Source organism: Anthonomus grandis, chromosome 11, assembly GCF_022605725.1.
Source record: "Anthonomus grandis grandis chromosome 11, icAntGran1.3, whole genome shotgun sequence".
Lineage (NCBI taxonomy): Eukaryota > Metazoa > Arthropoda > Insecta > Coleoptera > Curculionidae > Anthonomus > Anthonomus grandis.
The window spans coordinates 25,821,958-26,069,189 of record NC_065556.1 but is presented as its reverse complement, the minus strand read 5'-3'; the positions used below and the strand labels follow the sequence as shown (position 1 = coordinate 26,069,189).

General features: G+C 29.8%; 3 protein-coding genes across 8 annotated transcripts in view; 2 read left to right on the top strand and 1 right to left on the bottom strand.

Annotated features, from left to right (window-relative positions):
- The window catches only part of LOC126742173 (uncharacterized), an 11,005-nt gene extending 898 nt beyond the window's left edge, over window positions 1–10,107 (bottom strand). Inside the window, exons 1-6 of the mRNA XM_050448747.1 lie at window positions 9,816–10,107; window positions 9,479–9,633; window positions 9,300–9,428; window positions 8,873–8,928; window positions 2,193–2,400; window positions 1–2,140 (exon numbers count right to left, since the gene is read on the bottom strand). The exon at window positions 1–2,140 is cut by the window's left edge and continues 898 nt beyond it. Coding sequence (XP_050304704.1) covers window positions 1,919–2,140; window positions 2,193–2,400; window positions 8,873–8,928; window positions 9,300–9,428; window positions 9,479–9,633; window positions 9,816–9,864 — 819 coding nt within the window. The 5' untranslated portion in view covers window positions 9,865–10,107 and the 3' untranslated portion in view covers window positions 1–1,918. The remainder of the gene's footprint in view (window positions 2,141–2,192; window positions 2,401–8,872; window positions 8,929–9,299; window positions 9,429–9,478; window positions 9,634–9,815) is intronic.
- A 23,733-nt stretch (window positions 10,108–33,840) lies between these two features.
- Window positions 33,841–38,572, top strand: LOC126742243 (specificity protein transcription factor 3-like). The gene is made up of 2 exons (XM_050448871.1): window positions 33,841–33,992; window positions 37,214–38,572. The coding sequence occupies exons 1-2, from the start codon at window positions 33,909–33,911 to the stop codon at window positions 38,225–38,227; spliced, it is 1,098 nt and encodes a 365-aa protein (XP_050304828.1). The 5' UTR covers window positions 33,841–33,908; the 3' UTR covers window positions 38,228–38,572.
- Window positions 38,573–44,145: 5,573 nt separating this feature from the next.
- LOC126742208 (transcription factor Sp9) lies at window positions 44,146–206,419 on the top strand. Of its 6 annotated transcripts, XM_050448808.1 has the most exons (3): window positions 89,947–90,185; window positions 107,722–107,965; window positions 201,283–206,419. In XM_050448808.1, the coding sequence occupies exon 3, from the start codon at window positions 201,316–201,318 to the stop codon at window positions 202,603–202,605; it is 1,290 nt and encodes a 429-aa protein (XP_050304765.1). In that variant the 5' UTR covers window positions 89,947–90,185; window positions 107,722–107,965; window positions 201,283–201,315; the 3' UTR covers window positions 202,606–206,419. The 6 variants fall into 6 exon arrangements, with proteins under 6 accessions (XP_050304763.1, XP_050304765.1, XP_050304766.1 ...); XM_050448806.1 differs by lacking the exons at window positions 89,947–90,185; window positions 107,722–107,965 and adding an exon at window positions 44,146–44,503; XM_050448809.1 differs by lacking the exon at window positions 107,722–107,965 and having other exon boundaries at window positions 89,947–90,111.
- The last annotated feature ends 40,813 nt before the right edge of the window (window positions 206,420–247,232 follow it).

Here is a 247,232-nt window from a genome sequence, read left to right as displayed (position 1 = left end):
GAATAATTTCATATATGAGCCATTTTTGTGAGTCTAATAGTTATTAAGAGTTACAACCACTTTTGCTTGGCAAGACTCAGGACCCACCAGATTTGTGAGTTTTAGAACCAATTGGGAAGTTTGAATTTTTTTTATTTGCCTTGGACGCTTTTCCATACAACTTCCAAGATATTTAAGATAATTGTATAATTCCTTAAGAATATTATAGAGGACACTCAGCAGATTAATTACATGTAAAAAGTTTGTTGCTAGCTTAAAAATTAGCTTAACTAGAACAGTTTAAGTAAGAGGGTAATTATTTCACTTCAGTTCCCAGTTTTTATAACAATTACTTGAAAACTTCTAGAACTATCTAAATAAAATATTTAGTCAAAGAAAAGGCGTTTCATAACGAATAATTTCATATATGAACCATTTGTGTGGGTTCAATATTTTTTTTCAATATTTTATTATATTGAGTTACAACCATTTTTACCTGCCAAAACTCCCAGTACCCACCAGATTTGAGATTTTTAGAATCAATTTGACATTTTGATTTTTTTATTATCCTTGGACATTTTTCCATATAACTTCGAATATATTTAGGGTATTTGTATGATTCTTTTAGAATATTAAAGGAGACACGCTGCAGATTAATTATGTAAAAAAAGTTTGTTTTGAAGTTAAACATTGGGTTAGCTAGAACATTTCTAGTTAGAGGGTAACTTTTCCAATGTTCCCAATCCTTTTTAAGGATTATTTGAAAACCGTTTGAGGTACTTCAATCGAGTTTTTACTTAAAGAAAGGGCGTTTTCTAAGGAATAGTTCAATATACAAACCATTTTTGTAGGTCCAATACTTTCTGAATTACACCCACAAGACTCAGTACCCATCAAATTTAAAGTTCTTTTTTTTCTTGTTCTTGGACATTTTTCCATATAACTTCCAAGATATTTAAGATATTTGTGTAATTCTTTTAGAATATTATAGGAGGCACGTAGCAGATTAATTGTGGGTACAAATTTTGTTTTTACATTCAAAATTGGCTTGGCTATAATAGTTTAAGTAAGAGGGTAATTTTTTCACTTCAACTTCTTCAATTACTTAAATGCGATTTTTAATCAAAGAAATGGCGTTTCCAAGGAATAATTTCATATATGACCAAGTTCAATATCTTATGAGTTACAACCATTTTTTACCTGCCAAGCACCCAACAGATTTGTGGTTTTTAGAATCAATTGGAAAGTGTAAAGTATTTTATCATCATTGGACACTTTTCAATACAACTTTCAAGATAGTTGTATTATTCTTTTGGAATACTATAGGGAGTACTGTACAGATTAATTATATGTAAAAAGTTTGTTGCTAGGTTAAAAATTGGCTTAGGTAAAGCTGTTTTGGTTAGAGGCTAATTTTCTCCAAGTTCCCGGTTTTTTAAGGATTACTTGAACACTTTTTGAGGTACTTAAATGACCTTTTTTGTAAGTCCAACACTTTCATAACTACAACCATGAATTACTCCATTATTGTTGTACATTTTTGCATATAACTTCCAATTCCATATTGTCTTCGCCGTTAATTACCAAAGTTTGTTACCTAGGTATAACTTTTAAATTTTCTGTTAGTTTTTAAGCCATCTTATAAGATTAATCACTTAATTGTTAATGTATTTTTATGTAGAATTGGAGTTGATAAATAAATAAATTAATGATAAAAAGATGTTTAGAAGAAAAACATGTACCATCCTGAGTCAAAAATTGGATCAAGAAGATTAACTTTAATTGATCCAAGATTTCACAATAACTTTTTAAAAAAGCCTATGGTGACTGTAAACAATAAAAACCACTACACTATTTAAAAGAAATAAAATCACATTTAAGCTCCTCTATAAGTAAATTCGAGATCTAAAACTTACTAAGCGAAAAACCTCCCAACCCCTTATCTCATTTCTATTCCTTTTTCAGTATGTTTAGGGCACAAAGTGTGATCGTCCATATCAGAAATGACTTGAGCCTGCTCCTTCAACATCAAGTCATATTGACCGTTCCGATGCGTTTTCTCCGGTCCATTGAGGGCATGTTTACGGATAAAATTGACCACAACCTCCGGAGAGACTTTGGACATTTCCAGACGGTGTCCCCAAGAAACCAACGCGAGAGGCTACGAAAAATTACTATTATTAACCGGTTATTGTCGAATTAAAGGTGCTTACTCTGATAGGACTTAACAGGTTGTAAGGCGTGATGACGTGTCTATATAAGCATTTCTTAACGATTCTTTTTAGCATTACGATCTCGTTTAAGTTGGCGCAGGGATGGTAAAGCATGACTACGGCACCGTGTTCCAGATTGTGAAGCCATCGTTGTTTTGGTAAGAAGGTGTATTCGCCGTAAACTGCCCATAGAGGTCGATGTGTTCCGCTAGAAATTGTTTGTTTGTTTATATACTAAAAAGGTTTTGGAGTTGATTTAGGTTGTAATAAGTGAACTATACCACGAATCGTAAATAAATGTCAGTGACTCATCATTACCATTAGGGCCACCGAGACGTAGCTAGCAGCGGCGTAGACATTTTTAAAAAGCGATTTTAGTATATTATATAAATTATTATTGATTTAAGCACATAATAATTCTATTATGATTTCAATATTATTGTCTCGATTATTGTAATGAACATATTTAGTGTAATTTATAATAAAATTATAAATAATAATTAATTTATAATAGGTATAATGAAATTATAAATGTCTGTAGTTCAATAAATGAAGGAAACTTTGTTGCAATAAACAAGTTTTAAATAAAAAATATTGTACCTCTATAATGGTTAAAACGCGCTAATTGCTATCAAAGGTTTCATCAGAAGAACTTGAAAAAGAATCATCGCTATCACTATTTCCAGAGCCAGGAGTGATAATAAGTGGTTCCACAACAACTTCAATGTGATTATCTAAATCCCACATTTTTTGCTCCTCTTTCACGACATGTTCGATGCACTTTTGCTAGTTGGTGGGTGTTACATTACCGATAGCTTCATTTAATAACACTTTAAGGTCATTTAATTGAAACGTTGTATTCTTGCTGGCCACTTCGCCTTTTATTTGTGCCCATATAAGTTCTATCGGGTTAAGTTCACAATGATACGGCGGTAACCGCAATATTGTAACCCCACTGTTTCGCGCCATTTCATCAACCACATATTTAATATATTGTGCTTTGTGGACACGAACAATATTAAGCATGTCTTCATCAAATTTTATATCGCCTTTGATTTTAACCAATCTTTTCGCCAAGCAGTCGTGGGTATTTTTTCCACTCGCCGACTATGATAAGGTGCATTGTCTATCACTATAACTGAACCGGGCTGCATACACTTCAACACGGACGAAAACTATATTTAAGTATTATTTATATAAGTAATTATTAAAACATGAACATGATGTATCTTTGAAAAGAGCACTTCAAAAAAAAACTATAGATTTTTTTTATCACCTATAGTTTTCTTAAATAATAGTTTTTTCTCAGGCAATTATTTTCTGCAAAAAAAGATTTTCATTAAACCTACCTTACTCCCCCACCCACCCCACACAATTACCAGTAAGAAATTGTTTTCAAAAATCATTAATAATAATAATAATAATAATAATAATAATAATAATGTCTTTATTAAAATTTACAATTGGTAAATTCTAAATGGCGAAGTTGAAGCTTACTTCCTAGCTTAACCATAGAAATCAGCTTGAGGTTAGATATTACAAAGAATTTCAAAATGTATCTTAAATAATTGCATAGTTAGAAAATATTAAGTTCTAACTGCCTATATGCACAACCGATTAACATTACAACGTTTGATAACCACACAGACTTATAAAATTTACAATAAGTTAAAGAATAGATATTTAACAACACTCTAGGCTAACAGAGATCAGTAATATAACTGCTTATTTTTCGTTTAAATATAGAAGGTGAAATATATTTTAACTCAGGAGGAATTTTATTATATTGCAGATGAATACAGTAACTAAAGCTCCTCTCAAATAAAACAGTTTTATGGAGAGGAGGTGTAATAAAATGCTTATTTCTTAAGTCCAAAACATGAGCGTCATATCTAAACTTAATTTTCTGATAAAGGTAATTAGGACATTTTTTAAAGAGAACAAGACTATGTAGTAACCTCCTTTCACTCATATTTAGCCATCTCATCAAGCGTAACTCACTACTCACACCTCTATCAAATTTTCTCATTCCATTAATTAGCCTTACACAACAATTTTGAATGTACTGTATTCTTTTTATATCACTTATCAAAAGGCAGGGGCCATACAAAACATCACAGTAAGTGAAATGGAACAATACAAGACTGTCACATAAAACTTTTTTTAGTTCCTTATTAAGGAGCTGCCTCTGACTATAAAGTAGCTTAAGGTTAATAAAAGCTTTTTTAATACATTGATCAATGTGCTCAGTGAACCTCAACTTAACATCTAATAAAACTCCAAGATTCCTAGCCACATTACTACAATTTATTAGTTGACCATTCAATTTAATCTGAACAAATTTCTCATATGTGTCTCTGGAATGCAATCTACCAAAAAGAAGAACCTTACATTTACTTGGGTTTAAACTCAAACAATGATTTTTCAATGCCTTTGCTAGCATGTTAAGGTCATAAGATACCTTATCATTAGCTTCTAAGATTTTGTTAGAAGATATTTATTTTTTTAGAAGATATAAGAATTAAGATTTTGTTTTTTTTTTAAGAGAAATGAACCTGTGTATCGTCGGCATATAGATGGACTTTTGAATATTTAAGACTCTTACACAATTGAGACGTATCCAGGGTAAATAATAGAGGACCAAGAATAGACCCTTGTGGTACTCCGCAAGAGAGATCCATAGCCGAGGATTGCTTCCCATTGAGCTTCACTATCTGAGTTCTACAGGTCAAATATTGCCGAACTAGAGAGCGAGCACTCTCCCCAAAACCTAAGAATTTTAGTATAGCCAGTAATAGTAGGTGATTTAATTTATCAAAGGCCTTGGAGTAATCAAGTAGAGTCAAGATTGTTAACTCATTACAAACAGCTGACTGTATAATATCGTCAGTTACTTTTAGAAGAGCAGTAGAGCAGCTGAATCTTTTCGAAACCCGGACTGAATAACCGGCAAGATATCAAATCTGTTTACGTATGTTCTGATTTGCCTTTCCAATGCCCTCTCTAAAACTTTTGAGATGACAGGGAGAATGCTAATAGGCCTAAGGTCGGATAATTCAGTAGGAGAAGGGACTTTTGGAATAGGGATAAGGTATGAGGACTTCCAAGAATCGGCAAAAGTTGAAGATTCAATACAATTAACAAGATGCACTAGAAATGGAAGAATATATGGACAGCAGTGGAGCAGCATCGACAAGCCTATACCATCTGTCCCAATGGCCTCAGATTTCATTGAGAATAAAGTAGATTTAACTTCTTCAAGCGTTGCTAGCTGAAACTCGAAGTTTCCTACCCCTTCCTTAACATTTAGTAGATAATAAGACAACGTTTCTGGTATAGGCGCGTTGGAAGATGCAGCATTTATAAAAAAGGTATTTATGATTTCAGGGTCACCCCAGTGGTCAGGAATGGTGTTTTGAGGCTTGCAATGTATGTTCAGCTGACATAGTACCTTCCAGTTATTTTTGGAGTCACCCTTTTGTAAGGTGTTATTGAGATAGCACTTCTTCTCTATTTCAATAGCCGCTGTCACTTGGTTCCGAAGTTGGCGATAGTGTGCCCAATTTAATTCAGTTTTTTGTCTTTTGTACTTGGACAAGGCCCCATTTCTAAGATGAATAAGATGTTTGATATTATCTGTGATTCAAGGACTCCTTCCTTTAGTAATTCTGGCCGTTTTAAATGGTGCATGTATATTAAAAAGATTAAGTATACAATCATTAAACCTATCAACTTTAGCATTAATATCTTCCATATAAAATATGTCATCAAATCGAGAATTTAATAAATCTTGGTAAAAATTATCACGTATAAAATGTTTAAAATCCCTGTAAGTTAATAGGAAGGGTGGAGGTTTGAAAATCATAAGACGTACTTTACATAAAACGACAAAATAATCGGATACCTGAAAATTTGAATCAACACTACTATTCTGTACAAAATTTATGTTTGAGCATATAATCAAATCTAAGAGGGAGCCGTTGCCAGCTAAGCCAGGCCGAGTGAACTCATTGATAATTTGACTTAAGCTGTATACCTGAAGTAGAGAAAGAAACCTTTGCGTATGGATAGATTCCAAGTTATTTACGTTTATATTAAAATCGCCAAGACAGAGGAGATTGTCACACGACAAAAGATATCTACAAATGTTAGTTTCAAACTCAGTCATAAAATCATTTATATTAGTAAGACCCGGGGGCCTATAGAAAACACCTATGGTGCTTAGAACACCCTTAGTTTTAAACTGTATCCATATTTGCTCAGAAAAATTGCAGTCAAAATCATTTAAAATAGAATATTTTATGGTATCTCTCACATAGACCATAGGTAGAGGAGGCGTTATTTTACGGCATTATTTTACAAAATAATATGCATGAATAACAGCTGGTTTTAAACAAGAAAAAGTGTTTTTCATCTAATTTAAATTTCATAAAATAAACTGTAAGAAGTGTATTTTTAATATATAAAAAGTCTTTTCTGATAATGAAGGTTCTAACAAAATAAATAAAATACAAAAAAAGTTAACCCCAAAGAGCAAAATTTTATGTGTAAAAAAACAAAATTGCCCAAAACTTAAACTTTTTCTTTGAAATAAGAGCTGAAATTTGGCAGCCTATTACAAAATACGGTTTCCTAAATGACAGTTTTTAAATGAAAGCTCTAACCCTAATAGAAAAGAACTTTACCCCAAAAAGGCTTAATTTTCCGAGTAAAAAAACCAAAATTGCCCGACATTTAATCTTTTTCTTTGACATAAGAGCTGAAACGTGGCAGTCTGTTAGAAAATACGGTTTCCTAAATGACAGTTTTTAAATGAAAGCTCTAACCCTAATAGAAAAGAAGTTTACACCAAAAGGCATAATTTTCCGAGTAAAAAAACCAAAATTGCCCAAAATTTAAACTTTTCCTATGAAATAAGAGCTGAAATTTGGCAGCCTGTTAGAAAATACGGTTTCCTAAATGGTACTATTTAAATGAAGGCTGTAGCCCGAATATAAAAAAAGTTGATCGCAAAAAGCGACATTTCCCATGTTAAAAAAACCAAAATTGACCAAAATTTAAACTTTTTCCTTGAAATAAGAGCTGAAACTTGGTAGAATGTTAAAAAATATAGTTTCCTAAATGGTAGTTTTTAAACGAAGGCTCTAACTCTAATAGAAAAAAAGTTAACCCCAAAAGGCATAATTTTCCTTGTAAAAAAAACCAAAATTGCTCAAAATTTGAACTTTTTCTTTGAAATAAAAGCTGAAATTCGGCAGCCTATTAGAAAATACGGTTTCCTAAATGGTACTATTTAAATGAAGGCTGTAGCCCTAATATAAAAATAGTTGATCCCAAAAAGCGACATTTCCCATGTTAAAAAAACCAAAATTGACCAAAATTTAAACTTTTTCCTTGAAATAAGAGCTGAAACTTGGCAGAATGTTAGAAAATATAGTTTCCTAAATGGTACTTTTTAAACGAAGGCTCCAGCCCTAACATAAAAAGTTGACCCCAAAAAGCGACCTTTTTCCATGTTAGATTATCCTGCATTAATGCTTGGCCTTTATTTTTTAGTTGGTTTTTATCTACAGGTAGCATTACCAAAGTCTTGGAAAAACTTCTCTACATATTATTCATTAAGTAATATATTGTAATATGTATAGTATAGTATATATTACAATATATATATAGTAATGTATTGATATATTAGTAATATATCAATAGATTCTTCAAGTAATATCAGAAATTTCACTTCCACATAGACAATAAAAAATTTCTATATCAAGAGATTCATACAATGAAAAATATCTGAAGATAAACCTTCTAGCTCCACTATTACTGATCCCAATGAGTATTGAGATGGACATCAATTCAGCACCATCTAAGTGACTTATTTATTGGTCAATAAGTCCAATTGAAACTGTAGAGGAAAGAAAGAAGATTGATTATAGTCAGTTGAGTAAAAGTCTTAAGAAGTGAATCATCACATTTATTGAATCTTTGAAGTTGACTAAGAATATCTTCCAAAATTGGATCTTAGCCAACCCAACTCAACTCAACCAAACATTAGGTACCATTATCTAATATGTATTTTAAATTTAAGGTTCGCCTCAAGCATTTACAATTTTAATTTTGTTCCATATGTAACCTTATTTTATAAATTCCAGGGAGAATTTAGTATTTATTATTTATTATGCAGAATATATTTGTCATGGAAGGAAATTATAGTTAATATTGAAGACCAAGCTCTAGAAGATAGAGAGTTTGGTTAAGAAGGAACTGATGGTTTCCTACTACTTGTTAGAACATTACAGTACTTGAATGGGGTGTTTACCTAACGAAAAAATTTTTGTGGGTCCAGTACTTTCTGAGCTACAACCACTTTTGCCTGCCTAAACCCAATACCCACCCGATTTGAGGTTATTAGGGTAAATTGGACAATTTGAATTTTTTATCATTCTTGAACCCTTTTCCATACACCTTTCGAAAATATTTAAGATATTTTGGTAAGTTTTTTTAGAAGATTATAGGGGGCACTGTACAGATTAATCATGTGTAAAAAGTTTGTTACTAGGTTCAAAATTGGCTTAGCTGGAGCTGTTTTGGTTAAAGGGTAATATTTCCTTAATTTTTAAGGTACTTAAGGAATTATTTTACATATAAACAATATTTACTTACATCTATGTATATATACTTACAAAGTAGGTATAATCTCATTGTATTCGATAGACTCATTCATGCACTTATGTGGGGCCTAAAATAGAAAAAAATAAATAGACGTCATTGTACACTGTGCAAATAATCCTATAATAACTTTTACAGCTAAGAAAATCTGTAAGAAAACAATTATTTAAACAATAAATGTGATAACAACTTTTCACAGTTAAATCATTTATTTGTTTAAGCTACTTTTACATAGAAATTTTGACATGACATGATTTAATATAAACAATTTTTGGAAGCACTATAATAATTATGAAAAAGCATAAAAGATAACTTTTGACTCTGATTTTTATAATATGCATTAATTATCATATAGTTAATAGGAATATAAACAACAACATAAAATTGCAATAATTGCAAAATGAACCCCATATTAAAGATTATAATTAACAGAATACTTACACTATATTCCTCAGGAATTTGCTCGACACTAAGAATCGGATGAACTGTAGATTGGGGTAAATAATAGCTCCTGTTTTCGAAACATGTATAGTTCTCTATATTATTGAACCAGTCCATGTGCAAATTTATCTATAAAACAGTATCAAAAATATGTTTATTTGTAATTACTGCCTAATTACCTTGCCATCATCACAACTACTGTCAACCACCCCCATAGCAATACCATGGTGGGCATCGTAAAGGTTTTTGGTATCGCTGATTACTTGATTAGAGTCTTGTTCACCTGGGCCGTGCGGAAACCATTTTTTATGCCATGGTTCGTTGTAACGTTGAGCTAAAAAAGGGAAAATTATGAATAGAGGTAATTCCTTCAATTCCAAATCAATTTAATGTAAAAAAATTGAGGCTGAGTTTCTTGTAAATATTTGCACACCTACTTACCACCGACAAATATTTCTTCAAGAAAATCAATATTCCTATACAATGTGCCTAATCTATTCAATCTTTTCGACTTACCCTTGGCGGCCAAGATAGTCATACACAAAACAACGATATTCTTCAACATAATAATTAAGGGAGTGATGACGAAAATCGAAAGGAAAATGATAACTGCTAACTGAAGCAACGAAAATTTACGATTACAGCGGCATATGGAGAAAATCGTGATTTATGTTTGCGTCGACTGCAATAAATCACGAAACATTAACCGGTATCTTATTAAATAAACGGGTTTTTATATTGTTTTATCATAATGTTGTGCTTATTAGGCGAAAATAGACTTTTCCTTGAATGTTTTTTTTTTTATTTACAGAAGGAATATAAAATCAGCTGTTTTTTGACAGTTGATGACAATGTAAAGCTGTCGAGTTTGACACTTAACGTGCCTCTTAGGCAACACACTTAACACACGCATATAAATTTTGAGATTTTTTTTGTCTTATAGGCGTATAAAAGTATAATTAATAAAAAGAGAAACATTATTTAAAACAAGGAAAACTTCTCATTAATTATAAAGCAATTGTGCAATGATCCTAGTGATAAAAATTTAAAAATTTGGCGCCAATCGAGGCAATATAGGTGATCAGCGGCGCGACAAATTATTTCAAGTTTAAAAGCAACATACTAAACATAAAACTTAATAATAATAATAATATATTAAACAAAAATAAGTCAATATTAACAGATTCTTTTATTAGCCGAATTCTTCGGAGCAACGCGGAAGTGGTTTCGTTCAAATAATTTATTCATTAACTTATTTCAAGAAAAACCCCATAAAACATACAAACGATAAACGAGGAACCGGCGCGGCTTTTTGTCAAAGATCGAACCTAAAAATCAAGCGGAATTAGGTCTGACCTGTTTACAGGCCGCGCTGACACTTCGCTTTTGTCGGGCTAGTTAAGCCGCGGGGGGGCGCCGGCCCATGCCCCACGCTCCGATTATTATATAGGTCCGCTGACCCTTTTGTTTTTTGCCGAAATATATTGGGTTTTTTTCTTTTCCTTTTTTAAATCGGTTTTCGGGTTTTAACTATGACAGGTGACGAGTTTTTTTATCGATCAAAGGTAAACAAGGATAAAGCCGGTTTGGGGTTTATTGTTTTAAAAAGTAATTAGGTTATGGAGAAAGTGTGTTTTCTGAGGAATAATTTGATATATGAAGCATTTTTGTGAGTGTGATAGGTGCTGAGCTAGAAGCAGTTTTACCTGGCAAGACCCAATGCCCACCAGATTTGAGGATCAGATTTTTTTTGATCATTCTTGGACATTTTTCCCCATAACTTCCAAGCCATTTAAGATATTTTTATAATTCTTTCAGTTTATTATAAAGAGAACTCTGTAGATCATGTCTTTATACAAAAATTGATATTCAGTTAAAAATTGACTTCATTAAACTAGTTTTTGTTTCAGTGTGGTTTTTCACCAAAGTTTCTTCAAGGATATCTGAAAAACTTTTTCAGGTACATAAATACAGCTTTCACCCAAAGAAAGTTCACTTTACAGAGAATAATTTTATGTATGAACCATTTTTCTGAGTCTAATAGGTGCTGAGATAGGAGCATTTTTACCTGGCAAGACCCAGTGCCCACCAGATTTAAGGATCAGATGTTTTTTGATCATTCTTGAACATTTTTCCCTGTAACTTCCAAGCTATTTAAGATATTTTTATAATTCTTTCAGTTTATTATAGAAAGCACTCTGTAAATCATGTCTTTATACAAAAATTGATATTCAGTTAAAAATTCACTTCATTAAACTAGTTTTTCTTCCAGTGAAGTTTTTCACCAAAGTTTCTTTAAGGATATCTGGAAAAATTTTTTAGGTACATAAATACAACTTTCACCCAAAGAAAGTTCAGTTCACAGAGAATAATTTCATATATGAACCAATTTTTCTGAGTCTAACAGGTGCTGAGATAGGAGCATTTTTACCTGGAAAGACCCAGTGCCCACCAGATTTGAGGATAAAATGTTTTTGATCATTCTTGGACATTTTTCCCCATAACTTCCAAGCCATTTAAGATATTTTCATAATTTTTTTAGTATACTACAAGCCGCACTCCGTAGATCATGCCTCTGTTACAAAATTAAATTTCAGTTAAAAATTGATTTTTTTAAACTAGTTTTGGTTTCAGGGAAGTTTTTTACCAAAGTTTGTTTAAAGATAACTTGACATTTTTTTGAGATACATAAATACAGCTTTCACTCAAAGAAAGTCCACTTCACAGGGAATATTTTCATAAACGAACCATTTTTGTAAGTCTAAAAGGTGCTGAGTCAGAAGCAGTTTTACCTGACAAGACCCAATGCCCACAAGATTTAAGGATCAGATTTTTTTGATCACTGTTGGACATTTATCCACACAACTTCCAAGCCACTTAAGATATTTTTATAATTCTTTCGGCATATTAATTGGGAAAGTTTGCCTAAGGATAACTTGAAAACCGTTTGAGGTACATACATGCAGTTTTCACCTAAAGAAACGGCCTTTTTCAAGGAATAAGAAGAATTTTATATATAAACCATTTTTATGAGTTCAATACTTTCTGAGCTAGACCCATTTATGCTTCCCAAGTCCTAGTGCACATTTTTTCATATAACTTCCAAGCTATTTAAGATATTTTAGTAATTGTAGATCAGTTTTATATAAAAAAAAATTTTTTAGGGATTTTCAAGACTTTTTAAGGTCTTTTTTAGACATGAAACCCAATACGACTGCCCTAAATATAAAGAAATAATATAACGGGGTGTTGCGTATAGTACATACGCTTTTAATCGGTTTATCTTCCAACAGGGTACATCCCACGCACAAAAGATACTTTTGTAAAATAGTATCGAGTGTCAAGTGCGTTCCCAGGGTACCTATAGTAAAAAGGCTTTTTTTCTCCGCAAAACCGGGTATAAGAGTTACATGTTTCAATGAATAATAGAGAATATCGGGTTCTGTGATGGCCTTTTTTTTTGGTACTGGGAGGGCACCTGATTCGGACAGGTTGGCACCCAGCGGTTCCAAAAAGTTTATTCGGATATTTTTGCATCACTTTTCATTCATCGTTCTTTTTGTTATTAAGACGCTTGGGTCTAAAGGGAGGGGGGGGGATTCACATTTAAACATTGAAAAATATTAAATTCTTGTGTATCCAGGGTTGTTTGGTGCCACTAGAAGCGCCCTCTGATTTATGAGATATGGCCTTTCAAAGTTTGAAATGACACTGCGGTAAATTGACTCCTTAATATATTTTTTTGTTTCTAGACTAAGTGAATCCTCCGGACCCGTTTGGAACCCATAGGAAAGCCCTAGGATTTATAAAAAGATTGTTGAGAGACACTGGTTTATCGCACAGATATTCAGATTGACACTTTTCAACAATGGGTGACAATGGAGAACGCTCATAAAGTGTATCCCGCTTAGGGTTCCGATTTGTTTCGGTTCTTTTGTGCCATCAGGGGCTCACCTATACACTTGCTCCTATGCTCTAACTAAGCTATTGTGTGAAATATATATATGTACACCATGAGAAGTGAAAATATATGATTACATTTTTCAAATTTTTATTCATAAATGTTGTTGTGGCAACTAAAGGATTAAACGGCCGTAACACAACATGGACCTTAAAGGATTTACCTTTAAGTTGACTTATTTACTGAAAATAATAAAATATTTACCGAAGGGTGGTCAATGTGCCGAAGTACAAATTTTTGATTGGGGTGTTAAGGAGATTAACGCGATTTGGGGTTGTAAACCTTTATGGATATTTGTATTTAAGCCTACTAAGCTTTTAAGGGAAAATATTAAGTATTTTATTGCTTTAGGGATGTCAGATCGGTAATGGTTGTAAAAGAGGTTTAAATATTAAAGAGAAGCGTGTTGTCCTCGTTAATTGATACAAGAGAATATCGGTAATATTAAAGAATTTATTTAAAAATTTACCATGGAAGTTGGCAGTACTTTTTCTGTGAAATTAACCAGAAAACTGTATACTGCACCTAGAAGATGTAAATTTTTTCCAGTCTCTGTTTTCTCTCTGAGTCCTGATGATAATTTTATAATGGTTGAAACGTTGACTGATAAAACGTATATAAAACTAAAATAATTTATATAAGTAAAGACTAGTGACTCATCAGGCTTATTATACGAGGATAATATATTAAATATAATTTAGGCGTACCTACTGTTTTGATATATATATTGAATTATGGAATTTTGAAGAAAAACTCACCGCCTTAAAATGCGATAAAAAAATCGATATTTTTTTCAATTTTTAGACTTAAATCACTCAAATCCCAATTTTAGACCCAAAAATCTTCAAAGATCGTGAAAAAGTGGCACTCTTGGTCTGTACGTAAAAAACAAACATTCTGGACCATAAGTGGGAAATTGAATGCAGTAACATACAAATTTTACAAGTTTTCCCTTTTTGTTTGTGCATGAAAAAAGACTTTAATTTTGGAATTGATTTATAGGCAACTAATCCATCTAAAAGAGCTAAGGGTAGTCTTCCTGTTTGGTCACTTATCTTGAATCAAAAACAAACTAAACATACAAAAGCGTGAAACCAGTCGGACCGTAAAACTCCTTATTTACCCTTTTCACGTTTTATTGACTTAACTACCGAGAATTTTACAGATTTTGTGTCAATCACTAAAATCACTTCCTAGGGATAATCCATTTATGGCTTCCAGATTGTTTTACAGATAAGAAAAATGGTTTTTGGACAGTCATCTTACCATCATAAACGTGATTTTTGTTTTTTTTTGACAGTAGTTGATCAATTACACAAAACCTAGTTTTATTAATAAGGAGTTTTCACAAGGAATTTATTAATTAAGGCAAAATTAAGAAACGTTTAACTTACCTACTCGGCAGTTAATGTATAGCAAGTTTACAACACTAAGCGGCTTATCCGGTGTTAACTGGTCCTAAATATTGAATAATTAATTTTATTGTCGGTGATTATCAAAGGGGTGGCGGACTCTTGATGAGGAAATTTGCATATTTTCGAGGTAAGTAAGCCCAATCCTTATTTAGTAATTTTTTTCTGTATTAAATAATTCTTGGAAGTATTATTATATTTGGCATATTGTTCGATTTACGATGGTTTTTTTTTTAAGTATTGGAGCTTAAATATAAGGAATTGTAAGTTAGTTGAATACGAAATATATGAAAGACCAGTTTACATTTTTGTGTTTTACAGTGATAATTATCCTAAGGATAAAATAATCAGATATTTAGTGAAAATAGGGCAAATTATACACCCCGTTTAGCTTTATTGTGAGCATTAATATTATTAAGCTTAATTCTCCCAATCCACTGATCTGGAATCGCGTCATGTAAAAATTGCCTCACAGGAAGAACATCGTGACTCCATCTTATTGAAAATGTAATAAATCATTCTTTTAATGTAACAAATCTATTTAATAATAATTCGTTTATTAGGATGAAAGTAAAGTATAAGAAATACATATTTTAAGGTATTTGTCCTAAAAGGCTCTTCAGACAGCTAGTACAAGTTATTTTTTAAGTGTAAAAGTAAGTCAAGAATCGATTTTATACTTAAAACGCGAAATTTTGTTGTTGTTTTGTTGAAAAAGTCGTATTGGGATTTAGGGGTTTTTGGGTTTCTACCGCATTTTTTTCTACAAATTTATCGTTTGCATTAAAACTCTGACAATACAATAAATCTTCTTTTATAGTTCGAATCAATTCGTATTTTTATGATGAAAAACCTGTTTACTTTTATTGTTTAAAACTGATCTTTTAGTATAGATTTGTTGATAATTTGTCATAATTCTAGAACCGTTTGTCGATATACCAAGATGTTCTCTATATTTTCTAGGGCATTATTACTGCCTGATATTGGTGAAAATATTATTTTTCCATTAATTTAAGGTAATTTTTATTTATTTCAAGCATTTTTTTCACATTTTTTTAGACGTTTGGGTGTAGACCACTACCTGGTACTAATGAAATGATTATTTTTTTCAGGCATTTACAGTAATTTTTGTCTTCTATCCAGATAATATTTCGGCTGTTTTTTAAAGGTATTCGAAGTGATTTTTAGCTTCATCACAATTTATTTCAGACTTTTAAGGCCAAACACAATTTTTTCCAGGTGTTTGTGATAATTTTTCACGCATGTTTCTTTGGCTCTTAAGGGAGGTAATTTTTAGTTGCTCCAGGATTTTTTTTTAATCGCTTAAGGTATTTTTTCTTACATTTTCCAGGCATTTACGAAATTAAAATTGAAAGCCGCCTGAAACTTTTTCAGGCATTTCGGGTAATTTTTAATTTCCTTATGAATTTTTTTTATGTTTTTCCAGACGTTCGAGGTCTTTTCCTCCTATTTCCAGATTTTCAAGAAAATAAATGTCAATACCACTGCCTAATATTAAATAAGCTATTAAATACTGATTAATAAATAGATTATATTTTTCAGACGTTTGCAGTAATTTTTGCAAAGCATTTTTTTTTTAAATTTTTAGTTCCTCCAGGCATTTGATGAATGAAAATTTACTACCACTGCTTAGAATTGATAAAAAGAATATTTTTTACAAGCAATTCAAACTTTCGAGGAAAGAAATCAAATGCCACCGCCTGACCTAATAAAAATATAATTTTTTACAATATTTCTTTGTATTCCAGGTAAATGAGGCAATGTACTCCAATTTTAGAGACTTAATAAAGCCATAAATAATGTATTTTTTCCAATTAATTGAGCTATTTTTATTTTTTGTATTCCAGGTATTGAGATATTATTCTTTTTAAATAAAAAGGAAATTCATACTTAAATTTTAAATAGACTTTAATAATTCTTTGTATTTCAGGCAGCTAAGGCTATAGATCTTTTACTATAATTTCAGACATTTAAGCCATAAATTCTGTGTTGTTTTTTTTCACATAGTTAAGCTATTTTCTGTTTTTTGTTCCAGGCAATATGATCTTAAAAAAAGATCCACGGAATTGAGCATATAGATTTTGTAGTTGAATAGAAATCCATATTTTGTAGGAGAATGTGTATATATAGATTTCTAAATGGGGAAGTATTTACCTCCAAGAAAAAATGCATGTAGATCATTTAGTGCATTTCGGCTGTTTACACAGCCATCCTCAGATACAGAACATCAAAAAAACATATATGTTTAACAAATAAAACTCAAAAACTACCGTTTGTTAGACAGTTAAGCCTTGGACTGTGTGGTTTTTCTTTAGGTAGTCAAGCTAATGTTTAATTTTTTAATTCCAGAGAGTTTGATATTTTTATTTTAAGCAATTGAATAATTTTAATATTTTTTCTATTCCAGGCAGTTGAGGCTGCAGATAATAGTCCCCTATTTTTCAATTACCCTTTCGAACGGCATTTGATGCTCTATTTATGATAATCATAATATCATTATGATCCTGCGTGATTCTGGAGGCTCAGGGGGGGTTTTTATATCTAAATATATGAAAAAAATGTTAATTTTTTTGTGGTTTTTGAGGTAATTTTCAGCTTTTCTAGGATTTTTTAAAACGTTTATTACAAGTATTTTCCAGGAATTTAAGGAATAAAAAGGTACTTTCACTGTCTAAAATTGGTAAAAATTATGTTTTTTCCAGGCATTTGAGGTCATTTCTTCCAGGAATATTTTCTGATTTTTCTTGAAGACCATTACGTATTCGCCTAGGCATTTAAGAGAGAAAAAATGGCTTCTACTTTCTGATACATATATAATTTTTCCAAGCATTTTTAAAAAAAAATTCTTACTTTTTCCAGGCATTCAAGGACCGAAGAATGAAACATTGTTGAAACACCTCTCATTTGTTGATTATAGCATGAATCACCTGGAATTTGTAATTTTTCCTAGGACATTTATATAATATGATTTCTATATGCAACTATTTATTATCCGCTTTATATAAATGGAGAACATAAAGAGTTTTGTCAGACTGTCTGCTCCAAAAGCCTTACCCTTAATATTAAGAATAATTTTATACAGGGTGTTCCTTAAAGAAGTGCTAATATTTAAGGAGGTGATTCCTGAACCCATTTTATGAAAAAAAGTTTCTATGGACATATGTTCTAAACGTGTTAACTTTTGATATACAGGGTGTTAAAGTTTTTAAAAAAAACAATATTGTAGAGATTTTTATGAAATTTGGTACATATATTATATGCATCAAGACGCATTTTTTAATGTAAAAAAATTTTTTCTCTGCCAGTGGCGTCCCTACAGGTCCTCTATTGAATATTTTTAGTGAAAAAATACTACGCCACTGCTTTTTCTTAAAATAAGTATTATTTTTAAAATCTTCAATTACTTTTGAGCAAATTTGATCTCTTGGTTTTTTTTCGTTCGACGCATGGTTTCCGCTTAAAAAAATAAAAACATTTTTACTTCTCTAAAAGTCTGATGCGGTGTGAAAATTTTAAAAATAATTCTTACTTTAAGAAAAAGCAGTAGCGTAATATTTTTTTCGACTAAAAATATTCAATAGAAGACCTGTAGGGATGCCACCAGCAGAGAAAACATTTTTTTTTGCACATCAAAAAATGCGTCTTGATGCATAGAATACATGTACCAAATTTCATAAAAATGTCTATAATATTGTTTATACTATGTCTATAATATTGTTTTTGATTTTATTTTGAAAACTTTAACATCCTGTATCTCAAAAGTTAAGACGTTTAAGACATATGTTTATAGGACCTTTTTCCAGGAATCACCCCCTTAAATATTAGCACGTCTTTAAAGAACACCCTGTATATTAATTCTTTATCAACCTTGATAAAAAAAAATTTGTTATGTAGTGGATGATTTTTGTAAAAATTTAATAATTCTGGATTAGATTTTTTTTTTGAGCAGTTTGGAAAAAATGCGTATTTAACTCATTCATGTTTTCTAAGATTATTACAAGTAGCTTTACTTTTATTTTTAAGAATTCACTCAATATCTATTTAGTACAACTATTTCGAACTTTTTAATTCAAATATGCCTTTTTTTCAGTCATAATTAAATTTTTAGTACAATTTTTTAAATCTTTATAACAATTTCAATGAATTAGATCCTTAGCTCATCTGAAACGTTGAAGTGTTTGACTTTGAAGGTTTTTCATTAGTCGAATGCTATCAGTTATCCACAAACTATATGGTTTCTTTTGCTTAACATTTAATATTGTCGACGTTGTATAATGTATAAGTCAAGTAAATTGAATCCCAAGAGGCTTTCTCTAGGTCAGCTTGAAACTGAGGTTAGTTAATGCGATCCAAGGACTTGAGCGAATATTGAGTATTATTCAGTTGTTAATATAGTGTAGACACATTTAACGTGAACAAAAAACGTGAACTTAATCTTCCACAGCATCAGAATCGTAATAGACCAAATCGATTAATGTAGATTTTAAGACGGAAAAAAATGTTGATACCTATTCAGAAATTCAGGATCCTCAGATAGGATCTCATATTTAAATATGGGAAAAACTGATTTTTTAGTGACTCTACCGCCTCTTATTTTCCTATTACAGCCTGAAAACACTGGAAATTAAAATTCTCTTATGCCGCTTAGTTCCATACTTATAAGAATAATAATTTTATTACGAAACATCAAGTATTAAAATAAAAACCTACTTTTTGGAACACCTATCTTTTCTTCACTTTCAGGAATCTTCAGTCATAACCATATATAGCAAACGTATACGGAAACATTTTTTTTTTCACTTAACATATTCAAAACTCTCAGAAATGCCCTTTTTTTCGCACTTCACGACCCCACTGTTTGTCATTCTCTAACTTGCGCATTGTCCAGTGGCGGTCTTCATCGGTCACCGCGTGGGTCCGTAATTTATGACCGAAAAGACGACGACGAAGAAGAAGAAAAGGAAGAGAAAATCGGTCAGCAAACATTTGATTTACAACGAGGGTCGCTTTTTGACACCGAAATGATCGGTCTGCTAAGCGTTTCTGACGATCTGTGCCTTGTCGGTGCCCTTTTTTCTTTTTTCTCTTTGTTTTTTTTTCGGAGCGTATAAGAAAACGGATTCAATTACGTTTTCGGGGTCTTAATGACCCTAGTAGCTCGTGCAAATCTGGCAAGGTTCGACTTACAAAGTAGCAGAAAAATATCAATTTTAAGACATCAACTAAACATCTTTTAAATTTGTTGCTGTTGACATATTTTTAGACCATGCTGCACCTTTGTTTAAAAAACACCGTATAATTACAGTATATTCGCTTTAGATCTATAAACTTTTGGTTTTTGCAAAAATATACAGTCATTACTTTACAAGGAACGCAGACTTTAATATGGGTATGCCTACAAGATATCACCAAGATCTCAACATTTTGTACCATAATACGGCTCTATTTGAAAAGAGTGCGATTTTCGTAGCATCTAAAGCGTTCAATAAATTACCAAACTGCATAAAAACGATTGACGGTATAAACCAGTTCAAATAAAAAATATAGCAACTCCTTTTAGATAATCCTTTATACTGTCATAATGACTATAACTGTTTGAACCTAAAAAATGGAAAATCTGTGCAAGTTTAGTCCCTAGTCTATAGTGTTTTACCCTTTAAGTCTTCTTTTTTAAGTTCGTTTTAATAAGTATTGTTAGTATATGTATGTCTCTATTTAACTTTTAATTATTAATGACTTTAGTGTATACATTTAGGTAAGGCTTGAAATTGACGTATGCTATGTTCATTGTTGAACCTTTGTAATGAAGAATTTTAAATAAAAAAAAAAAATATGAAACAGTCTCTTACAAGAACTAAAGGAATTATCTCTCCAAAGCTTTTTTAAGCAAGTCAAATTAAAAATACTTTTGGGTCAAAATAATAATTGATTTTGTTTTTTTTATATGTACTTGCAAAAAAAAAACCGTTCTACGTGACTCCGACTAGTTTCGCCAGTTTATCCCCATTCTCCATTAAGGGTATATAACTTCATGCGTGTGCACGCCTTTTTTTGTTATTAATATTTTTCTTAATGGTTTTGCTTGATTTTTTTATGTTTTTACATTCCTATTAAAGTATAGTTTCTTTTAATTTTGGCTCATGAATCATTAAAACGTATTGTAACAGGAATGTAAATAGTTGTTTAAAGGGGACGTAGTCCTGCTCATTTGCCGCTTTTTTGACGTCTAATCCGCTCTCGTGATTGGTCACTTTTAGCATCTTAGAAAAGTACTTAAAAAAAAACCTTACATCAGAATGAGTTGAAAATTGGTCAAAGTGTTTCTTATTCGATTCCGCACAGATTCACTATTTTGTTTTGTGATATTCGATCTGGTTATCTTAAAATTTAATAAACTGTAAATAAAATACCATAGGTAAAACTGGCAATGACGTGAAAACGCCCGACCAAGATGCAAGCCAGCCTGAACAGCTGACGAGGAAAGCCAATAATAGCAAATCGCAAAATGTAAATTATAACGGATCGCCAAACAAAATAGTGAATCTGAGCGGAATCGAATAAGAAACACTTTGACCAATTTTCAACTTCAAAGTACTTAAACGTTACTTCCAGGGACTCAATTCCCTCGAATTGACTTTCCAATAACCTTTAAGTGCCTGGACAGACCTAAGTGTATCTAGAGTATTTAGAAAATACTTATAGGCAGTAAAACTGATTCACTTTTTTTGGGTCACCAAGTGATACATGCCTAATTTGTTGCAATAATCTATGTTTACCTTGTTTCTTTATCTACATGTTTTGATACTCATAATATGTACCTATATAATAATATTTATTCTTGTTAAGTAAAAGAATAATTTTGTTTTAGTTTTTGTAGCTCATTTTAATTTAAGAAATTTATTTATATAATAAACTATATACCTAAACAAATATTAATTATACGATTTTCTTATTGAGAATTTATAAATAATTTTATTTTATTAAAAAAAATTTAAAGGACATTTAGGCGTTTTTAGCGATTCCACTACAACAAAATTGCTATATTTTACTTATATCTATATTTAATTTTTCTTCTTTAAATATTTTTCAAGATTTTATTAATGCACGCGCCGCCACTGGCACTTTATGAAAATTATTGTGTTTTAGGTATATAATAGTTATGTTCATTAATTCTAGACAGACTTTTATTCTAGACAGTTGAGGCCATAAGTATTTTCCAATTTCAGGCAGTTCTAATAATAATAATAATAATAATAATAATAATAATAATCTTTATTTAGCATAAATAGCTACATACAAAAACAAAAAATTTCCCCCAAAAATTAATAAAAATAAAAATACATTTATAATATTAATAATAATGTCCATAAACCTAATTCAACAACATATTTAGTCAGCAAGAGTACCATATAAGTAAGCAATAAATATATCAAAGTCATCAGTTCTGTGTTTATTTTTTTCAGCAGTTGAGCTAATGCTTTCTTAATTCCAGTCAGTTGAGACATAATTTTCCTTCTAATTTTAGACAGAGATTACTTACACCTTCAAGTATTATAATAATTTATTTTTAAATTCCAGGCACTCAAGGGTTGAATTTGTAATATATATAAGAATAATTTATTTCTAACTTGTTTCTTGGGTAGAATGTTTAATTGAATAATTAGCAATCGAACAATTAACCGGTACGTCAAAAAAAAAATGAAAAGTATAGGGGTAATTTCTTAACACTATTACCCTGTCATAATCCGAATCAGAAGGGTAATTATTACCGGTTGAAATTGGGTTAGGGCCTTAATAAACGCACTAAGTATAGGTGTTAGGTCTTTAGGGCCCGTTTTGGTCATTTATGCGGCCGTATACGAGATGAATCCGCCGCTTCCATAATATATCATACATTTTCTAAAACAATATCCGCAACCTATAATTAAAACTATCTGCCTTCGTCCAAATAAATAAACCCGAAAAGATGATGTGCCTTGGCTACAACTGTTAATTACCGTTCTGGTGATTAGGATGGGAAAAACGACGACCGACAAAGTTTTAGTTTTGGTTGTTTTAATTTGAGAAATTAGGATTAAATTATGGATCAGTTATAAACGCCCTTATTTTAAGACCACTTATAGATGTACTCTTACTTAATTCATATCACGAAAGATTCCGTTCACTTGGTAAGTGATTGAAGAATTCAGGAAGAGAGTGGACGTTTTATTACAAATATAAGCAATCAATTAAATACAAATACAAATAGAATATATTTCGGAAATTTCCACAAAAACACAATCCAATTTATAGACACAACCTAAAAGTTATCATATAATTCATAGTACTAACTATATATAATAAATATGTTAATATAAATATGTAGTTATTCTACTATAAGGAGCAGAGGAGGCACAAGATGTAACTAGGAGGAAATTAAAAATCCAAACAAAATTGGAAAACAAGTAAATCGACTTTCAGGGGATTATAATTTTATGAAAAATGGCAACTACGTAAACTGATAATCAAAAATAATTAACAAAAGCATTTTAATTCAAAAAAATCATCGATTACTCTCAAAGAGACTTAAGCATATGACCAAAGGAGGCAAAAAGGTAAACTCAAATTCCAAACGTAACTGTAAACGTATTTTATTTTAATTTTTTTAATTTATGTTAGTGTGAGTCAGTGTATGGTTTTTGTATTTCGATAGATCTGATGATGCCCTAATGCGGCGAAACGCGTAACCTTTAATCGACGCTGATTTATGAGACTTGGATTTTGAGTTTACTTTTTTCCCTCATTTGGTTAAAGGCACTTAAAATTACACTATCAGTAACTTTTTAAAACTATTATAATTTATTGTAATAAACTGTGTTAGTTCAATATTTAAATTTTGTTGGTTATGACGTCCCTCAATTTTTGTTTTTAAATTTTGCGGTAAAATCTTAAGAATTTTCGGAAGCAAATATTATTAAGGTATTAAATAAATAATCTAAAATTAAAAAAAAAAATCATGAGTCGGAAAATAGAAAATAATGTTTTCACCAAAAATTTTTTGAAATTCTGATGATTAAAATGGAAAAAAAAGACAAATTAAGACATCTGTTTTTTTTTTATTTTGTTTATTTTTTCAAATTATTTATATTCTAGATTGAGCTCGCAATATATGATTTTTTTACTAGTAGAGACTGAAAAAACTGAGTTGCTGTTAAAAAAAAATACCCCAGTCAAAGGCCCTAATTAAAATGAAAAGAAAAAATAAATTAAAACACTTATTATTTATTATTATTGAAAAAAGGATTTGTTTCTAATTATAAATAAAATAAGGGACAAATTAAAAAAAACCATTAATTTTTCTTCAAAATTTTTTTTACAATTTATAAAAACCGAAGTTGCATTTAAAATTTTAATATTAAATAAAATATTTTTTTTTGTTTCATGCTATATATTTTTTTGTTTATAAAAAAGCCCTCTTTGAGTAAAATGAAAAAGAAAAAACTAATGGCCTTAATTTTATTTTCTTAAGGCCTTTTTTTTAAATTTTGGTTTTGTTTAATTAGACTGTGCTCGTATAAACTGTCATTTAAAAATAAATTTTTGGACAAACAGGTTAGTTTTCTTAATTTCTGAAAATCGCACTGTACCTTTAAAGAATAAATAATATGCATTTTTTTGACTTTTCATTTTCAAAAAAACGTAATAAATAGAAAAGATAAATTAAAAGACCCATATATTTTTTAGAATTTAATAGACTGAATCTGAATTTTGGCCAAAAAAGTTCGTTTTCTTAAAATTCAATACAATGAATGATTGCGTGCAATGTTTTCTAAATAAATTTAAAATATATTATAAATGTTAATAAAAATATAAATTATGAATGTTTTAATTGAGAAAAATGGTTGTTTCGCAAAACATTGAAGTCTCTTTCACATTTATTTCTTTTTTAGAAAGTGTCAGATGATTAATATTTTTAAAATATATGAATAAAGAATTAGGTTCCTTAAATAAATAAAAAAATAGTTAGGAGAAGAATACAATTTATTCGTAAAAGAAAAAATTATTCCAAGAATGTAGAACAATAAAAACATGGCTTTAGATGCCTGTAGGGAGACATACATTAATTCAGAAAATATTTCAGCTGCTATACGAAACAAAATCAAAATTAGTCCAACAATCTAAAACAGTAAAAACACAGCTCTATATAAGGAATTTATTAAAAAATAAATAAAAAATTCATTCAGCTGTTAAAAATAGTTCGAAAATCCTAGAATAATAGGAAAACTACTCTAGAAGGCCAGAAGTTATAAATCAAAAATTAATGCTGCTGCTATAGAAAACAACCTGGCTGCAGATGCCTGGAAGAAGGAATTTATTCGTTAGGAAAAAAATGGTGCCAGGAGAAAATTCATTGAGATTTTTTTTTTTAATAATTTTTTTACGTATTTTAGGATTTCAGTTTGTTCCACTAGTGGCGAGGGTAATACCATAGCAACAAGCTAAAAAAAATCAAAAAGCCCGTTCAATTTTTGGCCAAAAATTTTAAATTAAAATTTCCACTATATAATGAATGATTTTCGAGATTTTTCCTCCATTCAATTAATTAATTTTTTTAAAATTTTAGGTCTGAAAGTTTTAATCGTTTTTTCGTTTAATGTTTTTGATCAAATATTATATTGTATAATGTGTATTGTAATTTTTTGCTATTCGATTTGCTCCACATTTGAGTTGCGACTGGGATTATTCATGGGTTAGTATTATTATTGAAAAATGGTTTTTTTCTCTAATTAAAATTAAATAAAAAAGGATTAATTAAAAGTGCCATTAATTTTTCTTCTTATCCTACTTAATTTATTAGACCGATATTGCATTTAAAATTTTAATATTAAATTAATTAAAAATTATTAGTATTATTATTTATATTAAAATATTTTTTTAATTATATTATATAATGTTTTTTTTACCGAAAAACCCTCTCAGAGTAAAATTAAAAAGGACAAACTAATAGACTTAATTTTTTTTTCTTAAGACTTTAGATTTTTTTTAAATTAGACTGTGCTCGTTTATACGAGTCATTTAAAAATAAATTTTTGGACAAACAGGTTGATTTTCTTAATTTCTGAAAATCGCACTGTACCTTAAGAATATAAAATAAGACCCTTAATTTTTTTTCAAAATATTCATATATTTTTTAGAATTTAGTAGACTGAATCGCAGAAAGTGCAATTTAAAAATCAATTTTATTTAATTTATCGTCTACCTCTGACAGGATATTTCTGGAACCGGGATGCTGTTTCTGGATTACCGAGACCATTCATGGACAAACCGGAGTGTCCTGATACAGTTATGGTCAACTTATACTTTTAGTAAGTAATCTCTAATTTTTTTAAATGTTTAGTTTTTTAACTTTTTTTTTTAATTTATGATTTTTTAATTGACAATTTTTAAATTTTTAAACTTGAATTTTTAAACTTTTAAATTTTTGATTTTTTGAATTTTTGATTTTTTGAATTTTTGAACTTGTAAATTTCTAAATTTTTGAATTTTTAAGCTATTAAATTTGTGACTTTTTGAATTTTCGAGTGCCTGGCTTTTGTACATTTTTAATTTTTCTGACAATGTAATTTTCAATTTTTTTTTAATTAATAATTTGGTGTTTTATACTATTTAATTTGTTGTTTTTTAATTCTTTATTTTTAAGGTTTCGAGTTTTGATAATTGTAAATTTATATTTTTTACAATGTTATTGTAATTTGTAGGAACCAAATAATAATTTTTATTTTTTGAAATATTCAATAAGTTATTCTTTTATTTTGAACCTACTTTTTTATTATTTTTTAAAATTTCGTATTATAAGTCCAAAATTTTCTTTTTTTGAATTTTGAATTGATTTTTTGAATATTTAAATTTTTTTAATGTTCGCATTTGATATTTTTATTGCTTACTTATATAGCATTTTTACTGACTAAATATGTTGTTGAGTTAGGCTTATGAATAATGAATGATTGTGTAAAATGTTTTCTAATTAAAATTAAAATATACTATAAATGTTAATAAAAATAAAAATTATAAATGTTTTAATTGAGAAAAATGGTTGTTTCAGTTCAATTTGGGCAAAACATTGAAATCTCTTTCACATTTATTTATTTTTTTAGAAAGTGTCAGATGATATATATAATAATGAATATATAATGTACTTATATGATAAACAATATATAATGAATGTATTTCGAGATTTTTTCTGCATTCAATTAATAATGATAATAATAATGTTTATTTATTTAGCATATTGCCACATACAAGTACAATAATATATATTATAATTTTACAAACCATATTTATAATATCTTGATAAAACTAGTAAATAAAAAAATTAAAAATAAAAGTAAGCAAATAAATAATAAAAGAGTAAAATACAACGTTAAACTACACAAATATTAAAATTAGATATACATAAAATTAGGTTTAAATTATCTTATATAACTACATTTCTTAATATTATTTGGTAACTTATTAACTTCGATTAACTATTTATAAAGAATAGAATTCAGCACTTCGCTATAATAGCATCTATAATAATATTAATATATTTATTTAGCATATTTGCCATATACATGGTAATAAGGCAAGATTCGAGAAACTACAAACTCATAATTAACAATATAAAACCTAAAACTAGTGTGTTAAAAGTGTAAAAATAAAAGGACAAAGCAAGACAATTATTAAAATATAAAACACTTACATAATATGTATATGTCTTTTTAATATTTTTCGAAATATAATTAAGCTTTTACAGTACTTTATATTAATGTAATATTATTATAATCATTATCTTCTAAAATCCAAGAAAATTTCCAAAAAATAATTACCCTTATCTATTTCTCTATTAAAATTATCACAGATGTTCAACTATCACAGTTTCACAAGAATGATCAGGTCTAAACCCTGACTAATTTGTTGTTAAAATATTATTTTTATCACAGTAAGTTTGAAGCTGAATTTTTAGAGTTAATTCTAGAAGTTTTTCGTAAACTGGCACAGTATTAATAGGCCTAAACTCACTTGCCAGCCTTGTAATTATATTCGCCTAATATAATATATTTTGAAAATCATTATTTTTCTTTTTCAATTTTTGTTCCACCACTGGCCTGGGTAATACCAACATAAAAGGGGCAATAAAATCCCGAACAAAAAGAAACAACGTTGATTGTACCGTAACAGTACCGATACTTTGTATATTTGAAGGCGTGAAACGCGATGTAGAACTGACTTAAAGGCGAACTGACGACATTTATGGCAGGGATTATGTGCTCTTATACATCGGAATTACTACTGTGCGGCCGAAAGCAATGTTGTAAACACGTGGGGGGCGGTATGAAGTCACCCGGCAGATTATTGGCTTTTAGGATGCCTAGTTAAGGGTTTTTTTATAATACGCCCAATAATATTACATTATTATCTTAAATAAAAGAAAATGCCTCTATAGTTATAGTCTCTAAGTGCTGGGTTTACTTTATTTTTTAATAGCTAAAAGAGGATTTCCTCCAGTATTATCCCCATGGGAGTAGATAGCTTCTTTTTGTAACCAGGTTTCTAAAAGTGCATAGATGTCTTAGAAACAATCTACTAGTGATGCCTCGGGTATTTTTCATTTACTAGGCAAGGTATTTTTAATACACGCGAGTTCTAGTTCACAAGAAAAACTTTTTAACGCTTATAATAGCGATGCTACTGAGGCTACTATAATACTGAAGCTTTCGTTCAAACAGGAGTGAAAAACTGGAAAAATTCAAGAAATTTGAAAGAGGCTACCTACAGTTCAAAACACAGTTGTTTTTAATTGGAAAAAAAGTCAGCAGTAAATAGCATACTATATCAAATAAATCGTTTGCATAGAAAATCAATTAATAAAAATAAGGAATGATGAAAATAGGATATGATTTTCGTATTTTAGGAGCAACAGACACTAAAAATAAAGGTAGTTGGATTTAAAATTATTATTGCACTCAAAAATTTGTTTGTTATAGAAGCAAAAAGTCGCAAAACGAATTATTTAATTTAATTGGCAAATCGATCAGTCAAGATTTAGTACAAGAAGTTAATAGTGCTAGTTGTTTCACTTTAATTGTGGATAAGACCACTGATATAAACATGAAGAGGAGCATTAGGAATACTCTTTTAGGCGATCAAATTTCTTGAATTCTTCTCACTCGGAAGAGAATTAAGAGTGCTTAGAAGATACTTCCAGGCACTTAAACTCTTGGAATATACTCCTCAGTAACCTTTAAAAGATAGTAAAGGTGGCTCAAGTTCCGTGAATTGACTCTTAGTCTACCCTGTGTGTGCCTGGAGGCCCTAAAATTACTGAAATTGACCCTCCATTAATTTAATTTTATTACATTATATTCGTAATATTACACATAGTGTTTTTACAAGTTAATATAATATATACAATATTTATAAAACAGTTAAATTAGGTCATTAAAATTGTTATTTAGGTACTCTTCAAATGAATAAAAAAAAGACTTTTTTAATAAATAGTTTTTAATTTTTTAAATAAAAGCTTGTTCATTAAGTTCCCTAACCTGCAATGGTAACACATCAAAGTCAAACATTGCAAGATGAATACACATGGAAAAGTGAGGATGCCAAGAAAATGCCCAAACCAGTCATAGCCCTTATGCACCTACGCTGTAAACCAGATATCTTCTCCCCATGGGTAGAGTGACCCCAGTTCAGCACAGCATATGACATAACGGAGCTAAAGTAGCCATGATAAGCCAACAACAAAACTTCCCTTGATACAGAGCTGAATAGATTTCTTATTAGAAAGGTTATTTTTGATAACTTAGATGCCAGCTGAATAATGTGGTTTTCCCAAGTGAGACCAGAGTCAAGAAGTACAACCAAGAACTTTACAGATTCATCCTGTGGCGGATCTATTCTAAAAGTACTTAGAAAATTCTTACAGGCATTACTGGCCCAATTGACTCTGAGATTAGTCTTAAGTGCCTGGAAGAGGCTTAAGAGTACCTAGAAGACACTTAGAGGAAGTGAAGTTAGGTGCCTGGAAGAGTACTTAAACGATACTTCCAGAGACTCAATTTCCTCGAATTGATTTTCCAATAACGTTTAAGTGCCTGGACAGACTTAAGAGTATCTAGAGTATTTAGAAAATACTTATAGGCAGGAAAAGCATTCACTTTTTTTATTTGCATTTTAATTTAAGAAATTTATTTATATAATAAACTATGTACAACACAAGCAACAAATAATAATATAAAAAATAACCAAATAACAAATTGAAAGAAGAGAAAAAATAAAAACCGTAAGTCACGGTCTCAAAATATATTTTTTCTTAAGTGACTTTTTTTTTTTACTGACAGTACTAGGCAGGTCATCTCGTGAGCGTTTTTACTAGGTTACAAGGGCTGATAATGGTTTTTTAAGCGAAACATGTAACCTTCAGGACATACAAAAGAAAAATAAAATATTTTGAGACCAAGACTTTTTTAACAGCTAAAAGAGCATTTCTTAGATTACTCTTAAGTGCCTGGAAGAGCATTAAGAGAATTCGAACGATACTTCCAGGCACTCGAATTCTTTGGCTTTACGTGCCTGGAAGAGACTTAAGAGTAACTAGAAGACACTTACAGGAAGTAAAGTTAAGTGCCTGGAAGAGTACTTAAACTCAATTTCCTCGAATTGACTTTCCAATAAACTTTAAGTGCCTAGACAGACTTAAGAGTATCTAGGGTATTTAGAAAATACTTATAGGCAGTAAAAGTGATTCACTTTTTTTGGGTCACTAAGTAATAAATGCCTAATTTGTTGCAATATTCTATGTTTACCTTGTTTCTTCATCTACATGTTTTTATATTCATAGTATGTACCTATATAATAATATGTATTCTTGTTAAGTCAAAAAAACAATTTTGTTTTGGTTTTTGTAGCTCATTTTTATTTAAGAAATTATTAATAACTTTATATTATTAAAAAAAAAAATTACGGACATTTAGGCATTTTTATCAATTCCACTATTTCTATAGTCTACTTATTCCTATATTGGAATATAATATATTGGAATATCCTATACTGGCACTTTATGAAAATTATTGTGTTTTAGGTAAGCTTTATGTTCATTAATTCTTTTAATGGTCTACAGATTTCACCTATGTTAAATTTACCTTAAGAGTACAAGGAAGTTTATACACACTTTAATTTAATTAATTTTTATTAAAAAGTCTAGTTTTTGTTAATGGATATCGTAATGTATTTTGCGACTTAAAAATTATTGGATGCTTAGAATTAAAATTAAAATACCTGTTACTAATTATGAATTCGTCACAACAATAGAGATAACTTAAATAAAATAAATATAATTTTATTTGGTATTAAATGCCCATTCCATTTACCCTAAAAGGCAAATATTAGCTAAAGCTACCTTTATCTCTTAACTTTAATAAAAGTTACAAATTTTGATAAGCAAGTAGTAATATAAAAATTAATCAAATAACAAATTAAAAGAAAATAACAATAAACCAATTAAAGGCATGTATAAATCCATAGAAAAAAAAATTATGGTTAAAACCTTTGATGTGACACTCAAATTACGAGACAGTTTTACCATTAACCAAAAATTCTTTTTTTACTCTTGAGACGTTTTAACATAGACAAACAGTCGGTTTTAATTTGCTCCTGAAGATGTTAACATCGTAAGCGAAACACGTGTCGAAAGTCGCAAATATTCCTCCAAAAACAGAGTTTATTAATTATTTTGAGAGCGAAAAATTGAAATTGATAAATTCAAAAAAAGGTCTAATCATTTTGTGTATAACTATTTGAGAAAGAAGGTGTGTCATGGTGAGCCAATGTCAGTCTTATGTGTCATATCTCTATTATAAATTGCATTTCTTGAAATTATTTTCTTCTTTGATTTTTATTCTCTGTAACCAAACTTGACATTTTTAGACACTGCAATCGATGGATTAATTTAGACACATGATTATATTTTTTTAAATTGCACACAAGTCGACAACACGTTTTTTAAACACGTTACAGTCTTTGCTGGAATATTTCATGTAGACAAGAATAGTAAACGATAAAACAGTCATTTAAAATGAATAACACTAACGATACTGAGAGTCATTGTTAGCATAGAACAAACGTATACGCAAATAACATCCCTGCAAGACAGCACTAATTATCCTTGGAATCTTAAACAAGAATCAATAGTTAAACCTTGATGCTCTCAGCAGAAGCGAAAGGGGTAATTATCAATTTTCAATAATAGCACGACGATTTTTAATGGCAAAAAAAAAACTTTACTTTTATTACCATTAATATTAAAATTTCGTTTTTTCAAGTAGCGCAAGATTAAGTTTAGGTCTTTATGTATACTTTCAGAAGCCGGTTCTACATCAAATGAATCAAAATAATAAATTAACTCGGTATCGTCAGCGTACTCTTACACCTTAGATTTCTTTACGACTAAAGGAAGACTTGAAGTACTTAAAAAAAGAATAACTTCATTGGAACCATAAAATTTTAACTTGTTAACTAACAAGTCATGATCCATTACATCGAAAGCTTTTTAATAATCTAAGGCAACTAAAATGCTACTTATATCCATTTAAGTTATGCATAAGTAGGGATAATTCAGAATTATTTCAGAAGGACACAATATTGGAGGTCTTAGAGGCTCATTGAGAAACTATCGATAAAAAGTCTTTTTATTATGTAAATAGATCATTCAGCCAACATAAGAAAAAAAAATAATTAAAAAATAGAACCCTAAGGAACTCCAGAAATTGTGTGTTTCGAATCTGAGTGATTGTTACTGACACGTACTCGTTAATTTATTCCAGAGATAGGCCTTATAACTAACAATTCATGATCCATTACATCGAAAGCTTTTGAATAATCTAAGGACAATAAAATGTTAGTTATATCCAAATCAAGTACATTTTCATCTCTGTCCAATGATTTAGTGCACTCAACTGCCTGGAAGAAATAAAGGTATTCTTCCAGGCAACTGATGTAAAATAAGTGTCTTATTTCTCTCTCTGTCCAATGATTGAATGCATTCAACTACCTGGAAGAAATACAATTTTGTTCCCAAACAGTTGACTTATAGGCTCTTTTTCTTTCTGTTAGGTAATCAAGTATAATTTCATCTCTGTCGAATGATTGAGTGCACTCAACTGCCTGGAAGAAATAAAGGTATTCTTCCAGGCAACTGATGTAAAGTGTCTTATTTTTTCTCTCTCTGTCCAATGATTGAATGCATTCAACTACCTGGAAGAAATACAATTTTGTTCCCAAACAGTTGACTTAAAGGCTCTTTCTCTTTTTGTTAGGTAATCAAGTATAATTTCATCTCTGTCGAATGACTGAGTGCACTCAACTGCCTGGAAGAAATAAATGTATTCTTCCAGGCAGTTGATTTAGACTCTCTTTCTCTTTCTGTTAGGTAATCAGTTATGCATAAGTAAGGATAATTCAAAATTAAGTCACAATGACACAATATTGCGGGTCCTGGGGGCTAATTGAGAGTCTATCCATGAAAAGTCTTTTTATTATGCAAATAGACCATTCAGCCAACTTAAGAAAAAAAAATAATTAAAAAAAAGAACCCTAAGGAACTCCAGAAATTGTGTGTTTCGAATCTGAGTGATTGTTACTGACACGTACTCGTTAATTTATTCCAGAGATAGGCCTTATAACTAACAATTCATGATTCAGTACATCGAAAGCTTTTGAATAATCTAAGGCAACTAAAATGTTACTTATATCCATTTAAGTTATGCATAACTAGAAACAATGAAAAATTATTTTACACTGACACAATATTGGAGGTCCTAGAGGCTCTTAGAGAGTATCGATAAAAAGTCTTTTTATCATGTAAATAGACCATTCAGCCAACATAAGAAAAAAAAATTAATTAAAAAAAAGAACCCTAAGATCATCCAAAAAACGTGGTCTCATCTCGGTAACGATCCTCCCGCGGGGGTTGCCTTGCCAACCCCTGGGCGAGTTCCGGGGGGAGGTAAAACGGCGCAGCCTCACGCGCAGCCACGCCCCGTTCGACTCGTCGCCCCGGTGTTTAAGATCCTCGGTTACAGCCGCAATCTCGACTCACTCCGATTATTAGTGAAACGAGTGGCGCATAGATAAGAAGGTTAAGTGTTAGTTTTGTGTGTGTGTGTATGTGTGCGAAATTTCGTTTGGACAAGGATGATGGCCTCCTCTTCTTCTCAAGTCGTGCAGTATCCAAGCAACGGGGGATCTGCGCAGTCGCATCACCACCACCATCATCAGGTGCGTGTCTTGTAATGATATAGTGTTTGGTTTCTCGCGGTTTTATGGTGCGACAACCTGCTCATTATCAGATATCGGATTTGTATATGGTTTTTTATTAAAGGGGAGGGGGTGGTTGACGTTGATGTTCATTTATTAATTTGAAAAAAAAATCATTAAGCCAGAACATACATTTAATAAAATAATATAATAAAGGCTTATGGTGAGTCGTGTCCATTTAAGTTATGCATAAATAAATGCACTGATGCAAATTTTTGTTTTTATTTGAAACATTTAAATGATTTTATTTCTGATTATTGGCATTTTCTTCATTGACTTATTGCCACTACTTCTTTTTAAATAATTTATGACTTCATTAAGTCAAGGCCAAGAAAATTTCCTAATTTTAATTTGAAGTAGAATTTTTTGATATTTAGACTTTTATAATTTTTTATTTTGGATATATATCATTTTTTTATGAAAATATGTCACTAAAAGCATCTAATTTTAGGTTTCTTACGAGGCTATCCACGATTTTGATAATTACTTTTTAATCAGAACAAGTAACCCAATGTTATATGCAATTTATTTGCTTAAACACAAATAATTTAAAAATGTGGTTCGTATCGAAAAAAAAAATTATACGGATGAAATAAATAAAAAATAACTGCGTTTAATTAATTACTTTCTATACTATGATGACCAAGAAGGATTTGAATATATTAAACAAATAACAATTAAAGTTATAGCAATTAAGTTGTAAATCACTGAGGAACTTTCAACCTAAGAATCGAACCAGGACGAAAATTTGTATTTTTTCTAGTTTTCATCGTTTTTTTATTTATCTTTTTTATTTGCTCAATAATTTCAATCAGTTTATTATTAAAATACTCACAATCGTATTTGATTCATTTTTAATTTTTTTTAATTTAAATTTTTTTTTATTAGCATTAATTTTAACTTAACCAAAAGTACCCTAACTGATGGCATTTTATTAATGAGTTTTGAATCTGATGACCAGGAGGGATTTGATTATTTAATATATACTAATTATGATTTATGGTAAGTCGTGTCCATTTTAATTATGCATCACTTACGGAATTATAATTTAAGAGTCAATATTGATAAGTTTTTCATTTAATTTGTAAATTTGTAATTTTCGTCCTGGTTTTAATTTTTCCTTTTTTATTTGCTATTATTGAGAGTCCTTTAAGCGACATATTTCTTATAAAAGAAATATAGTACACTACATACAAAATTGAGTCTAGTCTTTGTTTTTTAATTAAAAAAAAAGAAAATTTTTTCAATTTATTTTTTAAAATTTTTTTCGCTTTTTTTATTAAAAATCAATTAAATGACTTATTTTCACTATTTTTTTTTAAATTTTTATGACTTTATTAATTCAAAATTATGAATCTCCTACAAAGTAAGTAATTTTCTATTACATTTTCTACCAATTAGAATTAAGAATAAAATTTACATTTGGATTTTTTTTTAAATTTTGGGTATATTTAATATTTAATGAAAATTTGATTTGAACACATTAAAGAATGGCACTTGTACGATTTAATTAATTAATTTTGATTCTTTGATGCCCAAAAAAGAATTCAATAAATAATAATTAAAGCTTATAGTAAGTCGTATCCATTTAAGTTATGCATACCTTAAATAGTGAATGTGTACTTAAGTAATGATTTTAACCAGTAATTCAATTTGAATGATTTTTGTGAATTTGAGGTAAAAATTTGTATATTTCCTTCTAGTTTTCATTTTACTTTATTATTTTTTTTATTTGCTATCATTAATAATCTTCTAAGAGAATAATTTCCACAAATTTTTTATTTTTACAAAAATCAAACTTTAATCGTTTGATTCTAATTCTTTTGAAAATTATTTAATTTTTGTGCTCTCTTAAGAATGGTAATTAAAATTTAAATTTTTTTTTATTTACAATCAATATTGTTCAAATAAAGTATATTCAACACAAGAAATACTTAAAAAACAACTTTTTTAGGACATTTTATTTTTATTTTCTTAATTTATTTGGTTATCAGCAATATCTTAATAATTTTATAAAAAATTACACAGTATTATTTATAAATTATTCCAATTAACACATATATCCTTGTAAAGCTTATGCCACATATAATTAAATTATGCATAAATTATTAAAATTGCCTGAAATTCAGTTTTGATGAATCTTTTAATTTTAAGTTAAAAATTTGTATTTTGGTGCCCGTTTTTAATTTATTTGTATTAATTGCTTTTAAACGAATTATTCATACAAACTATTGATTTTTATCAAAATATGATTTTCAGCCTTTGATTCACATTCTTATTTTTTTAAATTTTGTTTTTTTTTAATTTGTCAGCAATAATAATCTTTAAATAAAATATTATATTTTGAAAAAGAAACACGATTGGTTACAGACAAAAGTTTAATTTAAATACTAAAAAATAATTAACTTATATAAAGGTAAACAGATAATTGTGTAATAAATTGCACTTGAAACTATAGATATAGTCAGAATGTTTTAATGATTTCATACTAATTATTTACATTTATTAGCAGCATTTTTTTTCTGTAAAACGTATGGCTAGTCATATACTTTTATATTATGCATAAATAATTTACATCATAAGGAAATAATTTAAGTTTATATATGGTTAAGTTTTTGTTGCTTTAATTTTAATTTAGACGATAAATAGGCCATAAAACAAAAGCTTAATTTAAATTTTCCATTTAATTTTGAAACTATTTCTTGGTTTTTCAAAAAAACTAGATTCAATTTTTTCTTCTACGATGAATTTTTAAATATGGAAGTTTGGGATTTTTATTGTATAAATTTTGACATTTTATAATTTTTTTTTAAATTTTGATTTTTCATAGCCTATATAAAGATATCATCCTTAAAACGCATATAGAAAACCCAAAAAACCTTATTTTTTCTCACTTTTACCATTTCATTTAATAAAATATACGTAAGTCGTATCCAATTAAGTTATGCACACACAGGCTAAACTTAAGCCAATTACACCCTAAAAGGCCATAGTTCTTACAAAAAAATACTGAAATTTGGTATTTTTTTCTATTCTGCAAAAACCAATCTAAATTTGAAAATAAGGAAAAACAAATTTCAAGAATTCTGACTTATCTTCATAACCGGATTAAAAACGACATTTATTATAAACCATTTTGAAATAAACACTATTCGTTTAATTAACTCACTAATTTTTTCCAGATGTCTCCCTTAAACCTCCTGGCAGCTACTTGCAACCGAATCTACCCGACCCCTTACAGCTCTCATCACAACCAGCTCTCCCCATCCAGCACCACCTCGTGCAGCAGCGATGGCTACGCCACCCAGGTCCCTTTGGACACCACCAGAAGCCCTCTGGACTACTCGCCCCACTACCAAAACCCTTACTCGCACACCTACAACAACTACTGGTTCCAACACTCACCTCCACCGGCAGACATCGCTTCCAGCGGGTACCAACCGCCCCAGAACCAAATGTACACCCCCTGGAGCCATCAGACTGGTTACATGAACGCTTTCGCACCGGTCAAAATGGAATTTCCCACTTATTCTGGAAAAGCTCGCAGGTGCATTAAGTGCCAATGCCCCAACTGTATTAACGAGGAGAACGGACTGAAAAAACCCTCGGCTAAAAAGGTGCATATATGCCATTTCCCTGGTTGTGATAAGGTTTATGGAAAAACGTCACATTTACAAGCACACCTGAGGTGGCATACGGGTGAAAGGCCTTTTGTGTGCAACTGGTTGTTTTGCGGTAAAAGGTTCACCAGATCCGACGAGTTGCAGAGACACCTGAGAACACACACGGGGGAAAAACGGTTTTCGTGTCAGATATGCTCCAAGAGGTTTATGAGGTCCGACCATTTGGCCAAACACGTGAAAACCCATAAAAATGGCGGTAAAACTACTGAGGAAATCGATCCGAAGAAAGTCGTGGAGAAGAATAAGGATAAATTAGTGGATACAGTACCTGAAACGCTTGCTCAAGTGACGTCACATACAGTACCAAGTAATATTAATAATGATAATAATGGTTCGGCAGCAGTTATCACCAGTAACCTACATTACCCGGGCTCACAATCAAGTTACCCGAGAATATCGTCGGCGGTACCACAGAATCTGATTGGTTCCAGTACGAATTTACCACATTACGGTAGTCATCAGCTAATCAATCAACATCATCAGGCGTATTACTCGGAATATGGGCTTATGTAACGTATGGGCTTAATGGGTTTGGCACACTTTTGTTCTGGTAATTGAGATTAGTTTGTGAAATGTTTGTAGGTGCAGGGGTCACATGGCATTTTTGGGTTCTGTGTGGAATTTTAAGAAATTTAAGGGTGTAGTTTAGGCGAAAGGTTTATGAGTTACGGGGTTTTAAAAAATCTTGTTTTTTAAAAATTGTTTGAGGAAAGTGTAGTATGTGACCCATCAAAGTTCTTGGAATTTTATGTGCAATTTGACAGGTTTATAATTTCTATTGTACTCCTGTATATTATGATATTTTCGAATTCCACATAATATTTAAAGAAATTTGATCGGTCACATGCCATACTTGAGATATAAACTGTCAAAAATATTGTCAAAGTTGTCACTGACAGAAGTAAAATAATTTTGAAATTTGGCTTTTTTGACCGCTTCAAATCGATTAATTATATCAGTTTTCGCTTGTTTCAAATAACATATGTCAAAATTGACTGTCAAATGTCAAAAATCTTGAAAATCTGGTAACTGTCGAATTTTTTTACGTTTTCGTTATTAGAATAGGACAGAATAATGAAAAATATTTTATATTTAATTGCCATATATAAATATAAAAAAAATGTTTATATGTATATATATGGCGATTTTCAACTGCTTATATCTCAAAAATCCCTTGACGAAAATCTACAGTGTGAGCCCTCAAATTTCTTGGAATTTCAAGTAAAATCTGAAAAGCTAATAAAATATAGGGGGTTTTATATCAAATAACGAAGTTCCAGTAACCTAAAGATAATAATTAGATTAATTAACCTAATTTTTGGATTACACGTCAAATTTCAAGCCATACTTTGATCAAATAGTTTTTGAAGTATAAAATATAAAAAAATTTAAAACCTCAGTCAGACTTGTTAAAATTTATGACGTTTGACAATTATTGTGTCACCAGGAAAGGATAGTATTACAGTCTGGTGTTCCTTGTTTCCTTATAGTATTGGCGTTATGGCAGTTAAAATGCAAAAAAAGCGAGATTTTCTACTGTTTATATCTGAAAACCACTTGACGAAAATATACAGTGTGACTCCTACAATTTCTTGAAATTTCACATAAAATCTGAAAAACTAATAAAATTTAGGGGATATTATATCAAATAACGAAGTTCCAGCAATCTAAATATATTTCTTTAAATAAAACTCTATTTATTATGAAATTTAGAGATTTCACGTAAAAATTCAGGAAATTTGATTTCTGACGTTCATTTTAATTTCCTGAAAGAATTATTCTTTAATTTCGGGCATTTATGATAAATTTTTAGTCTTTTTAGAAAATTGTATTTAAAATAGAATTTTATATTTACCTAAATTGCCTGGAAAAATTAATATTTTTTCGTCCAGGCACTTAATACGCGTGGGAAAAATTCCTTAATTGCCTGGAAGGATCTTTGAATAATTCCAGGTATTTACAATTAATTCTCACACTTTTAAGGCAATTATATTTAAAAATTAATTTTTTCTTTGACTCGACTGCTTGGAAAAAAATTTATTTTTTTTGTCCATTTTGTCCAGGCACTCAATGTGCATTGGAAAAATTCCCTTATTGCCTGGAACGATTTTTGAATAATTCCAGGTATTTACAATTAATTCTCACACTTTTAAGGCAATTATATTTAAAAATTAATTTTTTCTTTGACTCGACTGCTTGGAAAAAAATGTATTTTTTTGTCCAGGCACTCAATGTGCATTGGAAAAATTCCCTTATTGCCTGGAACGATCTTTGAATAATTCCAGGTATTTACAATTAATTCTCACACTTTTAAGGCAATTATATTTAAAAATTAATTTTTTTTTTGACTCGACTGCTTGGAAAAAAATGTATTTTTTTGTCCAGGCACTCAGTGTGCATTGGAAAAATTCCCTTATTGCCTGGAACGATCTTTGAATAATTCCAGGTATTTACAATTAATTCTCACACTTTTAAGGCAATTATATTTAAAAATTAATTTTTTCTTTGACTTGACTGCTTGGAAAAAAATGTATTTTTTTGTCCAGGCACTCAATGTGCATTGCAAAAATTCCCTTATTGCCTGGAACGATCTTTGAATAATTCCAGGTATTTACAATTAATTCTCACACTTTTAAGGCAATTATATTTAAAAATTAATTTTTTCTTTGACTCGACTGCTTGGAAAAAAATTTATTTTTTTTGTCCAGGCACTCAATGTGCATTGGAAAAATTCCCTTATTGCCTGGAACGATCTTTGAATAATTCCAGGTATTTACAATTAATTCTCACACTTTTAAGGCAACTATATTAAAAAATTAATTTTCTCTTTGACTGCTTGAAAAAAATTGTATTTTCTTGTCCAGGCACTCAATGTGCTTTGCAAAAATCACTAAATTGCTTGGAACAATCTTTAAATAATTACAGGCATTTATAACTTAGTCCTAAGGTGATTAAGAATTTTTTTAAGGCATACTAAATGCCTGGACGAAAATATATTAATTTTTCCAGGCAGTCAAATAAACATTCTGCCCTGGAAAAAATTGACGGCATATAACGAGACAAAAAATATGCATTTTTGGCAGAACAAAAACACAAATAAACAATTTACCAAAAGAAAACAGCGATCTTTAATCATTTTAAAACATTTACATTTTTTGGTCCTCCGAGCCGGATTTGATCCGAAACACAATTGTTCACCGTGTATAAAAAATTCGGTTATAAACTAATGTTCATATTAGTTTAAAGGGTCGCCAAATAATTAAATAAATTTTTTTTGGTTCTTTGAGCTGGATCTTCCAGTGAATTTCTGAAAAAAAAAATCCAGCATAAAAGCGTAAGAATCTGAGATAAAATTTGATACTAAAATACGAGACTGGTCAAGAAATTCATTTTTATGTTTACTTGCATACGTGTGTTACATGTGTTCTTCTTCAGCATCTCCGGTATAAAAAGGAACACAATTTGCCAAAAAAAATATCGATTCTTAACCATTTAATAAAGTGTACATTTTTTGGTCCTCCGAGCCGGATTTCTGGATCAATATACTGAACAAGAGCTTAAGAGTTTCTAAAAATAATTTCAAATTTTACGTGGAATCTAAAAATTATATAATAATTAATAGAGTTTTCTTAGGCGAAATATTTTCAGATTACTGGAACTTTATTATTTGAGGTTATACTGCCTATATTTTATTAGTTTTTTAGATTCTACGTGAAATTCTAAAAAATTTGAAAGGAATTAGAAGGAAACTTGCACTGTATATTTTGGTCAAATAATTTTTGAGACATAAACAGTTGAAACAGTTTGAATGAATTCTTTTTGTTATTGGTTAAGTCAACAAAAGATTACTTTAAGTTTCCTGGAAATATTTAAAGATTCTTCTAGGCAATTATAGAATTTTTCCAAAGCATATTGAGTACCTGGACGGAAAAATTTTAATTTTTCCAGGCAGTCAAGTAAATGAAAAATTAATTTTCAAAAATATTTACCTGAAAAGAGTAAACATTAAAAGCAAATACCTGGAAAATCTAAAGATTCTTCCAGGCAATTCGAGAATTTTTTTCAAGGCATATTAAGTGCCTGGATAAAAAAATAATAATTTTTCCAGGTAGTCGAGTACAAGAAACATTAATTTTTAAATATAATTGCCTGAAGATAGTAAGAATTACTTGTTAATGCCTGAAATTGTTTAAATATTCTTCCAGGCAATTAAGGAATTTTTCAAAGCATACAAAGTGTCTAAAAAGGGTACATGACTGCCTGGAAAAATTAATATTTTCCTATCCAGGCATCTAATAAACCTTAAAAGAATTCCATAATTTCCCGAAAGAATCTTTAAATAATTCCAGGCAATTTAACGTAATTCTTATCTTTCGCGCATCACTTTTCTTTGACTGTCTAAATTCATGCAAATTTCAAAACAAAAATAGTTTTTGACATTTAAAATGTCAAACATTTTGACACTTGTCACCTGTCAAAGTTTGTCACGTTTCACGGCTTTAGTCCTCAGCAAGGGACAGAAGACTATTTTTTTAATATATCAAAAATAATGTTCAAAATGACACAAAAAAATAACACGAAAGTTTGAGCCCATAATATTAATATAAAGAGGTCTATCAACTTCAATTTCTATTTATTCTCTGTCATTTTTGCGTCAAAATTATCAAAGTAAAAAAAAATTTGCACATATATTTATAGGAAATTAAATTCCCTATAAAAAACTTCTCTTTAAAATTTTTTGCTAAATAAGTGGTTTTCGAAAAACGTAGCTTTAAACATAGATATATTTATTCATTTACCTTTTTTATATTGGAATCTTATAACTAAGAAATAAATATATAGAAAAGAGCAGTAAAGGAATTTAATGCTCTACAAAAGGTATTGAGGTTTTCATTATAGGAGCGCCTGGACTAAAAAAATTATTTCCCTATAAAAGTCTGATTTTTAAACTTTTGATGGTCACTGGAATTCGTCATATTCTGTCTCTTTTTATCTCATATTAAACTGATCTCCTGTTGTCATCAAGATGCAAACCAGTGCATCTTCTAACGATTTTACATAAAATCAAAAGTTATTCACAATTAAGGCATAATATTTACTATGACTAAAATTGTGAATAACTTTTGAAAAAGTGATTTTATGTAAAAACGCTAAACGTGCTTTTTTAGTACATTAAATTCTCTTTTAGAATCCATATTATTTTTTTTATTAAATAACGAAATTCCAGTAGTCTAAAGATATTTCACTCAATGATGCTCTTAGATTCCAAGTCCTTTAAAGCCATTTGTTACTTCAATATTGCGATTTTTAAAGAATTATGGCAAATAAAGAGCACAAAAAAATTGCCTTAAAATTTTCAAAAAATTCAGTAAACTTGATTGGCAGCTGTTTTGAAAACCAAAAAACTTATCACTAAATATCTCCAGAACTGTTCAGTACTACCAAAAATCATTGTTTTTTTTTTACAAATATAACTAACAGGCAAATATTCCTTAATATTGCGGAAGGTTGTTGGGTGGGGTCAGAAAAAAAAATGTATTTTAATTATAACTTAAGAAACCTAGACTTAGTGTCCTGAGGATCACTTAATATAAGTCGAAACGTCGACATTTAGGTAAACAGGTTTCTGTTTTATTTCTGACCCCACCCAACAACCCTCCGCAATATTGAAGATATTGGGTCACAAACACGAAACTGAAAATATTTTTTCACAGCTATAATTTACAGAACAACTAAAAGATCCTTAGAACTGGCAGTGTTAGCAATAATCTTTTTTTTATATCGATAGTTGTTAAATGTTTGAACCATTATTGTTTTTTACGTTAATAAAAATCCTCTACTTGACCAAACTATGTAATGCAACTCCCCAAATTTCTCGAAATTTCACGTAGATCTCAAAAATGCCATAACACCTAAAGGCTTCCATAAAATTCTAAAGTGTCCATTATCTTAAAAAGAATATTGTCAAGGCAGGTACTTGTCCATAATTATGTGCCAAACAGATCAATAACAGCAAAATCAGGGTCCAATATTGTAAATTTTTTAAAAAGTATTTTGTACATAGCGAATAAATAAAGACATGTTATTGTTTTTTACCTTTAAAAACGTGTTTTTCTCTTAAAACCTTATAAAAACCTGCGCGTCATCCCTCATTAAATTATGCATCGTCAACTAAAGCTCGAGCCTTGACTTGTGCTGCCGCCACACTCCGTGTCGAAACGTTGCATTCTTTCCAAATACACTCAGAGAGGGCACCCCGATCGTCAGCGAAAGATAATTGAGGGTGCTATTAAATGGGCGGGTTCAGCCGATGCATGGCCGCCCTGATAGAGGAGGGCGGCAAAAAGGAAAATAAGACAAAAAATAACGTAAAATTATAGTGTGATATTATGTATGCGCGGTGGGGTATCCAACATACCGTCCTAACCGAGGAAAAAGCCAGTCCGATTTAAGTCAGTTTCAATCAAAACACAATGTACGTTACTTTTCACTTAAATTATTATTGAAAAAAAATTCTACTGGTGGTTTTGCTATTGCTGCTGACGACAGCGCGGTGTCGTCCGCATCCTAATCGTTTTTAATCGCTGGTTTTAATCGGTCGATGGCGCTGCGTACGCGGGTGATGAGGATGGTGTCTTGTTGATGATTAAAAATTTTTTTTTTGGACGTTTTGTGGTGTAGTGTCACGTCGCCTTAAGGATTTTAGTATTGAGGATTGACGTAACCGGCCGTCGAAGTATGGATAGGCAGGACCGCGAGAAGGGAAGGGGATCCCCCGAGTTGTTAGCAGTAAGTGGATTTTTATTATGTAGGAAAAAAATAGTCGATAGTCTTTGAGTGGTAAGAAGCAGGGCATATATGAAAACAATTTTTTTTTTCAATTAATGTTTTTCCGACGGATTATGAGGATTTTTCCAAGTTGTCGATTTTTTACAGGGTTATCCTGCTTAAGAAAACCTATTTTTTTAATTATTTAAACGATATGCTTAAGAGAACTCTTAAGTTTGAAATTTTTAGATTAAGTCCTAAATATCAATAATTTAGAATACTTTGCAGGATATTATACTTTTTGTTTCATGAAAATAGCCTAATTAGTTCTTAAAATAAATTCAAACATGATTTTTGGACATTACAGTATAAAAGGTCTGATATTTCAAAACTTATATACTTGCACTAGTTTAAAACCTAAACAGCATTGATATAAAATACTTGGTCTAATATTATCCTTTTTGTTTCATGAAAATAGCCTTATCAGTTTTCAAGATATTCAACCTTAAACTGAGTGCTCACTCATAAATTAAAACATGATTTATGGCCGTCACTATAGAAAGAGACTGATATTTCCGAAATTTTCACTTGAACTAGCCTAAAGCTTAAACAGTATTGAGAAAGAATACTTTGCTAAATATCATACTTTTGGTTTAATGAAAATAGCCTTATAAGCCTTTAAGGTATTGGACCTTAAATTGAGTAGTCTCCCATAAGTTGAACGATGATTTTGGACATCTCTGTATAGAAAGTCTGATATTTCTTAAACTTCTACTCTGACTAGCTTTAAGACTAAACAATATTGAGACAGACAACTTTATCTAAATAAAATACTTTTTAAAGTGAATGCTCAGTCATAAATTTAAACTTTATTTTTGGTCATCACTGTATAAAAAGCACGGTATTTTCGAAAATTTCACTTGGACTAGTTTGAAGCTTAAATAATGTTATTATAGAATACTTTGCAAAATATTATGCTTGTTGTTTAATGAAAATAGCCTTATCGGTTTTCAAGATATTCAACCTTTAATTGAGTGCCAAACCAATAAGTTTAAACATGATTTTTGGACATCACTGTATAAAAAGTGTGATATTTCCCAAATTTCCATTAATTTGTTGGTTTATTAATAAGTTTTATAATTTATTAAATTTTTAATTTTTTACAAGTAAATTAAATAAGAAACAGGTAAAATTTGGTTTTTTTTAATCCAAAAAACTTCTTAAAAATTAAAAGAATCTAAAATTTTAGAGTATTTGAGTGATATGCATAAGCATTATTAAACTCAAATTCAAGTTTCAAAAGTGCTTTATTGGTCAAAAAAATAAATATAATTTTTGTCACTTGTAACTTTTAAATATCGCCAAAGATTTTAGCATAAACAATATATAATAAAAAATTAAAGTACTCGTTAAATTATTAAATTAAAATCAATGGCATAAAAATGAGAATATTGTAGATATGAAATTTCAAACAGTCTCAAAGGTATTATGGTACAATTCATCCGTATATCGTCTTTTATGTAAGTGACGAATTTAGTGAACCAAATAAGAACTGTTTAGTCTGAAATTCTAAATTTTCTGGTTTTATTACGCAGTTTTGTAATTTGTTTATACAAATAGATTACAAAAAAAAATAGATAGAATTTCTAGCATTCAAAATGTATCAAAAATGGAATAAAACCAAAAGTTTTCGAGTATTTGAGTGGCATGTATAAGACTCTTTAGGATTATGTTTTTTTTATCATATACTTTTATTTAATTATTTAAATCATTTAAAAAACTTGATGATGATGTTGAAAAATTATCTATTTAGACTAAGCATTTGTAAACTATTTTATGTTTATTTTACTATACACTTCTTCAAGGAGTTTGCTCTTTGGAGAACACACCTACAATATTTGGATAGATTTTTCGTTTCCAGTTATACCGAGACTGAACGTGAACAACTTAACACATTTTCTGGATAATGTCCCATATCTAAGTCAAATGATTTTTAAAATATTTTGAATTTTATATAAAAAATTACGTTTATTATCTGGCAATCCAACCTGCCATTACGGGGTATCAATAAGGAATTAAGAAAATTAAACGCAGTTGTAAATATAATATGACCGACTTCATTCATAAAATACTTAGCGGCTTATGTAATTATTTAAATTTGTTTCAAATGAAATAAATTTAAAGTCGGGGAATTTACAAAAAACTGAGAAAAACCCGAAAATGTTGGTATATCCACAATGTCATACCTCAGATGCTTGTAAATTTGAACTTATTTGAATTTTTAAATAATTTATAAATTATTTCATATTTTCACGAATAAATTAGGTAGAATTTTTAGCTTTTAAAATTCAAAATATACAAATTAGTATAAGCCATCAAGTGAAATTTGGCATTTTCTGGTTCTATTAAGGAGTTTAATGATTGATTTGATTTTTTCTTTAAATTAGATCACACAAAAAATGAAGCAGAACTTTAAAGATTTTTAAAAATCGAAAAGTTTAGCAGAAGTTGAATAAAATCTAATAGTCCGGGAGGCAGCGACAGATTTCACTACACCATTTTCTCTCGTTTTATTTTTTGAGCATAAAATATTCAAATAATAACCAACAATAAAATCATCGTCTTCCATTTCAGTTGTACAACATGGGGTTGCAGGAGGGTTGCGATTCCCGCCGAAAATTAATAAAAAAAACTCATAGCCTGCACGAAACTGGGTCTACTCATTATTTTGAACTTAAAATGCGTACAAAATATCGCCTTCCATCTGAATTCCACAACAAACTACGTCTTCCACCGAGTCTTTAGTTTACAAGTGGAAGATTATTATTTGTATCTTTCCGACTATAAAAATAAGCATCACACTTAGTTTCACTTGAGAGGCTATGATTTTTTTTTCTCATTTTTTTTGAACGTATTGATGTGGGTGGAAGACGTAGTTTATTATGGAATTCAGATGGAAGACGATATTTTTTTTGCATTTTAAATTCAAAACAATGACTAGAGCAAGTTTCAGGCAAGAGGCTATGATTTTTTTAAATTAATTTTCCCCCTGCAACCACATGTCGTAAGGGTACAACGGAAGACGTATTTATTATAGTTACATATTATATGAATAACTCGTGCTCAAAAAATAAAGCGGGAGAAAATGAACCGGAAATTTGTGTCGTTGCCTCCCGAACTATAAAGTTTCCAAGTGACCAGAGCCGTTGCGGTTAAAATAATTTATTTATTATGAATTTTTATAAAGTTTTATATTTTTTACAAATAAATTAGATAGAATTTATAATTTTAAAATACAAAATTATTTACCAGAAATTCAAAAATGCCTAGGCATAAGAGCCCTCAAGTCTGAAATTGTAAATTTTCTGGTTTTATTACAGAGTTCTATATTTTATTTAAATAGATCAAAAAAAAAGTTAGAATATGGATCTTTTAAAAATCGTAAAACAATTAGGTCTTTTATAATATTGAATTTTCTTATTTTTATTGTAGATCCTTATAATTTATTTTATTAGTTAAAGAATTTACCAAAATTTTAAAAGCGACATATAATTTTGAAATATTTAAATGAAAAAACGAAAGACTTATGACAAACTTAAAAAAAATAAAAATTTTAAAGTATGTTAATGATATGCCTTATAATAAGAGCCCTTAAGTCTAAAATTCTAAATTGTCTAATTTTACTAAGGTGTTTTATAATTTATTTTATTTTTTTTACAAGTAAATTACATATTAATTAGGAAAAGTTTTGTTTTTTAAAAAGGAAAAAATTACCAAGAAATTACATTTATTCTTAATGATTTACGATTATTACAAATTCCAGTTTATGATTGATTGTATAATGAAGTAACTCTAAATGCATTAGAAAAGATCTACAGTACGATGAGTATTGTAGATATGAAATTTCGAACAGTCTCAAGGGTATCATGGTATAATTCATCCATGTTATAATGTGATTTACCTTAAAGCAGTCTTTTAAGTAAGTGACGAATTTAGTAAACGAAATAAGAGTTGTTTAGTCTGAAATTCTACATTTTCTGGTTTTATTACGCAGTTGTTTGTTACGCATTTATTTATACAAATAGATTATAAAAAAAAATAGATAGAATTTTTAGCATTCAAAAATTTATCAAAAATGGAATAAAACCAAAAGTTTTCGAGTATTTGAGTGACTTGTATAGAAACAAGAGCCAAGAACAAGTTTTCTTTTTTTTAATTTTAATTTTTCTCAAATAAATAATAAAAAACGTTTGTTTTTTAAGGTCGGAGAATATACAAAAAATTGAGAAAAAATCGAAAGTGTTAAAATATCCAAATTATCATGCCTCAGATGCTTTTAAATTTAAATTTATTTGAATTTTCATTTTGTATTGTGGATTTTTATAAATTACTTCATATTTTCACGAATAAATTAGGTAGAATTTTTAGCTTTAAAAAGCAAAAATATTTGGCAAAAATTCAAAATATACAAATTAGTATAAGACATCAAGTGAAATTTAGCATTTTCTGATTCTATTAAGGAGTTTAATTATTTATTTTATTTTTTCCTTGAATTAGATCACACAAAAAATGAAGCAGTAATTAGATCTTTAAAAATCGAAGAATTCACCAAAAATGGTATAAAATCCGAAGTTTTCACGTGACAAGAGTTAAAATATTTTATTTATTATGAATTTTTATAAACCATTATATTTTTTTACAAACTAATTAGATATAATTTATAAATTTAAAATACAAAATTATTTACAGAAATTTCAAAATTTTTGAATATTTAAGTGATATGCCTAGGCATAAGAGCCCTTAACTCAGAATGACCTCCAAAAAGCGTGTCGCTGCCTGTCGAAAAATTGTTAAAACCTTAAAATACCCGCTAATGACAATTTCCATTAAAAACGGGACAGATAGCGCCCAGTAGATGGTATGAAATGTATGTTGGGATTTATTTGTCCCATTGGGGCCGAGAGGGGTTAAGTCTGAAATTGTGAACTTTCTGGTTTTATTAGAGTTCTATATTTTATTTAAATAGATAAAAAAAATATTTAGAATTTAGATCTTTAAAAAATCGTAAAACAAGGGCCTTTCATAATATGGAAGTTTATTATTTTTATTATGGATGCTTATAATTTATTTTATTAGTAAAAGAATTCACCAAATTTTGAAACAGATACATAACTTTGGAATATTTAAATGAAAAACTGAAGTCTAAAATTCTAAATTGTCTAATTTTACTAAGCTGTTTTATAATTTATTTAATTTTTTTTCTACAAGTAAATTACACATTAATTAAGAAAAGTTTTATTTTTTAAGCAGGAAAAAATTACCGAGAAATAAAGAATTTTTGAACTTGACTCAAACATTTATTCTTAATAACTTCCAGGTTATGATTGATTGTATAATGAAAGAACTCTCAATACGTTTGACAAGATCGATAGTACGATTTTTAAATTATAAACCTTGAAATTTTTAAAATTATAAATGTTAAAATAAATGTTTTTTAAATTTAAAAATTAATATTCTGAGCAGTAGAATATAGACTATTTAATTTTTGTGTTAGGGATATTAATATCCATCTTTCGAACGAACATAATGAGACTGGAGAATATTGGTGAAAATATTGGTGAGCATTATTTTGTGTTAGTCATAAACCAATTAATTAACTCGTCCTAAAACAAATAAAAATCTTGACGATATTTGTGTTAAATCAAAACTCTCGTTAACCTTTTTGAAGTTCGTATAAAAATTTAATTAAAATCGAATAAGACCCAAAATTTTCGAGTATTTGAGTGATATGCTTAAGAACAAAAGCCTTTCAGACATTTTAATTTTATATTATGAATTATTTATTTTTTTTTAATTAAAAAACATTTTATCGGCAAAATCCAATGTGATTTATAAAAATATTGACAAGCTAAGCACCTAACCCTGTGCCTTGGGCAACACCTATGGTTGCTAAATATACTCTAGGATGAAAACCATTTATTGCAACATAGATCTGAAAGGTAGTATTTAAAAAATTCAAAAGCGATTCAAAAAAACCAAAATTAGATAATTTAACCAAAAGGATTCAATGATTAAGTCTATCAAAGGCTTTTGACTCCAGATATATGACGTTAGCTTAAGAGCCTCAATCAATAGATGTACTTGATTTTTAGGATCAACTTGGATATTGTTGACCCAAAACTAAGATTTTGGCTAAAATATGAAAACACTTTTGTGCATTAAAAAATTAGAAAAGTTTAATTTACCAGTTGGTAGTTACGGACATCTAAAACCACCCTTAAATAATAATCGATTTTGGATTCTATGTGCAATTTAAAGACATGACATCTTTTAAATGAACAGTTCCTAAATTATAAGGTTATGAAAATGTACACTTTTTGCATCAAGTGATGCCTATGGTTATTTTACTAGAAATATTGAAATAATTGTCTTTATAGGCTCTAAAAGTGATAAAGGAGTTGATTTTTGACCCCTTATTACTCAAAAACTATGTGAGATAAGTACGGCATCAAAAATCTTGAAATTTCACGTAGAACCAGAAAAAAAAACACAAAAATCTCTCATTAAAAAAAAAACAAATTTAATTACCCAAAATTAAAATTCTATAAATGATTCAATGTAGCAAACATTAACCGAAAAGCTGCGTGTGTGCTATTAAAGCTAATTATCAAAATTCATTATATAAAATTAACAAATTATTCCGGGGAGGATATAATAATAAAACATACACAAACGCACGCAATGAGAATTACAATTACGTAATTAGTCAAATTGCGGATAATTCCTGGACGACAGTAGTATGAACAAAGGCAAAAAATTGCGAATTTTATTAAAACTTTTTATGCTGATTATAATTATAGACTTTTCGAGGGTTCATTATTTTTTTTTTGCGTTGCAATTGAATTTGTAATTAGGAAAACTTTCAGGGAAATGTGAATTTTCCTTTATCTCTCCACTAAAACTGCACAAAAATTTATAAGGAGCTAACAGTAAATAATTGCACATAATCCGCTTAATTTATATAAAATGAAGGGAAACCGTGTAAAAGTTAATAGATGAATTAACCGAGCCTGTTCTCGCGGATGTAATATATGTCTTCGGATTAATAAACTGGAATAAGGTTATTGGCATAATTTGTATGTATATGAATAACGTGTTTTTATAAGTGAGTTTTATGCGCTATTACAGCCTTGCCAAATTGACGTTTTTTGCTTTCTATTGGCATATTTATTAAATTCTTATTATACAGGCTTGAAAAAAAATGAAAAAATGAAAAACAAAATTTTTTTCTCTTCGGTCTCACTCTTGCTGCTTCTATAGGACCTACGCACAGAAAATGACAACTATAAACTAAAAAGAAGACAGTGAAATGAATATATGGTAAATTTCCACCATTTCTTTTGCGGTGTATAAATTGATAAACGTTTTTAAGCAGTTTCCCCTCGACCGGTGCCGTACAACACGCAAATTTGTGGTTAGAAACCGCCGACACGTTACCGCGTGACGTGCCGATAATTATTCTTTGCCAACACTTATATGTCCGACTATTTTACCAGTTTTTACCTTTAAAAGGGAGTGGGAAAAGTGGTGTTTTCGCCACAGCGAAATCTAGTAAAAGTTGGGGAGGAAAGTTTAAAATTGGAGAGGCAAAAATGGTCAAGCCAAGGGCTTTTGTGGCAAATTTTCTGGAAAAAAATCCAATTTTTTAACTGGAATTTATGTGGTTCTTTTAAGATATTGTTAAGTGAGATGAGGATGTAAGTGTAAACGTTGAACATCACCTCTCATTTCTCTATAAATGTCTATATCACGTGGATATAACAGTTTTTCTGACTCTATACTATAGTTCCACTAAACAGATACATTTTTAAATTTTTTCGGGTTATGTTCTTTTTTTTCAAGGCAATTGAGTGTACCTTTCAATGGAGTCATATTGTTACTCTTTTAGGCCATCAGAGGCGTTTATAAGAATAGATACAAAATTGCTCGAAATATCCTGGAAAATATTAATCAAAATAACTCCGACTGCCTGGAAGAAATGAACCACTACAGTGAGTCAACACCTGTGAATCCATAGGTTTTCTTTTTCGTCCAGGCTCTTAAAGTTCTTCTGTGTTTCTATAAGAAGATACAGAAAATAGCTCAAAATGTCCTGGAAGAGATGTATGAAACTGACTCCGACTGCTTGGAATAAAGTAAATTGCTCCAGTGAGTTTACCTACATAAATTAAAAAAAATATTCCATTACCATTCATTAGATTTAGACCTAAGGAAAATCTGCGAGTCCAAACATAAAACTGCATAATGCAGTATTCTTGTATACAGCATACTAAACCCTGGCATTTAATTCCCATAAAAGTATCAAATTTTAGTAAATTTTGGTTCAATTTGTTTTATATAAGATTTTTTCTGAATACGATTCTTATTTTTAAATTCAAGGAAGTACAAAAGAGCCATTTGAGGTTTTAATAAAAAAAAATTAGCATCAGTGGGAGGAAAGCTTTTAGACAGCATACTGAGCCATTGTATTTAATTTTCACTCTAACAGAAAACGAGGAAATTTAGGAAAGCAACTTATAGTTCAATATGCTGTCTACAAGGCTATTGTTAAAAAAAAATTGGGGAGAATGATGAGCCTTTGATAAGAACTGTAAAATAAGACAAGAAAAGAAGAAGAACAGGAAAGAAGCTTTAAAATTTCTGACATCATTTTTAATTATGCTTTTTCCTTATTTTTGATTAAAGATTAAAGATTTGATAAAAATCAACCAGTCTCAGTTCAAACATAAAACTACATAGACCAAGTGCAAAATTCTATATGCTTGTAGATAGCATACTGAACCGTGCTATTTAATTTTCAGTTTCGTGTTTGTGACCCAATATCTTCAATATTGCGGAGGGTTGTTGGGTGGGGTCAGAACTGACTGACCCCTTTCTGACCCCACCCAACAACCCTCCGTGCTATTTAATTCCCTCTCAGGACAGAAAAAAAAATAGTAAATTTTAGTAATTGCGGCTTTGGTTTAATGTGCTTTATATAAGTCTGTGACGTGAAATTAGTAATTTTGTAATGGTTCAATGTGCTGTCTACAAGCCAAGGCTCGTCTCTATTGTAAAGAAATTTTAAAAATAAATGATCAAATAAAAAATCATTCTATTAAGGAAATTTACACTTTTCTATCATTTTATATATCACTTCTTTATTTTCTTATTACCGTCTGGATATCCTGGAAATTATGTTTTTTTGACACAAATTATCCAACTACATAAAAAAAATCATCGTCTCATATTATCATACATTAAGAAACTTTAGACTGAGATGATTATATAATTGTAAAAATTGACTTTTTCTCTCATTTTGTATATCCCCTTTTCATTTTTTTATTACCGTCTGGATCACCTGGAAATTGTGGTTTTCTGGCACAGATTATCCAACTACGTGAGAAAAACTCATTTCATTATCATTAATTAAGATACTTCAGATTGAGATGAGGATATAAATGTGAAAATGGACTTTTTCTCTTATTTTTCATATTATTTATTTAAATTAAAATTTGATCACAGGCATGTTATGCAATTATTCACCTGAATTAGTCACTCATCAACAGACTAAAGATCGACAATAATAAACAGTGAAAACCACGAAAAGTTGATAGGAAAATCAAGGATGATCGAAACGTCTTTTGAAAAGAGATCAACAATGATTTCTTTACAAATGTTAGTACAGCATGCATAAAACTGAATAGCTCCGGTTCAATGTGCTCTATATAAGACTCTCCATTGGGGAATGGTGAACAAAAGAGTGAAAATATAGAGCAACTAAAGGAACAATGAAAGAGGAGATAAGGTGAGTAAAAAAGCAGGCCTAAACCTTCTGAAAAGTGAGCAAGTTCCTTGACAAAAATTGGATTTCCCTAATCATTCCTAATTTCTTTATATAAGGTAAATTATTACTACCTTATAAGAGAGTACAAGTGTTAATGGAATCACCACTTAGCCTTATTCAACAAATTTTATGAAAAATTGAAGCCTTAGTTGAGGAAAGCTTATAGATAGCATTCCGAACAGTTTTACTAACAGAAATATAATACATTTAGAAACCCAGCTTATGATTCAATATGCTGTCTACAAGACAAGGCTTTTCTCAATCGGAGGCTCTCACAGGCTTTTCTCAGCTTTGGGGTGAAGACATTTAAAAAGCATCGAATAGAGAATTAAAATCTTTTGTTTATACTTTTGGTTTATTATGCTGTATATAGAATAAAAAAAAAATCAAGAGCCTACCTTCCGAAACGAAAACAAGTTGACCGTTTTTTAATTATTTTTTTTCGCTCTTAAGCTCAAAGACTCAAAAAAATCCTAACATGAAATTGCCTACCCACTGCAGTCTTCTTGTATACAGCATACTGAACCCTGGCATTTAATGGCTACTTACGACAGCAAAAATAGCAAATTTCAGTAACAAAGCTTTTAGTTCAATGTGCTCTATATAAGACTCCGTCTGAACAAGATCTTTATTTTTCAATTTAAGTAAGTAGAAATGCTCAGAAGATCCATTTGTTATTGAAAGATTAATTTAAAAAAATTATGCATCAGCAGGAGGAAAGCTTGTAGGCAGCATACTGAGCGGTTGTATTTAACTACCACTCATGACAAAAAAAATAGGAAATTTAGGAATATATTTTAGGGCTCAGTGTGCTCTCTACAAGACTGCTCTTAAAAAACTTGAAAAAATTATCAAAGTTATGAATTAAAAATAAGAAAGTAGGAAAAGGAAAAAGGAGCAAGACAAAAAAAATTGTAAATTTTAGTAATAGAGCCTTTGGTTAAATGTACTTTGTATAAGACTTCTACTTTATTCTTTTATTTAAAAATTAAGCTCCAGCTGAGAATAGTTTACTGATAGCATATTGAACCCTACTATTTAATTTCCACTCACGATAGAAAAAAAACTGGAGTTGAATATGCTGTCTACAAGCCAAGGCTTGCCTCAATTAAGAAGATATTTTAAAAATCAGAGGATGATTTCATTACCACTCAGACCTACCCATTATCTGGATTACCTGTAATTGTGTTTTTGCAGCACAGAATATTTAACTCCATAAGAAAAACATCATTTCAGTACTATTCATTAAGACACTTTAGACTGAGATGAGTCTAACAATAATTGTGTTTTTTGGCACAATTAAACAGGAAATTTCTATACTAGACTTTTCCTCCCTAGTTGAGTAATCTCCACTTTACATGTGTAACAATCAATTTTTATGCGTAGTTTCACGCCCATTAGCGCGATCTACATTATCACGAACACATAAAAAATACTTTCAGTCCATTTATATGGCCACGGCCATCGTAGAGGGTATAATTAATTATTATTTTTATACCGTTCATTTGTCATTTTACTGGAAACCTCCACTTTTTAGGGGTAATAAATTACCCGGATCGGACACCTGGACGTGCATTAACACTAACCCCGAAAAGTATATGTCTAGTAAACAACCACTATTTAAAACCGAATTAAGGATGGTAAGGAAAAGACGATTTTTTTTTGTTGAACTTTAGTTGGGGGTAAATAGGGACTGACAGATCGGGCGCAACCTGTAATTAAAGGGCCAAATTTCCTGAAAAAACGATTTTTTTTTTTAAATTAAAAAAAACTCGCCTGAGCCAACATTAAACTTAATTTAACTCGTTAAAAGTTATGTGAGGGACCTTGATGGACCGGCCAACCAACCGACCACGTTGGGAACTCAATAATTTCATCGATCATCGATTATTTTTTCGATTATTATCGATAATTAGCTCCACCTTGAACTTAGATTAGAAAACGTGTTTCACGATTAAATGTATTTTTCAATCAATTTCTTAGGTGCCCTCTCAGCTGTGCTAAAGTATCATCTGATAAATAAGCGTGATTGTTAATTTTCGAGTTTTTTTTGTTGGTTCTTCTATTAGACAATTTCGAACATTAAAAAACACTGTTAGATGAAAAACAGTAATGACAATTCAGTATAGTGTTTTAAACGAATTGAGGTAATTTTGAACAGTTTCGAAGTATTGCTAAGAGAAATATGAGGGTTTTTGTATTGGGTGTCCCAAAAACTGGCAAAAATTTTCACCATCATCGCTGAGACCCTATAAATTATTCCTTCTTAAGATTATTGCTCTAAAATATTTTTTATAATAAAAACTAATTTTGAACAAATTTGGACTATTTTTAGCGGAATTAGGCAGGTTTTTGTACAGAATGTCCAATAAATTAGGAAAATTTTAGCCATCATCTTTGACAGGCTGTAAAAAATTTTGTACTTTAAATAATTACTTAGAATATCTTTTGAAATAATAACTGATGTTTTTTAAATAAATTAAGGTAATTTTAAACGAATTTGAGCCAATTTTGAGGGAATTATGACGGTTTTTGTATTAGATGCTCTGAAAATTTGAAAAATTTTTAATATCGTATTTGGGAGCCTGTAAAAAAATCCCTATTTAAGATATTGAGTTGAAGTATAAAAAAATGTAAAAATTTATGTTTTTCAAATGAACAAAAACTATTTTTATTAAATTCGGACCATTTTTGAGGGCATCATTAAGGTTTTTGTATTGGGTGTCTAAAAAATTGGGAAAATGTTCTTCATCAGTTTTAATGGCCTGTAAAATTTTTTTTTATTAAGAATAATAACTTGAAATATCTTTTATAATAAAAACCCAAATTTTCCAAATAAACTATGGTCATTTTTGAGAGAATCACAAAGATTTTTGTACAAGGTGTTAAAAAAATTGGGAAAATTTTCACCATCATCCTTGACAGTCTATAAAAAATTCCTTAGTGAGAACATTGACATGCAATTCTTTTAAAGTAAAAACCAAAATTTTCTAAATCGACTGAGGCAATTTTAAATCAATTTTAACAATTTTTGAGGAAATTGTGAAGGGTTTTGTATTGAATATTCCAAAAATTGGGAAAATTTCCAACACATTTTGACAGTATTTAAAAAAATCGTTATCGAAAGTATTGAGCAAAATTTTTTTTAAATAAGAATTATAGTTCTCCAAACAAACTGAGGTCATTCTGAAATATATTTGATAATTTTTAAGAAAATTCTGAACGGCTTTGTACTGTGTCTAAAAAAATTGTGCAATTTTTTACCATCATCTTTGAAAGCCTACAAAAATTTCCGTATTAAAAGTATTGAATTAAAGTATTTATAAATATAAAAACTAAAGTATTTCAAATATATTGAGGTAATTTTCAATAAATTTGGATCATTTTTAAGGGAATTATGAAGGTTTTTGTATTGAATATCTAAAAAATTGGGAAAATTTTTAATACCATATTTAACAGTATTTAAAAAATTCGTTATTAAACATTGAGTTAAAATACTTTTTAAAATAAAAACTGTAGTTTTCTAAACAAACTGAGGTCATCCCTCAATAAATTTAATCATATTTAGAGAAATTATGAACGGTTTTGTATTGTGTCCAAAAAAATTGTGAGATTTTTCACCATCACCTTTGACAGCCTACAAACAATTCCCTATTAAAAGTATTAAATTTAATTATTTTCAATTATAAAAAGGAAAGTATTTTAAATATAATGAGATAATTCTCAATAAATTTGGAGCATTTTTAAGAAAATTATGAAGCTTTTTGTAGTAAATATCCAAAAAATTGGGAAAATTTTCAATACCATTTTTAACAGTGTTTAAAAAATTCCTTACTGAAAATATCGAGTTAAAATATTATTTATTTTTCAAACAAGCTAAGGTCATTCTTAAATAAATTTGACCATTTTTAAGGAAATTATGAACGGTTTTGTATTATGTCCAGAAAAATTGTGAAATTTTTTACCGTCATCTTTGACAGCCTATAAAAAATGCCCTATTAGAAGTATTAAATTACAGTATTCTTAATTATAAAAAAATAAAGTTTTTTAAATACACTAAGGTAATTTTCAACAAATTTGGATAATTTTTAAGGAAAATTATGAAGATTTTTGTGTTGGGTGTTCAAAAAATGAGAAAATTTTTCACCATAATTTTTGAAAGCACTTGTGTTCGTTAATATATAGCTAAATATATATTTAATTAGAGATATATAAAGTTTTACTTGTTCGAATAACCTAACAATAAATTATTCATACTACGAAAGAAAAAAGCGCGATTTTTCTAAGCCCGTTTCCTATAAACTCGCTACCTACGCCCGTATTCTCCGCAGCGCTTTTTTTAAAATGCAAATGCGAAACTTTATAGTGATTATAAATTCAGCATCTTAATTACAAAATTATTGTTATTATCGCTAGAATATGTAAAATGTTTTGACATTTTACGGGCACTTAATCGCCAATATTGTAAATAGGCACTTAATTTTAACTAATTGGCCCCGATAATAACGCGAAATTGAATGGAATTATATAGCGTTACTTTTGTTGATAACTCATTTCGTTCACTTCCTCGTTATGGCGTTAAATTATACAAAGTAAAACCGAGAAAATTGAATTAGGATTAAAGCGCAAAAGGCGCGAATGAAAAAAAATTGGCGCACATCATTTTCTCTCGTAGTCTACAATTACACCCCCCCGAGGGCGCGCCCACCTTTGATACCCTTTGCTTTGCGAACACGTCCCATAATTACCCTATTGACAGGACACGGTTTCAGCCTCGTGATTATTTCACGAAGTTCACTTTGAACTTGTTCAATTGTGCGAAAATATGAATTTCGTGAATGGATTTAGTTATAAGGGAGGATTTAGGATAATTAGGCAGGAGGGAAATTTCAATTTTCATATTTGCATCCCCCGTATCAGCCTTAATATTGTTATGGTAATGTAAATACGTTAAATACTCTCGTAGTTTTTGTACTGTTTTTCTCCTATTTGGTAGCTAAGTTAAGTTATTACCCTGTCGGCATGTTATATTGCAGCAACATTCGTTATATTGCTACAATATTGCACATACATTGCAAAGTTAATAATGCACATATGTAGTAATTATAATATTGTTGCAATATTTCATTTTAATTTATATTTTAATATTTCATCTGCAATATTGCGTATATACTGTTAACTTTATCTGCACCTGCAATACTTTTGCAATATTTAATAACCGTCACAAATGCGATATATATCACTGAAATTCAATGTGTAATATTGCAGCCATATTGCTTATGTAAGATATTTAATGATTGATTAAATAGCTGATTAATTTCACAGGTATGTGCTAAATTTTGCAAACAAATGTTTATGAAGTGGGTTTCAATGAAATATAATACTATAATAAACAAAATATATAGATAGTACAGTTATTTATTATTATCCAGGTGTGTAAATATACATATATATTCAACGAAAAATGCAATTCCTTATTACACAATTTACAAACTTTATTCCTAAACTAATTGATAATATTCTAATTGGCACTCATACAACTTAATTCATGTTCACTCTATGAAGAATGGGAAAAGTGACGTAAGTTGTATCACTGTAAAGTAGTTTTAAAATTTTGCATTGTACATTTTCACAGGGCCATAAATATATTTCTTTACTTTTTTTACATACGTCGATACCAAGATCAAAAATTTAAAACTGCCAGGTTCGTATTAACTATGTAAAACTTCTAGTTCTTTGCCAATTACACAATTTTTATATAAATTTGATGTGTGCTTAACATATATGGAGATATTGAAATATTAATGAATAAATACATAAATGCATTGAGAATGTTAATTTTAAATTAGGTAATCACGGAAAAATAATAATTTACATTGTGTTTTATTACTTAAATCAGTTTTTCAGAAATACAGTCAGCAAACATTTCAAATATTAGTAAACATTGAAATTCTTTCAAAAACTACGGCCAATTTATTTTACTAACAAATAATAGTTGAACTTGACAAAATAACTCAAGAATGCCTCAAAACGCAGCCTCCTAGTCAAGAAATCAAGTTTTCTATGCTATTTATATTAATTAAACGCGTTTATTTATATGACTTAATTTTTTCTTCTTATGGCCATAATTATCAACCGATTTAAAAAATAATTATATCAAATTATTGGGAAAAAGAAACCGCGTTTTAAAAGTAGTTGTTTCCAATAGCTATTTAAAAAGTGCTATTTAAAAAAATTAAGTAAATGCCAAAATTATTGGTTTGAACATTTTAAATAGACGTGTAAAGGATTTAAATCATAAAATGTAATGAAAACTATTTTTCTGTGATTACTTGATTAAAAATTGATAATTTCATTTAAAAATAAAAAAAAATATTTTTTCTATGAGTATTAAACAAAAAGTAGCAAATGCAGTAACATTATTCTCAGAATATTATTTTCTATCGAAATACGTAATAATATACCAGGTGTCCCATTTAAAATAAAAAAGTTAGTGCCATTTCTGGTTAAACTGGAAGTCACGAAAAACCACTGAATATGTCAAAAGATGCTCTTATAATAATTCTATCGATATACTAAATTTCATTTGTTTATCCTAAATAGTAAAATATTTATCAAACATAAATTTCTGTATATTTTACTCTCTTATAATAAATGACTTTATCCCAATATATATATAATATATCCTTTAACTTATTCATTACCTTTCACCAATAATATTATTAATAAGAATGGAATATTAATTTTGTTATATTTTATCAATCTTGCAAATTCAATATAGCAGCAATATAAATGAAAGATATAAGTAATATTACGTGAGTATGACTACAATACAGCACATACATTAATGCAATATTACAGTAACATACCCCATGAAATATTGCTATAATGTTTCAGCAATGTGGCGGATGTAATGAAAAAAGCGGACATTAAAACATTGTTGCAAGACGCAATATTGCAGATGTAATATTCCTGCAATATTTCTGCAATATAATTTGCCGACAGGGTATGGCCTTCTATTGAGCTCCAATTTAGTTTAATTAGGGTTATTTTATCGTAAATCTTGAAATATACATATTCATTTACTATTTCTAGAATTTGTATACTTGATTACTCTATCAGTATTCTCGTAAAACAATGTAAAGAATCTAAGCATTTACAAATTGTTCCATGGGACTTGAAAACTTTACTAGTATTACTGGAATAATTTTTCTGTTTCTTATATTCTCGCCTCAGTCGAATTTTCCCAAATAAAAAAATCCAAAATCCAATGCGTGTTTCTCGCCTTAAAGACCCCTTGAATGACCCCTCGAGGGGACGATAAAACCCTCAATCGCAAACGGGGAATGTCCGTCCTGAGACGTCGGAATCCGGAAATGCGTCGAGTGGAGACCATCCGAAACGACTTAACGACTATCGCACACCCCACGGCGAATACGGGATGGCCATCTCATTGACAGCAACCGAAAATAGGTTGTCTTCGAAAAATGGGATAATTAAATTATTTGATTAACTTTGACCGTCTCTAAGAGTGATATTTTCGGATTTATCAAACATAATAATGATTTATTTAATTACTTGCAAAGTCCTTTGGTGGAACTCTTACTACTGAAGATACAGTAAAAGAATTTCTGATCGATATTACAAGTAGAGAAACCACTTACTCATATCATTAATGTATACATTGAAAAATCATATCTCAAGAAGCAAAATTAATAATCGTTGTGCCTTTATTATTCCAAAAATTAATATTAAAAGAAAATACCAGTGTGAGAACTATGCTTCTATTTTTACTGCCGAGGCATTAGCAATATTAGAAGTCCTGGAATTTATTAGTGATGCTAATAAAATTTCAAACTTTTTAATATTTTCTGATTCACAATCAGTTTTGCATCAGTAATCTTGATAAACATATTACTAAGGTAGCATTCATTTGATTAAAAGGACACACATGATTGCTAGGAAATGAACTGACAGATAAAGAGGCCAAGTACACTTTAGTGATATAATTCCAATTATCTGAAAAAAAAACTTGTCTGGAAAATATCTTGCATATTCCAAAGTACACTCACACTACAGCAGTTATAGTATGGTTTCCAAATGTAACTTTCCAAGATTTTTGACAACACCTTTCTTCAAATTTCTGGTGGGTCATGGTAATTTTAATAAATATTTAAATAAATTAAGAATAAATGACTCACACATATGTAATTGTGACAACTAGCCAACTGATGATTTGAACCACATTTTATTTGAATGCAAAAATAATTTTGACGCGAGTGATCTTTCTGCATGATAAATTGAAGGAGCTTGGCTCGCTTCCTACGTGTCATACTTCATTTATGGCAAACATAATTGCAGACGTCTATTTTTCTAAAATTTTTGAAATTGTCCAAAAGGAAAATAGAACTTGAGTGTATATGCACTAGTTAATAATTTTAGTTATTTGGAGATCCAGGACGAGAAGCATGTGACCCTGTCTAAGATCCCTAGTATTAATCTTTCATGCACTATTCCTTTTTTCATACTCTTTTTATTAGATACAATGTCATACTACCCAATAGTAAAATTTTTTAAATACTATATTAGCAACCTGCTCTATTATGAATGAGTCCTTATATTGGAACACGTGGCTAAATGTGCCAAGCATAAGGTCAAAAAACGAAGAAAAAAATAATAATAATCCGATGAATTTCGGGCATTTACGATCTACATTAATTTTACCTGTATTTCATAAAACTTTTAAAAAAAATAATTATTTATCAGTTAAGTAACTGCCTTATTATACATAACTGATAATATATTAAGAGATACATACAGATAACAACTTGGTGACTGCTTTAATTTTGCTAGACTTTACGAAGGCCTCTGATCGTAACGTGTTAACGTCAATCTTAAATATGTTGTATTAACAGTGACTTTAACAGAATCCAACAGAAAGTAGCAGGTTATACTTAATGGTACTATGCCCAACTGATGGGGTACCTCAAGGGTGCATTCTTGTACTCAATTTACACGACGCAATTTCATAGGTCCTTGGAAATATACAATAATTATTATAAGATTTTTGTGTATTAATCCAACCAAATCAGTTTCTTTAGTTTTTTTTTAAATATAGCTATCAGAAATTAAGTTATGGCAGACTAATGATATTAAGCTTAGTGACAACTTCATTCCTATTACACTGCTGAAATTTTAGAACTGATATTAAACTCAGATAAATTAAAAGTTAGCTATTTCGCATTAGGAATAACCTATATCTGCTTATAGGCATATTTTAAATTGACAAATCCTTATTCTAAGAAACTAACGTTTTATAGAACATATAATTTATTTAATTAATGATTGTATATAACATTAGTTTTTTTTCTAGTTATAGGAATGCTAGTTATTAACTCTTTTTAATTTTTTCTTTTTAATTTAACTTTTTTTTAAATATATGTATCATTATCATAAATTTCTCCAGGGTGAAGTACCATTATGTAAAGCAAAATAATAGACGAAGGGTCCTGTTTACTTCACAATCTTTATTTCAAGAATCCCGACGCGTTTCGGGAAAAAAATTCCTTTATTGGTCCGATTTCTTTAAGAATAGGTAATTTACTTAAGTCCTTAGACAATAATAACCATGTATCGTTTCCGAGTAAAAAAATAAAATCGATAAAAATGTCCCTCAATTAAAATAAATAAATGGAACATTTTTAAAAGAATTACAATTCCATATATAAACATGCATTAAAAATTGCATTAAAAATTGCATTAAATTCTGTGCATTCTGTGCATTAAAAGTTTTGGAGCTGAAGGCTATTTTGTCATTCAAGGAGATTCATCAAATTTGAAAAATATAAAACATAATTGTAATTTTATGATTTTTTTTAATGGACCTTTTTGGTTATAACTTAAGAACCACTGGAAATATTTTCATAATTATTGCGCGACAAAAAAATGGAATTCCTGAGGATGAATCTGAGTGTTACACCGTCATTCTGAGTTTAGTATGTGAATAGAAATAATATTTTTGGTAAGACCACTTTTTTTTGATAATTTTTTTACCAATTTCTGAATTTTATTGCTATGGAATAGATGGAATAGATTTAAAAAATTACACATTAAAAGGTGCAATTATTTATGAGCAATTTGATATATAAACATTTTCTGCTTGCTCTTTCGGCATTCTGGCCCCCAAGCTTTTTGAGTTAAAGGTTATTTTGTCATTCAAAGTCTAGAAGTCACCAAATTTTACAATTTTAAGACCAAATTGTAATTTTATGATTTTTATTTTTTAACGGACATTTTTGGTCATAACTTGGAAACCACTGGAAATATTTTTATAAATGTTTCACGACAAAATAGTGGAATTCCTGAGAATGAATCTGAGTGTAAAACTGTCACTCTAAATTTAACATTTAAATAGAGAGGGCATTTTTAGTTGGGCTACTTTTTTCCCAAATTTATTCACCAATTAATGAATTTTATTGCAAATATTTCTATGAAATAGGTGAAATATGTTTAAAAGAATTAATTACACCTAAAAACTCCATTTATTTTTGAACAATTTTATATGTAAATATTCTTTGTTCCTCAAAAGAGTTCAAGGCGACTTTGTGATCCAAGATTCAAAGGTCACCAAATTTGAAGATTTTAAAACCAAATTGTAATTTTATGGTTTTGATTTTTTAACGGACATTTTTGGTCATAACTTGGGAACCACTGGAAATTTTTTTATAAATGTTTCACGACAAAATAGTGGAATTCCTAAGGATGAATTTGAGTGTAAAAACGTCATTCTGAGTTCAACATTTGAATAGAAAATGCGTTTTTGGTTGAGCCACTTTTTTTCGCACCTTTTTTAACAATTTCTGAATTTTATAGCAAATATTTCTAAGAAATAAGTGGAATATCTTTAAAATAAATACACATAAAAAAGCTCCAATTATTTTAAAGCAATTTCATATGTAAACTTTTTTTGCACGTCAAAAACTTTTTGAGTTAAAGGCGATTTTGTCATTCAAGAACCACAGGCCACCAAATTTGAAGATTTTAAAACCAAATTGTAATTTTATGGTTTTGATGTTTTAACGGACATTTTTGGTCATAACTTGGGAACTACTAGAAATATTTTGATATTTATTTGACGATAAAATAGTGGGATTTCTGACGATGAGTTTGAGGGTTTTTTAAGGATATCGACCTTTAAAATTTCGAATTTTTTATTTTTTAGGTATCGAATTTTATCACTAAAAAATTATTTATTATCACGAAAACACCAAGTTATAATGAGATTCGAGCAGAAATAACAGAATGAGAGCAGTTTGAAAATTCGGATGGATCCGTTAGAATTTTCCAGATAGTTTTAATAGAAACAGAGATTACGACCTTAAAAAAAACGGTTTTGAAATTAGAAGTTTGGTAGTTAGTCACATTTATATCGATTAAAAAATATCTGTAATTTTAATAATTTTTTTCTTAGGAAACTAGTAAAAGTACCTTAATAAAATCAGCTACATTTAACGATAGATAAACTATTCTAAAAATCTTATTTGGGGTCCCAAATGTACAGTATCGGCCATAAAAGTTGGAACTTTCTTGTTTCAGACAATAAAAAATACTTTAAATTTTTGTGCTGGACAAAATGCTTGGAACTTTTTAAAAAGATGTGTTTTACAGGCAGTCTTTGACACACCAGTGTGCAAGTGGGTTCTTTTTATTTATTTTATTTTGTGTTACCATGGGAAAAGGCAAGGTCTATTCCAGCGACATTCGCCAAAGGATTTTAGATTTTTACAATCAGGGTGTTAGGCAGCGTAATATTGCTCAAACACTAAACGTTCCTAAGAACACCGTATCATATAGGATAACTAAGAAATATCGTATATTTGAAAAATTTTTTTTTTTTTTTTTTTACAATAAATTTTTTTTTTACAAAAATTAAATGAAGGTGAGCCTTGCAATATCTCTGCAAGAACGGTAAGAAGGCGATTGTGTTCTGGTGGACTTAACAGCTACAGACCTGCTAAAAAAACCTTTGCCGCGGAAGAAAAATGTCAAGTTACGCCTACAATTTGCAATGGATCACTTTTGAATACACATTTGAGTCTATGCCAGTACATTTTGTACTCCAGCATGATAACGATCCAAAACATTCATCAAAATTGGTAAAAGAACGGTTGGACCAAGAAAAGATCACAGTTTTAAAGTGGCCGTCCCAGAGTCCAGACTTAAACCCGATTGAAAATTTATGGGAACATCTGGATCGCAAAATTCGGGCATCTGGAACAGTCAAAAATGCTGATGAACTATTTCATAAGCTTGTTGAAGCCTCGACTCACATTGACAGACAAATAATTGAAAATTTGATTGAATCAATGCCCAGAAGAATGCAGGCAGTAATTAATGCTAAGGGTTACCATACCAAATATTAATTATTATATTATGATTTCAATAAGTTATGTTTTATGCCGTTTTAGAATAAAAATCATTTAGATTTAAGTATTTTGTCCAGCTTCTTTTTAATTTTTATTCCAACCTGCTACTGGTGCTGAATTTTGTCAATTAGCATTTTTTTTTTCAAATAAAATGCTAATTAAAAGTCACACAAAATATAATAAATTTTCAAAAGTTCCAACTATTAGGGCCAATACTGTATTATAAAATAGAGACTTTTTTTTCGGTCATCTCTCGTGCTCACTTCACCCCTGAAGGATAATAAATGACAGAGAGTAATATATTTTATTGAGTAACTCAAACTGTAGTTGGGGGGTTGCTTGAAAGCATCAGCTTTAGCCGGCAACATACGATTCCGGGATCGCCTTCGGTTCATTTTGGGGTTGGAAGGGATAAGGGGGGGAAGAAAATGGGGAACGGTTGGGGTGAACGGATAGTAGACGGGAATTCGCGATGCGGTTTCTGATTTATTCGCTCCGACACGCCCCCGAGGGCTCTCTTATTGGAAAGCTCATCGCACGATTAGGAGTCCGTCTTCCTTTCTTCTGGAGGAAATGGGCATAAGAACGTGTATGTGACTTTTGGGACGCTATGTATAAGTTTTTTTTGAGAAATGGGTTATATGGTATTTTAGGTTAAAGATTAATGAAAAAAACACTGATTTTAAGCTAAAGGCTTTGAAAGGGATTGAAGAGTTAACAAAGTGTAACTTATTTATTCTTTGTTTAAGTTTCTTAGTTCATAAGGTCAGTAGGTGTAAAGAAAAGTTAGAAAAATGAAAAAAAATTGGTTTATTACCATTTTAAGTGGCGTATAAAAATTTCAACAAAGATCAAATTTCACTTTGAAATTAAATTAGGCTTTTTAAATAATGAAAACAGGTAAAAAATTTTAATTTTATTAATAAATATGAAGAAAAGTGTATCCTATCCATTTAAGTTATGCCTTACATAATAAAATTATCGTGTTAAATAATTATATAAAAAAAAGGTGAACATAATTCTTAACTTAGTTTTAAATTTTTAAATTAGATAACAATTATGGAAAATAAATTCCACCCTACTGCATCAAGATGTCTGTAATTTCTTTTTTTCTTTCCTACCATATTTTGAATGTTCTCTAGCATCTAGTATCTAGTAAAAAGAACATAATATGGTACCTGCCTGCTGATGATTTTGAAAACATTTACTCCCTATTAATGTTTTAATATATATTAGTATAGAAGTGTATATGTGGTTATTTAGTGGAAGCAATTGAAAGGAAGATTTCTCAAGTAACAATATTTTTATTTAGGTTAAGGTTTAATCAGTATTCAGAATGCTTGTGAGAAAGTAACTGAATGGCTGCATTCTAAGGCCCATTTTAGACCAAGAATACATAAATTGCTGAGTTACATAAATATTGCAATTAATTTGTTTGGTAAAACAATAAATAAATTTAGTTACTATTAAAATCTGAGGAAGACAAAACTCCTTAAACTTTAAGTAATTTTCTAATTATTCCAGGCGTTTGAAGATAATTTTCTAATTTTTCCAGGCTCAAACCAGTATGTTTCCATGAAAGAGCTTTTTTACTAAGACACTTTTATTTTCTAAATATTGTTTTTTTTCTACACCTTAGGCATCGAATTTTTTTAATATTTAGTACTTTCTGGATTTTAAAATTGTTTTTTTCTTCTAGGCAATTGAAGCAGTTTTTTTTCCTATTTCTTCTATCTGGATAAAGTGACATATTTTTTTCATTTTAAAGCATCTTGTTCTATTGCTTTTTAAGAATTAAATATATTTTTCTAGATTTTTCAGTAATTTTTCATTACATTTCAACTGTAGATAAAGTGAAAAAATCGTCAGTTATCATCAACCACAGTTTTCCTTTGAAGCCATCAACTTCATTAATCATTTCTTTATTGGAAATACTGTTATAAGTCAATATTTTATAATTCAATAGACTCGGTTTTATGGCTTAAAATTAAATTTTTGTTTCATTTTAATGTAATAATCAAAGTGTATTCTACAGCCTGGAATATCCAATAAATTTGATTGTATTATTTTAATTTACTAAGGATTTAACGGAAAGCTAGTTTATTTTAAGTTTTGGGTTTATTGAATTTTAGGCTTTGTGAAGCAGAGTTAATTTTGATAATGAATTCTTAAAAAATTATTATTATAATATTATTTAAAAAAATGTATCAGGTATATTTAAGTTATGCATTCGAAAATAAAATACCTTGTTTAAAATTGGTCTTAGAAAATGCATTTAAATTCAATAAAAAATAAACTATTTTATTTTGATTAAGAATACCAAGGAATTTAAACTAGTAAAAAATGGTAATTTAATTAATTTAAGAAAAAATTTATCATATCCACTTAAGTTATGCATAATAAAACTTCAAATCATATACAGTATTATACAGTATAAAATCGCAAACATTTAGTGAATTTATTTCCTAATCAAATCTAAGACTTCTTAATGGGATCAGTTGTTTTATATAAAAATTAAATTTGATTTGAAAAAAACATTGTTAAAAATTATCAAAATCTGAAGAAGCCAAATAATCGAAACACCTTAAATAGAAAAAAAACGATTTAAACGATATTGCATTTTCAAAAGTGACTATTACAATTTCGTATAAAAAGGTGTATCAGATACATTAAAGTTATGCATTGAATAATAAAATATGTCATTCTATGGCTTTAAAAATTAATTTATTAATAAAAAATATCGATTTTTATTCAAATATAACCGATCGGATTTATACTTTACTAAAAATCAAATTTTACTTTTAAATTCAATTAATTTTAGACTTTTTATTTGAATTAAATTAATATTAAAGAAGCACATTACAAATTAAATATTTTTATTTTAATGAGGACACCAAGTGAATTAAACAGAAAAAAAAATGATAATTTTATCATGAATAAGAGATGATAAGAGGAAAAAGTGGATCATATCTACGTAAGTTAGGCCTCGCATAATAAAATTATTAAATAAATTAATTAAATGAAAATACAAATATTTGATAAATTTTTTTCCCTAACTGACTTTTAGATTTTTCAATTGGAACAGTTGCCTTGAATAAAAATTTAATTTAATTAAAATTTAACTAAAAATGGCCAAAATCTGAGAAAGCTAAAGAATCGAAACACCTTAAACCGAAAAAATAAATAATGATTTAAACAGTATTGAGTTCTTAAAAGTTGCAATTTTATTATTATGAACCTTTGAGCTTAACTATAAAAATCGAGATTTTGGTTAAAATTTAACCGATCAGAATAATGTTTTATTATTAGCTATAAAATAGCAAAAATTTAAAAAAAATTACAAATAACTTATGATAATAAGAATAATTTTATACAACTATTTGAAAAATACTAAACAATTCTAATAAATTACTGCGTTAGTTAATTATTACGTAAAGAAAATGTGTATCGCGTCCATTAAAATAATGCCTTGAATATTTTAATTAATTGATTATTTTTAAGCTAAGAAACTGTAAAATATTAACAAACAAAATTGTATAAATTGTTAAAGCAAAAAGTACGCCTCTGTTGTTAATTGTTTACCAGAACCGTTTTACAGTACGTACATACAGCACAAGTTTTTATCTTGATTTTTGCACGTTTTTCATATCTCGACCAACAATCAGAGTCATTTAAATAATTATTAAACGGGAGTTTAGTGCATTGTCGCTTTTTTTAACAAACAATTCCCCATTTTATTATCGATTTTTTCTATTATGTAAAAAATACCGCGACGCTAGATAATTACGAAAATCCTACTTAACCGGTTCGTAGAAAAATTAACCAATTAAGAAGATTTTTTTTTCCGAGAAACAACGTATATGCGCGTGATTATCCCTCTCACGAGAATCATCATCATCGATGACACCGTCTGAAATCCTGAAAAAAACCTTCAGTTCCATCAATTTTAAAAGAACAAAGATCGCATGTGAATATGATTTCTGATCTTTCCCACCCGTTTAAAGGGATAATTGACTGCAGTTATCCGCTCTTATGAAAATCACTTGGTAGCCGCATTGTTTTTTTTCAGAAAACAATTTTTTGTTCAAATTAAATACTCACTATCCTAGAATGTTCCTAGCAGGGTATGAATCATTAACTCATGGAGTCTTTAGGGGATATTCCTTGCGAAAAAAAAAACAATAAAATATTCAAAGCTACCGTAAGAAAGCTCGAAAATCCGGGAAAAAATCATTCCCGTCCATTAATCTTTTGGTAAATATGTCCACCTACTTGACCCTGACAATCCGGAAAAATATACTCGTAAAAGCTCATCCCGGGAGAGATTCGGGTAATAAATTTTCCCCAAATGGTTTGGGGTGACTTTTTCTCGATACATAGACACACTTGGGAAGTTTAAATAGCGGTTTTTTGTTGCTTATTAAACAAATGGTTTAGGGATGGAAACCCTTTTTTTAATCATTGAATATAGTGACCTTAATGACAAAAAAATATGCCCTAATTTTGGTCTAAGGGTGGTCATAGTAGTAAAAAATGTTTAAAAAATAAGAGTTTTATTGGTTCTTGTTAATATAATTGGTGTTAAAATAACTCGAATTTCTTAAATTATTTTTTTGGTTATAGGCACCGCCTTAAAAAAGATTAAAATATTTTCTAAATAATACAAACAATTTTCAAAATTTTTAAACGTCTTTTTTTTCAATAGTGGCACTACATTTCCTATTATTTTTTAAATTTTTGGCTCTTGGCCATTTTTTTTCATTTAGCTAAAATCACCAGAAAAATTTGAAATTTCCAAATTTAATCAAAATATCGTCATTAGGTTGACAATTTTTAAAATTTGAATTCTATAAAATTTTCTTTAATTTTTAATTATTTTTTAACTAATTTTGAAAACTGAAACTTGAACTTGACTGAAATAAAGAATAGATTTAATTTTCTTTGCTTCCAATTTTTTAATGTTAAAGTCTCTAGTATCTAGTAAATAGGATATGTGGTACCTCCTCTTGAAACATTTGCTCCCCATTAATGTATTCAGTATTCTTGTAAGAAAGTAACTCAATGGAAGAAAATACTAAGCTGAGTTGTATAAATATTCCAATTAATTTGCTTTGCTAAATAAATTTATTTAGAAACCGTTAGAATCTGAGGATGCTAATGAAACGAAACACCTTAAGCTTTAAGTAATTTTTTAATAACTCCAGGCGTTTAAAGATAATTTTATAATTCGTCCAGGCAATTCAAACCATTTTGTTTCCATTAAAGAGACTTTTTACTAAGACACTTTTATTTTCTGTTTAAACGACCTGAAAGAATTATTTGTTGAATTATTTAAAATTTGTTTTTTTACATCTTCAGCATCGAATTTTCTTCAACATTCGGTACTTTATACACTGCTTTCTTTTCGGGTTTTAAAAATAATTCTCTCTTTCTTCCAGGCAATTGAAGCAGTTTTTTTATTGGGATACAAGGATTTTTTTATTTCTTCTATCTGGATAAAGTGAAACATATTTTTTCATTTTAAAGCATCTCGTTCTATTGCTTTTTAATAATTAAATAGATTTTTCTAGAAAATTGCTGTGTTTTTTCAATGTATTTCAATTGTAGATAAAGTAAAAAAATTGTCAGTTATCATCAATCACAGTTCTCCTTTGAAGTCAATATTTTATAATTCAATAGACTCGGTTTTATCGTTTAAAATTAAATTTTTGTTTCATTTTAATGTAACCATCAAAGTATATCCTGAAGTCTGAAATATCCAATAAATTTGATTTTATTCTTTCAATTTATTAAGGATTTAACGCAAAGCTAGTTTATTGAAAGTTTTGGGATTATTGAATTTTAGGTTTTGTGAAGCAGAGTTAATTTTGATAATGAATTCTAAAAAAATTATTATTATAAAATTATTTAAAAAAAGGTATCAGGTACATTTAAGTTATGCATTGGAAAATAAAATACCTTGTTTTAATTGTTAAATTAAATTAGTCGTAGAAAATTTTTTTAAATTCAATTAAAAAAAAAACTATTTTATTTTTATTAAGGATACCAAGGGATTTAAACTAGTACAAAGATAACTTTATTAATATTTAAGAAAAAAAATGTATATCTATTTAGCAAAAATGTGCTACATATATAAATAAAATATGATACAATTAAGTTGTTGTTCGTTGCGTTCCACTTCATTTTCGAAATATCAACTTAAAAATCAAATTCAAAAAGATTAAAATATTCCTAAATAATACAAAAAATTACAAAAATTTATGTTTCATTAGGTTTTCTTTATATTTATTTAACTTTTGCATAAATCTCTCCGTTTAAATGGAAACAACTAAAAATTTTCAAAATTTTTAAACGTCTTTTTTTTTTCAATAAAGGCACTACATTTTCTTTAATTTTTCTAATTTTTGGCTTAATTATAGTGAAAAATTACAAAATTAAATGAATCTAAAATATTCGTCATTAGGGTGAACACATTTCAAAATTGCATTTTTATGAAATTTTCTTTAATTTTTAATTATTTTTTAACTAATTTTAAAAACTGAAACTTTACTAAACTTAATTTAAATTAAAAAACAATTAAAATTGATTTTTTTTTAATCGAGGCCACACTTTTTTATTAGTTTTTAAATTGTTCATTTATTTAATATGTATTTTTTTGAAGTCATGTTAAAATAAATCAAAATATTCGTCATAAAAAAATGAAAATATTTCAAAAGATGCGATTTATGAAATTTTCTTCAGTATTTTTTATTTATTTTAGAAAGTGGAACTCTCCAATTTAAATGTTAGAAAAAAATTATTAATCATATCATATTATCTATCATTTTGAGATTTTTGTTAAAATCAGTAAAAAATTATAAAATTAAAAAAATCTGAATATTACTGATATTAATAATATCCCAATTATGAATATTATAAATATCCCAATAACAATTAAAATAACCCATTATATCAATTTATGTTTCATGAATTGTTGTCTACATTTAATTTTTTTTATGCCAAAGATACTACATTTTTCATAATTATTAATTATTTTCAAAGTTATTGAAAAAAACTGTTTATCAATTTTTTAATAATTTTGTTAAAAAATCAAACTTTGAAAATATTTTAACAAATCATTATTAAATTTTTTTAATTAAAAGACCTACATTTGTTATAAATTTTTAATTTTTGTTATTCTATTTAAGGTAAAATTATAAAATATTCGTAATTGAAATATGTCAAAATTCACATTTTATTACATTTTCTCCAATTAGAGTGAGACCATCCATGGACAAGCCGGAGTGTCCTGATAGAGTTATGGCCAACTTTTAATGTGTTTTTTTTTTAAGTTTGTTTTTGAATATAGCTTTTACTAAATAAAGATAATATTTATTTATTTAATATAAATATTATTTTTTTGTCAAAAGCACTACATTTTAATTATGGAAAGTTAATTTTTAATTTTTGATTTTTAATTTTTGAGAAAATTACCAAATAACTTTTAAATTGAAAAAAATATCAGTAATTAATTTAAATATATTTAAAAAATTTACCTTTTATTTAATTTTTACTAGAGTTTGATTAATTTTTTGATTATTTTGTAAAACTTTTGCCAAGACAAATTTTAAAAATAACAATAATAATAAAAACAATTTTTATTTAGTATAATGAGCTACATACAAAAACCAATAAATTCCCCAAAAATAATAATAATAATTTTTATTTAGCATAAATAGCTACATACAAAAAGAACAAAATTCCCAAAAAATTAAGAAACAATAACGTTCATAAACCTAATTCAACAACATACTCGTATTTAGTCAGCAAGAGTACCATATAAGTAAGCAATAGATAAATCAAATGCGGGGTATCCCGATCCCCGACACTTGCAATGCCCCGGTTTTACCAGGAACAGCAGCATCCCGGTTAATCCAAGGTATACCGCATCAATAAAAATTCATGCAATAATTTTTATATACCTTTTGTAATAATATAATTTCTTTAGTAACAGTAACATACTTAAGCAATAAAGTGTTATTATACGTTGTAAGTAATTCAAATTTAATTTTAATTATTACTAATATTATTGTTATTAAAAAAATAAATAAAAAAATGAAATATATGTTTTTTAGTTAAATGCATTATTATGAAAATATCATTAATTATTAAAGTTTTATAAATTTTGTGCTAATTTTGCTTGCTAAATGAAATTTTTAAATATGTTAAAAAAATATGTATGAATGAATGAGATATTTATTTAGCATCTGTGCTACATGACAATAACTCTAAGTAAGGTAGTAAAGAACTAAATATTTCACAATGATTGACAAGTGTAAAAAGTTGAATAAAAACACACAAGCACTAATGGCAAAAACAGATAACATAAAAACAAATATGAATAGATAAAAATAAAATTGTAAGAATAAAATACCAAAACTAGAACTAAAGAATAAGTAAACTTATTATATCCTAACTAAAATGATTTTTCTCATAAGTCTTTTAAACTGGTTTAATTTGTTGATCAAAATTAAGCCTTTATATAAGACTGAATTAAACATTTAACTAGTGTTGCACCTATATACTAGTGTGGAATCTACGGAGGGAAATTTCATAATTATGAACATCTCTAAAGACTCTCAAGTTATCACAGATGTAGGTAACAGAAGATGATTTATTTTAAATATAAATAAATAATCATTATACGTTGACTTAAAGAAATTATACTAAGTATATTTAATATAGTACTGAATTCCATCCTGAATAGTGCCCACATATTTAATGTTTTTTTTACTTAATAAAATTTATCCATCAATAGTTTCTAAAAACACTGTCAAACACCGACACACTGTCAAATTATATTCTAAAAACACTGTCACGATACCTCGACTGCTTGAGAATTATTATTGCATTTTTGTCACAAGAATCAAGAAGTTTCTCTTTTACAAAGGAGCTTCTCATAGTCAGTTAGTTACAGTGTTAATTGGTCAGAACTAATTGCATGTTTTGGTGTTTTGAAGTAATAACTGTAGACATTTTCCAGGATTTAAGGAAAATATCATTAGCTAGCGAGGTATTAATAGTGTCTAAAAGTCGATCAGCAACAGCATAGGAGACATCACAGAGAACTTTCTTTGATATAACACTTTTAGTGTTATTTGATTCTTGTGTATTTAAAGGCACTTATAGATTCTTTCTTCTGTTTAAGTAATTTATTTTTTAATGCATGTTAAAATCAGTAAACAAAATCGGAAATAACAAAAAATATCTTCAGAAATTGATCTTTCATAAACTTTTTTATTATTGAAAAATTAATTGTGTTATTTAATTATTTTTTTTTGCTTGATAATTATCATGAAAGTTCGAAAATAAACGGAAAACAAAATCTGTAAAAATTTACGTTTCATTAAATTTTCTTCAGTTTTTAATTAATTTTTGAAAAACTTGTGAAATCACATAAAAACAAAAATTAAATATTCTTGACGTTCTATGTCTATCCGATAATTAAAAAAAATATGTGACTATATATTAAGTCAAGAATGGAACGATTTTGTACAAATAACAGCGATAAAATGGCAAAAAGTTGATCAAACTCCTTTTGCTCACAAATAATCGAGCAATGTATGTACAAAAACGTTGAAAATTCCGCATCAAATTTTAGCAATTTTGGTTAAAAAAACGGTCAATAAAACATCTAAAAAAAAACGATTTTTTTAAACCAAATTTTAGATTAAAAGGGATTTTAATCAAAAATCTCTTCCTGTGCCGTGCCGCCGCCGCGCCAGTCTCTTTCTTAATTTAATTTTTTTTATCCTCAATATCGTCCGCGCGGCATATAAGAAGAAGGCTTGAGAACCTACTCCTCCCACGTGGTTTCCGAGTAAAAAAAAAAACAATATATTCAAAATAGGGCTCCGCTAATGTCCCTATTTGTAATTAAGTGAGTCAGGGGCGGGTCAGGCGCGTTTAGCCGTCGGCGTGGCGCCCCGGCTTCTGATTTACCTGCTCCACAAATCGATTTCACACGTTGTCTAGCATCAAAGGAAACGTCTTTTTAACTTCACGGTATATTAGAGCACATACAACTACTTAGTATGGGCGATTGTAACTGAAAATACATACCTTCAATTCAATTTTTTTTTGTTTGTCCTTAAAATATACAGTTACAACATAGTAATAATGGGGACAAATAAGAGGTACCTTGCGATTATATAACTGATCAATAATATTCTTTGCTTAATTTTAAAGTAATATATTAAAAATGATGAAATCAAAGCTACTGTAAATTAAATTATTCCAAGTAATCCTTAATTAGTTACAGCATACTGTCTGGAATAATTATTTGCTTATTATTTAATTGATAAAATTGGAATAACTGTAAATTTAACTCCTCTAACTCAAACTAGTAACTTGTCTTGGTTGTTGTAAATTCTATCCAGAGTACTTTAAATTCACTAACAAATATTCCAAGTAATCAGTTACAGCATACAACTGCCTGGAATAATTATTCGCTTATTATTTAATTGATAAAAATGGGAAATACTGTCAATTTTACTCGTTTGCATACAAGCTTGTCTGAAGTTCATACAATATGACATATATAAGTGTACGTTGACATCCTCTAAAGATCAAAGACGAAGCAGAGCAAAGTAATGAATTTTAAATTTGAATTGTTAGTGAAAACTTATGATATGCATAAAGCAGGAGGCTAAATATTGACAACAAAAATAAAAACATCGTTTTATTTTCTAAGTAGTATTTGGATCGCTTGGAAATAGTGTTTTTCGTCTGTATTGTATCTAATTAAACCCAAAAAACATCATTTTATTTCCATCCTCTTCTAATTTTTAAAATGAGATAGGGATATATAAATGAAAATTCGATTTTTCCATCTCTTTCCTATATCATTGTTTCATTTTTTAAATAGTGTTTGGATCGCCTGAAAATAGTGTTTTTCTTGCGTAATGTATCTAATTAAACACAAAAAACATAATTTTATTTCCATCTTCTTCTAATTTTTAAAATGAGATAGGGATATATAAATGAGAATTCGATTTTTTCACCTCTGTTCTATATCCCTTTTCTATTCTAGATGCCTTTCAGGTGTGTAAATTAAATTTGATTTTTTTTAACTTCAGGTTATTAGATTGATTTTCAATATCTTGATTTTTAATATCTTTAATCCAATTATTTACAGAATGGATGAGGACAAGTAACTATGAAATTATGCCACACACAAAACATTTTCCAATTGTTCCTTGCTACACTATACTAACGTGAATTGAAGAATTGTGGAGATATAAAATACCCTACCAGTACCCTTTCTTAATATAAAAAAAATTAAATGGTAATAGTGCAATCATTACCTGTATATCAACTATTACTTAACCAAATTAAGAATAAATTTGTTGCTATGAAATTATGCATCACATAAGACATTTTTCAATTGTTCCTTGCTACACTACACTAACGTGAATTGAAGAATTGTGGAGATATAAAATACCTTACCAGTACCCTTTCGTGCATTTAATAATAGTACAACCATTACCTGTGTATCAAGTACTACTTAACCTTACTACAAATATTTGTGTTTTTTTTACAAAAGGTTTTCTATTTGTGATTCTATTGAACAATAATATAAATTCTAAGTAACTCAATGCATTTTAATATTGACCCCTAAAAAACGATAATCTATGTAACAAAACAACCCAAAAAGCGATCACTAAACCTCTTGTGGTCCACACATTTGTTATAATTTATTTAATTTTTTTTTTACGACTTCTGACCTGTGAAGATACCCATTCAGGGGCGGATCCATCTCATTATATTCCGATCTTTGGGGTCCAAATAACTACCGATTTCCGGTCCAATTTTTACAAAAATAATTTGGCTCGTTTATTTTGAATTGGGTTCATTAGAATCTATAATGAATAGTTCATCTCCTTAACGTATACTGGGTAAATTCAAAGGTTTCTCCTATTCATGTGTCATTGAGGTATTGTTTTATCCTTGGGAAATTTGGGAATTTATGGTATTTTTTGATCGAAAGTATTATTTTAGAGTTGAGATTTATTATTTGGTACTTCCGGGCTATTCGTTATCCTTGAAAAATTCAAGATATTTTCAAACTGATTTGCCTTTAGAATATGTATAAATTAAGAATGTTTTTAGGATTGATTATCCTGAGAAAATCCTTGTTATTGGAAAATTTATTAATTTTCACTTATTTCCAAGCGAGTAACATTGATTTGTCCTCGAGAAAATTTATTAATTCAGAGGGTTTCCAGGTTTATTTATCCTTAGAATATGTAGAAGCTCTAGATTTTTTGCGGATTGTATACGGTTTTGATTTTGGGAAATTTCATAATTTTCAGTTATTTTTAGGCATTGTAGGTTTCATTATTCTTGGAAAATTCAAAATCATATTTTTGAACTTGTAATTGGAAAATTTATTAAATATCAGTTATCTCGAAGTTTGTAATACTGGTTTCTAAAGAAACTTCCAGGCTTGTTTATCCTTGACAAAATCAGAAATTCAGGGTGTTCTTTGTTTATCCTTGGAGAATATAGATTCCAAGATTCCAACCAATTCTATTATATCTATATTCTTATATCCATGGAATCTATCAATGTCCAACCAATTCTATTAAGGTTTGTTTATCCTTGAAAAATATAGATTTTCAGGAGTTTTTTAGGCTTCTAATAGTGGTTCGTTTGTCCATGAAAAATGCATAAATCGGATCTGTTTCCAGGCTTGGTTATCCTTGAAAAATTCAGAAAGGTTTGAACACTAGTTTGTCCTAGGAAAGTTTATAAATTTAGAGTGTTTCCATATTTCTTCTTCTTGTAATATTGATTTGTACCTAGAGAATTTATTAATTTTTGGTTATTTTCAGGCCGACAGTATTATCTTGGAAATAAGACCCATAATTGAGTATTTCCAGGCTCCTTTGTCTATGGAAAATTTAGGATTTTCTTAGGCTTGTAATACTGGTTTGTCCATCGGAAATTCATAAATTTAGGGTGTTTCCAGGCTTGTTTATCCTTGGAAAATTCAGAAAAAAATACGGATTTGTACCTGGAAGATTTATGAATTTTTTTTGGATATTTTCGAGCAAGTAATCCTGAATTTTCCTTATAAAATTAATAAACTCATGGTACATCCAGGCTTATTTATCTTAAAAAAAATGATAATTTTCTGTCTTTAATACCTGTATTTGTACCTGGAAAAATGTTTTACGGCTATTTTCGATATGTATTATATTCGAGCGATTGTAGTACCGGTTATCCTTGGAAAATTCAGAATATTTCCGGCCTGAAATTACTCGGAAAAAGTATAAGTTCACGCTAATTCCAGGCTTCTTTATCCTTGGAAACCTCATAATCTTTTAGGCTACTAATGCGAATTTGTACGGGAAAAGGGAAGAATAAAGGGTTTGTGCCTGAAAAACCATATTATATTCTGAAGCAATAACGCATTTACGTCCGCCACATATGGTCGTACAGCCAGTAAACAACAGTTTCGTCGTATATAACTTTTGTGGTGGCCGTTTATGATTTGTTTTCTCCTTTCTCAGTAAAGTCAGTCGGCCTCCCACACTGGCCAATTAAAAAATTGCTGCACGCCGAGTCTGTCTGACCAGCTGCCCAACCGGTAACCGACGTTCATTCGAAACGTGTTTTTCCTCGCGTTCAGGGTTGCCATATTCATTCAAATCGTTTGTTTTATGGCCTTTAAGAAACTTTGTAACCAATATCTTGAGTTTATATATCTATATATATATATATGTAAAATGGCGGACAAGATGAAGGAGTTTTGTACTTCTTATGTACGTGTTAAAAGATACAGGTGTCTTTGCATGAATTTGTAGATTTTTTTTATTTAATTGTATTTGATTACAAATTTACGGAAATATTGTGGGTATAAAAATCACTGATGAAATTATTGTTTTGTTATTCACAGGTCAACTGCTTAAAAATCATCGTATGTCCTATGGAGAATAATTTTTTCTTAAATTTAGAAGCTCTGAAATTTTTAAAAGCAACTATATAGCACCCAGATCGGAACTTTTTCATCTACCTTTTTTGTTTTACCAATTATTATAGACATAACTTTGTCCTTTTTTAACATGCAACTTTCATTATTGATTTTTTAGAAGGATAGACCTGTCAGTAATAAAATGTACGACAAAGAAGAATGTATCCAAAAATATGTTTTGTTCTTATTTAAAAAAAAAATTAAATACTTGATTGTTAAAAAAAATACTATAAAAAGTACCGGTATGTATTAAAAAAAAATTAAAAGAAACTGCGTTTCACATCCTTAAAAATTATGCATAAAAAAAATGTATTTTTCATGGTTCTATATCTCAGATTTTTAGAACCTTTGGATTCCTTATATATTAAAAATAGCATTGTTTATTAAGAATTGATTTAACTTTAAGTGAAAAACCTCATTGAGATGCGTAGAATAGTTTTTGAGTTGTTATAGGTAGAAGGTTAAACTTCATAACTTTCAACATTCCCTAACTTATTAAATCTTGCATCTAATAAGATGTTTTAAACACGAAATTCATCCTTAGGAATCCCTGTACACTCTACTAAAAAAATTATCAAAGCTTTTTGCGTTATACGCAAAAGTGGGTCTCTAGGAAGTGTCTTCTGACACTATCTATAATTTAACTGTAGCTCAGACAATCCTTAAGCTACAAAAGTTCTTCATACATTAAATTGCTTACTAATAATTGCTTCAATTTTAAGTGAAAATCTTATTAAGATGCCTGGAATAGTATTTTAGTTATCATGATTTTTTATTTTAAATTTTTTGGAAAAAATTATACTTAACCATTATAATTTCCCTAACTCATTAAAACTTGCACGCAAAAATGTTTCATACATCAAACCCATCCTCAGGATTCTTTGTACACTGTACTAAAAAAATATCAAAATTCCTCAAAGAGTTTTTGAGTTATACTCAAAAATCTGTTTCTATGACGTACTTTCAATTTAAATCCTAAAAATCTCATTATTGTCCCTTGGCTTTAGGTTTAAATGTGTGTATGAGTAATTTTATTAATAAAAAAGTCCTCGAAAATGTGTTACGTTTGTTGTATAAATTTATTCAATATTTTTTTTAATTATTTTTGGTGCACACTCAACTCATTATTACAATTTTTTATCTTTTCCAGGCTTATAGATTCATTCTAAGCTATTGGAGCTATTTTTATTCCTAGGCATTAAAAAAAAATTCCGTTGAGTTTTATATGTCCCGGAATACCTCGAAGTTGGGATATTATAGAGTCATTTTCTAGTCATAGTCAGTCTATAGAGTCATAGTTTTTAAAATAAAATTATTTTTTGACATTAAAAAAATGCTTTGAGGTGTTATATGTCCTGAAATGCCTCGCATTATGTCAATATTTTGTACATTGCAGGATATTAAAATGTTTCCATATATTTTCTAAAATTTTGAAGTAATTTTCCACTTTATTCCAAGCATTTAAGGGATTTTTAAAATATTTAAAATAATTTTTAATATCTTCGAAACTTTTGGATTTCTATTTTTTGGCATTAAAAAAAAAAACTTTGAGTCCTTATAAGTCCTGGAATGCCTGGCATTATGTCAATATTTTTTACGTATTTCAAGAGCTTGAAATATTTACTTTAATTTTCCAGGATTTCGGAGTCACTTTCTATCTTATTCCATGGAATTACTCTGACGTATCCCAGGAATTTAAAATAATTTTTAATTTCTTGGCATTAAAAAAATTATGCCTTGAAACCCTTATACGACCATGGAATGCGTGGCATTATGTCAATATTTTTTACGTATTTCAGGAACTTGAAATATTTACTTACATTTTCCAGGATTTCGGAGTCATTTTCTATCGTATTCCATGGAATTACCCTGACGTATTCCAGGAATTTAAAATAATTTTTAATTTCTTGGCATTTAAAAAAATTATGCCTTAAAACTCTTATACGTCCCGGAATGCGTGGCATTATGTCAATATTTTTTACGTATTTTAGGAACTTGAAATATTTACTTACATTTTCCAGGATTTCGGAGTCATTTTCTATCGTATTCCATGGAATTACTCTGACGTATCCCAGGAATTTAAAATTATTTTTAATTTCTTGGCATTAAAAAAATGATGCCTTGACACTCTTATACGTCCCTGGAATGCGTGGCATTATGTCAATATTTTTTACGTATTTTAGGAACTTGAAATATTTACTTACATTTTCCAAGATTTCAAAGTAACTTTCTATCTTATTCCATGGAATTACTCTGACGTATCCCAGGAATTTAAAATAATTTTTAATTTCTTGGCATTAAAAAAATTATGCCTTGACACTCTTATACGTCCCTGGAATGCATGGCATTATGTCAATATTTTTTACGTATTTCAGGAACTTGAAATATTTGCTTACATTTTTCAGGATTTTGGACTCATTTTCTATCGTATTCCATGTAATTACCCTAACGTATCCCAGGAATTTAAAACAATTTTTAATTTCTTGGCATTAAATAAAATTATGCCTTGAAACTCTTATAAGTCCCTGGAATGCGTGGCATTATGTCAATATTTTTTACGTATTTCAGGAACTTGAAATATTTGCTTACATTTTCCAGGATTTCGGAGTCATTTTCTATCGTATTCCATGTAATTACCCTGACGTATCCCAGGAATTTAAAATAATTTTTAATTTCTTGGCATTACAAAAAAATTATGCTTTGAGACCCTTATACGCCCCTGGAATGCGTGGAATTATATCAATATTTTTGAAGTATTTCAAATTATTCACTAAGATTTGCATCTACTTTTAGTGGAAACCTAATTGAGTTCCCTGGATTAGTATTTTATTTATCATGGATGGAAGTTAATATTTTCTGGAACAAATGATACTGGCTCTATGGCTTAGCTCTATGTCTCGTAAATTTTAGGTAATTTTTGAGCTATAATTATTCTTCATACATCAAATTGCTTATTAAGAATTGCTTTAAATTTTAAATGAAACCTTATCGAGGTGCCTAGAATAGTTTTTAAATTATAGTGAATGGAAATTAAAATTGAAAAAAATTATACTTATTGTAACTCACATAGAAAATCCATCCTTGGGAATCTCTGTACACTCTACTTAATAAATTAATAAAATTCCTTAAAGAGTTTTTGAGTCATTCGCAAAAGTGTGTTTCTATGACGTACTTTCAAATGAAATGTTAAAATTGTCATGTTTGCTCCTTGACTCTACGTCTCGTAAATATGAGCCTAGCATAAGCAATTCTTGAGCTACAAAAGTTCTTCATACATCAAATTATTTACTAAAAAGTGCTTCATCTTTAAAAGAAACCCTTATTAAGATGCCTGTAATAGTTTTTCATTTATCATGGATAGAAATTAACATTGTATGAAGAAAATGCTTTTTGACCAACAAACTTCTTAAATATTAGACCTAAAAAGGTGTTTTACGCGCGAATTACATTAATATAAAAAAAGTTATGTAATTTATAATTTTTTTTTGCATGTGTTAAAAAAATATATTAATTTTCTTTATTAAAAAAATGATTCAGAACGTTAATTTTTATAATTATTACATGTTTTTGCACATTTATTGGTAAAACAATGGGTCTTTATAGAAAATGAACTTACGTAAAAATATTCAAATATATATTGCTTTGGGAAAATTGGCGCCCAACATGTGGGGTAAAAATATATTTATTGTGTGTTTTTGCTGTAATACTTTTTCAGTATATACCTAAAAATAATGCATAAAAAAGGAAAATGAAGCAAATTGAAAATTATAGAAAAATCGACTGAAACTAGTTGTTACTGTTAAGTTGTATTAACAATATTTTTCATAAATCTATCTTTCATAACGAATAAACAAATACCTGAAAGAGCGGTTACATGTTTTATTTAATTTTAATATTATTATAATAGAACAGGCGAATATCCAATATAACATTCAAAAAATATAACCAATGGGCGAACGTCCATTTGGGTCAATTTTACCTGTAAATAACTTATAGGTATTCAAATTTTACACATATATTTAGTAAGCATGTATATTGACCTACGTAACACCATAGACAGTAAAATAATTAATAAACTATTTAAAAAGTAATCGTGTTCCAAATAGGACTTATTTTCTTTAAAACGCTTTCCTGTAAAATTAACAAATTGGCGTTTTCGCGCCTTGGTAAGATCAGCGACGAATTAGATAGTGCTTTGGGGAAATTGGCGCCCAACATGTAAGGCAAAAACATATTCGTTGTGTGCTTTTGCTGTATTTACCTTAAAATTAGAAATCTAGATAAGAAAATAGGCCCAATTTAAAATTATAGAAAAATCGATGTTTTTCAAGTTATATTTTTCTTTTGCGTATTAGAAAAAACCGATTTTCCTTATTTAAAAAATTATTTAAAATTGTAATAATTTGTACCCGTTTTTGCAGATTAAATGGTAAAATGATTGATCTTCATAGAAAATGAATTTACTTAAAATTAATCAATCAAGTGCTTTAGAAAAATTGGCGCCCAATATATATAGCAAAAACATATTCGTTGTGTGTTTTTGCTGTAATACTTCTTCAGTATATACCCAAAAATAGAGTTTTAGATAGGGAAATAAGCCACATTTAAAGTTATCGAAAAATCAATGTTTTTATTTTTAAATTATATTTTTTTTGCGTGTTAGAAAAACTGATTTTTCTTTATTAAAAAATTTTATAATTTGTACACTTTTTTATAGATTTATTGGTAAAATGATGAGAAAATATTAAATTATATATTGCTACAGCAAAATTGGCGCCCAACATGTGGGGCAAAATTCAACTGTCCTTAATCCCAATTTTTAGAACCTTTAGATTCCTTAAAACTCTTTACCACAACCAGTAATTACATTCAAAATTTCTTATAAAAAATATTAAGAAAAAGAGTTACTTATGACATTAACAATGCGTAAGACAAAGAAAAGATATACGAAGCTCTTTAACTTATGTATTTTTAAATTTGAAACACGACGTTTTTGCTTCGAGTGACTTCACCATTAACGTTATTCTCTTAAAAATATTTTTTCGTCTGTCTTTCTTTAACTCATTGTTTTATAATGAGTGAACTTTTCCTGAATTAAGGATCTCTGTTACCTTTAAAAGCAACCATGTATCCTCCAGACCAGAACTTTTTTACCACTCTTCTCTTTTTAACCCTTCTTTGTCTTGTCTTTTATTATTAGACTCAACCAAGTCCAGACCCCTATTTATAACATTAAATTTTTGATCTTTTACCAATGACTTTACCATTATCATCACATCCATTTATATTATGCATGAGAAAAAAGTGTGTTTTTCGTAAGTTAAATCAATATCAACTGAATATTCATTAATTCCCAAATAAGTCAATTCAGTTTATACAGAGGGGGAATTTAATGAACTCGGGCCCTTTGGGCGATACCAGCCAGCCCAACTATAGCTCATTTGAAAATTAGCATAGACAGTCGGGCTGCTTCCAAGCAATTTCTCCCATCACCAGTAATTGCCTATTGAATTAACATTCAAATTAATCCCTGCGTGCCTCTGTTCCCTACTGAATTAGTTTATTTAGTATTCCGGATAGTAATGACAGGTAGGTAGCTTTGACGCCTAGGAATAATGTTTGATGATTAAGTCTATAATTTTATTTAAAAATAAAACAAAGATATAGTGCCTATATTGTCTCCTTTCTTCGTTCGTTTCAGTGAAACCTGTAAAAATTACATAACAGTTCTTAGAACGCCAATTTTAAAACATTTATGTTAATTTATTTTAACGGAGTCGGGAATTTTGAAGAAACCTTGAGGACTTGTCGGCTCGATTTTCGCTTGATTTACAATTCATAACTCATTCAGCCTTAATTTGTCTGTCCGTGTTTCTTTTTGATGGTATTTTAACGGTGAGAAAATTATTATAATTAACGTTTATTTACCCTGGCTGTGTTAATACGCTTGGCCACGACACGTGCAAGAATTTTTCAATATGTAAAAAAATACATTTAATTGAATAAAGCACTCGTTATCATATCCATTTAAGTTATGCTTGTACTATGGCTAAATATTTGATTTAATTAGGTTCTTTTGGAACTGGAATTATTGTGTTTTGCTTCCTTTTGTGTGCATTTGCCTTGACGAGGTTGTCGGATTGCGTGCAAGTCGACTCAATAATTCCTAGAAAACCCCTTAAATTGTTGCTTTTTTTTAAATTCTTAATAAAGCTCATTCTTCTCCTTCATTTTGGTCAATATTCCGTTTCCTTTCTCAGATTTTGGTGACACTAATTATTTTTGACAGGCTAATATGAGGGTTTTTGATGTAACTGGTTATTTTGGCTTTTATGGAAGTGCCAACGTTTAGGAGACATGTAATTTTACACAAAAAATTAAATAGGCCTAGTTATAATGGACACATTTAGCTTAAAATATATAAAAAATCTTGTAAGAAGATTTTAAATCATTGTTAGGATTTTTTGTGGTTCGTGGTGAATCCTTAAAAATACTTAAATAATTTTAGTTGGATAAAAATTAAATCACAGCTTTAAGATATTTACCATAATTTTATTAATATTTAAGATTAGAATTACTGAAAATATTTTTTTTTATTAAATATTTATCTGAGTAGTGATTTTTTAAAATCGATAATTTCACTACTTAAAAATTATTAAATTTATATCTAAATTGTGCAAAAATATTAAAAATTAAATAGAATTTAATAGCAAAAGTGCTTCGTTGAAAAATCAAAGACTCGACTGCCTAAAAACACCAAAAAGAAAATCAAAAATTGATTTTCTATAAATATCCTTCATTTTACTACTAACTCAGCGCAAAAATGTGTGTAAATTATAAAAGTTAAAATTTTAAGTAATTTTTTAATAAAGAAACATAAAAATTATTTCTTTAACACGCAAGAGAACAATATAAACGTGCAAAAAAACATTTCAAAAGTTGTAATTTTGGGTATACATCAAAGAAGTAATCCATCAGTAACACACAATAATGATTATGTTTTTGTCCCACATGTTGGGCGCCAATTTTCCTATAACAATATATAATTGAATATTTTTACGTAAATTATTTACGTCATTATTTTACCATTAAATAAGTACGTAAAAATTCCAAAAATTAAAATTCTGAATAATTTCTTTTAAAAAGAAAATTATAATTTTTTTTCACAAGCAAAAATAGAATTATATAATAAAGAATTTATTAATTCGCACGTAAAACACCCTTTTAGGACCAATATTTAAGGCAACTTTGGTCAAATATCCGTGATAACTGAAAAACTATTCCAGGCATCTCAATGCGGTTTACACCAGAAGTTGAAGCACTTTTTATTCAACAATTTAGTATAAGTAGAATTTTTGAAGCTTAAGAATTGTCTGAGCTAGACTCAAATTTACGAGACATAGGGCCAATAATGAGAATTTTAAAAATTAAATCGTCATAGAAACACACTTATATAATAGAAAAACTCTTTGAAGAATTTCTATATTTTCTTTTGTAGAGAGTACAGAGATTTTTAAAGATGGATTTTATATATAAAACATCTTTTTAAGTGCCAAATTAAATAAGTTGCGGAAATTTCGGTTAAGTATAAGTTTTAGCTTCCATGCCATGATAATTCGAAAACTAGTCCAGGCATCTTAATGAGGTTTTCTTAATTTGCATTTAAGGATTCCAAAGGTTCTAAAACCCTAAAATAAAAAACCATAAAAAGTGCAGTTTATTCATGCATAATTTTAATGGATGTGAAAGGCACTTCTTTGTAATACATTTTTTTAAATGTAGACCCGTACTTCCTATTTTAATTTTCTACTAATTAATGATTGAAATTCTTCTGAATAAAAAAACAAAACATATTTTTGAATACACCCTTCTTTGTCGTATACATTATCAATGACATAGATAGATTTAACTTTCTATAAAATTAATAGTAAAATATTAAATTATTTCAGTATTTTATATACTTCAATGTTAAAGAAGCAAAAAGTCATGCCTATAATAATTGGTAAAATAAGGAAGGGTAGATAAACAAGTGCACCAAAGAGTTCACTCTCCATAAGACAATGAGTTAAAGAAAGATATGTTAGACAAAAAAGGGCGAATCCAAAAACGTCCATGTCCTTTTTTGTGTGGTTTATATAAGTTCTAAGAGTTCTAAAACAGTGAAATAAAAAACACATTTTAGAAAATAAAATTAAAAAGAAAAATTCGTATTTTAACATTAAACATATCATAAGGTTCGTATAACCTTTGTAACACATGCTTTTAAGGATTCCAGAGGTTCTAAAAAATTCAATAAATAGTAAAATTAATGAAACCGTTTCTTGTCTTACAAAATATAGATTTGCCTCACTTATCAAAATGAGTGACATGCTTATATAACCCCTTGAATATTCATTGAATTTACTTATCGCGATAGCATTATCAATACATTTTAAATAAGTGAACTTTAATTACCAATTATGGGAACCTATGTAAGTAATTAAGCATTTCTTATCTATTGAATTTTTGCGGTTATTAGATGTCAAATTGACAAGTATCCTTGTTAAAAAGTAATTATTTAAAAATCTTAAAAAAAAAGAAACAACTGACGGTTACTTTTTACCGCATCAAAGAAGAACATACATAGTAGGTACTACGTTTCAGGCGACAGCTGTCTCTACCTACTTGATTGCTTGTTTCCCTTTCAGCCTCATTATAAATGAAAATTACCTCGAAAATTACCGATAAACCATCTTTCATAAGCAGTTTTTTATATATATATACGTATATAAGGGCATATTAGATTCTGCGCATTAAGACGCATTAAATATGGCAAATATATTTCAACGTGACGCTGTCAAAAAAGTCAGTGCGGTCAAAAATCCCCGAGAATGTCATTAAAGTGATTTTTTTATCACTCCTTATTAAAAATATAAATTTCGTTAAAAGTATAAATATCCCAGTTATGTTATACTACGAATGCCATTTAATACAAAAAAATAATAATTTAATTTTGACATGAATTTTTACCACCCCTAAGACCTAACACCCTAAAAAATAACTTTATTTCCTAACCTTCATATTTTTAATAAATGTACTTACATTAAAGTATGAATGCCATAAATATTAATTAAATCATTCACACGCCACATTGTAACCATCATTATTTGCTTCATATAATAACATAACGAATGTCAAGTATGCGGTTGAATTAATATAAACAAATACCTAATTTACGTCTTATTTACGGTACTCGTTAGTAGTGTCGTGAAAATCCGCTATAAATTTAATATAGCGAGGGATGAAACCTGGTGATCAGTAGGTAAATAACATTTTTCTTAAGCCTTAAGGAACTATCAAAGTGACAATGTCAACATGTTTTTACTCTGTTAAATGGTAAGCATTCACTATTTTCCTATACATATGTCTTAAAAGGTAACGAGAGCCTGTAATTATATGGTAAATTTTTTTTCTAAAATGTACGGCTGGTAAAACGGTGTAATTAAGAATTATGTGCGGGCAAGTGGAAGATTGACAGTGAAATTAACTCGTTGACACTATAAAAGTGTAGATGTAATTAGACTTTATATATGTTAAATGTACTAGGGCTTAAGAAAATATCGTGGTATAGATGCGGGTTAGGCTTGACAGAAACTGTATTTATAACGATTTTTGAGAATCAATATATGGGGCGCAAATGTCTTTGGTGTAAAATTTTTTTAATAAATGTAATTTTTTACTATTTTTTGAGCATTTACCGTATTTCCTTTTAAAATCATATTTAGGTGTGATCGAAAAAATTAATAGTTAATTATATTTAAAAAAAATTGTTGGATTTTTGCCCTCTTTAGTTTCTTCCAAAATGATTGTAAGGCTTTGGATTTCAATTGTTCGTAGATTAAATAAGAATTTTTTCGGTTTTACTGTTGTTTAATGATAAAAAATTTCTATTAAACCAATTGGAACCTCACAGTTTTGTTTTTTAAAAGACGTCGACAAATGATTCTATGTAATTTATTTAAATTTAGAAGAGGAGACGCCTCAGTATCGATCACTAAGCATCTAGTCTATCTATTCCAGGCAGTTTTTAAGAAAGAACATAATTTATTTGGATTTTTCTGCAACTGCTTGGAAAAAAAATATTTTTTTCTATTCCAGGCAGTTGAGGACCAAACAAGCTCAACTCCCTGAAAGAAAAGATTTAATCTTTTTCAGGTAGTTATTTTTTTCAGTTTATAGGCAATTATTCATCAATTATTTGAAGTATTTTTTTTAAATTTCTCTACAGTTTCTTTTATGTAAAATTTTCAGGCAATTAAATTAATTTGTGTCATTAGTTGATTAAAGTTCCGTATTTTAGGCAGTTAAATAATTTTTTTTTGTTTTTTATTTCAGGCAGCTGAAGTAATTTTGTATTTCTTCCAGGCACTTGAGGCCATTTTACATTTTTCTGGATACTTAAAATTAGTTTTTTTTTTGAAATTTTTTTACAGCTTCTTGTATGGAAATGAACGAATTTGAGTTTGTCTTGGCAACATATGAAATTTTTGTTTCTTCAGTACAGTTTGTCCTAGCAGTTAAAGTTACTTTTTGTTTCTTCCAGGCAGTTGAAGGACCAAAGCACTATAAAAAAAATAGCTGAACTGCACATAATTTAAAAATACTTTTTTATATAAAACGAGGCAAACGATATCTTTATGGAAAAACTATAGGCGTAGCTATATTGGTTCAGTTTCTCCCAGTTTCCTTAAAAACTATGCTGTTTTCACAAAAAACTAATAAGACTTTATTAAACCAAACCCAATGCCCTATATTTTGACATGCATTACAACTAGAAACAAAGCAAATAATATTTTTATGTAAAAGAACTAGGGGTACGTACTGGTTAGGTTTTTCCCTATTTATTTAAAAACCATGCATTTTTATAAAAAAAGTCGTAAGGCATTTTTTAAAGACAATTCAATTTTCGTTCGTTTGATATTCATTGCAACCCTCAATACTTTTTTATACTCAATAAATAAGGCAAACGACATCTTTATGCAAAAGGTCTAGGGATATCTATTGATTCAGTTTTTAGCAAATTTAATTAAGATATATGCAATTGCCAAGAAAAACTAATTAGACTTTTTTAAAGAGAATTTAATGCCCTGCAGTTTGATATGCATTACTACATTACAAGTGATCTCAGAATGATTTTTTTTTAAGTACTACCGCCGATTAATATACCTTTATTGTGTTCCTCCATAAATTAGTAAAAAATTGGTAAAATATAATTCTTTGATCTGGAAATGTACATTTTTCCTGCGATTTAAAAAAAAACCATTTTAGGAAAATTTTAAAAAACTACTTTTAGTTCTTTCATGATGAAACCTTAAAATGCCTGAAGATCTTCTGATAAAATGAACTCAACTGCCTGGAAGTAATCATTAATTTAATTCTTCTACGTAATCCTATAAAATTAAAAAGACCCATAACAAATTCCCTTTTTCACTATTCAATAATTGTTATAAAAATAAGAAAATTACCAACACCTTCATTAAACACTTTAATTAATTAATTTTCTATTAAACTAAAAACAACTTAGCTTTGTGTTTGGTTAATACCAAGGATAAAATTGATAAATTATCAGAGAGTGGTAGTTACTAGCTACACTGGGATTCTTGTGACTATTTATATGTGAGACATACTTTTAGAGCACTTAAGTAAACACTCTTTTGCATTTAGTTCCAAGTCTAATATCTTTCAAGAAGTCACTTTTAAACATTACAACCGATTGGACTTTCTTCAAGATATCTGTATCACTAATGACCTCAACAATAATGCCTCTTGTTTAAATATACAAGTATCTTAATAGACCTTGCGTTGCGTTATATAGGAGACTGCACAATTAACTATTTTATAATTAACATTGTTTCGTGATAAATGTAATTTTATAGGCTAAGCCCGCTCACCCCGTCATCCCCTGATCCAAAGCCTTTTGACTATTAAAAGATTACATAAAATTGTAATAGTAAATTATTTTAAATCGTAAATATAGAAAGTATATTAAATTAATAAATTGTAAATGTATATATACTCGACTTACCCAGTAAGGCACAAAAGGAAGGTAAGAGAAGTTTTGCAGCTTTATAATAAACTCGTGCGTTTAGTTGCACTGCTAATTCGCTTCTTGTCCGTGTGGTGTTTTTTCTTATTCTGCCTTTTTAGGATCTCTCTCGCACAGGTAAAGTATATTGTTTGCATATTTTCGAATACCAATTAATACGGGAGAGGATTGATAAGAAGGAAGTAAAAATAGGTAATGGAATAGGCAGGTCGAGAAGAAAATGTAAATAGTTCAATTTAATTAAGTAAATATAAGTAATAACCTTAAGTGCAAGAAATACTTAAGTTAAATTAATATATAAAAATTAAACAAGCTATAAAATATGCACCTTACGTTCTAATTTACTATATGCTAAATATAAAATTTATTTGTAATAGTGAGGACAAAACAAACATGTTTTCTGATTGATGCTAATGTAAGTTTGCCTTTACATTATTAAATAAATTATAATAAACTTATTTTTAAGTTCTTTATCTAAATACAAATTCATTGATGAATTCTAGTTTTTTAACTTTTGTGATAATTTTCTGGTCAATGTTGCTAGAGCGATCTGTCGTCACTATACTTTTGACATGTTTGACGTTGGTTTTGAAGTAACAGGAGATGACTCTAACCTATTTTAAATTTGTACTACCTGAAACTGAACAAAAAAATCACAGAAATGTTAAAAAATCGGTGAAATTTTAGAAAAATAAGCCCATTCCTTTATATTTAATAATAAAAATTTATATTTCAGTTGCCTGGAATTAAAATAATGTATTTTCTTATTCCAGGCAATTGGAAAACAATTTTTCTTCCTTATTTAAGCCTTTGAAAAATTGGCTTCACTGCCTGGAAATAGTGATTCTACTTCCTGAAATTAAACAAAAAAATTACAGAAATGTCAAAAAATCGGTAAAATTTAAGAAAAATTAGCCCAATCCTTTATATTTAATAGGAAAAAATTATGTTTCAGTTGCCTGGAATTAAAATAATGTATTTTCTTATTCCAGGCAATTGGAAAACAATTTTTTATCCTTATTTCAGCCTTTAAAAAAACTAGTTTTACTGCCTGGAAATAGTGATTCTACTGCCTGGAATTGAACAAAAAATAACCCAAATGTCGCAAAATTGATGAAATATTCGTAAAATTAGCCCACTCCTTTATATTTAATAAGAAAAATTTATATTTCAGTTGCCTGAATTAAAATAATGTATTTTCTTATTGCAGGCAATTGGAAAACAATTTTTCATCCTTATTTAAGCCTTTAAAAAAATTGGCTTCACTGCCTGGAAATAGTGATTGTTCTACCTGGAACTGAACAAAAAATAACACAAATGTCTAAAAATTGATGAAATATTCGCAAAATTAGCCCACTCCTTTATATTTTTTTAGGAAAAAATTATATTTCAGTTACCTGGAATTAAAATAATGTATTTTCTTATTCCAGGCAATTGGAAACCAATTTTTCATCCTTATTTCAGCCTTTAAAATAATTGGCTTCACTGCCTGGAAATAGTGATTCTACTACCTGGAATTAAACAAAAAATAACCTAAATGTCAAAAAATCGGTGAAATTTTAGAAAAATCAGCTCATTCCTTTATATTTAATAAGAAAAACTTATATTTCAGTTGCCTGGAATTAAAATAATATATTTTCTTATTCCAGGCAATTGGAAAACAATTTTTCCTCCTTATTTAAGCCTTTAAAAAAATTGGCTTCACTGCCTGGAAATAGTGATTCTACTGCCTGAAATTGAATAAAAAAATAATCGAAATGTCAAAAAATCGGTGAAATTTTAGAAAAATTAGACTGGAATTAAAATATTGTATTTTCTTATTTCGGGCACTTGAACATGGTTTTTTTAAGATCGCGCAATTAAAAATCAATATAATCAATTAATATCTGAAAATCTATTTAAGAAAGTCCCTAGTATATACTAAAATACTTTACTTTTTATTTTAATTTATTTAGTATCTAGGGTACTTACAAAAAATTTTGTTTTGAACCTGAAAGACAAAAAATATTACATCAAGTTTAGCATACATAAGAGTTCCTGGAATACGTACAAAATTAACTAAATTATCTGGATGACGTAAAACATTACTGAGAAAGCCTGGAAATGTACCAAATTATTTTAAGCGCCTGAAATACATAAAAAATTATATTAAATGATTAAAATAGAATTAAAATTTACTTCAATTATTGCGAATATAAGAAGTTATTCAGCAAATCTGAGAAACTGATTTTTTTTTAATCAGGAAATTACGCGAGAAGAAAAATGTTTCAGGATCAGGAAAAAAAAAGGATTTCAAGTTTCTGGAAAAAATAAAAATCTACTGAGAGATCCTGTAAACGTAAAAAATTATTTCAAGTGCTTGTAATACTTAAAAAAATTACAGCAGAAGTCTAAAGAATAAAGTCCTTGAAGTAAGAAATACGTCAAATTGCTAAAAACATAAAAAAATATTTTTCAAGTTCCTGGAATATATATAAAGAAACTTCCAAAATAACTGGATGACATAAAAAAATTACTGAGAGAGTCTGGAATCTTGAAGAACCTTGAAAACCTCAGAACATTGAATACCAGTTAAAATGTGCGTATAAATAAGAATAAAATGAACTGGAAATTTCCGAAAATAAATACAAAAACTATTATGAACATCTGAAGGGCAAAAAAAATTAATTGGCCAAATATTGATAATTTATTGTGAATTTATCATCAAGTACTTTCAGCAGATTTCTATTAAAATTGGGATTATACGAGCAGGTCCGCAGTAAACTGAAGAAACCTTGTAAATGATATAAATTGAATCCACTTTACTACCACAACAAATGGTAATAATTTAAGAAAATTTGCAGCTCGAGAGTAAATCCTGTAATCCGTAATTCGTCCGGTTGTGGTCGAACGAGGGTAATCGAGCCAGAAATTGATCACATAACGAGATTCCGTGAAGTGGCGTGATCGGATCACGGGCACCAAACACCGCGGCAACGAGACGAGATATCGGAAAATTACATATACACATTGCGCTGCTACGGAGAATAATTTACACATTCTGATTGCCACTACAGTTAGATGGAATTACACTAGTAACATTTTAACTTCCGAGCTTATAACCCGTCATTTGCTACTCGTACCCCGATCGATTTAATAGGAATCCGCTCCGTGCACTCGCTGCCGAAGAAGAAGAGAAGATATTCAGGGTAATTGCGCCCAAGTCCCGATATCGGGCAGCAGTAGCTTTAATTGTTGATGGAATCCACGTTTTTCATGTGGCTGCGCTCTTTGATGTTTGATTGAAATCTCCTTTTTAAGACTTCCACTTCGGCTGTTTAGATTTTATCAATATTCATAACCTACAGTCATTTTAACACGTTGCGCGTTTGTCACGCCCATACCTGATGATGATGTTGATCGTTTTACTTTATACTTACCGTTCTAATAATGACCATGTTGGTGATTCGATTTGACTATTTATTATGAATTTGTATTCATTTTACCAGGAGAGCATCTTATCGTTTCGGTAGTCTGTTCTACCTCTGTTTGTTGCCAAATGACTATCTTTTTTTTTGAGTATCATTGCATTTTCTGCATGTTTTATATTCATTAATTTCTTTTTGGAAATAGTTTAATCTAAATTTACAATACCGTTAATCTTCCAGATGTAACTTAGAGCATCACGTAAGAAATGAGTTATTAGAATTTTTTAATTGATAAAACAATAACCACTGAAGTAGCAATCTACAACTTGTACGTGATAACTTAATATTTAACTTTAAAATTTACTCTGTAGCTTCAAATTAGTTGGTGATTGATTTAGGCTTATTCGGATATTTAATGTCTCTTTTTGGGATACGTGTCAAGTCCATATATTCGTTTTCAAAAGATAAATTTTCATTTACCTAAAAAAGTATCATAGTTTCAAATCTGCAATTCTTCAGAAAACCAAGTTGCCAAGTTGAAAATCAAGTTATAAATTCTGAAAATTTAATATACCAACCAAACTATGTGGAATTTTATAATAATTCCGGCTGTTAAAAAAATATTAATAAAAAGACTGTTTGTTGCTTACAAACAGTTTTATTTTATAAAAGAAACTACAAATACGTAACAAGCAAAAGAAAATTTAAAAAACAAATTTAGAGAATATTTCTGGGTTTGATGAGAAAAAAGCAAAATTTCAAAATAATGGAAAAAGTCAAAAAGAAAAAACAGTAATCCGTGTAACGCTTCAAATTAAATTATTAATTTTCCCTGGGGTAAATCTTCCCATTCTTACAATCCGTCCTGAATACGTTGTCGGATATTTCCAGGATTATTCGGACGAGCTCCTACTCGTCTTTTGACCTGATCCCATTAATTTGCAATGGGATTTAAGTCCGGTGAACACGCAGGCCAATTTAAAATGTTACTTCCTTCGGTGTCAAGATAATTTGCTGCTCTAGGGAGGTGCATTACCTTGCATAAAAGTAAAATCATCTTCAACAGCATCATTACTCGTTCCAAAACCAAATCCACATAACCTGGCCCGTCTACGTCTGCTAAAGTGGTATAAAGCAAAGTTGCAAGTGATTTAAAACTTTTCAACTCATCATAATATAGCAATGGCCAAAGTACACTTAGGAATTGGTACGGATAAATTAAGTTTCTGACAAGTCACATGCAGTGCGATTTTTAAAAATAAAGGAAAAAGGTTTCCAAAAAGAAGAGTGTGCAAATCACAAAGTGCGTTCTGTAGGGTTCTCTTTGAGAAATATTTACAATGAATCTAACTACCCTCTTTTGAATATTCGAGAGGATATTTAAAAGTCAAGCTCCGAAAGTCATAACTCTCTAGTTTTAATATCAGTATTCGGTGAACTACACAATCGAAAGCTTTGGATAGATTACAGAACAATGCTGCCTCCCAAGCAACACATCATATATTATTATCGTTGAATATATATTTGTTCAATGATTTATTTGTGAGTTTTTGGTATATTTATCAATTGTATAAGGTATATTTATTAAATTGTAGAATATATGTATATCATATACGATTCTCTTTAAAAGGGAGAAAATTTCGGGATTTAAAAAATTGACGCGGAATTTACATATCTAGTTTTTAAACTTGATTACTACAACTGAAATATTTGATGAAATTCTTCTGAAAATCACTGTTTTTCATCCATATTATTCAATCTAATAACGCTGTTTTATATAAAAATATTTTTTTATAAAATTATATCAAATTTAAATAAACAGTATTATTATTTTAAATATATAATATATATTTTCTGCAAAAACATTGTTTTTCATCAACATAACCCTTACCCTCCCACCCACCCCATATATTTGCCTGGAAAAAATTCTTTTGAAAAATCGGCGTTTTTGGTTAATAATATCCAATCTAATAGTACTCTTTTTGTATTAAATATTTATTAATATACATATATATAATTATGTAAAATTTACATAAACAAACTGTAATATTAGATTGGATACTAACGACGAAACTGGCTGTTATTTATGCGTATTATTTGGAAAACAGTGAATTCTTTAAAACAATTTCTTACTGGTAAGTTGTGTGGGGTGGGTGGAGGGGTAAGGGTAGAGTTAATGAAAAAGGTATTTGTTTTGCAAAAAATAATTTGATGAAAGAAAAAGGCTTTTTAAGAAAATTATAGGTGATAAAAACAATCTATACTTTTCTTACATAATCTTTCGAGTATAACGTGAAAAACCCCTATTTAATTTTTCGAAAGCGAGGCTATCGCTATGAAAATTCCAGTAGTTGTACCATTTTTTTTAGCAAATTAGTAGAAATTTAGTTTTTGAAGATAAATCAATAAGTGTTTAAGAAATTTCAGTTTTTCATATTCGATTATCTAGTTTTTAAACTCAATACACCTCAAATTTGTGATAAAATAACCTCGATATCACATATGTATATGCCACTGTGTAGCATAGGATATACTTTTATGCACTTATATGAGTATATATCTTACAGTATAATAATGAAATCATGCACAGAGAAATCTAGAAAAAAAAATAGGAACTGCATTACCCTATATGAAACGCAATAATTATACCAAATAAGATATACAAATAAAAAAACTCGACTAAACAAGGATTTTAAAAAATCAAATTTATTTTAGAATGTTGCAGTGCATACAATTCAAATCAACCTCAATTCAATCATGCAAAAGTATGAACGTAAAGGGTTCAACGAAGGAAATTTTATTGGTTCGCGAAGTGTTGAAGTATGAACCATGAATTATGCATAGTGGAGAGTGGGGCAACTTCGACATGTTAAGGTTCACGGGCTTTTAAAAATAACTTAGTGGTGCAGAGAAAAAATAATTTTTATTTAAACATAATTTTGATACTTCTTTATTGGGCAAAAAGACATTTAAAACCAAAAAATAACTTTTAAATATATCTTTTTGTTATTAGTGCGTAATGACGAACTTGCCCCCATCTATGGGGCAAATTGGACAATGCAATTATTATGAAACAACATTGTTTTTTCCGTAAATCGCAATAAAAAGTTCCTGTTTTTTGTTCAAAATCTGTGCAATCCTTATGGGCCCATAGATGGCATTCACAGCATTAAATCCAGTTATCTTCTGTTAGTCCATATTTTTCACAGCAATAAAACTTGCATCCTCTTGACTGTTTTCACTGTTTTGAGATATTTGCTAATAAACTTTTTTTTCTTTCGGCTTCTTGTGTGTTTCCTAAATTTCTTTTTAATTTTGTTTTCTTTCTGGATAACTAGTTTTATTTCAAGTTCGGATTTGTAAGGAGAAGACGTAAGTTCTTCTGATTTTTCCTGTTTCCTTTTAAGTTTTATTGGGTCATAACTTTTGGGACGGCAAATGTCACTTTTCTATTTTCTTTTCCTCTAAGTTTAAAATAGTCTTTGAAGTTCCAGGCTGTAAATTTAAATAGGGATCTATTTCTATTACATTATGATTTATCGGGTATGCAGCATCTTTATTTTGATTGCTAGAGTCCTCTGTGACAAGTGGAATTGATACGTTACCACCTTTTTAACGCTTAACTAACTTAACGCTTCTTTTAATATGTTCTAACCATCTTCACATCCTAAAAACCAAAATTTAAAATTTTTTATTATACTATTCGGGGCAAGTTCGACAGTGTCAAAGGTACCCTATGTCGAAATTGCCTCTTCTATGCAAATTTTATTAAAACGTGTAAAAATATTAGAAAGAAGCTTTATTTCCTAGGTATTACCAGATAATTCCAAACACGAAGAGTAAAATACACTTTTAAAAAACGAAAAAAATTAAAAATAATCAATTTTTTTTTAAAAATCCTACTTAAATAAAACTCAATACTTACATCAAAATATTAAAATACGTGATATTTTAGTTTTAGATTTTTTAGACATCACCAAATCCGAGTAAAGTTCATTGATAAAGTTGCCCCACTCTCCCCTATGCTCTTTGCATGCATTGCTCAGCCTTTATACAAGCGTTTCCAAGCTTTAAGGATGTATGTTTAAATTGCATGTTATTTTGAACTTGCCTTCCTTCCAGTTTTTTAGTCTTTCATAAGATTTGTTCACTGTAACAGTGCGAGGAAAGTTTACACCGTTCAGAATCTTTCCTTACTCGCTTAGTTTTGCTTTCCAGAAAAGATGCACTATAATACTAGTTACTTTATGGTCAATATTATTTAGCACGTTTATGATACGATAACAAAATTTGTGCCAGCTGCCTGTTGCGGTTACACAAATTAGGCAACAGGAATTTTTTAGTGATAGTTAATTGTAAAATAAAGCTTATAGGGGGATTTTCGAGGTGAAATTTTAGATCTGTACAATCATAAAATTGGTTGTACTTTATCAAACTGCCTTCTCCACATCAATAAATATTAATTTCCTAAAAACACAAACATAATTCCAAGATGATAAATGCTCATCATCTAGTGCAGATGGACAAGTGTACTGGACAGGGTAACTAAAATCAACTAAACGTTGATAAAGCATTCGGCATCGTAAATTTCAATTTAATCCAATAAACTAAAGACATGCGGCGGCCTAATTGACAATGGAATCGCGCCGCGGTAGCGCCAGCGCCCCACAGAGTCATGGGCCTCTCTCGAGCCCCCCCTGTGGGTGTCATGTGGACCGTGAATCACGTGACCGCGGGGCCATAATACACTTGGTCGCTTAATTAGGGTTATTTTTGATAATTGGGTGTATTTGAAGGTTTTTTTTAATTTTCTGTTTCTTTCTGAAACATTTGGAGGAACCTTAGAATATTGAAAGCCTAGAATAAGCCTAGTTGCACACCATAGGCGAGGTTGTTTGAGTTCACCATCTCTTGGACAATGATGTCAAATGGACGTTCCAATTTTTTCATTCAATATGTAATTTTTTTAATCCATTACATATATTTTTAATCTGTTGTATTTTGTAACAGGTAAAAAATGTACTCTTTAAAAGTTTCATTTATTTGCCGATATACTTTGAGAGTAATCAACACATTTTTCAGAACAAAAAAAGATTCCTAACAAAAAAGTTGATGAAAAAAAAGTAACTTGGCAACGTAGAATACCTCTATGTTTACAATGCACGTATCAGATGTTGCCACTTTGTGTTGTTTTTCTAGATTTTTCATATCTGTGCTAGCGCCCGATCGATATCCAGCAACCAAAATCTAGAACGCAGCAACCTATTTATAGTCCGCGCCCGCTGTTATTTAATCGATATAATGCCCGTATCTCCAGAAATTCCCAAGGAAATTGAATATTTTTTTGTCCAGATATTGACAATCAATAAATAAATCGATTTATAGTGGTTATAAACCTCAACAAACCAAAGTTTTTCCTGAAAATTACTTAAAAACTCGAATGTTACAGAAATAAAAGAGGCTCCTAAAGGATTCGAATTAATCTGTACATTAAATGTTCTAAGAGAGGAACATCTTTTTATTTCTCTTTCAAGCCTAGAATTTTTCATCTTTGAAATATATAGGGTGACTTATTTGCCATGTGTGACTACCGCTATTTTCGTAACTATAGAAGATACGAGAGCGGTTAAATTAGAGAAAAGTTGCCAATTTTGACGCTTATTCTAAATCTTTTTACAGTATTGCAAAATGTTTATTAGTTCATGAATTACAGGGTGATTTATAAAAAATGCCACATTTTATTTTAATTTTTATATCCGAAACTATTGACTTTAGAAACTTACCTTCAACTACAAAGTTTTATACATTTTTGTGCTCTACAAAACTTCACTTTTAATTTTTTTTATGCCGTTTGGTATCTTAGCAACGGCATTCAACTTCTTTTTTTTTAAATACAGACCTGCATTTTTATTAGCTTATTTTAAAAGCATTTTTTATTCCCTTTAAAATGATGTATCTCTTTCACACGTTTCGACGTAAAAGTAACCATTAGCAGGATTTTTTCATTGATGCGAGCCTGATTTTTTTTAAATTACAGATTAATTTCTTATTTAAAAATATATACTAACGCTAAAATAATATAAAAGTGGTAATATTGATAATAATTCCATTTTAGCACAAAATAACTTGATTTTTTAAATAGCCTTTAAAGAGTGTAAAATTTGTTTAGCTGTCATCAATTTTGAGTCACAACAATGATCTAAATAACTTTATAATAAATTCATTTTTAATGAACGAAAATAAATCCAGAACTGATTTAAAATAAATAAAGGCTATTAAATAATATGTACATAATAATGAAATGAATTTTTATTAATCTAAATGTTCGACATGACCACCATTTATAACCATTGGTTACAATATCTCTTTGAATGTTGTTGAATAAATTGAAATTTGATTGCACGCTTTTCTTATTTTTAAACTTAGGTCCTCTAAATTTGGAGGCGTAGTTTGATAAACCTGGTCGTTAATAAATCCCCATATAAAAAAATCCATGGGTGTTATATCAGGCGATCTTGCGGGCCAATTTATAAGACCGTTATTACCAATCCAACGATGTGGCTTAAAAATGTTCAGAAATATTGCATAACGCCAATATTGAATCTCGAATTTTTGGATATAAATTTTTAAGTGCATTATTTGCATTGCGAAATGATCTTGTATAGCAAAACAATAAATATAGCCGTTCTTCATTTGAATACTTTATTTTAACACAAAAATTAACCAGGAAATAAATTAAGAAAATAACAAGCAAAAAAGAAAAAAATATAAACTATTTTAGTAATTTTAACAATATTAATATAAATAAAAACTGTTGGTAAAAAATTAGGTAAAGAAATTTAATTTTTGTCTCGTATTTCAACTTGTTTGTCACTATGGTCTAAAAAGTTATTATATTGCCTCATTTTAATTATTGTTCAGCTTTACTCATATCTTGTATCCAAGAAAACATAAATAGGCTTCAATTACAGCAAAATAAAGCTATGAGGATTATTTTAAGCTGTAGTAAATATACACCAATTAAATCACTGTTTTTTGATGGAATTCGCCTGTTTAACAGCCTACCAGTAAATATTAAAGAAGCAACATCACTGAATATGTTTAATAGAAAAGTTTTTAATTTTTTAAGAAAATTAATTATAATTTCAAGGAATTTATTATTCTACACACATGTATAATAAAATGTTTGTTATATGTACTAGCCAGGTGGTAAACAAAGGTTATTATTATTATTATTATTATTATTATTAAGTATCATAATTTAAAACTAAATTTTTTAACATATTTAAATTATGGTTCATCAGGTTTAATACAAATAACCACTCGTTTAATAAGCATAGTTCGCTTAATTAAATCTTAAATCATGAGGAAAAGAATAAACATTTAAAAGCATTTAGGTATTTAGTTAAAAAAGTCAGATCCGCACTAAGGAAAAATTCCTAATGATGGTTATTAATACGTTGAAACGTTAGGACACATATGAATGAAATACATTATTTTAAAGGGAATAAAAAAATGCTTTCAAATTAAGTTATAAAAAAATGCAGGTCCGTATTAAAAAAAAACTTAATAGCCGTTGCCAAGATTCAACAAACGTCATAAAAAAAATTAAAGGTGAAGTTTTATAGGGCACAAAAAATTATAAAACTTTATAATTCAAAGTAAGTTTCTAAAACTAATAGTTTTGGGAAAATAAAATGTGACGTTTTTTATAAATCACCCTGTAATTCACGAACTAATAAACATTTTGCAACGCTGTAAAAAGATTTAAAATAAGCATCAAAATTGGCAACTTTTTTCTAATTTAACCGTCCTCGTATCTCCTATAGTTTCGGAAATAGCAAATAGGACACCCTGTATATCCTTGGAAATTTAAACTTTTCTCTGGACCTATTGCATTTTATTTCTTTCTGTGTCTCTTTTTGCAATATTACATAAGTACATCAATCAATTATTTCAGATACTTTGGACAAGGATGGCGATATGACCAAGAAGTAAAAAAAATCCGTCGTCATTTACAACTGATTGGAACGTTTCATTAACTAGGCGGACATATTTAATAAACCAGGGGCGTATCGAATGCCGGAAAGCAATTAACGTATCTGTTACAACCGCGGCCATATTAATAAGATGCAAAAATTATTACACATATATACGCATTTTAGAAAATTCCTATTAGTCATTTTACATACCTAAGTTGACTTCTCACAGGAGTCCTTTAATCATAATTAATTGCACGTTTTGCGGTTTAGTTTTTTTTTTAATTTAATCCCAATGGTATAGCTATAATAATTCATCAGAAACGAGGAGTTCTCCCAATTTAATAATGAAAATATAACGGTCTGAAGTACGCCCACTCCCGGGTTGTGCGTGTAAGAAACCCGGCGATGATTTGCCAGTTTTTTTCTTGCGTTGGTAATGTGTTTTAATCAAAGATCGTTATTTTAACTAACGAAATACCCTGGAAGCACGCGAACGATGCGTAAACCTCCCTTTTTGAGTTCATCCCCTTATTGCGCTAAATCTGTTTGATTAAACCGCGTTTTGGACGTAATTAAAATAAACCAAAAATTCTTCTAAATGATTCAAACAAATTCAAATTTAAGATGTTTATTTACTGATATCAAAAATTACAAAACACATGTGTGTGTGATGTAAGAAAAGTTAGCAAATAGGAATGCATCTCGATTATACAGTGTCATAAAAATCAACGATAAGCCAAAAACGAGCAATAGACCAGGTGCTCAGGGATTTAAAAAAAATTAATAAAAATCTAACTTGAGTTAAATATGACTATATAACACTTCCTGTTGATCTTTTTAGTACCGTGGTTATAAATTTTTGATTTTCTTAACAATTTTTTTTAATGTGACCCTGAATAACCGAGGTATATTTGACTATGTACTAAAAAAAAAACAATAATCTAGCAAGTATCTTACCATTTTGAAATCCAGATTAGATACGCTAACTTTTGAAATCACTTGTCAAACAGTGAAATAATTTTCTTTTCCAGGACAGTTAGTTAAAGTTGGGAAATGATGGTCAAAAGACACACATGTTGAGCAAAGATCTGATAATTCCTTAAAAATGTTAACAGTTGTGTTTGAATTTGGTTTTGTAATTTATCGAGGGGTTATCCAGGGTTACATTAAAAAAAAAATTAAGAAATTCAAAAATTAGTAACCACAGTACTAAAAAGATCAACAAGGGGGTGTCATTTTTTTCGGTTTTATATGAATGTATAATTTTAGAGAATTAATTTAATTTTAAAGAATACCTCTTTAATACACCCTGTATAAAATAAGTATTCTTAGATCTTAAGTGCTACATCCCTTAAAAAATACGAAAAAAGATATAAACGTTGCAAACAAGAATTTAAAAAAATATATATATTTTGACTTATGAGAGCTTGAACAAAATTCAAGAAGCAGAAAAGGAAACACATTCAATTAGCAATTTAAGCTCAAAAAATACAATTTTTCTCTACTATTGATTTTCTTAAATACCTGGAATTAAATGAAAAAAAAACTGGAAAACGCTGAAAAATTATTTCGCCCAAAAAATAACGTTAAAAATTAGCTCGAAAATCTGCATCGTCCGAGCCATAAATACTTTTAACAAAATATCACTTAAAAATGAGAAAAAGCGTCAGAAATAATTTTGTTTATCAGGACACAATATGACCCATATTCGAGTCACGGGAGCTAAATAACCTTATGTGAGAGTAAAATCTACGGGGCCCGGTGAGCTCAAAATCATATTGATCCTGTTAATTTTAATTAAAAAAATATCTTACAGACCTTGAAATTGAAGAATAGTCAAACGTTTTCTGTCTGTTTTATGTCTCTGCATTATTGACCTTTTTCTAAACCCCTTCTCTGTGCTTTTCCCAACAAACCCAAATATAAGCTTAGTGGGTCGCGTGTACCGTATATGCGTCACGACACTGATTTCCAACTAAATTAAATACATATATATGTATATATATACACAGTCTTCCTTCACAAACAAATTTTTTTACACGTTTCCTTGAAATTGAATTATAGTCATTACAAGTAAATAGAACCATATTTTAAAAAAAAAATATTTTGTCCTTAAAGTCAAACAATAAAATCCATAGTGTGCTAATAATAAAAATATATACAGTGTGTATCAATTGATAGGTATTTCTACTTGCCTATTTTTTTAATTAGAAAAATTATACATTGTGTGTCATGCAGCAGTAACCAATAACCACTTTAAATGCGATACCCTGTATATAACTTAATTTTTTGATTCTTCAGAATATTTTGGACACATTTTATTTACAACGTCCATTTTATGCACTTTTTCGGAGATATTAAAGTGTTTTCCGATTTATTTCAAAAATTCGCAAAGATCGACCATACCTTCTTACTGATATGAAATTACAAAAAAAATAAATAAAATTATGTTCTTCACTTTGGTTTAAGATGCTTGGTCTCGAAAGTTATTGTCTGTCTGCAATTATTATCAGTTATATAGTTGTTTGAATTTTATTAACTGCTTATTGGAAGAATGGTCTATTTAACATAAACGTAGTGGTTATGACGCAAATGCAAGTTGCTCACTTATTCCATGAAAATTTTCCCAATTTTTCCTTCTGTATCCCAAGGAATGATATAAGTGATGATATCAAATTGGATAGTATGCTTCAGTTTGAGAAAATCCACATACTTTTGGTCTAAAAGTAACGCCAATGTTCGCTCTTAGCCATCCACCGATTATTCGAACATTGAAAAAAAAGAAAATGCATCCCTATAAATTGATACCAACTCAGGAACTCATAGAAGACGATTGATAGGAGAACGGATTTTTGTGACAAAGTTAGATAGCAATGAGATCCAATCAGACCAATTTTGTTTTCTAATGAGTACACCTTCACATTGAAAGTCATGCTAATCACCAAATTGCTAAAGAAAATCCTCACTGGATGAGAGAACAACTTACTCATACTATAGGTCCCTTTAATGATTAAACACTTCTCCAAAATAACGCCATACTTTTGACAAACTTATATCCTGATTCAGTAAACGAATAAGTTCTAGCTAATATCATATGGCTTTAGCAAGACAGAGCTATCACCTAATTTCCAAATCGGTGGATTGGGAGGCGAGCACCGATGGAATGGCCAGCACGATCTCCTGATCTGACATCATTAGTTTTTAGCATTATATAAAATAATACATGTATATCATATTAAAAGCAACACGAGAATGTCCCGTGTAGGCTTGACCAAGTACATCTATAATGAGTATAAATATGATACTACCTCAATGAAGAAAGGAGTACATTAAAGAACCCACATGCAACTCAAAAAATATTTATTTATTTATTAGGCATTATTATTAGACCAGGTTGGTATTTAGGGTTTATTTAGGAATTAATTATTGATTTTTAGGATCAGTACTGGAAAAAATTGATGATGCTGATTTTGGCGTAATAAGAAGAATTATTGCGAAATTTTATACAGAATATTAAGTAATACCAACTTTAGGAAAGATTCTAGCGATAATTAAGGAAATTGAATTTTTATATGAAAAAAACTCACTGCGAAAATTCCATTAATATAGAAGAAGAGTCCATTAATACAGGTGTACAAAATCAATCGCTTTTATTCTTGGTTATAAAAATAAAAAAATTAGGTAAGTAGAAGGTAAAAAGGTAAAATATCCAATATTTTTTTAATTGATAGTGCGTGCCACTGAAAATGCCTCGAGACGCAAAATGCTTTTTTTACAGTATTTAAGGCTTTCTTCCCCCTTTCGTCGCGGTTACCGTTACCGCAGATGAATAAAAAACTATTAAGCCGTCTAGTATCATGAAACAATAAAAAGTTTTTCCGCATATTTCCGCATTATCCTATAAGAGCCGTTTCAAAGTTAAAATAATCTTCGTAGGGTGAAATTTGCAAAACGGACCCTCACCCAACGACGCTTGTAACTGACGTAAAGAGGGTCCAAGCGAGAAGCCACGTGCTGTGAGGATCTATACAGATGACACTTCTCGTTTTGCGAAAGGGGTGCTCTCGCTTCTTTCACGACGACCAGTCAAGGGGTTCAAATGGGCCACTTGCCATTGTCACCACATTGTTGCGGTGATTGATCGCCCGAATTGAATCGATACGTTTTTATTTATTGTTTGCCCTTTTGTTTGCCGAATTCGCTTATGCCGGTTCACGGGGAGAGGAGGGACGGTTTGATCGATTGGGTTAATGTCATCCTTAATTGTTTAATTGATCGTGGATTTATTCGGGGAGGTTCAGCTGTTTGCACCTTACGGTTTATTGAGGGACCAAGGTTTTGGGAATTTATGATGGTTTTGCATTATATGTATTATTGAAGATGAACAATAAACTGAAATTAATAAGAAACCCCTTACTGTCAAGAAAAAGCGAAAATTTTTATAAATTATTAGTTGCAAGTTCTTGTGGGATCTTTATTGGTTAAACCAAGTAAGGTAATCCTCTTTCTTGTGTCATCTCTGGATTTTTTAGCTTTTTTGAGGCACTAAACTTTGAGTTTCTGACAGTGCAATTACCATAATTTTATCTCAATTTATACCAAAGATTCAAAGATAAAAAGGGTTCATCCCTGTGTGTTAATAAAGTAAAAAATCAAATATCTTAGGAACTAAAAGGGGTAACTATAGAGTGCTTGGGTTCATTGAATTCAGTAATATATTTCTGTTGTTAAAGTCGAGTAATATGACTCTTTAAAATTCTCTAATTTGTTATAAAAAGTGTGAAAAAATACATCTTACTGATTTGTGTTTGTGACCCATTATTAAACATTATTAAAATAAATGTTCCTAACGTGTACAAAAATTTTAAAAAAAATTAATAAAAAAAAAAGGTTTTAATTTTTATGTACTTTAAGTTATTTTGTTTCATCTGTATGATTACTTGGATGTTTTTTTTTTGTTGAAAAAAAAACATTATCCATTTCAGTATCCTGAGGATGACTTAATATAAGTCAAAACGTCGACGTTTAAAAAAAAAGATTTCTGTTTTATTTCTGACCTGATTTAAAAAAAACAATTTTTAGTCAAATAATTCGATACGGGGGGTGTACCTAAAAAATAAAAAATCCGAAACTTTAAAGGTCGATAATTTCAAAAAATCCTCAAATTCTTCATCAGAAAACCCACTATTTTGTCGTCAAATAAATGTGAAAATATATCTAATAGTTCTGAAGTTGTGACCAAAAATGTCCGTCAAACGAACGAACCATAAAGTTACAATTTGGTTTTAAAATCTTCAAATTTGGTAGCCTGTGGATCTTGATTGACAAAATCGCGTTTAACTCAAAAAGTTTTTGACGTGCAAAAAATGTTTACATATAAAATTGTTCAAAAATAATTGGAGCCTTTTTATGTGTAATTATCCAGAAGATATTCCACCTAATTCACAAAAATATTTGCTATAAAATTCAGAAATTGGTAAAAAAAATTAGCAAAAAAAAGTGGCTGAACCTAAAACGCCCTTTCTATTCAAATGTTGAACTCAAAATAACGTTTTTACACTCAGGTTCATCCTCAGGAATTTCGCTGTTTTGTCGTGAAACATTTATAAAAATATTTTAAGTGATTCCCAAGTTATGACAAAAAATGACAATTTGGTCTTAAAATCTTCAAATTTGGTGACTTCTAGAACTTGAATGACAAAATAACTCAAAAAGTTTTGGAGGCAGAATGCCGAAAGAGGAAGCAGAAAATGTTTATATATGAAATTGTTCATAAATAATTGCACCTTTTTTATGTGTAGTTCTTTTAAATCCATTCCACCTATTTCATAGCAATAGAATTCAGAAATTCGTAAAGAAATGAGCAAAAAAAGTGGTCTAATGAAAAATGCCCTTTCTGTAAATATAAAACTAAACTCAAAATAACGTTTTAGCACTCAGATTCATCCTCAGGAATTCCATTATTTTGTCGAGCAATAATTTTGAAAATATTTCCAGTGGTTCTCAAGTTATCATCAAAAAGGTCCATTAAAAATAAAAATCATAAAATTACAATTAGGTTTTATATTTTTTAAATTTGATGACCTCTGGTCCGTGAATGACAAAATAGCCTTCAGCTCCAAAAGTTTTTAATGCACAAAAAACGTTTTTATATGAAATTGTAATTCTTTTAAGGGGCACTTGCATCGAGTTTATTTTTTTACACGGAAACGATACGTCGCAGTTCAAAAATAATTAAAAACCCTTTTTAACTCAATAAAATAGTAAGATACCCTTTTTTCCAGAAAAAAATAGACACATAAGTCCATTACTAGAGAGATCAAATCACTGTAAGTCCTCAAAAAGTACTTATCATTTAAAACCTAAAAATTTCATTAAAATCGCTAAAATTGTTTTTAATCCAGAGCGAAAAGTTGTTTTTGTTTAAATTTGAAGACTGCATTTTGGAAACAACGTGCTACTGATCATCGATGTTTTATCTGAAACTACCTCTCTATTGTTTTTGTAGATACCTTAGCATTTTTTACCAAGTGAACGAGGGGCACTTTGTATAATAATAATAATACATATAATTAAAAAATTTAAATTAAAAAGAAAGAATCAAAAAAGAAAAAAAAAGAGGTAATAAGTAGCCAATAACTAGGAAAAAATTAAATAAATTATTGGTTCTATAAAACGTTAACTAAGACCCTTAATTATCGATTTAAAACATGCCTATGAGCAGATATAGCTTATGCCTAATGCGGAATAGCTGACTTTAAATTTAGAGGAATCATGATTCTGAATCTGAGTTTTATATCAGTTCTAAATTTTCAGCAGTGTAATAGGAATGAAGCTGTCACTAAGCCTAATATCACGGGTCTTCCATATCTTAAATTCTGATACTTTTATTTAAAAAACCACCCAACAACCCTCCGCAATATTATATTTATTGTTTAAGTATTAAAAAATATACTGAAAAGACCTTATCCGTGGCCAGAGGCTACACGTCACTAAGATATTTCATAATTTTAAGAAAAGTTATAATAAACTGATATCAATAAAATATTATAAATAATAAATAAATAAATAAATAAATCTGGCCTTTATTTCAAAAACTATATAAGTTTATGGCGAAGTCTAGCAACACTGCTATTCTACTTAACCACAAAAATTGAGAAGAATAGAAACTGAGAATAGAATTTGAGGTTAACAACGTGATTCTGGGTTTAAAATTTTTGTAGTAAGCGCAGTTTTAGATAGGGCCTTCTTTAGGCTAATATTCATTTTTATTGAAGTTTTATGCATGAATACTACTAAAAACTTTTGCCAGAAGAGAAAGTATTCTACTTCAAAAACAAGGACTATTGCAACATCAAGATACTTTTCCATTAGCAAACTTAGTTGATCATATAACTTTTTTATACCAAAATAAAAGAACTCCTGAAGAAAATCAAAACGTGATCGCGTTATTTTTTAATGAGTATTTCATTTTTAATCTTCGGAGGCAACCTCACAGAAAGCCTGACATTAGTAAAATGTTTCTGGTGAATTCGACAAATGTATTTAAGATGCATCACTCATTGGTAGATGTGAGCAAAAAGAGGTTGCTGCAGTAATTTGTACTCACGCTTTATTAGACCAGGTAATAAATAATTTATTATTAAAAAGAGTGGGCAAGCATCAGGAGTATACTTTTAGAGCTAATCAGGTCAGTTTAACTTTAGGGCCTTATAAGGTTCAACTTCACCAAATTAATATACAAAATAATACGACAAGGGCCTAACGACACCTGATGAATGAAACAAAAAGGATAAAAAGCCATTACGGCACAGATTAGATCGGTATCGGGGTAATAGCTTGCGTAATGAGTTGATAATTATGTTATAAATGGACATTTTCCATGACAAAAGAAAACTAGGGGCTTGTTAGTTTCCCATTTTTTCGTTTCTAATGACCCCCAATTATGTGCTTGTTTGCAGACACTGGGCGAGGAAGAAATTGTCCAATTGGATAAACAGTAAACTTTTTTTTTTGGCCCACACTTACTACATACAATGTTATGCTTATACCATTAAAAAATCAATGTATTTATCGTAAATCTTTATTGTAGATACTTGGTATTAATGCTGCGGTCTTGCAATTTGACTACAGGTGCATTAAAGCCAACGATCAATTTAATATTGTAAATAGGTCCACTTAGCCTATAAAGTTAATAAACTGGTTTTTCGTAATTTTTACCACCTCGATGGTAACCGTAAGAGGTACCATAATGATTATTTGAAAGACAAATTGTGCAATTATTCGGAAAGGAAGGAACATATTCTTAAATGCTTTTTTCATTGGCATTTCCACAACCTTTGTGCTATTATGAAAAAATTAGGGAACGCTCTTGAAATATTTTATTAATTTAGATACACCAGGGATTTTTTTGATATTGAAAATGAATTTTGATTTTAAATAGATTGTACTTTTACCCATAGAAGTTGCGCTAAATTTTAGATTAAAAAAATCCAGGTCGTTCTATATCAGTTTAGTTCTAAATCATGCCTCTGATCATTTTGTTTCCAGTAATAAAAATTAGAACTGGATTATGGAATTAACTAAAAAAATGTACCAGAATCAACTTTATTAACTTTTTTAACGATAAGTAAGAAGTTGCTCTTCTATTGTTCTTTACAGAATTTAAAAACGAATATTATAAAGCAACCAAAGCGTCTTCAAAAGACCAATCTCCTCTAGCATTAAGAAACTCATCTCTTCCTTCTGATACTACGACCCTACCACCCTAAAGTCTTTTTTTCTTTGTGAGATTTTTCATTTTTCTAAAGTCCCCTTATAAGTTACATCATTTGCTTATATAACAGTGCATCATAAATTTCTTAGGTGCAACTGGTTTCTGAGTCAATTCCAAGCAAATGATTCCTCGGAATCAGTGCAATCGAATTGGTCCTTATGAGTCTGTAGTTGGCCAACTTGTCTTCTGAGCCATTGCAGATCAGCGTTAAATTTCTATCTTTTTTTTTCTTACTGTTATGTCCATCTAGAAGGTTTCCATCTTACCGTTATGCAACGAAACTATTTGTCTACATGAATTATTGTTACGTTAATTTCTTTAGTATTAGCTTAGCTTATCGGATTTATTTGAAATTACAAACATATCATCCGCAACAGATATTACAAGCGAATTAGGAATAACCCTTTATTTACATAAGAAAAAAAAATTCTGTTAATATTCTCCGATCAGACTTGACTTTTACTGGAGGATTTTTCTGGATATTTCCTGAAATCTAACTGGCAAGACGCATCTCACAATGCTTCTTAAGGTCATAAAATACTTTCTCGCCAACTTTCAAATGACATTCCTGACACACGTCAACCATTCCATCAATAATCGACCAATCGTAACGAATACAAAGCGAAACTATGCAGGAAAACTGTCAAATAGCTCATTAGGGCGAGCGCCGTGTATTACGCCCCATATGTTATGACGCGTGTGCCCGTCAAAATTAATGAACTTGACACATAAGAAGTGGTGTGGAATTAATAAAGGAGCGAGGTGACATCGGTCACACCCACGCCCGCGTGTTACCATGGACACCAGAGGGCGTAACTATGGCACACCTGGCATGTCGCTACTCCCTGTCACCCGATATAGCGCCGAGTCATTACCGTTAGGGCCCCATTACGTTACGGTTAAGTTGATAAGGAATTTTTCGTTGATATTTGATTTATTACCAAAATAAAAGTGTAAGCGGATAAAGGTCATCGGTCCATAGGAGTAAGAGAGAAAGGTGCTCGTCAAATAGTTGATAAATTAAAAGATGTACTGGAATCTATCAGTCTCTTTTCTGGAAATATCACTAAAGTCACTAATTTCTTATGAAAAGTGTGATTTTTGAAATATAAGCATTTGTGTCAAGAATTAGTACTCACTGGCACTTGATCACAGTAGAAAACCAATCCTTAAAATTCAAATTAGTTATTTATTTATCCACGGGTCAACCTCAATAAAAAATTTTGAGAAACCTAAATAAGAGACTTTCAAAACCTCACATCACCTGCAAATGTAAAAACATTTTTATGAAGAAAACAAGAGGAAATATCATTAACATAAATGTTAAAGAGTAATGGACAAATATAAGAACCCTGTGGTACTACTCCAGAAGGTACATTGAACTCCATGGAATGAAAATTCTTAAGTCGCACCATCAATGAAACTAGCTGGGATAGAGTTTTCAGACAAAGACAGTGGCGTGCGCTCACATGTCCCCTACAAGACACACCAAGAATTTTCAAAAAGTTTTTGATCAGTTTTTGAAATATGAACAGTTTTTTTTAGGCGGTCTAGCTAAAATAATTAAAAACGAAATTAATTAACGTGTGTGGTGTCTTGAAAGTTTATTCCAATTTTCTAGTGAAACTAGATGAGCTAGAGTATTCAAATTGAGACAGTGGCGTGCTCTCAAATGTCTTCTACAAGATACAACAAGAGTTTTCAAAAAAATTTTGATTATTTTTTGAAATATGGACAGTTTTGTGCAAGTGGCCTAGTTAAAATAATGAAAAGAAAATTAAATTAACGTATTGGGTGCCTTGAAAGTTTATTCCATTTTTCCAAGGAAACTAGCTGAGCTAGCGTTTTGAAACTAAGACAGTGGCGTGTGCTTAACCGTTTCCTATAAGACACACCAGGAATTAAAAAAAATATTTTGATAAATTTTTGGGATATGGACAGTTTTGTCCAGGCGGTAAATTTAAAATAATAAGCAAAAAATTAAATTAACGTGTCAGATTCTTTGAAAGTTTATTCCAATTTTCTAATGAAACTAGCTGAGGTAGCGTTTTCAAACAAAGACAGTAGCGTGCGCTGAAGTGTCTCCTACAAGTCACACCAACAATTTTCAAAAAATTTCTGATTAGTTTTTGAAATATAGACAGTTTAGTCCAGGCGGTCAATTCAAAATAATAAGCAAAAAATTAAATTAACATGTCGGATCCCTTGAAAGTTTATTCCAGTTTTCTAGTGAAACTAGCTAAGCTAGCATTTTCAAACAAAGACAGTGGCATGCGCTGAAGTGTCTCCTACAAGTCATACCAACAATTTTCAAAAATATTTTGATTAATTTTTGAGATATGGATAATTTTGTCCAGGCGGTCAATTTGAAATAATAAGCAAAAAATTAAATTAACGTGTCGGATCCCGTGAAAGTTTATTCCAATTTTCTAATGAAACTAGATGAGCTAGAGTTTTCAAACTAAGACAGTGGCGTGCGCCGAAGTATCTCCTACAAGGCACACTAAACATTTTTTTAAAATTTTTGATTAATTTTTAAGATATGGACAGATTTGTCCAGGCGATCAATTTGAAATATTAAGAAAAAATTAAATTAACGTGTCGAATCCCTTAAAAGTTAATTCCAATTTTATAGTCAAACTAGATGAGCTAGAGTTTTTAAACTAAGACAGTGGCGTGCGCTTAAGCCTTTCTTATAAGACACACCAAGAATTCTCAAAAAAGTTTGATTAATTTTTGAGATATGGACAGTTTTGTCCGGGCGGTCTAGCTAAAATAATTTAAATAAATAATTAATTAACGTTTTGGGCGCCTTAAAGGTTTATTTCAATTTTCCAAGGAAACTAGCTGAGCTAGCGTTTTCAAACAAAGACAGTGGCGTGCGTTGAAGTATCTTCTACAAGACACACCAAAAGTTTTCAAAAAATTTTTGACTAATTTTTGAGATATAGACACTTTAGTCCAGGCGGTCAATTCAAAATAATAGGCAAAAAATTAAATTAACATGTCGGATCCCTTGAAAGCTTATTCCAGTTTTTTAGTGAAACTAGCTGAGCTAGCGTTTTCAAACAAAGACAGTGGCGTGCGCTAAAGTGTGTTCTACAAGTCACACCAACAATTTTCAAAAAAATTTTGATTAATTTTTGAGATATGGATAATTTTGTCCAGGCGGTCAATTCAAAATAATAAGCAAAAAATTAAATTAACATGTCGGATCCCTTGAAAGTTTATTCCAACTTTCTAGTGAAACTAGCTGAGCTAGCGTTTTCAAACAGAGACAGTGGCGTGCGCTGAGGTGTCTCCTACAAGGCACACCAAAAATTTTTGATTAATTTTTGAGATATGGACAGTTTTGTCCAGGCGGTCAATTTGAAATAATAAGCAAAAAATTAAATTAACATGTCGGATCCCTTGAAAGTTTATTCCAACTTTCTAGTGAAACTAGCTGAGCTAGCGTTTTCAAACAGAGACAGTGGCGTGCGCTGAGGTGTCTCCTACAAGGCACACCAAAAATTTTTGATTAATTTTTGAGATATGGACAGTTTTGTCCAGGCGGTCAATTTGAAATAATAAACAAAAAATTAAATGAACGTGTCGGATCCCTTGAAAGTTTATTCCAATTTTTTAGTGAAACCAAATGAGCTAGATTTTTCAAACTAAGACAGTAGCGTGCGCTCAAATGTTCCCTGTAAGACGCGCCAAGAATTTTCAAAAAATTTTTGATTAATTTTCGAGATATTGACAGTTTTTTCCAGGTGGTCTAGTTAAAATAATTAAAACAGAATTTAAATTAACGTATTGGGTCTTAAAAGTTTATTTCAATATTCCAATTAAACTAGCTAAGTTAGAGTTTTCAAAAAAGGACAGTGCCGTCCGCTTAGCTCAAAATCTTTTATTGCTAGGGTTTATTATGACTTGACTAAAGCTTTTGATCTTATTTTTTTCAAGTTTTAAACTCGATTCTTTTAACATTGGGGGACCAGCCTTAAATTGGATTGTCTCGTTATATTTTTCGTTTTTCAAAATATGCCTCTAGTATAGTGTCGATGTCGTCAAAAATGGCCATTTAGGGTGCTTCGAGTATCGATGTCATTTTAGCCAGTCCAAGATATTTTTTCAAATAGTTTTTTTTTCACGTAACAGCAATTAGATCCAGTTTGTTACTTCCAGTAGCATTTCGTGCCAATAATTACAGTCACTAATAGTAGAAATTACGGATCGATATTACTTAAAAGTTCCGTTTTAGCAATAACGTCAATAGGGCTATTAGATGATATTTCTATAGATGTGTGTGTTTCTACGATTGCAAAAACACAATAATTAGTATACTAACAGATCACGAAATGGCAATTAGAATAATAATGCACGAATTTTTAAATGTTTTTTTTTTCGGGTTCAAAGTATCGGAAATAATAAATAAAATTCGTGTCAAGGATGGATTCTTATAGCCAGTCAAAGCTAGCTTCATAGGTTCGTTTTTCAGTTGTTTTCCTCTGGCATGGAAAATTTCCATTTCCTCCTATAGGTAAATAAATCAACTTAAACTATCAAACATCTTTAACGCGTGCCTATAAGGCAGGATTTCCGCGCTTACATAGACTTTACGACTTGCCGAGTGGGGATCTACAGTAAGATATGGCAAAATTACGGCCCAAATAACATGCTAGACTGTATAGAATGCTTTATGCTACCGGTTGATTGTTATGTAAGGGTTTATTTGATTCATAGGTAGGGATGTTCGAATATTCAGTCGCTTTATGCGGTGCTAAGATGAGTTAAATTTTATAAAGAAATGATTAGTCACATCCAGTTAAGTTATGCTTAAAAATGTTGGTGTTTGTTAAAAAAAATCGTTAGTCATACCTATTATATATATATAAAAAACGATTTTCAAGATAAACTCGATGTTTAGTACATTCCTACTGGACCGTATCCAGGTGTCTGATTCTCACACGTGCTCCAGAATGGGAACTCCCAGTTCCGGCGTGCCGATCGAGTTACCAGACACACCTACCGCTCCTTATATTCCTTCGGTTAGGTTCATTCATTCCCTATCGAGATCTTCCCTTTATTATCTCTCATGCGAGCCTTACTTTACAGAAAAAAAATAAATAAAGAAGGGCATTTGCGAGCCCTTTATCAATGGGATTTCGTTGTTTAATCGGGCGGATCCTCATGGGAATAACGCGCCGATGGGCGTGGAATGAAAACGAACACTCATTTTCCGGCCTATTTTGATCAAAAGGACGTTTTTTAGTTGGTTTTTGTTCTGGGGCTAAAAAGACATTTTACAAGATTTCGTAAAAAATAAGGCGTTTATTGATTACAATTGCTTCTTTTCATTAATTAGCTAAATAATGATTTTTAATTCAAATATTTATGATATGAGTTAAAGGTTTAAGTATAGTTTATAAACTAAGAGTTATATTTAAATTATCAGTTCCAAACGCTTTACTCCCTAAGGTTTTTAAAATATTAATTGTTTTACGAGCTTAAATTCAAATGAATTTATTGTAAGTTTATGTTGTTAAATATATAATATAAATTGATAATCAGGATTATTGTTTTTTTATTTATATTTATAAAAAAAATATGAAGTTATTTTGCAAAGAGCCACGTATGTAATAATGTAAAACATCATAGTTGAAGTATTTATTTTTAAAGAGATACCGATTTTTTTACATGGGACCTCTGACAAATATATTAATACCTGCTATATTTATTATAATAAATAGTCAAAACATAACTCTTTTATTTAATTTAATTAATTAACTAGTCCTTGTGCATGAATTTCATTTAAAATTATGATGTTTTTTTCTAATGTTTTATAACTGCCTCTAATTATAATATAATATTAGCCTCTTTTATATACACTATAAATATTATCAATATGTACGTATGTATATATTCGCTTGAGTGATACTGCAAATTATTTTTTTTAATTTAATTATTAGACATTTTCAGTCACATTGTTTTCCTTGATTAATATTTCGGAAACTTGGTTGCAGGCTGATATCGTTGAACCAACCTCTAAAACTTAAGATTTATGATACTGCAATTACGTATACAAAATAACCAAAAAACTGACATTAAAAAAATTAAAAGAAAATGTACTTAATATAGATAAAAAATTTTAATGAATAAAACAGTTAAAATACAAAGCTGATAATAAAATCATAATAAGTGGAAACGCACGAAGATACGAGTTACCGGTAAAGCTATTCGTTTAACAGCACAAACATTTAAGGTAAAACAAAAAATATTGCTGACGTTCACATTGAATCCGGTTTCAAAACTAATTTAGTTTTTAGTCAACTATTTTAGTTTTGAAACCGGATTCAATGTAAACGTCAGCATTATTTAATTTTTTTTTAATGTATTTATTTTTTTTAACACGAATAGCTTTACCGGTAAGTCGTATCTCAACATTGTAATTCGTGTCTCTGCATTGTTGTTTTTTATACTAAGGTTGCTTTCTACTTTTAGATCTGATGATGCCTTGGGGCGAAACACGTGTAATACTTCTTTAAAAAAATAATCATAATCTGAGACCAGTGACTTTGTGTCCCTCCAATCTCTGAATTTTTATTATTAAGAGGTCTCTTTGAGAAAAATGTATTACTTTTTTGAATTATCATAAATTATTTATTTTTATTTTATTATTGCCTTGTCAAAACCTGTGCATATTATATTTTTTAATCAATTACTTATAAATCTATTAATTAATTTTTTTTCACATATAGGGTAAAATTTTAACATACCAAAATTTGAGGTCGATATTACCCCCATTATAACCACATATTTTGGCTTACTATTCGCCTGTACGCCAACCGATTTAATTTTTATGGGTGACAATTTTATAACGCTTACGATGATGTTTCACACGCTGGAGGTTTTAATTTAATTTACTAAATGCAAAATTTAACTTCCCGCTGTATATCTTAACGAACATATTTTTTTTAAGAAATATTAATATTCGTTCTTATTTAAAATTAGAGCACTGCATCAATAAAGTGTTAAATTGGTAAATCTATCCTCATAAGTTAATACCAAAGGTTGAAGTTCCTTTTGAGAAGATTTAGAATTACATTAATAAATTGGTCTATAAATAATAGATGGTAATTTTTATGAATAATAATATATAGTACATATTTAAGACCGTTGTATGCCCATGCAGCTATTATTATTATTTTATTAGATAAAAGCCAATAATTTACATTCTGTATAGCTCTATAAACTAAGTAGGCATTACAATATATTTCAATAAAACTTCAAATGTCAGCTTTCAAATTTAAACCCTAAACATGTCCAATTTATCCAGACAATTCCTAAAACAGTTTACAGTAAGAGCAGTTATGACATCTACGGGTAACGAATTCCAAACATCAAACACTCTATTAGGCAAAAGCATTTGACGTGTTTTGTTTTATACATCTGTTTTTTTTTTAATTTTAAAGTGTGACCGCGTAGTCTAATATCCCGATTTCTTTCAAATAGTTCGTTTAGATCACAGCCCAAATAATTATACAGGATTCTGATTGTAAAAATTAAATCACCACGAAGCTTTCGTTTATCAAAAGTTAGCAAGTTTGCATTTGAAAGTCTCTCGCTGTAGGTAGGTCTCGGCATACGCAAACCAATTCAAGTAAATTTTTATCGCAGACCAAGTCCGCGCACCAGACAGGACCTGCATATTCAATAATAGGCCGGACAAACGTGGTATACAATTTCATAAAATTGTGGAATGGAATTTTAGCAAAAGCTTTTTGTAGCAGATACAACATAGAATTTGCACGTTTCACAAATGAGGCAATAAGCTGGGACCAAGAGAGATCCTTAGTTACTATTATTCCGAGATCATAATAAGATTCGACTTTTTTTAGTTCAATGTTATTTATTTGGTAGGGTAGCTGGGGATTATTTTTTCCTAAATGTAACACCACACACTTGTCCGCGTTAAGAGGAAGTACCCATTTACTGCACCACTTCCAAATAGTATCCAGATCGGTTTGCAATTGTTGATGAGAAGTTAGGGGAACTGCATATATTTGTGTTGTCAGCAAACATTAATACCCAAAATTTTAGTTCTGAAGGTAAATCACACGTGTAAGCCAGGAACAGGAGAGGGCCGAGGACGGAGCCCTGAGGGACTCCGCTGAATACTGGATAGAATTTTGACATGGTGCCCCCCATCCTCACACTAAACTTTCTATTTTTAAAAGTCTTCAATCTAATTTAACAATTCTCCTCTAATGCCAAGAAGTTCTAGCTTATGTAACAATCGTTTCGTGGGAACTCTATCAAATGCCTTAGCAAAGTCAAGGTAGATGACATCTATTGAGAGTTGTCTAAGGCTGTTATCCACTGGTTAAGGCATTGAAGCAGGTTAGTAATCGTAGAGCGACCCCTTACAAATCCGTGTTGGATATTGGGTATTACATAATTTTCAGTAAAGAATGTTTGCACTTCATCTCGAACAATAGACTCTATAATTTTGCAAACAATCGATACTAGGCTTATCGGCCTATAGTTTCCTGCTGATAACTTGTCGCCTGTTTTAAAAATTGGCGTGACCGATGCGACTTTCCACTGTTCGGGTACAGAGTTTTTAATCATTGAGTATTTCATAACTTTTGCAAGAGGCGCCGCTATCACTTCAGTGCATTTTTTTAGAATAGTTGCCGTTAATTTGTCCAAACCTGCAGACGAATCGCTTTTTAATTTTTTGTTTAATTTTTTCCTCATTTATATTTATTGTTGTTATTGAGTTTAAGATACGAGGAGAGTGTGGGGTAGGTAATACATCTTATTCAGGCTCTTTAGTAAATGCCTGTTCGAATGTTCTCGCCAACTCTCCGCGACTTGCATTTCATTTTTATACATGCTGTTGTTGCCCTTTAAATCAAATGCCTTACGAGTTTTTGTAAGTCAATTTAGATTTGTCACCGGTAATTGTTATCAAAATCTCTGAGCCTTTTAAGCGTTTTTTAACTAAAAACACTTAATCGCGCATCCAACGATAGGTAAAGTAAACTACCAATGGTCACAGCTTCTTTGCTTTGATTTTGCAATTTTTTTCCTATACAGTAACAGACAGGCATCTGTAATTTATCTATTTTAATTGATAGTTTGTTATTAAATAGGACTGCTACATTATTAAATAGATCGGTGGAAGAGGATTTCTCTACAACATGCAAGAATATTGAACTCAAATTTCTGTTTAGTTTCATATAGTTTATTCCCTTTTCGAGGTCACTAATGTTGAGTTTAATCTCCCTTACCTCTTGTAAGAGTTTATTTAATAATAACATCATACCCTCTTGAAATATGATTTAATAAGTCGATATTTTGGTCGTCATTGGAGATTGACTCCTATTTTTTACAATTAGGGTAAGGGCGCCTATATTGAACCTCCTTAAAATTTCCCACTACGAGAGAACCTAGCGCCGTCTATAATTTTTTTTCCAAATCAAGATTCTCAGACCACTTTATTTCGCGGCACGTGGTTTCTTTCCACAACAACAGTGTTCGTGCATTTGTTGATGTGTTAAGAAGCCATATTTTATGTAAATTTTTCGGTGTGTACCTAAGCAGATAAAGACTTCATAAAAAAGGTACAAAGAAATCGTTTGGAAGAAGTACTACATTTGACAGTGAACTTGAAGAACTACTTTGTGAGCGTATCGTTCAATTTGCAAACTGCCTTTTTGGATTGACTATACGTGATATTCGAAAGATTGCTTTTGATTTGGCTGAAAAACACAAAATCCCTCATTAGTTCAACAAAGAAAAAAGAATTGCGGGTAAGAAATGGTACTACAAATTTATGAAGAGACACCCCAATTTATCACTGCGTCAACCTCAATCCACTTCACTCAATAGGATTAAAGGATTTAACAAGGAAAACGTTCTGGAATTCTACGACTTACTGGAAAAATTGTGTGATGAGCACAAAATCGAGGCAACAACCATCTTTAACATGGATGAATCTGGTTTTTCCACCGTAGCCAAAAAATGTCAAAAGGTTGTCACGGCCAAAGGATCCAAGATCGTCGGTTCTGTGGCTAGCGGAGAACGTGGTGTTAATACAACAATAGTTTGTTGTGTGAGTGCATCAGGCGTTTACGTGCCACCTGTGATAATTTTTAAGCGCAAGAGGCTTACCCCAGAACTAGGTAATAGAGCTCCACCTGGAAGTAAAATCATGATATCGGATTCCGGATACATCACCAGCGAGATATTCGTGAAATGGTTGCAGCATTTCATAAATACGGTTCGTCCTACAAAGGACAATAAGGTGCTAGTTCTGCCAGATGGGCACACAACACATTGTAAAAATCTTGAAGCTCTTCTTCTAGCAAGAGAAAATGGTGTGATAATGGTTCAACTACCGGGTCATACCACTCATCGCTTACAGCCACTAGATAGATCCTTTTTCAAACCATTAGAGGTATATTACACTCAAGCTTCAGAAAAATGGTTAAGGAGCAATATTGGACGAATGGTTTCCCAATTTCAAGTAGCAGAGCTCTTAAATGAAGCATATGGAAGAGCGGCAACCATTGAAACGGCAGTGAATGGTTTCAGGGTATCAGGTGTTTGGCCTATTGATAGGCATGTCTTTAAAGAATCTGATTTCATTGCTGCTGATGCTTTAATGCCAAATGTTACTCAGACAAACGACCAACATGATGCTTCGGAAATTGAAGGAACTAATCGGACACTAAGGAAGACAGTACAACGGGACTGCTCCACGTCTGTGTCCGAACCACCAGTCCTCGATTTGAACCAATCTTCAACATCCACGGCATCACTATTAGATGAAGTCGCCCCTATACCCAAAACAGTTGTAAATGAGAATGTAACAAAAAGACGTAGATGCATTCAAAAGTCAGTGGAAATAACTAGTAGTGCTTATAGAGACGATCTTGAGGCCAGTGTGGGAAAAAATAAAAATAAAAAAATAAAAGAACCTGTAAAGGAAAACAGGCTAATAAACAAAGGCCCAAAAACAAAAGACTTAATGAAACAGGAATCGGGAAAATGGTTCTGTGGGGAGTGTGAATTGGACGAATGCAGGGACATGATTTAATGCCTAAAATGCAAAACATGGTTCCACTGCAGCTGCATAGGGGTAGGTCCCAAAAAAAAAGTATTTTTTTGTAATTCGTGCATTTGTTAACGGTTCTTTTTATTAGTTTATAAGTTTCCTTGTATAAAACTAAAAGTTCTGTTCTGATTCTTTGTATTTACCTAACTTTAGTTAATAAGCCTTTATTTTCTTACATTAGTTTAAGCCAGAAAGTGTTATCTTTTTTTCTAAATTGGTCGACGTAATCTTTCTCGTCGAGTTTTCTTTTTTGAGAATAAAAATTTTGTTTTTACAAGTACTGATTCTCTTTGGCAATATTGCAAGCCAGTGTTAATTTGTATAAATGGTTTATTTTATAGAAATAAAGATTTTTATTTATTTTTTGGATGGCATTATTTCTTCAATTTATTATGCGTTTCTTGATTCCATATTGTGTGTAGGTTCAATTTGGGACACCGAGGGTTCAACTTGTGCAACCCGTTTCCCAACATGAACCACTTGCAAATATTTTTTTAATATCAATTTAAAAATGTGTTGACATTCCAAAAATGTCATTTATGGTCACCAAATTTTAATAAAATAGCCGGTTCATCTTTCAGACCCTTTAAATTAATTATTCTAAATTTATTATATCAGTAACAGCCAGTTTTGTCAAAAGTAGTTCAATATGGGCGACATTACCCTACTTTCTTTGACAGGTCATCTACACTTACACTTATTACATGATATACTAATATACTTATACAGATCCGCAAAAAAGACCCGAATAATTTATCCATTCTTAAAAAAACTCAATTTTCTCTCGGAACGACCGTACATATACGCGGTGTTTTTTTTTCAATATAATATTTATTTATTTTTTTTTTTGGGAGGCAAACGAGATGGGACTAGGAGATGCGTTTATCGGGGCCCCCGCATAAAGAAATTTACTGGCCGTAATTATAGGGTAGCGATATTTAATTACAGATAGTCCCGCGAGTGCCGGACAAGAAAACGGCTCAGACGTACCCCGAAATGGCTCTTTGTATTTCGCGATACGACCCGGCCAATTCGAAGATCTCTTCGGCCCGTGTGAACGTGGGCTGTACTGATGAAAAATTGATTGGATTATAATATAGTCTTAGATAATTCAGTTCTTCCCTTTCTTTTTTTTTAGTTTTAAATTTCTTTTTGGAATACACGAAAAAAGAACTATTTTCAGAAGGGCAGGGATTTATTCGTTTGCTTCTTAAGTGAAGTTAGTAAAATGATAATAATAATAATAATAATAGAAGTCTTTTTATTAGCAAAAAAAGTTACATGGTAATATAAAGCGCAGTCTAGCCTAGGGTTACTCTACTGTTCACTGAAAACCAACGTACAATTTTAGTACAAAATCTACTTAAGTATTCAAATCTTCAATAAAGTTTAAAATACAAATAAAACCAAATATCAAGTAAAAAACAAGAAACATACATACCAAATTAAATGCAAAAAAAAGAACCTAAACCTAGGTACTTTTTTAAAGACAAATCGTGTAAATATAAAAACAATTATTCATGCTTTTGATTGCTCATTAGGGTCTTCTTATATTGGTTTTTAAATTGTTGTTTATCTAAAATTTCTGAATTAAATGATAAAGAGTCTTTAAACATCTTTATGCTGTTATACTTCTCTGAAATATAGTAGTTTGATGCTGAGGCATTGTTATAATATGATTATTTCGAATATTAACCGAATCAATGCTATTTCGAAAAAAATATATATAATATATGAGATATATGGTCATATTTTCTAAGATTGTTAATAAAGCGAAAATGAGTATTTTGAATTTTTTGAATACGATATTTATCAGCATCATGGGCCGTAAATAAAATTGCAGTAGTTTAGGTTAGACAACACAAGTGACTCGCTAAGAAGTTTACGCAATGGTAAAATTAAATAATGACGACTGCTGTATAATATCTTTAACGATGAGTGTGATTTTTGTATCAACACCTCTAAGCCGTACATCAGAATATGAAATAACACCTAAATTTTTTGCAGAGTTTACAACAGAAAGATTAAATAAATATTTAAATTTAGGATCAGAAAATTATACCAAAAACTATTAAAGCGGACTTTAACGGATTAAGCTTAAGACTATGTTGAGCAAAAAGTTTGATATATTAATTGTAAATCCTGAGTAATGATATTTGACGCATGGAAAAAATCTGTTTTATTAAAATCACAATACAACTGTTTGTCATCCGCATACATTGCAACCTTGCAAAGATTTTAATATGTCCAGCCGTTGTGGCACATTTTTTGATTTCTATTAGAGAATTATGAACAATTTAAATTTAGTGATTGCCTAGAAAATCCATAATGCTCTAATTTGGCTATTAGGAGTTAATGATTAACAGTGACAAAAGCTTTTGAATAATATAGGAGAACCAGTGCAGTATTAGGTTTTTGATCATTCAGCGAAAATAATATCATAATAACGTCAACCAGAAATACTAAATTGTTTTCTAAATTCGCGTTGACTTTCAGAAATGATCTTATTATCGGTGACAAAGAGATAAATTAGCTTATACAATACCTTATTAAAAATTTTAGACAAAACGGACAATATACTAATAATCCGAAGATCATTAAACGTGTCGGGATTTACCTGGTTCTTATGTTTTTTAAGTAAAATAATAATTTTTAATTTAAAATATGACTTTCACGAAAACCAGACTGATTTATGTCCAAAATATTGTCATTATTGCAGTAATTCGGTAACTGTTCTTTTACAAATTCGAAGGTATGCTATTTTCCGGAGAAAATTAGAACTGAATTATTGACCTTTTAACTACGCTCCCTAGTGACCAAATTTTAACCTTAAACATAACCTCCAGCATTGAATAAAATCTTATTCAATTTTGACTTAAATATAGAATCCTCTCTGATCATACACCATTAATTTAACCTTTAATTAATTAATAAATATAAAAGTAAGACCTGAAATAATTTAGATATTAATTAAAGTATCAGTCTAGTTGTAAATTAAATAATTAATAGTTGGGCATTAAATTACACGGCCGACGTGTATAAAAATATACCGAGGGGGGCAATTAATTCGGCGTATTGCGATCACGTACCGGGGGACTTTTAATCTTTTTGAGAAAGCGCACCGCGCCTTCAATTATTATTCTCCCGATTAATTTTTGAATTTTTACCAGGAAAATTTAATTAAAATCGAGATGGTGATGATGATTTTTTGCGTAATATTTTTTTTTTGGGTGAAACACGACAATAACAATAATGTTTTAATTAGATACGCGGGGACAAATTACCACCGTGTGAAACCACGTCCATAATTGGAGGAGTCGCCTTATCTTCGCTATTATCTTGAAAATGTGAATGTTTTAATCGATTTTTTTTCGATGTTTTAATTAAAATGATTAATTTTGCTCAAATTTACATAGGGGTTAATGTAATTTATTTCTATTATAAGGCAACACCCCGTATATTGAGGGAATATTTAGCCAAGTATTATATCAAAAAACTTTAACTGTTCTTGTTTTATATATCCTTTGACAGTCTTGTTGCATTCACATTGACGAAATTTTTACTACTGTACCAGCGTCATGTTCAGATCCCATACATTACAAAAATATAACAGGTTTTACCGGGATTCAAGTAGATTTAAGGGAATACGAGCACTTTTTGAAAATTCGTAAAATGATCAGTTTTGACGATTTTTTTGAGCCCAATAATAGGCTCTAAAAATGCCAGATCTCAGCTATTAGAAGAGGTATGACCTTGCGGATGATCTTGTTGTATTCACATTGACAAAATTAAGAAAAAACTGTTGGATTTTTTTCCGACAGTGGCCATAGAAGCCGAGATATCGATCTTCAAAGTTTGGGTTTTTTCATTTTTCGTGTCCGGACATGGATTTTTTTCACGAAAAAAATTTTTTTTTTCGAAATGGAACTAACTATACTAGCGTCTTGTTCGGATCCCATACGATACGAAAATACCGGGTTATACCAGGATTCGAGCAGAACTAAAGGAATGCGAGCACTTTGAAAATTCGTAAAATGGCCAATTTTGACGATTTTTTTGAGCTCAAAAATAGCCTCTAAAAATGCAAGATCTCGGTTATTAGAAAAGGTACGACTTTGTGGATGATCTTGTTCTATTCACATTGATGAAACTAAGAAAAAACTGTTGGATTTTTTCCGATAGTGGCCATAGAAGCCGAGATATCGATCTTCAAAGTTTGGAACTTTTCATTTTTCGGGTACCTCCGGACATGGATTTTTTTCACGAAAAAAATTTTTTTTCGATATCGAACTAACTATACTAGCGTCTTGTTCGGATCCCATACATTACGAAAATACCGGGTTATACCAGGATTCGAGCAGAACTAAAGGAATGCGAGCACTTTAAAAATTCGTAAAATGACCAGTTTTGACGATTTTTTTGAGCCCAAAAATAGGCTCTAAAAATGCCAGATCTCGGTTATTAGAAAAGGTACGACCTTATGGATGGTTTTGTTGTATTCAGAAGAGCAAAACTAAGAAAAAACTTTTGGAATTTTCCCGATAGTGGCCATAGAAGCCGAGATATCGATCTTCAAAGTTTGGAACTTTTCATTTTTCGGGTACCTCCGGACATGGATTTTTTTCACGAAAAATTTTTTTTTTTCGATATCGAACTAACTATACTAGCGTCTTGTTTAGATCCCATACATTATGAAAATACCGGGTTATATCATGATTCAAGCAGATCTAAAGGAATGCGAGCACTTTAAAAATTCGTAAAATGGCCAGTTTTGACGATTTTTTTGAACCCAAAAATAAGCTCTAAAAATGCAAGATCTCGACTATTAGAAGAGGTACGACTTTGTGGATGATCTTGTTCTATTCACATTGACGAAACTAAGAAAAAACTGTTGGATTTTTTCCGATAGTGGCCATAGAAGTCGAGATATCGATCTTCAAAGTTTAGGATTTTTCATTTTTCGGGTACCTCCAGACATGGATTTTTTTCACGAAAAAATTTTTTTTTTCGATATCGAACTAACTATACTAGCGTCTTGTTTAGATCCCATACATTATGAAAATACCGGGTTATATCATGATTCAAGCAGATCTAAAGGAATGCGAGCACTTTGAAAATTCGTAAAATGGCCAGTTTTGACGATTTTTTTGAACCCAAAAATAGGCTCTAAAAATGCAAGATCTCGACTATTAGAAGAGGTACGACCTTGCGGATGATCTTGTTCTATTCACATTGACGAAACCAAGAAAAAACTGTTGGAGTTTTTCCGATAGTGGCCATAGAAGCCGAGATATCGATATTCAAAGTTTGGAATTTTTCATTTTTCGGGTACCTCCGGACATGGATTTTTTTCACGAAAAAATTTTTTTTTTCGATATCGAACTAACTATACTAGCGTCTTGTTTAGATCCCATACATTATGAAAATACCGGGTTATATCATGATTCAAGCAGATCTAAAGGAATGCGAGCACTTTGAAAATTCGTAAAATGGCCAGTTTTGACGATTTTTTTGAGCTCAAAAATAGCCTCTAAAAATGCAAGATCTCGGTTATTAGAAAAGGTACGACTTTGTGGATGATCTTGTTCTATTCACATTGACGAAACTAAGAAAAAACTGTTGGATTTTTTCCGATAGTGGCCATAGAAGCCGAGATATCGATCTTCAAAGTTTGGAATTTTTCATTTTTCGGGTACCTCCGGACATGGATTTTTTTCACGAAATTTTTTTTTTTTTCGATATCGAACTAACTATACTAGCATCTTGTTCGGATCCCATACATTACGAAAATACCGGGTTATACCAGGATTCGAGCAGAACTAATGGAATGCGAGCACTTTGAAAATTCGTAAAATGACCAGTTTTGACGATTTTTTTGAGCCCAAAAATAGGCTCTAAAAATGCCAGATCTCGGTTATTAGAAGAGGTACGACCTTGCGGATGATCTTGTTCTATTCACAAATACGAAATCAATATAAAACTGTTCTAATTTTCTTGATAGTGGTCATAGAAGCCGAGAGTTCGATCTTTAAAGTTTGAAATTTGTAATTTTTGGGTATGGATATATCTACGAAAACATAGGGTAACAGTATTGGGATCTAGGCAGATCTGTTGAAATTACAATTTACAAATTTGAATTGATCTGAAAATTGCAATATTAATAACTACTAAATATGCGAAAATAAATAACTAAGAAAAAAATTAACGGAACGGCCATAGGCCAGCAGGGTTTAATTACAACTCTATCTGATCGATATATCTCATTGACGAAGGTGCTTATTACCACCGCCTGTGTGCCGTACGGTAATTTGTAATAATTATTTTTAAGTTAGCATTGGCCGTGTCGGCCGACCTAACCGACAAAATACGACTCTACATTTTTTTTCTTCTCCTTTCGGTCTGGAATTATGATGAATGTCTTTCCCGCTCCCTCCGCTATCGCTCTCTGAGTGTATTTATTTACTTTTTGACACTCAACGTCCGCGAGTTTTGAATTATTATCCTGTTTTGTGGAAGTTTATTGCTTCGCCTTTTAAGCGATTATTTTGTTAGCAACATTGTACCCAAATGTCTTTATATGAATAAAAAACGATCGTTAATAAGTGATCTTCCTGTCAAATGCCAAGAAGATATATAAGGGTTTTTTTTGAGGGGTCATGGCGATCTTTAGGGCATTAAAGAGGTTTAATTACAGCTTGCGATACCTCGGGGGCTCTATGCTATCCCGACTCTTGTAAGCTATAATTAATGCTTTGAATTATAATTATTTAAATCGGGCTTTTGGGCTGTCTATGCTCGTATTACCATTCGGAATGTACAAGTGATGATCACTCTTGAATGTGAAAATTCACATATGAATCTATTGAGCCAATATTTGAAACTTGCTCATTTTCTTGATTTAACTTTTCCAAGCAGATGCATTGGATGAAGAGGACCGATTGAGTGGCCACCAAAGTCACCGGATATAACTGCATTAGATTTTTTCTTATGTGGCTATTTATAGTCCAAAGTTTATCTTAATAGACCAAGTAATATGGATTATAAAGCAAATAATTCAACAAGAAATTAGACTAATCAAAAGTGATTGAAACTGTTTAATTGGAAGTTATTTAGCGACTGAAAAATGCACTGAAGTAAATGGACAACAAACTAAACATCAGTTATAATTAATATTGTATAAATTTGTATTTTTTTTAATGACGTATGTTTCATTAGTCTGAATACGTTAAATTTGATAAGTATGCCTAACGTCAATATATACGTCCTATACAAAAATTATTCAGAATATATGTATCGTAGAATTGTAAAATGTTATGATTTACTGGGAGTTCCACTTAAAAAAATTAATGTTGACGCCCAAGTTTCTGATAAGTAATGATTTGTTGAAAATCAAGATTAATATAAAATATTCTTTATGCTCCTCATATTTACCTAAAATGGTCTAAGTCACTGCTGCTGGTAGTAAATAGTCATCAGTATATTATATTTATTTTTGACAAAATATAAGACAATGATTTAAATCATTTCATACATTTACACAGACTCGTCATTATGCACGTTAATGACAATTTACTGTGTTTGAGTTTACTTAGTTTCATTCATAGAAGAACAGGAACTGTTGAAGCTTTGAAATATATTAATGAAGTTCTTTTTTTGCTAAAGAAATTTTTATTTATACTGTGTAAAAATCCTGTTTATATATATATGTATTTACATTTTTTCAACAGATTGTAATTTCCTGTTTAAGGGATATTTTAGTAACCAGTTCTACGTATGGAAGGAATGAACAAAAAACACTTTAAAGAACATTTTACTACATCTATTACAGCGTTCGTAGATAAGTGTCCAACATCGACTTTTTAATAATAGCACTCTCTTAGTTCTACCCAAAACTAGTTCACACTAATACACTGGAACCTAATTACCTCAATCATACGATGTCAAAGAGCAAACATGCACACTCAGCCATAAACTATCTAAAATATATTAAATAATATTTCATAATATCTATTCCTAAAGTGAACCTATAACTAAAGCTGTCCTACATATTAGGAAATAATTAAATACAATTTGTTTAGACTAATGTTAAAATATGTCCTAAATCTATGTTACATTTATTACTACACTTATTACAAGATATAATCTTAGTGATCTAACTTAACTCCTAATTAGTTTAAAAAATCTAAGTCATTTGTTTTGTAAATTATATTAGTAAAGTAATGATAAAAAATAATAATTTTATTCGTAAATAAACATCCCAAGAAACACATCATATATTATTATCGTTAAATATAAATTTATTCACTGCTTTTTTATTAAATTTTTGGTTTTGGTATATTTATTAACCATATATGGTCAAGGTTTATTTATTAACTGTAGAATAAAGTATATCCTATACGAGTCTGTTTATAAAAGGAAGAAAATTTCAGCATTTAAAAAATTGACACGGGATTAATATATCTAGTTTTTAAACTTGATTATTACACCTCAAATATTTGATGAAATTCTTCGGAAAAAATACAGTCTAATAACGCTGTTTTTATACGAAATATTTACATAAAAAATTATATCTGAGTATTAAATAAACCGTGTTATTAAATTAAATATTTAATATATATTTTCTGCAAAAACATTGTTTTTTATGAACACAACCCTTACCCCCCCACCCACCCCAAACATTTGCCTAGTAAGAAATTCTTTTAAAAAATCACCGTTTTTCGTTAATAATATCTAATAGCACTCTTTTTGTATTAAATATTTATTTTTATATATAGGATATTATATCAATTTTAAATAAACAAACCGTGTTATTAGATTGTATACTATTGGCGAAACCAGCTATTATACATACGTATTATTTGGAAAACATAGATTTTTGCAAACAATTCCTTACTGATAAGTTGTGTGGGGTGGGAGGCAATAGTAGGGTTAATTAAAAACGTTTTTTTTTTGCAATAAATAATTGCATAAGACCAAAATGCTTATTTAGAAAATTATATGATAAAAAATCTATAGTTTTCTCACATAACCTTAATGTTTTCGAGTAAATCACGAAAAAATCCTACTTTACTTCCCAAAAGCAAGGCGTATCCCAATGAAAATTGCAGTAGTTTTTTATTACTGTCAATTCAAAAAAAAATATACGTCTTGTGTAAACTAAAAATAAACGTGTATTTAACTATCGTGGGTTGCTTGCGATATTAACCATTTCAGACATAATATTTTTTAATAGGAAAAAAATAAACCTTTCAGTGTTTTTATGAATTACGATTTTTCCTGTTCAGTTTCTGCATCAGTACGTGGCCAATTAATAATTTTCTTATAAAATTCGATAAAATTTTCAGGTATATAACCAGTTACTTTTCGGATATCATTCATTTTCTTAATGTTAATTGGAATTTTTTCCCCAGTATCTTTATTCAGCAGTTGAACAATGCCTGCATCAGAAATTTTTATTTTATACACATTTTTATTATGCTTCACAAAGAAAAACCAATTTTAATGTCAGACGACATGTTATCTGATCTATAGCCTATTTAAAACAGGTAGAGAGTACTAATCAAGGACTCTCTTATTTTTCCTGTACTATGCTTTGGAGGCTCTTCTTGCCCTGCCTTTATTCAAGATTTTCCTGTTCCAGTAATTCAGAAACATTCCTGTAGAACTTCATTTACAGCAAGCCGGGGGGATTAAAAATTCTATTTAATTAAGATACGCCTTGCTTTTGAGAAGTAAAATAGGGTTTTTTTATTCGAAAACCTTAAGGTTATGTGAGAAAACTATAGATACAAAAACTATAGATTTTTTAACATCTAAAATTTTCTTAAAAATCATTTTTTTCCTAGACAGTTATTTTTTGCAAAAAAAAAACTTTTTTCATTAACCCTACCCTTACCCCCCCACCCACCCCACACAACTTACCAGTAAGGAATTGTTTTCAAAAATCTATGTTTTCCATATAATACGTAATGTATAATAGCTGATTTTGTCAATAATATCTAATCTATTGACACGGTTTGTTTATTTAAATTTGATATAATATCCTATATATATAAATAAATATTTAATACAAAAAGAGTGATATTAGATATTATCAACGAAAAACGGTGATTTTTCAAAAGAACTTCTTACTAGGCAAATGTTTGGGGTGGGGGGGGGGGGGGTAAGGGTTGTGTTGATAAAAAACAATGTTTTTGCATAAAATATATATTAAATATTTAATTTAATAACACGGTTTATTTAAATCTGATATAATTTTTTATGTAAATATTTCGTATAAAAACAGCGTTATTAGATTGGATAATTATATATTGGATTTTTCCGAAGAATTTCATCCAATATTTGAGCTGTAGTAATCAAGCTTATATGTAACTACATATGTAAATCTTGTGTCGATTTTTTTAAATGCCGAAGTTTTCTTTCTTTTATAAACAGAATCGTATATGATATTCGTATATTCTACAGTTTAATAAATAAACCTTGACCATATATGGTTGATAAATATACCAAAACCAAAAATTTAATAAAAAACCGTTAAATAAATATATATTTAATGATAATAATAAATGATGTGTTTGTTTGTTGGGATCTTTAGTTACGAATAAAATTGTTTTTTCTATCATTAATTTACTATTATAATTTACAAAAAAAATCACTTAGGATTAAGCCAGATCACAAAGATTATCAAAAAGTATATATAGCTGTTAAAAAAAATATATATATATATATAGAAACAGAATTATTACACAGGATACAAATTTTTATTATGGTCCAAAAAGAAAAATCAATTTTAATTTAGTTATACGACATAATATGATCTGATCTATAGTCTATTTAAAACAGGTAGAGAGTACTAATCAAGGACTCTGTTATTTTTCCTGTACTTATGCTTTGGAGGCTCTACTTGCCCTGCCTCTCTTTTCAAAATAGTCTATAAATAGCAGATTTTTCTGTTCCAGTAATTCGGGAACATTCCTGTAGAACTTCATTTACAGCAAATCGGAGGATTAAAAATTTTATTTAATTAAGATACGCCTTGCTTTTGAAAAGTAAAATAGGGTTTTTTCGCGTTTTATTCGAAAACCTTCAAGTTATGTGAGAAAACTATAGATACAAAAACTATAGATTTTTTAACACCTAAAATTTGCTTAAAAATCATTTTTTTCTTAGACAGTTATTTTTTGCAAAAAAAATTTTTTCATTAACCCTACCCTTATCCCCCCACTCACCCCACACAACTTACCAGTAAGGAACTGTTTTCAAAAATCTATGTTTTCCAAATAATACGTAATGTATAATAGCTGGTTTTGTCAATAATATCCAATCTATTGACACGGTTTGTTTATTTAATTTGATATAATATCCTATATATATAAATAAATATTTAATACAGAAAGAGTGCTATTAGATATTATCAACGAAAAACGGTAATTTTTCAAAAGAACTTCTTACTAGGCAAATGTTTGGGGTGGGTGGGGGGGGTAACGGTTGTGTTGATAAAAAACAATGTTTTTGCATAAAACATATATTAAATAGTTAATTTAATAACATGGTTTATTTAAATCTGATATAATTTTTTATGTAAATATTTCGTATAAAAACAGCGTTATTAGATTGGATAATTATATATTGGATTTTTTCCGAAGAATTTCATCCAATATTTGAGCTGTAGTAATCAAGCTTATATGTAACTATATATGTAAATCCCGTGTCGATTTTTTTAAATGCCGAAATTTTCTTCCTTTAATAAACAGAATCGTATATGATATTCGTATATTCTACAGTTTAATAAATAAAACTTGACCATATATGGTTGATAAATATACCAAAACCAAAAATTTAATAAAAAACCGTCGAATAAATATATATTTAACGATAATAATAAATGATGTGTTTGTTTGTTGGGATCTTTAGTTACGAATAAAATTGTTTCATTAATTTACTATTATGGTTTACAAAACAAATCACTAAGGATTAAGTCAGATCACAAAGATTACCAAAAAGTATATATAGCTGTTAAAAAAAAATATATATATATATATAGAAACAGAATTATTACACAGGATACAAATTTTTATTATGGTCCAAAAAGAAAAATCAATTTTAATTTAGTTATACGACATAATATGATCTGATCTATAGTCTATTTAAAACAGGTAGAGAGTACTAATCAAGGACTCTATTATTTTTCCTGTACTATGCTTTGGAGGCTCTACTTGCCCTGCCTCTCTTTTCAAAATAGTCTATAAATAGGAGATTTTCCTGTTCCAGTAATTCGGAAACATTCCTGTAGAACTTCATTTACAGCAAACCGGGGGGATTAAAAATTTTATTTAATTCAGATACGCCTTGCTTTTGAGAAGTAAAATAGGATTTTTTCGTGATTTACTCGAAAACCCTTAAGGTTATGTGAGAAAAGTATATATAGATACAAAAACTATAGATTTTTTAACACCTAAAATTTTCTTAAAAATCTTTTTTTTTTAGACAATTATTTTTTGCAAAAAAACTTTTTTCATTAACCCTACCCTTACCCCCCCACCCACCCCACACAACTTACCAGTAAGGAATTCTTTTCAAAAATCTATGTTTTCCAAATAATACGTATGTATGTATCGCTGGTTTCGTCAATAATATCCAATCTATTAACACGGTTTGTTTATTTAAATTTGATATAATATACTATGCATATTAATAAATATTTAATGCAAAAAGAGTGTTATTAGATTGGATTTTATCAAAGAAAAGCGGTAATTTTTCAAAAGAATTTCTGGTAACACATTTTTATTATGCTCAAAAAAGAAAAATCAATTTTAGTTTAGTCATACGACATATCATCTGATCTATAGTCTATTTAAAACAGGTAGAGAGTACTTATCAAGGACTCTGTTATTTTTCCTGTACTATGCTTTGGAGGCTCTACTTGCCCTGCCTTTCTTTTCAAAATAGTCTATAAATAGGAGATTTTCCTGTTCCAATAATTCGGGAATAAAGCTTTATTTACAGAAAAAATAGGTGTTAAAAATTTTATTTAGGTAAAGACTTAAGATTACTACCACTACTGCCCTTAATTTATATTCAAAACTGACTCCCCTTGTGGATGAAAATGTACCCTCGACCATTCCTCGCTGGGTTATTTCAAGAATACTGTTCTATAAAACACCCCAATAAGTCGATTCGTTAATTAATGAAATTCATAATGGGCAAGTTGTCGTCCGATGTCTATCTTAAGAGTAGTCGTCTAAAGGTGGTCCTCCGGAGCCGGTATCGCTCCAATGGGGCCACAAAGAGCGCGGGGGCGTGGTGGCCCCACGCAGCGGAGCCCCGCGTGATTCCAAGGGTCGATACCGGGGAACGACGACAAGAATAATATACGCAGTGTGCCGCTCACACGCTGTTCCGGTTCGTGTGTGTCGAAAGCATCGGCAACCATCCCTCGCGAATTAGACTTTCAACCCCCTACTGGTTAATCATCAATCGGGACTATTATCATTAATTGAACTTTAATAGTGATTTTGTTAGTTTTCGGGTTTTTTTCTTAAAATAGTACGAATGGTGGCTGGACAATATGAATTGTGCGTACGCGTATCAGATCCATGGGACTTCGCCGCAGGCTGCCACTGGGGCTGACTTCTTAGAGGTCTGTTAATTTTTTTGTTGTTGCATTTACAAGACACCTAAATATGGGGAAATGAAATATGTAGACAAATTTTAATGATGGAATCTCTGGTTAATTTGAAAACAAAATACTTATATGAACAAGGCTCTCTTTTTAACTTTTCAAGCAATCAGCATCAAAAGAAGTGTTATATTTTCTACTCTAGTCGTTTCTTTCCAAAATTACATAATCTGCTTCCACATTGAGCCTCACTAATTTGTAGAACATACAATATTGGTCATATATCATACTAACTGTTCAATAAAAAAGTTTCACTTTTCTGGACGTACTTAAAACCTTACCTGCTTCTCTTTATTGATAATGCTAATGCTCGAAAATAAAGCTGTGTTCATTTGAACATTTTCTCGTTAAATTTACCGATGGTTACTGTTTGTCTATATATTTTATTAACACCCTGTATAACATTGGCCAACCGTGCTATTAGAGCATCCTGAACTTAAATTAAAAACTTAATTTTTTTTTGCAGGATTTGTCTCACTAGTAAATTAGCCAGAATAGTTTAATAAATGTAAAAGGCGAAAATTTATTTTTTTATATTAAGTTTATTTAAGTACGTTTGACATTTTTACACAATAATTTAATTGAAGTTACTGTTTTGGTTCACAAAAAATAATAAATACTCAGTTTTATAGGCAATTGAACATGCTGAACTGAGCACTCAATCTTCATAATATGATAAAAATGCATAATTTAATTGATGGTGATGCACGTTTTTATAAATTAATATATTTTTTTTTTAATTTACCTTTAAAGACAACTGTGCTCTATAATAATATGGATAATTTGTATGAATACGGTTGGCGTTTTCTTAAAAAAATAATGCCTTAAATGGGCTTCAAATAGTTATATACATTTACGTGTATGTGGTTTTTCCAAGACCTGTATATGTTTTTTAATGTTTTCTAGATTTTATTCATTTTACGCGATTTTTATATCATCCAGGAATTAGGTATTTATTTTGTGTTTTAGTCCAGGCTTTTAAAAATTATTCGTAATTTTATTCCAGGCATTTATTGTCTTACAAAACAAGAAATAATTTTCCATTTTTTCTAGGCTTTCGTACTAGTTTTCTTCTTCTTCCAGGCCAATTTATTCAATTATTCAATTTTCAAAAATTAAATAATTGTATGAATTGCTTATTAAGAAGCATAATTTAAATGAATATGATGCACGTTTTTATTAAATTTACTAAAATTTAATTGACCACAGGATCCTTAAACCTGCTAAAATAAGCCCTTAAAATATTAAGGAAAATGAATCATAATTAAGGTTAAATAATAGGCTTAGATATTGCAATATAAAATTTTAATTATGAACAATTAACATTTGTGGCTGGACAAAAGAAAAATATTTTTTTTATTACTTTTAGACAAAAAAAATTGCTGCATATATATAAATAAGATATAAAATTAATTAAATACATGCAATACAATTCAATTGTTAAACGTTGCGTTTCACTTCATTTAACGAAATATCAACTTCAAATTTTATTTTAATAGGAAATTCGAGTCCTTTACAAGTCCTTTACAAGTTAAAAAAATACTGGGAAAAAACTGAAACTCTACATTTTTTACAGATTAATAAACTAAAAATGTAAAAATCACATTTTCTATATTTTAATTGGCAATTTATTTAGGCTTTTTTATATTTTTTAATTTTTTTCTTTCAGCTCCTACATTACTATGATTATTCTCCTTTTAAACAAAATCAAGGAATATATTTAATGCTTCCAGTTTTCCCTTTAAAATATACGTAAATAAATCAAAATACACTAAATAATAAATTTATATTTCCTTATATTGGTGGTACAATGCCAAATATTCACGAATGTGTAAATGAGCCACTTTGAGATATTCATTCAACTTTTAATAATTTACTTGACTTCCGAATATTTTATTCGTAAACTGGATGAATATTCAGCTCCGCAAACTTGGTTTGATACAACTTGTGCATAAAGGAAATATGAAAAACGCCAATTTAGCACATTGCGTAAATTGCACCGACGATATTTGTATGTCTTTAAAACCCTAATTTATTGATTGATTATAAGTTCCTTTAAAATCTTCTCTTGAATCATCCAAAGGAGCCCTTGTAAATTTCATTAAACTTTGGCACGAAAATTGAGCAGAAAGTTTCTCTAAGAAATATCTCATTAAAAAAATTCAAGAAAACTTTGATCACTTTGGAAACTCTAGTTTTCTATTAAAAATCTGCATTTTAATTTAAATGAATAATAAACGTATTTTTATTTAGTTAACTCGTTAATTTCAATTAATTAATTTTTAAAGGCAATTGTACCCTGAAATTTGTCAAAATTATCCAGTAAATCATCAAAATATTTAAAAAAAATTATAATTTAAATGCTTTTATTCACTTTTATAGCCAATTGTGCTCTCAAACCTAATAGAAATGAGCACTAAGTCCTTATAATATTAACAAAATGCATAATTTAAATGAGCCTGATGCACGCTTTCTTAAAAAATATATTATTGTTATTAAATCTAACAAATTAAACCATAAACATTATACTGTAGAATTATAAAAAATGTAGTGAACCTCAAAAAATGCTTATAATATACAATAGTCTTATTGGAAAATTGAGAAAAATCATTTCTGGTTCCACTTCTTTTTAATAAGTAAAAAGACCAATTCAATAAGAAATTTTTTGAGGTTCACAACGTTTTTTATGATCGTACACTATAACGTTTATGGACAAAAGATTTTTACTTTTTATCGCCCTAAGGATGGTCTAATATAAGCCAAAACGTTGGCAGTATCAAAATTTAAGACCTGAGTTTTATTTGATCCCACATTCAACTTTGATCATCATAATTATTTAATTATTTTATTAATTTTTTACGCATTACAAACACTAGCAAGCCAATAATTAGAAGCAGTAGGATGGCAAAAACAAAAATTATAAACTACACTACACCCAAACTATATAGAATTCCACCTAATACATATTAACTTATATATTTCGTAATTGAATTAATTAATATAGAATATGTGAATCAATAGCATTTTATTTATGGACGACGTGGTGACTAGGTTTATTTGAATAAAATCAGATTTCAAATATGTGCTGGACTAAATTCAACTTTTCCAGAAATCACAATTTTAAATTAAATGCATCTAAATCATCGATGACTTTCTTAGGTGGCGGCAGAAATGCCCATGATATTTCTTTTAATTTTCACCCATTAATTCATAACATTCAATTGCCCGTATTTCAAGAGGTCAAAAACTAAGGAATATACCATAATTACGTATTAAAAAATTATTTACAACACACACTTGTTCTATTCCTATTTTACTATTGCGATGTTCTTAGACTAATTCGTTTATTGAGATTGTGCCTATTTAACACAAATGGCTCAGAATTGCTGCTGTATGCGTTTTTCACACCAAATTCCTTTTAAATAGTAATATGATCTTTAATATAAAACATCGCAAAAAGTATGATATTAATAAAAAAAATTTATTTAGAAGTCCACAGCATGCAACGTCAAATTTTTAAAAATCTTCTATTTTGTTGCCTGTCAACTATGAAATAAAACTAGCGAGAATTAATTAATTACTCAGTTATTTATTATGCATTTGTATGAATTTAAAATTACGATCCAAAATCATATGTACATGTTTTAAAAATGCATTGAGTTTTAATTTTAGTTTCTCAAGGAATATGCTACACAGGTTATTTTTTACATGCGCAAACAGTGTTTTATAATCGCGACATTGCCCTTTTTGTAATATATTTAGGAAACAATATCAAACTAAATGTATTAATTATTACTCTCAATAAATGTAAGCTGTTAAAGCTTTAAACATGCTTAAACGAGCCTTAGATCCTCAAAATATTTGTTTTAAAAAATGCATAACTTAAGTGAGCCTGACGCACGTTTCCTTAAACCAAAATCGCGTCCTATAAAATTAAAGTTGGACGATCCTGTCCTGATATCGGTTAATAATTTATAGCTGTAGCCGCGGGCGGAGGGCCGTACTCTCGCAATTTCCATAACAAAAACCACTATTTGCTAGTCTTTAAGCGCAGCTTCCACACTTGCGCATAAGTAATTTGATATCGGCTGGTCATTTTTCAATTTTCTCCCCGATTTCGTTTTATTAATATTTATGATCGATGCCCCGTTTCGATCTTATTAAGTAATTGCTCGGTGAAATTATTATTATTAGCCCCACTGATCTCTGATGTATTGTGTAGCGTTACCCGGTTAATGAATATGTGTCAAAATTGATGTTGTTATGACAGAGTAAACGTATATAATTAGCTTATATAAGAAATATATATGTAAAGTAGGGGTGATTTTTTTAAAATTTATTTAAAATCTCATTAGTAAGTAACCAACAAAGGTTTATATGAGCCTCGGAGCTACCGTTATACTCACTCCTATTGACTTACAAAAGAAAAATATAGCAGACTCATCCTTAATGAGTGTAGAAATGGAGGTAAGGGGCCAAAGAGGAGGCAACATCAAAGACTTTTATCTAGTGAAGACTGGGTCGCAATTATTGTCCGGCGCCTTAAAACTTATTCGACCGCATTATCGTCATTATAAAAGTCATCATCATTATACGTTCGGGAACTACCTTTAACTTTCTAAACAGCCGCTGCTACTTTTTGCCGTCTGCCCTACGTCTTAGATGGCCGCTAATTGGTTCGAAGGTAGAAAATTTTGAGGTTGATTTTGGAACTTGAAAATTTCCTCAATTAATTAATAATTAGATTGGTATGTGTGGTAAACAGAGGTGGAGAGGAACATCGACCCGAGAGAGTTGCGCACTAATACCGGTAATTGAATAAACCACGAACCACCAATTTCTGTCACAAACCGCTAGTTATTCAGTTAGGTAATTGTCGATAATTACAGTTCGATGCGCATACAGTTCAGCAAGACGGTAAAATCCGATCTGCAATCTGAATGGACAGTGAACCGGAACAACATGGAGTTTTTTTTTTCAATGTTTAAATTGCCAGTAGTAGGGCGTGTCAAAAAAACTTTAAAATGACTTAAAAACGTTTTTTTTAAATACGAGCCTTGTCTCAGTGAAGTTGGCCATACTACGAATCAACTACGTCGTTTTATGAAATTTGTTGTCATATTAGCGAAATAAGACTTATTAAAAACTAAAATATATATATTTCTGATAACATACCATATTTTTATTTAATATTAACCTAAAATACGACATATTTTGTAACAGAGACAAAATATCTAACAAGAATTCAAAAAAACTACCGATTAATAAAAATCGAACAAAATAGCGAAAATCTCCACTAATTACTGCCTTAATACGTCTTGAGTGTCAATTAATGTTTGGCAGTCATCTGGTGTAAAACTGTTCCAAATTTCTTGGAGACGGGTTCGCAATTCTGGAACGGCTCTTGCGGGATTCGATCTTGCTTTCTTTTCATGATATGTCACAAGGTTTCAACCGGCGATAGATGTGGACCACTCGACGTCCATTTTAAAACTGGAATACTGTTTCCTAGCATCCGATCTTTTACTTTTCTGGCCGAATGGCAAGCGGAATCTTGTTAGAAGATACATTCGGTGTTGCTTAAACGCATTTGTTCAATTTGGGGCACTAAGTTATTTTGAAGCACATTACTGTACTTCCCAGCATTCATAATACCTTCCACAAAGTGTAAGTTCCCTACTCCACTTGCTGACATGGATCCCCAAATTGTAATAGAAGCGGGAAAGTTAACTTTTTCTTTAAACAGTCATTTTGAGAGAATTCTTCTTTCTATCGAAACGCATTTCTTCTATCACTTCAAATCTGCCTTCTTCACTCTGAATAATGGAATTCCATTGGTTCGAAGACCATAATTTGTGTTCTTTGGCCCAAGCTAGTCTATTTTTGAATAATAAAAAAAAAGCAAGTTGCTCTCAAAAACTCTTTTTTGGTTGCCTGATTCCACAATATTTTCAATTCATTATAATTAGCACGCCGATTTCCCTTGATACTTCGTTTTAAGGCTCTTAAGTTGGTGTTGGAATAACGCGGTCGGCTTCCAAATCTTGGTTTTTGAGCAGTATATCCCGTTGTTTTGTACAATTTAATAATAATTTAAACTGTATCCCTCGATTTGTTAATACTGTTAGCGATTTGGGAAGCATTTTGACCTTTAAAATGCAAGATAATGATCACTTCTTGTATTCCGTCAAAAACAGCTTTACCACGAGCCATTTTTAATTATTATTTGAAGCTCAAAATCTGCTTCTTAGCAACGTAAGATGCAATTCTTTGTTTTACAAAGCGCCTAAATGAACCATTTAACTTAAGTTGTCTCCATCACGTATTTTGCAATATACAAATTAATCATTTTGCAAACACGATAGTTTCGAAATAAAAACGCTTCAAAAATAGCTGTATTCGTTTTGTTCTCTGGCCATAAACATTTAAAGAAACCAAAAATATAATATTTGAAACAACATTTTAATTGGCTCTTAAATAAATTCAGAAATATCATATTTTGGGGTGTGAGACCAACTTCACTGAGACAGGGCTCGTATATGGGCTTACCTGCGATCGTCAGTAACTATGGTAATTTGGTAGGATTTAAATAGTTTGTGAGAAAAATTAAGTAAGGAATTCGTAGCATTTTTTTAAGGAAATAATTCAAATTTATTGGTTTTATTATAAGTTTCCTTAAAACCTTCAAATAAACCATGGTAATTTTTTCTAATTTTCCATAGAAACTGTACAAAAAGTTGCTGTCAAAAATTCCTCGTCAAAAAAAGGAATCCAAGAAAATTTTCAGCATTTTGGTGAAGTTTCTAAAGTGGCCCAAGTTTTCTATAAAAAATCATCCTTAAAATCTTGCATCCTCATTGCAATTGACTATAAGTTGAGTTACTTTAATTCACTTTTAAAGGCGATTGCACCCTTAAACCTGATGAAATAAGGCCTAAATCTTCATAATAAAATGCATATATAATAACGTCATTAAATAAGCATAATAGGCATTAAATAATCATTATAGTATAAAAAAGCATAATTTAAATTAATACGAAGCACGTTTTCTTTAAAAAAATAGTTATTAAAACTGCTAAAAAAAGCCCTAACTCATCATAATCCTCTTAATAGGTATAATTTAAATAAATACGATGCACGTTTTTATTTATTTATAATTAAGCTTATTTAATTTAGTTCACTTGTAAACGCATTTGTGTCCAAAAACCTACGAAAATAAGTTTAAACTTCTTATATTATTAAAATAGCGCATAATTTAAAAAGTCACGATGCACGTTTTCTTTACAAAATCCATATATAATAACTTGAAAGAACTCGTCCATTATCTCAAAGAAACCTACGTAACTAGAGAAAAAATGAAAACTCTAAGTCTCAGTCTCAAAATATCTTTTTATATGTATTAATCAGGTAACATGTTTCGCTAATAAAGCATCATCAGACCTACAATAAATAAAAAAACATACGTAACTACAATAAAACCTTACACTAAAACAAAATCAAATATTAAAAATTAGTTAAAATTACCCAATAGCTAGATGACCTGCGAAGTACTAACAAATAAAATTTAAATCTGAGAAAACTCACATATTTTATAATAAAAACAATAACACGGCACAAAAATTCAACAAAAAATATAAAAAATATAAAAAGGAAAAAACATAAAAAGGAAAAAAACGTGACAGGTGTAGTATTTTTTTTCCATATATAATAACGTTATTAAATAAGCCAAAATAGGCATTAAATAATCATTATAATATAAAAAGCATAATTTAAATAAAAACAATGCAGGTTTTTATTTTTTTCTAATTAAACTTATTTAATTTAATTTAAACTTTTATAAGCAATTGTGTTCCAAAAACCTAAAAAATGAGTCTAAAATCCTTATATTATTAAGAAAACGCATAATTTAAATGAATACGATGCACGTTTTCTTTAAAAATTCCATATATAATAACGTCGTTTAACAAGCCAAGTAAGCATTAAATAATTAATCATAATATTATTAAAAAGCATAATTTAATTGATCATGATGCGCGTTTTCTGTAAATTAAAAACAATTCTAATATTGTTATTCAATTTTCAAAAATAAGCCTTAAAGACCTGTAATGGTCGTAATTTAGATTTATTTAAATAGCTTTTAATAAATTGTCAAATTAATTTACTAAGATTTTGAAAAATAAAAAAAATATATCTTATAATGAGACCAAAATAAAAGAAATAAACCAAAAAATAACTTGGAATTTTAGGAAGGAAGGAATTTTAAAAAAAATCGTGCTTTTTTTAAGAAAAAAATCATTAAATTAAAGAATAAAATATTTTTCTAAAAAAAGCGCTTTTTTAAAAAAAATAATAAATATTAAACACAACGTTTTATAATTTTAAAGAAACAATCAATTTCTCAAAGAGAGTGGCTTAAATTAAATATTGTTAAATCAAACTTCGAGTCACGGGTCTCAAGATTATAGTGACATCAGTCAAAGGATAACATGTGTTTTACCTGTACATGGCATCATCAGATCTTCTGTAAGAAAGAAACTGGCATAAGAGCTTTACGAACAATTCTTAATTAATAGTCAAGGGTAGAAATTAAAAGATAGAGGGTTAAAATTAATAAAAAAGGGGCGGATTTTTCCTTTTAATTTCTCTCCTTAACTTGTGTAATGTAGTGTTGCTTTTTCTTCTTTTTTTATTAGAAAATTCATTATTGTAATTAATTTTAGTGTTAGTATAAATTATTTATAAAATTTAGTTTGAAAATTTATTTATATTGTGTATATTTAAATCATTTTATATATGTACAAATTTTTTAAATAAATATACATTATTACGAAAAAACGTACACAATTTTTAAAAAAAATTATTAAAAAAATGTATACAAAAATGAGAGATTTGTGTAATTTAAAAAAAATACAAATATTATCACCTTCTATAAAAATAAAAAAATATTAATAATAATAGTAATAGAGCATTTAATAAGCATTACAGCTACGTATAAATAAAAGAGTTTTTCATTATTGCAATAAAAATGAAAATGTATAAAATAAATATGCAGTACATGCAGTGTGCAGAGCAAGGAAAATTATAATTTAAACTACACAAAGTAAACTTGAAAAATAATATAAAAACTTATAATAACGAGAATCTTGTGAAATCTTTCATATCAGAAATAGAAATAGATGGAAAATTTATTACAAATAATTTAAATATTGCAAATTAACTATAGGAAAAATGCATTTTAAAAATAGGCCTAAAAAGTATAAGTAGGCAAGTCTTTCATTCCTTTTTCCAAAATTTTATAATTGCATGTATAAAAGTGATGAGTTGCAAATTGTTAACTCTTAATGACAGTTATTTTAACAAGTTAACTAAAAATTGATTTATACATAAAGGGGAAATAATAAAAAAATTAAAAGAATTAGAACAAATAATGTAGTGTCATCGGCACAAAAATTATGAGTCAAATATCATCTGCAAACGCAAAATATTCCACTCAAATAGAAATAAATCAACTGCAGTCTTGTTTAACTGGCCACACTGTCAAACGCCTATGAACAATCCCAAAAAGAAAAACGATTACTATAAAACACAGACGCTTATACTAACACTAAATTATCAAAAATCCCGACGAGTTCATTTCTAGTATATACAATTTTCGTATTATATATAATTAAAGTCCTAACCGAGCACGATATGGCCTGGTAAGTTAAATATCCGCAATCGCCGCTGATCTTTAAAGTACTGAGGTTTAATCATGGGCGTACTGCACGGTCTTATAGGAACAATTACCTAACTGTATAACTATCAGTTTGAGACAGAAATTAACGGTTGGTATAATGAAATTGCCGGTATCGAGAGTTATCCACCCATATTTATATACTTCTTGTTGAGGAAGCCAAGTGCTTTACATGACTTTAAAATTAAACTAAATATTTTTAATGGGATTACGTAATTAATTGAAGCAAACAGGATTTTTTAATTTGTCCAAATGTTTAACTTAAGAAATATTATTATTTTTTTACCGGATGCATTTAGTACTAATGCAATATTAATAACAAACGAGCCTAATAAAACACTGAAGTAATTAATTAAATTACCGTATCCATCCATACGAGTTTTTTTTTTAAATTAATAATTCATACTTTGTCACTGTTGTCCGCGTAATTACTGTAATGAAGTTATTTAGATGTCAGCACATGAACCTATCTGAGTAATTTATCGGTCGGATGGGAAATTTTTGTTAAATAAATATTTGGTTTAATTATAGTGATGAAATCTATAATAATTGTTAAAGGAGGCTCAGTAAAAATGTGATTTTTGTATGTGATACTTAATGTTTTTTGTGAAGATTACAAATTTATTGATGTATGTAATAAATTACTTGCTATGCTCCCCTAAAATTTTTTACATTGATTTTTAGTAATTTTTCCATTATTTTATGTAAGTTTTTGGGGATACAATTTTCGAGCCATAATTGCCTTTTTAGCTGGCATTTTTTTCAATATTTCAATTATGCTTCTGAATATTTGCTTATAAGGAGGAAAAAATAAATTAAACTATAGCTAAATTCAGTGAAAAAATGATTATTTTAAAAATAATAGCTGCAAATTTTACTTATTTACAATATAAATTAAGTTGTAATTTTAATGGGCAAAGAGTACATGTAGTGGAGTTAAAAAGTGTATTTTTTTATATAAAAATACTGTGATTATTCACTAAAATTTAGTACTAAATATTTAAAAAATTATAATTTAATTGAAAACAAGCTTTTGAGAAAATTATTATTTTTTGTTAATATTCATGAATGTAAAGCAATTTTGCCTATTTTCCGCTAATTTACAAATTTATTATTTAAAAAATACTTTTTTAATTTTTTCCCATGTAATTTTCCTAAATTAAAAACAATGCATTTTGATGAAGAAATAAAATTGTATAAATATTTTTTTTTGTTCTTATATGTTTCTAAAATGCCAAATTTAAATGTGAGAAATAAAGAATTAAAATTTAACTTAAAGAAAAATATGGAAATTATTCCATTTTTTTTTATTCCATTGCATTAAGTAATCATTATAGTATAAAAAAGCATAACTTAAATGAATACAATGCACGTTTTCTTAAAAAAAAAATAAATAATTAAACTGCTAAAAAAAGCCTTAACTCCTCATAATCGTCTTAAAAAGCATAATTCAAATAAACATGATGCACGTTTTTATTTCTTTATAATTAAACTTATTTAATTTAATTCACTTTTAAAAGCAATTGTTTTCAAAAACCTACAAAAATTAGTCTAAAATCCTTTTATTATTAAGAAAACGCATAATTTAAGTAGGCAGGATGCACGCATTTTTTTTATTCCATTGCATTAAATAATCATAAACTTAATTTAATTCACTTTTAAAAGCAATTGTCAATAACCTACAAAAATTATTCTAAAATCCTTTTATTATTAAGAAAACGCATAATTTAAATAAACACGATGCACATTTTCTTAAAAATAAATTCATATATAATAACGTCATTAAATAACCTAAAATAATCATAATCGTCTTAAAAAGCATAATTTAAATAAACACGATGCACGTTTTAATTTTTTTCTAATTAAACTTTAAATTAAGATTTTTTAGAAAGAATTTTAATTTGGCAATAAAATTGTATAAATATTTCTTTTTTGTTTTTATATGTTTCTAAAATGCCAAATTTAAATGTGAAAAATAAAGAATTAAAATTAAAAAAAAAAAATATGGAAATTATTAATAATAACAATAAAAGTGTTTCAATCATTCGTTTGCCTTTTTTCAAAAAAAAAAAAAGTTTTTGCAAAAAGAAAAAAATTAATATAAAGTTGTCAAAAAATATATCCAAAATTTTGTCAAATCGAAGGACATGCACTCTAAACTAAGATTTTTTGTCCAAAAAAACAATGCACAGTGCTTTTTTTGCACCAAAAAATCCAAAGGAACTTAAAAAAAAGTCATATTTGAAAAAATAAAATTAATTAAATGCCAAAAAAAATTTACCAAAATTATATCAAATATAAAGAAAGAAATATGGCTTCATTTATTTAAAATATTTATAAAATTCGTTAACGATCTACAAGATAAAGAAAAAGTGGCTTCAGTGACCTAAAAAAAAATGAACAATGTCCTTAGTTGCCTAGAAGAGTTAAAAAATGTACTTATAGCTTAAGAAAATAATTTTATTTGTCTAAAAAGAGACAGAAAAATGACTTCAGTTGTTCAAAAAAAACAGCTTCAACTGTCTAAAAATGAGAGGAAAAGGGGCTTCAGTTATATAAAAAGAGATAAACATTAATGTCTCATGTAAACAATTTATTTTAATATAAAATTAAAAAATTATAAATCTTCAGATAAATGATTTTTTTTACATGTTTTTGCTCGTATAAGAATTTTTGTGTATATATTTTCTATTAACCTAGAACAATTTATAATTAAAATATAATATTAAAAAATATTAAATTTATTCTTCAACTGCAATAAAAACAATGACATATATATATATTTTTTAATTTTTATTTTAAGTGCCAAATAGAATTTACCAATATTAAAAAATATTTTTTATTAAATGTACAGAAAACCAGCTTAAATGGACAAAAAGTTTAAGGGAGGATGAGAAGGGTTTATTAAATAAAGTTAAGTTATTTTCATTTATTAATTAATAAAAACTGGTACCTAATCATTCAAGGAAAAGGTTCATTAGGTATATTAATAAAATGAAAAATATATTAATTATAATTATTGAGTAAAAATGTATCCTAGATCTTTAACTCAATCAGCCCTTTGTCAATCTTTATGCTGTTAAATCAGTATTCTCATCTCTTTCTCATAAACCTTAAAATTGAAGAACTATTTTAACCAATATACCCTCCCAACAAACTCAATGATTTCAACTGCCTGGAATAAATAATTAATGACAGTAGTACTTGGGAAAAATTGGTTGGTGTGATTTTCTGGAACAAGGAATCTGGAGTAGTCAGATCCAGTCTAAAAAACAATATTGGCAATTGATATACTATGTTTTAAAAAACAAATTACTTCGTAACCAACTATAAAGAATTAGTATTCTCATCCTCTTCTTACAACGCAATAATAGTGATTAAAATAGTGATTGGAAAAACTAGTTTCAACTTCCCGAAATGAATATGCTCCTTCTTGCATACGACTGACTGAACTCAGTATTCTTAACTTCCTCCTGAAATGTTCATCTATTCACACCAACTCTTTATGCTGTTTTTCTCACAAACCTTTAAAGAAGATAGCTGGTAAAACTAAAGAATGTAATTAATTATCGTAAAAAGTCATATTGATTTAAACACCCCGATTTAAAGTAAGAAATTTACAGAAATTACTGCCTGGAATAAATTATTATTTTCTTCTAGGAAATTAAAGTTATTCTTCACTTTTAGGGCAAAGAAAATCCACAAATATTGTCATTTATATTTCTTGTCTAAAAAAACTACTGCCTGGAACAAAATTATTAATTTATTCCAGGCAATTGGGGTTGATTTTTACTTTTGGGGAATAAATGATTATCTATAATTAATTATTAATTTCTTTTAGGAAATTGGGGTTGAATCCCACTTTGAGATTGAGAAATATGCAGAAATTATTTTATCAAGGCAAGAAATTACTGCCTGGCCGAAATTTTAGACACCCGGTATTATCCTAAAGGGTCATTATTTAAACAATGCTATAATCCTTGACAAACAAACATCTCGATAGATCGGCACCAGCCAGACGTCATTTGATCGTGACACATTCGTCGACAAATTGCCCACTTGAAATGGTACGTGACTCTTTGATCTCGCCGATGTGGTCTTTTATTGCTGTCTCGCTCCGTTCCACGAGGGCGACGGGGCGTGGGAGCTCAAGAAGAAGAAGAAGAAGAAGCAATCGAGACGCGACCCTATTTCATAATTCATAAACACCAACCGGATTAAATGCCGTTTTTTTTTCTCTTTTCTTAGTAATAAAGCAATTTGAAAAACCATAGGCCCATATGGCATTCGGCCAACGGAAATAATAGCGGGCAAAAATCAGTAAATAATTTTGCTCGCAGATGGTTAACTTGAGGTCTTATTTAGGGTAAGTTTTACCTCCCCCACATGCCAACCGACGGTAAATACTTAAATTAAACCGTTAAGTAGTCGTTGTGTAGGGTAGGTATATCACCGACTAAATGCTATTTGGGGAAAGATTAATTAGCATATGGAACGCTTTAGGATCGCATGGACAATTTCAGTTTACTGACTCGAGTTGGGGCGCAAAGGGAAATGGGGATTTTCATGACTCGAAAATGAGTAAATTTAATTTTCAAATTGACTAGCAAATGAAGTTGAATCGTTAGAAGTTGTAGGTAGTTGTACTTGATTAATTGTCTGGCATTGGGGTATAAATATGAACATTGATTTAGCTCTTTATTTTTCATAGCTATAAGTGAAATTAAAAAAAAATAATATTAAAATTGGCTTGTCGTATTTTAAAGCTTTTATGTTTTGTCAAATATGCAACAAGCTAATTTTTAAAAGAAAAAACAGAGACAAAGTGAATGTAATGAAAACCCATTTGACTCCAAGATTATCTTAACGAAAAAATTAGATTCATATTTTCGGATATAATAATCCACCGAAAAATTAATTTACATCATCATTTTTGGAAACAATTGACGTATTGGGTCAAGGGTACTAAAAGTATCTTTTTACGGCCATTTTTTACAATCTCGACTTTTTTGTATCAAAGTTTTATTCCTTCTAAATTTTTCTATTTAATTTTTGTACTGTTTACTTCCCTTATCACGTTTTTTCCATAAAACAAAATTAATTTAATTATAAGTTTTTAGCCGGTAGTCCTAAAAAATCAAAAAAATTATTTCAATCACGCTTCGTCTTTCTAGGAAGGTATCCTCAGAAATATTGTTTTTTTAAGGATTTTTCAAACAACAATTGGAAAATTGGACCAAAAGTCCCAAAAGCGTCTTTTCACGGCAATTTTATTTTATATTTAAAAAGGTTTTTTTCTTAAATTTTTATTCCTTAAATTTTTTTTGTTTAATTCTGTTATTGTTTACTTCCTTTAGCATATTTTTTTTATAAAAAATTTAAATTATATCACAAGTTTCTGACCTGTAGTCCTAAAAAACCAAAAAATTTATTACAATCATGTTTCGTCTTTCTAAGAAGGCGTCCTCAAGTACATTTTTTCCTCTATTGAAAGACAATTAAAAAATTTGGCCAAAAGTATCAAAAGCGTCTTTTTACGACATTTATTTTTTAATTTAATGAAATCTTTTGTATACATTTTTTATTTCCTCTAAATTTGGTTGTTTAATTCTGGTATTGTTTACTACCTTATCACGTTTTTTCCATGAATAATTTAAATTAAATTACACGTTCTTGGCCCGTAATCCTAAAAAACCAAAAAATTTAAAGCAATCACGTTTCGTCTTTCTAGGAAGAGATCCTCAGAAATATTGTTTTTCTAAGGATTTTTAAAGAACAATTGAAAAATTGGACCAAAAGTACCAAAAGTGTCTTTTTATGGCATTTTTTTTACATGTATGAATTTTTTTGTATCAATGTTTTATTTCCTTTAAATTTTTCTGTTTAATTATGATATTGTTTACTTCCTTTATCACGTTTTTTCCATAAAAAAATTAAACTAAATCACAAGTTCTTGGCCTGTACTCCTAAAAAATTAAAAAATGTTTTTCACTCATGTTTCATCTTTCTAGGAAGGCATCCTCAAAAATATTGGTTTCTTTAAGGATTTTTCAAAGAACAATTAAAAAATTGGGCCAAAAGTACCAAAAGCGTCTTTTTACGACTATTTTTTTCAACATTTAATAAAGCTTTTTGTATTAATTTTTTATTCTTCAAAAGTTGTTCTGTTTAATCTTTGCATTGTTTACTTTCTTTATCACGTTTTTTCCATAAAACAATTTATTCAAATAAGTCATTGGCCTGTAGTCCTAAAAGATCAAAAAAGGTTATTTGTATAAATTTTTATTCCTTTTAAATTTTTTTGTTTAACTTTGATTTTGTTTGCTTCCTTAAACAATTCTTCCGTAAACAATTTAAATTAAATTACAAGTTCTTACAAGACCTGGAATCCTAAAAAACCAAAAAAATTTATTGCAATCACGTTTCATCTTTCTAGGAAGGCATCCTCAGAAATATTACTCTTACAAGGTTTCCTATAAAGACAAATGAAAAATTGGGCCAAAAGTACCAAAAGCGTCTTTTTACGACTATTTTTTTTATAACATTTCATGATACCTTTTGTATTATTTTTTTTATTCTTTATAAGTTGTTCTGTTTAATTTTTGCATTGTTTACTTTCTTTATCACATTTTTTCCGTAAAACAATTTATTCAAATAAGTCATTGGCCTGTAGTCCTGAGAGATCAAAAAAGGTTATTTGTATACATTTTTTATTCCGTCTAATTTTTTTTGTTTATTTCTGATATTGTTTACTTTCTTAAACAGTTTTTCTATAAACAATTTAAATTAAATTACAAGGCCTGTAATCCTAAAAAACCAAAAAATTTATTGCAATTACTCTTCTAAGGTTTCCTATAATGACAAATGAAAAAAATGGACCAAAAGTACCAAAAGTGTCTTTTTACGACTATTTTTTTTAACATTTAATGAAGCTTTTTGTATTAATTTTTTATTCGTTCTAAGTTGTTCTGTTTAATCTTTGTATTGTTTACTTTCTTTATTACGTTTTTCTCATAAAACAATTTATTTAAATAAGTTCTTGGCCTGTAGTCCTAAAAGTTCAAAAAACTTATTGCAAGCACGTTTCGTTTTTGCAGGAAGGCATCCTCAGGAATATTGTTCGTCTGCGGATTTTTTAACAAAAAATTTAAAAATTGAGCAAAAGGTACTAAAAGCGTCTTTTAACGACCATTTTTTTCAATATTTAATGAAGCGTTTTCTATTATTTTTTTTTATTTTTTTAAGTTGTTCTCTTTAATCTTTCTATTGCTTACTTCCTTTTTCACGTTTTTTTTCCATAAACAATTTAAATGAAATCATAAGTTCTTCGCATATAGTCCTAAAAAATCTATTGCAATCACGTTTTGTCTTCTAAGAAGCCGTCCTCAGGAATATTGAAAAAGTGGACCACCAAAGAGACCAATTTTTTTTTACATTAATAAAGGTTTTTGTATTAATTTTTCATTCTCTCTAAACTTTTCTGTTTAATCTTTGTATTGTTCAGTTCCTTTATTATTTTATTCAACATTTAATGAAACTTCTTGCGATGAATTCATTTTTAATTCTTTATAAGTTATTCTGTTTATTCCTAAGGTAGGTACTAAAAAAATCATAAAATATTTTAAAATCACGTTTCGTCTTTCTAGAAAGGCATTTTCATGAATATCGGTTCTCCATCTAGGGTATGTTAGGCTAAAAAGGGGATATAAGAATAAAAAATTTTTTTTTACTTTTTTCTTATATGATCATTTCATTTCTAAATTATTATCTGACTCTTTGGGAAATTTTATTTTCTTAGTATAATTTATTAAACCTTACACAGAAAACGTAATTATATTACCATCCTTAATAATACCTTACATAAGTTTTTTCCTTAATTTCCTTGTAAAAAATAAGCCTTAAAGAAAGTCAATACATTACTAAACTTGAACAACGAAAAGAAAATGTCAAATTAACTCCAAAAATAAACAAAATAAAACCATCTCTTCTTTATTAAAAAATAATATTTCCAACATGTAACACTCGTTAAAAACCATATATTCAGCAAATAAATACTGCCTGGAATATATAAATGAAACTAATGATGTTCCATGTATATCCAAATTGCAGCAGTTTGCTTTATTTATTCCTGAAATGTCTGGAATAAAAAAATACCCTTAAGCTTAATAGAATCCCCTTTTTTATCCCTATTAAAAATTCTTTACTTCAATACTTACACAAAGCCACACACAACTTTTACTTTTATCGAATATTTATCGACAAATTGTATTGTTTAACGTAATTATTCCGACTTGTATAAGTTATTGATGGACGCTATTGTATTGTTTGACTAGCCTTTCATTGTTCGCCCCGCTATCTGGATATTATAAATGGCAGACAGTGTTATTTACTGGTTTATATTTTGTATGAATAAATTATTGTATTGTGCCATTCTTTTTCACTCCGCACTATTTGGGTTATTAATTATTTGTCGTAACGTTTATTATTGTTAAGTAAATTGCTCAATTCGTATTATGTGCATAACTTTAATGGATCTGACTGGTACTTTGTTATTAAAAAAAAAAATGTCTGAAAATGCCAAACGAGTTGGTAAAACGTTAATTAGTCCCGTCCTATAATTTAGGGAATAAATTGGCGGTAATTGCCCCCGTTTGGGGGTTTTAATAATAGGCCCGGCATGCATCAATTTTTCAAACATTTCGTGACTTATTATTTTTCGGTCTTATTAATTAAAGCGACAATTAAAATGACTCGTTTGTGAAAAAGGAAAATCGAGTGGTAAAGTGCCTTGTTCGGTCTGGATTTTCTGGAAATTATTCTTTCTCTTAGTCAGATTTAGTCTCTATTGGCAGCAACTTCAACGCTAATAAAACGTCACGAGGGTGAGGGATGACGGGGTTGACTGGCAGTATCTGTAGGAATCCACCCTCCGGCATAAACCCCGCTTAAAAGCGGCGTCGGCGGATTTCAATTTAAACCCTAAAGTTTACACGACCGAATTATTATCCCGGTTCAATTGGGCGACCGGAAAATGCATATAAAGACCCCGTTCTGATTTGCAAATTAAGAATTTTCGTCTCGTTATGGGACTATTTGCTTGCTCCTCTCCGGGTACGCCCATTTCGAAGGATTTTATTAGTTTTAATATGTAGGCACGTTTTTTTTATTGGTTTTTAATTGAATCTAGTGATTCATTAGCATTTAGATCTGTTGGAAATCATTAAATTTTGATTAGTTAAATAGACCAGGAACTCGATGTTTTCTAGTATTAAGAATGAACATATTCAACCATATTTGGGGTTAATTCTAGGTACAGTTTTTTTACTTAAGTGACTCAGGCATTCGATTTATTTTATTATTCTTAAAAAAAAATTCTATGACGATTCTTTGGAAAATTCGGAGAATATCTCAAAATCCGGAATTTCCGATTAGATCGATTTTGGACTGGAAAAGCTTAGAATTAAAAATTTGTGCAATTTTATCTTTAATTATTTGTAAAATTAAATGCTCTAGGTAAATGTTTAAAAATTTACAATTTTGGATCTTTCTAAGATCCTAATTGATTTTGGTCTAGAAAAACTTAAAATTTTGAAATTTTATTTTTAATTATTAAAAAAAATCTCTGTGAAGGTATATAGACTACGCGTATTACCAAAAATCCAGAATTTTTAATTTTTCTGAGCCTAGGCTAGATCAATTTTAAGCTACAAAAATTCAGAAATTTGAATTTTTGACACTTTTCTTTTGATTATTTGGAAAGTTAATTTCTGATGATATTTTTGTAAAATTAAGCGAGTTACGTGAATGTTAAAAATTCTTTAAATTTTTTTATTAAGATAAAGCCAGGAAGTATGAAAAAATTCTGATTTTCATCAAATCTAGAATTTTGGCTCTTTCTGGGTTAGGATAGATCTATTTAAGCCGAATTTATTGCCTGCTTTATTGCCTAAAGAGACTTAAAAATTCCAGGCATTTGAATTAATTTTTTTTTCAATTCCAGGCACTAGTAAGAAAAAAAATGTTTGCTTAACTGCCTGGAATAATAAAATCACTCAGCTGTCTGGAATTTCATGTAATTTAGCGCACTTCTTTGAAATTCCATGCAGTTGAATTGCAATATTTCAGTATTTACGAATTGGATTTATTTTTTTTGTAAGTTGTTTGCTCAACTGCCTGGAATTTTAGGCATTGAAAACTTTAGGCATTTATGAGATTTTCTTATTTATTCAAGATACTAGTAACAAAAAATTAATTGCTTGCTCAATTGCCTGGAATATTAAAATCACTTAATTGCCTAGACTTCCAGACAACGACATATTTTTTTTATATTACAGGCAATAGTTAGGAAATATTATTTGCCTGAATTGCGTAAAATAAAACAATCACTCAACTGCCTGGAATAGTAAAATAAATTAACTGTCTGGAATTTTAGGTACTATTTGAGTTCAAGTTTTTGAAATTCCATGCTGTCAAGTATTTTTTAATTTTCAAGATCTTGAGTTATTTTTTTAAATTTTAGGCAGTTGAATATATTTTTTTTAATTTCGGGTAGATGAGTTTTTAGTCAGTTAAATGATAATTTAGGGAAAATAATAATTTTCCCTAAATTATCATTCATTCATTCATTATATATTATCAAATATATAAACCCCTTGAAATTAAATAAAATTTTTACTATAAAATCAATCAACTGTCTAAAATAAAAAGATATATTTTCTCAACTGCCTGAAATTCCGGACATTTTCGTTAATTTTCCTATTTTATGAAGCAATTAAGAAAATTTATAATTTTTTTCAATTCCAGGCACTAGTAAGAGAAAATTACTTGCTTAACTGCCTGGAATAATACAATCACTCAGCTGTCTAAAATTTCATATAGTTAAGTGCACTTCTTTGAAATTTCATGCAGTATTTTAATTTTTACGAATTTGATTTAATTTTTTCTTAAATTGTTTGACAAACTGCCTGGAATTTTAGGCATTGAAGTTAAATTTATTTAAACTCCAGACGTTTGGATAATTTTTTTTTATACCAGATACTAGTAATGAAAAATTGCTTGCGCAATTGCCTGGAATATTAAAATCACTCAACTGCCTAGACTTCCAGAGAACGACGTAATTTTTTTTTAATATTCCAGGCAATAGTAAGGAAAGATTATATGGTCAATTGCCTATAATAATACAATCACTTAACTGCCTGGAATAGTAAAATAACTTAACTGTCTGGAATTTTAGGTCCTATTTGAGTTCATGTTTTTGAAATTCCATGTTGTTGAGTCGAACTTTTTAATTTTCAGGCTCTTGAGTTTTTTTTTAATTTTAGGCAATTGAGTAATTTTTTCTAAATTTCAGGTAAATGAGTCTTTAGTCAGTAGAATGATAATTTTTCCTAACCCCTTGAAATTAAATAAAATTTTTACTATAAAGTCAATCAACTGCCTAAAATAAAAAGATATATTTTTTTAACTGCCTGGAATTCCGTACATTTTCTTATTTTATGAAGCAATTAAGATAATTTATAATTTTTTTCAATTCCAGGCAATAGTAAGAGAAAATTGCTTGCTTAACTGACTGGAATAATACAATCACTTAGCTGTCTAAAATTTCATGTAATTTAGTGCACTTCTTTGAAATTTCATGCAGTATTATTTTAATTTTTACAAATTTGATTTAATTTTTTCTTTAAATGTTTGCTCAACTGCCTGGAATTTTAGGCATTGAAGTAGTAAGTTTTTTTTGGATTCCAAGCATTTGGGTTATTTTTTTTCAAATTCCAGATAGTAATAACGAACTTTTTTCAATTCCAGGCACTAGTAAGAGAAAATTGCTTGCTTAACTGCCTGGAATAATACAATCACTTAGCTGTCTAAAATTTCATGTAATTTCTTTGAAATTTCATGCAGTATTTTAATTTTTACGAATTTGATTTAATTTTTTCTTAAATTGTTTGCTCAATTGCCTGGAATATTAAAATCACTCAACTGCCCAGACCTCCAGAGAACGACGTAATTTTTTTTTTAATATTCCAGGCAATAGTAAGGAAAGATTATTTGCTCAATAGCCTGTAATAATACAATCACTCCACTGCCTAAAATAGTAAAATAACTTAACTGCCTGGAATTTTAGGTCCTATTTGAGTTCAAGTTTTTGAAATTCCATGCTGTCAAGTATTTTTCAATTTTCAGGATCTTGAGTAATTTTTTCTAAATTTCAGGCAAATGAGTTTTTAGTCAGTAGAATGATAAGTTTTTTAACCCCCTTAAATTAAATAAACTATTTACTATAAATTAAATCAACTGCCTGAAATAAAAAGATACATTTTCTTAACTGCCTGAAATTCCGTACATTTTCATTAATTTTCTTATTTTAGGAAGCAATTAACATAATTTATAATGCAGCTAACATAAAAATTAATAAATTTGCTTCTATTTAAATTATATCAATTTTAGGCTAGAAAGAATCAGAATTTTAAATTTCTGAAATTGAGTAGTAAGTGGCTAAAATATATTACCTCAATTAATTAATTTCTACATTCATTTAATCAAACTAATTAATAATTTGAAATCAATATAATAATTATTCCAAATTGAATAAATTAAAACTGTTTATTAGTTTTTCATTTGTAAAATTTTTAGTATATTTTTTTTCCAAAATCTTTGGTTTTCTCAAAATTCTCTACGTCATTATCACGTATTGGTCAAGGAATACGTGGATAAAGTCTTAAATTTGGTTTTTGACAAACTTTTCAGTTATTGGTCATTTGAGACATTTTTATTAAAAAAAAAACATTTCTTTCAAAATCAATTTTTTCTTGTTAAAGTTCCTGAAATACGTATCTAGTCAAAGTGTTCAAGGCATACGTGTATACATTTTTAAATTTGGATTTTATCTAGTTCTTAAGTTATGGCCATTTTGTCAAATTTTTAGAAAAGAATATTTTTCATCCAAAATCCTTGTTTTTCTCAAAATTCTGTAAATAAATCTAAAATTCCTACAATAGGTCTTTGATCAAATTATTCAAGGAACCCATGTACAAATGCTAAATTTTGGATTTTGACTAGTTTTTATGTTATGAGCATTTTGCAAAAGTTCTAGGGCATTTTTTTCAAAAATTCTTAATTTTCTCAAAATCCTGTATACAAATCTAAAACACCTGAAATAAGCCTCTAGTCAAATTATTTAAGGAATATTTTTATTAGGAATATATTTAGTTGTTACATTTATAATAATTATTTCAATACAAATGGGCTTATTATCCACATTAATTATAAGTTGCACCTAGAGGAATTATTATATATATACTCATATAGAATATTACTACAACTATGAAAAAAAAGATAAAACAAACAAACAGAAAATTGAGAAGTAGTTACCCCGACTTAAACACCAAAATAGTTTACAATACAAAAATTGTTTGGATCTCATTTAAAATAAAGTTTGATCATTATGTATACTGAATTTTTAGACAATATCATATTTTATTTTAAATATGCAGCATATTTTGCTAAATAAATATGCATTATTATTATTAGTAAGCATTTTCAATAAAACCTTGTATATTGTATAGGGAAAAAAGAAATTATAGGTTATTATTAATTTTTTAAAATTAGAGAAATAAAATCAGCAATGTATTTTTTGATTTTTTCCTTGAATTTTATAAATGAAAAAATCCTTGCACTTTAACAGAAAAAATAAAGACACTAACGGAAATCCGACTCTCAACTCTTTATTCTACAGATTAAAATAAGCAAAACCTGTGTTAGGTCAACACTAACGTACACTACAAGAGCTGCACACTGCTATACTCGTACAGCTATGCTGCTTTCTTTTTTCGTCTCTTGGTGTGCTAAGAGACAGAAAAAGAAACCCAGATATAAGATATCATCAAGTTGGAAAATACGGGCCTAAGGCCTACAATATGAGGAAGAAAAAAATTTAAACTATATAAGGAACTGGTAGTCATATGTCATTAAGTTATGCTTAAATGATTATAGATATCAATCTATATTTGATTCCTTTGAATGTGTCCCTATACTATTTAATTTTTAAAAGAGAATTTGACACTCATATCCAATTAAGTTATGCATACTTATGCACTGTATCCAATCAAATCAATTACCAATTTTAGTTTTCTAATACATATTAAACAGCATCTAGTATTATCAGTAAGATCTCTATATGTAAGTGTATATTTACCAAATCTGTAACTTATTAAATTTATTCTAAGAAATTATCTTATACAAAATAAAGGTAACCAGGTATAACTAATTTTACTAATTGATCCCAATAAAAATAAATAACAATAAATAAGAAAAATCAATCTTGCATCTGCATTAATTATTATTAGACTATTCCATAGGTAAGTACCTTAATTTTTTTAATGGTTTAAATAAGGCAGGCTAATGAGCCTGCATATTTTATATACTTTAATCAAGTCCTTGTATAAGATTTCTGACACATAAAAAAATAGTAAATATTATTTAATATTAAAAATAGGATAGGAAAAAACCATTACATTGGTTTTTTCTTTTGGAACACAGATTGGGCATGTATATGTGTATTTATTATAAAAAAATCCCTTTCAAGTATCTTAAAGTACAAGACCTCCAAAGAGATTAAGGATTGAGTCATGGACCTCAACCTCTCAAGATAATTAAGTTGGAAAATAAAGGCCTAAGGCGTACAATATGATGAAGAAAAATGTATAAGGAACTGGTAGTCATATGTCATTAAGTTATGCTTAAATGTTTACAGATATCAATCTATATGTGATTCCTTTAAATGTGGACTAATTTTCTATAAAAGGGTTTAAGAGCTGTTAAGGATCAAGCAGCCTCTCCTCCCTCACCCTCACTAATCTACCAAAAGTCAAAATTTTCCAACCAAATCGAGTGCAAACAAGAGTGTAAACATGCCCATTAAAACGAACACAACCTCCCAAAGTGCACCTCTTAATAAAGAGCCTTACAGTGTATAAAACCCGAAAATAATAGTCGTCGTAACCTCACCGAGCGAGCGCAACCTAATTTGTAACAAACTGGCCATTCCACCATGCGCGCCGCCCCTCACAGATAAAAATCATGGGCGTGGTCCCGTTTATAAATGGCAACCGTCTCCATTGGTCGTCCACGCCCTCCCCCTCCCGTCCTCTCCTACCAGAAGCAGCAGGCAGCACCGCCACTCACTCGTATACGATTTCCTCCGCGTTTCTCCCTTCCGAGAAATAGTGAGGTATGCGATCTCGACAATAGAAGTGTACCGCCGCCACCGATCGTCATTATCACAGTGTGGCGTTTATTGTTGTGATTTCGATTGTGCCCGTTTTTGTTTGAACAAGGGAATGATCATCGCGATCGTGTTGACGCGATAGTGTCGGGGTTCTTTGGACCGTTTTTTTTTTTGTTGAAATTGTTGTGACGAGATGTTGACCGATGTCACGCCTACGGCCGGACATTACTTCGGAGCTCAGATACCGGCCATGACCATGAATGTTAAAGCTACTGTAAGTTTTATTATTAGGAAAGGCCCAAATTATTATTTAACCAGTCTTGATCGGTCATAAGAAGGCTTTTTTAAAGTTTTTTAGGAAAATAGCAATCGTGTTCTATTAAGTTATGCATTTCAATAAATAATTAATTAATTAAATTTGAATCGTGAATATTGAAGCTACTGTATTACTCACAATGACAATCGTATTATATTACTGTTTTATTTGGTCATTTGATACTACATATACAATAAAATAAGACAAGTGGGGCGAACGAAACTTATAAATTTTAACTAACTTATTTGAAACTAAAATTACAAAAGTCTTAACAAATTAAGTACAGATGTTGATTGGGCAGGAGCGACTTTCAACATTTTACCAAATACGTTCATATCATAGATCACAAGGTTTATAATTTGCCATTTTCCTTTGTTGTTAAATATGTTAAAGTTATCTATTTGTTTTAATGTGGCAGATAGTTGATTAAATAAATTTACTCTAAATGAACAAAGTTAAACCTGGGCAGATAAAGAGCATCTTTACATCTGACATTATATTTATTAAGATCACTTACTTTGGAGAAGTTTTCTTCATTTTTATACATGTACAACAATTGAAACTTGTAAATTCCGAGCAATAAAATATAATATTCCTTAAATGTTTTACGATAGCTCTCTTTATACTACAAACTAAAAATCAGCCTTTTTTCAATTTTTTTTCAAATACAGACTCCAATATATTACCCCAAACAGAAACATGTAGGTACGGTTAAAAGAGGTATACTAATTCATAGTAAATATTTAATAGACCTTTTCGTTGCAATTATCGTTTAAGGGTGAAAATCAATTAGAGGCCAGATAAATTGCTATATATCTTGTCAATTTGAGAAAAAAAAGATGCATAATAATGCAGAGAATTAACACAGTATTTAAATTCAGAGGTAAATCCTGAACATCCAACATGCCTTTTGAAATATGTATGAACTATAATCCTTAATTTTATTTATAATTAAACAGGCCTTAAAGTTTGTATTACTCTTTTTTCTATAACCATTAAGTTATAGCATATCGGTACAGCAAATATTGAAAGACAACTGAAATTAAATTTTAATTTTAATTAAAATTTAATTTTAGTTGTCTTTCTGATGGTTAAACTTAAACTATAATTAAGTTTGACCATGAAGCTTTATAATCTTAGTTATTGTTGTTTAACCAATCACATTTAACTCCTAACTGGTATGGCGGAAAAACATCACGTTCCAAGTATGGTGGAGTCAAATTAGACCTTTCGATTTTTTTAAACTAAAACAAAAACAAATTTAAAAATATGAAAATAATAATATATTAACAACTCTGAGGCCATATAAACCAAAAAAATTGCACTTAAAATTAAGCTAGACTAAAAAATATAAGTATTATTAAAAAATAGGCTTTTTGCAAAATGACTCGAAAATAAACTAAAAAACACAAAATTTAGGTGAAAAATTAAGAAGATGTTCTTAAGTAAATGTGAAAACGTTTAAAACACTTAAAAATAAAATTATAAAAAGGTTTATAAAAAAACTAACTAACAAGCATGTTTGAACTATTATTGGCAATTATTGCAACGAATTCTTTTTACGCAATGATTTTTACAAACTTATTTATAGCAGGGATCACATATAAGTGATTATGTTTATTATCATTGCGTGAACAAATAGAACACCTTGCACGCTTAGGTGGTCTTTCCCCATGTTCATTTCTGCCTGGACCTATCTCTGGAATCTGACCAATTCGATGAATAAGCGCTTTTAATTCCCTGGGAATATTTTCCATTTGAGATCGGCGAATTAATTGGTTATGTATTAGATCTCTTCCTAAGGTAACTTTTGGTGTGTCATTTCAGCCTCTGGATGAGCATTATTATATAAAATACTTCCATTTACAGCGCTAGTATCCATCATTCGAAACCAAATTGCTTGCGGCCATCTTCTAGTGCGTCTACCAACTTTATAATTTGCACACGTCTGATCTAATACATCTACCCCTACTTTGGTAATATTGTAATAATCTATCATGCCTGGAAGTTTATTTTCTCTGTCCAAAATTCTAACATTATGATGAAAACTTGATATACCTAAGACAAACTGCTAGATTTTTTACTGGAACATAAGGTAGCAAAGTCACGTCTCTGGTAAATCCGAAAATCGAAGAATAAACCGGTCGCTGCTTATTTGGCAAAAATTCCTCTTCCCCTTTTGTTTTTTCGGATAGTACCGACATAGGTAAGTTTACAGCGTTGTAGCTCTTCGACAAGCTCTAAAGAAGAAAACCAGTTATCCCCAGTAATATTTCGGTTAGAATTTTTTATCGGATCAACTAAAGAAAGAACATTGAGGGTGGGTATGGCTAGCTTCTTAGGATTCTGCATTTGAGTGTCTTTTTCGTTATAAACAAAGGCGTTTACTAAATAATGCGTCCGAGCATCACAGAGACACATCATTTTGATTCCGTATTTTTCCGGCTTACTTTTGATAAACATTCGAAATCTTCAATTACCGCGAAAACCAATCAACATTTCATCCACAGTTACATATTCCCCACATGAAAAGTTTGTATGACAATTATTCACGAAGCGGTAAAATATATCGGCAATATGGGCTAGCTTGTTTCCGGCTTCAATGCGCTGACTTCTGGTGTCTGGATCATCAAATCTCAAAGCTGTGAGGAGAAAATTAAATCTTTTTGCAGTCATTACGGAACGAAATATATCACGACCCATGCCATCAGTTGCGAAAAGGGAATTAATATCTTCGTGGTTCGACTTGAATACGCCTGCCAAGAAGAGGAGACCAAAAAATGCCAACATTTCGGTTTCGTCAACATGATTTAAAAATTGGCAGGATAAGGCATTGTGCCCATAACTAGCATGCAAGCTGGTTATTTTTTCATTGGTCTTCTCGATAATTTGCTCGACTATTGTATCATCAACTAACAGCTTAAAAGCTTCTGTGGCTGAATTTGTTTTGTTAACTCGTGCTGGTCCATGCAAAACAATATTGCTTGCACGAGCACGGCTTGTGGCAGGAGCTTTTGTTGACCATTTTTTTCTATTTTTCCCATAATAGTAGCTTCTTACGCCAATTTTACTATCATCATCACTACTATCTTCCAAAATATCTGGTTCAATATCCAAATTTATTTCGTCTGGCAAATTACCAACACCCGGTTCAGAATCATTATCAGAATCACTATCGCTTGCAGAAATATGTTCACTAACGATAGTCTCGGCATCAGAAATGTCGCTGTCATTATCACAAAAAGTGTTAGCAAGCTGTTCTAACTCGTGCTCTGTTAGTGGTGCCTTTTTATCCTTTAAAGAAGCCATTACACTAAAAAATTAGAAAACCCAAAAAATTACGGAGAAATATTCTGCTCAGTACGGCCGAGGAATACATGGAAGGCAGTGTTGCCACTTGCAATAGTTTTTCTTTAATAAACATTTTTATTTTGGATGGGGTCAAAATTGACCCACCATACCAGTTAGAAATAGAACGTCAAGCTTATGCATTTTTTTAAAATTGTTTAGGAAAATCGTAATTCTATCCTTATATGTTATATATATATGCCAATAACCATGTACCATGAGTATTAAAGCTACTTTTCATTATGTGTATTCACAGGAGTTACCTAAATGCTCAAATATTGACATAGGAATTAATTTTTCTGCATAAATAGATGTTTTTTAAGAAAATGATAATCGTTTCCCATTAAATTATGCATATTACTTTGACAAATATTAAAAGTCAACTAAAATTATATTTTAAAACTAAATTAATGTTTGACCATAAAGTTGTATGTGTAGAATATTTTTAGGAGGTACCTCAATACCTAAATAGCTGTTTAAGCAATCAAAATGTAAATTTGCATGCATAATAAAGATTTCCTAAGAAAATGACAATCGTTTTCCATCCAGTTATGCATATTTTTATACTGTATCACCTCAAATAATTACTTCATTTATTTAAAATTATTATTTTAAGTCTTTTAAATATAGGTATGAGTATCCAATGAAATTCATCTTTTTTTATTTTTATTTTTTTGTAACCTAAATTTATAGGATATTCTATAGCTATAATTGGGTAAATAGGAACTCACGCCTATCCTATTTAATTTTTCTAAAGGAATTTGACACTCATATCCAATTAAGTTATGCATAGTTATACGAGATTTGTTTAAATGTTCCAATTTCAGTTTTCTAATAATTGTTAAACAGCATCTAGTATTATCAGTAATATCTCTATATGAAAGTGTAGATTTACCAAGTCTGTAACATATTAAATTTATTCAAAGAAATGATTTAATGCAAAATAAAGGTAACTAATTTTACTAATTTATCGCAATAAAAAGAAATAATAATAAATAGGAAAAATTAATCTTAAAATTACACTAATTATTATTAGACTATTCCATAAGTGCCTCAAATTTTTTAATGGTTTTAATAAGGCCTAATAGGCCTGTCTTATTATATTAATAAGTGTAAGTGAACACTATCACAAATCGATGGTATCAAACGCTTTCAAAAAGTGATAAAAAATAGTAGATATTATTCAATTTAAAAAATAGGATAGAAAAAAGTATTACAGTGGTTTTACCTAGATACCTAACCTACCTAACCTAGGCAGTAATAAAGGAACAATTCTCATAAGCATTTATTTTGAAAAATAGTCATTAAATATTTTAATTGAAATACGGCGTTTCGTATTGCATCATTAGTGTTCATTTATATAACTTGCAGGCCACAAAGACATTAAGTTGAGTAGTTGAAAGACTAATTATTCTAAGGATATATTTTACTCTCGGACATTTATACTCCCTTGCAAATTTTCCTATTTCCATAACAACTGAACGCTAATCAGCCACAAAAAAAAAACGTCATAACTCAAAAGTATTACCATAATAACCCACATACCAGATTAGAAAGAAAAAGTGTCACTTTTTTTATGAATGTCATTAAAGGTAATTTCCTATCCTTGTTTGTTAAAAGCTAATGACATTCTCTAATTGCACGATAAAAAATCGTGTTACCAGACAATAGTGTGTCTGACTTCCGGAAAATACTGCGGTCACAATTGTTTGTAAACGTAAATTGGGATCGTTTATTATGAATGCATAATAACAAAGAAAAAACGGGCTACAAGGACCGAATGTTATATTAGAATAAATTGAACTTGTCTTGGAAATGAAACGTTTTCAGGCGTATGTTCTATATGAGAGGTCCAAAACTCGCTCTATGCGTTTTTTGAAAAAGAAAGAAGATTATGATATTCATAGCATCTGTTAGTAGCTTTAGTTAGCAGTAAAACTTGCCTTAGCCTATAATAAAAGCATAGGGAGAAACAAGTATGTTACATTAAAATGCGGTCAGTCATGCTTACAATGCAAGACATTTAGAAGTTTCATTAATTATTATAATGTGAAGACGACATTTTTTTTTCTGAAATTCATATCTGTTATGGTTCCATCAAGAGTAAGACCGATTCCTTCAGAAAGTAGATCGCTATCAAATAATACAACAATAACTTAGGAGAATCAAAGTCAATTTAAATGTAGAAAACAATTTCATCAAATAGATGTTGATTACTCTTCTGTCCAGAAAATTGATACATACATGGCCGTGAAATGCGCCACTCGGCAAACCTTTTGATACCCTATCATAGAACTGCCAAATTCCAAGGGTCTTTCAGTCATAGTGCGGTTAAGGTATATAATTCATTGCCAAATAACCTTAAAGCTAAAACCTGTCTTATTTCGAAAAGCTGATGTCAAATCTTACTTTTCTAATACTGCGAACTAATAACTAAAATATATAAAATATATTTCATTTAATTTTAAGTTATATCACTAATTACTTACTTATTACTCTTTTCTTTCTTTTATAAACTAGATATAATTATAATTATTTTAATAATTAATTACGTCATGTGATGAAAGCAAAATTCTATTTTAGGCTTCTCTTCTTATTTTTTTTTTCTGTATGTTCTTCATAATGTTTAAAACTTATTCAATTTATTTATTATTTACATTGTTATGCTTTCGTGTGTTAAGTTAGATAGAGTAGCCCCAGGCTAGATCTCGCATCATTTTTGGTTAATAACTATTTTCGTAATATAAAGGCATTTATTACTATTATTATTATTATTATTATTATATATTCTTTGACAGAGTAAAAGAATGACAGAGAAACTCTTCAACTGTGCAGAAAAAAGACAAAATTATTCATTAGATGCTTGGCAGAAAGACAGAGAGACTCTTCTACTTCCTGGAAGTAAGATAGAATTACTTTCCAACTGTTTAGAAAAAGGATAAAATTACTCTTTGACAGAGTGGAAGAAAGACAGAGAAACTCTTTAACTGTGCAGAAATAAAGAGAAAATTACTCCTTAACTGCTTGAAAGAAGGACAGACGGATTATTCGACTTAGTGGAAGTAAGACAGAGCAACTCTTCAAAAATTTAGGAAAGGAATAAAATTACTCGTTGAAAGAATTAAAGAAAGACAAAAAACACTCTTCAACTGTGCAGAAAAAAGACAAAATTTTCATTAGCTGCTTGGAAGAAAGACAGAGAGACTCCCCTACTTCCTGGAAGTAAGACAGAATTACTTTCCAACTGTCTAGAAAAAGGATAAAATTATTCTTTGACAGAGTGGAAGAAAGACAGAGAAATTCTTTAAATGTGCAGAAATAAAGAGAAAATTACTCCTTAACTGCTTGAAAGAAAGACAGACGGATTATTCGACTTAGTGGAAGTAAGACAGAGCAACTCTTCAAAAATTTAGGAAAGGAATAAAATTACTCGTTGAAAGAATTGAAGAAAGACAAAAAACACTCTTCAACTGTGCAGAAAAAAGACAAAATTATTCATTAGCTGCTTGGAAGAAAGACAGAGAGACTCCTCTACTTCCTGGAAGTAAGACCGAATTACTTTCCAACTGTCTAGAAAAAGGATAAAATTATTCTTTGACAGAGTGGAAGAAAGACAGAGAAATTCTTTAACTGTGCAGAAATAAAGAGAAAATTACTCCTTAACTGCTTGAAAGAAAGACAGACGGATTATTCGACTTTGTGGAAGTAAGACAGAGCAACTCTTCAAAAATTTAGGAAAGGAATAAAATTACTCGTTGAAAGAATTAAAGAAAGACAAAAAACACTCTTCAACTGCGCAGAAAAAAGACAAAATTATTCATTAGCTGCTTGGAAGAAAGACAGAGAGACTCCCCTACTTCCTGGAAGTAAGACAGAATTACTTTCCAACTGTCTAGAAAAAGGATAAAATTATTCTTTGACAGAGTGGAAGAAAGACAGAGAAATTCTTTAACTGTGCAGAAATAAAGAGAAAATTACTCCTTAACTGCTTGAAAGAGAGACAGACGGATTATTCGACTTTGTGGAAGTAAGACAGAGCAACTCTTCAAAAATTTAGGAAAGGAATAAAATTACTCGTTGAAAGAATTAAAGAAAGACAAAAAACACTCTTCAACTATGCAGAAAAAAGACAAAATTATTCATTAGCTGCTTGGAAGAAAGACAGAGAGACTCCCCTACTTCCTGGAAGTAAGATAGAATTACTTTCCAACTGTCTAGAAAAAGGATAAAATTATTCTTTGACAGAGTGGAAGAAAGACAGAGAAATTCTTTAACTGTGCAGAAATAAAGAGAAAATTACTCCTTAACTGCTTGAAAGAGAGACAGACGGATTATTCGGCTTTGTGGAAGTAAGACAGAGCAACTCTTCAAAAATTTAGGAAAGGAATATAATTACTCGTTGAAAGAATTAAAGAAAGACAAAAAACACTCTTCAACTGTGCAGAAAAAAGACAAAATTTTCATTAGCTGCTTGGAAGAAAGACAGAGAGACTCCCCTACTTCCTGGAAGTAAGACAGAATTACTTTCCAACTGTCTAGAAAAAGGATAAAATTATTCTTTGACAGAGTGGAAGAAAGACAGAGAAATTCTTTAACTATGCAGAAATAAAGAGAACATTACTCCTTAACTGCTTGAAAGAAAGACAGACGGATTATTCGACTTAGTGGAAGTAAGACAGAGCAACTCTTCAAAAATTTAGGAAAAGAATAAAATTACTCGTTGAAAGAATTAAAGAAAGACAAAAAACACTCTTCAACTGTGCAGAAAAAAGACAAAATTACTTCTTAGCTGCTTTGAAAAAAATTGTTCGACTTCCTGGAAGTAAGACAAAATGATTTTTCAAAAATCTAGGAAAGGGATAAAATTACTCTTTGAGAGAGTTGAAGAAAGACAGAAATACTCTTTAATTGTGCAGAAAGAGACAAAATTACTCCTTAATTGCTTTGAAGAACGACAAACAGATTCTTCGACTTTCTAGAAGTAAAACAAAATGCCTCTTCAAAAATCTGGGAAAAGGATAAAATTACTCTTTGATAAAGTCAAAAAAAAAGACAGAAACACTCCTTAATTGTGCAAAAAAAAGACAAAATTACTCCTTAGCTGCTTTGAAAAAAGACAGACAACCTGACTCTTCGACTTCCTGGAAGTAAAACAAAATGCCTCTTTAAAAATCTAGGAAAGGGATAAAATTACTTTTTGACAGAGTTAAAGAAAGACAGAAACACTCTTCAATTCTGCAGAAAAAAGACAAAATGACTCCTTAATTACTTGGAAAAGAGATAGACAAACTGTTTGACTTTCTGCAAGTAAGACAGAATGACTCTGAAACTGTCCAGAAAAGGGATGAAATTACTCTTTGATACAGTGAAAGAAAAATAGAAACACTCCTCAATTATGCAGAAAAAAGGCAAAATTACTCGTTAGCTGCTTTAAAGAAAGACAGACAGACTCTTCGACTTCCTGGAAGTAAAACAGAATGCTTCTTCAAAAATCTAGGAAAGTGATAAAATTACTTTTTGATAAAGTGAAAAAAAAGACAAACACTTCTTAATTGTGCAGAAAAAAAAGCAAAGTGACTCCTTAGCTGCTTGGAAGAAAGACAGATAGACTCTTCGACTTCCTGGAAGTAAGACAAATTGATTTTTCAAAAATCTAGGAAAGGGATAAAATTACTTTTTGACAGAGTTAAAGAAAGACAGAAACACTCTTGCATTGTGCAGAAAAAAGACAAAATGACTCCTTAATTACTTGGAAAAGAGATAGACAGACTGTTTGACTTCCTGCAAGTAAGACAGAATAACTCTACATGAAGGGATAAAATTACTATTTGATACAGTGAAGGAAAAACAGAAGCACTCCTCAATTATGCGGAAAAAAGGCAAAATTACTCCTTAGCTACTTTAAAGAAAGACAGACAGACTCTTCGACTTCCTGGAAGTAAGTCAAAATGACTCTTCAAAAATCTAGGAAAGCGATAAAATTACTCAGAAACAAAACTGAGAGAAACACTCTTCAAGTATGCAGAAAAAAAATTATTCATTAGCTGCTTTGAAGAAAGACAGACAAATTCTTCGACTTCCTAGAAGTAAGATAGAACGATCCTTCAACTGTCCAGAAAAGGGATAAAATTATTCGTTGATGGATAAAGACAGATAAACTCTTCAATTGTGTAGAAAACAAAGACAAAAAAATCCAATTTCTCATTCCAGCGATACCTATAAAAAGAGAAATAAGTTTGTACGTATTGGAAGAATGAAATTAATGAATTTTCTGAAGGAGGGATCGATGGATATTTATTATAATGCTGTATTTTTTCATGCGAAAACTAGTCTTATTACTTCACTTCTTTATTAAATTTTGTCGAAATTGCATTAGGGGGATTCAGATAAATGCTTAAATGACTACTAGTGTAATTATTATAGCGATTCTAGATGCAACAAATGCTTGCATTCATATTCATAACGTTTTTTGCCGATTGCGAAATCTTAGTCACTATGGACAAGGGAAAAGAAATGGAACTTCTTATATATGAACATTTTTCCGTAAAATATACCACCTGAAAGTGATTACACCGAAGTGATTGGTATCTTACACAATCTGGTTCATACCAACATAATGACCGCAAATTACCGCTGAATATTTAAATTTCCGTTATTAACCGAGACCCACAATTATTTTAAACTAACCTGTCACCTGTCGGCATAGAAAGAAATACGTTAAAGTACACGTACGTACGTATGTGGTATTTTAATATACGTCGATTTCGCCCGTGGGAATACGAACTAAAATTAATATCTGTTTACCGAAACAGGTAATTCGCGCTATTTGTGTGCAGTATGTAGATACGATTTCATCCGGGTATATCGCGTTTCTTTCAATTTTAACGCACATGTTTCTTTTATATTCGACATTTGTCACATCTGCTCGACAAACTTGTTTTTCATTTTTGCCCGGTGGTTTCGTGATTTGGGTCTGACAATTTATGATGTTTTTGGGGATAAAATGCAACATTTCAAGAGGTTAAGATGTATACAATTAAGTAAAATGCAAACTATTTTATTAAGCAAAAGTCACTCAGAAATTTTTATTTATGGAGAAATTTGGTAGTAAAATTAAGACATCATCAAAAATTTTACTAAGGCCTTTTTGCGTTGTATTGAAGCTACCGGTATTTACAAGACCATCACATAAATAAACAAAAAGAGAAATAACGACTGTCAATGCACGATGTCGACTCCTTAATGAGATTCGCCCCGTAAACAAGATCGCTTTAGTTTGGTCGGCAGTCAGGACTAACTAAAGAAATCTATATGCATGAAAAGGGGGCCCCCGAGGGGCCGTTTTTATGAAGTAGCCCCCTTGAAATAAATAGACCTCTGTCTTTCGGTCTTGCGGCGGTAGGTCCCATGTGAGCACTGAAGTTTCGTTTGCTTTGATTGCCCTGTTTAATTATCGTAAAAGGATGAAAATTGAAGGTTTTATTATTGGTGCTATTGAGGCATCAGTATGTTTCAATTAGTATTCAATTATAAAAAAAATAAATTTTATGTTTCTAATATTAAATTATGCAAATGCTGGAGGAAGTTAATACTTGTAGCTTCAATAGATGAGCTTTTGAAAAAGTATACTATGCTCAACACATATTGGGTCTACCAATAGATGTGATAAAAGTTTAGTGGGCCATGTACGCAAAATGGTATGTGTCAAAACGCGGATCAAGCGTCAGTTGTGTTTAACATTTTATCATGAATCGTTTAAGTCAAGAGCAACGTATAGCTATCGTGAAAAGGTATTACGAAAATGCGCAATCGGTTAGAGCCTGTTATCGTGCTCTTAGAGAAGATTTTGGCCATCGTGGACGGCCTTCTTAGCTTGCAATAAGGCGCACAATTAATAAGTTTGAACGGGAGTACACTCTTCTGGATAATAAGCCACCAACGCGACAAAAAGGTGCAAGGACCGCTGAAAAGATCGCCGCTGCAAGAGAAAGTGTTGACGCGAATAACAATGTGTCTGTTTTGCGCCGTTCTCAGCAATTAGGCATTTCACCAATGTCTCTGTGGCGCATTTTGAAGAAAGACTTAGGCCTACATCCATATAAGATGGTTCTAACTCAAGAATTGAAGCCTGCTGACCATGGTTTGCGAAGAGCGTTTACCGACTGGGCCCTGTTGCAGTTGGAACAAAATGCCGATTTTGGGAAACAAATCATCTTTTCAGATGAAGCCCATTTTTGTCTTAGTGGCGTTGTCAATACGCAAAATTGCCGCTTCTGGTGTCAGAACAATCCCCAGAAATTGGTACAGGTGCCATTACACCCGTTAAAAGTGACTGTGTGGTGTGGTTTGCATGTCGGTGGAATTATCGGTCCATACTTTTTTGAGGATGCAGAGAGAACGGAGAGCGTTACCGCGACATGATAACAATCTTTCCTGCAATTGATGGTGGAGACTTCGAACAGAATTGGTTTCAACAGCAACATCACACACCGCCCGAGCCACAATTAATTTATGAAGAGAGCGTTTTGAAGATCGAATAATTTCGCCACATGGCAATATCAACTGGCCACCAAGGTCCTGTGATCTTACTCCCCTGGACTTTTTTCTTTGGGGATATATGAAGTCGAAGGTGTATTCTAACAATCCTCAAACCATCAATGAGTTCAAAGTTAACATAACTAGGGTTATTCGCGAAATTCAGCCCAACTTCTTAGAAAAAGTGATTGAAAGTTGGGTTCATCGTCTAAACGTCTGCCGCCGTAGCCGAGGTGGACATCTTAATGATATTTTGTTTAAAACATAATGTTACATAATAAACTACAACATGAAACATCAATTATAGAAATTAGCCAATTCGTTTTTATTTTTTAGCAATTTAAACTTATATCATTCTTATTGGTAGACCCTATATTAAAAGCTTTTGGCAAATTATAAAATGTTACCTGAGAGTGACAGATGCACTTGATATGGAAAAGTCCATATTTAGGTTTAAAATGGTTCAACTTTAGTCCAGGCTATAATTTAAAAAATATTTAATAAGAGTCAATTGTTTTGTTACAATAATTTTTTACAGGCAAGAAGATCCTAATTTTCTTTATACGGAGTTTTCCAGGGGAATTTTTTTCAAGCATTTTTGGACTGACCCAACTCCGCAACTCATAAATAAATAGGATTTCAGGAAAAATACAATTTTAGCGCTCCTTGCCTAAATATAGAGAAGACAAAGTAGAGTATCAGGTTTATGATCAATCGCTTATTAAATGTAAAGGCCACTGAATTTCCTTAGCATGGCAACTAAAAAATGTATGGAAGTCAATTAAATATTTATTTTTAAAAAATCCTACATTATTCTATTGTGTTTTTGTATTGGGGGCCTTTGGCATATCCATTTTTTCCTTTTACTTAAAATTAGTTCAAATTTGCTCTTACTTCATTAAAGTCATTAAAAAACACAGAAGTCAAAATCTAAATTCTGGTCAAAATTTTGTCTAGAGAATTTTTTTTTTAAATATTTCAAATGCCTGGAAAATCACCAGAAAAATTATTTTTACTGCCTGGAGATGATAGAATATAGCCATTAACAGTTTTAAAATGTTGAATAATTCCTTTTACTGTCTAGAGAATAATTTTAAAAATATTTCAAATGCCTGGAAAATCAACAGAAAACTTATTTTTACTGTCTAAAGAAAATTTTCCAAAATATTTCAAATGCCCGAAAAGTTAATAGAAAAATTATTTTTACTGTTAGAACATAATGGAAAATGGCTATCATCTTCTTTAAAATGACAAAAAATTAATTTTACTGCCTGAAGAAAAATTTTAAAAGTATTTCAAATGCCTGGAAAATTAATAGGAAAATTACTTTTACCGCCTGGAGATAACAGAAAATGACCATTATCTGCTTTAAAATGTCGAAAAATTCGTTTTAATGTCTAGAGAACATTTTTTTAAATATTTCAAATGCCTAAAAAATTAACAGAAAAATTAATTTTACTGCCTGGAGATAACAGAAAATGACGATTTAACTGCTTTAAAATATCGAAAAGTTAATTTTACTGCCTGGAAAAAAAAATTAAAATATTTTAAATGCCTGAAAAATTAACAAAAAAAATATAATTTTACTGCTAGAAGGTAATAGAAAATGGTCATTTAACTGCTTTAAAAGATCAAAAATTAAATTTACTCAGTGGAGAAAATATTTGAAATGCCTGAAAAATTAATAGAAAAAGTACTTTTACTGCCTAGATATAATAGAATATGGCCATTAGCGGTTTTAAAATGTTGAAAAATTCATTTTCCCTAGAGAATTTTTTTTAAAAATATTTCGAATGCCTGGAAAATCAACAGAAAAATTATTTTTACTGCCTGGAGTTAACAAAAAATGACCATGTAGTTGTTTTTAAAATGTCGAAAAATTAATTTTACTGTCTAAAGAAAAATTTGAAAAATATTTCAAATGCCCGGAAAATTAATAGAAAAATTATTTTTACTGTTAGAAGGTAATGGAAAATGGCTATCAGCTGCTTTAAAATGCCTGAAAAATTAACAGAAAAATTAGTTTTACTGCTAAAAGGTAATAGAAAATAGTCATTTAGCTGCTTTAAAATATCAAAAATTAATTTTATTGAATGGAGAAAATTTTTCAAAATATTTCAAATACCTGAAAAATCAACAGAAAATTTATTTTGACTGCCTGGAGAAAAATTTTAAAAATATTTCAAATGCCTGAAAAATCATCAGAAAAATTATTTTTACTGCCTGGGTTAACAAAAAATGGCCATGTAGTTGTTTTAAAATGTCGAAAAATTAATTTTACTATCTAAAGGAAAATTTTTAAAATATTTCAAATGCCTGAAAAATCAACAGAAAATGTATTTTTACTGCCTGGAGTTAACAAAAAATGGCCATGTAGTTGTTTTAAAATGTCGAAAAATTAATTTTACTGCCTGGAAAAAAAAATTGAAATATTTTAAATGCCTGAAAAATGAACAGAAAAATTAACAAACCAACAATGAATTTTTTGAGCATTTGGTATAAAAAATTCCATTTCTCGGTTAAACCTTGTCCAGATTTACTCCAACTTGCACTAAATAAAAAAAAAGTTAATTAAACCATAAACAATTGGCATAAATTAATTACTTTAATAAAACATTTTTTGCAGGCAATCAAAGATGACAGTAATGGTTTTTTTAATTCTTTGGCTACTTATTAGACAAAAATTCATATCTTGATTAAAAATAACTTTTATCAAATAGCAAAAAAACTTTATTTTGACCTTAATTAATTGGGATAAGTCATTTAATTTTATAAATATATTTTTAACAAGCAATCAAATAAGGATTTTTAAGTTTTTTGGGAATTTGGTATCGAAAAATTTATGTCGCGGTTAAACATTGTCCAAATTGGCTTGAACTTTTACTGGTTAAAAAACAGGACTGCATTTTATATTTGAAAAATCGTAATGGGTCAATTTATTGAATAAGACAATTTTTTACAGGCAATCAAAGACGATCATAAGATTTTTTTAAAATTTTTTAAGGCATTTCAATGATGTATCCAACTTCCACTAAATGAAAAAAAAACTTAATTATAACTTTAAATAATTGTGATAACTCCAGTGTTTAATTATAACTCCTTTTACAGGCAGTCAAAGACGGCAATCATTTTTTGGGCTCTTGTTATAAAAAAATCATATCTCGGTTAAAGGTTGTCTAAATTTGCTCCAACTTTCACTAAATAAACAAACAAACTCCGTTTAAACCTTAGCAATTTAAACTGATGTAAACTATACATAAGAAGTATTTTTTTAAGTCATTGAAAGAGAAGGCAATTATATTTTTTTTTATTTTTTAGGTTTTAATAAAGGAAAATTCATATCTCGGTTAGATATGGTCCAAATTTGCTTTGCAAGTTTTCACTCAATAAAGAGAAGCTTTATTTAAGCCTTAACCAATTAAAATATATGAATTGATTTTATAAATATATTTTTTACAAGCAATCAAAGATGACAATAATGATTTTTTTATTTTTTAAGCACTTAGTATAGATAACTCTTACCTCGGTTCAAAATAGTCCAAATTAATCAGTTTAAACGCAGGCTACTGTAGCAAAATAGTTGTTTTATTAAAAATATTTTTTACATGCATTCAAAGTAAAAACTCCAAGTCAGGGTCTCATTAAACATATATATAATTTTTAAAATCTTTAGCAGATGATGCTGCTTGTAATGTGATCTATGTAAGGGAATGTCTAGGCCTGATGATGCTCCGATAGGAGTGAAACACGTGTAGTATTTTAAAGATATTAAGAATAATTATATATATGTTTCTGACTTGGAGTCTTTACTTTTGTTTTGTTTTTTGTGTGGTCTTTTGGAGAAAGAATGGATAATATGTTTCTAATAGTAAGTTTATAATAAAATCCTTATCTCGGTTAAAAATTGTCCAAGTTTGCTCCAAGTTCCACTAAATAAAAAACAACCTTTATTTAAACCTTAGAAAATTATATTGACGTAATTAAATTATTTTTTACAGGCAATCAAAGATAAACATACATATATATCATATATGTGTCCAAAAAATACACTTAAAACACAGAAAAGTAGAGATCTAGACCAAATTTACTCCAACTTTTACTAAATAGGAAAAAAAATCCTTATTTTAACCTTAGCGATTGTGATTAGTCAATTGCTTTAATAAAATTGAGTTTTACAGGCGCTTAATTATGACAAAAATAATTTTTTTAATTTTTTAGGTATTTGATATAGAAAAATTCAAATTTTGAATAAATATTGTCCAAATTTACTCGATTTAAACTAATGTAATTGTGATAAGCTAATTTTTTCAATAAAGTTATTTTTTACAGGCAATAAAAGATGACAATAATAACATTTTCAGTTTCTTTGGGCGCTTGAAATTAATAAATTATATCTTTATTAAAAACAATCCATATTACTACTTCTACTAAATAAGATAATATTTATTTTAACTTCAGGCAATTGTTGTAATATAATTAGTGTCATTAAAAAATTTTTTTACAGGCAATCAAAGATGATTAAGAGAATTTTTAAATATTTCGGACACTTGGTATTAAAAAAGTTCATATCTCGGTTAAAAATAGTCCAAATTTGCTTTAACTTCCACTAAATAAAAAATGAGCCTCGTTTTATAAGAAGAGGATACTTCAAGTTAATAGTCATTTTAAAATGTTAAGTCATTTTCGCATACTAAGCAGTAATTATACAAACACTATACTAACAAAAGTCATCCCGGTGATCCTTATTTTTATAAAAATGTATATTAATTTCTTCCCTCCTCCTCTTTCTAATATTTTTACAAATTTCGTTAAAAATATGCAACGATTTACTCGTGCAATAACGGTCCGAACTTATCACGAGTCAAATAATTTACGTCGGTTGGTTCGTAGAAACAATTTTCATGCTTGACATTGTGACTTCTAAGGCGATAAAAACATAAATAGTTTTAATCAATTATACGGTAATTGCCGGTACAATTTACCGACGATAAGCGGCAACATTTGAACATTTAAAGTGTACAGTTGATACAGCATTTTATCATATTGATACAGTTTTAAAGAATTTCCAATTAAATTAATCAACTCCTTGTGGCAATCTGCTTAGTATCACTCTACTTATACCATTTTGTTTGTGGGGGCCCCCCTTCAGTTAATGTTTACTGTTCAGTTCGGAGTTTTAAAAACATGTGTTTATATAAACAGGAAAATATAAACTTAATAAGTAAAAATTGGCATAACTTAATTGTTTGAAATGTATTGGTGTAAAAGCTGACCCTCTTTCACGTATAATTCGATGAATGGGCAACTTTAAAAGTACAACCAAATAATAAAAGTTTGTTTGGGTACCACCCCGCTGAGTGGATCCGTCAAATGTGTAAAAGAGCTCACTCCGCGTGACGTATTTGCGGCGATGTTCTTTTATGGATTATGTGTGTATATGAATAGACCTATAAGGGATTTAAAGGAGGTTTTTCTTGTTATATTTTAAGGATTTTACAGGGCAAAGTGCAATTTATTTTAACACTATAGAAACTTTGAAAGGGATAGAGAAGAAAGAGAAGAGCAGTTTTTTATACAGTAATAATTTGCACTACCTAAATTCTGTCTCTCTGTTCTGAGTAATGTTCAACCAAGAATTTGTTCTAAATTATAAGTTTTAGTACGATTTGAAGTTGAGTTGCAAGGAAATAAATTTTTTATTAAAAACCCTCCTTTATTACTTTAAATATAATGAAACGAATGGACTTTTTTAAGTCCATCTACCGGATAGCACACCCATTTTTCAAAAATGACACTTAACCCTATGTAATTTTTTCCTACAAACTCTTGGTTAGGCAAGAATGTCCATTTGAAACAGACAATTTCACAAAAAAAAAAAAACACTCGTCAAAATTCCTGAACTACTGGGTAATAAAGGGCGTGTCCCTCCCAAATAAATCCCGGTAAATCGCGTTCGTTTTCCTAAATTTAGTTCGGGGAAAATTAAGCGTCGGTCGTTAACGGGTTCATTTGAATGTGAAGACGACAGTCTTGTACCCGTTCGGATTTTCATATTTTTTTCTTTATTAATAATGCGACACAAAAAGGGCGTGGTCGGACAGTCTCGTAGAAAAATGACAGCGCTTGCATTTATTCCGGTTCGTATTTTTTAAACGCTTTTGTTTTTAGGCGGGTTTTACTTCGCCGCGACATATGGTAAAATTGACGTTAAATTATTAGTTTGGCACACTTTTGTGAGGATTTAATCGGTTTTTTTTTTGTAAAATGTGTGCAACTAATTTGACTGTTTGTTTATTAGTGGAAGTTTATATTTTCATTTTATTCTTCAATTATTGCCTAATTCAGCTTAAAATATCACACAATTGAATAAGTCAATTGATTTAATTAAACAAATTTTAAAAGCAATCAAAGTTGAATGATTTATTAAAAATATACCTAATCATAGACAATCAAAGTTCACCATAAGTATTTTATCCATTTTTTGGTTACTTGTTATAAAATAGTTTAAATCTTAAAGATTGTCCAAATTTGCTCCAACTTCCACTAAATAAGAAAAAAATGCCATTTTAACCTTAAAATTTAAAATAAATTAACTCATTTATATGAACTACTTTTTAAAAATCGTCAAAAATAATAATGATGATTTTTTAATTTTTTAGACACTTCGTATAAGAAAATTCATATATTGGTTAAAAATTGTCCAATTTTGCTCCAAATTCCACTAAACAAATTAAAAATATTTTTCTTCATAGACAGTTTGTAATAAATCAATTGACTTAATGGAGCAATTTTTCCTACGTAAAGAAAGATAACAAAAATAATTTTTTGATCACTTAGTATAAAGTTTATAAGGCGATTCGTTGTGGTAGTTTGTGTGAAAAAAAATAATTTTATTCTTCAATTATTGCCTAAATCAGCTTAAAATGTCACTGTTCTAGTAAGGCAATATACATTGATAATAAGCATATTTTCAGTAACTCCAATAAATATGAAAATAACGACCTCAACTGGGACATAAATTTCGAACCGATTCGTGACCAGTAAACGTGGCGTAAATACCGGCGCTTCAATCAAGTTATTACTTTAATACCATAATTACAAAATGAGCAATATTAGTTAAGTAACCATAGTGAATAAGCCCTGTTTAATTATACAAAAGTATGTGCATTTATCGCATTATTTATGTATTCAGGAGGGTAACTCGTATACGAAAACAGTTGAAACCTTAAGAGTAAAAATGCCGGGAGGTATTTGCATATTTGTATTTCCTGACACGCGAGATGTTGATGGAAAGAGAAACAGTTGATAAGCATCTTGCATGTGGTAAATAAGCATTTTTTTTTAAGTTGTTGTTTTAAATTTCAACAGCAACCATAATAATAAAACAAATTAATTTTATAACCGGAAACCACTAAATTCGAACAGAGAAAAATTGATTGTGTTTCCCCGTAAAACCCGCATCTGTTATTATAATTAATTCATTAATGGTCGGGCTAATTCGGCGTAAAAATTCGTATTTATTCTTTGCGGCAATTCAAAAACAATTAATAACCGTTTATTATGGTTTATGGCGTTTTTATTTTAAGTTTTGCCGACAGTTTAGCCGTTAATAAATGACCAGTTAGGACCGCTATCCGACGCGGTTTTATTATTGACCTTTACACGCTTCTTTATATGTAAAAATATCCCTAGTTAGAGACGCTATAATTCAAGGTGATTGAGAAGTTAAATGAGGCCGAAACCAAAAAAATTGACAAAAATTCGTCGTAGTATTAATCAGAAATTGAGTCCTACTTTTTTGATAATAAACTTCGACTCAGCAGGTATTAATCGTATAATAAAAGTACGACTGTACTGCATGCATGCTATGCATGCAACTTATGTTAGAAAAGTTAAATTTGACGGTTCAGTATAGTAAGGAAACCAAAAAATTAGCAGTTGTTAATCTGTCCTACTATCTTTATGTTAAAATGTTAGTTTTCTTGCCTAGTTATGCTTATTATAAGCCAAAAGTATAATTTTTAATGTGATATTTAGATAGAAAATAACATTCAAAAATATTTAATAAGCAAATAATTATTTGGGATTTGTACGTTGTTTTCTAGATTAAAAATCTTACAAATTACCTTAAAATATCATTTTTCTCATTTAGTCGAATAATTTATTGTAAGTTTACACTGACTATAAACCAGGAGTATAATTTTTATTGCATTTTCTCTTTAATAAATTCCATCTAAAATCTAATAAGTGTAATTCTAACTCTGTCATATATTATCATTTTTGGGAAATATTGTCCCAAAAATGTGGATTTTCTAAGAGTTTCATTACTTAACATCTTTTAAATTGCCCCATAAGGTTCATAATGCTCCTAGAAATAAATTGCATCTTTTGCACTAAGTGTATGTAAAATTATCAATTATTAATATAAATAAATAAATAAATAATGGCTTATATAAATAACGGGCTATTCGAATCGTTCAGCCAGCTTTCAGAAATACACATAATGTCAGTATTGGTTAACGTAATTAAATTTACAAAATGATCAAAGCCTGTAAACAGTGATCGGACAATTAGATGCTCAAAATTAAAATTTTTAACCGTATTAGCTTCTATATCAAATTATAACAAAACAAAAAAAAGACAAATCAAATTCAAAAAAAGGAAAAAAATCTTCTAAATTAGTTTAAATGGGCACAAGTATGAATATAAATTTTATATTGCCTATAGACCAGGAGCATAGTTTTTTTAGCATAATTTTTTTAATAAATTGGGTCCAAATAAAAAATAAAAAAATGGGTTGTTATCTTATGTGCCCAATATCGACTAGGAGTATCATCAATTCATTGAATATATTTGCAATTATATGCTCTAGAATGAAAGACAAAATATCATATTTAGTTACTCAAAAATTCCTTGAATTGTCTAAAATTTTTTCTTTTTTTTTTAACAGTTATTATAGGCCAAAAGAATAAATTTCTACCAATATTTTAATAAATAATTCGGAAATATTGTATAAAAGATTTGTTTTGGTTTCCACCTTATTTAATTGCCTAGAAATGCCTTGAATTGCCTTTAAATGTTTTTTCTTTTTACATAGTTATAATTTTTTAACATAATTTTTAACATAATTTTATTGCATTTGTTTTCAATTAATTGAATCTAAAATGGGAAACCATGTAAAAAAATATGAATTTTCTTAAATTAAATTTTTTTTAAATCCCTTTCTAGAAATTGTGACTTTCTTACGAAGCCACGCTTATTATAGACTAGGAGCACACATATATTTAGAGCAAAAAAGTTAGGATTTATTTCAAGTTTACACTGACTATAGACCAGGAGCATCATTTTACTAATTTTTTTTCTGAAATTTGGGTCTTAATTAATTAAAAAAAAATCAAAAAATGTAAAAAAAATGGATTTTATTGCATTTTTTCCTATTAAATTGGATGGGAAATATTCTTCAAAAATGTGTAATTTTATAATATTTCATTACTCAAAAATCCTTTAAATTACCCTATAATGTAAATTTTCTTATATAGTTAAACTTATTATAGACTAGGAGCATTAGGTTGCATGTACGGTCTAGGATAAAAAAATATTTCTTAAAATGGATTCAATGCGAATTTTTGGCGTTTTAGCATATTATATTCCTCAAAAATTAATTCTAATAATTTTATTCCTTAGATATATAAAATTATTTGGTATTTCTTTCTCACTTTTTCCACTAACTAATTATTCCTTTTTTGTTCTTCACATTTAATATTTCTGTGAAATTATCTATTGTATTGCTTTTTTTTTAATTTTATCTTTTAAAAATTTTAAATGTATAAATGCTTGTAAATGTAATGTAATTGTAAATTGTAAATGTAAAAATCAAAATTTACATCAACTGCAATAATAAAGTTACTGCAAAATTATTTCACACATCTAAACCTTAAAATTAAAATTTATATTTATTATTATTTTATTTGCTATTGTTACATTGTTCGTTCGAATTATCGTTATTATTATAGACATATTAAATATTAATTAGAAAATGCACGGAATAAAATTCAAAAATTATTTCAAATGCTTAGAACATAAAAAATTATCTTAAAAGCCTGGAAGGGATGAAATGAATTAATCCATTCCAAGTCTAAAATATTTTTTTTTAAGAATTACAGATTCTGCTTCATTTAACTGTAATTTACTATTCTTTTCTCGCTCTTTTTTATTAATCTTCCGTCATCTTTTTATTTTTTTTTAAGTCGTTTACTATTCCTTGTAATTTTTTTCAAGCAGATGGATTTAATGGTGCTTTATAGCAATAAAAAAAATAAAAAAAAATACGAATTTTAGAGAGTTTTTAGATCAAGTTTACTTAGTTCAAATATATGACACATTTTAGACAATAACTGAAGCCAAACCCCAAGAAATTACAAAAGACATTTTGACTATGTTTTAACTTCTTTTAATATAAAAAAAAATTAAAGTAGAGGCTATTTGATTCACCCAAATCTCTTCTTCATCTTAGAATCTAACTATGACACAAATTCACATTTTAATGCTCAAAAAATATTTGTCGATATTTTAAGGTACAATCGAACCCTAACAGAAAATTCCAAAAAATACAGTTATTTACAGTAATATCCCCTAAAAGTGAAAACCACAAGGAGTACACAGGTTCAATATAACAAAGAACACCAAAAACGTAATTTTGGGTAATAGCCGCGAGCCCTGTTATTAACCCAACTGTATCCGTTGTTTCATTTATGTAAATTATTAGGCCTAGGCCCGTTATATCTTCGGTTTTTATAGGCTTTACTATAAAGGGGGAATTTATTATTTATATTCCATTCGGAATTAAATAAAATGGGTTTGTTTTGACACATGTTTCTGCTTCACGATAAATTAATAACAATATTCAGGGTATGCATTTCTGTCCCTATTAGATAATAAATTGCATATTAAACCGAAGGATATACTGGTACTAGCTTTATTTAATAATTGCTTATTTAGCATCAGCTTGAGCAGGTGTACCGGAAAGTGTCGTTTAATGTAGGCGTAAAGTTCGTTATACTTTTTAAATTGATATTCATGCAGAAATGTCTTTTTTCATTAAATCAGTAACAAAACCTCCCTAATTAGAAGTCCAAGCCGAACCTAATTATCGTATCGTATAAATTCTCCTAACTGCAATATAACACTTTACCAGCCATCAATTGGTAACCTTAGCCCATCTTTAAGCTCAAATAACTCCCCTTATTATACTGACCGTTAGAATATAATAAAACACAAAAAGTAAATGTTGATAATTTTAAAAGTGACTGTTTGCCACTGGGCGTGTATAGTCCGTCCGAATATCCTTTTGTTGGCTCTCGTTTCGTGGTCATAAAGGCAAAAGTAGCCCCGGGATGATATATTTAAAAAGGAACAACGGGACCGACGACTACTGTAGTAAGCGAAGGTCATTCCGTTAATTACTTCTGAAAGGGTCTGGCTGTGAGAACTTTTCGATAATATTTCGAAACATTAATCAATAAACGGAGATGCCGCCGTATTAATAATAATTTGAATTTTCGGAGCTGGGACCTTCATTCTAGTTTAGAATTCGGAAACGTTCAGAGGCGTACGACTTGGACTTCTTATATTCATTGAAAAAATTTCTTGTTGGCTCTTTTTTTAGCTCCCTATAATTATACAAATGTTTACCACTGTATTTTTTCGTCCTTTAGAAACACCATCGTCATATTCTATAAGAGGAAATAAAATCATATTCATTTAAGTTATGCATTATGTCCCCCTTATAGTGAAGATACAAGTGATTTACTTGTCAGAGTTTCCAATTACTTTGTATTAATTTTTTTAAAAGAGTTTTTTACATTAGGACCTATGAAAAAATTTTAATAAAAACTTGTGCATCACATACATTTAAATTATGCAGAATTCTTAAAAGATCATAATTATTGTCTAAAGTATCAAAGATTCCAGATATTTGTACTATTTTCTTTAACGGGAGTTTTCTGCATTATGGCCTAAAAAAGAAATTAAAATTTAAGTAATTCGGACATTACAGTTTAACAGATTATTTAAATGTATTAGCATTTCTGATATGTATCTTATTAAGTGTTGTTCCTCAAAAATTTTGAATGTTATTATAATTTATAACTTCCTCATAAAACAATTTCCTCTTTCTTTGTATTTTTTCCATATCCTGATCTTCTTCCTGCTTCACATTGGGTATGTTCTCTAATTTCCAGGCATTTGAAATTATTAGGGAAATATTAGGGACTCTCACGCATGTAAATTTATAGCGATTTAATTTATGCATTTTAATTTACAAGTAAAATATATTGATGTTCCTAGGAATTTGAAGCAATTTTTTAACATTTTAGTTATTTTTATTCGAAACTACATAAAATGAAATAATATTTCTCTTTTAATGATTTTTAGGCATAAGATGAATTTTTATTATTTTTCCAGCATTTTAAAAAATTTTTGTAAATATCTAAAAAAGTTTACTAATTCTTTTTTTAGTTATTTTAAGTTGTAGCAGAATTTATTAACATTTAAAAAAAAAATTAATTTTAAGATTTTTCTTGTTGTCGGAAATAATGATATTTATTGGAATACATTTATCTGTTATACTTAATTATTAATTTTTAATTCTGTAACAGCTGATATATTTTTTTTATATTCTGTGATTAATTGCTATTATTTTTTAGTGACTAATAAATGTCCTACGTCTTAATAAATTATGCATTAGATTCATTTAAATTATGCATTACGACTACTTAGAAGAACATCATTTCTTCCAATTGTTTTTTTTTAGTTCATTATTTTTTAGGAGAATTTTCTCTATCAGGATATACAAAAAAAATTACATTTAAACAATTTAAGCAATACCTCTATTTAAATTATACATTATTTCTACCTACAAGATCCTAATTATTGTCTTAAGTGTCAAAGATTCCAAACAGTTCATCAGGGATTTTCCATATTTTTAACTATAAAAAAAAAATAACAATTTAGACATCGTATCTCTTTAACTTATGCATTATTACTATGTACAGGAACATTATTAGGGCTTTACTCGTCAGAGATTTCTTATTAATTTTTTAAGAGTTTTCTGCATATAGTCAATTCACTGAGCACGACTTTTAGTCAGAATAAGCAATAAAAATTATAAACAATTTCATTGTTTAATTGCAAATAACTTGCCAAGTATTGGTCGTATTGAAAAAATTGCTATTAAGAGATATAGTATTTCTATGGGCTAATGAAATGCTTGCTAAACTATTTAACTGTATAACAAAGAATAACAGGAGAAGTAAGAAAACACTTGCTGTATTTCTGGACTTAGTAAACGCATTTGATACTGTACCTCATGACCTGCTTTATAGTTATGACTCAAGAAGACCAGTATTGAATGTTGTTAAATTCGACTTGCTTTAGGAACAAGGTTTTCCAAGAATTGAAAATAATTGTTTTCATTTACAGTAATTTTTAGAATTGCTGATTGTTTTGGTTTCCAGTAAAAACTAGAAAATCATCTCGAAGGTATATTATTGCCATCTCAGTTTAAAATTGATTTTCTTGACCTATATATGTCGTTGATTTATGAAAAGAATTGTATAAGGGGATGTAAAAATAAATGGGATATCTCAAGACCTTGCAAAGGCATTTGATACTATTTAAGTAATATTAATTGTAATTGTTGTTGCAGTTATTTGACGTCAGTTTTAATCTGGATTTTTCAGAAGTCATTTTTGTTTGCTCATTTAGGCATTTGCAATAACTTTATATTTTATTTCAAGCATTGCACGTCATTTTATTAAGTTTTCCAGGCATTTAAAGTACATTTACTAGTTCTATTTTTCCTATTGTCGATTTTTTTTCGGGTCATTATTGACCTAATTAATTATTATTTTTTATATAAGGCACCTATACTATATTTGTTATTTACCCTTTAGTTCTTCATAAAATTAAAAAAAGAACGCAAAAAATAGATACACCAAAATCTTGTAAAATTCTTTTTAAAAAAAGTTAAATTTTGCATTTTTTTATAAAAAAGTATGCATCGGGTTCACTTAAGTTATGCATAATAATAATACGAGGGCGGGTTAATAAATCCGTGACTTTTTGAATTTCCCGCCCTTTAATGGAAATGGCAACTCTGCTCCTGTCAACAGAGAACTGTCAGTTGACGCCTGTTAAAATTTGAACAAGCTGCGTCATTTAGTTTGTGTTTGACAGCTGTTTATAGCAGACTACCACTCGTTTTGAGAAGAAAATGAAAAGTGAATTTCGAATTCACCAAGGCTAAGCTTGATAAATATTATGGGGACTCTGCACCATCCATTTCCATAGTAAAGAAGTGGTTTACTGAATTTCGATGTGGCCGTACAAGCACGGAAGATGCCGAACGTTCTGGACGCCTAGTCGAGGTCTCTACATCCAAAACAATCAAAAAAATTCACGATAGGGTTTTAGCCGATCGGAGATTGAAAGTGAGAGAGATTGTGGAATCCATAGGCATCTCACATGGTTCAGTAGTTTCAATTTTGAATGATCATTTGGGTATGAGAAAGCTCTCCGCAAGATGGGTGCCGCGTTTGCTCACCATCGACCACAAACGCAACCGTGTGACAATTTCCCAGGAGTGTTTGGCGTTATTCAACCGCAATATGGACGAATTTTTGCGTCGAAACGTGGATCCACCACAACACGCCGGAAACCAAATAGCAATCAAAACAGTGGATTTCTCGGGGTAAATCGGCGCCCAAGAAGGCAAAGGTGGGTTTGTCAGCCAATAAAGTCATGGCGACCGTTTTTTGGGATGCACGCGGTATAATCCACATTGACTATCTTCAAAAGGGGAAACAATCAATGAAGAATATTATACCAACTTATTGGATAGATTCAATGAGGAACTGAAAGAAAAAAGATCACATTTGGCCAAAAAAAAGTTCTTTTCCACCAGGACAATGCAAGGGTCCACATATGTGCAAAAATTTATGAATTAGGTAACGAATTACCTCATCCGCCCTATTCTCCAGATTTAGCCCCCAGTGACTATTTCCTATTCCCAAACTTAAAGAAATGGCTCGGCGGAAAGAGATTTGACTCCAACGACGAAATCATCTTTCAAGCAAATGCCTATTTTGATAACCTCGACAAATCATATTTTTCCGAGGGGATAAAAAAATTGGAGAAACGTTGGACTAAGTGTATAGAACTCAAAGGAGACTATGTTGAAAAACAAAATAACTTTTTATATAAAAACCTGTCTTTTATCCAAAAAGTCACGGACATATTGACCCGCCCTCGTAAATAAAGTTTATTTTCATCTCAGACGTCACTGTTTTATTACAAACTTACTTTAGGACATGACTCAACTGCCGGGAACAATAAAATAAATTTTCCAGCAATTTTATTGTATTTTTTTTAGACTTTATTACAATTGTTCTTAATATTAAGCCCTATGGTCATTAAAAGTCAATTGAGTCGTTACTAGTCCGACTTATTGCAAGCCTTATTATTTGCCAAAGTCTAACTGACATAAATATCTTTATTTAAACGTATATGCCTTCCACACCAAATATTTGTTTACACATTTCTAACTCAATTAGGAGTTGAGTATATTTGTCATACTGATAAATATTAAATTGTAAATCAGTTCTTAAATCATTATTACATAAGATTGATTGGTTGTTTTAAATCATATATAATTGGAGATATGACATACTAATTTGATATTCCAACAGCTTGTACGGATAATTTAGGAAATAATTCTAGAAATCTTTTTTTTTAATTTTGGATAACGTATTCTAACGAATTAACTGGATCACCAAGATCATTTAAGATTCTTATATAAAAATCAAATTTTGCAATTTTTTTATATTAAGGGATGCATCGTATCTACTTAAGTTATGCATAATAATAATAAATAATATTCATTTCACTTCATATAATCATATAATTTACCCTTTGGGAGAAAATATGCATCTCGTGTTTGTTAATTAAAAACCATAACTTTAACAATTCTTATGGGATTAATGTGCTGAAAAATACACAATGGGTTATTTATCTATAGAATTTCATTACTTTTCGATCGTTGAAGTTCACAGAATGATGTAAAATCCTGTCGACTATTTAATCAGAAATAGTCACAAGTATTTTTTTATGATTCGTCGACGAATATTTTCGATCAAAATTTCTATTACTACTCACAGCAATAAACTGCAATATTGCAAAAATGTTTTTTTCCGAAATATCTTAAAAACAAGTCCTGATTAGAACAAATGAGTGTCATTTTTGGAATCAGCGACCCCAAAGAACTTTACGCCAAAAATATTTTTTTTTGAATACCAGGGTTATTGCCTACGAAAAAATAAATGACAATTTAAGTGTCATATCCATTTAAGTTATGCATAATTAAAATTTTAAAAAAATATATCTGGGGCTTGGTTCTAAAAGGGCCAAAGTCATAAATCGCAATTTTTGACAAATTGACTTTAAAGGTAATGAGGTCGCATTAGGTTTGGTTTTTACAACATAGATAGGTTTCTATATTTTTCTTAAGCTTGATTTGGGTATAGAGGATATTGGTTTTAAAAAAAAAATTTAAAAATGTATAAAATAAATTTATTTTTCAAAAAAAATTGACATTGGCCTTTATTTAATAAATAATAAATTAAACTAATAACACTTTGGCCCAACTTAAAAAAATCAAAATGAAACTAAAAACACAAGAAAAAACTTCGTAAAAGTCGTTGCACATACATTTTGATAAAAATATAGGCACCTAAAGCGAATCTTCACTTTCACCAAGATTATCAATTGCAGTCTCAGAAGAAGTTAGTCCATTAAGAAACTGCAGATAGTATGGCTGACTGTTTTTATCAATAAATGGTAATAAGTCCCTCAAATGTTGTACTTTGTTTTTTTATTAATAGGGAAAAGTTTTATTGCATTTTCGGAATTACGGGTTGATTTTCTTAATAAATTTAAAGTTTGATATGGCTCGTCTTCAGCAAAAGCGGTTTTGTATTTCAGCAGACCAGGATTTTCGGTAGAATAGTGAATGATTCTTATTTTAGCCCAAACAACAGGGTTTCACAAAGTATTAACTTTTTTGTGTTGAAACTTTCCCGAAAGGAGTGACTTAAAATTGAAGAATTCTTCCTGAGCCATCTCATACACAAAAATTGGGGGTTTCCTAGGCACTAAACGAATTAAATTGGCCCAGTCTCTAGGAATTTCTATTTTTACTGTGGTATTTTTTCTAGCCTTTTCAATGGCTGCATGAATTTGGTCGGCTTCCATATGAATATGTCCCGGAATAAGAAATTTGTGATATATGCTGACATGCCTTCCTTCTCGTTTAAAATATTCTTCAATAATCATTCGCAGCATAGCAGAAATTAAAATGTTTTTGTTTTATCCAGGACAACAATCACTGTACATAATTATTTATATCTATATTGGCCTTATAAGAAGTTATATAATATTGGATTCCTGGGGCCTATGTTCACATTGGCCCTTTTATTGAAAAAAGAATATAAAATTGAAATGTTGACATTGGCCTTTAGCGGATTTGTAATTTTTTCCTGTGAAAGATAGACTTTGGCCCTTATTACACATAATAATCTGGTCTGTGCCGATTTCAAAAATGCACTTAAGCCCAAATCTAAAAAAAATTACTTTGGCCCTTTTAGAACCAAGGAACAGATATATATTAAATCAACTATAACTCATTCGTCAGCTACCAAAACCTGACAGTTTAGACCACTAATTGAATGTTTGATTAAACAGAAATAATAATAACATCATCATAAAAACAGTGTCCAAATATTTACGCAGATAAACAAATAAGCCGACAATATAACGATGACGTTCCCTGGTCATCATTATCAAAAAAGGCAAATAATCGTCGTTGTGAATCCTGAATGGGGCAACCGTAAATGACTTTTTAATCGGGACGATACAAAACGATAATGACGATTTGATTGGTGAACTGAAAAAAAAATTTCTTTCTTTCATGGACCCCCTGGTGGTGGTGGTGGTGGTAAACAGCTGGCGGGGGCGGAAACTATGGCACAGATGTCGGTCTATTAGTGGATGAAAAAGGTTTTATATTGTATACAGAGTGTTACATATTAACCGAAAACTTATATATAGCGCCTCGTAAGTGTTGTTTCTCGATCGGACGGTCTTCCCGGAAGAGGTCCCTATTTAAAACCAATTTCTCAGTAATATAATTATGCGCTTTTAACTAATTTTCTGTCAGGTAAACGAGTCGTTTCTAATTTTCATGCAAATGCCGCCGGAGGGGTCATAACTCTGTGATGCCGACGAGATTCAACGATCTCCGGCCCCGGTTTACTATGCTTGACCAAAGGAAATCGAAGTCTGATAGAATTGATTTAGTGCTTTAAAGGGGTAGATGATTTAAATAACGCATTGGTGGCGTAAATCTTGTTTTTGAGTGTGAAATTTCTGTTTGTATTTTTTTTAGATCTTATTACAATTGTTATTATTATTATGCCTTATTGTCAATAAAAATCCACTAAGTCGTTAATTACGTCGTCGAAAATGAAATCGTATATGCCTTCCACACCAAATATTTATTTACACAATACTTGTAAATCAGTCCTTAAATCATTATCATATAAGCTTGATTGGTTATTTCAAATCATATATAATTGGAGATATGAGATACTAATTGGGTATACCAACAGCTCGTACGGATAATTTAGGAAATAGTTATTTATAGTTAATAGTTTGCAAATTTTTAGAATAATTTCTTTCTGTTTAATGATTTTTGGTGTAATTTTAAATTGTCCTAACAAGATAGGCATTATGTCAAGTATTTTTTCCAAAAATGTTTATAAAATGAAATTTATTATTTCAAGCAATTGGAACAGGTTCAAAAACCACTTTAATATACCTTGAAAAATTGTTTTATTATTCCAGGCAGTTGCGTTCTATTTAAAAAAAATTAATTCGTCTTCAAGGTAATGATTAAAATATAATTAAAGTTATCATAGGATGAATCGAAATGTCGTTGTGAAACCTAATTTTTTTGCTTAAGCATGTTTATATTTTGTTATTAATTTGACTTTATATATTTTCTAAAATTTAAAGATCAAATGTGGTTTATTGATTCAAAATTTGGAAAAAAGCACAGGTTTCATGCTTAATCTGCCTGGAAAAGTTAACTTATTTTATTCTTTCATGCAAAAAAATATTGCCAAGGAAAAATGGTGAAAATAAAATTTATTTAGTATTATTATGCATAACTTAAGTGCATATGATGTATATATTATAAAGATACATTAAAATTGCATATTTTTTATAAGAATTTGGTGATTTAGTTAATTTTTCCAGATACAAAATTTAGAAAAAAAAAAACAGAAAACAAAGATTTGATTAGCATCAACTTCGTAGAAGCATCAAAGGGTATCCAGACTTTTAAAAATTACCATTTTTTATTCTTTCAGGCAGTCGGATACAAAAAAGTCATCAAAGGGACATTTCTTTAATTGCCTGGACAATTTGTTTTATTTGTCCAGGCAATTGATATAAGTTTTATTAGAAAACAGTGATATATGAAGTAAAAATGAACTTTATTTATTATTATTATGCATACCTTTAGTAGATACGATGCATACTTTAATATAAAAGAAAATAAATTTGCTAAATTTGTTTTTTATATAAGAATCTTAAAAGATCTTGGTGATCCAGTTAATTCTTTGGAATAAATTAACTAAGATTTGAAAAAAAAATTCTAGAATTTACCTGTCTGGAAAAATTACCGTTTTTTATTCTTCCAGACAGTTGGATTCCAAAAAAGTTTTTAAGAGGCTAATTTAAAGTAAAGTGAGCGTTGTATTTAAAGTAATAAAAAATTAATTTAAATTATTGTTGTTTTGATTTACTCTTAATTATTTAAATAGGATTTTAATTATCCCAAAATTTTTAAAACATTTTTAAAGAATCCTGAGGATAATTCAGTAATAAGCCGAAGTACTTTAACATCCCACGAACGAATTTACTTTTTCTTTTGTAGGTATGACTTTATAATGTTTTCCAAGATTTTAATATTTCGAAATAAATCTGACCCATTAATTAGATTTTATTAGCATCAACTTTCTAGAAGCATCAAAGGGTATCCAGACTTTAAAAAATTACCATTTTTCATTCTTCCAGGCAGTCGGATAGAAAAAAGTCACCAAGGGGACATCACTTAATTACTTTAATTGCCTGGATAATTTGTTTTATTTGTCCAGGCAACTGATACAAGTTTTATAAGAAAACAGTGATGTATGAAGTAAAAATGAACATCATTTAATAAAAAAAAGAGGCATTTATTTCCAACAGGTTTGTTACCCAATTACAGGAAAGAATAAAAGGAAAAAAAATATTTACCAAAATAGGTATAAAAATAAAAAATCAAAATGCTTAACATTCTATGCACTTAAACAGACTATATACTTACTAGAAAGACTCTGCATCACCTATTTACTTAATACCTTCTATAATGGACGTTAAACTGTCAACAAAAATATCGAACCGTTCGTGTAAATTATTATTAATATAATTCTGATACATTATATTAATAGGGGATTTAAACAAAATATTAGTCCTAGCGAGATTTACATAAAATAATCTAAAATGCCTAGAGTTTATTCTTGGTACCCGAAAATTTAATCCAGCCAAAAGGGTGGGACAGTCAATCTTGTTATGAATAAGGTTATATAGGAATTTTATGAAAAGAATTTCTCTTCTTTTTGCTAAGGGTATAATATTAAATTTATTTAAGTATAATTGACTATCCAAACCTCTGGCTGGAAAGACACCTTCCTCTCTAAACCAGAGATACTTCATAAATTTGCGCTGAATGCGCTCAATATCATTTATCAGGTAGCTATAAATTGAGTACCAAATTAGAGATCCGTATTCTATTTTTGAGCGTATGTAAGTGAAAAAAAGTAGTTTTAAAGTATTAATATTTTCAAAGTGCCGACAGTTTCGATAAACAAAACCCAAAAATTTGGCAGAGTCAAAAACTATTTTTGCTATATGCTTAGCGAAACTTAATTTTGCATCATAAGTAATTCCCAGATCAATCACCTCATCCACTCTGGCCAACACAACATTATTTGCTCTATAGTCAAAATTGATTGGCAACAGTTTTCTAGAAAATGAGAGAATAGAGCATTTATTAACATTTAAATATAGTCTATTGACATTGCACCAATTCTCTACTTTGTTAAGATTTACCTGAAGGAATTCGCAATCGTCTTCAGTATCTATTTTTGTGAACAATTTTATATCATCCGCAAACAGTAAACTCTGACAAGACAGTAAATTGGCAAGATCGTTTATAAAAAATAAAAAAAGAAGCAGGCCCAAGTTAGATCCTTGCGGAACTCCCGAGCACACTTCATATATAGGAGACTTCATATTCAACAAACTGTTTACGACCTCGTAAGTAAGATTTTATCAAAGCAACTAAATCCGTAGAAAAACCAAAAAATATTAGCTTATGAAGAAGTATAAAGTGGTCAATTTGGTCAAAAGCTTTGCAGAAATCAAGGTATATTACATCAACCTGACCTCTATTATCCAAATGCTGACACAGATACTCATTTAGGCAAGCCAGGTTTACTGTACAGGAGCGATTTTTGATGAAACCAAATTGATTAGGTGCTATGTCTAATTTGACATGGGCATATATTCTATTATAAAGAACTATTTTAAAAAGTTTGAAGAAATTACATAAGATCGATATAGCTCTGTAATTTTGAATGTCGTTTTTCGGTCCCTTTTTGAGTATCGGGGATATTCTTGCAGTCTTCCATTTATCGGGAAATACTGTTGAAGACAAGATAAGAATAAATATGTCGGCAATAGGCCCTGATAAAGCGCGAATACAATCTTTAACGACAAGACTTGGTACTCCCTTGGTACCGGAGGTCAACTTACTTTTTACTTTTTAATATTATAATGCATAACTTAAATGGAGACGACGAATACTTTAATATTTAAAAAAAAATTAAAAGAAAAGATTTTATGTATGGATTATGTCAGAGAAACCAAAATATTTTTATTTCACATTTTTGTCTATTACTAAATAACTTTCAGGTTTGTTTAATATCAAACAGCCAATATTTAATTTAGCTCCCCACAAATATTTAATTTTTTTGTAAATCTTTTTCTGTTAAATTTTAAGATCAAAACTGGTCCATTAAATTCAAAATTTGTAAATAAAAACAGTCATTTAAAGAAGAATTGGCATTATTTAGTAATGCCGTGCATAACTTAAGTGCATACGATGCATACATTATAAAAAGATATTAAAATTGCAGATATTTTATAAGAATTTTAAAAGAATTCGGGGTGATTTAGTTAATTTTTTGTAATCCAAATTCAAAATTTAGAAAAAAAACAGAAAATTAATATCTCATTAGCATCAACTTTCTAGAAGCATCAAAGGTTATCCAGACTTTCAAAAAATTACCATTTTTCATTCTTCCAGGCAGTTGGATACAAAAAAGTCACCAAAGGGTCATTACTTTAATTGCCTGGATAGTTTGTTTTATTTGTCCAGCCAATTGATACAAGTTTTTTGAGAAAACAGTGATATATGAAGTAAAAATGAGCATTATTTATTAATATTATGCATAACTTAAGTAGATACGATGCATACCTTAATATAAAAGAAAATTAATTTGCAAAATTTGATTTTTATATAAGAATCTTAAAAGATCTTGGTGATCCAGTTAATTCTTTGGAATACGTTATCCCAAATTTGAAAAAAAGAGATTTCTAGAATTTACCCGTCTGGAAAAATTACAGTTTTTTATTCTTCCAGACAGTTGGATTCCAAAAAAGTTTTTAAGAGGCTAATTTAGAGTAAAGTGAGCGTTGTATTCAAAGTAATAAAAAATTAATTTGAATTTTTGTTGTTCTGATTTACTTTTATTTATTTAAATAACATTTTAATTATCCTAAAATTTTTAAAATATTTTTAAAGGATCCTGAGGATAATTCAGTAATAAGCCGAAGTACTTTAACGTCCCACGAACATTTAATTTTTTTTTTGTACATATGACTTTATATTGTTTTCCAAGATTTGAATATTTCGAATTAAATCTGGCCCATTGAAACTAAAATCTGTAAAAATTACATACTGTAAATTAATTTCATAACAAAACGGTGTTGTCAAGTGAAAATGAACATCATTTAATATTATAATGCATAACTTAAATGAAGACGACGCATACTTTAATATTTAAAAAAAAATTAAAGTAAAAGATTTTATGTATGGATTATATCAGAAAAACCAAAATTTTTACATTTGACATTTTTATCAGGTTTGTCTAATGTCAAACAGGCAATATTTAATTTTTTTGTAAATCTCTTTCTATCAAATTTTAAGATCAAAACTGGTACATTTAATTCAAAATTTGTCAGTAAAAACAGTCATTTAAAGTAGAATTGGCATTATTTAGTAATGCCGTGCATAACTTAAATCCATACGATGCACAATTTCAATTAGATAAATATTAGTAAATTATAATATATATTTGAATTTTATTTAGTTAATTGATGCATTTGTATGTAGCTATTTATCCTTACAAGTTATGTTTCTTTTTACCTTAATATAGTAGTACATACAGGGTGGCCATTTGAAAACGAAACAGAGCCTATTTTGGGTCCCTCAGAATATTTGCGAAAAAATCCTCGGATCCGTCAATTTTTGATTCAAGGGGGAAACATTTTTTTGGTAGTTTCGCCCTAGCGGGGGTGACAAGGGCCCCCAAAATTTTAAATGGAACTGGGGGTCGAGTGATACCTTATTTTGAAGGTATTTTATGTGGATTATAACCCTAAAGTTTTAAATCGTTACTATTTGCCTAGTCGATACAGGGGCTAATAAAATGTTAAAAAGTATAATTGTAAATAAAGGGCTTAAAGATAAAATCAATCAAGTAAATGTTCAAAATGTCGGCCTTCGACTTCCATACAATAATACAGCATTTGTTCAAACCTTTCCCGTACATTTTGCAAAATTTCTGGGGTGATTTGACGACATTCATCAACTATTCTTTGTCGCAAATGTTCTAGCGATGATGGCTGACTAGCATAAATTTTAGTTTTTAAATGGCCCCATAAAAAAAAATCTAAGGGGCTTAAGTCCGGAGAACGAGGAGGCCATTCAATAGCTCATCTTCTTCCAATCCATTGTCCTGGAAACGTTTGGTCCAAATATTGACGAACCCTTGCAGCATAGTGGGGTGGCGCCCCATCTTGACGAAATACTAGACGATTTTCCAAGTACTCGTTATTTTCTAGTATCTCTACTAATGCTGGATGAATTGTATTTTCTAATAACTCCAGGAACATCTCTCCTGTTAAATTGCCAGGTAAAAAAAAGGAGCCTACGATATGTTTACCAAAAATGCCAGCCCAAATATTTAATTTTTCAGGATGTTGTGTATGCACCTCACGAAATATTCTGGGATTTGAATCAGTCCAATAGCGACAGTTGTGACGATTCACAGTACCGTTTAGGAAAAAGGAGCATTCGTCAGAAAAACATACATTAAATAGAAAGTGTGGATCATGGGCGGCTTGTTCAGATATAGTTTCACAAAATTGTACTCGCCTATCAAAATCGTCTTCGTTTAGTTCTTGTACGAAATGCATACAGTGCTGGCTTCTATTAAAATAGATCTAAGTTAAATATATTTTTATTTTAAAATATTTGGTGCATAATTTAAATGGACATGATGCATAAACAATTCTAGTAAAGCTTTATATAAGTTTGTACCGTAACAGAGTCAACACATTTACCTTTTTAGTCCCCTTATACATCACAGTCAAAATTATTGATACATATACAGGCGATTTTCCTAATTTTCATTTGATGACCGAAGGACACAATCAACGTTAATCAACATGCACAACTTCAAAGGTGATTTTATGCTAATAATGCCACGACATTCATCAAGTACACTTAAGAGAAAAAAAAGGCAAAATCTCAGATGATCGCCCAAAGCACATCGGTCCATTCCATAATAATGACGACCACTGACTCCTTTTTGGTTCAAGTCACTCAGAGAACGAAATGATTTTAATGCTTTTTTTTTCTTTTCATCTTCTTGTTGTTGTTGTTTAGGTGTGCGTGTCTCGGAGAGCGCGACCCAGAGGCGCCAACTTTTCATTATACCGTTGATTAAACCGCCCGACCGCAAGCGAATAAGGACACTATTACGACCCGGACTTGTAATTAACAAATTACGCAACTAGTTTTGTATTGACGCGAGTTTATTTTACACCCGGTAGGAGCAAAACGTCACTAGCAACGGGTGGTGGTAAATCTTCCTAATATCCCTCTCGAACCAGGAACATCGTGTCCGAATAAATAATACGGCGGGGTTTATTATGCGACAACAGAAGGGTACAATGTCAGTTTAAGCCGATTACAGCCATTGTTGATGGGCCACGTTGAGAGCCGTACACGGATTTTCGGGTATAAGCTTTTGATCCGATGTGACAACTTGTGTACCTGTTCATGCTACCGGAGATTTAATAGGCTTTGAGATCCATTTTTCATTTTATTTTCGTCAGAGATTAGGAAATGTCGCTACGGTTCTTTTGAACCAAGTCAAGTATTTATTAAAAAAATAATACTTTCTGAGCAAAATCCAAATGCACAATTTTTATATGAAAAAGTATTGAAAAAATCTGCAATATGTTGCATAGGATATGCATTTCTTATAAAATGATAAGAAACATAAAAAATGTTTGTATATCAGCTTCTTCCATTAGGAACATTGAAATATATAACATCAAGGTAATCAATTAATTGTTAATTAAATAATTAATTGTTATTACTGATTGTTTTATGACTTTTACTTATAATGATGTCAGAGCAAATCCAATGGCAAAATATTCATATATTTGGTTTTTATTTATTTTTTTCGTAAAAACTATTAGATAGGAAAAAAATTATTAAAAAAAAGTTGTTTGGAATTTCAATGCGCATCAAATGCAATAATCAAAACAGTCGTCTAAAAAAGTCATTTTAAAAGGGAATTGATCACTGCATGTTGTTTTTTGACTTTTACTCATAATGATGTCGGGGCAAATAGGTGATAAACAGTTACCCATACCTAATCCAATAACTCATTGGTAAAACTGTCAAATAATAATTTTGAAAAAGGACTGCTATAACTTCTTGCAGTGTTAACGCACATTAAATATTAATATGCTTGTTTCAGGAACACCCAAGTCTACGTGGCACCCCCCTGGCAATGCTAGCAGCCCAATGCAACAAACTGAGCAGTAAATCGCCGCCCCCCTTAGCAGACGCCGCCGTGGGCAAAGGTTTCCACCCGTGGAAGAAATCCCCTCAAGGCGCCCCATCTCCCGGCAGTACCGGAGTCTCATCGGCCAGCTCCTTGAGCCAACGATCAACAGCCGCCTCCAATCCCACCTACTCGCGATCAGTGATGACCTCGTGCGCTTCAGTACCCACCACCGCCTCCTACGGGAGCGACTTGTACTTCCCGGGAGCGACCACTCAACCCTCTGTCACTGACAACGTGCATCACCACCAAAGCTCTTTGCTGGGCAAAGTCGAGGGGGCGGCGACCGCCCATCATGCCGCCCTTGGGTCCGTTTACTCTCGACACCCTTACGAAACTTGGCCCTTCAACACCATGTCCAGTGCCACCCATGGAGGGATCAAAAGCGATTCCGTTGCTGGAGCGAACGCTTGGTGGGACGTACACTCTACCGCTGGCAGTTGGTTGGATATGAGCGGGGCTGCTGGGATGCACGCGCAAATGGCTGCGGCCAACTACTCTTCGGATTATAGCACTTTAACCCATTCACTAGCCGCGTCAAACCACTTGCTCTCCTCAGGTCAGCATTTGCTTCAGGACACTTACAAGTCAATGCTGCCGGGACAAGGTGTCGGAGCGTCTTTTGGACTTCACGCGGCAAACTCCAGTCCATCCCCCACAGGTGGAGCGGGTGGCTTACCACCCCAAGTACCATCTCCAAGGTCCCAAAGACGATACACCGGAAGAGCAACGTGTGACTGCCCTAATTGTCAAGAAGCAGAACGACTGGGCCCCGCAGGGGTCCATTTGAGGAAGAAGAACATTCACAGTTGCCACATACCGGGGTGCGGAAAAGTCTATGGAAAAACCTCACATCTGAAGGCTCACCTACGATGGCACACCGGTGAACGTCCGTTCGTCTGTAACTGGTTATTTTGCGGCAAAAGGTTCACGCGATCCGACGAACTCCAGAGACACTTGAGGACTCACACCGGCGAAAAACGGTTCGCATGTCCCGTGTGCAACAAACGGTTCATGCGGTCCGACCATTTGGCCAAACACGTGAAAACCCACAACGGAACCGGTAAGAAGGGTAGTTCGGACTCGTGCAGTGATAGTGAGGAGAATAGTCAAAGTGACATGACGAATAACGTGAACTCGCCGTCGTCGATTAATCAGACGCCACCGCCCTCGCAGGGTATGGGGGGCCTCGAGATGCACGCGGGGCTCGACGTGAAGCCCCCGGGGCTGGTTTGAGGTCGGTGGGGCCCGGCATTGCTGTACTCCGGCTATCAGCGCTGAGGTGGCCCCAAAGTGATAATTGAAAAGTGTGAATTTCTTGTAAATATTGTTTGAGAGCGAGGAGGGGCAGGGGAGCTTTTGTATTGAGCGAGGTTCGTTTTGGTACGGTTAATCTATAGCGATCTTTTGGGTGAAAATGAGTTTTTGTTTTACAGTTTTGCTGAGGTCGTTTTTTATGAAAACTCGAAATATTTTTTTGAATGAGTTTTTCTCGAAAACCGTGGGTTTGAGAGAAGGACTTCTTAGATAAAAATTGTAGAGTGGAAAGTTCCCTAAGAATTATTTCATTAATAGTGAAGAAATAGTCCATACTTGCAGTGGAGTCGTAGGTTAAGGTAAAATGAAAATCCTCCAGTCTCCCTCTATATTTAGTTAGCCTAAAATTCCTTACATGTTTCGGAAACAGTGGCGTCCATCATCAGGGGTGACTAAGAGAAAATAGTTACGAACAAAAAACAAACAGACACAGAAAAAAAGTGTAAAGGTGTTAAGTGTACCTTATATTAATTTTTTTCTGTGTCTGTCTTTTGTTCGTAACTATTTCCTTTTAGCACCCCCTGATGATGGACACCACTGTATCCGAAACATGTAGGGAATTTTAAGCTAACTGAATATTTAATAAATAAATGGAGGGAGACTGGAGGATTTCCTTTTTACCTTAATTATTTCATTATTCCACATTTCTAGGGACTGTAGTACAGAAAATAGGGGGCAGAGAGTAACAAAAATTAGTAAATATAAAGTTTTGGAAATCAGTAATTTTTTTTTCTAAAAAAAATGAAGAAAATAAGTAGAAATCTATCAAAATAGCATCACGCAAAAGATGTTTTTCGTACAAATTCTTCTTTTTTCATTATTATCCATTTGTGTATTAAAATTGTAATAAATACACCTTAAATACAAAGAATTTGAATTGGGAAACATTAAATAAAATTAAATGCCTTTAATTGTTTCCCCCATTATCATATTTCTTTTTTATTGGCTTGTCTAGGTCCGCTGGTCCTTTTTTAGATGTTCTTCATCTTTTTCCAGTCCCTCAGTTACTTTTAGCAACGAAAACAAAAAAAATTGAAAACAGAAAAAAATACTAATTAAAGAAATAATAAGAAAATTAAACAAGAAAATCGAGAAAACTAAAAAATATTTAATAAAACGTTAATAAAAAGAAAATAAAGATCCTAGAGGGACAATTTTGGTGGTTTTCATCTTAAAAATTAGTTTTTGTCTTACAGTTTTGCTAAGGTCGTTTTTTATGGAAACTCAAAATCAAGGGGTCTAGTCACGCAAGAGTTGTTTTTAGTACAAATTCTTTTCATAGGACAAAGGTCTATTAATTATATTGTACTTATTATTACCCGTTTGTGTATTAAAATTCTACTAAATAAACCTTATATACACGGAACTTGAACTGGGAAACTCCGAAAAAAATTAAATGCCTTTAATTGTTTCCCCACGTATCATATTTCTTTTTTATTGGCTTGTCTAGGTCCGCTGGTCCTTTTTTAGATGTTCCTCATATTTTTCCAGTTTCTCAGTTACTTTTGGCAACGAAAACAAAAAAAATTGAAAACAGAAAAAAATACTAATTAAAGAAATAATAAGAGAATTAAACAAGAAAATCGAGAAAACTTAAAAATATTTAATAAAACGTTAATAAAAAGAAAATAAAGATCCTAGAGGGACAATTTTGGTGGTTTCCCTCTTAGTGGAATGTAGCAAAGAGTTCTGCTCCAAATTTCTTAATTTTCGTAAAAACTTTAATTTTTTATAGTCATTTAGATTATGAAATTATAGGAAAACAATAACTGCCTTCATTTGGTTGCCTTTGTATCAAAACTCATGGTTTTTATTGGCTCCTCTATAGACGTTCATGTTTTTTCAGTTATTCCTCGTTTTATTCCAGATCAAGGTCTTTCCTTATATCACTGAGGAATTTCTAGTTTCTGTGAATTTAAATGCAAGAACTTGAATAGTGGAGAGAATTGTATGAGGCCTATGGCCACGCACAAGCTGTTTTAAGTGCAAATTGTTATATAGTATATAGTTCTATTATTTTGTTGTACTATTTATCACCTATTTGTGTATTCAAATTGTACTCATCACTAAGAAACTTTGTATAAATTTTCAATAAAATTTCATTATTACCTTAAGGCAGCACGGGCTGTAGCAGTGCTACCACACTTTTAAAGTTTCATAATACGTAACATATTAATATCAAGTCATTTTATTTACCCAAATTAGTTTCTTTTGGACCAATATGACCATACTGGCTGAGGAAAGTACTACCCACTTTTCAAACTAAAAAACCTAAATTTTTTTTTATAGCTACAATTTTTTAAAGGTCAAGATATAAATTAAATTAATTAGTCATCCAAGTTTTTCGAAATTAAATTTTATAATTTATTCAATGTATACTTTTGGCAGAAATTTTTCCCTAAAAAAATTAAAATTCTCTGTAGTTGGTAGCACTGGCTTAGGGGTTTCCCATTTCAACAAATTAACTCGACCTTTAAAAAAAAAATCAGATATGGGGTTAACAGAAAACTTGCGTTAGGCAACACTGGTTAAGAATGCTCTTTGAACGTGAAAGATTTAGAAATTTTTAGAAAATCCAAAAACAAAAATTAGATTACCAACAGATTTCCTTATTTAACGATTTTATAATAAAAAAACGGCCCTTTTTCCTTTTGACTATCAACATTCCCCAACAAGTCGAAATTTCCTAGTCAGTAAATTTTTTTATGAAATAGAGATTACAAGCACACTCTTACAAACTATTAAAAACGAAAATTCCTAAACTCCTATTTTCTGTACCTTGGAAATAACAATTCCTGATTTATTAAAAAAATAATAGTTTTTTCCTTGTACGTAAATTATTGCAGTTGGTAACACTGGCTTAAACAAAATCCCCTAAACAAATGTCCTATTTTTAATTAGTTATATTTATTATTTATTTGTGTAATAAAATTTTATTAAAAAAAAATGCATTTAAATAAAAAAAAATCCGTTTTTTTTTAACCTTGCATTGGTCATTTTTAGTACAAATTCTTAGATAGTACAAAGCTTGATCAATACATTGTACTATTTATCACCTAATTACACGTTAAAATTGTACTAAAAAAAATCCTGTGGGTAGTCAAAAATCAAATCAATTAAAAATATTTTGAGTTTTCCAGGGACCACTACTAATCATTTCCGCCTAAAATCGATCGTACTACTACTACTACTACTAGACTAACTGTACTATTTAATAAAAAAGCTTCTAGTGGCGTGTAAATACTTTAGAATTATATATATAATTTAATGTTAAAGTATGTATAGATGTATCGGAATAATAATAGCTTATATGGTGAAAGAGAATACTTGTCGCTGTTAAACTAAAGCGTATAGAATGTATATTAGTTACACCTTAATTGGCATTTCATGACTCAATAAAAATAAATACCCTAAAAAAAATAAATTTACATATCAGTTACGACGCCTTTAAAATATGAATATTTTATACAACAAACTGTACTTAAAATAATAATTATAAACAAATTATTAAAACACTACTATTTGTTATATTTTCTTATATAAGCATCTTCACGTTATAATTGTTTTTTTTAATGGTGTTTTTCTGTTAGTTTTAAACGTTTCCTTCTCTTCTCACCAAAGAGTTGTATAAAAAAAATCATTAAATGAATATTATGTCCTATTGTACATTTCTTACATTGAAGCTTTTGTGACCGCGCATTACAAATACAAAAAATATAATTTTTAATTTAAACTGTTCATTGTTTTATTTACTCCTTTTATTTGTCTAGGATAAATTTGTTGTACGTATCGGTTCATTTTAAATGTTTTTAAAATGTGAGGTTTTATAAAAATGAGAGTTTATTTTAATCGACACTCAAATGTTTGTCTTTCAAGGTATTTTTTTGTACAAGAATATCTTCTTCAATAAAAATGCTTTAGTTTATTAAACTTTGATATTAAAATTTTGTTATACTTTAGTTGGATCTCTTGACATCTGTCTATTCACTTGTAAAAAAAAATTTTGTTAATTCGAAGCGGTGTTCCGGTGACCCTCAAAGTTTGCTATTAAAATTAAATTTTTGGTCCAATATTTGCCATGCCTTGACAAGAAATTGTAAATAATTAAAAATCTGTTATATACTTAAAATTCTTTTTTAGGAATATCTTAATTCCTTTCTAAAAGAATTTTTTGAAAATCTCTAATAGTCTTCCAGTAGCACCCAAAAGTTTGCCTCTTGCTTATTCGTTGCTAAATGTGTATTTATTTATAAGATTCTAAAAATCGCTTTTACGTGTAAAACTTATTTCAATGTATTTTCCTTTATTTTTGCAAAAGAACTTTAAATTAATTTAAGTTGTTTTTCGGTAAGGTAAGGTAAAAATAGTAAAAAATGTATATTTTTCTCAAAAATATTTTTCAAAATCCCTTTTTCCTTCCTAGAAGAACCTTTTGTAAATAATAATAGAAATATATCATCCATTTTTCTCTAAGAGACCACACGAAAACAAAACAAAGGTAAGAACACAAAGTAACGGTCTCATGAAATCCATATAATTTGTTCAGTTGTAATGTGATCTGTGTAGGTCTAGGCCTGATGATGCTCCGATAGAAGCGAAACACGTGTAGCTTTAAAAAAAATTTATATGGATTTGATGAGACCGTGACTTTGTTTTCTCACCTTTGTTTTGCTTTTGTAAATATTCGAAAAATTCCAAGCAGTTTTCCAGTGGCACTCAAAAGCATGCATTTGAGAACATCCACTTAGAAACCCATTTTGTATCTAAAACTCATCTACAGTAATTTTCCTTTGTATTTCTTAAAAAATTGTAAAAAAATCCCAAGGAGTTTTCCAGTGGCACTCAAAAGTATACATTTGAGAACGTCGACTTAAAAACCCGTTTTGTAACTAAAATTAATCTTCAAGAATCTTTCTCTATATTTTTTAAGAAATTGTGAAAAAATTCCAAGCAGTTTTCCAGTGGCACTCAAAAGTATACATTTGAGAACGTCGACTTAAAAACCCGTTTTGTAACTAAAATTAATCTGCAAGAATCTTTCTTTATATTTTTTAAGAAATTGTAAAAAAATTCCAAGCAGTTTTCCAGTGGCACACAAAAGGATGCATTTGAGAACGTCGACTTAAGAACCCGTTTTGTAACTAAAATTAATCTTCAAGAATCTTTCTCTATATTTTTTAAGAAATTGTAAAAAAATTCCAAGCAGTTTTTCAGTGGCACTCAAAAGGATGCATTTGAGAACGTCGACTTAAGAACCCGTTTTGTAACTAAAATTAATCTTCAAGAATCTTTCTCTATATTTTTTAAGAAATTGTGAAAAAATTCCAAGCAGTTTTCCAGTGGCACTCAAAAGTATACATTTGAGAACGTCGACTTAAAAACCCGTTTTGTAATTTAATTTTAATCTTCAAGAATTTTTCTTTATATTTTTTAAGAAATTGTAAAAAATTTCCAAGCAGTTTTCCAGTGGCACTCAAAGGTATACATTCGAGAACGTCGACTTAAAAACCCGTTTTGTAACTAAAATTAATCTGCAAGAATCTTTCTTTATATTTTTTAAGAAATTGTGAAAAAATTCCAAGCAGTTTTCCAGTGGCACTCAAAAGTATACATTTGAGAACGTGGACTTAAAAACCCATTTTGTAACTAAAATTAATCTTCAAGAATCTTTCTTTATATTTTTTAAGAAATTGTGAAAAAATTCCAAGCAGTTTTCCAGTGGCACTCAAAAGGATGCATTCGAGAACGTCGACTTAAAAACCCGTTTTGTAATTTAATTTTAATCTTCAAGAATCTTTCTTTATATTTTTTAAGAAATTGTGAAAAAATTCCAAGCAGTTTTTCAGTGGCACTTAATTGGATGCGTTTGAAATTAAATGCCTATATAACGAAACATGTAGGGCCATGTTTAAAGGACACTTAACAAATTTTTTACTTTACCCGTTTTGTATAAAACATCCATCTTCAAGAATCTTCCTTTACATTTTTGTAAAAATTATAAAAACATCTTAAGCGGTTTTCCAGTGGCACTCAAAAGTTTGACATTCAAATTTCAAAAATCGCAAAAGAATTTTTTTATACTTGAAATTATTCAAAACAAAATTTTTTGAAAATTTCAAGCAGATTTCCAGTAGCCGCCAAAAGTTTTGGTTAAAACTTACAATCTTTTAGATGCGACATTCATACACATACATTCCTTTATAATCTTTGAAAACCTGAAGAATCCAACCAGTAACACCCAAAAGTTTGTCTTAAATCATAAGAAATTGTTAATAAAAATCTCTCATGTGCAGTTTTCCAGTGGCATTCAAAAGTATGCATTTGAGAACGTCGACTTAAAAACCCGTTTTGTAACTAAAATTAAGCTTCAAAAATCTTTCTTTATATTTTTTAAGAAATTGCGAAAAAATTCCAAGCAGTTTTCCAGTGGCACTCAATAGTATGGATTCAGAATTGAATTGAAGACAGTTGGCTGACCTAAGTTCTCATTTAATAACCCGTTTTATATCTAGAATCCATTTTCAGAGATCCTACAAATTTTTGAACAAAAATTCGAAAAATTCCAAGCTTTATAGTTTTTAAGAAATTGTGGAAAAAATTCCAGCGGCACTGTAACCAGTAACACCCAAAAGTTTGCCTTAAATCATAAAAAACTGTCAATAAAAATTTCTCATGTGCAGTTTTCCAGTGGCACTCAAAAGTATGCATTTCGGAGCGTCGATTTAGAAACCCGTTTTGTAACTAAAATCTATCTTCAAGGATCTTTCTTTATATTTTTTAAGAAATTGTGAAAAAATTCGAAGCAGTTTCCAGGTACACTCAATGGTAACTATGTTGAGAATGTCTACTTAGAGACCTGTTTCATAACTAAAATCTATCTTCAGAAATCTTCCTTTATATTTTTTAAAAAATTGTGAAAAAATTCCAAGCAGTTTTCCAGTGACACTCAATAGTATGGATTCCGAATTAAATTGAAGACAGTTGGCTCACCCAAATTCTCATTTAATAACCCGTTTTATATCTACAGTCCATCTTCAGAGATCCTACAAACTTTTGAACAAAAATTCGAAAAATTCCAAGCTTTATAGTTCTTAAGAAATTGTGAAAAAAATTCCAGTAGCACTTAATGGGATGCGCTTGAAATTAAGTGCCTATATAACGAAACATGTAGGGCCATGTTTAAAGGACACTTAACAATTTTTTCCTTAAAAACCCGTTTTGCATAACAAAATCCATCTTCAGGAATCTTCCTTTACATTTTTTTAAAAATTATGAAAAAATCTTAAGCGGTCTTCCGGTAGCACTCAAAAGTTTGACACTTGAATTCCAAAAATCGCAAAAGAATTATTTTTACTCAAAATTATTCAAAACAAAATCTCTAGAAGAATTTTTTGAAAATCTCAAGCAGATTTCCAGTAGCACCCAAAAGCTCTCCTTATAATTTACACTGTTTTAGGTGTCAAATTCATACACCTACATTCTTTTATATTCTTTAAAAAAAATCTCGAAAATATAACCAGTAGCACCCAAAAGTCTGCCATTCCCTCAAAAGCCTTAAATCATCCAAAAGTCCAGTGGCACCCAAAAGCTTACCCTATTTTAATACCATATTAAGCCACTACCAACATAATTCATGTAAAAAAATCACTATAATTTGTCAAAAAATCCACTCAATCTTCGCCTTCCGAAAACAACCAAATTAAATCCGAAAATAGCACCCGAACAACAAACGTACCGTGACAAAATTCGGTGTCTCACATAATCAAACGTTCATATATTTAAACGGCCTGTCACTTCTCCCTGTCATATATATGTGATTTAATAAAGATAACAGGATACAGCACCGCAAGTAGTTACAGTTGTCACCTCATTAGAAAAACCCGAAAGTTCGTTCGGGGGGGAATTTAAAAATAAACTTATTCTTTTTTGCCCAGCGTGGCAATTCTTCACAATTAAGAAGTGATTACTTTTGTGGGATAAAAGATTGAGGGTTTATTAGTATGAGGGTAAATGTGTTATTTATAAAAGAATTACTGAGAATGGAAAATAACAGTGAACTTTCTTCGAAAATCCTGGCTAAACTAAATCATCCATTATAGACTTTGAGAGGGCCGAGGAGCATCATTAGGGATATTTTATTACGAAAATCAAATGCATTTCCTTCGAACCCTCGTTAAACCGGTTTGATGTTCGCGCTATAATTTAAATCCCCGTTAGTGTTTGGGGTTCGCTTAACGACCAGGGCATAAATCTACTTTAGGGGATCGTCTATACAAGCTGGAAAAATCATTTCGTTAATAGGGCATGGGGGACTAGTGTGACAAATTTTTATATGACAAATGATAAAATTTGAACTTTTAGGCTCGCACTAGTATAATTTGAAGACAATAATTCGTTTTATTGTGACAAACTTGAGGTAATCTGAGTCAACTACTAATGTTCCTTTCAACAGATGTTGTGGCAGATAAACAAGGTTCTTCTTTTAATTACCTAAGATTTACGACTTACGCTCGTAATTTTAGACTTCCTCTGTGAGTATTTTTTTTGACGATTTTATTGGATTATTGTAGAATATAGGAGTTACTTTTGTGAAGTTTTTATGCTAATTTTCCTTAAGTAAGAGCCATTTTTTAATATGCAAAACTTTTGACAGACTTTTGAGTGTCACCGGAAAACTGCTTGGGATTTTTTTAACGTTTTTTTCAACAATTTATAGAACGATACCTGAAGATGAATTAGATATAAAACAGGTTAAGTCAACAAATTGTTGAAGTAAATGGCCTTTAATGTTGTCATGTTTCGTTATACAAACACTCTATTCCGAACGCATAGCATGAAGAATATGTGGGAGGATACCTGAAGAAGAATTGTAGATACAAAACGGGCTTTTGAGTAAAAAATTTAAAGCTAAAAGTCTTTTGATAGAACCATATTTTAATAAATAAACTTTTAATACTATTAAGTGTCAAATCACCAGATTCAAATTTTTTGTTTTAATTATAAATATGGATTTTAAATAAAAAAAACGGGTTTCTCAGTGGAAATTCTCAAATGCATACTATTGAGTGCCACTGGAAAACCGCTTGAGATTTTTTCACAATTTTTAAAAAAATATAAAGTAAGATTCCTGAAGTTGAATTTAGGTTACAAAACGGGTTTCTAAGTGGACACTCTTAAATGCAACGTTTGAGTACCACCGGAGAACTACTTGAAATATTTCCACAATTTTTTAAGAATTATAAAGGAAGATTCCTGAGGATAAATTTTATATACAAAACGGGTTACTACGTGATTACTTTCAAATGCAGTCTATTGAGCGCCAGTGGAAAACTGTCTGGAATTTGATCACAATTTTTTTAAAAGTATTAAGGAAGATTCCTAAAGATGAATTTTAGTCCTTTTAAAGATTCATGTTTCATTACACAAAACTTCAAATGCAAACGCACACTATTGAGTGCCAATGGAAACTGCTTTAAGATTTTTTTCAAAAATATGTAGAAATATTCCTGCAGATGTCATTTATATACAAAACGGGTTTCTAATTAACAAATTTCTTAAGTTAAGTATACTTTGATAAGGCCATATTTCGTTATACAAACATTAAAATTTCACACTTTTAAACTATGTACTTTTAAACTATGATTCAAGAGTCTGGAATAAATATCTAACTAATTAAAAATCCTAAGTGCTTGGAAGTAAATTCCAGGTTACTCAAATTTTTAGAATAAGTGCTTGAAAAAGCTTCTGAGCGGCTCAAGAGCCTGGAATAAATACTTAATTAATTAAAAAGCTCAAGTGCCTGGAAGTAATTTCTAACTAACCTAAATTTCTAAAATAAGTGACTAACTATTTCAAATAATTCTTGAACTAAGTGACCCAAGTGCCTGGAAAAGTTTCTGACTTACACCAAGAACCTGGAATAACTACCTACCTAATTAATTAAAAGTACCTAAAAGTAACTTTTAGGTAAATCATATTCTTAGAATAAGTGATTAGTTATCTAATATTCTGGAACTAAGAATCAAAGAATATGGAATTAGCATCTAATTAATTCAAAGGCCAAGTATCTGAACGTAACTTCTAATTTACTCTTGGAATAAATGACTAATTAATTTAAAAGTCATTCTGTGCTTTAAGTATATGGAAAAGCTTCTGAATGATTCAAGAGTCTGGAATAAATAATTAAAAATCCTAAGTGCTTGGAAGTAAATTCTAGGTTAATCAAATTTTTTGATTAACCTAGAATTCCAATAATTAGAAGTAACTAATTATTGGAAATTCTTGTACTTGGAAATGCTTGAAAAAGCTTCTGAGTGACTCAAGAGCCTGGAATAACTACTTAACTAATTAAAAGGCTTAAGTACCTGAAAGTAACTTCTAGGTAACTCATATTCTTAAAATAAATGGCTAATTATTTGAAATTCTGAAACCAAGTGCCTGAAAGATCAAAGACCCTGGAACAAGCATTTTTGTTTTTAAATTATAGTAAGATTAAGTAAATTGCATATACATTCAGTTACCCTGTTTTAAAGGAGATTCAGTTTTCAAATACATTTTGACAATTTTTTAATAACTACAGAGAAAGATCCCTTGAGATGGATTTTATAGTTACAAAACGGGTTTTTAAGTGATAAGTTTGTTGAATCAAAAGTCTTTGAATAGAACCATGTTTTAATACACAAAACTTTAATTTCGAACGCATACCATTGAGTGGTACTAGAAATCAGCATGGAATTTTTTGAAATTTTTTTCAAAAATATGTTGTAGGATTCCTGAAGATGTCATTCATATAAAAAACGGGTTTCTAAGTAAAAAAAAATTGTTGAATTAAGTGTATTTTGATAAAGCTATGTATCGTTATTGAATTTTTTCACATTTTTTTAAAAATTTCCTGGAGTACTCCTGAAGATGAGGTTTTTATAAAAAACTGGTTTTTAGGAAAAAAATGTGTTGAGTTAAGTGTTCTTTGATAGAAATTGTTTGTAATTTTTTTAAGTGTATAGAAGGATTCTTCAAGATTTAATTTATATACAAAAAGGATTTCAAAGTAAAAAATTTATTGACTAAAGTGTTCTTCGATAAAGTCATGTTTCAATATATAAACATTGAATTTTGAATGCATATTATTGAGTGCCACTGAAAAAATGTATTCCAAACATTTTTCATATATTTCTTTTTTAATTTATAGAATGATTCTTAAGGATATATTTTTTAAATAAAGCCAGTTTTTAAGTTAAAAAATTGTTTAGTAAAGGGTCCTTTGACGAAGTCATGTTTCGTTATACAAACATTCAAATTTCACATTTTTAAACTAAGTACTTTAAGTACCTGGAAAATCTTCTGAGTGATTCAAGAGTCTGAAATAAATATCTAACTAATTAAAAATCCTTAGTACTTGGAAGTAAATTTTGAGTTACTCACATTTTTAAAATAATTTAATTATTTGAAATTTTTGTACTAAGTGCTTGAAAAAGCTTCTGAGTGACTTAAGAGCCTGGAATAAATACTTAATTAATTAAAAAGCTCAAGTGCCTGGAAATAATTTCTAATTAACCTGAATTTCCAGAATAACTGACTAATTATTTTAAATAATTCTTGAAGTTAGTGACCCAAGTGCCTGGAAAAGTTTCTTGGACTTATAAACCAATAATATACATTAAATTTTATTAATTATTAATTATAAGCATTAAATTTTAAATGTTTATTATTGAGTGCCACTGAAAAAATGCTTGGAATATTTTTCATATATTTTTTTTAATTTATAGTAAAAAATTAATTTAAAGCTCTTAAAGGAGTGACACACAAAATGATCCCAAAAGCCTGGAAGGAAATATAAAATTATTACTCCATCATGTTTACTCATGCTGCATATCATATACGTTACATCTATTTTATTAATGGTAGTCCTGTTCGAGGTCTTGTCTAGTACGAGGGATTTGGGAATTGTGCTTAAATTTAAACTAAAAAAAAGATTGAATTCCAAGAAGAAATTTAAAATGGTTTCGAATGCATGGTAAATATATGAAATATTCAAAAAATTGCTTCAAATGCCTATAAGGAAATTCTATTTAAAAAAAATGGCTTCTAGTTCCTAGGAAATATTAAAAATGGCTTCAAATACTTGCACGAGATTCTATTGCAAGAAAAAAATTAAAATAGCTTCGAATAGAAAAAAATCAATTTTATAAGGAAACTGGATTTTAAAATGCCTTCGAATGTGTAAAAAATATAAAAAACTATATGAAATATTCAAAAAATAGCTTCTAGCTCCTAGGAAATAACAAAAATGGCTTTAAATTCTTGCACAACATCCTATTGCAGAAAAAAATTAAAATAGCTTCGAATATATAAAAATTAAATTCATGAAGAAACTGGATTAGAAAATGGCTTCGAATGCATGAAAAATATATAAAATATTCAAAAAATGGCTTTAAATGCTTGCACGAGATTCTAATGCAGAAAAAAAATTAAAATAGCTTCGAATAAAGAAAAATTAATTTTATGAAGAAACTGGATTTGAAAATGGCTTCGAATGCATGCAAAATATATGAAATATTCAATAAATGGCTTCAAATTCCTATAAGGAAATTCTATTTTAGAAGAAAAATGGCTTCCAATTCCTAATAAATTTTAAAAATGACTTTAAATGCTTGCACAATATTCTATTTCAGAAAACAATTAAAACTGCTTCGAATAAAAAGAAATGAATTTCATGAAGAAACTGGATTTTAAAATGGCTTCGAATGCATGAAAAATATATGAAATATTTAAAAAATGGCTTTAAATACTTGCACGAGATTCTATTGCAGAATAAAAATTAAAATAGCTTCGAATAGAAAAAAAATCATTTTATAGAGTAGCTGGATTTTACAATGCCTTCGAATGCGTGAAAAATATAAGAAACTCTATGAAATATTTAAAAAATAGCTTCTAGCTCCTAGGAAATAACAAAAATGGCTTTAAATGCTTGCACGAGATCCTATTGCAGAAAAAAATTAAAATAGCTTCGAATATATATAAATTAATTTCATGAAGAAACTGGATTAGAAAATGGCTTCGAATGCATGAAAAATATATAAAATATTCAAAAAATGGCTTCTAGCCCCTAGGAAATATTAAAAATGGCTTTAAATGCTTGCACGAGATTCTATTACAGAAAACAATTAAAATAGCTTCGAATAAAAAAAATAATTTTTATGAAGAAACTGGATTTGAAAATGGCTTCGAATGCATGCAAAATATACGAAATATTCAATAAATGGCTTCAGATTCCTATAAGGTAATTCTGTTTTAGAAAAAAAATGGCTTTCAGTTCCTAAGAAATATTTAAAATGACTTTAAATACTTACAGGAAATTCTATTGCAGAAAAAAACTTAAAAAAAAAATAATTTCATAAAGAAACTGCATTTTAAAATGCCTGCGAATGTGTGGAAAATATAAGAAACTATATGAAATATTCAAAAAATAGCTTCAAATGCCTATAAGAAGATTTCTTGGACTTATAAACCAATAATATAGATTAAATTTTATTAATTATTTATTACAAGCATTAAATTTTAAACGTATATTATTGAGTGCCACTGAAAAAATGCTTGGAATATTTTTCATATATTTTTTTTAATTTATAGTAAAAAATTTGTCGACTAAAGTGTTCTTTGATAAAGTCCGTTACACGCATAATATTGAGAGCTACTAAAAAAATACTTGAAATGTTTTCCATATATTTTTTATTAATTTGTGGGAAAATTCTTAAAGATTAATTTTTTTAAACAAGGCCAGTTTATAAGTTAAAAAAATTGTTTAGTAAAGGGTCCTTTGACAAAGTCATGTTTCGTTATATAAACATTCAATTTCGCACTTATACTATTGAGTGCCACTGCAAACCAACTAAGGAATTTTTCAAATTAAATAAAAAATTATAGAAGGTTTCCTGAGGATGTAGTTCATATACAAAACGAGTTTCTAAATTAACAATTGTTTTATTGCAGTTTTTGTTGATAAATCCATGTTTCGTTAAATAAGCATTCAATTTTTATACACATACTGTTGAATGCTGGAAAACTTCATGGAATTTTTTCAAAAATTTGAATAATAATTCCTGAAGATAAATTATTTATACAAAACGGGTTTAAAAGTAAAAAAAATATTAAGCTAATTATCGTCGGATAAAGCCATGTTTCGTTATATAAATATTAATTTTTTTTGTTTGGATTTTTTTATAGATATAATAATTTTTGTATTATCTAATCATACTTATTTTATTTTTTTAAATATTTTTCTACATTTAAAATAATGACAAGGCCCTATGTTTTTCAATTATACTTTTTGTTGCTTTAATTTACAAAGTAATCTTCTATAACTGAAATATAATATAGGTACTTAAATGTATATTAATTTCTTTGGTTCTCAATGTTAATAGTAATGCTGCAATTTTTTGAACATACACTGGTGGCCAAAAGTAGATTGATAAATTCCATTTTTATGGATATATTTTATCTGAAGCAAAGAAAAAACCGGTTGAGCTTATTAGTGTTCAGGAATGTAAACAACATAGTTTGAAGAAACAAATTCCATAGATTTTTATTGCTTGCACTATTTCTCAATATTTTTTTATCAAATTCTAATAATTTTATTTGACTGCTAGGTGGCCAAAATTGGATTGACAAACAACATATTTATTTAGTTTCTGAGTTTTATGCGTTGGTTTCTGTTGATTTGACTTTTCTTACTATTAGTTTTGAAAAATATTCACAATGCCACGTGGCATTGGATCGATATTAAGATGCGAATAATCGACGATTACCGGAAAGGGGTTAAACAGGCGGATATTGCTCGAAAATATTCTCTTTTGAGGGCAATACTAAGTCAAATAATAAAAAAATTAAATCTCCGTGGAAGTGTTGTTCCTCTAATAAAAACTGGCCGATCAAAGAAGACCACTAGTCGTGTTGACAAATTAATTTTGAAAAAAGCAAAACTTGACCCATTCGCAACTTCAAAAGAAATCAAGCTGCATTTGGAAGAAGAAGGTGTGGGTTCAGTTAGTTGTCGTACCATTAGAAGGAGACTTCAATATAGTGATTTAAAAACAAGACGCCCTGCAAAGAAACCACTGCTAAGTTTAAAAAACGTGCGGGCGCGATTGAGCTTTGCTCGAGAACATAGTCACTGGACAGTCTCCGAATGGAAAAAGGTTATTTTTAGTGATGAACAAAATTTGATTAATTCGAATGGCAAAAGATATGTTAGGCGTCCTGTGAACCAAAGGTTTGATTCCAAATATACGGTGAATGGATCCACTACACTTGATAGAAGGCACGATGGATCGTTTCATGTATAAAGACATACTGCAGGATGTTATGGTACCTTACGCTGATGAAGTTATGCCACTCAACCACTACTTTCAACATGATAACGATCCGAAACACGCATCCAAGGTCGTTAAGCAATGGTTGACCCAAGAAAAAATTAATGTTATCAAATGGCCGTCACAGTCACCGGACCTAAATCCGATCGAGAACATTTGGGATCGTCACATCCGATGTAAAAATTTCAAAAATAAACAAAAACTTTTTAAAGCTTTGAAGGCATGCTGGATATCCATTTACAAGTGTTATATTGACAATTTAATTAGGTCAATGCCCAAAAGGTTGGTGGAAGTGAGAAGAAATAGAGGCTATGCAACGCATTATTGAATTTGCTTTGAATTTGTCAATTTAATTTTGGCCACTTGAAAATTGTTTAGTTTTTTATAATTTTTTTTAAAAATTGTGTATTACGAATAAATAGTTTAAATATAATTTAACATTACAAATATGCTGCGTTGTTTTTTAATCAGGTACTGTCCCACCTAATTTATCATTTCCTAAACCGTGGTATAAATAAATTTGACAAATCTACTTTTGGCCACCAATTACACTTCAGAGCTATGTGATTTATCTCACCTATAGTGTTGCAAATGATATATTCATCAGATCCTAAATCTTGAATTTTATTTAAGATGTATTATCATGCCTAAATTTAATTCTGAAATTATAATGTTATAAAATGTCTGGATTTATTCAATTTTTCATAGCAGTATTTAAAGGAAAGTATCGTTGAAATTAAGTTGGAGTAATTTATTGGCGATTCCTTACAAAGATTTTCCTATGATTTTGCTATAGCGTTTTTTAATGTTATAGCAATATCACAATAAACACAAAGAGAGTCTTATAAAGGTTCTCCTTGACTAACTCCATTTTTGGCTAGCGTATATACAATCTCGTTATCACTTAACCCTAACCCATATAATTGTTAAATTTTTATTCTAATAAGTTAACTGTCTAATGAATTTCTTTATTTCTCATACTATAGGACTTATTTCAATTGACCGTGTGTATCTATTTTCAATTGCTTGAAGTACAGACCTGCAGTCTGACAAAATGACGAAATTAGTGGTTACGTATTTTAAACAAAAAGTAAGTGCTTTAGTAATAGGGATGCCTTCAGATCTAAATATGCTGCAATATTTAGTGATCTGAAATTGGTATCTAATATTTACCAGAGGAATATAAGTTTCTGCTCCAATAGCATTTCCTGAAGCATCTGTATTGTATACTCGTATACTATTAGAGTGATTTCTTAAATATTCAATTTTGAAGATTAAAACTGTGGTTTCTTTATAGGTCTTTTCATTGTATTTCATTTTATCGTACTTGTTATTTGAACTAAAAAATTATAATGATGCATAATTTTATTGTGCCTGGTTGTCATTTATTGATTTTATTAAATTATAAATAATTTTGTTAGAAAATTAAGACTCTGTAGAATGATGCCTTGTAGTGCCGACTATTTATCCTAATAGTTTCGTATTTTTACGTCTCATTAGTCAAAACTTATTTAGACTTCGACAAGTTGATAGTCTTATTTTTTTTTTTAATTTTGAAACAAAACACGTTTGTTGATTTTAATGTTTTTTGATGACTTAACAAATCTATCGCAAAAAATGCCACATTCATAAGTTAACAACGTTAGACAATTCAATTAAACAATTCCTGAATGCTTTAGATTGAAATAAATTTTAACATCGTTTGATTCCTTCTCCTATTTTAATATTCGATGCCACCAAAACAAACACACACTTAAGAAAATTAACAAAACAAGAAAAAACACAAAACAGCAGCAGTAAACCGCAAACTGTTCCCGGATCGTGTCCCCCAGGGGGCCTCTCTCCCCCTTTCCACCCCTGAAGTGGTTTTAATCAGCGGGTCGCTCCCCCCGGTGTTCCAGCTCAATTGAGCGCTCCTTAATGGAAACGAATTGTGGAAGCTCGTGTCGGCTTGTGGGAATTATTATTCCGATACGACCGCATGCCATGATTTCATTACCAAGAATCAACGACGAATCACTTTTATTAGATTATCGTTGGATATTCGGGAGGCTTTTAGGGGTGGTGGGTAGGTTCGCTCGAAATAATGTCCGCGATATTGAGATTTATCGTTTCAGATTGTTTGTTTGTTTGTTTGTTGGGTTCATTAGGGATTAATTGGATTTCGTTGATTTTCAAGTAGACCATGGAACTAATCCATTCAGTGAATTGATATTTCAGTGTATCAGAAAATGAACAGCTAAGATGCTGTAGATAAATCTGATGAAATGAGAGAGAGAATGAAAGAGAACTTATCATATATGTTGTAACCACATGAGAGAGAGTGACTCAGAAAATGTCTTTTTTTCTTTTTGTCTAATGTAGAGCTAAGAATTCCAATAAGTTCCAATCTTCATTCTTATATAAAAAGCATGTGACATTTTTACACTCATCGTCACTCTTACACATTTTCAAGATTCTACACAAAATCCCTTATAAATTCGCAAATTAATTATACTATAAAACGTACATAAAATTAGGCTTGGGAATCAATAATAATAAAAGTCAGATTATTTTCCAGGCACCATTTGACGTTTTGACCTGTCACAGTGGCAACAAAAAAAAACTTCTTGTCTCACTCTGGTATGTTACTTATGATGGCCATCTTGGATTACCACGTCAACGTGTAGGAGGAGCTTAGTTTCGACAGAAGCCTCACGTGACCGACTGTTTGATAAGACAAAATTAGTCACGTGACATCTGTTATTTATTCAAGGGGCGTGATATCAATTTTAGTTTACTACGAGGATTGTTCAAATAGTATCTTTAATTTCCTTGCATAACGAAAGAATTTTTCGGTTTTTTCAGTTTCTAGTGATCAGGGAGGTTATAAATGAATGCCAATTAAAAAAATATATATTTTTTACCATTGACATTAAAAAATTAATATCTACTCGACTGATATCGCCTTTATTTACCACTCATTTGGCTCTAATAACCTTGATAAGCAATTTGAAGGTCTATTCCAGGAACTCGAGACACTTCAAGTGCCTAGAATAATCTTCCAAGTGCTTTCATGCTTTTCAAATTTGATTAACAAGTTGATAGCCTTATTCCAGGAATTTGAGTCACTTTCAAGGGACTGAAATAATCTTCCAAGTAGTCTTAAACCTCTTCCAGGTAATTGAACCTAAACCATGAGTCGACGATTACAATGATTGGCTCTTGTTATTATTTTTTTGGCTCTAATAGCCTTGACAAGCAATTTAATAGTTCATTCGAGGAATCTGAGACACTTCAAGTACCTGGAATACTCTTCCAGATGCCCTTGCTTTATGACTTTAAAAGGAAATGAACAAACATGGAAAATATCAGTCTTACCCTCGTATGTTACTTGTGACGGCCGTCTTGGATTGCCACGTCAACGTGTAGGAGGAGCTTAGTTTTGACAGAAGCATCACATGACGACGATGTTTGATAAGACAAAATTAGTCATGTGACGTCTGTTATTTATTCAAGGGGCGTGATATCAATTTTAGTTGACTACGAGGATTGTTCAAATAGTATCTTCAATTTCCTGGAATACCAAAAGAATTTTTCAGTGATTATGGAGGTTAGAAATTAATGCCAATTAAAAAAAAATATATTTTTACCAGAAATTAGAAAACTAATATTTACTCGACTGATATCGCCTTTATTTACCACTCATTTGGCTCTAATAACCTTGATAAGCAATTTGAAGGTCTATTCCAGGAACTCGAGACACTTCAAGTGCCTAGAATAATCTTCCAAGTGCTTTCATGCTTTTCAAATTTGATTAACAAGTTGATAGCCTTATTCCAGGACTTTGAGACACTTTCAAGGGACTGAAATAATCTTCCAAGTAGTCTTAAACCTCTTCCAGGTAATTGAACCTAAACCATGAGTCGACGATTACAATGATTGGCTCTTGTTATTATTTTTTTGGCTCTAATAGCCTTGACAAGCAATTTAATAGTTCATTCGAGGAATCTGAGACACTTCAAGTACCTGGAATACTCTTCCAGATGCCCTTGCTTTATGACTTTAAAAGGAAATGAACAAACATGGAAAATATCAGTCTTACCCTCGTATGTTACTTGTGACGGCCGTCTTGGATTGCCACGTCAACGTGTAGGAGGAGCTTAGTTTTGACAGAAGCATCACATGACGACGATGTTTGATAAGACAAAATTAGTCATGTGACGTCTGTTATTTATTCAAGGGGCGTGATATCAATTTTAGTTGACTACGAGGATTGTTCAAATAGTATCTTCAATTTCCTGGAATACCAAAAGAATTTTTCAGTGATTATGGAGGTTAGAAATTAATGCCAATTAAAAAAAAATATATTTTTACCAGAAATTAGAAAACTAATATTTACTTGACTAATATCGCCTCTATTTACCACTCATTTGGCTCTAATAACCTTGATAAGCAATTTGAAGGTCTATTCCAGGAACTCGAGACACTTCAAATGCCTAGAATAATCTTCCAAGTGCTTTCATGCTTTTCAAATTTGATTAACAAGTTGATAGCCTTATTCCAGGACTTTGAGACACTTTCAAGAGCCTGGAATAATCTTCCAAGTAGTCTTAAACCTCTTCCAGGTAATTGAACCTAAACCATGAGTCGACGATTACAATGATTGGCTCTTGTTATTATTTTTTTGGCTCTAATATCCTTGACAAGCAATTTAATAGTTCATTTGAGGAATCTGAGATACTTCAAGTACCTGGAATACGCTTCCAGATGCCCTTGCTTTATGACTTTAACAGGAAATGAACAAACATGGAAACTATCTGTCTTACCCTCGTATGTTACTTGTGACGGCCGTCTTGGATTGCCACGTCAACGTGTAGGAGGAGCTTAGTTTTGACAGAAGCATCACGTGACCGATTGTTTGATAATACAAAATTAGTCATGTGACGTCTGTTATTTCTTCAAGGGGCGTGGTATCAATTTTAGTTGACTACGAGGATTGTTCGAATAGTATCTTCAATTTCCTGTAATAACAAAAGAATTTTTTAGTGATTATGGCGGTTATAAATTAATGCCAATTAAAAAAATATATATTTTTTACCAGGCATTAGAAAACCAATATCTACTCGACTAATATCGCCTCTATTTACCACTCATTTGGCTCTAATAACCTTGATAAGCAATTTGAAGGTCTATTCCAGGAACTCGAGGCACTTCAAGTACCTGGAATAATCTTCCAAGTGCTTTCATGCTTTTCAAATTTGATTAACAAGTTGATAGCCTTATTCCAGGACTCTGAGTCACTTTCAGGGGCCTGAAATAATCTTTCAAGTAGTCTTCAACCTCTTCCAGGTAATTGAACCTAAACCATGAGCCGATGATTACAATGATTGGCTCTTGTTATTATTTTTTAAGCTCTAATAACCTTAACAAGCAATTAAATAGTTCATTCGAGGAATCTGAGACTCTTCAAGTAGTTGGAATATTGTTTCAAGTGTTCTTGCTATTTGACTTTAATAAATAAGTTGATACTTTTATTATAAGAATTTGAGTCACTTTCAAGGGTCTGGAATGATCTTCTATGGAGTGTTAGACCTCTTTAGGGTAACTCATTAGTCGAGTATTGCAATTATTGGCTCTAGTTACAAGGTCTTTGACTCTTATAAATATGTTAAGCAATTTCTGAATCTATTAGAAGAATCTGAGTCACTTCAAGTGCCTGGAATAAACTTTTTTTGCCTGTTGACTTTGATAAACAAGTTAATAGTCTTATTCCAGGAATTCAAGACACTTTAAGTACTTGGAATGATCTTTCAAGAGCTCTTGCATTTTAACGTTGATAAATAATTTGATGTTTTTATTCCAGGAATTTTAGCAACTCTGGAGGGCCTGGAATGATCTTCAAAGTAGTCTTGGACCTCTTTTAGGAAATTAAAGCTAAATCATTAGTCGAGGATTGCAATAATTGGCTCTAGTTACCAGGTTTTTGGCCTTTATAATCTTGATAAGCAATTTGAAGATCTATTAGAAGAATCTAAGTCACTTGAAGTGCCTTGAATAATCTTCTCTTACCTTTTGACCTTTATAAACATATTGATAGTCTTATTCCAGGAATTTAAGACACTTTAAGTACTTGAAATTATCTTCCAAGTGTTCTTGCTTTTTAACCTTAATAAATAAGTTGATATTCTTATTCCAGGAATTTTAGCCCCTTTGGAGGGCCTAGAATGATCTTCAAAGTAGTCTTAGACCTCTTTTGGATAATTGAAGCTAAATCCTTATTTGAGAATTGAATTACTGGATCTAGTTCTTAGGTTTTTAGCTCTTATAAACTTGATAAGCAATTTATGAATCTATTAGAAGAATCTGAGTCACTTCAAGTGCCTGGAATAAATTTCTTTTGCTTTTTGACTTTAGTAACCAAGTTGATAGTCTTATTTCAGGAATTTGAGTCACTTTCGACTGCTTTGAATAATCTTCCAAGTAGTCTTAGTCACCTTCCAGTTAATTTAAGCTCAACCATGAATCTAGGATTATAATTGTTGGCTCTAGGTACCAGTCGTTTGACTCTAATAACCTTGATAAACAATTTGGAAGCCTATTTCAGGAATCTAAGGTACTTCAAGTGCCTGGAAGAATCTTCCACGTGCTCTTGCTTTTTGACTTTAATAAAAAGTGAACAAAAATGGAAACTGTTTGACTTACCCTCGTTTGTCACCTTTGGCAGTCATCTTGGAGTGCCACGTGATGACGTAGGAGGACCTTAGTTTTGACAGAGTCATCACGTGACCATTTGTTTACTAACATAGAGACGATCATATGACATAAGGGGCATGGTTTCAATTCCTGGTTGCTACAAGGGTTACCAACGAAGTATCTTCAATTGCTTGGAAGAACAAAAGAATTTTCTAGTTTTGGTATTAGTTTATTGAGTCTATACCTTAATCTTAACACGAAGGTACTCTATTGGTAATTGCAATGGGCTCTATATTCTCTTCGTCGTAATAATCTTGAAACTTTAGGCAGTAAAAGCGGTTCCACAATCTACAGTTTCTTTAGTACACGTAGACTTATCCAGAAAAATCATCTACCACCATTAAAATATATTAGTAATTCTTTTTTTTTAAGTATACGGATCCCAAATGATCAGCCAGTATCGGTTTTATCAAGTGTACCTAACATTTTCCCTTTTTTCTATTATCCAAAAAACAGGGAATACTAGTGCAATTGAAAATCAATATCGACTCTGGTTACCAGTTTTTTGGCTCTATATAATAACCTTGATAAGCAATTTAAAAGTTTATTATAGGAATCTGAGACTTTCCATGTGCCCTTGCTTTTTGCCTTTAAAAGGAAGTAAACAAAAATGGAAACTGTCTATTTTACCCTCGTTTGTCACTTTTGGCGGCCATCTTGGATCGCCACGTCACGTCGTAGGAGGAGCTTAGTTTTGACAGAAGCCTCACATGACCGGCTGCTTATAGACACATAATTGACCATGTGATGCCTGTCATATCATTGAGAGTTGTTGTTTCCGCTTTTTTACTACTAGGGTAATTCAAATAGTACCTTCAACTGCCTGGACGAAAAACAATATTTTTGAATTTTAGCGGCAAATGCCATGTACTATAAAATATACAATCATCAAAATTGTTTAAAAAACACAAATTTTTGACTTGTAAATCACTTTTGGCGGCCATCTTGAACCACCACGTCACTTGATAGGTAGATCTTAATTGTGACAAAATTCATCACGTGACTGTCTACTTACAAACACCCAATCAATCACGCGCCATCTGCCACTACGAGGGTTGCTCAATAAGTAAGTATCTTCAGTTCTTACAAAGAAAAGTTACACACTAGTTAATTAGCCGTCGGTCAAACATGTGGGCCATTAAAGTAAAGTAACTTAAAAAAATATGACACCAGGGAACACCAGTTGCGTTAAAATTGTAGCAAACGATATTATTTGATTGGCTCAAGGTTACGCGTCAGGCGTAGGACGTTTATGATCGGTAATTATAGTCGATTGATAGGGTATTTATTATTTGCCAGTTGAAAGTTATAAAATGTTGTTATATGAGTGTTAATAGTTTTGCTTGAGGTTAGTTATTAGTTATTAAAAAAAATAAATTGACCAGGTGTTTGCTGTCTGTGTTGAGTTTAAGGCGGTATACGAGGTTGACATTTAGGTCAAATCAAAGCAAATTTTTCTTTAGAGATACCCGAAAAGAAACGACCATGACAGAAGCATCACGTGTCCGTTTGTTTAGCAACACTCAATTGGTCATGTGACATTTGCCCTTTGAAAGTGGAGTGTGGTAGAGGTTTATTTAGCACAAGGATTTTTAATTAATTTCTTCAGGATCTTTAGCGTTATTGTGCACAAGTTGGCCTAAAAATTAACTTTTTTAAAGAACAATTGTATGCCTATAAATCTTTAGACTTCGAAAATAAATTTGTAAAAGACTGAACTTTACTAGAAAGTAATAAACAAAATTTAAGTATCACAGAGAGCGATGGAAGGACATGAGAAATATTAAAATCAAGTGTATCCAGCACAACTGAATGTAAAGTGCTTGAAGTAATGGAATGATTTATAGAAGGCAGCAGTGGAATCAAATTGCCTATTGTAGACGCACTCAATTGCCTGGAAGAAATAAAATATTTTACAAAAAAAGTAATTAATATTTACCTCTTCTTCTAACTATAACCTCGTAACTAATCTTTGGCGGCCATCTTGAATTGCCACGTGAACGCGAAGTGGGAACCTAATTTTTGAAGCATCACGTGACCGGTTGTTTATTAACACTCAACTGGTCATGTGACATTTGTCATTTGAACGATTTGTCTATATTTACCCTATACATATATAATTAAAAAGTACATTTAACTGCCTGGAAGAACTAAATAAAGAATTATAATATCTCGTATGTCACTTTAGGAAGCGATCTTGGTATGCCACGTCACCACGTGACAATTCACTTATTGAACTACGATTGATCATGTGACATCTATCAGCTGATCAATGGGCGTGATTCCGCTTATTCCATACAGGGTCTACTCGATAAGTACCTTCGATTGCCTGGAAGGACAAACATATTCTTCAATAAGAACATGATCTAGAGCTCCCGTTTAATCCTTCAATTTTAAATATCCTATTAATATCACATAAAAGAAACGCTGCCGAAATAAATCATAAACCCAAAAAGCCAATCTAGGTTAATTGGCTTTGACCTTCCGGGAATATCCCCAATAAATTCTTCAAGCAATAACCGTGAGTTTCTCATTTAGTTCTGACAGACGTTAAAACCGCCACAATTATATTCTATGTTTTATTTTACAGTCTCGATGCTACTTTGTCGCTTTTAAAAAAATCCTTTTCGTAAATTCCCTTTAAAAGTCTATATACATATAGGCGTGATATTATTACGTTCCGAGGCCATATTAAAAGCGATGATACATCACATATCGTCATGTGCCGCATTATCGGGATCAAAGATCTTTTTGAAGTCGTCGACGCTACCAAAGGAGGAATAATCATTGTCCAGTCTACCCTCGTATAATGAAGTAAACCAATAAGCGAGGAACCGTCGAGTCATCGGTTGCTTCTATTTAAAGCGCCGCCAACAGAAGTCAATTACGGCTTGATTAAGTCCTGATCAGTCAAAAACCTTTTAAAAATCATTAGCTTACAGTTGTGCCTGAAAGAGGCTCAAGCAGCCTTTTGATACTGATATTTTACACCATTAGGACCGGTGAGTTGTACTGTTGGTACCCTACAGATGATGAATAAGTGTTAATTTTGAATAAAGGTTACTGTATCACCGATTATAATGATTTGTGTTTTATTTGTTACATCTTCTTCTTCTCCTTCTTTTTTATTCATATCAATTCTTACTCGTTGCACTCAGACAGCGCCAACTGCTTCAATCTGCTCTCTATAGAATTTTTGGTTAATAATAAAATATTTGTTCTGACTGAAAACACTTTCTGAATAACCCCTGTAAATCACGCCCATCATTCAGAGGTCACATGATCGATTGTGATGGAAGAAGCAAACGGTCACGTGGTATTTTGGTGAAACTTAAGCTCCACCTATCAGGTGACGGGGCAGTCCAAAGTGACATACGAGGTCAGGAAAAGAAGTAAGTTATTTTTGAGGATGATTATTTAACTGCACAGTTTTGATTTATTGTTAAAATTCAAAAATATTTTATTTCTTCCAGGCAGTTGAATAAATGATCGATAAACTTGCTATCATGTAATACTTCGGTCAAAGTTAAGCTTTTTCCTATGGATTGACAGGGTAAGTGAAGAAAACAGTCAAAGGTAAAATACGAGGGTATGAACGAAGTTTTTATTTTTTTCCACTGACTGTCGATAATTTTCAACTGCCTGGAAGAGTTTCTGGATTTCTTCTGATTGTCATGATTACTGGAAACTGGAACAACGGGTACGAAAACTATAAAATTATTTCGTTATTCTTAAGACAAACAGTTTCGTTGTGTTCCTTTGATAATGATTTTGACTAGTCTGGAAGAAACTATTAATTATCATTGATCTGTAGTCTCCTAATAGAAGAAACTAGAAAAACTGGAAAATTCTTTCATTCTTCCAGGCAATTAAAGTCTAAAATTACTGTTTGAATAATCCTTAAAGTAAAAAAACAATCATACCATGCATCTCGAATAAATGGCGGGTATCACATGATCGGTTTTGTGTTAGTAAACAAATAGTCACGTGATGCTCCTGTCAAAACTAAGCTCCTCCCAAGCCGTGACGTGGCAATCCAAGATGGCTGCCAAAGGCAACATACCTTTTAAAGATCATTAGCTTACAGTTGTGCTTGAAAGAGGCTCAAGCAGCCTTTTGATACTGATATTTTACACCATTAGGACCGGTGAGTTGTACTGTTGGTACCCTACAGATGATGAATAAGTGTTAATTTTGAATAAAGGTTACTGTATCACCGATTATATTGATTTGTGTTTCATTTGTTACATCTTCTTCTTCTCTTTCTTTTTTATTTATATCAATTCTTACTCGTTGCACTCAGACAGCGCCAACTGCTTCAATCTGCTCTCTATAGAATTTTTGGTTAATAATAAAATATTTGTTCTGACTGAAAACACTTTCTGAATAACCCCTGTAAATCACGCCCATCATTCAGAGGTCACATGATCGATTGTGATGGAAGAAGCAAACGGTCACGTGATATTTTGGTGAAACTTAAGCTCCACCTATCAGGTGACGTGGCAGTCCAAAGTGACATACGAGGTCAGGAAGAGAAGTAAGTTATTTTTGAGGATGACTATTTAACTGCACAGTTTTGATTTATTGTTAAAATTCAAAAATATTTTATTTCTTACAGGCAATTGAATAAATGATCGATAAACTTGCTATCATGTAATACTTCGGTCAAAGTTAAGCTTTTTCCTATGGATTGACAGGGTAAGTGAAGAAAACAGTCAAAGGTAAAATACGAGGGTATGAACGAAGTTTTTATTTTTTTCCACTGACTGTCGATAATTTTCAACTGCCTGGAAGAGTTTCTGGATTTCTTCTGATTGTCATGATTACTGGAAACTGGAACAACGGGTACGAAAACTATAAAATTATTTCGTTATTCTTAAGACAAACAGTTTCGTTGTGTTCCTTTGATAATGATTTTGACTAGTCTGGAAGAAACTATTAATTATCATTGATCTGTAGTCTCCTAATAGAAGAAACTAGAAAAACTGGAAAATTCTTTCATTCTTCCAGGCAATTAAAGTCTAAAATTACTGTTTGAATAATCCTTAAAGTAAAAAAACAATCATACCATGCATCTCGAATAAATGGCGGGTATCACATGATCGGTTTTGTGTTAGTAAACAAATAGTCACGTGATGCTCCTGTCAAAACTAAGCTCCTCCCAAGCCGTGACGTGGCAATCCAAGATGGCTGCCAAAGGCAACATACCTTTTAAAGATCATTAGCTTACAGTTGTGCTTGAAAGAGGCTCAAGCAGCCTTTTGATACTGATATTTTACACCATTAGGACCGGTGAGTTGTACTGTTGGTACCCTACAGATGATGAATAAGTGTTAATTTTGAATAAAGGTTACTGTATCACCGATTATATTGATTTGTGTTTCATTTGTTACATCTTCTTCTTCTCTTTCTTTTTTATTTATATCAATTCTTACTCGTTGCACTCAGACAGCGCCAACTGCTTCAATCTGCTCTCTATAGAATTTTTGGTTAATAATAAAATATTTGTTCTGACTGAAAACACTTTCTGAATAACCCCTGTAAATCACGCCCATCATTCAGAGGTCACATGATCGATTGTGATGGAAGAAGCAAACGGTCACGTGATATTTTGGTGAAACTTAAGCTCCACCTATCAGGTGACGTGGCAGTCCAAAGTGACATACGAGGTCAGGAAGAGAAGTAAGTTATTTTTGAGGATGACTATTTAACTGCACAGTTTTGATTTATTGTTAAAATTCAAAAATATTTTATTTCTTACAGGCAATTGAATAAATGATCCCTAAACATGCTGTCACGTAATAATTCTGTTAAAGTTGAGCGTTTTTCCCATGTGTTGACACGGTAAGTGAAAAAAACAATCGAAGGTAAAATACGAGGGTAGGAATGAAAAGTTTTTATTTTTTCCCACAGACTGTCGATGATTTTCAACTGCCTGGAAGAGTTTCTGGATTTCTTCTGACTGTCATGATTACTGGAAACTGGACTAACGAATACGAAAGCTGCAAAATTATTTCGTTATTTTTAAGACAAACAGTTCTCTTATTTCCTTTGATAATGATTTTGACTAGACTGGAAGAAACTATTAATTATCATTGAGCTGTAATGTCCTAATAATAGAAACTGGAAAAACTGGAAAACTCTTTCATTCTTCAAGGCAATTAAAGTCTAAAAATACTGTTTGAATAATCCTTAAAGTAAAAAAACAATCATTCCATGCATCTTGAATAAATGACGGGTGTCACATGATCGGTTTTGTATCAGTAAACAAATAGTCACGTGATGCTCCTATCAAAACTAAGCTCCTCCCACGCCGTGACGTAGCAATCCAAGATGGCTGCCAAAGGCAACATACGAGGGTAAGGCAAACAATTTTCTTTGGTTCCTTAGATAACGATTGACCTTTGACAAGTTTAACCTTCATGATTACTGGAAGACTTACTTGTACTGAATGATATTAAAAATGACAGATGTCACACGAACATTAGAAACAAATGATCACGTGATGATACTGCTGTCATAACGAAGCTCCTATTACGTGGCAATCCAAGATGGCTGCCAAGGAAAAAATACGAGGGTAAGACAAATAATTTTGATATGCCAACCTCTTACAGTAAAAAATTTTCAGATACAAAAAGTTTCAGATACTGGCGACCCATTTCAGTCCTTCGAATATCTTCCAGGAATTCGTTCATCATCTGTTACTCGTCGGCAAAAAAAGACCCCAAAAACCAGCGGGGTCTTAACGGCAAAACAAAAGTGAGTCTGTTAACACTTAACTTCTGGTTGTTCGAGTTTTAAAATCGTATCATTAATCCCGTATATCATCGACCAAAAGGGAGCCGAAAGGGATCAAATTACCAAAGATACCTTCGTCATGTGTCATTTGGGAATACACCAGTTATGACATACCAGTGCGGTCGATTTACGTGTTTTATGATGATTTGAGAAGCAATGTATGGTTTGCGGGTACGCCACTGAGTCGAAGCTATTATAGTTAAAACCGATTGAACGAAACGACCAACACATTTTTGCAATTTGAACTCATGAAAAAGATCAAACGGAGACCCCGAGGGACCCCCCAGTGTTGTTCGACTCGGACATTTTCATTTGTTTAATGTTAAACATGTGAGGCCAAACAGGTAATTATGGACCACTAAAGTGTGTAAAAATCCCGTAAAATTTACGTAAACAAGCTGGTTGGGAGACGAGAATAGGGATTTTTATTTTTAGATAGCTGTAGTCAGTTTTGACCCTCGAAAATGAGGTTTTTGAATGAAAATTTAAAGAAAATTATTGAAATTGGGAGTTTTAAATGACGTTAACCTCTCATTCATTATTACTTATTTTTGTAGAATCACCTTTAGAATTATTGATTCTTAACATACATACTGCTTCTAGTTTGTTTGAATCATTGAATTTACTATTGCGATTTTAAATTTAATTTCTGTAGAAGATTAATGGTGAAAATGCTAAATGATTCCTTGTGTGAAAAATTATGATTTTTAGTAAAAGACTGAGAAGAAATAAAAAATTTGGAAGTTAAAAACTTTGATCGATTAATTAAGAAAAAAATTTGATTTGATTTTTCAGATATTATCAATCAATTTTTAAGGGTCCAATTTGAGCACTCCTTAATTTGGACAATTCTAGATAATGATTTCTATAATTTTTTTAATAAATGCGAGGCAGCATAACGAGTTTTTTAAATTTCCAAACAACTGACAAGAAAAATAACAATTTATTTAAATTTATGAATAATTCCCAGGAAAAATAACGATTTTTCCAAATTTTAAGACAGGAAAAATAACAATTTTTGTAAATTTCTGGACAATTGCCTGCAGAATTAATAGTTTGTTAACATTTTTGAAAGATGAACAGGAAAACAATCAATTTTTCGAAAATCACTAATTATCTTGAAAAAATTATGTTTTTCCAAATTTCTGAACCACTGCAAAGGATTTTTTTTATTTCTGAACAAGTCCAGGAAAAATAACACTTTTTTAAAGTTTTTAAACAATTGCCAGGAAAAATAATGATTTTCAAGAACGTCAAATGTTCATGTCGTGTTGTCATGTTCAAAATCTCTGCACAATTTATAAGAAAAACATTTTTTTTTAAGGTTAATAAACAATTGCCAGGAAATATAATAATTTCCCAAATTTTTGAGTATATGTCAAGAAAAACTTCGAAGTTTCTGAAAAATTGCTAGGAAAAATAAGGATTTTTTTAATTTTGAAAAATTGCCGGGAAAAATAACAATCTTTCCAAATTTGGGAATAACTCGCAAAAAAAATGACGGATTTCCAAATTTTTAAACAATTGTCAGGAAGAATAACGACTGTAAAGGATTTTTTCCAAATTTCTGAAAAATTGCCGATGAAAGCAAATGAATTTTTCCAAATTTCTCATCAGTTACTTGGAAAACTAACAATTTTTTTAAAATGATGAAAAATTACCATAAAAATAAGCAATTTTTCGATAACCACTAATTACCATAAAAAAATATGTTTTTCTAACTTTTTAGAAAAATTTACAGGGAAAACAAACGAATTTTCCAAATTCTAAACAATTTCTTGGAAAACAAACATTATTTTCATATTTAGGTCATGAAATTAGGAAAACAAGCACTTTTAACATTACCACCAGTTACCAATGAAAAATTATATTGGTCCAAAAAAACCAAACGAAGTCTTTGAAAAAAAAACAAAAAAGACAATTTTTCCTTAAGTAAAATAACAATCTTCCCCAATTTATGAATAAATGTCAGAAAAAATATCAATTTTCTGAATTTCTGAATCAATTTTACCAAAAGAACAATTTTGTCAAATATTGAACAATTGTTAGGCATAATAACGGTTTTCTTAAATTTCAGAACAACTGCAAATTTATTTTTTCCAAATTTCCGAGAAATTGCTAAGAAAAGCGACAACTTTTTGAAGGTTTTAAACAAATGCCAAGAAAAATAACAGTTTTCCCAAATTCCTAAATAAATATCAGGAAAAATATCGATTTTCCGAATTTCTGAACAAATGCTTCAAAAATTTTTTTTAATTTGTACACATTTCTAAGCAACTGCAAGGTAAATTAACAACTTCCTCAAATTTTTTAATAACTGCGAGGCATTTTTTCCAAAATTTCAAAATAATGCCAGAAAAACAACAATTTTCTCAAATTTAGGAGTCATTTCAAGGAATCAGAACGATTTTTCCAAGTTTCTAAACCATAGCCAACAATTTTCCTAAATTTCTAAATAAATGTAAAAAAATATCGATTTTCCGAATTTCTGATTAATTACCTAAAAAAACAACGATTCTTTACATTTGTCAAAAATAATTTTTTAAAAATCGAAGGCTACTACAAAAAAATTATGTTTTACTTAACTTAAAAAAAAATTAAACGGAAAGCAAACGATTTTCAAATATCTGAACAATTGCCAGAAAAACAACGATTTATCAAAATTTCTAAATAATTTCTTATGAAATCAACAATTTTTTCTCATATTTGTCAGCAATTTTAAGAGTTTTCTAAAATTTTTCGAAATTTCTAGAAAATTGCCAAGAAAAGCGAAAAAATTTTACTTATTTCTAAACAAATTCCAAAAAAGTCACGTTTTAATCAAATTTTTGACACATTACTAGAAAAATCAAGATTTTTCAAAAAAAAATTCTGAACTTGCTTTCCTTCCAAAACAAGTGATTTTCTCAGTTTTTGAAAAATTGCTAAGGAGTTCTATTGAATTCTCCAAATTTTAAAGATGAACACATATAAAATATATTTCTGTAATTTTTAACAGAGTGCCAAGAAAAAACTATATTTTCTGTTCCTGTTAAACTATAAAAAAAAGCCTTAAGTGGCCTGAAAAATTGAATTTAAACGACCAACAATGATTATGAATGAAATTTAATGGTACCTTTAGAAACTCCTATCTTATCCAGTTTTTGCAGTATTTCTTTAAGATAGTTTAAAAAAAAATTCCTGGAGTTTTGATTCTAAGAACTTCAAGTCTGGTTTTTCAGGTTTTCTTACATAAAGTTTCCTGGAAGAGGAAAATCGCTACTTTTAACTTTAACTAAAATAAAAATATTCTCTAGGATCCCAAAGTGACAAATTGAAATATTACTGGAAATTACTCAAAATAATCATTTTTGGTAATAAACTTTCTCTTCTACATTTTGCTTTACTTCTTGTCCTTGTATTTCTATATTTTTATGCAAAGAAATTAAAAATAACATTATTATTATTACTATTATTATTATTAAATCTGATTTTTGGGTCATTTGTCAATCAGTATTAAGCAGTTAGGTAAAACTATGAATGCCCCAAAGAAGAAAATAAATATTTTGTTTAAAGAAACTATAGTTTTTTCCAGTCATTTATTAGAAAAAATTGTAGAATCCATTTAGAGCCGGAATCCATTTTCCAATTTAATTATTTGTTGGATATTTCCTGATATATGTATCAAACCTACGAGTATTTGGAAGAAACTTCATTTTGCATTAAATCTCATTTTTGGGACGTTTGCAAATCGTTCAAGTTGAACACTTAAGGAGAACTATGAGTGCCTGGAAAAACAAAATATTTTTTTTGCCAAAAAAACTGTAGCTTAGCTGCCTATATTTAAATACCCGATTTTTCAAGGAAAACTAGGAGTGCCTGAAAACACTCAGCAAAAATCATAAATATTTAAAGTACAAAGTATGTGACCCCTAGTGTAAAAATGAATTCTAAGAACCCACTTTTTGTTTTATTATTAGCCAACAAAAGAACTAATTACACCGAAGCTCAAAACCCTTTAAAAAGACTCGCATCAGCTTGAACTCTTTGAGCGAGACTTTTCAAAGGCGCCTCGCGGGTGAGAACCGCGGCGAGTTTCCCGTCGGGTTTTATTTTGCCAACTTTGAAAATTAAAAACAATACGCCAAATCGCTGCTTATCCATCCGCAAATGATCGGCAAAGACTTGTGCAGAAGAGCGTGAACAAAATTCCCTTTTTACACCATCAGGGGCACACCTCTACCGATAATTTTAACACTACTTGACAGCTGCGGTGTTTGTTTTTGTTTTTCACTTTTTTTAGGTTCATTTGTCTGTACCAAGCCACCTAAGACTTCAACGAGGTTTTTAATTAATGAAAAGTGTGCTGTTATCCGTTATGGTTGGACAAAGCGGGGTGCCACGCCCCGTTCTTGCGGTAGAATTTAGATTTTCGGAGGCGGAGAGAGGCATATTTTGAGCAGATGTCAAAGCGTACGTACGGGTTTATTGTCGGTATAAATAGGGCTTTTATTTTTAGTCAGTCAAGGTACAAGATTTATTTTGGCATATTTTAATGGGAAATTTAATTTATTTATGCTTACGGGGTGGTGCTGCCCCTATAGAGTTCAAGAAACCATAAAAAAATTAAGTTTTAACTTCTTCCTGGAATTTTATGCGTTTAAGTTAAACCAGTGTAATTTAGAAATGATTGATTTTTTTCTCAAATTTAATTATTCTTGGCCATTGATTATCTATATCAAAAATCAGTACATTTTTAATCATAATAATTTAGAGCTTTAACTTTTATTTAATATTCTGGAAATTCTAGAGCCAATTTAAGCCATCTTAGAGTTTTATATTAATAATTTTTTTTTCCAGGCTTTCGTAGTTTTATGTAAGTGTCTGGAATAATAAAAAAATTATAAAACCAGCAAAAAAAAAATGAATTTAGTCTCTAAATGGAGCCCAAAGAATGTACATTAAATGACTAATAAACTACTAAGGAACTAAAGTTTCTTTTGGCAAAAATATTTTTTTTCTTCCAGGCACTTTCTTCAAGTGGTGTGTATGTATACGAAATACAATTTTATAAAAGTGTATTTCATGTCCATTTAAATTATGCATTGTTGATAAATATTCAGTATATAAGTGCCTTGATGGTATCAAATTCTACTTTAAATTAATAATTTTTTCTTTCAGGCTTTCGTAGTCTTATGTAAGTGCCTGGAATAAATCAAAAATCATAAAACTAACAAAAAAAATTATAAATTTAGTCTCTAAATGGAACCTAAAGAATGTACATTAAATGACTGAAAAACTACTAAGGAGCTAAAGTTTCTTTTGGCAAAAAATTTTTTTTTCTTCCAGGCACTTTCTTCAAGTGGTGTGTATGTATACGAAACACAATTTTATAAAAGTGTATTTCATGTCCATTTAAATTATGCATTTTTGATAAATATTTAGTATATAAGTGTCTTGACGGTATCAAATTCTACTTTAAATTAATAACTTTTTCTTCCAGGCTTTTCTATTTTTATGTAAGTGCCTGGAATAAACCAAAAATCATAAAACTGACAAAAAAAAAATTTAGTTTCTAAATGGAGCCTAAAGAATGTACATTAAATGACTGAAAAACTACTAAGGAACTAAAGTTTCTTATGGAAAAAATATTTTTTTTCTTCCAAGCACTTTCTTCAAGTAATGTGTATGTATATGAAACACAATTTTATAAAAGTATAATTCATGTCTATTTAAATGTTGTTGATAAATATTTAGTATGTGTTGTCTTTCTATCGCTAAAGGATCAAAGCATAAGAAATTCCTATCGATCGTTATAAACCTATTTTTTAAATATTTAGAGTGATATTGTATTAAGTCAATCAGAAGAAATAAATTTATATTTTTTTTTTCAATTCACCCTTTTTCAGGCACTTGAGGGAATATTATGAGTGCCTGGACGAAAAAAATGATTTTCTCATCAAAGGAAAGCAAAAAATTATGATATGCAAAATTTTGAAAATTCTAATGTCATTTTGATTCGTTTTTGAGTCATTCACTCAAAAATTTTCCATATAGTCTGAGAATCTATAAATTTAAAATAATTTTTCTAGTTATTTTTCATTCATGGTTTTTCCTCAAGTGCCTTGACGGTCTCAAATTCTACTTTAAATTAATAATTTTTTCTTCCAGGCTTTCGTAGCTTTATGTAAGTTTCTGGAATAAACCACAAATTATAAAACTAACAAAAAAAATAAATTTATTCTCTAAATGGAGCCTAAAGGATATACATTAAATGACTGAAAAGCAACTAAGGAACTAAAGTTTCTTTTGGCAAAAATATGTTTTTTCTTACAGGCACTTTCTTCAAGTGGTGTGTATGTAAACGAAAATTTTATAAAAGTGTCTTTCATGTCCATTTAAATTATGCATTTTTTATAAATATTCAGTATGTGTTGTCTTTCTATAGCTAAAGGATCAAAGCATAAGAAACTCCTATGAACCTATTTTTTAAAATATGCAGAGTGATATTCGATTAAGTCAATTAAAAGAAAAAAAAAATATTTTTTTTGTCAATTTATCCTTTTTCAGGCACTTGAGGAAAAATTATGAGTGCCTGGATGAAAAAAATGATTTTCTTATTAAAGGAAAGCAAGAAATTCTTAAAATCTTTATTCTGTGTTATGAATTTTGTATTCTGTGTTATATCATTATACGTTTTATTTATAGGTTTAAATTATTTTATGTCATTTTAAGTTTTATTAATTATTTATTTTACCTTAAGTTTATTGAGTGTTTGTGTTCTGATTTTATTAAATTTTAACTCATTTTATATTTTAAAATTTTATTTCAACTCAGGTTTTATTACTTATTTACGTTTAGCTTAAGATTTTATTTGTATGATTTTATTTTTACATTGTATATGTTCGTTTTTCTTACCTTTTTGTATATTCCCACTCATATGTTATTGCATAATCTGAAACATGTTTACTTGCCAACAATACTCGTACCCCATACCAGCACTATTATTGTAATATTATCCTTATTTTTTGGTTTATTGCTTTTTAATATTATATTAAATGCCATACTATGTATCTTATTTTTATGTAGCAGATTTTGCTAAATAAAGAAAGATTATTATTATTAAAATCTGAGATGCAAAATATTGGAAAATCCTAGAGTCATTTTGATTCGTTTTTAAGTCATTCATTCAAACATTTTTCCATGTAGTTTGGGTATTTGGTTGTATTTCATTTTGAGTCAAGAGAAGTCTGAGAATCTGTAAATCGAAAATAATTTTTCCAGCTATTTTTTCTTTTATTATTTATGCACTCGATAAAATTATCTTCTTTACACAAAAAAATGCCTGGAAGAAAAATATTTAATTTTTCTCCAGAAGACATTCAGTCAATTTTCTCAAATGTAGGGTAATTTTTGATCCATTTTGAGTCATTTAATAAAGTAAGTAACTATTTTTTTTAATTCCAGCTGGTTAGAAGCTCAAAAATTATGTATTCATACAGTTGCGCTTTAAGCAATATAAGTTATATTCCATATCTTCCAGAAGTAGATTAGTAATACCTTGAAGCTCTAAAGTCAGCTTCAGTAATTTTGGACCTTCAATTATCTCTTTCAAGCATCTAAGAAAAAACTTTGATTCTTGAATAGGTTATTCAGTTATTTTTCGAAAATGTTTCTTATGTAGTTAAAGATTCTGCCCTTAAATGGATTCTAAATAATTTCTAATAATAAGTTGCTGAGAAAATAGGAAAATTAGTTAAAAACTAGCAATGAAATGGTCTCAAAAAATTAATTTTTTCTTCCAGGCACTTAAATCACCAAAAAATTACTGTAAATGAGCTTTTATAAATAAAAAAATGTTTTCAGGACACTCATAGTTTTTTCTCAAATGCCTGAAAAGATCATTAATTAATTTAAAAATTAAATTTATGGATTCTGGCTTTAAATGGTCTCTAAGACTCTAGACATTTTTTAAATAAATTACTGGACAATTGCTGAGGAATAAAAGCTTCTGTTGAAAATTTTGTTTCCTCCAGGTTTTCTTTTTTTTTTTTTTTTTTCCTCATGGTTTTTCCTCAAGTGCCTTGGCGGTCTCAAAAACTACTTTAAATTAATATTTTTTTCTTCCAGGCTTTCGTAGCTTTATGTAAGTACCTGGAATAAACCAAAAACCATAAAACTAATAAAAAAAAATCTAGTCTCCAAATGGAGCCCAAAGAATGTACAATAAATGCCTGGAAAAGTATTAAAATGACTGAAAAACTTCTAAGAAACTTTAGTTTCTTAGGGCAATTTTTTTTTATTCCAGGCACTTTCTTCAAGTGTGTATGTACACGAAATACAATTTTATAAAAGTGTGTTTCATGGCTATTTAAATTATGCATTTCAACTCAAAATAATTTTTAGAATTTAGAAAAAAAAAACGAAATTTTAAAATTAGGGTACAACTTTATAATGAAATAAAAATTGACCAAAAAAAGTTCAAACACTTATTGCTTTCTCTCAAGTGCCTCAAATAGTGAATTCAATAAGCATATTCCAGGGCAAGTGCTATTCGCCTAATTTTTCTGGATACATTAGAAAAATGTGACGAAAGCTGAATACTTTTTCCAATTTCCAGATACTCAAGGAAAAATTATTAGTGCCTGGAAAAAAATCTTTTTTTTTATCAAAAACGACTGTATAGTTTCTAGTTAGTTTCTAGTCATTTTAATTTTTTTTTTCATAATTTGTTAATTGTTTGCAATTCTTCCTTTGATACACCAGTGCCTGGAAAAAAATTAATTTCAGCTTAAAAATTATTCAATATATAGAACAAATGCAAATAATCCTTACTTCTAAGAGTTTAAAAAACAAAAAGGGACCTAGAGCTTTTGCCAGGATTGTGTAAACATACATCTCATCTTTTTCCGGACAATTTAGCTTCTCGGGTCGAAAAAGTAATTTTCTACGAACATCATTAATACCCCGCGAGTGTCCTTTTCACCCGCCCATTTGCCGACATGATGAAGTGACTTCTTCGTCATCGTTTTCGTCGTCTTGTTGTCAGAAACCTCATCTCATCCGGCAAACGTGAACGAGGAAGAGAGAAAAAAAAACGACCACGCCAACGAAACGATGTCACCATCGTTTGTCAACGGACCGAATATTTTGTTGTAAATTAGAGTCTTTTTTTAGGGGTAAAATTGGAGTTTTCTGATAAGTTACTAAGAAATAATTATTATCCTTAAGTGTTAAAATTTTAATTAAAAAAACAATGTTGTACTTCCCTGCACAGTTTGTACAATAAATATCCAAAATTGGTTTAACTATTATCCAGTATGTGCAAGTACAAGTTTATTGGACATCCAATGGATTACCGGATTAGGATACCCATTTGCATTCTTATTATTGTACAATATGTTGAAAATATGGATTCCTAAAAAAGCATTAAAATTACTTCTACAACGGTTAATCTGTTTTAAATTATTTTCAAAAAGTGATTGATACGACTATAAGAATTTTAGCGCAAAAAATTAAATAGATTCATAATTTTGACAAATCTATAGATTCTTAGTTTATCTAGCTGCCCTTTGTGTATTAGAGCCAAAATTACAAGCAGAGTTTTCAAAATGCCTAAAACAATGTTGTCCATATCCTGAATGGAGGATATCCCTGCTAAAATGTAAAAAAGGCAATATCTGCAGTTATCAGTGTCCTGTTTTGTAATAAATGAACTTCCATTAAGTCTGTGGTTTATTCTATACTGTTTAATATTCAGACACTTGAAATACTTTTGTTTTCTTAGAAGATCCATCATATATATGCGTTCTATCACTACCTACAGAAATATGATATTGTTTTAGAGGTAGGATTGGTAGATTTATTATAGGAATTGATCATATTGATAAAAGTAAAATCAGCTTTAGCCCTGTTCTGAAAAAAAAGACTGATTTAGAATTTTTTTCTTTTTATGGCTCTGCAATGAAAAATAGTGAATTCAAATAAGTTGTCAAGTCTTGTAAAAATGAAAATGTGATCTTAAAACTGGGTAAATTATTTTTTAATATTTCTTTAGGCAAGACTAAAAAAAATTACAAAAATTTAAACTAACTCTACTTTCTTTCAATTTTCCTTCAAGTTTTTTATTTAAATTACTGAATAGTGGAACTTCCTTAAAAAATTAATTATTATGTGACATATCTTCTCATTTAGAGGACTTATAAAGTATGTATAAGCTTTATCTTATTCACCATTTAGAGCTTACAAGGAGCCGATTTCTTCTATTTTAAATATTTGTAGAAAAAAACGCCGAAAAACCTATCGAATAATTTTATTAAATGAGTCTAAGTTCCAATTTACAAATCTCATATTGTCTCTTAAAATTCCTTATTATTTTATTTGTAAAAATACAAAATATATCTTGTCTCTTTCGTGTAAACTGAAGCAATTATTTTTCTCTCTCTGAAACATACGTGAAGCAATCAATTATTAATAAAGATATTTAGTTGCCAATAAGAGAAACATTATTTTTTACTCCCAGGCACTCTTGTAAGAAAAATGTCAATATATTGATTTTTAATTTGGATTTAAAGTAACTTTTTGAGAAAATACTTTAAAAACCCTTAGTAGTATCAACCACAAGAACTCAAGATAAAGACTTGTCGGTAAGAAACAAATTATGCTATTTTTTTCAGGTACTCCAGTGAGCAATAAATGTCAATATCTTGATTCATAATGTCTAGATTTCAATAATTTTTACTTTTCTTCTTGAGAAGTATCCTAGAAATCAATTAGGCAATATTTTAGCCACTAAAAATTAAGATAGACAGTTGCCAATAAGAGATAAATTGTTTAATTTTTTCCAGGCACTCCTGTGACAAAAATGGCAATATCTTGATTTTTAGAGCATGGATTTTAACCATTTTTTATTAACCAATTTGCATACCAAAAAAAAGAAAAAAAAACGATACAGAAAAATAGTTTATTGCTTTGATTATTTCTATACGAAAGTAATTATGATTTAAAAATTACATTTTATATTCAAATTTCAGACCGCCTTCCTCAATGCAGATATGACACCGCTTATATACGCTTTTGCAGGTTTTATCAAAGAATTCTGGGTTGTTGCGAAGTGCATCAAATTCCTCTTGAATTCTCATTTTCAAGTGTTCAATGTCACGTAATGGGGTGGCGAACGCTTTGTTTTTGAGTACTCCCCACAGAGAAAAATCACATGGCGTTAGGTCGGGTGACCGTGCTGGCCACCCAATTCTTCCTCTTCTTCCGAAGTCCGAAGTGCGGCGGAGCGCCGTCTTGTTGAAAATAGCGAAATACGATGACCCACAATCGTAAACTAACAACAAGTAGTGGACAAGTACCATACTCCCCACCTCTAATCGCACAAATTCGATAAGGCAAGCCGCGTTGCCGCGTTCACACTGTTTTTGAATAGCGCAGGACAGTTAGTCAAAAATGCTGCAGTATAAATCAATATTTTTAGAATTTTAGCTACTAAAAATTAAGATATTTAGTTGCCAATAAAAGAAAAATTATTTTATTTCTTCCAGGCACTCCTATAAGAAAAATGTCAATATATTGATGTTTAGTGTATGGATTTAAAAAAAAAAATTAAGTAGTTGCTTAAAGACCCTTGGAGTATCCTATAAATTAATATATTTGGAATTTTATCTACTAGAAATTAAGATATTTAGTTGCCTATAAGAGAAAAATAATTTTATTTCTTCCAGATACTCCTATGAGAAAAATGTCAATATCTTAATGTTTAGTGCATAGATTCCAATATTATTGAAGAAGTTATTTGAAAAGCCTCTGGAATATCCTAGAAATTAATAATTACAATATTGTAGACACTAGAAATTAAAATATCCAGTTGCCAATAATAGAAAAATTATTTTATTTCTTCGAGGCACTTCTATGAGAAAAACGTCAATATCTTGATGTTTACTGTATAGATTTCAATATTTTTAAGTACTTGGTTAAAAAGCCCTTAGAATATCCTAGAAATTAATATTTATAATATCTTAGACACTAGATATTAAGATATCCAGTTGCCAATAATAGAAAAATTATTTTATTGCTTCGAGGCACTCCTATGAGAAAAACGTCAATATCTTGATGTCTAATGTATGGATTTCAATATTTTTATAGTAGTTGGTTAAAAATGCTTTGGAATATCTTAGGAATCAATAATTGCAATATTTTAGATACTAGGGATTAAAATATCCAGTTGCCAATACGAGATAAATTGTTTTATTTCTTCCAGGCACTCCTATGAGAAAAATGTCAATATCTTGATGTTTACTGTATGGACTTCAATATTTTTAAGTACTTGGTTAAAAAGCCCTTGGAATATCCTAGAAATTAATTCTTACAATATCTTAAACACTAGAAATCAAGATATCCAATTGCCAATATTAGAAAAATTATTTTATTTCTCCCAGGCACCCCTATAAGAAAAATGTCAATATCTTAATGTCTAGTGTATGGATTTCAATATTTTTATAGTAGTTGGTTAAAAAGCCTTTGGAATATCCTAGAAATTAATTTTTATAATATCTTAGACACTAGAAATTAAGATATCCAGTTGTCAATAATAGAAAAATTATTTTATTTCTTCGAGGCACTCCTATGAAAAAAACGTCAATATCTTAATATTTAGTGCATGAATTTCAATATTTTTTTAAAAGTTACCAGAAAATCCTTTGGAATATCCTAGAAATCAACAATTATATAATTTTACACACTAGATATCAAGATATTAAGTTGCCAATAAGAGAAAATTATTTTATTTCTTCCAGGCACTCATATAAGAAAAATGTCAATAGCTTGATGTTTAGGGTATGGATTTTAATATTTTTTAAGTAATTGGTTGAAAATCTTTCAACCAATGAAAATCCTTCAGAATATCTTAGAAATTAATAATTACCATATCTTAGACACTTGTTATGTTAGGTTATTCCCATCAGGACAGGTTCGGGGGTAGCACTACGTGCCCTTATTAATTAGACACAACTTGTTCTGTTCATAGCTCGGAATATATTCAATTAACGTTCATCACAAAATACAGTCGCCGAAATAGTCATGGTCATCAATAATTTAAGTATATTGAACCGATAAGTAATGCATACACGTATAGATCTACTTATTTCCTAATATGTTATTATTGCAAATTTGGAGTATTATCATTTGGTATGGCTTGAAGTTCTCAATGGCCTCTTATATTATAACAATGAATTTGTCGCAATTGCTTAGCTTAATTATTAAACATCAAGATATCCAGTTGCCAATAAGAGAAAAAAAAAATATTTCTTCGAGGCCCTAGTAGTAGTTGGTTAAAAATCCTTTGGAATATCTTAGAAATCAATAATTGCAATATTTTAGACACTAGGGATTAAAATATCCAGTTGCCAATACGAGATAAATTGTTTTATTTCTTCCAGGCACTCCTATGAGAAAAATGTCAATATCTTGATGTTTACTGTATAGATTTCAATATTTTTAAGTACTTGGTTGAAAAGCCCTTGGAATACCCCAGAAATTAATTTTTATAATATCTTAGACACTAGAAATTAAGATATCCAGTTGCCAATAAGAGAAAAATTATTTTATTTCTTCCAGGCACTCCTATAAGAAAAATGTCAATATCTTAATGTTTAGGGTATGGATTTCAATATTTTTAAGTACTTGGTTAAAAAGCTCTTGGAATATCTTAGAAATTAATTTTTATAATATCTTAGATACTAGTAATCAAGATATCCAGTTGCCAACAATAGAAAAATTATTTTATTTCTTCGAGGCATTCTTATAAGAAAAACGTCAATATCTTGATATTTAGTGCATGAATTTCAATATATTGTTTTAAAAGTTAGTTGAAAATCCTTTGGAATATCCTAGAAATCAATACTTATATAATTTAACATACTAGAAATTAAGATATTTAGTTGCCAATAAGAGAAAAATTATTTTATTTCTTCCAGGCACTCCTATAAGAAAAACGTCAATATCTTGATGTCTAGTGTATGGATTTCAATATTTTTATAGTAGTTGGGGAAAAAGCCTTTGGAATATCTTAGAAATTAATTTTTATGATATCTTAGACACTAGAAATCAAGATATCCAATTGCCTATAATAGAAAAATTATTTTATTTCTCCCAGGCACTCCTATAAGAAAAATATCAATATCTTGATGTCTAGTGTATGGATTTCAATATTTTTATAGTAGTTGGTTAAAAAGCCTTTGGAATATCCTAGAAATTAATTTTTATAATATCTTAGACACTAGAAATCAAGATATCCAGTTGCCAATAATAGAAAAATGATTTTATTTCTTCGAGGCACTCCTATGAAAAAAACGTCAATATCTTAATATTTAGTGCATGAATTTCAATATTTTTTTAAAAGTTAGTTGAAAGTCCTAGAAATCAATAATTATATTATTTTACACACTAGATATTAAGATATTTAGTTGCCAATAAAAGAAAATTATTTTATTTCTTCCAGGCACTCATATAAGAAAAATGTCAATATCTTGATGTTTAGTGTATAAATTTTAATATTTTTAAGTATTTGGTTGAAAAGCCCTTGGAATATCCTAAAAATTAATTTTTATGATATCCTAGACACTAGAAATCAAGATATCCAGTTGCCAATAATAGAAAAATTATTTTATTTCTTCGAGGAACTCCTATGAAAAAAACGTCAATATCTTAATATTTAGTGCATAAATTTCAATATTTTTTTAAAAGTTACTTGAAAATCCTTTGGAATATCCTAGAAATCAACAATTATATTATTTTACATACTAGATATAAAGATATCCAGTTGCCAGTAAGAGAAACATTATTTTATTTCTTCGAGGCATTTCTATAAAAAAAATTTCAATATCTTGATTTTTAATTTATAGATTTCAGTTTATAGATTTAATGTTTTTTAAGAAGTTGTAGTTAGTATTTTAATTACAATATTTTAGATACTAGAAATCAAGATATCCAGTTCCAATAAGCGAAAAATTATTTAATTTCAATATGTATATGTATGGATTTTAATAATTTTTTCAGCAATTAATTGAAAAGTCCTTGGAATACTCTAAAAATTAATAATTAGAGCAATAAAAACCAGAATGTTTAGTTGCCAGTAAGAGAAAAATTATTTTATTTTCTCCAGGCACTCCTGTAAGAAAAATTACAATATCTTGATTTTTAGTGTACGATTTCATTAATTTTTTCTAGTAAATAGTTAAGAGCCCTTAGAGTATGCTAGAAATCAATAATGACAACATTTTTACAATCGGAAATTACATCTCAGTATGTAAGAATGTTAGAGGAGCGTAAAGAAAATTCTTGTAAGCCCTCTTAGTTTTCTCAAAAAAATTAAGACAGATTTATAGACTTAATGGACTCCAATGGTTCTTTAAGAAATTATAATAATAAAAAAATCTCTTTGTAAACTCAACATGTATCAGACCCAATTACATTTATCCGGGATCTATTTCATTCAATCCTGAATCTACTTATTGTCACAAAAATTAGAAGATCCATGCTCCCTTTTTTAGGAGTAACTTGTTCCACAAACCCACTTAATTGTTTAATTTAATAATAATAATTTTATTTAGTGATTCTTGGATATACTTAGATTGCAATGATGCAGACCAAACTTACAGACCT

What these genes read in the sequence shown, in the direction of transcription:
- LOC126742243 (XM_050448871.1), top strand. Translation starts at nt 33,909, where the DNA reads ATGATGGCCTCCTCTTCTTCTCAAGTCGTGCAGTATCCAAGCAACGGG. An exon ending in ATCACCACCACCATCATCAG is followed by an intron (nt 33,993 to 37,213) that starts GTGCGTGTCTTG and finishes AATTTTTTCCAG; the next exon opens with ATGTCTCCCTTAAACCTCCT.
- LOC126742208 (XM_050448804.1), top strand. Translation starts at nt 163,001, where the DNA reads ATGTTGACCGATGTCACGCCTACGGCCGGACATTACTTCGGAGCTCAG. An exon ending in CCATGAATGTTAAAGCTACT is followed by an intron (nt 163,082 to 201,282) that starts GTAAGTTTTATT and finishes TGCTTGTTTCAG; the next exon opens with GAACACCCAAGTCTACGTGG.